The following is a 255,331-nucleotide window of genomic DNA, read 5'->3' as shown; positions in this document are numbered from 1 at the left end:
GGGGAATCAGGAAAGAAAGGGAGTAAGGAGGAGAAGGCATTTGGGATTGACCTTGAAGGAGATGGGGATGGTTTTACAGCAAGAAGAGACAGCATGAGAACATATATGAAGGTGAATCAATGGAAGTTGTGTTCAGGAAAAGCAAATGGTAAGGCTCTAGGGCATGTTGAGAAGTGGCAGACACAGAGGAGAATGGGGCCTGGGATACCAAGTGGAAGAATTTGTATTCAAATCATTACTTAGTTTTTGTGGTTTAAAAGTTTGGGGGTTTAAAAACCTTGCTTTTCTTTGATCTCTCTATGAATGGATACAGAAATGAGAGGTGGGAAAATGGTCAGATAGACTTGCGATAGGCCAGGTAAAAGGTAATGATAAATCTGAACTAAAGGTAAGGCAGGAGGAATTTAAAAGAGCTTGGCTAAAAGATGATGTGGAAGCAGAATCTACAGAATTTGGCATTTGATTAATTGGTTTTCCAGTAAGAGGGGATTGCTTGAGAACATACATGGAGGAGGAAGAGAAAAATAAAAGGTAATGGAGGTTTTGAGTTTGGAGATAATTATAGAAGATAGAAAAAAGACAATTAGAGATAGGAATAGGAACTTCTTGAGAGATCAATTTACACTTGGACATTTTAAGCGTTTGAAAGATTGTTGAGACAGCCAGATAGAGGTGGACCCTGAGAAGTTAGATGTAAAGGTTTTGAAGTAAGGGTAAGAGGGTTGAACTAGAAAATAGATTGGGAAGTTATCAGCCCAGCAGTGATATCACTGTGAGAGAAAAAAAGAAAACAAAGGGCAGAATCTTGGAGAACATCTTCTTTAGAACCTTGCTACTCAAAGCATGGTCAGTGGCCCAGCCACACTGGCCCAGCATCACCAGGGGGTTTGTTGGAAAGGTGGAATCTCAGCCCTCCCCACCCCAGACCTGCTGAATCAGGTCTTCATTTTAACAAGAACCCCAAGTGATTTGTATCACATTAAAGTTTAAGAAGCTCAGACCTAGATGAGAAAAGCCAACAAATAAAGAAGGGATCTAACCTAGATAGAGAAGCCAGCAAAGAAAGAGAGGAGGAAGTGGGAGGAGAACCAGAGAAACACAGAATCACCAAAGCAAGATACATTGGAGTTTCACAAAGACAGGGGCCGGAAGGAGAGTTGATCACAATATCCAAAACCACAGAGGTCAAAAAGTGCAAGGAAAGAAGTTATGTTTGAACTTTGTGATTAGGTGGTGTGGTCATTATGACCATGTTGTTCTAACTGAAAGCTTGGAAACTGCCCCTTTGTGATTGGGGACAGCCTAGAAATATAATCCCTCCAGCCCCCACATATATGGGACATATTAAAGTAGGCTTGTGGATTTCATAGTGGGACAAAGTAGAAGTTCTTTTCTAGTTTCTTCTATCTTCTCAGTGAAATAAGAAACAAGATCATTTTGGGAGACTGCTAATTGTCCATCACAATGTATTCTCTCTTTCTTCCTGACCACAGAGACTATTTTTCTCAGCCTTTCTTTCAGTTGGGTATGGTCAAATGTGAAGTTATTGCTACTGGAATGTGAGCAGAGATGATGTCGGCCACTGCCAGGCTAGTGTGCCTCCTTCATGCATTTTTCCTTCCTGCCAGCTGGATTATGCAGATGACTACAAGTCCCTGGAGTTGGCAGAACCACAAGAAAGAACGTGCAGGGATGAAGGAGAGCTGCCCATTGACCTGGAACACCCACTCTGGATTATTTTGTGAGCAAGGTATAAATTTCTATTGAGTGGGAGCCATAACATTTTTGTTTGTTATAACAGTTTAGCCTACTGTGGCTCATGTAGTTATTAACTGAAAGTAATGAGGGGGGAGTTAGCAGGGGAGGGAGAGAAGAAGAGAGATGAAATTCTAGTCTGTCAGTGTGGGAGAGGGAATTGATGAGGGAAACATGGTAAGGTTTCCAGGCACTCATAACGCCCACCTGAGTGAGTGGCCATGCATTTATAGTGAGACCAGCCAGTATGGTTGTGCATTTTTCTCCAGACAGATTTAGTTGCTCATGAGATGCGCAAGCACTGAGTAGGCAGTTTTGGATTACCCAGGACTGAGATTTGGCTGGGCAAGTAGGATGGGGAGAGATTGGCAAAGGGTAGTTGAGGGTAGATGCAAAGGAGGCATTATAATTTCAGATGTGGTAAGAAATAAGGCTTTGAGAGGGGTGGGGAACTGTGAAAAGATGGGAGGGTGAATGGAATGGTGTTTCTGATCAGGTTGAAGAATTGTTGGAGTTTAGGTACCGTAGAGAATGACCTGAAAAGAGAAGAGAGGGGTTGGAGAGTAGTAGGCTTGAAATTAAAATTAGAAGTAATGTCAGTAATGTCAAGGTGTAGGGAATGACCATAGATAGATGCGATGGCAGAGGGCAAAGATCATTCCAAGAGAGATGGTCAAGGAACTGAGAGGCAGTAAGGATTTGAAAGATATCTATGTCTATATCTATATCTTGCAAAGAATTATCTGCAGACGTGACAGTGGTGTTGGAGTAGTGAGTAGCTTTGAAGAGAGTGATAATGAGCCTGGTCCTAAAATCTTCAAAGAATGAGGGGCTGAATGCTCTGAATTAAGGTGTTCAAGGCCATCAGTGATTTAAGATGTTAAACTCTTGCATGTTTCAGGCACTTTAAAGTTTTGTTACTAATGTGAGATTTCTAATTGCTTCTCTTTGACCTCTCAGATTACAGATGGTGACTGCTTTCTTTAAGAGGAAGTGCCCATCTGTCTGTATTATAAAACAAACACATGCCAGGGTTCCCAGTTTAAATGACTATGCTTTAAAATTTGTCATAAACTACTCCTTCTACCTCCAACATGTATCTTCAAATAGACACATCAAAAGTGATGCTAGCCTTGCCACATCAAATAATGTGCTGTAAATGTTAAAATTCTATGTGAAAAACCTCAGCTATAGCTTAAGCTAACAATAAATAGGGATTGATTAGAGGCCTGACAAGTTGAAAATAACAAGATTACCTGTAGTTTAAAACATGAAGTACCCCATTATATAGCATAGGTGGTCTGGAGTCAGACTGCTACGTGTTGAATCACAGCATCCATCTCATGGGATTATTGTGAGGATAAAATATTAATATATATAATACATATAAGCATTTAAAAGACTTTTTAGCACATATAAGCACTCAATAAAATTTAGGTATATTATTGTACTAATCTATATCTAATTCTTATGGAATTGCCTATAACTATAGTTGGACTTTTCCCACTTAGAAAACATGTTCGTTACATCTATTCATGTTAATGGTAAGGAGACTTCTGGTTAAACACGGTGCATTGATCACATGTTTTTCCCTACTCACTCCAGATACCTCATTAAAATGAGAGTGAAGGGATAAAAAAGGTATAAACCCATAAAGACAATGCAAACAGGAAAAAAGATCCCTGCTGAAGAAGGATGTCAACAAACTTAGGAACATGGAAGGAGATGGATGAGTGACAACTAACTTACCCAAACTAAGAAATTTAATATCTAAGCTTCTGGGAGGAGGTTGACCCAGCCAGAGTGAATCTTTTCACATCCCAGACCCTGGAAAGGGTCTGAAGCTAGAGCTGCCGCACCTCTGAAAGCAGAAGTAGAGTGGGACTGAGAATGAGAATTTATTATGAAGACTTTATGATGAACAGTGGGATCCTTCCTTCCCCCAGTCCCTAACCCATTCCCTCCTGCCTTAACTCAGCAGACAGGAAGTTTACTTTCTGGAGAGTTTGACGCAGAGCTCCTCTGGACCCCAGGCAGAGCTAAGGACAGGGATGACTCACTCCATAGAAAAGCAGAATTAAATGAAGTTATGCATGTTGAGTTGTGAGACATATCCCCCCCACCCCAGCTTCATTCCCGAATTCAGATTCTAGAATGCTGGGATCATGTCAGGGAACTAGAAGCTTCCTCTGGGTGGAAAACCAGCTGGTCCAAGAGTAAAGGCCTACAAATATTGACAATTGGGGTTTCTGTAATGGAGAATGTGGCTTGTCACCTATCTCTTTACAATGAAGCCCAACAGTAGACAAGTCCTGTTCCTACCAACAGAAGCTCTCATCCACTGTTAGTCAATAGTGAATAGTCCAGGATCTCCAGATATTTGAAGAAACCTCCTTACATGAAAGAGCCTGAAATGAACAAACAGGGTAAAGAAAGAAAAAAAGAAAAAGTCAGAGAGAGAGGGAGGGAAAGAAGGAAGGAAAGAAAGAAGAAGAAGAAGAGAAAAAGAAAAGAGGGACTTCCCTGGTGGTGCAGTGGTTGAGAGTCCCCCTGCCGATGCAGGGGACACAGGTTCGTGGCCCCGTCGGGGAAGATCCCACATGCCGCGGAGCGGCTGGGCCCGTGAGCCATGGCCGCTGAGCCTGCGCGTCCGGAGCCTGTGCTCAGCAACGGGAGAGGCCACAGCAGTGAGAGGCCCGCGTACCGCAAAAAAAAAAAAAAGAAGAAAAAAAGAAAAGAAACAGAGACAATGGAGGGAGCAGAAAAAGATGTCAAAGTAAAAAATTTTAACTCACATATGCTCAGGAATCTACTAGAGGGAGATGCCTCATCAAAATAAGGGTGTAAACCAAGAAACAGAAACACATAGGACCTACCTGGTAAACAGGAGCTCCAACAAAAGAGAAAATAGGGAGAATTCCTGAGATAAAGGTGAAGGGAAGTTCCAGGATGACGACTGTGTAGCAGGCCTGGAGAGCAAACAGTCTACTCTGACACAGGAGGATGGAGGGCTCCAGAAGGGATGTCTCCAAGGAAAAAACAAAACAACAACTATAAAAGCCACAGAATTGATCGATTACCTACTGTGTTTGAACCTTATGAGAGAAATTTCACAGCTCTGGTGGAACATATAGAGATGAAATGGTGATAGGGTATAGAGAAAACTAAGCAACCCAAGGAAGAGGGGGCTATAAATTCCAGGGAAAACAAAATAATTGTGGTGGACTATATGATTGTTTAATACTTGATGTTACCTTCCTGGAGGAGAATTATACTTCCCTGCCCCATTGATGTCAGACCCGGCAGGGTGAATTACGGTGGCCAGGGAAATAGAGGCACAGGCAGAAGCTTTAGAGCCGTGTCTCTGGGCCTGCCACAAGGTGGGCACTTGTTAGAGGCTGCCTCTGGCCATCTGAGTCCTGAATGCAGACACCGCAGAGCAACTGCAGCTGGCCTGCCGCCAACATGCTGTGTAAATGAGAAATAACCCTTTATTGTTGTAGGCCACTGAGGTTTTTGTGGTAATTTGTTAATGCAACATAATTAACCTCTCCTGACTGATATAACATGGGATGCTGTGGACAATATATAAAATAGAGATTAAAATATATAAACACTGAACAATGGGATATAAGCATATTGGGAAATTAGTAAATGGCATAAAATGGCTAAAACGGAATAACTAAGCCATGGCAATAGAAGTGTGCTCTTTAGGGCTTCCCTGGTGGCACAGTAGTTGAGAATCTGCCTGCTAATGCAGGGGACACGGGTTCGAGCCCTGGTCTGGGAAGATCCCACATGCCGCGGAGCAACTAGGCCCGTGAGCCACAATTACTGAGCCTGCGCGTCTGGAGCCTGTGCTCCGCAACAAGAGAGACCGCGATAGTGAAGAGGCCCACGCACTGCAATGAAGAGTGGCCCCCATTTGCCACAACTAGAGAAAGCCCTCGCACAGAAAAAAAGACCCAATACAGCGAAAAATAAATATAAATAAATAAATAAAAGATTATTATTAATTAAAAAAAAAAAAAGAAATGTGCTCTTTAGAAACGTGGAGTTAAATAGTAGAACAGCAGTTTTCCTTTGAGAAGCAGGCATCAGAGTGACGACCAATGGAGCAGGGCCTTCTGTTTATTGTTACGAGCCTTGTAATTATTTGACTCAAACCATATATGCTGTCACTTTGAAAAAAATGACAAGGAAAAATTAATGCCAAGTGAGAAGAGGGAAATGTTGTAGTATTATTGTTTTCTTGTTTTTTGTGTGTTTTTTATAAATTTATTTTATTTATTTATTTATTTATTTGGCTGCGTTGGGTCTTCGTTTCTGTGTGAGGGCTTTCTCTAGTTGCAGCGAGCGGGGGCCACTCTTAATCGCGGTGCGTGGGCCTCTTACTGTTGCGGCCTCTCCTGTTGCGGAGCACAGGCTCCAGACGCGCAGGCTCAGTAGTTGTGGCTCTCGGGCCCCAGTTGCTCCGCGGCATGTGGGATCTTCTCAGACCAGGGCTCAAACCCGTGTCCCCTGCATTGGCAGGCAGATTCTCAACCACTGCGCCACCAGGGAAGCCCAGTATTATTGTTTTTAATTCAGTCAATTTAATAGACTGATCATTAATCATCCCGCAGTAATATTAAGATTGTAAGTAAAACTATTCCTGATTAATAATTAATTTTAAAATATCTTTTTCAAGAGAATTGGATGAATCAAATAAGCTAAACTTTTTCATTCTACCTTCACACTGCCCACTACAAAATAGAAATGTCAATATGGCTTTGCTAGTATTTTGACTCAGCTACCTCCTTCCCTTGCCCTTACTATGGTGTTATTTATAGTGTACTATTTATATGAAGTCAAACGTCACTAACTTGGATTTGAAAAATGACCTACGTGAATATGGAATTGTTTTATGAAAGGCTATTTTGTACTTTCAAAAATAATTAATTTTTAAAATACCCTCTCACACTAGACCCAAAAAAAAAAAAAAAAAAGGATTTTCCTCAGGAGCCTTGCAGTGATTAAAATCGATGTTATGCATAGATATAGACACAGATATCACCTATAAATTATTTGTAAATAATTAGTTCTACTTAATGGGTTTTAAATTCTCTTCTGGTATTTTGTACATCATCTGTACTCTGTCTAAAGAGAAAGGATTTCGGGCAGCAAAAGTAAACCAGTCCAATTGCTGTGTAAATTGTACAGAATAAATGCAGCAGGCTTTCCATAGCCTTTCGATTCTTTAGTGTGGTCCTTTTGTGATCTAAGCTACCTTCCTATCCTCAACTTCAGCCATCCCTTACACCCAGCACTAATTCAGTCACTCAGCAGATCCTTATTTGGAGTCCCCAAAGTACTAGGACCATTACTAAACTGCTTGCTGTTCCCTGAGTATATGGTGTTGTCTCCCCTTTCTTAGCCTTTGCAATGGGGTTTCCTGATCTAAAATGCTATTCCTCTTATTCTTATACCTTCTAAAACCCAACTTATCCATTAAGACACAAGGGGCACCTTCTTAGGGAAGCCTTCCCTTACCCTTGAACGTTAAAAGCCCTTCCTCCATACTCCCATAGTGCCCTCTATATTTTTACCAGAGCCATTATATTCTCCTTTATATTGTGAGTCCCATTAAAACAGAAACCTGGCCTTTTACTCACTTGTATGTCACTAGAGTGCCAGGCTCCTTGTATGCGTTCAAATGGTCAAAATGTTACTGGCTGTCTTTATTCAACAGACTGTGTGCTTCTTGGTGGATGGGTCTGTGATTTATTAAACTATGTTTTTTTTTAGCATAACACCTAGCACATAGAAATTGGTTGAATAAATTAGCTTTCTCTGCATCACCATTAATCTTTAAAATATATAGCATTGAGGAATATGCAGAAAGTATCCTCATGGTACAGAGAGACAGGGTGCTGAGGATTGTTCCATTTGTGTTTTACTTAAATAGGAAAAATACATGTGAAAGACCTGAGACTATAGACTACAAAAGCCAAATTACCTAGTGGTGCTCTATGCTCTTACCATCCTTCACCTAGCAATAAGAAAAACAGAAATAATTCTTGAAGGAATAATCTTAAAATAATCAGCTAAAAAGTTATGATCATCATCAACAAAAAAAAGTTGGATTTCTGGGAATTCTTTAGCAGTCCAGTGGTTAGAACTCCAAGCTCCCACTGCAGGGGGGCACAGGTTCAATCTCTGGTTAGGGAACTAAGATCCTGCAAGCCATGCAGCGTGGCCAATTAAAAAAAAAAAAAAAAAGAAAAAAAAGGTGGATTTCTGCTCGTTCAGTCAGTTTGTATGGGTAAACATTACCTAAGTTCCTTGATTCATGGTGTGGTGTGTTTCTAACCCAAATTTACTATCCATCACAAATTGTGATCAATATACAAAAATTAGTTGTATTTCTATACACTAGCAATGAACAATCTGAAAATGAAATTAATAGAACAAGTCCATTTACAATAGCATCAAAAGAAAAGAAATATTCAGGAATAAATTTAGCCAAAGAAGCATAAGACTTGTACACTGAAAACTACAAAAGATGGTTAAAAGAAATTAAAGATATAAATAAATAAAAGACAGCCCATGTTTATGGACTGGAAAACTTAATATTATTAAGATGGCAATACTCCCCAAATATAGATACATATTCAATGTAATTCCTATCAAAATTCCAACAGACTTTTTTGCAGAAATGGATAAGCTGTTCCTAACATTCATAATCAAACTCAAGGGACCCCAAATAGCCAAAACAATATTGAAAAAAGATAAAGCTGGTAAACTGACACTTCCCAACTTGAAAATTTGCTACATAGCTACAGTAATCAACTGTGGCACTAGCATAAGATATAAGCCAATGGAATAGAATCAAGAGTCCATAAACAAACTCAAACATCTATGGTCAATTAGCTTTCAACAAGGGTGCCAAGACAACTCAGTAAGGAAAAGATAGTTTTTTTCAGTAAATGGTGCTGAGACAACTTGATATACACATGCAAAAGAATGAAGTTGAACCTCTACCTCACACCACATACAAAAATTAATTCAAAATGGACCCTAGACATAAATGAAAGAACTAAAATAATAAAACTCTTTTTATTTATTTATTTATTTTTGGCTGCTTGGGTCTTTGTTGCTACGCGCAGGCTTTCTCTAGTTGCGGCAAGCGGGGGCTACTCTTCGTTGGGGTGCGCGGGCTTCTCATTATGGTGGCTTCTCTTGTTGCGGAGCATGGGCTCTAGGCACATGGGCTTCAGTAGTTGCAGCATGCAGGCCCAGTAGTGTGGCTCACAGGCTCTAGAGTGCAGGCTCAGTAGTTCTGGCGCATGGGCTTAGTTGTTCCGCTGCATGTAGGATCTTCCCGGACCAGGGCTCGAACCCATGTTCCCTGCATTGGCAGGTGGATTCTTAACCACTGTGCCACCAGGGAAGTCCCAACAATAAAACTCTTAGAAGGAAAGACAGGTGTAAATCTGTATGATATTGGAGTAGGCAATGGTTTCTTAGATATGACAACTAAAGCAAAAACAACCAAAAGAAAAAAAGATCAACTGGATTTCATCAAAAGCAAAAACTTCTGCAATGCAAAGGACACCATCAAAAAAGTAAAAAGACAACACAGAATGGGAGAAAATATTTGCAAATCATATCTGATAAGGGACTTGTATCTAGCAAATATAAAGAACTCTTACAATTCAACATTGAAAACACAAATAGCTCAATTTTAAAGGGACAAAGGATTCGAACAGACATTTCTCCAGAGAAGATAAACAAATGGCCAATAAACACATGAAAAAAGTATTCAGTATCATTAGTCATTAGGAAAATGTAACTCAAAACACAGTGAGATACTACTTCACATCGACTAGGATGGGTATAATAAAAAAGACAGACAATAACAAGTGTTGGCAAGGATGTAAAGTAATTGGACCCCTCATACACTGCTGGTGGGAATGTAAAATGGTGCAGCTGCTATGGAAAACAGTTCAGCAATCTCTCCAAAAGTTAAACGTAGATTTACCATATGAATCAGAAATTCCACTCTTAGGCGTATACCCAAGAGAACTGAAAACATATTCACACAAAAGCTTGTACACAGATGTTTATAGCATTCTATAGCATGGTTATTCATAAGAGCCAAATTATAGAAATAATCCAAATGTCCATCAACTCATGAAAGGATAAACAAAATGTGGTATATCCACATAATGGATTATTATTCAGTCATACAAAGGAATGAAATACTCTTACAGGCTACATGAATGAATCTTGGAAACATTATCCTAAGGAAAAAAGCCATACACTAAAGGATGTATGAAATGTCAAAAAGAGGCAATTCCACAGAGACAGAGAGATTAGTGGTTGCCAGGGGATGGGAGAAAATGAAAATTGGGACTGATTACTAATTAAAACAGAGGTTTTTTTGGCATGATGAAAATGTTCTGGAATTAGTAAGATTGCACAACACAGTGAATATACTAAAAACTACTGAACTGTGCACTTTAAGATGGTAAATTTTTTGTTATGTGAATTATATCTCAAAAAATTTTTAAGTGGAATGTGATCCTAAACTTAAAATAAGTTCTAAGCAACTGTATAGATCAAAACAGTAGATCTAGAGCAGTTTCCAATGGCTCAGCAAAATTAGTCAGTGCTCTTCCCCTCCCATAAAAACTTGCTGGATGGGATTTCTGTGTTCAGATGCAATTTATGATAATTGCCCCTTTTGAGCATGCATGCACTGGGTCAATTGAAAAGCAATTTTTAAGTTGGTGAGCTTACATCTGTTTTTTACAGCTTTGTGTGTTTGTCTAACTCAGAAACCATTTCTAACTTAAAAAAAAGCATCCTTGATTCTCTATTCCCTTACCCTGCTTTATTTTCTCCATAGTACTCATCACTGCAATCAATGTAAGTTCCTTGAGTGATAGGGCTTTTAGTTCTCAGCTCTAGCCTCAATGATAAAAGGTTAATAGAAAACATAAAGCAGAAAAATGCCTCCAAATTAAATATCTAAAGAAAATTTCCATCAGTTGTCTATAGATGCCATTTTTGTGATATCTTCAGAATACAGGTAACTTTAATTATCAGCTCACCCTTTGAAAGAGCTACAGGTTTTTCCCCGTACAAGAACTAAACCCCGGGGTACTGGACTGGTTCTGAAGGGTGTTTTGGTTTGCTGTAGCCTGGCCAATTAAACTCACATAATCAGGTCCTTACATCTAGTTTCCCTTCTCAGTGATTAGTGAGATAGTGAACTTTGTAATAAACCTTATAAGAGGACCAATGAAAGTAACTCTCCCAGGAAAAGTGTATGTTAGTATTCTTCCTCTCTATTTGTTCACAATCCACTAGAATACTTCTGATTATAGGTTCCATTACACTTAAAGTCTTGGCCTTCTCTTTGATTACTTGGCTGCACAGGTCATGGGTGCTTTGATCTAAATAGAGACAAAATATTCCTTAACGTTGGCAGATACTTGTGAACTAAGGGAAATGAGCTTCCCTCAGAATACTTACAAAGGAGACTGCCATGGTAATGTTAGATTTAATTCTAATATACTTCTTGTATATAGTAGCTAAGAGTATGAAAGGCCAAAGACTGACTTTGCTGTTAATTTGATCACATACCTATACATGTACCAAAAAATTAACTTTTACAGTTTCCCTAAGGGAAAAATTGAGCTTAAAATATTTACCAAATAGAAACTAGACTTTTCAGTTTTAAGGAAAGTTATTTTCTTTCTTTTTTTTTCTTTTTAATTTTTGGCTGCGTTGGGTCTTTGTTGCTGCGCTCAGGCTTTCTCTAGTTGTGGCAAGCGGGGGGCCACACTTCATTGCGGTGCGCAGGCTTCTCATTGCGGTGGCTTCTCTTGTTGCGGAGCACGGGCTCTAGGCGTGCCAGCTTCAGTAGTTGCGGTGCGTGGGCTCAGCAGTTGTGCCGCACGAGATCAGTAGTTGTGGCGCACAGGCTCAGTCGCTCTGTGGCATGTGGGATTTTTCCGGACCAGGGCTTGAACCCGTGTCCCCTGCATTGGCAGGCAGATTCTTAACCACTCCGTCACCAGGGAAGTCACAGAAAAGTTATTTTCTAGCCAGAATTCATCAATAACAAAAAAATGTAATTGTTACTAAAGAAATAAGTAATAAATGGCCAAAAACTGGTGGTTAAAAACCCAGTAAAAACATATTTTTTTGTTTGTAAATCAAAGAAATAGTCATGAAGCACTTCTGAGGCCTATAAAAATAGACTCAGCCAAGTCTTTAAAATATTTTCTTGTGAGAACTGAATTCACATGAAACTTCCCAGAGACTAGTTATTTCTACTGTTGCTAACATATATAATTAAAACTCTGAGAATTTGTTTTAAAATGTTTTTTGATATATATAAAATAAGCAACCACATTTGTGCTAAAAAGTTATCACATTTTGACAACCAACTCCATGGAAAACCTACTTGTAATTCTATCATAAACATGTATGATCCTTTAGTTTTCAAAGTGCTTTTATATATTTATTTGATAAAGCAACAAACTATTTACATGTAGTAAAAACAGTAGTTTCACTACCAAATAATTTATTAAATAATTAGAGTTGCATTTGAAAAATAAGGTTTTGATTTTAAATGCAAGAGAGTGATTCATACATTGCTTTCTTTTAAAAGAAATGGCTGTTTGGTGTTTTAGAAAATATAATTATTTAAGGTACTCCGTTAATAAGATTATAACCTGGGTCATTCTGATCATGTTCTGGTTGTCTTACAGCCAGTGACACCTAGGGAAAATGTCCAGTGAAACAGACAGGCTTACTTCCAGGCTTTGAATGGAACAATTTAAATGCTGCCCAACCCCCAGGTGATGGGTATGAATTTCAAAAGAAGACTGGCACCTCAGTATACAAATACCTCGCCCTTTTCCCGATCTAGAAAAAAATAATCACGCTAGAAAGTGACAACAAAACTTTGATAATACTTCTTATAAATTATCAAAATTATGAATTGATTCACTCCTTACTCCTTTTCATGGTGGACAATGAAATACCATTGAAGGCCACAAACAAAAATGAATAACATCAGTTCAGCCTCTCAAGGCAGTCTAAGAGCTGCTGGTTTGTAATTATGAATGGAAGTCTTTTAGCCAAAGATTTTTCAGGAGAAAAATTCAGGGATATTTTAGCAGAGAGAAAAATTAAGCAAAATGGTTAAGTATTGTTTTATAAAGATAAATCCTGTCAATTCTGCCTACAGTGTTTGTTTTTGCATATTCTTCATGGTTCTTCAACGGTAAAATCACTTAAGTCCTTCACTTAAATTCTTCAGTTTATGTTACAACTGATGAAATTTATCTAAAACTAATGTTTCTTGTAATTCTCTACTGAATGGCTCCACAATTTCCATTCAAATTCTATCTAGGGTGGCTTTTTTTCATACAATCCTGAATTAATAGTAATCATAGGAAGAGAGATCAGTATTAAAAACTGGGATGTATATTTTCAAATGGCAAATTCAATACTAACTAGGAGTATTCTTTAGGGTATAGAGATAGCCAAAGAGTGAAGTTAAATTTATGTTGCTTCAAGAGAAATAAAATATATTCTCTTAAAACATTTTTGAAAATTCCTTGCTGGCCTATGGAATGCTTTAAAATAAACCTCTTTTTCTTCTCTTTTTATCAGAGCTATTTGAATCCTGGAACACTGTGGGGAGTGAGGGGTAAGTAAGCTATAATCTGCCTATAATTTGTTGTCACTTGGGGCAGGGTTCAAGAAGTGGTTCTTTTAAGAGACCCCTCAGATCAAATAAATTCTAACAATATTTACCACTTTGGACTTGAAAAATCATACCTTGCTTTGTATATACTGTAATAAGCTTGAAAACACAATAATACAGTATGCAAATATTGTTTCAAGATGCATTTCTTTTGTTCTACTTTAATTACACAAGTATTTACTAATAAATGGAGTTTTAAATTTCCAAAAATCCTAAGTATACAAGTTTTTAGATGTTTAGTTTTCTACTCTTCTGTTGTGAATGGTTCTGTTCCCTGGGCATATAAGGATCTTGCTCATTATAACAAAGTCTGTGAGATTGTTCTATTTTTCTCTTTGAGTACTGTAGAGATCACTCAGTGGAGTTTTGTGTAATAATTTACCAATAGAACCTAATACCTAAATCTAAGTCAATATATTTGGGTTCAGTTAAATTACAATAGTGACAATTCTGTTGATTCATTGTGGACATTCCTAGGAAAGAAGATATAAAAAGGGACAAAAAGAACTATGCAAAATATCAAAAGCCAACATTATAACATCAAGTTTTTCTGAGCTTTCTTTTTATAATTTCTCTTGTTCTAACTACCACCACATTGAGGTATTGTTGGTGTCAACATGAAGGCCATCATAAAAATCAAACACCACTCTAGTATTCGCTGCCACGTATGCACTGCATTCCAAAAGCAAGGAATGGAAGCAGTCACCCCTGATGCAGGCATTAAGGGGTGCATTGTTTGTAGAGAATTTTAAAACAATGAAACTTATGAAAAGTCAGTCTACTTCTTATTATTAGCATCAAGGTAAACAATGACAGTGATAAAATACTCCTCGCCATAAGAAAGATGTTCCTATATCCACCCTTTGAGTATTACTGCCCAGATGAGCTCAAAATACTACATACCCAATGCATGAGATATTTATTGTGGCAAGATCTCACTCTCAACTTTATTTTCAATTTTTGAAAATATAAACATAGAAGATATATGTGTTATCAATCTAATCAAGGCAGCCTGCAGCCTGTTATATCTTTAAATGTAAAATATACATAATGAATATTTTAAAAAATTCCAGTGAAGTTGAGAGAGGAATTGTAGACATGAATGGACACTGAGCTTTCATTATTCATACTCCAGGTGCTTTATAAAATCACAAGTATGTCCCTAAGGAAATAAATGAAAGAGCAAAACATGTCACACTTGCTTTTAATGCATGAGAATTTGTGTTGACTATAGAACTAAACTCCCACTAAGGACTTGACTTCTTAGCAATTCATTCTAAGACTTAGTATGACACTTTGTTTTAAAATATAAGACGCCCATTCTTAAATAAGCATTTATCACTTTATTGACCTGGACTATTACAAACAAGCTAATGGCAATAAAGTCCACATTACTGAAGATCATATGTATATTTTTGCTGACTCCTTGGACACTGAGTTCATGAAGATATGAAGAACTAAGGGGGGGGAAAAACATTAGCAAAGGAAAACAAACATTAAAGCACAAAAGCACCTTCACTGATGTCCTTGCCACCCATAGTTCTCAGACTCATAGAATTCTCCAACTCTGTTATCTACAACACTCTGGAGTTAGGGGAAGAACTAGTACTTTATGGAGGCAAATATGTTTCTTTCCAAATGCTCTGTTATAGGTGGAAAAAAAATAATGAACAAAAAAACCCCCACAAACATATTTCATATACACGCAAAAAGACAAAATGTTTAGACTAAGGAGAGCATGTGAAACAGAGGGTAAAGTTATTACTAGTTAATGTAAAAAGAATTGTACTTGCCTTGGGGGAGATGACAATTTTTCTTTCCTTTGTGACTGCACTGACTAAACTAGAAAGACAAGAGGTTCACTCCCAGAATATATTATCCAGGACATGATTTATATGTTTGTTTGAGTAGTTATATGAAATCTATCATAGCATATAAAGGATGTATGTTTAACCAAAAGGAAGAAAAAAAATTGTACCTTTGTTATTTAGATGTCAGTTCACATTTGCATTATCAAATCCACTCATTGTTGGTTTAATATAAATTTTCTTGCTTTGTTAGTGAGCTGGCTTTTAGAAAATGTGTTTATATTTCCACAGGTAAAGCAAATATGTGTCAATTTCTTGGGCAAGCAGAATTCCAATGTCAAAATACATTCTTATATGAATTATTTCTAAATTATTACTTAATTTTATAAGGAACTTAAAATTAGGGGCTTCATTAATAAATATGTACATATTAATAAATATATGATTGCTGTGCTTTGCTAAGGCACTGGCCTTTTGCCATTGTCTGTCTGTCTATCTATCTATCTAAAACACACATTATATACAATATATATATTAAATACATATCATACAAACCAAAGGCAAAAAGAGAAAACTAGCTGAAAACAGGAATCTGACTTCAAGTAGTCCCTGTTAAAAAAATAAAATCTCTAAGTTGGTTTGTAAATTTGTTGGTTGAAACAGTTTCTCATTGGGCCGAAGTTATAACTTGTGGTTCCGTTTCCAGGTTAAGTCCACAGAAGTCTATTTAACCCATAATTCAAATGAGTTTTAATACCATACTTAAGAGATCTAGAAACTATTCACCAATTTAGAAGTTTGTTTTGGCTTGGTTTTCTTCTCCTATAGGAACTGTTTTTTACCAGTAAGACCAAGGAACCCTACTTCCTAGGGGCTAGAAACTAGAAAAGGAAAACAGTCTTTGAGCACAGGGCAACAGTCTGGGTCTTAGGTAAGATGGTCAGGGTCAATAGCAACAAAAGAAAGAACAAAAAAAACTTAGTATCATGTAGGAAAAGTTGGAGTCAGTAATAAAGTGGGTTACTCTCATGGAGTAAGCTTCCATAAATCAGGGTGATTTTGCTACTGCCCCCCAAACATTAATTGGTTTAAGAAAAAACTTTATTTTACAAGCAAAAGTTTGGAAAAGTAACAAAAATAACAATATAAGTAACAAAATCATACCTCTGGTCATTATAATGAAATGTTTTCTGTGATTGAAAACTACGATGAAAAATTTGTTGGGCAAAGCAATGTTTAGTTCTTAATTCCAAACTGAGGTTTACATTATATAATAAGATTTAGACCAAAAATATCTTGAAGAAAAAATTTCATTTACATATTTACAACCCCCGTGCAATCTGGGCGGCCTGTGTACAGGCCTGACTAACCAGGTTGTAAAGGAAAAAAATCTCAGATTAAGCCCATCAACTTATTAGCTAAAGATCCTCTGGCTAGATGTCAAGCTTTATAGGTGTACTCCATATGACCAGATACCTTTTCCTTGATATGTTAGAATACCTTAGTGTTATTCTGTCCTTGTTTCCCTATTCCATGGAACTGTATTCATTTCTCCCAATTTTAGTAGCATAATGAGAGATATGCTGAATAGATAGGGCAAGAGAGAGATGATAAACCTATATTCCAAAATATTAGCAAACCAATAATATAATACTCTAAAAGCAATTCCAGAAAAAAGAGCAGAGACTGTGTTTAAAGAGTCAAGAATGATCACTCAGCCTCTGAGGAGCATAAATTAACCTTAATCCCTAAACCTAGCCAGTTGCCTTAGCCCATAGAGTGCATTCTGGCACAAATTTTCAGCTGTTTCAGCCAAAAATATGCAGCAGGTGACTCTCTCTCTGATATAAGCAATATTTAATTGTTTCTTTTTTTTTTAAAATAAGATGTTGGGGGTAGGAGTTTTAGTAATTTATTTATTTATTTTTGCTGTGTTGGGTCTTCGTTTCTGTGCGAGGGCTTTCTCTAGTTGTGGCAAGTGGGGCCCACTCTTCATCGCGGTGCACGGGCCTCTCACTATAGCAGCCTCTCTTGTTGTGGAGCACAGGCTCCAGATGCGCAGGCTCAGTAGTTGTGGCTCACGGGCCTAGTTGCTCCGTGGCATGTGGGATCCTCCCAGACCAGGGCTCGAACCCGTGTCCCCTGCATTAGCAGGCAGATTCCCAACCACTGCTCCACCAGGGAAGCCCCCTAACTGTTTTTTAAAACAATAACAAAATATACTTGTATTTGAGAATAACAATATAAATTTATATTATAATTATTGTATTATAACATACTTTTATAATATAACAATATACTTAATAATATACTTTTATATTATATAATAATATACATTTAATGGATATTTTAGTTTATTATTCTACTCTTAGTTTTGTTCTTCAAATATGCCTGGAAAAAATTTTAAGCAAATTTAGAAGTGGAAACATTTAAATGTTCCATTACTTGATAAAGCATGTGTTTGGTTATTATGGAAATACAAATTAAAACTCCTCAAATATACTATAGAAGATATACATATCCATGGTATACAAAAGGATTAGGGATTACTTCCTCCCCTTCTTCTTTTATCCTGAGGGAACAGCTAGTGAGCTTAAGCTTTAATTTTTAACAGATTAGAAAAAGGAATCTTACCCACCTACTAAATTAAAATTTTTCTTATTAAATGCCTAAGTTTTTAAGTCACTCATTTTCCTAGCTACTTCAATGGAATCAGCAGTCATAGATCCAACCCCAACTCCAAGACTGGAACTTCGTAACAACAGTTCCAAGGCAGAAATCTGACGTAACTCTTTGCGACACAACTTTACACGTGTGACAGTATGCAACTGTGCCACATTTCCTACTGGCTGAATTTGGGGTGTTGGTCGACTGTGAGATTTTGTAAACTGATTGCCATCCCTTTCTGTTTTGGCCTCATTGCTTAACAAATGCCCACTAGTGGGTGCTAAAGAGCTATAAATTGGTGGTAATTCTGTGCCTTCTTCCCAGAGCTTCTGAGGATTTGGTTGTGTTCTTGAACTGCTTGTGGAACTGTCCAATTGTCTTTCCCTTCCACTTAATTTTATACTTTCAGTTCTGGATGCCCATTTTAATTCTTCTGAAACCATGCCTGCTTCTTCTGGGTTCTGTACTCCATTTCCAGCATCATGATCTAAAAATAATCCAAAAAGCAGAAAAAAAAATCAAGAGGTTTCCTCCAAAACAGGTATTTTAATCATGATATCTTAACATAACTACATTATTATCATGCAATATAAATTGTCTTCCAGCTTTTTTTGTTAAGTGACTTCTTTGAGAGGAACAGAAGTGTGAACATTAATTATTCTTATTTCACTTAGAGGCATCTTGCATGTGAATAACTGAGAACTTTCAATTAATAGAACAAAACTGAGAAGTAGTCTTCTAGAGATTTTGGTACCCCTGGAAACACAGAGGTGCTAAATAGGCCTCTCTGGTGCCCTTCCACACCTGCCTCTGCTGGGCTTGCCACTGGTAAATCACATTTCAAATCTTGGTCATATCTCCAGGGAATGTTCTGGGACTTGGCATTATATGTGTGAAAATCTAGTCTTTTTTTTAAATTTTTTTTTTTTTGCGGTACACGGGCCTCTCACTGTTGTGGCCTCTCCTGCCGTGGAGCACAGGCTCCGGACGCGCAGGCTAAGCGGCCATGGCTCACGGGCCCAGCCGCTCCACGGCATGTGGGATCCTCCTGGACTGGGGCACGAACCCGTGTCCCCTGCATCGGCAGGCGGACTCTCAACCACTGCGCCACCAGGGAAGCCCAAAAATCTAGTCTTGATTGAACTCCAAGCATGAGAGCAGGGTTCTTCCGTCTGAATGTACTCGGGGGTACATGCCACTGCTTTCACCATCAAAATGGAAATGACAGCATACCCCTCAGTGGGGACCACCTTGCTGGAATGAGTGATAGGAGTGAGTGAAATTATCAAAGCTTGAGGCCCTCAAATCGTAGAATAGTCTAATATCAAAGACAAAACTTACTTAAGGGAAGTCCATATAGGTACTAGACCTAATGCAAAGAAACAATGCCAACTTTAACATATGTTGATGATGCAATTAGGACACTTCTGGTCCTGCGACAACCAAGTTTAAAAACAGAAGTTGCACACTGGCAGCTCCCAAGCCAAATCTGCCCACAGACATGTTTTACTTAGCCTATAAAATAATATGTGATACAAAATTTAAAAAGTGGAAAGTTTCATATAAAAATATAGATTTCCGGATTTTAAAGAAAATGAGAAAAACTGACAATTTCTGCCTGGCAACAGCAGCTGGAGCAGAGCTGCCCCTGCCAATTTAGACAACTGCTGCAGTCCCACCGCTCACTTTGGCTTCCTGGCTCCTGCAGGCATTTTAGTTTGTGACCCTGGTTTAAAACATAATTGATTTTCTATATAACCGTTAAAAATTGTGAATAACTCTTTTGTACACCTGAAATTTATATAATATCATACATCAACTCTACTCAATAAAAAAAGAAAAAAAGGATTGATTTTCTAGTTTTTAAAATTCTTCTCACAAACAAAAAACTTGAACTAGCAAATGACATAGATCCTCATGTGGAATTAGCAGGTACAAAGTTGATCATAGTGCTCACAGTGGCTCCCCAACTTTGCTGCACATTAGTGTCACCTGGAAGCTTTTAAAAATCCTTTGGCCTAATAACCTATAATGGAAAAGAACCCGAAAAAGAGCGTGTGTGTATATATATATCTGAATCACTTTGCTGTACACCTGAAACTAACAGAATATTGTAAATCAACTATATTTCAATGAAAAAAAAAATCCTGATGCCCGGGTCACAGTGTCTCGGGGAGGGAGCCAGGCATCTTAATTTTTTTTTTTGCGGTACGCCGGCCTCTCACCGCTGTGGCCTCTCCCGCCGCGGAGCACAGGCTCCGGACGCGCAGGCCCAGCGGCCATGGCTCATGGGCCCAGCTGCTCCGCAGCATGTGGGATCCTCCCAGACCGGGGCACGAACCTGTGTCCCCTGCATCGGCAGGCGGACTCCCAACCACTGCGCCACCAGGGAAGCCCCTTAATTTTTAAAGATCATATGAGAAAGAGCAGAGATGGGCTCATTGGAAAGGCTCACTTCCAAGCCCACTTAGATTCCTCACAATATAAAGTTTCCCTCTTCCAGAATTTCAACACCGAAGGAACAAACTAAAGAAAGATTTATTCACCCATAGTCACACAGCCAGTAAAAGAAATTAGGATCCCAACCAGATCTTCTGACTCTAGTATCCTGACATGTAGAGTTTTATAGTGGTTTAAATTGATACAAGAATAGAGTTTTGGGGGACACCTTCAAGATGGAGGAGGAGTAAGACATGGAGATCACCTTCCTCAGCACAAATACATCTGAAATACATCTACATGTGGAACAACTCCTGCAGAAAACCTACTGAACACTGGCAGAAGACCTCAGACCTCCCAAAAGGCAAGAAACTCCCCACATACCTGGGTAGGGCAAAAGAAAAAAGAAAAAACAGAGACAAAAGAATAGGGACGGGACCTGCACCTCGAGGAGGGAGCTGTGAAAGAGGAAAAGTTTCCACACACTAGGAAGCCCCTTCACTGGCGTAGACAGGGGTTGGGCGGGGGGGGAAGCTTCAGAGCCACGGAGGAGACTGCAGCAATAGGGGTGCAGAGGGCAAAGCGGAGAGATTCCCGCACAGAGGATCGGTGCCGACCAGCACTCACCAGCCCAAGAGGCTTGTCTGCTCATCCGCTGGGGCGGGCGGGGGCTGGGAGCTGAGGCTCGGGCTTCGGAAGTCGGATCCCAGGGAGAGGACTGGGGTTGGCTGCGTGAACACAGCCTGAAGGGGCTAGTGCGTGAGGAGAGGGGATTCAGAGCACCGCCTAAACGAGCTCCTGAGACGGGCAAGAGCCGCGGCTATCAGCACGGACCCCAGAGACGGGCTTGAAACGCTAAGGCTGCTGCTGCAGCCACCAAGAAGCCTGTGTGCAAGCACAGGGCACTGTCCACACCTCCCCTCCAAGGAGCCTGTGCAGCCCACCACTGCCAGGGTCCTGTGATCCAGGGACAACTAGCCCGGGAGAACACACGGCACGCCTCAGGCTGGTGCAACATCATGCTGGCCTCTGCCGCTGCAGGCTCGCCCCACATTCCGTACCCCTCCCTCCCCCCGGCCTGCGTGAGCCAGAGCCCCTAATCAGCTGCTCCTTCAACCCCGTCCTGTCTGAGCGAAGAACAGACGCCCTCCGGCGACCTACACGCAGAGGCGGGGCCAAATCAAAGCTGAACCCCGGGAGCTGTTTGAACAAAGAAGAGAAAGGGAAATCTCTCCCAGCAGCCTCAGGCGCAGCAGATTAAATCTCCACAATCAACTTCATGTACCCTGCATCTCTGGAATACCTGAATAGACAACGAATCATCCCAAATTGAGGAGGTGGACTTTGGGAGCAACTGTTGACTTGGGGTTGCTTTCTGCATCTAATTTGTTCCTGGCTTTATGTTTATCTTAGTTTAGTATTTAGAGTTTATTATCATTGGTAGATTTGTTTATTGATTTAGTTGCTCTCTTCCTTTTTTTTTATATATATATAGATAGATATGTATGTATTTTTCCTCTTTCTCTTTCTGTGAGTGTGTATGTGTATGCTTCTTTGTGTGATTTTGTCTGTATAGCTTTGCTTTTACCATTTGTCCTAGGGTTCTGTCAGTCTGGCTTTTTTTTTTTTTTAACTATAGTTTTTAGTACTTGTTATCATTGGTGAATTTGTTTTTTGGTTTGGTTGCTCTCTTCTTTGTTTCTTTCTTTTTTCTATTACTTTTTAATTTTTTTATTTTTAATAATTATTTTTTTTAATAACTTTATTTTTCTTTCTTTCTTTCTTTCTCTTCTTCTCCCTTTTCTTCTGAGCCTTGTGACTAACAGGGTCTTGGTGCTCCGGCCGGGTGTGAGGCCAGTGCCTCTGAGGTGGGAGAGCTGAGTTCAGGATATTAGTCCACCAGAAACCTCCCAGCTCCATGTAATATCAAACGGTGAAAGCTCTCCCAGAGATCTCCATCTCAACGCTAAGACCCAGCTTCATTCAACGACCAGCAAGCTACAGTGCTGGACACCCTATGCCAAACAACTAGCAAGACAGGAACACAACCCCACCCATTAGCAGAGAGGCTGCCTAAAATCATAATAAGGCCACAGACACTCCAAAACACACCACCAGATGCAGTCCTGCCCACCAGAAAGACAAGATCCAGCCTCATCCAGCAGAACACAGGCACTAGTCCCCTCCACCAGGAAGCCTACACAACCCACTGTACCAACCTTAGACACTGGGGAAGACACCAAAAACAACAAGAACTACAAACCTGCAGCCTGCGAAAAGGAGACCCCAAACACAGTAAGTTAAGCAAAATGAGAAGACAGAGAAACACAGCAGATGAAGGACCAAGGTAAAAACCCACGAGACCAAACAAATGAAGAGGAAATAGGCAGTCGACCTGAAAAAGAATTGAGAGTAATGATAGTAAACATGATCCAAAATCTTGGAAACAGAATGGAGAAAATACAAGAAACGTTTAACAAGGACCTAGAAGAAGTAAAGAGCCAACAAACAATGAAGAACAACACAATAAATGAAATTTAAAATTCTCTAGAAGGAATCAATAGCAGAATAACTGAGGCAGAAGAACGGATAAGTGACCAGGAGGATAAAATAGTGGAAGTAACTACTGCACAACAGAATAAAGAAAAAAGAATGAAAAGAATTGAGGACAGTCTTGGAGACCTCTGGGGCAACATCAAACGCACAAACATTTGAATTATAGGGGTCCCAGAAGAAGAAGAGAAAAAGAAAGGGACTGAGAAAATATTTGAAGAGATTATAGTTGAAAACTTCATAATATGGGAAAGGAAATAGTCAATCAAGTCCAGGAAGTGCAGAGAGTCCCATACAGGATAAAACCAAGAAGAAACACTCCAAGACACATATTAACCAAGCTATCAAAAATTAAATACAAAGAAAAAACATTAAAAGCAGCAAGGGAAAAACAACAAGTTACATACAAGGGAATCCCCATAAGGTTAACAGCTGATCTTTCAGCAGAAAGTGCAAACCAGAGGGAGTGGCAGGACATACTGAAAGTGATGAAAGGGAAAAACCTACAACTAAGATTACTCTACCCAGCAAGGATCTTATTCAGATTTGAAAGAGAAATTAAAACCTTTACAGACAAGCAAAAGCTAGAGAATTCAGCACCACCAAACCAGCTTTAAAACAAATGCTAAAGAACTTCTCTAGGCAGGAAACACAAGACAAGGAAAAGACCTACAAAAACAAACCCAAAATAATTAAGAAAATGGTAATAAGAACATACATATTGATAATTACCTTAAATGTAAATGGATTAAATACTCTAACCAAAAGACATAGACTGGATGAATGGATACAAAAACAAGACCCATATATATGCTGTCTACAAGAGACCCACTTCAGACCTAGAGACACATACAGACTGAAAGTGAGGGGATGGATAAAGATATTCCATGTAAATGGAGATCAGAAGAAAGCTGGAGTAGCGATTCTCATATCAGAAAAAATAGACTTTAAAATAAAGACTATTACAAGAGACAAAGAAGGACACTACATAATGATCAAGGGATCAATCCAAGAAGAAGATATAACAACTGTAAATATTTATGCACGCCACATAGGAGCACCTCAATACATAAGGCAAACGCTAAGAGCCATAAAAGGAGAAATCGACAGTAACACAATCATAGTAGGGGACTTTAACACTCCACTTTCACCAATTGACAGATCGTCCAAAATGAAAATAAGTAAGAAAACACAAGCTTTAAATGATACATTAAACAAGATGGACGTAATTGATATTTATAGGACACTCCATCCAAAAACAACAGAATACACATTTGTCTCAAGTGCTCATGGAACAGTCTCCAGGATAGATCATATCTTGGGTCACAAGTCAAGCCTTGGTAAATTTAAGAAAATTGAAATTGTATCAAGTATCTTTTCCGACCACAACGCCATGAGACTAGATATCAATTACAGGAAAAAGTCTGTAAAAAATACAAACACATGGAGGCTAAACAATACACTACTTAACAACCAAGACATCACAGAAGAAATCAACAAGGAAATCAAAAAATACCTAGGAACAAATGACAATGAAAACACGATGACCCAAAACCTACAGGATGCAGCAAAAGCAGTTCTAAGAGGGAAGTTTATAGCAATACAATTCCACCACACGAAACAAGAAACATCTCAAATAAACAATATAACCTTACACCTAAAGCAATTAGAGAAAGAACAAAAGAAGCCCAAAGTTAGCACAAGGAAAGAAATCATAAAGATCAGTTTAGAAATAAATGAAAAAGAAATGAAGGAAACAATAGCAAAGATCAATAAAACTAAAACCTGATTCTTTGAGAAGATAAACAAAATTGATAAACCATTAGCCACATTCATCAAGAAAAAAAGGGAGAAGACTCAAATCAATAGAATTAGAAATGGAAAAGAAGTAACAACTGACACTGCAGAAATACATAGGATCATGAGAGATTACTAAAAGCAACTCTATGCCAATAAAATGGACAACCTGGAAGAAATGAGAAATGGACAAATTCTTAGAAAAGCACAAACTTCCGAGACTGAACCAGGAAGAAAAAGAAAATATAAACAGACCAATCACAAGCACTGAAATTGAAACTATGATTAAAACTCTTCCAACAAACAGAAGTCCAGGACCAGATTCCTTCACAGGCGAATTCTATCAAACATTTACAGAAGAGCTAACACCTATCCTTCTCAAACTCTTCCAAAATATAGCAGAGGGAGGAACACTCCCCAACTCATTCTGTGAGGCCACCATCACCCTGATACCAAAAGCAGACAAAGATGTCACAAAGAGGGCTTCCCTGGTGGCGCAGTGCTTGAGGGTCCGCCTGCCGATGCAGGGGACACGGGTTTGTACCCCAGTCTGGGAGGCTCCCACATGCTGTGGAGCGGCTGGGCCCGTGGGCCGTGGCTGCTGAGCCTGCGCGTCCGGAGCCTGTGCTCCACAATGGGAGAGTCCACAGCAGTGAGAGGCCCATGTACCGCAAAAAAAAAAAAGGATGTCACAAAGAAAGAAAACTGCAGGCCAATACCACTGATGAACATAGATGCAAAAATCCTCAACAAAATACTAGCAAGAAGAATCCAACAGCACATTAAAGGATCATACACCATGACCAACTGTGGTGTATCCCAGGACTGCAAGGATTCTACAATATACGTAAATCAATCAATGTGATAAACCATATTAACAAATTGAAGAAGAAAAACCATATGATCATCTCAATAAGATGCAGAAAAAGCTTTCGACAAAATTCAACACCCATTTATGATAAAAACCCTCCAGAAAGTAAGTATACAGGGCACTTACCTCAACATAATAAAGACCATATATGACAAACCCACAGGTAACATCATCCTCAATGGTGAAAAACTGAAAGCATTTCCGCTAAAATCAGGAACAAGACAAGGATGTCCACTCTCACCACTATTATTCAACATAGTTTTGGAAATTTTAGCCACAGCAATCAGAGAAGAAGAAGAAATAAAAGGAATCCAAATCGGAAAAGAAGAAGTAAAGCTGTCACTGTTTGCAGATGACATGATACTATACACAGAGAATCCTAAAGATGCTACCAGGAAACTACTAGAGCTAATCAACGAATTTGGTAAAGTAGCAGGATACAAAATTTAATGCACAGAAATCTCTTGCATTCCTATACACTAATGATGAAAAAGCTGAAAGAGAAATTAAGGAAACACTCCCATTTATCACTGCAACAAAAAGAATAAAATATCTAGGAATAAACCTACTTAAGGAGACAAAAGACCTGTATGCAGAAAACTGTAAGACACTGATGAAAGAAATTAAAGATGATACAAAGAGATCATGTTCTTGGATTGGAAGAATCAACATTGTGAAAATGACTCTACTACCCAAAGCAATCTACAGATTCAATGCAATCCCTATCAAACGACCAATGGCATTTTTCACAGAAATAGAACAAAAACTTTCACGATTTGTATGGAAACACAAAAGACCCCGAATAGCCAAAGCAATCTTGAGAAAGAAAAATGGAGCTGGAAGAATCAGGCTCCCGGACTTCAGACTATACTACAAAGCTATAGTCATCAAGACAGTATGGTACTGGCACAAAAACAGAAATATAGATCAATGATACAGGATAGAAAGCCCAGAGATAAACCCACGCACATATGGTCACCTTATTTTTGACAAAGGAGGCAAGAAGATACAATGGAGAAAAGACAGCCTCTTCAATAAGTGGTGCTGAGAAAACTGGACACCTACATGTAAAAGAATGAAATTAGAATACTCCCTAACACCATACACAAAAATAAACTCAGACTGGATTAAAGACCTAAATGTAAGGCCAGACACTATAAAACTCTTAGAGGAAAACATAGGCAGAACACTCTATGACATAAATCACAGCAAGATCCTTTTTGACCCACCTCCTAGAGAAATGAAAATAAAAACAAAAATAAACAAATGGGACCTAATGAAACTTAAAAGCTTTTGCACAGCAAAGGAAAACATAAACAAGACGAAAAGACAACCCTCAGAATCGGAGAAAATACTTGCTAATGGAGCAGTTGACAAAGGATCAACCTCCAAAATTTACAAGCAGCTCATGCAACTCAATATCAAGAAAACAAACAACCCAATCCAAAAATGGGCAGAAGACCTAAATAGACATTTCTCCAAAGAAGGTATACAGATTGCCAACAAACACATGAAAGTACCCTCAACATCACTAATCATTAGAGAAAGGCAAATCAAAACTACAATGAGGTATCACCTCACACCAGTCAGAATGGCCATCATCAAAAAATCTAGAAACAATAAATGCTGGAGAGGATGTGGAGAAAAGGGAACCCTCTTGCACTGTTGGTTGGAATGTAAATTGATACAGTCACGATGGAGAACAGTATGGAGGTGCTTTAAAAAACTAAAAATAGAACTACCATACGACCCAGCAATCCCACTACTGGGCATATACCCTGAGAAAACCATAATTCAAAAAGAGTCACGTACCACAATGTTCACTGCAGCTCTATTTACAATAGCCAGGACATGGAAGCAACCTAAGTGTCCATCGACAGATGAATGGATAAAGAAGATGTGGCACATATATGCAATGGAATATTACTCAGCCATAAAAAGAAATGAAACTGAGTTATTTGTAGTGAGGTGGATGGACCTAGAGACTGTCATATGGAGTGAAGGAAGTCAGAAAGAGAAAAACAAATACCCTATGCTAACACATATATGTGGAATCCAAAAAAAACAAGGTTCTGAAGAACTTAGGGGCAGGACAGGAATAAAGATGCAGATATAGAGAATGGACTTGAGGACACGGGGAGGGGGAAGGGTAAGCTGGAACAAAGTGAGATAGTGGCATGGACATATATACACTACCACATGTAAAACAGATAGTGGGAAGCAGCTGCATGGCATAGGGGGATCAGCTTGATGCTTTGCGACCACCTAGAGGGGTGGGATAGAGAGGGTGGATAGAGGGATCTAGGGACCACCTAGAGGGATAGAGAGGGAGACGCCAGAGGGAGGAGACATTGGGATATATGTGTATGTATAGCTGATTCACTTTGTATAAAGCAGAAACGAACACACCATTGTAAAGCAATTACACTCCAATAAAGATGTTAAAATAAAAGGTAAAAAAAAAAAAAAGATGAATGGTTTTACTAATGTAATTGACCACATTGTAAATTATATATTTACAAATGTATGGTATAACACACAAATCTAATTAATGCATTTAGTATCATATACATTCATCAAATTTTTATTGTGTCATAAACTTGTGCCTCCAGTGTAACGTCTTCAAAATATTATATATTTTATAATTAAGTTCATAACTTTTGCTAAAAAAGAATTTTCTTTCTCAGTGAAATTCAATTTAAGCTCTGAAATGAATGATATGTAAGTATTTTTATATTCAAACAACAATCCTCTCCAAAGAAAAGAAACAATAATTAAATTCTTCTAATTATGGCTAAAGCTGAATTTAAAGAGTTGCTTGGATTTAACGAAATAAGAATTTATGTCTTAAATTGTGTATCTTTCAAGACTTTTATGCTTTGTTTTGGGATAAAATACAATATTATTCAATTAAAAAAAGTATAGAGTTTTAAATACTTAAACAAGTACACAGACTGCATGTCCATATATACTGATTTTATCCTCACAAAATGTTAGAAAATAGATGCACTGTGACAGAAGCATGACCAAGTGCTTTTAGTCTTTTTGGTCACTTTTTAGAAGTAACCAAGATATTTTAGTCAAAAGATTAATTCTTTTGCTATTTGAAAATGCTAAAAATATTCAAAGCAGATAAAGTCTGGTAGGCAGACAATGAAAAGACTACTAACAAAACCCAATCAACTGAATACCAAGACAGTTATATATTAATTAGGATACTGATTATTAAGCATATAATACAGTTTAGGGAACTCAAAATTTGATATATTTAAACTGCTATATTTTATAAATCAAACAAGTCTTATTTAATGTCATTGTATTGGAGCTGCATTTTGAGGTAGGATATAGTACAAGCTATATCACCAATATGATTCCAAATGAATTTTTTTAAAGCATAAGGAAAACAGTGAAAAGAATTATGCTGAAATGTTAATAGTTGTGGGTAGGATTATGGGTGGTCTTTTTCTGATTTTTTTCTATATTTTCAAAGTTTTCTATAATGACTATGTATTACTTTTTATAGCCAAAAAATAAACATATTTAAGATGGTTCTAGGGGATATAGCAAATTAGCTGAGATAACATCTTCAACATTATTATTTTTAAGACTAGACTTCCAGGAATTCCCTGGTGGTCCAGTGGTTAGGACTCTGAGCTTCCAGTGCTGGGGGCCGGGGTTTGATCCCTGGTCGGGGAACTAGGATCCTGCAAGTCACGTGGTGCAGCCGAAAAAAGAAAGAGAAAGACTAGACTTCCCAGGTCAGTTGGTAAAACAGGAGTTATGCTCACTTTACACATCTCCAAGATTATTTAGCTTTTTTAAACTTTTTATATTTGTTTCATTCAAGAGCATGATTAGGATCCAGGTTTCTTTCTTTCTTTCTTTTTTAATATTTATTTATTTACTTATTTTATTTTGGCCACGCCGGGTCTTAGTTGTGGCACATGGGATCTTCGTTGCTGCGTGCGGGATCTTTAGTTGCGGCAGGCTGGATCTAGTTGAACCCTGGCCCTCTGCATTGGGAACGTGGAGTCTTATCCACTGGCCCACCAGGGAAGTCCCAGATCCAGGTTTCTTAAACCTGTTTACCACCATATACCACACTGTCATTTTAAGAGATGTCTAGTAGACTCAGCAGTATAAACATGGGCCATTTAAACAGTAAACATCTAATTTCAGATATCTCAAATTTGAAAGTGAATTTTTTTAAAGCAAAAATGGTTTTGTGCTAATTGCTCTGTGTCCTACTTAATACCTGCTTACATTTTAATTTTTTGCCGATAGCGTTTCAAGTAAAAGGTTCAGCTATATGTTGCAGGCTGTATTTCAAGTAAATATTTTAATTATATGAGTAAATACCTCTGCATTACTACACTGAAAATCAGAAAGGTTAGTCTCTTTGGCAGAATTCGTATGTTTGTATCACATCTCTATCCTAAAATGACTTTTATACTAGAACACAGAACCAGGAATCAGAAGACCAGGGACCTTAGACCATGCTCTAATTACTGGTCGGCTCGTGAGTCACTGGACCGCTCTAAGCTTTAATTTCCTCATCTAAAAATGAGGTTAGCATATACCGGCCTACCCTGAGTTTGAGGGCTAAACTGAACTATTTGGGAAAATGCCTGTAAATGATAAATACAATAAATATAAGGTAGTATTAGAACTACTTTTCTAAAATATTACTAAGTTTTAAGATTTAAAACTATGTTAATTCTGCTTATATTATATATTCAGTATATATCTTTTCATTGTGCATATATATCATTTTCCATTGGTTTCTATATTTTTATGGTTTCATTTTTATAATTATATTTTTAAGTTGAGATATAATTGATATATAACATTATATTAGTTTCAGGTGTACTCTTTATATCTTGTTGTACCCATCTTTAGTTTTCTTTACAGGTACAAAATAGTTGTGTTCCTAAAAAGAGCTGTAAAGTCAACTTTCAAAAGCCATTCTTAACTTGTTAGAAGAATACTTTCTCTAAAGGAAGGCTAATTCTTTTATAAAATGAGTATACATTATTTTAGAGATATTGATTCCTCTCTATTGGTGGCTTAAAGACAATATGTTTTTTCTTTTTTCTTTTTATTGGAGTATAATTGCTTTACAATGTTGTGTTAGTTTCTGCTGTAGAACAAAGTAAATCAGCTATACGTATACCTGTATCCCCTCCCTCTTGAGCCTCCCTGCCACCCCACCTCCATACCACCCCTCTAGGTTATCACAGAGCACTGAGCTGAGCTCCCTGTTCTATACAGCAGCTTCCCACTAGCTATCTATTTTACACATGGTAGTAAGACAATATGTTTTAATCATAACAGTACATCACCTTCATGGCACTTCTTGCTTTTGCAAAGTTCTTTGTCATGTTTTATCATTTCATTGAGGAAGATGGTTATTTCTACATATCTACATATAATTATGCAAGAAAACTTCCTTGTCTCAGTGATGGGTTTTATTATATGTTTGAATTTCTAGAGGTCATGATATGAAAAAACATGACTGATCTTAGAAATACATAAATATTATTTTACTTTTATTATTCTCTATTTTACTTTTTTATGATAATCAGAAGGCTTAATTTACTATAAAACAGGAAAACAACAGCTATCCTATATTTAGGGTTATTTTAAGAATTAAGTAACAAGAGCCCCTGGTACATGGCAGGCAATCGAATAAATGATCATTTCCTTCACACATATACATTTGTTCATTTATTCTTTTCTCCAGTGGTTCTGTGTTACACATAGACTAGACAACTATTTTTGTCTACAGAGACAAAGAGAAGTTAAATATCTAATCCTAAATAATCCAATCAATTGGGAAAGGCTCCACTACAAACCATGCTACGGTGTTGGCGTGACAAGTAACACTAAATCTCTTACTTTCTGATGGTACTAGTTGTCGCTGAATTGCTTCCCCTACCAATTCCTTAAGTTTCTTCTTAAGATCTCTGCTGGTTTTCTTATAGAAATAAAGCTCTCTTTCCAGCTGCTGGATTTTATCTCCATAATTTTTAAAAGTTTCCACAGTGCCTTCCCCGTCTTGCTCTATAAAACAGAAATTTACATTTAAAATCAGTTTAAAGTAAATGATTGAAAATTCTAACAGAACTCCCAGACTGTATTGTAGGGTCAGAAGTATGTTACATGTATCTATTACTTGGCTGGATTTTTCAGCTACAATTTGGAGTCTTCTGCCTGTAAAATTTTTCGAAGTAGGATGAGCCCTTCTCCACCCTAATCCCTACCAGCTACCGCATTTTTCATGATTCATAAGCACTTTTTGAGTAGCTACTAACTAAATTTATCCTCAGAAGAGCAGAAGTAAGGTTCACATTTGGAACTCTGTCCAGCTGCATCAATGTCTTGAAGTTTATATCAGGAACCACGGATATATGGAAAGTTATAAGCCTAAAGTTTATAGGCCCAAGAAATATAGAACCAAAAAAACCCTCAAAAACTGGAAACCTGTCAAAAGAGGCTAGAAAGATTAAATTACAAAGGAAAACACCACCAAAAAAGGAGAAGGGGGGGAAGTATAAGTAAAGTTCTAGTTTATGACACAATATAATTTTAAAGCTTCTAATTAATATTTAGGAATGTCTAAAACTGTCCCCTTTGGGTTAGGTTCTAGAACCAGTAAAACGCAGTTTTACTGACCTTCAGAAATACACACTTTCAGACCTACTCTTTCCTATTGGTAAATCTATAAAATGGTCCTACTGGTTTGTAATTTTCTTTTGTTATAATTGGTTGTTTTGTAAAAATTGATCTAAGTATATCTGTAATTTTATATTAACCCATCATCTTGTTTAAAAAACATTTTAAATTAATAACATTACAAATCAGAATCCCCATGAAGGATATCATAAAAATGAACTTAATTTTATGGCCTATATTCAGGTGAAATTAGAAAATTCATAAGTTGTTAACATTTTCAGTTATAACCTTGCTGTGAAAAACTTGTCCCAGCTATAGAAATGAATGATTTTTTAAATGTTCTCATTTGGCTAAAGCATGAACTTTTGCGGTAAAATGCCAACCACTTGAAAAACATATTAAAAATTCTATTAAAATATCACTTTTAGAGACTTAAGACAGAATTAACATAAGGTAAGGAAAGCATGTTTGAATGAAATAACATGGAATCCAGTCAAGGAAATCCTGTCATCAGGCAACTGGTTGCTAATTAACTTGTTATAGAATTAACTTAGAGGCAAACTGCCTCAACACTCAAATGCATATATTTTCCAATTTTCTGCTTACTCAGGTTGCTTCTTCCAGATCCTTTTTAGCACATTTCCAGCTATAGATTCATAAGAATCAAGACTAAACAGCCAAGCCACCTGGACTGAAGCATTCCAGGCGTTGAAGTTATCGCCAGGCAGTGATTTTGTTGCCATAGGAACTGTGTGTACCAGCCATAAGCCCAGGTATTGAAGACCAATTGCTATGACAACTCCATACCACAGTTGACGGTTGAACTACTGTGCACTGATAACACTATGTGCCCATCAATGGTAGACTAATTTTGACCTAAGCTATAACCTTAATGCATAAAATTTATAATTTACTGAAAACTGTAACAAGAAATATAGCCAGAAATCTGACAGAACCTATCAGTTTAATTTTATGAAGGGAAAGTGATTTAAATATCAAGGTTCTATATCCTAGAGATGGGGAACTTTTCAACTGTACACCACCAAGCCAGAAGTCATCCCACATTCCTACATAAAAAGTAGACCACAACAAAGTAACAGGATTGCAGCAGTTCTCTGTGTGGCACTGGGGACAGGCAGAGGAGAAGGCATTTCAAGCATGAATAGCCCTGCATCAAAGTCAACTATCCCAACATGTGGACCAAAACATGTAAAGCACAAAACACATATAAGTAGTAACTATTTATACATGTTGGGCTTTAAGTGATCCAATTCTGTCCTACCTTCCTTTCCCAATCCCCCTCCTACACGTCCCCATTACACAACTGATGTGAAGGGGCAGTTACCTTTGAAATGATGTAGCAGAAGCTGCATTTTTTGCTCGTGTTCCTTTTGCTGAAGGGTCAGTCTCCGGTCACACTGCAATTTCAGATGTTCCAGTGTAGATTCCAACTCACGAACCACATTATCCCGTTCCAGAACTTTCATTTTAATTTCTTCATTCTGTAACTGTAGTTTCCGTTCAGCTTCTCGCAGATTAACCACCTAGCAAAGACATTTTTTTGATCTTTTAAGTGTGTTTTAGACAGACTAATAGACTAATTTACTTCTCTTAGGCTTCATAAAGATGAACTCCCTTAATCCCCATGGTATAACAAGGCAAATGCTTTGTAATATACCCACAAGATAACCTAACAGCCTTTTTAATTCGTTGAGATTCTGAATTGGTAACAACTTCATTTTAAATATAATGTTGCTCTACTCTAACAATCACCTCTCCATCATTTCTTAGACATGATCTTTGTAGTTTACATTTATAATCCTACAACTCCATTTCTCCAGTCTAAAAAGATATCAAGAATCTAAAGACTTCTGTAACATCTAGATAATTCTCATTTTTAACTCCAAAGTGAATGTTATAAATAAGTGACAGAATTTTTAAGCTATAGAGTTCAGTCTCAGATTGTACATTTAGTCCAGTGGGTTCCTGTCTGCACTGATATAAAGTAAAAACACTTCAGACAATATCTGTGTCACAGAACTTGTTAATAATGTAATGACATTCTCTCCAGAAAAATACTCATTTCTACAAAGAGTTCTTAAGACCAGAAAATCCACTGACCTTCACCTGGGTGCTTTGGGTTAAGAACCCTTGCTCTAAGAACACCACAGAAGAGTTATCTGTATCAAAGCCTCAGACAACATGCACCATATTTCTGCCCTCCACACACCCAGTGATGGGATGCACTTGCATCAATAATAGAAGCTTACTACTGAGGGTAATTATCCAAGAGAAGGCCTGTGTATCACATTTCCATTAATTTAGTCATCTTTGTTTCAATTGTCTAACAGAATTAGAACTTTATTTTAAAACTTCTGTGTTTCATTTTTCATCAACTGTCTGCTATTCCCTTAAACTGAATATATTTTTCAGAGAAAAGAGTTACCTACTTGTTTAACACTTCATAATATATATCTTAAGAGAAGACATTAGAGAAAAGACAGGTATAGTTTTCAATGCTGTGAAACATCTCTATCAGTAAGCTGTCAAATCTGTATAAAATATTTTAATTTATATTAAGCCCATCCAGGTTAATGCTAAAATCTATTACTATCTTTGTCACTGATGCACCATTTCACCTCCATTTCAATTCATAGGGTATAATGAGAAGGTACAGGTTACCCCTACCCTACAGCAATGAAGGAAAGGGAACCCAAACCTGGAGGGCCCTTGATTTTTCACGAATGCTGAGTAGGAACAATCAAATCTAGAAAACATACAACCAAGAAATAGTGACTGAGGAATATAACTTAAATTCTTTGGTTTTTAAAACTATTCCCAAAAGCCCTTCTTTCAAAAGGCCCTTCAACTTTAAGAACCTCACAAAGATAGGCCTACATACTTGGATAAGTGCAAAGATTTCAGATGACAACATTCAGTGCTGTAAATTCTACATAAATGTGAGCTGTATAAGCATCTCAACCCCTCTTTATAAGAAAATCCTCCGTCCCTGAAAAACAAACCTTATTGAAATATCTGAAAAGAATAGCTCTAATCTCAACAGGACTCAGGCAGATTAGTTTTTCTAAGACATTTTCTTCACTATGAGAGAGATTTTGAAGTGACGCTCTGAGTGAGTTCTGGCGACTCTGGATATGTTCGTTCTTGTATTCAATTGCAGCTTCCAAAGCTTCAATCCCTTCTTCAAGTTGGAAAAGAACATGTTCTTCCTAGATATAATACAAAAGAAATCACTCATTTTGAATGAAACAGTATAACTTGGACTTTGTCATACACTAAGATCTTATTATGCTATTTGAGTCTAATGGACAGTACCATTCTTCTACTAAATTAAAAAAAATGTTTATTGAGTGCTTGCTATGCTACACAATGCACTGTGTGTACACACACACACACAAACACACACACATATATATAACAAATAATCATTGAATCTTTGTAGTAAACCTTGGGTAGCAAAATGGAAGAGGAAGAAGGTTAGGTGAGTTATGAAACATCCCAAGGTCATAAGCAAATGCTGATCACGAAGGAATACACTTGAACAAAGCCTCAGCCCACAGGTTTGACAGTGTCATCATGTTATCTCCCTCCATGGCTCCTAAAGTGCATATTATGTGTCACTGAGATCTGGAGACCTCGGGGGTCCCTTCAAGGATCTATCAAAACGATATATTGCTAGGAAGGAAAGAGGAAATATATTAAAATAAGTTATTAAGAACTAGTAATCAGAGGAGAGTCTCTAGGGAAAAAACGCTGTGTAACATAAGAAAAAGTAGTGAGGATTTAAGGACATGAAACATTTCATAAGATTCCTAGGAGATGTCATTAGAGGGAAAGTGTAGGCACTAAAAATGGTGGCAGCAAAACCTTTTTTTCATATGCCAAAGAAGATTTCCTCTGTAGGAAAAAAAAATCTGATGAATTGCTGTCAGAAAACCTAGCCGTTCTCTGAATTAACCAAATAACATCTTATTTAGGGGACACAAATCTCTGGTAAGAAATTATTTTGGACGTGGTAAGACCTGGATATATATTTTTGTATCCCCGTACTTGTGGTGGAGGCCACTTCAACTTTAAGTTCCCTGAGGGCAGATGGTCTTGTCCATACTCACATCCTTATTGCCTAGCACAGTACATATTACATAGTTTAAACTCAGTACGTATCTGCTGAACAACTTAATGAAGGGAGAGGAGCAAAAAACATTTTCATATGTCTTGGGTATATGACCCAAGTATTTCTCTCCTCTCCTCCCCATAGCATTTCAAAGAAAAATAATGTTACTATTTCTAATCTCCCCAAAGAACAGTTAGAATGACTTCTGGAACTCCTTTTCTGGAATTCAGGGAAAAGGTAGGTAATAACCTATTCCAATGGGAGGCTGAATAATACTTACTTTTTTTAAAGCCATTTTATAAAATCTCCTGAAAGAGCCATTTTGGAAAAAAAAATGTTCAGCAGGCATTTTATTTCTTTGTGCAATTACTGAATTTGAAGATTTGATAATCACTCCATAAGGAAGAAAATAATATTCACCTTTTTAAGAAAAACAAACTTAAATCCTGAAAGGTACTTAGGTGAATAAGAAGAACCAGAAAATAAAAGTGAATAACCCAAGAAGATATTTGACTTTTGAATGCATACTATGATTATATTCTACCAAAAACAAATGTGGATAGTTTTCTGCATACAGGTCTTTTGTCTCCCTAGGTAGGTTTATTCCTAGGTATTTTATTCTTTTTGTTGCAATGGTAAATGGGAGTGTTTCCTTAACTACTCTTTCAGATTTTTCATCATTAGTGTATAGGAATGCAAGAAATTTCTGTGCATTAATTTTGTATCCTGCAACTTTACCAAATTCATTGATTAGCTCTAGTAGTTTTCTGGTGGCATCTTTAGGATTCTCTATGTATAGTATCATGTCATCTGCAAACAGGGACAGTTTTACTTCTTCTTTTCCAATTTGTATTCCTTTTATTTCTTTTTCTTCTCTGATTGCCGTGGCTAGGACTTCCAAAACTATGTTGAATAACAGTGGTGAGAGGGGACATCCTTGTCTTGTTCCTGATCTTAGAGGAAACGGTTTCAGTTTTTCACCATTGAGAATGATGTTTGCTGTGGGTTTGTCATATATGGCCTTTATTATGTTGAGGCAGGTTCTCTCTATGCCCTCTTTCTGGAGAGTTTTTATCATAAATGGGTGTTGAATTTTGTCAAAAGCTTTTGCTGCATCTATTGAGATGATCATATGGTTTTTATTCTTCAATTTGCTGATATGAAGAAAACTATAAGACACTGATGAAAGAAATTAAAGATGATACAAACAGATGGAGAGATATACCATGTTCTTGGATTGGAAGAATCAACATTGTGAAAATGACTATACTACCCAAAGCAATCTACAGATTCAATGCAATCCCTATCAAATTACCACTGGCATTTTTTACAGAGCTAGAACAAAAAATCTTAAAATTTGTATGGAGACACAAAAGACCCCGAATAGCCAAAGCAGTCTTGAGGGAAAAAAAACAGAGCTGGAGGAATCAGACTCCCTGACTTCAGACTATACTACAAAGCTACAGTAATCAAGACAGTATGGTACTGGCACAAAAACAGAAATACAGATCAATGGAACAGGATAGAAAGCCCAGAGATAAACCCATGCACCTATGGTCAACTAATCTCTGACAAAGGAGTCAAGGATATACAATGGAGAAAAGACAGTCTCTTCAATAAGTGGTGCTGGGAAAACTGGACACCTACATGTAAAAGAATGAAATTAGAACACTCCCTAACACCATACACAAAAATAAACTCAAAGTAGATTAGACACCTAAATGTAAGTCCGGACACTATAAAACTCTTAGAGGAAAACATAGGAAGAACACCCTTTGACATAAATCACAGCAGGATCTTTTTTGATCCGCCTCCTAGAGTAATGGAAATAAAAACAAAAATAAACAAATGGGACCTAATCAAACTTAAAAGCTTTTGCAAAGCAAAGGAAACTACAAACAAGACAAAAAGACAACCCTCAGAATGGGAGAAAATATTTACAAATGAATCAACGGACAAAGGATTAATCTCCAAAATATATAAACAGCTCATGCAGTTCAATATTAAAAAAACAAACAACGCAATCTAAAAATGGGCAGAAGACCTAAATAGACATTTCTCCAAAGAAGACATATAGATGGCCAAGAGGCACATGAAAAGCTGCTCGATATCACTAATTATTAGAGAAATGTAAATCAAAACTACAATGAGGTATCACCTCACACCAGTTAGAATGGGCATCATCAGAAAATCTACAAACAACAAATGCTGGAGAGGCTGTGGAGAAAAGGGAACCCTCTTGCACTGTTGGTGGGAATGTAAATTGATACAGTCACTATGGAGAACAGTATGGAGGTTCCTTAAAAAACTAAAAATAGAATTACCATATGACCCAGTAATCCCACTACTGGGCATATACCCAGAGAAAACCATAATTCAAAAAGACATGTGCACCCCAGTGTTCATTGCAGCACTATTTACAGTAGCCAGGTCATGGAAGCAACCTAAATGTCCATCGACAGACGAATGGATAAAGAAGATGTGGTACGTATATACAATGGAATATTACTCACCCATTAAAAGGAACAAAATTGGGTTATTTGTAGAGACGTGGATGAATCTAGAGTCTGTTACACAGAGTGAAGTAAGTCAGAAAGAGAAAAGCAAATATCGTATATTAATGCATATATGTGGAACCTAGAAAAATGGTACAATGAACCAGTTTGCAGGGCAGAAATTGAGACACAGATGTAGAGAACAAATGTATGGACACCAATGGGGGGAAGCAGCAGGGGGTGGTGGTGGTGTGATAAATTGGGAGATTGGGATTGATATATATACACTAATATGTATAAAATGGATAACTAATAAGAACCTGCTGCATAAAAAAATAAATTAATTAAAAATTCAAAAAAAAAGAAAGGATTACCTAGTACACCTGAGCACAGTGAGCCCCATTATTTGTGAAAAAGACATAGTTCTGCTGATAACTCTTTCTCCTGCAAAGTAGTAAGTTCATGTTTTCTGCAAGCACAGGAGCTAATATTTATTGCCATAAAACTGACATTTTATAAGGCCTGTAAGTTAAAACAGTTTAGAAAGGTCACAAAAAAAAAACCAAAAAAAATAAATGTGGAAAGAGTTTGCCTTTATGTAATGGCTGAGAACAATTTGGTACAAATTTAGTTTCTATAGTTTTGGATCTATGTTAGCGAAGCACTGAGATAATGTAAGGCAGCATATCTATAGAACCCTGAGGATAGCCTGCTCTAGTGAGGCTCCAGCATATATAAATATTTGTGGTTCCATCTAACCCAGCAAAAAGTTGTAGGTTGAGAAGATGAGGGGCAATGGGAAGCTGTCCCAGGATGAAGAATTTGCCACAACTCAAACCTTAGATTATCAAGAGTTGACTATGCTTTGTCACAGAGCACTGCTTTCCAAACATGCACCAGGGAGCTTGTAAAAATGCAGACTTCTAATTCAGCAGGTCTCGGTGGTGCCTGAGGCTCTGCATTTCTAACAGGCTCCCAGGTGATACTATTGCTGCTGGTACAGAGATCACACTGAGAGTAACAAGGATCTAAAGCAGTGGTCTCCAAACATCTTAGATCACAAATTTCCCATTAGTAAAAAACAAACATGACAAACAAAACCTTCTGAGCAAGCACTGCATGTATTTCTCTATAAACTATATGCATTTTCTAATGATAAAACATGAAATTTAAAAAAAAACCGAAAAAACATGAAATTGAAAATGTAAAAGATGAAATAAACATAGATATTCATATGTATTCTTCCTATACTCCACTTATTAGGTAACTGCTCTGCATTATTAGAAAAATAGAGTTCAAATATTTTATTTTTTCTAAATTTTAGTTTCTGGATTTTACCCCCCAAAAAAGGAGGTGATTTGTCTATATTAAATTGTTGGGTAATCCTGTACTAGTATAGTGATCTAAAATCTTTCTATCATTTCCCATGAAGTAATACAATTAGAAAAAATATTCTGATTTATTGTGGAAAGAAAAAATAATTCTGAGCAAGTTTAAAGACATCAAAACAGCAAACCATTCCACCTAGATTTTACTGATGTCTTGTGTCACAGCAGAATCTCATGTTCGTGATCATCTGCTACTGGAGGTCTATTTAGTACTACCAATCTCGGCGTGAAAACAGTGGTGAGAGCAGAGCCCATTTCAGAGCTACACTAAGAAGAACCAACCACGTGGAAGCAGGGTGCACAGACGCTCACAGGACTAAATGGAACCCCACCAGTTGTAGGCGGCTCACCCTTCCCTCAAACAAATCCAGGGTGGCTGCCAAACAAGTACCATGCATTGTGCTGCATTTTCACCACAAAACACTACATAATGTTTTTAGTTACAGAATTCCTCATGAAATAGAAACTTAAATGTTTCTTGAAGATAAGAATTGACCCTCTAGAAATGCAGATGGCCAACAGGCAAATGAGAAGATACTCAACATTGCTAATCATCAGGGAAATGCAAATCAAAACCACAATGTGATACCACCTCACACCTGTCAGAATGGCTATCATCAAAAAGAACACAAATAACAAATGTTGGTGAGGATGTGGAGAAAAGGGAATCCTCATACACTGTTGGTGGGAATGTAAATTGGTGCACAGTGGAAAACAGTATGGAGGTTTCCCAAAAAACTAAAAATAGAACTACTATATGACCCAGCAATTCCACTCCTGGGTACATATCCAGAAAAAAAAAAACACCCACTAATTAGAAAAGACACATGCACCCCATTGTTCACAGCAGCATTATTTACAACTGCCAAGACACAGAAGCAACCTAAGTGTCCATCAACAGACGAATGGATAAAGAAGAATTGGTACATATACACAATGGAATACTACTCAGCCATAAAAAAGAACAAAATTTTGCCATTTGCAGCAACATGGATGGACTTGGAGGGCATTATGCTAAGTGAAATAAGTCAGAGAAAGACAAATGCTATATCAGTTATAGGCAAAATCTAAAAATTACAACAAACTAGTGAATATAACAAAAAAGAAGCAGACTCACAGATATAGAGAACAAAATAGTGGTTACCAGTGTGGGGGGAGGGGCATTATAGGGGTGGGAGTATGGGAGGTACAAACTATTGGGAGTAAGACAGGCTACAAGGATGTATTGTACAACACAGGGAATATAGACAATATTTTGTAATAATTCTAAATGGAGTGTAACCTTAACAATTGTACAAAAAAATTAAAATTAAAAAAGAATGGCCACTCTACCCCTCTGCAAACATAATTTGCTCATTCCCATCTCTATGCCTTATTTAACAGTGTTCTATCTAAAATGGCCTTCTTTCTTATATCTATCAATATATACCATGTTTTTCATAATCCAGCTCAAGATTCTGATCTAACAAGGCTGCCTTAACTGAATCTTCCCCCAAATGATCACTGCATTGTTTTGTATAAATAATGTAATAAGTATAGCTTTATTACATTATCTATAACTTGCTTTTTTATGTTCTTCAGGGTTTAGAGTTTTCTCATCTTTCTATCTGTCTCCTCAGATGTAGTATGAATTCCTCAAGAGAAGCATAATGTTTTCTCCTGCTTTTTTTTTCTCCCATAGGGCCCAGTAACTGTCCTGGGCAGGCAAGAATTCCTTAAATCCTATGTTTTGCTGAATCTAAGGCTCTCAGACCTTCACATCTGTAGGCCTGGGGCTCCAATTTAACAGCCTCAGGAGGACAACCTCATTCTGTGATCCTTGGCAAAGCTACCCCAATTAAGTTATAAAATAGGGCAGTAGAAGCTTATAATGTCACATAGCCCCCAGTCAAGGTTGTCTTCAATTTCTTTCATCAACTCAATGAACAATAATGTCATGAAATCCTTTCCCCTGTTCCTTCTTAACCAGCCCCTTTCACTTCTTGTCACACTTGCTCCAATCTAAAACACTACAAGATACATGATTCGCAGCCACTTACTTTCTCTCAGCAGTTTTCCCTTACTTTGGACATCAACTATAAATATTTGCAGAGAAAATCCAGGCTCAAAAGTTCATCTTTGGGGCTTCCCTGGTGGCGCAGTGGTTAAGAATCCACCTGTCAATGCAGGGGACACGGGTTCGAGCCCTGGTCCAGGAAGATCCCACATGCCGCGGAGCAGCTGAGCCCGTGCACCACAACTACTGAGCCCGCGAACCTAGAGCCCGTGCTCCACAACAAGAGAAGCCACTGCAATGAGAAGCCCGAGCACTGCAATGAAGAGGAGCCCCCGCTTGCTGCAACTAGAGAAAGCCTGCACACAGCAACAAAGACTCAATGCAGCCAAAAATAAATTAAAAAAAAAAAAAAAGTTCATCTTTGTCTGATAAAGTAATAAGGTATGGACACCACTGCCAACTGAAGTAAAATTTTGAAAAGACAAAGTCTGGGACAGTTTGCTAGCCAACAAATGAAACATCTTTTACATAGTTAAAAAAAATAAAGGTGAGAGAAGCCATATCCTCCCCTAAATGAAAAATCCTAAAAGGTGTTTTTTGTTTGTTTTTTGGGGTTTTTTTGCGGTACGCGGGCCTCTCACTGTTGTGGCCTCTCCCGTTGCAGAGCACAGGCTCCGGACGCGCAGGCTCAGCGGCCATGGCTCACAGGCTCAGCCGCTCTGCGGCATGTGGGATTCTCCCGGACCAGGGCACGAACCCGTGTCCCCCTGCATCGGCAGGTGGACTCTCAACCACTGCGCCACCAGGGAAGCCCCTAAAGGTGTTTTTATTGGGGTTTGAGTTTTATGCATCTACTTGGCTAGGACTTAGAGTGGAACATGCTCCCATACTTTCTGAAAGAATTAACCCTTAATGCCCTAGACATCTGTCATATGTGATGAATTACCAAGTATCATTCAAGAAAGATACATAGAGAGAAGACAGGTGCCCTCTTTGGAAGAAATGAAAAAAAGTGTCCCTCAAATCTTTTTCTTTGTTCTGTGATTTCAGATGAGAAACCCCAGCTGAGAAAGACCATACTCAAAAGAAACGTTAGTCTCCCAGTCCCTGGCAATGCCTGGAAGGGGCCACGTTCATGGACCTCTACGATAGGACATCACAGTTTCTAGTCAAGCATGCCTCATGGCACCAAACAGGTGACAGGCAGACTCATTACATCTGACAAAAGTCTCAAGGAAACAAAGTTGACCAGATTTGTCATTTTTATGTTTAAGTAACAAAAATGGAGGAAATCATCCAAGTGATCCATCATACAGTACTTCTAGTTCCAAAGCATACTGACTTACTTCAGGTGATAACACACTACCATTTTTAAGTTTCTCATCCACGCTGTTTCTTCTTCTCTGTAGCTGATCCTTTTCTTTCTGGAGGGCTTGAACTTGTTCTGAAATCTTTATTTTCTCCTCAGCTGTGCTGTTCTGGAGCTGCACATTCTTTTCAGACAACTCTTGGTCCAACAAGCTCAGGCGAGTTGATATTTTCAAACTATCTGTGTTTAAAGCCTAAAAAGACAATCAACCAGACACCCCAAGACCAGTTATTAGAAATCCAGGCTGTAAATAAATTAGGAAAAACACATAGAAAATTACTAAGTGAACATATTTTTAGCTTTTACATTATTGTTTTCTCCCATGGAGTTTTTTGGGGGACTGGGGAGCTTCATTTTCTAAAATCTTAAGTTGAATGCCTTTTTTAAAAAAGTGGAGATTTTTCAAACACTGAATTTATTACTAAGTATTGCTTGGCCAAACCAGACTATACAACACAGGTTTGAGAGGCAGTATTTTTCTTTTGTATTATTTTCCAAATTAAACTTTTCTTTCTTGGCCTGTTACATAGTAGAATTAATTATGCTAACATTTCCTAGAGGTTGACATTTGGTTTGTTGTTATTTAAACATACAATTTGTTTCTATTCTTATTTCATTCCGGTCAAAATTATGGCCAGTTAGATTTACGGTGATCTTCATTATGACCAATTTAAGATAATCTTAAAAAGAGTTTTTCGTCAAAGTAATTATATGTATATACTGCCATAAGGTTTAATAATGTTTTTAAAAAGCAGTCCCCTACCTGACCCTTTCCCCTGAGTCCTGCTCCCTAGAAACAACCATCTTTAACCTTTTAAGCTATTTCTTTTGGTGTTTACGTCCATGTTCCTAAATAACATTACCAATTTTAGATACTGTCTGCTGATTATCTATTACGGAAGACAAGGATTTAGCACTCCTATGCCTCCTTTTCTGTACTTCCCCTCCCTCTATTCTCCCAACATAAGTTGTATTACAGTTTTTAGATAAACCAATGGTCAGTTCACATGATTTTCTGAATACATGAACATTTTGCCTGGAGCCTCCATCCTCCTGCTCCAAACTGGACTGGTTGTTCCTGGACTTCCTTTGGTATTATCCTGAAATTTTCCAGTTAGATCACATTTGCAGGATCCTGAGTCTTCCTTTATCATAGCTTGCATGCTCACTTTTAAGGAGCACATCCTTTAGCAGTTTCCTGAGACAGGTTAGGTAGTAGATAATTTTTTCACTGGAAAATGTCCTTATTCTATCTTCCCATTTGATTGATGGTTAGGCTAAAAAGAGAATGCTTGTTTGGAAACCATTTTCCTTATGAGTTTTAAGACTGCTTCAGGTCTTCTAACTTCTAATGAAGAGGGTTGAGAAGTCTAATGCCATTCTGACTCTCAAGATTTTCAAGTGACTAGTCTTCTATCTGGAAGCTTTCAGGATATATTTTTTCCCCTCGTGTACTCAAAACTTCACAATGATATGCTTTTAGTACTCTTTGCTGTGCCTTTGATAAGCTATTTCAACCCAGAGTCTTATATCTTCAGTGCTGACAAATTTTTTTGTATTATGTCTTTGATAATTTCCTCTTCTCCTGTTTTCTCTGTTGTATCTTTCTGGAATTCCTGTTACTTGGATGATGGACTTTGTGGGTTTACCTGCCAATTAAATTTTATTCCTCCTAATTTCTATTTATCTTTTTATTTACTTTCTGAGATACTTCCTTAACATTATCGTCCAATCCTTTTAATTTCCAAAAGTTCTTTCATGTTTTTTATAGCCTGCAACTCTTGCTTTATGGATAGAGTATCATCTTTTGCCACCTTGAAGATACTAAGGTTTTTTAAGAAGTTTTTTTAGCTCCTTGCTCTATCTCTAATTTGATAGATCTGAGCTTCTTTTTTTATTTTCCTTTTGTTTTGGCCTCTGTCCCTAATGTTAGTAGCATTCCTGAAATATACGTCATACTTAAGAGTCAGGTATTAAAATCCTGATAAACTGTTGTGAGCAAGATGTGTCACAATAGGATATATCTGGGATCTGGCCACTTAGTTGGGGGCTCCCAAATGTAAATTTTTTAAGGTCTTTTTTTCTGGGACTGTTTCAGAAAAATCCACCAATCTCCTGCTGGGAAGTGTAAGTCTGGCTGCCAGCATTTTGGGATCCAAGTAGGGGTTAGGAAATGGATATCTCAGGATTCAGACTTTCATTCATTCCCTGTTTATTTTGACTTACCCCGGCCCTCTGCTGTACCTGGTTCAATCTTCAGAAAATAAATCATCTAGTCCCAGAATCAGAAAAGGATGCTTTCCCGACTATGCCCTGTTTTCATCCTTAGGCCTCACTCCTGCCATCTAAAAATCATGGTCCCTTCATTTCTGAGTCTTTTTCATGTTTATGTGAATTATATCTCATAAAGCTGTTATTTAAAAAAAAAAAGCTAAAGTTAAAGGCTTGGCTCTCATTGATGTCCCTCTTCTAGACATTTGGATTTCAGCTTCTTCTGTTCTGCTAAGTCAGTAACCACTTATCTATCTGCTTTCCATCTTACATTTTTTGGTAACCTTTTGTCCTCTGTTGTCTCCCCTACTGTTTTTTCCCTTTATGGGTTTATAGTTTTTTTGAGTAATAGCTTTACTAAAATATAGCTCACGTACCATACAATTCACCTATTTAAAGTGTATAATTAGATGGTTTTTAGTATATTCTCAAAGTTGTGCAACCATCACCAGAATCAATATTAGAACATTTCATCAGCCCCAAAAAAGAAACCCCACGCCCACTAGCAGTCATTCCATTTCCTCACCAAGCCCCCACCCAGTCCTAAGTAACCAGTATTCTACTTTCTGTCTCTATGGAACTGCCTACTGTGACTGGCTTCTTTCACTTAACATAACGTTTTCAGGGTTCAACCATGTTGTAGAATGTATCAGTGCTTCATTCCTTTCTATTGCTGAATAATATCCCATTATTTCATTTATATATTGTCCCAAATGAAGGACATTTGGGTTGTTTTCATTTTTTGACTATTATGAATAATGCTGTTATGAACATTCATGTACAAGTTTTTCTGTGCACGTATGTCTTCACTTGTCTTGGATATACACCTAGGAGTGGAATTGCTAGGTCATTTGGTAATTCTATGTTTAACCTTTTGAGGAACTACAAGATAGTTATCCAAAGCAACTGCACCATTTTACAATCCCACCAGCAGTGTGTGAGAGTTCCAATTCCTTCATATCCTCACTAACACTTATTATCTATTTTTCTGATTATAGCCATCCTAGTGGGTGTGAAGCAGTATCTCATTTAAATTTTAGTTTGCATTTACCTGACAGCTAATGATGTTAAGCATCTTTTCATGTGCTTATTGGACATTTGTATAACTTCTTTGAAGAAATTTCTATTATATCCTTTGCCCATTTTTTAATTGGGTTGTCTTTTTATTATTGAGTTGTTAGAGTTTTTTATCTATTCTAGATACAAGTCCTTTATCAGACATATGATTTGCAAATATCTTCTCCCATTCTGTGGGTTATCTTTTCACTTTCTGGATAACGTCCTTTGCATCACAAACATTTTAAATTTTGATGAAGTCCAATTTATCTAATGTTTCTTTTGTTGCTTGTGCTTTAGGTGAAATATCCAAGAAACCATTGCTTAACCCAAGGTCACAAAGAGTTATACCTATGTTTTCTTCTAAGACTTTTATAGTTTTAGCACTTACATCTAGGTCTTTGATTCATTTTGAGTTAAATCTCTATATGTTATGAATATAGGCTTTTTTATATCATGTTTCTTGTCTGAAATGCATATGATCGCATCTTATGGTATTTCTTAAATACTGAAAAAATATGTAATATTCTTATGACTTTTGTTTTAAAAGGAACCCAGAAATATGTCTCAAGTTTCTCTTCTGTTTTATTAAAACAATCTTCAAAGAATCAATTTTGCTATGATTTCCTGTGGGTTTCCTTTATTTGCACTCTCTGCTTACCTCAGTATGTTCTGACTTCCTAAATACCACATCTTGTTGAAACTAGAAAACCGCTATTTTCTTTTCTTTTTTCTCCCTGTATCATGAAGTAAATGTATTTCAGAAATAAGAGTCTCCTTCTTATTCCTTTTTTATTTTTTTCCTCTTTTTTCTTTTGTGATACAGAACATACCGTAAAGGTCCCAGGTATTTTCTTCTATTTATTCACTTGATACGTTAATTTGTTAACCTCCTTTGCTGTCATTTACATGGGTCTTTTTCGGGGGTCGCAGCTTTTAAAACCTGACCCTGACAGCCAATGTAAACAAGCTACCTGGATGTAGCACCAGCAACTAGGCTGGTTGGAGGGGCTGCCCCTACCCCAATGTCCAACAGCCTGCTGCTAAAAGCTATTTCAACATGTTTGGGGAACAGAGGACACAGCAGAGGTTAAGTGCAGGTCCCCATGCCTGTCCACCTGCTATACTGAGGTGGAGAAGTTAAGAACATGTCACCATCACCTCAGATCCCAGTGGTCTAGATGCTGGATGACAGGCAGGTTTAATAAAGGGCAGGTCACTGATCTCTCTGTTCCATGACTCAATATTATAGACTGACCCCAGACTCAAGGCCAGCTGGAGGCAAAGGTTTGCGTAGACAGTCTCTGTCAAGTCTGGGGCAAGCTAGCTTCATTTTTAGATGCTATTGTTGCTACTGCTACAATATCTAATATATATATACATATATCCAAAAAAGCTTCTCCTGGGTCCTTCTACTTCCTCCACAATCATTCCTTTTTCAAAACCTGAAATTGGGCTTCCCTGGTGGCACAGTGGTTGAGAGTCCGCCTGTCGATGCAGGGGACATGGGTTCGTGCCCCGGTCCAGGAGGATCCCACATGCCACGGAGCAGCTCGGCCCGTGAGCCATGGCCGCTGAGCCTGCGCGTCCGGAGCCTGTGCTCCGCAATGGGAGAGGCCACAACAGTGAGAGGCCCGCGTACCAAAAAAAAGTAAAAAAACAAACAAACAAACAAAACCCTGAAATTGAGGTGAAGTCCTTCATAAAACCACTTCTTTGACTGGCTCAGAGAACCCAAGTCCTACAACAAAATTTTTTATAAAGATACCCTTGTCTTTTTTTTTTTTTTTAAACTTTATTTATTTATTCATTAAAAAAATATTTTTTGGCTGCATTGGGTCTTCATTGTTGTGCATGGGCTTTCTTTAGTTGCAGCGAGTGGAGGCTACTCTTCGTTGCAGTGTGCGGGCTTCTCATTGCGGTGGCTTCTCTTGTTGCGGAGCACGGGCTCTAGATGCGCGGGCTTCAGTAGTTGTGGCACGTGGGCTCAGTAGTTGTGGCTCACGGGCTCTAGAGCACAGGCTCAGTAGTTGTGGTGCACGGGCTTAGCTGCTTGAGGCATGTGGGATCTTCCCAGACCAGGGATTGAACCCATGTCCCCTGCATTGGCAGGTGGATTCTTAACCACTGTGCCACCAGGGAAGTCTCCCTTGTCTTTATAATTAGAAAAATAAACAAATCTTCATTATACAAAATCTTCTTTCTTTTATAGGAAACCTGCAAACCCCTAACTGTGAGTAGTAAGTGATAGATCGTTTTCAAGTCTATTCTTCCAAATTATCAATGTTCACTCTACAGCATCAAATGGTACAATTTATTTTTAAAATATCCACTAAGGGGGCTTCCCTGGTGGCACAGTGGTTGACAGTCCTCCTGCCAATGCAGGGGACACAGGTTCATGCCCCGGTCCGGGAAGATCCCACATGCCGCGGAGCAGCTAGGCCCGTGAGCCATGGCCGCTGAGCCTGCGCGTCTGGAGCCTGTGCTCCACAACGGGAGAGGCCACAACAGTGAGAGGCCCGTGTACCGCAAAATAAATAAATAAATAAATAAAATATCCACTAAGGTTAATAATAGAGGCTGCCAGGGGAAATGGTGAATTATTGCTTAATGGTTAGAGTTTCTGTTTGAGGCAATAAAAAGTTTGGAAATAGACAACAGTGATGGTTGTGCCACACTGTAAATGTAATTAATGCCGCTGAACTGTACACTTTAAAATGGTCACAATGGTAAATTTTATGTTATGTATAATATACTACAATTTTTAAAATACCCCCCAAAAGTTAATAATAAGTAAATCATACTTGGTAGAACATTGAACATTTTACTTCAAAATAGATTTTAGTGATAGTCATTAAATAAGCACTAATAAGCGAAATACACTGAAAACCAGAAAAGTTTTCTGTTGGTTTCTAACTTTACAGTGGTATGATTTACTTCATAGAGAAAAATAAATCCAGTTTATAAGGCTTACAACCAGAATCAAAGAGCATATTAAATAGAATACCTGACTAGATCGTAACTTCTTATTTTCCAGATGGCTCTTCTCCTGTAACAGGGCCTCCTTCTTACAAACTATGGCCTCCCGTTTCTTTAAGTCTTCTTCCAGCTCCTCTAATTCTTGGCGTTGGTTCAGAACTTTCTCTACTTCTTCATCTAACCATTTCTTTTGCTCATCCAATTTCTACATAAAAATTCCAAAGAAATGTTATAATTTGTTTTTCTTTACCATAAAATTTATATGGTAATAATATAGCTTCAGATTGACTAAAACACCTTAAATGAACATTTAAAAACTATCTGGAATACCTTAAATGAACAGTGAGAATAGTAAAATAGTGTCTGTCCAAAACTGTCAAGAAATAAGTGGTTCTAAGCTAACATCTTTCTGTGTTGTTTTATAAGGAATTAAAATTTATTCCACAAATATGTTTTGAGTCTGAGATTTTTCAGGCTGATAGTTTTCTTTATATTGAGAGTTAGTTCTGAGAACATGCTGGAAATCTTCTCTGTTACAGAGGTGCACACCTCTCTCACAGCACTAATACTACTGATTGTTCTATAGTCTTTCTCCCCTACTTGAGCTCCTTGACTGATTGCAGTGATAGTGCTTTTTGCCTCTCTAGCCCCAGTGCCTGCTCTACTGCCTGGCCCATGATTGGCTTTCAATAAAATGTTAAATGAATTCTTGATTCAATCAATCAACTAATGAGGTGAATAAATGAATACGCATTGTGGAAGACATAGATAATGGAGCATGGAAATCCACTCTGCATTGCAGCCTGTCAACATCAAATAATTACAAAATAAAATAAATTGAGCTGTAAAGATTTCCAAAACAAACATCTCAGTATTCTCTTCAGTTAAGGATACCCAGAGATAAGTACAAACAAAAATGTGAATGGAATGACTGTCCAAGATGAACTCTACCAAGTGCCCATCTGCACTGGGACATAGTAATGAAGCAATGCCACCTAAATAATAAATAATAAGAAAACAAATCAATATAGAACTATTTTCCAGTTCTTCTCAAACTTGATAAAAACTGTCCCTAGAAATCTATATTAAGACAGTGAATATGCATGAGAAAAAGAGAGCAAAGTGGCCAAGGCAAAGCAGGTCCAGAGCTATGTAGTTTTCCATCCAGACCTAGATAGTATGGTCCTAAAAGCAACAGCACATCTAAATAATATTGAGGCCTAAAATAGCAGCTCTACAATTATTAGGAACAGGAAGCATATCCCAGAGCAACTACAGAAATACTTTAGTTTTGTTATATCCAGCTATACCTTAGAAACTCCATATATGAGACCCTATGAAGACTAGCAATTAACTTAAAACATATTCTACAAACATTTCTTGACTGTGAGTGGGGTTTGAAAGATGAATAACAGATATTCTGTAAGCTCCATTCCAACAGGAAAGAAACCAAAAAATTATGATGGTTGATAATAAATGTTGTATACAGCAAACTCCTAGGTACTATGTATACAAAAATGGAAGGAGGGATCGCTTCTGTCTGAGAAATGGAAGAAATGTCAGTGCCAGCCTCACAGAGTAGGCAATATTTTAGCTGTGCTTTGAAGAATGGGTAGGAGTCTGCTAACATAATACAGGTTTTTTTAGGGAAATAATAATAAATGAATGGATTTTTCTGCATTTGATATAATAAAGGGTATGATTTGTGTAATTCACTGTATCTTAGTAAGTTTTCTGAAAATTTCTTATTTTGTCTTTTCTTATAATAAATATTCCTACCACACAGTTCCAATTTTAAATACTCTCTTCTTATAAGAGAGCTTCATATCAAATCCATGTCCTATTAAAAGGTCTTTGGATAGTCATATTGATTAATATATAATCTCGTTCTTGTTTAGAGTCAAATTCTGGAAAATGTTGTTTTACAACATTAAAAAGCATGAAGGTTTTTGTTTGTTTGTTTTATTATTATTTTTAACCCGACATAATCAGTGCAAGCTGTGGGAATCTATTATTGTATTCATTTAAAATTTAGATCCTTAACATTTTGAAAAGCAGGTCTAACTATTCTATGCATTCCTACCTCACCTACTCCCCCACATACCCTTCCACCCAGAAATATTACCAAGCACGTCAGAGAGAGAGCTCTTCAACTAATTTCTAAAATACACTAGTAAAATAACTGAGAATACATTCATGTCCTAAATTTTACTATTAAAATATATAAGGTTTAAGAAGAGAGGGCAAATAAATTTTTCAGAATTAAGGTGATGTATTTGCATTTGAGGGTAATTACAGTTTTAAGCACAGTAATCTTTAAGACTTTTAGAACTGCCATTTCTAATTTATATAAAATTAAAATTTTGTTTCTTTGAACTTTGATATTAATCTATGGATTTCATTTTTTAAATGTGGCACTAAAACAATAGCTTTTTAATATATTATATATGGTGCATATACGATTTGGTTGTGCTTGAGTAGAGATCTCTTATCTTTAGAAATGTATGTTTCCAGGTGACTAAACCAGTCTTGACATGGGAATAAATACAATCTAGTTTTCATGTTTACATTCCACAACATTCAGATAAACCCATTTCTACTGAAATAAGAATACAGCACATTTCCGGATGGGAAATTAATTTTTTAATAACACAAAAAATTCAGAAGAAATATTAGAAATTTTGTACTTGAGTGGCAAAGTCTAGTGTTTTAAGATTTTATTCAGAGTCCACCACTTTTTACCCCTACTTAGACAATCATCAAATTGAAGAGAAACCAGGAAACACTAAATAGAATCGACAAACCTGGAGTTGGTCTATACTTCCAAACGAACCTTTTCTCCTTTTCATCTTAAATGCATCAAGGTCCTCAGCTTTCAGTTTTAGACCTTCTCGCTGTTCTGTTTTTAACTGTAGTTCCTATAGATAACAGGAATTGAAAACACCTTATTGTTTTTACTACATGGTCATCATTAAATATTTATGCAGATAATCATTTTAACATTTACTTTCTTAGTTGCAAAAAGAAAGAAAACGAGTAGATGAAGGTCCATTTAAGAAGAAAATAATGTTAGCCCCTCATTCAAGCAATAAAATCTCACAGTAAAAATCAGGATTTACTAGAAAAACTAGGTATTTTTTTTCATTCTTTGCCAGTGTTACAAATTTGCATAACAGGGATAAGAGTATGAAAATTATAAATCTGCTCTTTTCTTCTGCCTTTCTGAGTTCATTACCTTCTGTTAGTCCACCCAAGGCACCCATCTGCAATGGGGATATTAGAATTTATCACAGGAGAAATGTAAAAAGAAAAGTTATATTCAGTTTCCAGCATTCAAAAATCAGATTTTGCAGCATGAAAATAGTCTTTCAAGATTGATCATGGTCCTCTGAAGAGTATTTTCCAAATTCCTTTAGTTTCCATTCACATCTTAAGAGTCAAGTCAAGCGGGCCCTTGTGTTCTACTGGGGTTTAGAGACGATGTTGCCATCCACCACCAAAGCTTAGCAGGAATCAGGAAGGAGGCCATGAACTCAAAGTGAACTGGTCCACACTGCTATTTCTTACTGGTCCATGATGGATAAGTACAGAAATTAAAAGTAAGTGTTTAGAACCTTTTACAAAAATTTAACAGAATAATTTTATGTCTGTTGAATCTAATAATTAAAAGATAGACTTGTATATTTTAGTTTTTATTTCATTTTTCTACTAGTTCTTGTTTTACAAAGGTATTGGGCTGTGACAAATTAATAATAAAATGAAACTTGTATCTTTTCCACAGGTAATTTCAGAAGTACTGATAAAAAGGAAGTAAAAGGGAAGTCTACCATTTTCCAGCCCTGGAAATGGCAGAAAGGAGAAAAGAGACAGTAAAAAAGATGTGTGTCCCAATTTTCTTCTCTCTGAGTTTTGGCCCAGGAAGGGGATGATAAATAAAGGTATCACTGAGAGCAGACGGAGAAAATGAGGACTGCAGCGCAGAGGCCTCACACACACATGGATCTGCCCAGTCTTGCTGAAAGAACAGAGAAGTACGATCAGGAAACAGAGACTAATTGGACTCCTTGGCCTCAGATGATGAGGATCCTGAGTTGAGAACAAATAGGGGTCAGTTATTGTGGGGAATTGACCCCAAAACTGAAGGTGAGGACAGGCCACTGGGCTAGCAAGCTAGATGGAAGATCTAATAGTCTCAACAGGGATTTATAATGCCATTAGGAGATGAGATGAAGCCAAAGCACCTCCAGGCTCTAAGCTGAAAGTGAGACCAATCTATGAATTATACTGGCTTCACATCAAGTGCCAGCAGGGAAAGGTGAACAAGAGAGAGCAGATTCCAGCCAGTCACATCCAAGGACCAAATGAAACTCAGAAAGTCCCTTCCCCCTCAACACCATGTGATGCAATAAAGCTACACACCAGAACACCACATATACCAGACTCTATCTTTGAGAATCATGGGGAGGAAGAGGCCAAGAGACTGAATATTCTTATTCAAGAGAACTGAGAATTATTTGAAGGAAATGTTTAAACTATCAGAATAAGGTTTGGACAGACTGGTTATTTGGTTAGTTCCCATGATATTTCCAGAAATTCTCGTGACATGGTTTGGGCAGAGCAGGGTGGGAGGGGTGTCATAAGGAACACAGGTCTGTTATAGACTAGATAAAGAAATTTTCTATGCCCACTTGAGTTGAATTATGAGTGCATTTGGACCCTGTTATATTTACTACCAATTAATTTTTCATGCTTCCCTAGCTCTAGTTCAGTTATAATTTAGCCCCTGTCACAGTCACAGCAACTTCAGGATGCTGAAATAAAGGCACCTTATACTGGAGCTGACTGCCTACTATTCCTATTCTTCTACAAATGCTTTGAAAGTGTACTGCAGGTGGTCTAATCCCCTCTTTTGCATGTTGCTCTAGACATTATTACCTTTACCTTATATTGTAATCTCTATTATAATAGTAAAATAACTGTCTACCAGGTACTGTGCTACGCTTTTTACATCTATTTAATTATCCCATTTAATCCTCACAATAACCCTATGGAACAGATACCATTATAAATCCCATTTTATAGATGAGGAAATTGGTGCTTAGAGAAGTAAAAAGCCCAGGTCACATTTCAGGGGTTCCCATACCTTTCCTTTATAGCTCATCCATAGTCTTCAGTTAAGAACTGAAGAACCTATGCAGAAGAACATGGAGAACCTATGCAGAAGTCATAGTATTCTCTGGAAATGGTTTAGTCAAGTGAAAAATGGAATGTTAGACAGTTAGCTCCAAACAGAAGACAAGATATCCCTTAGGACTCTGAGCAGGCTTTGTTTTTGCATGAAGTAGTAGAAACTTCAATATATCTTTGGGGCAGACTGTTCCTTTTTCTGGAATACTCATTCTCCCCTTAAATGGGTCATATTTCCCTAGAATGAGAGAAGGAACAAAATTACCCTAGATAAGAATGTAAAAACTTTAAGTTACAGGCAGAGTTGCATTTCAGCAGACTATGCATTCTGCTCAAAAGTATTTTTCTTTTCCCTAAACATAGATTTAGAGAGTGCTATGTCTTGTTGCTTTAAGCCAGCGTTCATGAGAGATGAGAAGCTGAGACCCAAAGACCACAGGACTGACAGGCAGGCCTGATCCTCACACTGGAGGAAGGACAGGAACGAACAGACTAGGCTGTTGTCAGTGAAATGAGAATTGAACAGATTCAAGATATTTAGAAGACTCAATTTATAGGGCTTTGTGATTCATTGGATATGCGTAATGAGGAAGAGGACAGAGTCAAGGATGACTGCTAAATTTCTAGCTTACCCAACTGAATACATTGAAATGTCATGGAAAGTACACTGGAAAACTATATTTTCTCCCCCATGAAGGGAGCAGGGAGGAGGAATCGTGGCGAGGTAGGTAAGGGGATTCATCTATAAGACAACCTAATAAAGATGTCAATGGCTGGATATATGAATCCAGAGCTCAAATGGCAAATCTGGTACTAAGGATTAAATCTGGGAGTTGTCAGAGTTAAACTGCAGTCATGGAAAAAGACAAGGTGAGAGGTCACCCAGGACAGAGTATGGAAGATACGAGGGCATAGGCTAGAGCCCTGAGTAATTTCCATAAGTAGGAAATGATAGTGTAGGATAAGCTAGCAAAGACAAAGAACAAGCAATCAGAGAAGAAAAAACAAGGTGAGTATAATTTCACAAAGGCAAAGGGGGAAATATTTCAAGATGGAGGGAGTGGTGAACTATGGTGGATGCAGCTGAGGTGTGACAGAGAGAGCACTAGTGAACTTCTCAAGAGCTTTGAAGTGAACGGTACAGCCAAGACCCAGAAACCAGACTGGAGAGGAGAAGAGAACAAATGAAAGGAAAGGAAACAGAATCAAATATAGTAAACTTTTCCAAGAAGTTTGGTTAAAAAGGGGAGAAGTGAGAGAGAGAAGTATAAAGTTGAAGGAGAATAATTTTAGGATGAGAAAAGTCTAAGATGTTTAAAGAAAGAATCTAGGAGAAAAGGAAAAGATGAAAATACAGGAAGAGAAAAAGACAAATGAGATAAAGCACATAAGTGCTTAGCACAGTACTGACTGAAGACAAATAATAAATATTATTTACTGCTATAATAATGATTATTACCATTATTATTTAGAATGAGTAACTCAAGGAAATTAAGAAAGCAATTCCATTTATAATAACATCTAAAATAATAAAATATCTGGGAATAAATTTAACCAAGGAGGTAAAAGACTAGTACACTAAAAATTATAAAACATTCTGAAAGAAATTAAAGAAGATTTAAATAAATGAAAAGATGCCCCATCCTCATGGACAGGAAAACTTAATATTGTCATGATGCCAATACTACACTAAGAGATCTACATAGTCAACACAATCCATATCAAAAGTCCAATGGCCGCGGGCTTCCCTGGTGGCGCAGTGGTTGAGAGTCCGCCTGCCAATGCGGGGGACACGGGTTCGTGCCCCAGTCTGGGCGGATCCCACATGCCACGGAGCGGCTGGGCCTGTGAGCCATGGCCACTGAGCCTGCGCATCCGGAGCCTGTGCTCCGCAACGGGAGAGGCCACAACAGTGAAAGGCCTGTGTACCGCAAAAAAAAAAAAAAAAAAAAAAAAATCCAATGGCTGGGACTTCCCTGGTGGTCCAGTGGTAAAGAATCTGCTTTCCAATGCAGGGGACTTGCGTTCAATCCCTGGTCAGGGAACTAAGATCCCACATGCCGCAGGGCAACTAAGCCCACGCACCACAACTACTGAGCTTGCGCGCCTCAATGAGAGAGCCTGTGTGCTGCATACTACAGAGCCCACGCACCCTGGAGCCCACGCACCACAACTAGAGAGAAAACCTGCATGCCACAACTAGAGAGAAGCCCACATACCACAACTAGAAAGAAGCCACTGTGCCACAACAAAGAGCCTGCACCACAACGAAAGATCCTGCATGCCTCAACTAAGGCCAGATGCAGCCAAAAAAATAAAGAAAATAAACAAATTTTTAAAAAGTGGATCTACAGAGAAAAACCCAAGAACAGATCGTCGTAAAAGGAATAATTTGAAAATAAAAATTTGCTGAGTGCTGCTGTAAAAAAAAAAAGAACCATGCATTAAACACAATTAAAGCATTAAAAAAAAAATTCCAATGGCCTTTTTTGCAGAAATGGAAAAGCTGACCCTTAAATTCATGTGGAATTTCAAGAGTCCTCAAATAGCCAAAACAATCCTGAAAAAGTACAAAGTTGGAGGACTTACTTCCCAAAATCTACTGCAAAGCTACTGTAATCAAAACAGTGTGTATTTGCACAAGGATAGACGTATAGACAAATGGAATAGAACTGAAAGTTTAGAAATAAATCCATAAATCTACAGCCAACTGATTTTTGACAAGGGTACCAAGTCCATTAAACAGGGAAAGAATAGTCTTTTCAATAGATGGTGCTGGAACAACTGGATTTCCACATGCAAAAGAATGAAGATGGACCCCTACCTCACACCATATACAAAAATTAACTCAAAGTGGACCAGGAACCTAAATATAAGAGCTAAAACCATAAAATTCCAGAAGAAAATATAGGGGTAAATCCTTATGACCTTAGATTTGGCAACGGATTCTTAGATATGATACTAAAAGCACAAGCAACAAAAGGAAAAATAGATAAACTGGAACTTCGTAAAAAATGTAAAACTTTGGTGCATCAAAGAATATTATCAAGAAAATGTAAAGGGCTTCTCTGGTTGAGAATCTGCCTGCCAATGCAGGGGACATGGGTTCGAGCCCTGGTCTGGGAAGATCCCACATGCTGCAGAGCAACTGGGCCCGTGAGCCACAACTACTGAGCCTGCGCGTCTGGAGCCTGTGCTCCGCAACAGGAGAGGCCATGAGAGTGAGAGGCCCGTGCACCACGATGAAGAGTGGCCCCCGCTCACCACAACTAGAGAAAGCCCTCGCACAGAAACGAAGACCTAACACAGCCAAAAATAAATAAATAAATACATTTTTTTTAAAAAAAGAAAATGTAAAGATAATCTACAGAATGGAAAAAAATATTTGGAAGTCATGTATCTGATGAAGTTTAATGTCCAGAATACATAATGAATTCCCACAACTCAACAACAAAGAGACAACCCAATTAAAAAGTAGACAAAGAACTTGAAAAGACATTTCTCCAAAGAAGATATACAAATGGGCAATAAGCACATGAAAAGGTGTTCAACACCATTAGTCATTATGGAAATGAAAATCAAAACCACAACGAGATTCCACTTCGCATGTACTTGGATGACTATAATAAAAAAGAAACAGAAAATGACAAGTGTTGATGAACATGCAGAGAAATCAGACCCCTCATACATTGCTGGTGGGAATGTAAAATGGTGCTGCCACTATCAGAAACAGTTGGTGGTTCCTCAAAAAGCTAAGCATAGAATTAGCATATGACCCAGCAATTCCACACCTAGGTATTTCAATTCCAAATTGAAAGCAGGCTCTTGAACACTTACTTCTATGCCAATGTTTATCACAGCATTATTCAATAGCCAAAACGTGGAAACAACCCAAGTGCCTATCAGATAAATGCAGAAACAAAATGTTGTGTATGCATGCAATGGAATATTACCCAGCCATAAGAAGGAATGAAGTTCTGATATATACTACAACATGGCTGAACCTTGAAAACATGATGCTAAAGGAAAAAAGCCAGATACAGGACAAATATTGTATGATTTCACTTTTATGAAATATCTAGAATAGGCAAATTCATAAAGAGAGAAGTAGATTAGGGTTACCAGGGGCTTGGGGGGAAGAGGGGAAAGGGAATTATTGCTTAATGGTTACCAAGTGTCTATTAAGGGTGATGAAAAAGTTTTGGAAAAAGACAGTGGTGATGGTTGCACAACACCGAATGTAATTAATGGCACTGAGCTATACGCTTAAACAAAGTTAAAATGGTCAATTTCATGTTATATTATTTTATAAAAATCAATAATGTAATATACCAAAACTCACTGTACGCTTTACATGGGTGAACTGTATGATGTGTGAAGTATATCTCAATAAAGCTCATTAAAAAAAAAAAAGAATCAGTAATTTGGCTTAAATGCTCTTTTAAGTTCCCTTCCATCACTAAATTCTGTCATTTTTTTTTTTGAAGGTCTGAGAATATATTATTTTCCAAAGTTTAAAATCTAGGAAATCTCCAATTATGTTCCAAACCTTGGGTCTGGCTTAACATTTGAACAGAACAGAGCCTGGTACACAGTGCTAGGTAAGTGTTTGTCGTTGTTATTATGATCATTATCATCATTCTCTTCTTCAAAAGAGCCCTACTGAGGCAAGTATGATAAGGCCATCTTAGATAAGAATAAACAGACACAGAGAGGGTAAGTGATTTTCTCAGTAAATGATCTTATCTAGCCAGGAACTGAGAGAGTTGGGATTGAATACATGCAAGCCTGGCTCCAGAGCCCAGGCTGACACCACTAGTTCCTCCCCAGCCCAATCCATTCTATAGAACCGCTGGGCATACAGGTCTGATCACTTTTCTGCACACTATGAATGAAATGGTACCATTTTACCTTGTACTTTTTTCTATGCTGCCACATGGACAATGCATGTCAAAGCACTTTGAAAATGGCAAATCCTATTCAAATGTTAGATATTTTTTTAGAAAGTCAGCTTTATAAATTTGTGTTTTTGACAGCCTCAACTGAAGTTAAGATCCTAGTTACAGAAATCATCATGGCACTTTCTTTTGGGAAGTCAAAGCCTTCAAGACAGTACTCAGAATTCAATAAATAGCTTTTACTATGTAGATCAACAAAGTTTTAAAGTGAATGAGGACAGCAGCCAAGGACAGGCCAAGGTGAGATACCTCACAAGCCAACTGAATCAAGACCTTGGTTACATTAGCTCTGAGCCATTGAACATTTCATATTATGCTTAGCAGGAAAGTATGACAATATTACTTTGATTTTTTGTTGACCCCGCTTAATTTCTGCATCCAGTTGCTTCCTTTTCTCATTTTCTTCTTGAAGTCTTTTTTGCAGCTGTACCTTTTGATGCTTCATGTGATCTACATTCTGCTCTAGTTCATTAGCACGTTTCTCATTTTGGATCGACAGTGATGCCAATTTCTTACTATTTTGTTGCTTCTTCTGTAAGACCTGGGATCATATGAATATTTCAAAATGAAAAACTGCACCTCTCATATCCCTCCACTAAACTTAAACTTTTCATTTAATGACGCAGGTAGGCATTTTTGCCTAGATTTTAATTTATTCTTGATAGTTTCACAACTGTTTTCTACATTTCTACTTTTACAGTCAAACAAATATCATAATTTTCACCAGATATAAAGAATAATGAGACTTCCTGGTGCTGACAGCCAAACAGAACAAAATTGACATCGTTGCTTTTTTTATTGTTTTAATTTTAAAATATTTTATGTACATAATAAAAATTAAAACAATACAAAACTAAACTTATATTTAAAATGACTCTTCTCTCAGATGCCTAATCTACCTGTCCTGTTTCCTGAAACAAAATTACCAATTTCTTAAATATTCCTTTAGAAATAATTTATATGCACATAAGTAACTTTATGTTCTAGGTAGACTATTCTCCACCTCCCCTTTTTTTCTGTTTAACGTATCTTAGAGGTGTTTTCTCATAGATTTGTTCTTTCTATATGACTGCATAGTATTCCACTGTGCTCATCTTTAATACCCAGCTGCAGCCTAAATCATTAATCCCTGAGTTAAGATGATCAGAAATGATACCATTTTCCCTGAGAGTGACCAACCATTGTAATTACTATTTTAATTACCTTAAATAAGGCTTTTTCTCTCTCCATAGACAGCATTAAAATTTTTTGAAGAGTTTACTAATATAAAATACCAGAGTATTTCAATTTAATCCTGATCAAACAAGCAAACATATATTAGATTTGTATGCTGTACTTTAGCGTTACACTAAGTAAGTACCTCTTATGTGACATAAAAAAGGTGAGGTCATTTGTAAGTTATGCAGACTATGATTAATTATTTCCTTTATCTTGGTGATAAATTGTTGACATAAACACATTTTGTTTTAATTAAACTAAGTATTCACAGAGGCATTGTAGCTTAGAGCAGCGCTACTCAAAATGTGGTCTGTGGACCAGTACCACTCACAGACTGTTGTCAGCCTGCACCATGAAGCACATTATTAGATTCAGCTGATGATGTTTTCATGCAAGACTTTGTTGATGAGAGAAGCTGTGCTCCCATTTACCTTTATCTCACTGCAGACCAATAATGAACAATCTGCAGATGGACTACTTTGAGTACTACTAGCTTGGAGGCCACAGGACTCTGCAGTTTCCCATGCCTGGATTTGGACCCTGGCTTTGTCACTTTTTTTTTTTTTTTTTTTTGCGGTATGCGGGCCTCTCACTGTTGTGGCCTCTCCCGTTGCGGAGCACAGGCTCTGGATGCGCAGGCTCAGCGGCCATAGCTCACGGGCCCAGCCGCTCCGCGGCATGTGGGATCTCCCCGGACCGGGGCACGAACCCGCGTCCCCTGCATCGGCAGGCGGACTCTCAACCACTGTGCCACCAGGGAAGCCCCTGTCACTTATATTTGACAGTATTGCAATACTGGAGCAAAAAATGTTAATACTAGAATTTTAGTGTCTTTTCCACATGATATTGAAGATATCAGTATAAGTACTGATAATCTTATTTAAAAGTGAGATAGGTTTGTCATTTGCACTTATTCCACAGATGCTCAAACGTGCACCTCTGTTAGCATTAAACAGAGCATGTAATGCAGCATATAATGCTATATATATCTAAAGACCAAGAATACAGATTTTAGATATTTTTTAATTAAAACAAATTTTTTAAGTTTTAAAAACTAAAATAACTTCATTATACCAATAAAACCATTAGTATTTCAATGTTAAAATGGTATGAAATGTTAGAGTACTGAAAACCATTATTATCATCACAATTATGTGACTGAGTGAGTTATTCTACCTTTGTAAACCTTAGCTTCCTCATTTGTAAGAGTGTAAAAATACCCACTTCAGGGCTTCCCTGGTGGCACAGAGGCCGGCATACCGCAAAAAATAAATAAATAAAAATACCCACTTCAAAGGATTAAATAATGATTAAATAATACATATAATACATATAAAACATCTAGTATGTATATAGCACTTGGTAGATACTTAACTACCACACTTCTCATCCCCACCACCATCCTTATCATCTTTAGCATCCCAATCCCCATCAGTTGTGCATGCATATGGCAAAGGCACAGAAATCTCTAAAACTGTGTGGGACACTTCTTTCAGGCCTCCTTCTATGAGATGTTTCTTTTGAATTTAATTAAGTTCTTTCTTTTCCTCATCAGTACCCTCAGCAGAAAAAGATACACACCAAGAAACATGGAAAACAAAAAGAACATGATAATTCAAACCCTATTAATAATCTTTCATTTAATCTTTTAATCACAACCATAAAAATAATCTTTGCTAAATCCACACACAAGGCTTAGCTATAGATTTATATGGTTAATATAATAACCTCCTTAGAAAAATAATAATTTTGGCTATTTCAAGAAAACTGGAAAAAACACAAACACATGAAGACTAAACCATGTGCTACTAAACAGCCAATGGGTCAACAAAGAAATCAAAGGAGAATCAAAAAATACCTTGAGACAAATGAAAATGGAACCACAACTGTCCAAAATCTATGGGACACAAAAAAAGCAGTTTTAAGAGGGAAGTGTACAGTGATACAGGCCTTCCTCAAGAAACAAGAAAAATATCAAATAAACAATCTAACATTACACCTAAAGGAACTAGAAAAAGAAGAACAAGCAAAGCCCAAAGTTAGTAGAAGAAAGGAAATAATAAAGGTCAGAGAAGAAATAAATGAAATAGAGACTAAAAAAACAATAGAAAAAGATCAGTGATACTAAGAGCTGGTTTTCTGAAAAGATAAATAAAATTGACAATTTAGCCAGACTCAGAAAGAAAAAAAGAGAGGGCTCAAATGAATAAAATCAAAAATGAAAGAGAAGTCACTACTGATACCACAGAAATACAAAGGATCCTAAAAGAGTATGATCAGGGGCTTCCCTGGTGGCGCAGTGGTTAAGAATCCACCTGCCAATGCAGGGGACATGGATTCGAGCCCTGGTGTGGGAAGATTCCACATGCCATGGAGCAACTAAACCCATGTGCCACAACTACTGAGCCTGAGCTCTAGAGCCTGCGAGCTACAACTACTGAGCCCACGTACCACACCTACTGAAGCCCGCGTGCTTAGAGCCCATGCTCTGCAACAAGAGAAGCCACCACAATGAGAAAACTGTGCACCACAACGAAAAGCAGCCCCCACTCACCACAACTAGAGAAAGCCCGTGCGCAGCAATGAAGACCCAACACAGCCAAAAAAAAAGACAAAAAAGAGTATGATCAACAATTATATACCAAAAAATTGGATAACCTAGAAGAAATGGATAAATCCCTAGATACACAGTCTTCCAAGACTGAATCATGAAGAAATAGAAAATGTGAATAGACAGATGACCAGTACAAGATCGGTTCTTACTCATTAATATTGAGTATAAGAATTACAATCAGAACTGAAGGTAGGATAACCTTTCTGCCCGTGGATGCCGCCAAGTAAGCATCATTGAAGCCTCCCCCCTCTACTGCCGTCGTGTCTAAGTCAGTCTCCCAAAGAGCCCGAACAGCTGCAGAAGCTCCTCATCAGACGTCTGAGCTTTGAAACAATTGATGCGAGTCTGAGGAGCCACCTGAGCAGCGGGCAGTGCTCACAGACTGTGTGGTAACGAGGGGTCCAAACACCAGGTGCTCCAGAGGCTTCGGGTTTGTCACATATGCCATTGCAGAGGAGGTGGATGCGGCCATGGATGCGAGGCCACACGAGGTGGATGGAAGAGTTGGGGAACCAAAGAGGGCTGTCTCAAGAGAAGATTCTCAAAGACCTGGCGCCCACTTAACCATGAAAAAAATTTTTGTTGGCATTAAAGAAGACACTGAAGAACATCACCTAAGAGATTATTTTGAACAGTGTGGGTAAACTGAAGTGATTGAAATCATGACTGACTGAGGCAGTGGCAAAAACAGAGGCTTTGCTTTTGTAACCTTTGATGACCATGACGCCGCAGACAAGACTGTCATTCAGAAATATCACACAGTGAATGGCCACAACTGTGAAGTAAGGAAAGCCCTATCTAAGCAAGAGAAGGCTAGCGCTTCATCCAGCCAAAGGGGTCGAAGTGGTTCTGGAAACTTTGGTGGTGGTCGTGGAGGGGGTTTTGGTGGGAATGACAACTCTGGTCGTGGAGGGAACGTCAGTGGTCGAGATGCCTTTGGTGGCAGCCGTGGTGGGGGGGATATGGTGGCAGTGGGGATGGCAGTAATGGATTTGGTAATGACGGAAGCCATTTTGTAGGTGGCGGAAGCTACAATGATTTTGGCAATTACAACCATCAATCTTCAAATTTTGGACCCATGAAAGGAGGAAACTTTGGAGGCAGAAGTTCTGGCCCCTATGGTGGTAGAGGCCAATACTTTGCCAAACCACGAAACCAAGGTGGCTATGGTAGTTCCAGCAGCAGCAGTAGCTATGGCAGTGGCAGAAGGTTTTAATTGCTGCCAGGAAACAAAGCTTAGCAGGAGAGGAAGCCAGGGAAGTGACAGGGAAGCTACAGGTTACAAGAGATTTGTGAACTCGGCCAAGCACAGCGGTGGCAGGGTCTAGCTGCTACAAAGAAGACATGTTTTAGACAATACTCGTGTGTATGGGCAAAAAAGCTCAAGGGCTGTATTTGTGCCTAGTTGTATAACAGGTTATTTTAGTTTCTGTTCTGCGGAAAGTGTAAAGCATTCCAACAAAGGGTTTTATTTAATGTAGGTTTTTTTTTTTGCACTCATGCTGTTGATTGCTAACTGTAATAGTCTGATCACGACGCTGAATAAATGTGTCTTTAAAAAACAAAAAAGAACTGAAGGTAGGATATAAACCTATGAAATTATATAAATAAATTTCGTAATAATCATAAAGGAAAGCTCTTAATTGTTTTGTTCTACTAATGTTTTGTTAAAACGAGTACTTTGTTAGACGTCGCAGCCTTAATTTAACGGTCAAGAAATTTAAAAAAATTGATCGCAAGACTCTCGGAGGTGAATTGCTAAGGGAAAAAATGTATTCTGAAGGAAAGTGCAAAGTGTCACGTCACGTTATTTTAACTTGGTGTTGACTTGAGAGGCTACTTAAGTAAAAAAAAAAATGGCGATGTGCAGATGTTTGAGATGGCATTAAAAACCCTAGAAGAAGGGATTTTTTTGCTCTGTTCACTCCTGCATCCCCATCTAGAACAGGACCTGGCACACAGGAGGTGTGCGGTGAACACTTATCTTGTTGAAAGAAAATAACTGTGGTACAGTTTCAAAAATAGATAACTAATGCTCTGACTAGGTTAACTACAATTCCATTCTATGTACAGTGGAAACAATATGAAAGCAATAGATTATGAATCAGGGACTTCCCTGGTGGTCCAGTGGTTGAGAATCCATATTGCAATGCAGGGGACGCTGGTTCGATCCCTGGTCAGGAAACTAAGAACCCACATGCCATAGGGCAACTAACCCTGCATGCCACAACTACAGAACCCATGCACTCTGGAGCCCTCACACCACAACTACTGAGCCTGCCCACACGCTACTAGAGAGCCTGCACACCGCAACTAATGAGCCCATGCGCTAGAGAGAAGCCTGCACACCACGGTGAAGAGCCCACATGCCACAACGAAAGATCCCACGTGCCGCAACTAAGACCCAACACAGTGAAAAAATAAATAAATAAAATATTTTTTTAAAAAAGATTATGAATCAAAAGAACTGGAAAAGGCACTTTAGTAAATTCATTATAAGCAAACTAACAAAGCACTCTGACTATACCAAAAGCATCTGGGAACGGCTTCATACACAAAATCTCTCTATAATGGAATATTTCTCAAAGAATAGAATTTTTAAACTGTAGCTATGTATGAGGATATAGCAAAGTCCAGCATTAGGAAATTAAGAATAAGATGTGGTACTCAAAGTTATTAACCTTTCTTAAACCAATCAGTTATGATTTCAGAAAACTGTCTGAAACAGTTATCATATTTGTTGAGTGTCAAGAAAGTGCTATATACATACCAGATGTTATATATGTATTATTTAATCATTAGTTAATCTTTTATCCTTCAGAAAAGGATACTATTTTCTGTGGTTATCTTTATTGCTCACCATGTGGTTTTTGATAAAAAGATTAAAATAATACACTTCCTGAATGAAGAAATATACTACCCAGACTAAAATTATGTAAACCCACCAGCATACTGGAAAAGAAAACTTGCCATCCAGTTCCTCCCACTAGTAAAAACTGAATCCTACTTCTTTCCTAACTAGGTACAAGAATCCTCAAAATCAGGAAGCCTTAAATAAGTTTTCTCAATTATATTTTTTAAATTACCTGGACTCTTAGCTTCGCAGCATCCATCTTTTTACGAAATTCCTTCTGTAATTTTACCTTCAAAGCAACATCAGAAAGATCTTTGTTTTCCAGTTCCTCTAGCTGCTTTTGCGTTTCAGTTAATTCCACTTTCGCCTGTTCTGCTTCCTGTTCAAGTTTTGTTACTTTCAGAGAATACTGTTTGCTTACAGACTTGACATCATTACCTTCATAATAATAATAATAGTAATAATTATAAATTATGTTTAAAAACTAAGTAAAACACCAAAAACATAAAATTTCCCTACTCTTAAAAAGCTGGGCAGTAACTATTTAAGGCATAGCATCAAAAATCCAGCTGTCCCTCCCATCCCCATCAAACACAACTTGCCACCTGTCCTTTTAATAATTAGTTCCTTAATGACTGTCCCCATCTGGTGCCATTCTATCTTCTCCCTGGTTCATCTTTTGTTCTGAATTTGCAGTTTACCTTTGCTGGCATCAAACTTCAGTTAAAAGGTATTTGGGGTGACTCACTGGCCTATTGCTTACTACACTTTGTCTTCCTACCACCCATAATCTGTCTCCGAATTCTTTTATTTTACTATTATGAAAATTTTTCAACATATCAAAAGTAGAGAAATAATATAATGAAAGTCCATCACCCAGATTCAACAGTTATCAAGATTTTGCCACAGCTACTTACTTCATCTATACTTTTTTTCTTCAATTTACTTAAAAACTTTAAAGCAATCCCAGATATAATGTCATCACCTATGTATACTTCAATAAGCATCTAAACAGAATATGGAAATAACCAAAAAGTCATTATCACACCTAACAATGCTAATACCCACCAGTTCCTATTCAGATTTCCCCAACTGTCTCAAAATGTCTTTTACAATTAGTCTATTTTAATCACAATCCAAACAAGGTCACAGTACATCTTATTGTTATGTTTCTTAAGAGTCCTTTAATATAGAGCTAGCCCCCTCTCCTTTTTCATTTCATTTTAACTTGTTAAAGATAATTTTTTAAAAATGCTTTTCTTATGAATATTTAGAACATAGAGAAAAATAGAATATAGGTATTTCTATATCTCTTTTCATTCTAAGCCCAGCTACTGACCCTAAAAATTTAGTTCTGACTTATTCTGAATAGTCAACTGTCCTGAACCAGACTGGCAAACTAGCAGCAGTGGGAAGTAAGAGTCTAGAGGTCATGGGGTGAATAATCACCAGGACAGGTTGTTATACTGGTATACTGTAAAGCTCTTAATTTTTTAATAAAGGGAGTTATTGAACTAAATGCACTGTAAGTTGTCTTCTGGCTCTACAATTCTATGCTTTCAACTAACTTCAAAATACATATGACAACAATGTTTTAATGAATCTGTGATCCCATAAATTGTTTAACATGCTAATATTTTATGAACCACTAAGAAAAAAAATATACAGTACCAATTACACCATGACAAAATGCTAAAATGCCACTGATTTTTAAGATGCATCCTGATTTCAGGGATATTAAAATGTGAAAAAATTGTGTATTAAAATTGATGAAATACAGTATAATTGTCATTGTTATTAATTTTGGCTGAAGTAGCTACTGTTTGGGGAAGTCTTCAGTGAGAGGACTTGGAAAAGTAAGTACACATTGACCCTTTTGCTAATCACCATTTCTAAGGGACTTTAGGAAAGCTCCAAACTGCCCTTCGTTCTATGAACAAGAGAGGACCTTCTCTGTTTAAGTTCAGGTATCCTCTATTTTAAGGCAACCAGGATGGGTATACCAGGTTACAAAAGTGTGCTTGTTTAGTTAGATATCCCATGGTGGGATAACCTATATGAAAGAAAATCGTTTATTTCAGAGTGGTAAATATCCTCAATTTCTACACTCACTACCCTAAAATCATGGGGATAGAGAAGCTATTTAAACCCCTAAACCATTTCCTAGATACTCCTAAGAGAGGTTTACTGGCATTGATCCTGCCTATGAGGAAGGAGAATGGTCAAAATCAAACATCTGGGATAACTGGAGCTGGGACGATGCATAGCCCATACACCACTAGGAATGAGAAAGGAAAACGCATTGGACAGCAGCTAGAGGAGAGGAAGATGAGAAAGGAGGACCGACAGTCAGAAAGCAAGCTTGCAGGAAAGAGGAGGGAGAGGCCAGGCAGGTTTCTCCTTGCTGGCAGAGGATTTGGGAACCACAATTCATGTAGTTTGAGTGTGATTATAGTCTTGGGCTTGAAGAAGAGGAGGATAGTATTTCCTTCAGTTTCCCCAAATGTGACCAGAGTTGTTTTGCATTGAAATTGGGGGAAAGAAATGCTAGTGTGTCTTATTCCTTCAATTCTTTACTGAATTTCAGAGTAGTCAAGGCTTACACTTGGAGTGTATTAGTGAGGGGAACCCCAAAAGCTTGAGATGTGCATTTTAAGGCAAGCCTAATGGAGTTGCAGGGTGAGGAGAGGATGTGGTACATATGCCCAACCTGGTAGATTAAGGGGAGGAGATGAAAGCTTGGCTCACTCAAGAGGACAGCTCTCAAGGACAAATCCTTATATCTTCAGAAAAACAAAAATTAGCTACATTTAAAATATAAAGTTTATAATTAAGGTTAAATATGAACTATCCAAGAAAATAAAGACTAATAATTTAAAATAAGTATTTACTAAAAATGAACTCGGAAAACATCTCAGACTTATCCCAGATGCCTAGTATAATGTTTCTAAAGAGTGGCAAAAAACATTAAGTGCCATAGAGTTTCAGCACAACACAGAGTTCACACTGGTTAGAAAAATTCATAGATGAAATCAAATATAACAAAGTTCTTTTGATAATTAACCTCCACATACTGGCTCTAGAGCACACCTTGTTAGAACGAATTCCAAGCTAACGTGGATAGTCCTGAGCATCAAAAATTAAAGTAAATGTTACAACATCAGAAGCAACTTCAGAAGATTTTTTTTTTTTTTTTTTTGCGGTACGCGGGCCTCTCACTGTTGTGGCCTCTCCCGTTGCGGAGCACAGGCTCCGGATGCGCAGGCTCAGCGGCCATGGCTCACGGGCCCAGCCACTCCGCGGCACGTGGGATCTTCCCGGACCGGGGCACAAACCCGTGTCCCCTGCATCAGCAGGCGGACTCTCAACCACTGCGCCACCAGGGAAGCCCTAGAAGCTTTTCTTTCTCATATAAGCTGGTTCACAGGATACTATTACCTGTTTTAATTAATTCTTTAATCAGATCTTCCTTCACCTTGATGTTGATAGTAAGTTCCCTCATTTTTTGTTTAGCTTCAGTAAGTATGAGCTCTGAATTCCTTAATTTTTGCAAATTCAACCCTTGACTCTCCTGGAGACATTCAATCTTTAAATCTTTAAAATAAAAGAAACAAAACTGAGAAATAAAAACTATCTGCTCAGAAATATTTGACAGAAGTAGAGTTAAAAAAAAAAAAAGGCAGACACACAAGCAGTCTAGAGGTAACAGAGGAAGGGACAGACAGAAAAAAAAAGGAAAAAATACATAGCAATTGGGACTTTAGTTTCCCAGCTCACAGTGAGTTTTCCTTTCCTTAAAACATATGTATATGCTCTAGTCATATCCTGTAGGTTCTGATACAGTTTTTCATTACCCTTAGATATTCTGCAATTTGACTTTTTCTTTAACCCGAGTTATTTAAGAAAGATATAAAATCTCCAGATAGGTAGAGGTTTTAATTTTTTTCCTATTAACTCATAGTTTTATGGTAATCAGAGAATGTAGTCTCCCTCTACCCCAGGCTAATAAGAGTGTGGCCTCACACTGTTTGTTTCTGTCTTGTACTAGAACATAAATCAATTACCTCACTCTTTTAGCTCAGCTGACATTTTTTTCACAGTGAGACTTCCTCAATGAAGGAGCTGGTGCACTGATTTACATCCTGAAATTAAGTTTCTTACCTGGTTGTAGACCAGTAACAAACAGTTCAAGGATGGCTACTTTGGTAGCACTTATCTACACTATTTATACATTTTAAAAATTTATCTCAATTTCATTTTTTAATATTACACGCATAAGCTCAAATTTATTTTTAATTATTTATCTTTGGTTGCATTGGGTCTTCGCTGCTGCACACAGGCTTTCTCTAGTTGCGGCAAGCAGGGGCTACTCTTCATTGAGGTGAGCAGGCTTCTCATTGCGGTGGCTTCTATTGTGGACAACGGGCTCTAGGCGTGCGGCCTTCAGTAGTTGTGGCTCACGGGCTCTAGGGCGCAGGCTCAGTAGTTGTGGTGCGTGGGCTTAGTTGCTCTGCAGCATGTGGGATCTTCCCGGACCAGGGCTCAAACCCGTGTCCCCTGCATTGGCAGGCAGATTCTTAACCACTGCGCCACCAGGGAAGTCCCCCATAGGCTCTTAAAAAGATGCTATTTTCACAGTGTAGGACTTATCACGTTATTTATATTCTCTGTAGTCTTACTCTTGGTGTTGTGACCACACATAGGCTAAGAGAAATGAGCTAAAATCTCCGCGTATGCTTTTTGCAACATAAATGTCTTTTATGCTGTTTTTTGATGCATAAATTCTCATCAGTTGTGAACATTATAAGTACCCACTAGACTAAGTTGGCTCTAATGCCAAATATATCAGTAATGGTAGGCATGAGTGCCAGTGAAGCAGTAGAGAGCTAGTAAATTACTTAGGATGCATTTTAAATAAGTCAAGAGTACAATGTATATCAACTCACGTTTGAATATAAAATCCCCATTCTGAGAGATTTAGCCTATAACTCTAGCTTGAATTGATTGGTGGAAAAACTGTTTTCATTAAGGAGTAAAAACGAACAAAAATTCAGAGGTAGAGCAGAGAACACAAAGGAAAAAGCCAGGAAAGCACTCGTAATCAAGTTCCCGTCTTGGAGAATTCCCAGATGCTTCTTAAATTATTGCCTGAAGAAAAAGAGAGGTGTCATAAATATTAGATCTAAAGTACTTGAGAAAGTCTGTGTACCTTCATTCTCCAATCTTGACTTTTGTGTTTGATCCTGAATATCATTCAATTCAACAAAAGAACAAACAGAGCCTGGCTTTTGAATCCACGAGCAACCTTTATGTCTAAAAAAAAAAAAAATCAGGATCAAAGGTAACTTGTCTGTTAGTGGTTTCTAATATGCCCTCAAATTAGTTTCCCCCCAAATTATTCTTTAAATTGATTAATTATTCTTTAAATGATTAACACAAAATAAATGGAACTTACTAATATTCCACAAAATAAAAAGATATCCCCCACCATGTTGGACCCAGTGGAAAATTCATCATGTTTGTTGCCACTGTGGCAGCAGAATTAGGAAATCCAAAATCATTCTCTCTGAAAATTAAAATTCAACCACCATAAATGCTTTAAAGCAAAATTATTTTACAGTTGTTAGACTGATGACTTGTGTTCAAACACTGGTTTCATAACACATTAGTTGACAGTACATGTAGCAAAAACCACTTAACTCTCCTACTAAATGGAAAAAGATATACTTTAATGAAAAAAACCTACATCTGTATATATTAATTGCATCACGTAATTATGTTTATTAAATCAGTCTATATTAACATACCTAATTTCAGATTTCTCTTGGCCTTCTGACTCTTCATCATCACTGTTATCAGAAAACTGGCAGTGGAGGACTTCATCCTGCTCTTCTAAGTGACCCAGCAGCATCTGACTTCGTGTTCGAAATCCAGCAACTAGTCGATCCAGAGAGTATACAGAAGGACTTGTGTAGACCTTACAAGTGATTCCCCCACCCAACAACAAAAAACGTGATTTTTTGTGTCTGTTTTTATCCTATCACTCAAAATGTTTTTTAAAGAGGTTAGACAGGTACTCTTAAAATAGCCAATCACTGAAAATATACATCCCCCCCGCCCACAAAAAAAGTCAAAATTCATTTCATAATACTATTGTGCCTCATGGACACACACTTCTTTCAGAATCTATACACAGCTCTTCCTCTTCTAGAAAGCTTGTATAACTTCAAGGAAAATAGCACTCAAAAATGAAACCAAAAAGAGGCATGAGTGAAAACATCACAGCTCTTTTTTTTTTTTAATATATTTTTTTAAAGATTTCTTTATTATTTATTTTTGGCTGCGTTGGGTCTTAGTCGCGGTATGCGGGATCTTCGTTGAGGCACGCGGGATCTTTCATTGCGGTATGTGTACTTCTCTCTAGTTGCGGCCTGAGGGTTTTCTCTTCTCTAGCTGTGGCGCGCAGGCTCCAGGGCGTGTGGGCTCTGTAGCTGTGGTGCGCCAGCTCTAGTTGAGACATGTGATCTCAACAGTTGTGGCACACAGGCTTAGTTGCCCCTCGGCATGTGGGATCTTAGTTCCCTGACCAGGCCCTGCACTGTAAGGCGGATTCTTTACCACTGGACCACCAGGGAAGTCCCAACATCACAGCTCTTAAACATAGCTCAGGCACTCCCCAACAAATGTGAAGCCCATACACAGTGTAATAGGAGACAACTGTTACCCACCCCACCGCAATCTTCCCATTTCTGAACACTTGGAGAATTGCAGTGCTGCTAAGGATCTGCAATTCCCCTCTAATCCAAATCCCACCACATGAAGAAATCCAGAGCCACCACCACTCCTTCTGCCAGGGCAAAATATTCCTGATTTGAAAATTTGAATGTATTTATTCAGACTTTACATGTAGTAGTCAGGGAGAGCTGAATTAGTGCTCTAAGTGACACTTAATATGTATCATGGGATAAATAGATTTTCATGGACTAGCCTGGAAACTTTCTATATTATTATTCTATTGGCCTTAAGTTCTCAAATATTCACCTTGGAAAACAATGAATTAGATATTGCCTTTATACTTTTATTCTAGTTTCTGTTACCAAATATTTCCTTTTTAACCACTTCTCTATAACCAAACCTGAGGGTAATTTCTCAAAAAAGGTAAATAATAAGATCTTAGAGGAGACATTCAATTTATTAATATAAATCATTATAAGCTATTAAAATTACTACATACAGTAGAATGTGTATATCACATGGTGTGAAGATTCAATTGACGTAGGTCCTTTACACACCACCTCCCAGGAAAACCAACCTGATACTGGATATTTCTTGATACTTGATTTTTGTACCTCCACTGTTGGTCACCTAATAAGACCATCCATCACATCAGCACCATGATGGATGGGGGGTAAAGTTTTCTAGGTGGCCTCCCAATTCTGGGGTATGGAAATTATTTACAGAAGAACCAACTCAAGAAGTATTTATCTAACAAGCACATTGTACCTAGCATGACCACCTGCACCATAACCAACAGGGTTCAAGGTTGCTCTTTGATGGGGGTGGGGGTGGGGGCTGGGAGGAGGGCTTTATTTCAGGAGCAAATAAAACTTTTTGTTCAGAATCAAACTTTGTTTTCTGGGATTGTAACTTGCTTTAAAATTTTCTTTTTACAAAGAAAAGCAAATGACCCAGCTTAATAATGAACACCAAATGGGTTCTGCCACAATGAGTAACGTTCAGTAAATTAATTCCTTAACAGTCATTCCACCCAAAAGAATGGTTCTTAGCCCCTTCTGGCTCACCAAGCCTTCTATAATCTGGCCCCTTCCTACCTAAGTGTTGGGTCCTGCTTCTTTCAGTTGCTTCTGCACTCCCTGCTCCCAACAAAGAATATTTTTGCATTTTCAACCATACCCCAAGCAACACTGATCACAATGTAAGTACTCATTAAGCTGAGTAATAATTCAGATAACTGAAGTGTATCCAACTAGAAGGCAATTTTTTTGTTCTAACCATTTTTTCCGAGAATTACATAGCGACAGGACTACACAACAGAATTACACAGCAACAGAACTTTAAGGATTAGAGTTCAACTCATCCCATGTTTGACTCTCCTCTGTAATACTGCAAATTATCATTTAACCTCTGCTTAAACAAATTCACTGTGGGGACCCGCACAAGCCCTGAGACCTCTCATATTACTTTGACAGTTCTCATTAATAAATCCCTCTTTATATTGCCTCTTATATTGCCTTATTGCTTCTCGTTGGTCCTAGTTCTAGAGACAAAGTCTAACAGTAATGATAAGCCTTCAAATACTTGAAAGCAGTTATCATGTCTCCTCTGAATCAGACTAAATCTAGAGTTACTTCAGATTTTCTCCAAGGTCCTTCAGCAACTTGGTTGTTCTCCAAAAATAATCTAATTTGACTTAGGTGTTGTACCCAGATCTGAGCATAATATTCTCAATCATCATACAATAAGATAATCTCTTCTCACTAGTGATGCGTTTGATTTTGTTTCATGAGATGTGTTGCAACTCATTTACCACAGATTGTGGCTTTCACATATTTAATTTTGTAGTTGAATTTGAGAGTTCCACAAAGGTTCATAAGATGTAATTTGTCATTTTGCTACTGTGAACTTGGTATGTTTTGCAGGAATGAGTGCTGGGCTGGCAAGGGAACCTGGTCAAAGCTCAGCAGACACATCTCACACAGCTCTGCTTCACCATGAGCAACAATCTATGCAAAGACGTGATTAAAAAGCAAAACTAATTAATTATTTTGTGAGAAAAAAATGGCCTTTGTGTGAAAGATAAAATCTTAATGAAAACTGAAAAGGCTGTTGACTTCAGTGTATGGGATTTAATGCATAAGAATTTTGTGACTCAATAAAAATGTAATTCATTCAGGAAAAACAGAAAAGATTTTACAGATATTTCCACTTTTGTGAGTTTGGAGATTCCAGAGGTTTAAAAAATATATCCCTTGGGACTTCCCCGGTGATCCAGTAGCAAAGAATCCACTTTCCAATGCAGGGGACGTGGGTTCAATCCCCGGTCAGGAAACTAAGATCCCACATGCCACGGGGCAACTAAGCCCGCATGCCTCAACTACTGAGCTCTCGCACCTCAACGAGAGCCCGCATGCCACAAACTACAGAGCCCACGCACCCTGGAGCCCACGCACCACAACTAGAGAGAGAAAAACCCTCATGCCACAACTAGAGAGAAGCCTGTGTGCTGCAACGAGGAGCCCACGCACCGCAATGAAAAAGAAAGATCCCGCGTGCCGCAACTAAGACTCAAGGCAGCCAAAAGAAAAAGAAAGAAAGAAAGAAAAAAAATCCCTTAAGAACATTTTTGTTGGTTTTCTTACTATACGATTATGTCAAGTACTGAAAGTGATATTTACCTATTGCTTTTATTTCCTTTTCATAATACAATATTTTATCAAATCTAAAATGTCATCAACTGTAAGACACACCATTATTTTTATACCAGCAAGAAAGAAAAAAGCTATCATCTATGACATACCATCAATTGTAAAACATATCCTACCACCAAAGATGATAAAGTGAAAAAAAAAATGTGAGTCTTATAATCCATGAAAAATGGTAGCATCATCAGCATATATGGTATTATTTTAAACCTAAGTAAAGACTGGTACCACTTTGTAATTTTTTTCCTTCCAAAGTGCCTTTTTGGTATGTACTGATATAACACTGGTGTTTGGCTTTAATTATATCATATTTACCACATTAAGAAAATAGAAACCTCTGTTACATTTTTTTCCTTAAATTTAAATCTAGATTCAATTTTACATGAGTTTACATTAGATGAGTTTCTGGCATCTGTTGAGACAAATGAGTTTCTTTCTCGTTTTTCCTAATAATTTGGTAAATTATACTATTTAGTTGTGAAGGGCAATTTCTTTAGGATTTCTACATAAGTAGATAAATCCTAAAATTCCATTTTGGAATTAAACTTTTTAGATTAAGAGATGGTTGCAAACAACTTAAATGTGCAACAATAGGAAAAAGCACACAATGGTATGTCCTTAGGATAAAATATTATTACCTGTCAAAATCATGATATAGAATATTTAATGACTGTCAAGCATTTGTGATACATTAAGTGAGAAAAGCTAGCTACAAAAGTATATAAGTTATATATATATATAATACACTTTTAAAATAAATAAGATCTTTTCACTCTTTCCCTCCAATATGTATAAACAAACATATAAGAAATGAAATCAAACTCTTTATGCAATCAATTTAAAAACTAATTAAGCCATTGTTCCCCTTTTCCTTTGTAAGTTTTTTTTTTGTTTTTTTTTTTTTGCGGTACGCGGGCCTCTCACCGTTGTGGCCTCTCCCGTTGCAGAGCACAGGCTCCGGGCGCGCAGGCTCAGCGGCCATGGCTCACAGGCCCAGCCACTCCGCGGCATGTAGGATCTTCCCGGACTGCGGCACGAACCCGTGTCCCCTGCATCGGCAGGTGGACTCTCAACCACTGCGCCACCAGGGAAGCCCCCTTTGAAAGTATTTTAAGTCAAGGAAATATTTCCCTTGTCAGACTATTTTTACTTCAAGAAAATATTTGAGCTAAATTCTAAAAGAAAATATTAGAGCTGGAAAATATTAGCTCAACTTCTGCCAAGGAGACAGAAATCCAGGAAAAAATGAAATGAGATTTCAGACATCTTCTTTAGCCTAATTTAACTAGTTTTGGTATTTAATATGAAACGTTCTGCTCACTCTAGAACAATGGAACAGGAAACAGGACTTGAACAAGTCTTGGCAGGCTTTGCGTCTTTCCATGCAAGTCTTCATGTCTGCTGCAGTAACCAGTCCAAGCAAGAGTGGGGGCCAGGATTCCTGGACACACAATAGGAGCAAGAGAATTCTCAAAACTGCTGATCATTGCATTTTCTCCCTTTTCCCCTTCTTTTAGTGGCTAGAAGGGTTCTTTTGGGGTAGAAGGAAAATTTTAAAAACAAAACTAAGAATTTGCTAATTTGAATATATGTCCATCCATGGTGAAGGAAACAGCACTGGGAGTAAGTGTTGCCATTCCTCAACATAATGCAGAGTCTCTCTGGCCGGGTCTTTTCCTTCCATGTCACAGCAATCTTTTGGCAAACTCACTGGTTCTTTCTTTCTGTTACATCTTAATCCCACTTGGTCATAAGGGAACTTTGAGATTACCTGTAACCACAGAGGAGCTACAAGTCTTATAGTGCATCTGCCCTCTCCTAAGCTATGGTAACCACACAATATGTTTTCCAAACCAAAACCCTTGAAAGTGAAAGGGGGCAATGAAACTAATTAAAATTTTAAAAATAATAATTTGCTAATTTGAAACAATAACTGTGGAAGTTTTTATTCCAGTCATGGCTGTTTCAGGTCTAATCAAACAACTAGAGATAAGAACAGAGGGGCCTAGGGACCTCCCTAGTGACACAGTGGTTAAGAATCCACCTGCCAGTGCAGGGGACATGGGTTCAAGCCCTGGTCCGGGAAGATCTCACATGCCACGGAGCAACTAAACCTGTGTGCCACAACTGCTGAGCCTGCGCTCTAGAGCCCAGGAGCCACAACTACTGAGCGCATGTGCCACAGCTACAAAAGCCTGCACGCCTAGAGCCCGTGTTCCGCAACAAGAGAGGCCACCGCAATGAGAAGCCCGTGCACTGCAACGAACAGTAGCCCCTGCTCACTGCAACTAGAGAAAGCCCGTGCACAGCAACGAAGACCCAACACAGCCATAAATAAATTTATTATTTTTTTTTAATCTTAAAAAAAAAAGGAACAGAGGGGCCTAACCCCTTCTCAAGAGTCCATGGAGCTCTGTCTCCTCAAAGAATGCGTGCGTGTTTGTGTGTGTGCGCGCGCAGGCGTGTGTGTGAACATCTAGTAAAAAGAGAAAGAAACAGAGACTGAGAGAGATAATAAATGTCTAACTTTTATAATCAGAAAAAAATGTTGTTATTATTATAAAATAAAAGAATGAACAGAGGGACTTCCCTGGTGGCGCAATAGTTAAGAATCTGCCTGCCAATGCAGGGAACACAGGTTTGAGCCCTAGTCAGGGAAGATCCCACATGCCGCAGAGCAACTAAGCCCGTGCGCCACAACTACAGAGCCTGCACTCTAGAGCTCGCAAGCCACGACTACTGAGCCCACGTGCCACAACTACTGAAGCCCGCGCGCCTGCAGCCCATGCTCCGCAACAAGAGAAGCCACTGCAATGAGAAGCCCGCACACTGCAACGAAGAGTAGCCCCCGCTCACCGCAACTAGAGAAAGCCCACATGCAGCAATGAAGACCCAACGCAGCCAAAAAAAAGTTTAAAAAGAAAAACAAAGAATGAACAGAAACAGGAAATTCTTTCACGTTACTAGCCAATAGTAAAAAAAATTCTTTTTAATATAGAAGACTTGATATATAATTAAGTTGAATTAATAGATATCCAATTTGAATCCTACGAAGACCTTATCTTTCTTCTCAAATGTTCTATGCAAATTCACCATGTATTCAACCAAGAAGAAAATGTCAATAACTCTAAAAAGTTTAACTGAAATTAATAGTAACGATGGTTTAAATTTTAAATCCAACCACTCAAAATTGAAAACTATAGAGGTAACAGTAGCATCTGTCCCACTCATTCTGAGGCATGGAGCCTGGGACATAGTAGAAGCACCCCATGAACATGTGTTAGGATGCAGTGTGCCAGGCACTTTTGGAGTCAACATCTCATGTAAATCCTCCATACACCCCCGCAGGTCCCCCATTCTGACAGATAAGGAGCCTGGGGTTCATACGGTTTTAGTCATCCATCCAGGCCTACACCATAGAGATGGTATCCACACCCAAGCCAGCCTGACTGCAAAGTCTATGACATCTCTCATATTTCTTATCCCTTTGACTGTAACCAATGAAATCATTTCCAGTCCTAAAATTAATAAATGGAAACCAAAATTCATGAATCTGCTAATTAGTCTTTTCCATGGTGGAGATTCCTTGATTTTTCAAGAGAAATCAGTGTGTGCACATATTTACCACCCACACACATATTTTTTATAAATAAATAAAAATTAAGATGAAACTTCATACTCATTTTTATATAGCCTTGATTATGTCAAACTTGGCAAGACTGAATAACACATAAATGTCATTTTGAAAATAATCAGACAGGCAAAGTAAGTCAAAATAAATACCTCCAACCTCATCAACTTGGGTTGGGTAAATAAAGATAGAAAAAATTCATGAAGATATCAGACTTAGTCACGTCTGAAAATACAATAGCAAAGGGTAGCTTTTTTCTCCTTGATAAATGTAAGCATTATCTTCAACTATTCCTTCCAAATATATCTATACATTCTCCTACCTATTAATTTTTTTATTAAAAAGAAGCATGATTTAAAAAAGAGTATACATAACAAACAAAAAAGAAGAGTATAAACAAAAGTGTATGAAACCAAATGGAAAAAAAACCTGCTAAGACTATACAAATACACTGTGATATTATATTATATACAATATTTTTTAAATCTCATAATAAGAAAGAAATTAATGCTTAGACTTTACCTTCCTGGAATCTGATCTTGCTGGAATATAAATATAATGCTCTAAACGGGTATCAAATGGTACAGTATATGGTCTCTTTTCAGGTATCCTGGCATCTGGCCCATCTCCACAAGTTTCCTTAACTGACGAAGTCATTGACAGGTTAAGTTTTGTTAGTTCTTCACTCAGTTGATCCACAAGAAGTTGTTGTTCTATTATTTTTTCATTCTTTGTAGAAGAGAGATAAGAATTTTAAAAACAGAGAACCTCAGTATGTGTATAATGATTAAAAATAACTGTACATCCACCAAAATTACAACTACCTTAACAAAACAGTAAAACCTCATTTATCCAAAGACTAGCCTTCTGGGATTTCCCTGGCGGTCCAGTGGTTAAGACTCCACACTTCCACAGCAGTGGGCGCAGGTTCCATCCCTGGTCACGGAACTAAGATCCTGAAGGGTGCGTGGCGCAGCCAAAAAAAAAAAATTTTTTTTTCTAAAAAAAAAAAAAACCAAAAAACAAAGACTAGCTTTCTGGTGTTCACAAGAATTTAGGATTGTCCTGAGTGGTAAAAACTTTTGAATAGTAAGCACCAATAAATACAGCCTAAAGAGTGTGCAAGACAGTGCCCCACACACTGTGATTGGTTAGCTTGCCAACCTGAAGCACTGTGATTAGCTGATCTTTATAAAAGTTTGAACCTTCAGAGTGAAATCCAAGAAGTAACAAGAGACCAGAATGTTAAAAAGTGTAGAAAATTGCAAAGAGCTGAGGTGACAGCAAAGGGGACAGAAAGTGGTAACAGGTGCAGTGAAGTGAAAGCCTTTACTCAGCGAAAAAGAAAGCCAGAAACACAAAGAGATAGAAGATAGGCAATTGAGAGTCGTGGGAGAAAGAACTTGGAAATCAAAGGCAGAACGAATTATATGGGGGGGTGGGGGGGGAGACACCGTGTGTGGTTTAGCTTCTTACATATCCTCTAAAGAAAAATTTTGAAGTATATCCAATCTAGAAAGCTCTAACATCAATCTTTGTTTTATAAGCACAAAATTATGTAAATAAGAAATGTCATTCATCTTAATATTTCACATGTATTATAATGTTTAAATAGGAGAAAAAAAAAAACCCTAAACTTTCACTGTGTTAATGCTGAGCTATAAAATGTAACTTTATTTTAAAAGTCATGTATTCAGATAATTAAAATATAAAACATCAATAGCATATAAGTTGACGGGGGATATTAAATGGAGTCCTTATACTCTCTAGGAAAAGGGTAAAAATACCAATTAATATTAGACTGTATTAAGTCAAGGGTGCATGGTATACTCTCCAGAATAACCACTAAAAGAAGTGAAAGTACAACTTCTAAGGTAATGAAGTAAATTTTAAAATACACAATTAATCCAAAAGAAGGTAAGAAGGAGAGAAGAAGGAACATAGAGCAGATAGGATAAGTAAAAATCACAATGGTGGGATTATAACCAGAATGTAATAGTAATTATGTTAAATTCAGAAATGAACTAAGTAATCCAATTAAAGGATAAGGACTGTCAGAAGGAATTGTAAAATTATCTAACCTGCTAATTACAAGAAACACAACTAAAATAGACACAGAAGGATTAAAAAGAAGATGGAAAAAGAGATACCATGTAAATATTAATCAAAAGAAAGCTGGTATAGCTATATTAATATAAAATAGACTTTAAGGCAAAAACCATTAGAAGAGATAAAATGAGGTAAAAAGTGATTTAAAAAAAAAGGTCAATTTACCAGGATGATGTAACAATTCTACATTTCTATGTACTTAATAACCGAGCTTAAATATATATAATGCAAAAATGGTCACTATTCTCAAGACAAATCCAAAATTATAGTGGGAGATTTTAACATCACTCTAAATCACTGATATGACAAAAAGACCCCCAAAAAGTGAGTAAAAATATAGATTTGAATAACAGGATAAACAAGATTAAGAGTACCCAATGATTGCAGAATACACATTCTTTTCAAACACTTCTGTAGTATCTACAAAAACTGGCCTTATGCTAACCCATAAAGCAATTTTCAACCCAAAGAACTGAAATCATACAATTAAGCTAAAAATTAATAAATGCAACTAAGCTAAAAGTTAATAAAATCCTCCATGTGTTGTAAATAAAATAACTATACAACCCATAGGTCAAAGAAAAAAGTCACAATAAAAATTAGGAAATATTTTGAGGCAAATGTGAAATGCAGGTAAAAATAAGCTTAGGAGGAAACATATAAATTTAAATGCATATATTATAGAAGGCTAAAAATATATAGAAAGGCTAAAACTCAATGAACTAAGCATCCATCTAAAGAATTTAGAAAGATAGCATAGGATCCTATCCCCCAAAAAAGCAGAAAAAATTAAATAATAAAGATAAGGGTAGAAATTAATTAAATAATAAATAAACATATACTAGAGAAGATCAACAAAGTCAAGAATTTCTTCTCTGAAGAGACTAATAAAATTGATAAACCCCTGGTGAAGTTGATCAAGAGAAAAAAAAAAGAGAGAAGGCACAAATAACCAGGAATGAAAAGGGGGATATCATCACACGTCTAAAAACATTAAAGAGATAAGAGACTATTACAAACTTATGCCAATAAATATGAAAACTTAGACACAGTTGTTAGATTCTTAGACAAATAAACCTTATCAAAAGGGGGGCAAAAAGAAAATATGATTGAATTCATAATAAAACATTCCACAAAGAAATGTTCCAGTCCCAAATGTTTTTCAGGTGAATTCAACCAAACATTTAAGGAGGAAATAACACTAATTTTTCACACATTCTTCCAAAGTATAGAAAGAGAAGGAATGCTACCTAACCTATATTATTAGGATAACCTAATTTGTTACAATATCTAACAAGAATATTTTGAAAAAGGAAAATATAGGCTAATCTCACACATGAATAGAGATGCTAAAATCCTAAACAAAATAATCACAAACCAAATCAAGGACACTTGTAGAAAACAGTTAACACAGCAGACCTGACTGCTATCCTTTGAAAGACCTGCTTAAGAGGTTGTCCATTGGCTGGTGTCTGGGAACTTGGATCCTAAGAGGGTTCCCAACACCCTAACTGGTAAGAGTGGCTCACTGTGCTCAAAGTGTTTGTACAGACAAGGTGGCTTATGTTGAACACCTGCTTTCCTTCTGGTAGTCTGGAATTTTGGTACATGCTGGGCAGAGAATGCCTTCATTACCAGCCCTCAATAAAACCTGAGTCTCTACTGAGTTTCCTTGGTAGACAACATTTCACGTGAGTTGTCACAGGCTTTGCTGGGGGAATTAAGCACATGCGGGTGACTCCACCGGGAGACAACTCCTGGAAGCTTGTGCCTGGTTTCTTCTGGACTTCACTCTATGTCCCCGTTCCCTTTGCTCTCCTTTCACAGTAATAAATCTTAGCCATGAGCACAACTATATGCTGAGTTCTCCTGGTGCATCATCCAACCTGAGGGTGGTCTTGGGGACCCCCAACACAATACATCATGACCCAAAGAAAGGTTTATTCCAGGAATATAAGATTGGTTTAAAAATTAGAAAAATCAATATAATTCACCACATTAACAGGATAAAGGGAGGAAATCATGATAAAGAAAAATCATTTGATAAAATTTAATATCCATTCATAATAAAAATTCTCAGCAAAGAAATTTTCCTTGGTTTGATAAAGGATAAATTAAACAAATATATATATCGGGACTTCCCTAGTGGTCCAGCAGTTAAGACTCCACACTTCCACTTCAGGGGGCACAGGTTGATCCTGGTCGGGGAAGTTCCGCATACCGCACAATGCAGCCAAAAAGTAAAAAAAAAAAAAAAAAAAAAATCTGCAGCAAACATGATACTTAATAGTGAAACAGTGAAAGCTTTTCTTCAGCAGTTGGAAACAAGACAAGGATGCTTGGTATCAACACTTGTATTCAACACTGTATTAAAGATGTCAGTCAATGAAGTAAGGTTAAAAAAAAAAAACAGAAGGTATAAGGATCATAAAGGAAGAAATAAAAATGTCTTCATTTGCAGATGACATAATTATAAATGAAAATCCTAAAGAATTTACATAAAATATCAGAATTAAAAAATGAATTTAATCAGGTTGCTGGGTATAAGCTATCAACATACACAAATCAATACAGTTACACATACCAACAAAAAATGAAAATCTGAAAAGATTCCATTAATAGTCACATAAAAAAATAAAGTACCTGGGAATGAATCTAACAAAAAATGTGCAATACTTCTACATACACACAAAAAAGTCATTATTGAGAAAAACCAAAGAAAACATGAGTAAATGGAGGAATATACCATGTTCATGGGTTAGTGAAAAGACTCATGATCAAAAGATGTTAACTCGTTCCAAATGTATCTTATAGATTTAATGCAATCCCAACCAAAATCACAAAAAAGTTTTGTTTTTTTGGGTTTTTTTGTGGTCCTTGAAAAGCTGATTCTAAAATTTATATGGAGCAACCAAGACATTCTTGGGGAGGAGGGAAACAGAGCAGAGGCCTTGCTCTATAGAATATCTAGACTTATTAGGAACCTGCAATAAATAAGAAATGTGACATTGGTCCAAAGACAGAAAAACTAATGAGATACAACAGAAGTCCCAGAAATATACAATAGATGCATGCATGAATGAACCTTGATTTATGACAAAGACAGTGGTGAAAAGATGGTCTTTTCAAAAAGTGACGCTGGAACAAATGGATATCTATATGGAAAAAAATTGAAATTTGACCTTTACCCCATACGCAAAAATCAATTTCAGGAGAACTGTACAGCAAAATGTAAAAGGCAAAACAATAAAGCTCCTAGAAGATAATATAGAAAGACTCAGTCCAATAGGAAAGCAAGCAAGAAACTTGAATGAGCATTTCACAAAAGAAGGTATCCAAATAGCAAAAAAACATGAAGAAGTGCTCAACTTCACTAGTCATCGGGGAAGTGCAAATTAAAACCACAGTAAAATAATATTATATACCTACCAGATTGCCTAAGATTTAAAACTTTACAATAACAAATGCTGGCAAGCAAGTGGAGCAGCAGAAATGCTCACACAGTGCTGGTGCAAGTTTAAACTGGAAAACAAGTTTGGTATCATTTACTAAAGTTGAAGATTCGCCTACCCTATGACCTAGCAATTCAACTCCTAGGCACAAATCCAAAAGAAATGTGTGTGCGTGTGCACCAGGAGACATGTTTAAGAAAATTCATAGAAAAAAATGTCTATCAACAGTAGAACAGAAACATAAATTGTGGTATATTCATACAATGAAATCCTGTACAGCTATAAACTAATCAAGCTACAGCTACACACAACGTGGATGAATCAGAACAGATAAAATGTTCGATGAAAGCAACCAGATACTAAAGAATATATATTGAATGATTAAATTTATAAAAATTCCAAAAACTAAACTGTAGTGTTCAAGGATACATAGTAAAACCACAAAGCAAAGCAAGGAAATTATCATTATGAAAATTAGGAGAGCAGCTCTCTCCGAGGAGGAGAGACTAAGGGCTTCCGAGGGGCTGGCAGTGTGCTATTTCTTGAACTGGTGGTGGCTACCCAGCTGTTCTCTTTGTGATAAATCACTGAACAACACATATTATTTTATATATGTTTTATGTTTTTAAATTATTACAGAATTAGAAGGGTTAAAAAAGAAAACAAAAATAATGTCAAAATCAGAGTCTAATTTGTCCTGAATCAGATTATTACTCAGAGCAGTAGTTACTCCTTGATAGGAAGCTAAAGTCTTTAAATGAAATTAACTGTTTGGGGGGGTGGTAGGGTTCATAGCCAGGGAGTATAATATTTAGGGACATACCATGTTACTCTGCAGGCACATCCATGTTAATACAGAAAAGCTAAGAGAGAGAAATTGAAAGATTTAGCCAAAATTAAAGAGCAAATCACTGATGGAGTATAAAACGATAATCTAACAAATCAAAAAGTTTAAATTATGTGTTTACCTTCCAACACTTGACAATATCATATTGCCTATTACTTTGGCAAACAACGGGAGGGAAAGTATAAAGAAAGGATAACCATAATATGATTTGCAAATTAAGTTCCTGGGTATAAGGTTTTGTGTTTTTTTGTTTGTTTGTTTGTTTTGTGGTATGTGGGCCTCTCACTGCCGTGGCCTCCCCCCCTGCAGAGCACAGGCTCCAGACACGCAGGCCCAGCCGCCATGGCCCATGGGCCCAGCCGCTCCGTGGCATGTGGGACCTTCCCGGACCGGGGCACGAACCCGCGTCCCCTGCATCGGCACTTGGACCCCCAACCACTGCGCCACCAGGGAAGCCCCAGGTTTTGTATTTTTGAAATATAAGTCAAGCTAACAATAAAAATGTTTTCCCTTCACACCAATTTAGGAGGAAAACTGTAATAACTCTTTCAGGTGCTTGTGTTCAGAACTCCATCTGAAACCTATTTTTGCAAACATTCCCACTTATCATTTACAATGCTATTTTATTTAGTCATGTACTATTCCAATGAAATATACAGAGCAAGGTACATTAAAAAACTCTACCTGCAACCTATTCACTTTCTGCGCTTCTTTCAAAGATATAACATGTCCTTTGTTTTCCTGCATCATCATTTGCATTTGATTCTTTAGTTCCTTCACTGCCAGGTCCTTCTGATTAAATACTACTTCAGCAGCAGCAAGAGCACACTGTGGGGAGGGAAAGAAAGCACAAGAGAGATTCAATGTGGAAAGTACTCGAGAGAGAGCCCACATAATACCACAAAAACTGTGGTTTAATGACACCTTGAAGATGTCTCTTAAAATTTTCTTATCCTTTGTTTCTGGTTTCTTTATAAGAAAGGCAGAAACAGCTGAGAGGACCTATTACTGCTATAATGTAAGAATTAGTCACCACAAAGACAGGAAGATTTTCCTTACTTTTATTTCCTGCACTTTAAGATTGAAGCCAGTTATTCAAGAGTACATTCAATGAGATTTTTATAAGTTTTCTAGAATTGCCATGAGATTTTAATGTGGGTTTTTAAAAATCAAAGAGGTCACATTTCCCAAACTGACCTATAGAGTATAACAATGCATTTGGATGTTTAAATAAAGAACATTTGCTAATTTTGCACCCTTTCACTAAAAAGAGATATATTTTGAAGATGTCTGGAAATATGGTTAAACGTATAGTTTTCTTAGTTTGCCTGTCTCCAAATAAACTCGGGACATGAAAATAATACTTTTAAAACAAATTTTGAACTAAATAAACAGAAAATTAACATTGGTCAAGGGTCTACTTTATGCTAGATTGTAACTTGGCATTTTAAAAATATCTCACTGAATAGACATGATTCCTTTTTCATGAAGAAACTAAAGCTCAGTGAGTTAACACCTCTTCCCAGGACAACACAATGGATAAACCAAATTCCTGACAGTCAACTCCAGGGCCTTTCTAGATCTGAAGCCTATGCTCTTTCCGCTAAGCCACAGGAAAAGAGAAGAAAGAGTACCTATTTACAAAATGGTGCTCTCTGTACAAACAAGATTTAATTCACAAAACCAGAGCATGTGCGTGACCTCTCAGGTGGTGGCGTGGAGGTGGATGGGCCTCTGCACTGGGAACCCACGGACTGAGGCCAGCCTTGAATTTGCTACAGCCTTCCCTTGGGACTTTGGGCAAGTCCCTTCTTTTCTCTGCTTGGCATCTTTGAATGACCAAATTAAGGAGGGAACGCATGACCCTGATGGTCCTTATAACCCTATATATTTATATGACCTTTATGACTTTTCTGTTTTTAAAATAAAATATAACTATAATTCTCATTAGTTAATACCCTCTGCTATGGGCAATTAATTGCCCATCCGAGAAGCTTAAAATGTAACGGCTCTCCCAGTGCTGAATATTTAAATATTTTTACATATACTTTATAAACTACAGTTTTATTGTTTATTATTTATCTAAAAGTGTTTATCTGTTGAGTATATTCATGTTCACATACTGTCCTTGTGTTCAAATTATGGAGTAAAAAAGTAACAAAGAGACTTAAGAGGTATTTATGAGGGGATGAGCTGCCTTCACAGAACCCCTGGCACGTGGCCCTACCTACAACTACTGAGTCCAATCCCTTAGCTGCCACAGATGTATAACCTAGGCCCAGGTAGAAGAGAAATAAATGAGAGGAGATCATAATAGGCTAACGTGTATTAAGCCTTACTATAGCTCAGGCATCTTTCTCATCACTTCATGGGAACTAATAATGCCCTAATAGCTTTCAAAGCAACCCTAAACGGAGCTTATTATTAGTGTTTCCATTTTACAGGTAGGGAAACTGAAGCACAGAGAGGTTAAGTATTTGTCCAACGTCAGAGAGCTAGTAAACAGAGGAGCTGGGATTCAAACCTTGGAAGTCTGTTACCCATGTTCTTAACTACTATATTCTCTCACAGAAAAAAAGAACAGAAATGAAGTTTAAAAAACAATTTTTTAAGAGACATATGGGGTAAGGAATGACACCAATCATATGTCTATTTGCTGTTCAGTGGTATCCATAGATTACTAGGCCTAGAAGATTGCAGACCAAAAAAGGGAATCCATTTTTTTTAAATTGGGAAATACTGAATGCTATATTTCTCACCTGGAGACTCACAATATACATCAGTACTTTTCAAAGTTCTGGGAAGTCTTTGGATTAAGAAACCTGTTTGTTTTTTGCAACCTAGCATTTCCCAAAACAATCTGATCATGGTACCATTTTTCATCAAGACTGTTAATATCTTTGGGATATCATAATCTAGAGTACATAATCTAGAGCAAGTTTAAATTTAGAGTTTCCAACAGACGGAGAGAGGAGGTTACTACCCATCTCACCCCCAAGCAGATGGGTTTTGTGGGCTTCCAAAATCAGTCATCTTAGAAGCATGCTTTCTACCACCAACTCCTATAGTGTACCACAAAGTTCAAGCTTCCTATTACCTGTACTTAATGTTCTGCCAGTTTCTTATACCAAAGAGGAAGGGCCAGGCCTGCTCTATTTAAGAAAAAGGCAGAGCAGAGTTACTGCCTTTAAAAAAAAAAAATCCATGATTTTAAAAGCAGTACTTTATATGCTTATATTTAAAGATCAAAGCTTTGTAAAAGAGCAGCAGTTCTCGTAGTGTATTCAGTAGTGAATCTTTTAGCATGAACCTTAGATCCTTTCAGGGTATCCATGAGGTTAAAACCATTTTCCTAGTTATACTAAAATGATATTTGCCTTTTTCACCATGTTGTCATTTGTACTGATGGTGCAAAAACAATGATATGTAAAACTGCTGGCTCCTAGTATGAATAAAGAGTCACCAAACTGTAGTGGTAGCCACTGTATTCTTCACTGCTGTGCACTAACAATACAAACAAACCAACAAATGCCAGTTTCACTTAAGAATATCTTGATGAAGGAATAAACATGATTTCATTAAATCTCAACACATGAGCACTTTTTTAGTATTCTATGTGTCAAATGGGAGGTATGCATAAAGTAGTTCTGCTGTATACTGAAGGGTGATAGTTATCTGGGGCAAAAAATCTTGTGCAACTGTTTGAGTTCCAAGCTGAACTAGCCACATTTTTCATAGGGTGCTATTTTTACTCTAAAGAACAACAGGCAAACTATTCACACTTTTATGTGTGACAGAACCATCATTTCAAGGAAAACAACTAAAGTATTTGTTGCAAATGATAAAATTCAAGTTTCATGCAAAAATTAGAATTTTGGAAAACACTTCTGCTACTGTAAACTTGACAGCTTCCAGTAATTAACAACTTTGCAGGTGAGATCAGTGGTGATATTAAGGAATGTGATTTTCTTGATACTGTATAGTGAAATGTGTCAGCATTGAAAGATCTTCATAATTTAGTAATCAAATATTTTTCAAGTGTCTAATGCATGTTGATTCAAAATTGTGTGTGGATAAAAGATCCATTCAAAGTACAAGGTAAAAATCAGTGAATGTTAATGTAACAAAATGGTTTCAAATCCCACATTGCAGGTAACCTTTAGGAAATTTCCGCTTGTTGAATTCTGATATAATGTCAGAGAATATGCACAATTATCTGAAAAAGTCATTAAAATAGTCCTCTCTTCCAACTACAAATCTAGATGAGGCTGGATTTTCTTCATATACTTCAACTAAAACAACATATTGCAACAAATTGCATGCTGACTGATATGAAAATCCACCTGTCTTCTATTAAATCAGACATGAAAAGAGATTTGAAAAAATATAAAGTAATTCCACTGTTATTAAATTTTTTTGTTTTGGAAAATAGTTATTTTTAATGAAAAAATGTTCTTTATATTAACATGTAATTGGGTTATTATTGTTCTGAGTGAATTAATAGTTTAAATTTGTTGTTTTAATTCTAATATGGTAAATATCAATAGATAACAACCCACACAAACAAAAGCTCTTTAGGGAACCTCAATTTGAAGAAAGTAAAGAAAACTTGTGAGCAAAAAGTTTGAGAATTGCTGTAATAGAGGTTTCTTTCTAATACATACAAATAGATATTGAGGAAAGATTTCTAACTAGAAAGCCATCTTATTACCTATATCTTTTCCTATTTAAAAAAAAATGGTGGACTATCCATTTGTCCACCAGATTGCAAACTCCACATAAGCAAAACTAGGTATGTCTATTCTCCATTATTTCCCCAGTGACACATAATCTTTAAATAACAAATGTTTTTCAAATGAAAAGTGGGAAAATGTAATTTTAACTCAATATACATATATACAATATGTATACATGTACATAGCTACATTCCTTAAATATTATCAAATATGATGATTTATTTGTCTAAAAAATCAAAACACCAAACTCAAGGAGTCAGGTAGCATTCTTTTTCTTTCAAGAAGCACTGACCTAAAGAGGGATTAAAAACTCAATAAAATTTAACCTAATTTTGTCCTGAAACTGTGTTTCTTCTCATCCTCTAAATTAATGACCAGTCCCACAAGAGCCTACTTAATAAATACAACAAATTAAAATACACTTGAAGAAGAAAGGAGGAGGAACCAAGAAAGAGATGAATTATGAGGAGAAAGCAATAGGAAAAGGGAGAAAGAAACAGAGTAAAGGCAAATGAGATTTTATATATAATCCTTTCCAAAATAACTTCTGAAATTCCAAAACAACTCTTACTTGCCCAGATAAATTTAGTCTTTAAACAAGTTACTTACAAAGGTAGTGTCTAAGTACCTGGCATTTCTTAAGCTCTCGCTTCAGCTGGAGAACTGTAATATGCTGTGGTCCTTCTTCCAGGTTTCCAATGCCTTGGTGTCCTCTGAATGAGGTGACCTCCTGGGTCACGTTAAACCACTCCTGCAGTTTGTGTTGCTGATTTTGGTTTAGTCTGACAGAATCTTTTAAGTCCACCAGGAAGGTAAAGGCTTCCTCTAAACAATTTTGGTAACCCAAACATTCTCCTTGTAGCTGAGCAACTTGCTCCTCAAGAGAATGGATCCTATTTTTATCAGGAGTCCCCTCCCGATGGATCTGGCTAGTTTGGTTGCTACTAGCCTGCTGGCTTTGCAAAGCTTCTCGAAGCAACTTAATCTCAAATTCCATTTCGCCCATACGGTCTGACTCAGGGCTGAAGTTTAAGGTGGGTTTGTTTCTAATGTTGCGTGCTCTGTTGGCATATTTGAGAGAATTTAAGGACTCGTCAAAATCCAAGGAGGATGGGCTGACACAGGTGATCATGACGGTCTTGGCACTGCCTCCCAGGGAATCTTTCAGAAGCCGGGTAATTTTAGCATCCCTGTATGGAATATGTGAACTCTTCCTGCGTGGGTCCCCAAGAGCGCTTATTACGTTTCCTAAAGCCAGCAAGCCACTGTTGATTTGAATGGATTCTTTGAACCGTTCACCAGTATTCCCTGTTTTGGTTACTCTTTCTGATCCAGCCAAATCCACAAAGTGGAACTTTGAGACAATATGCTGATGGGAATACCACGGTCCATCTTCAGCTGCCTCTTTATTTTTCGCCACTTGACGAAGGCTGATTGTGAAAATCGCGTGTGACCTACTGGAGTGCTCGTTCATTTGGGTGGTATCCGTATGCCTGGCTGCATTCCCCATCTCCAGGAGACTCATCACTTCATCTGCAGTCTCCACCTGGCATTCCTTGGCCCCAACAATCACTTAAAATAGCAACAGCAAGTTTTAATCAAAATCCAGTAGAGTTAAATTAACCATACAACAATTATCATTTGCTTATACCGCCCAGCTAAGACAGTCCCTTTAAAAAACTTCATAGCATTTCAAAATAAAAGTAACATCAGCAACATCATTAAATAATTTTAGATAATCTGCTAACAGGACTATTTTAATAGATGGCATTCATTTTGATGTTTAAATTCTAAAAGATGTCATATATATGTATGTTTTAAACAATCTGTGGGTTTTTTTGGAATCACACATCACACTCAATTCTTTAAAACACATGACAAAAGAAAAATTCTTTATTCCAGTATTTTGATTTGTAGAGTCTAATATACTGATTGAAAGATATTAATTATATATATAACTCAAAAGAATTAATCAGTAGTAGATTAAAATTAAATTAAATTAGTTTCTTTTGAGTTTCGTTAATATTCAAGCCATCCTAAGGTTTAAAGTTTTTGGTAAATAACCAATGATAAATGAAAATTTCAATATAAATAAAGTTGTTTATTCTTTTTTTTTTTTTTTTTGCTGTACTAGGGCCTCTCACTGTTGTGGCCTCTCCCGTTGCGGAGCACAGGCTCTGGACGCGTAGGCTCAGTGACCGTGGCTCACGGCCACTCCGAGGCATGTGGGATCTTCCCGGCCCAGGGCACGAGCCTGTGTCCCCTACATCAGCAGGCGGACTCTCAACCACTGCACCACCAGGGAAGCCCTGTTTATTCATTTTAAAAACAGTTTCCCCCTACATAATATAAGAGTGCAAGGCAATTCAAAAAAGGCAAAAAAGTTTCTATTTTAACAACAGAATAGAACCCAAAATAATCTAAGCTTACTACATGTGTTATTTGTTTATATCCAAAAATATTTCGAAAAGGAGTAGGTGGATTTGGGATTTGAATCACAGCAGTAAACCTCCCAAGTCTGTGCTTGAATTACAGCACCAAGCTTCCTCTTTAATCAGATCTTGTCATGTCACTGTTTCTTTAAAAAATATTCACTTTTCTTGCATTGTTTCCATCATGACACCTTTTTTAACAGCCCAGTTCATTTAAAGTTCTAATGTACCTGTACTACAACAAGGAGTGCTAAACTATCAGTTTATAAAATATAACAATTTAACCATAAATCATAGTATAACTTTTCTAAAAGTTTTCTAATGTTAGGCTATAGCTTAGCACTATCTATGGTCCTCAAACCCAGCTGAAAATCACCTGGGAGCTTTATAAAAGGGAAAGTGCCAACACCCATGCCCCATCTTTAACTAATTCATCAGAACCTGTGAAAAGTGGGGCCCAGAAATCAGTATTTCTTAAAAAGCTTCCAAGGTGATGTTAATTGTGCAGCATCCAGGTTGGATACCAACTACCACTTGATACAGAGAAACTCAATAAATATGTCAAACAAATGCATTTTGGTTGTGATTGGGACATTTTATAAGATATATGGTAATTTGTCTTAAGACTGTTACATCCTACCAAAATTTTTGCAGGATTGCTATCAGGTGTGGAGTATTTCCATCATTAAATTTATGAGGAGTGATAGTGTATACTTCCCTACTGTCTATTTTACAATAAACATGTATTTTTTTGGTAACTTTTAATAAAAGATAAACACATTCAATAATTACATTTTACAGAAGCTCAAAACATCCGTCTGGATTTCGTCCAGAAAAGATAAACTATACAAAATTATCTAATAAGGTCACAAAGTACTATGTATGCTTTCTTTCTAAAAAACAAAACAAGGGGCTTCCCTGGTGGCGCAGTGGTTGAGAGTCCGCCTGCCGATGCAGGGGACACGAGTTCATGCCCTGGTCCGGGAGGATCCCACATGTTGCGGAGCAGCTGGGCCCATGAGCCATGGCCGCTGGGCCTGCGCGTCCGAAGCCTGTGCTCCGCAACGGGAGAGGCCATGGCAGTGAGAGGCCCACGTACCGCAAAAAAAAAAAAAAAAAAAAGATGCCATACAATATGTGGGATTGTGAGTGTATTTTTTTTTTTAATCAGATGTGTGTAGAAAAAGAAATCTGGAAGGAAACACACCAAAATTGGAAGTTGCTATTTCTGAGTTCTGAGATTAAAGATGATCTTTAACTTTCTTCCTTATACTTTACTATATTTTCAAAATGTTCTACGTTGAACATATTACCTTTTAAGTCAGAAAATCAGAAAGTGTTATTCTTTAAAATACTTGTATTTTGACCTTCCCATTCTAACGTTCTCCCATTTCCAAACAAATAGATGTTTAATGAGATTAACAGGTTGACAGCACAGAACGTCAGACGTTGAGAAGCACAACAAAGGACGAGTAAATGTCAGTATGAAGGAGCAAACACATAAACTCTAAATTTAAAAAAAAAAAAAAGAGGAAGCAATAGGTGTGCTGGGACAAAAATCAGAAAGGAAGAAAGGAGAGTTCTTGGATCAACTTGGATGAACACCAAAACACCAAAGGGAGAAGCCATCCCCAACCTCAGGGTAACTCTGGGAGAAAAAAAAGTACAAAAATTATTTTAGCCTATGTCACACTTTCTTAAGATCAGCCCAGGGGCGGGGGAGGTGGCAATTATAGGAAATAAATACAGTTGATCCTTGAACAACACGGGTTTGAACCGTGCAGGTCCACTTACATGTGGATTTTTTTCAATAGTAAATACTACAGTACTACACAATCTGAGGTTAGTTGAATCCGCTGAGGCAGTGGATACAGAAGGATGACTGTAAATTATACTTGGGTTTTTGACTGCGCAGAGGGTCGGCACCCCTAATCGCCACCCTCCCCACCACGTTGTTCAAGGGTCACCTGTATTTGGAATTACACCTTAATAACTTCATCTTACCAACCACTCTGAACTTCTACTTTTCACCTGGGTGCGTTAACTGCTACTGGTAATCAATAAGCTATTCAATTTAAAAGCAAAAACAAATGCATTTTGTTTCTATGTCTGTTTTTAAAGAATCCTTGGAAAATATCCAGAAACTGAATTAAACCATATTCATTTGCTAATGAAGACTACCAATTAAGTAGGCTACTTTACCTGTGTTTCCCTTTTCATCTTCTCGGATGTGAAGATCCTTCATAGATGTCTCCAATTCTAGAAGATCTCTTAGGTCTTCCTTGTATACTTCTATATAAGACACTTTTATCTTAGAGTCAATGCTAAGATTTTCAGAGATGTTTTGAAATATTTCTTGGATAGCACGAGGAATGATACCTTTTTGACCCTCCACAACTGAAGCTGAAAATTTAGAGAAAGAAAGCACATCTGAAATTTAAGATATAAGAAAAGCTACAATCAATAAATTTATTTTCTCAAATTTCTATTATAAAATTTTAAAATAGAAAAAGAAAACATTTTTTTTCTATAAAGTTCAGAAGTGAAAATTTTCACATGCATGCTCTTACTCAAACTTCATTCATGCATTCATTAAATAATTATATAGTACCTACTGTGTGCCAGGCAGTATTCTAGGACACTGGGAACCATCAGTGAACAAAACAAGGAAAAGATCCCTGCCCTTAAGGAACTGTACTAGGAGAGACAGACAACAGCTAAAAACAATAAGTGAATTATATAGTATATTAAAAGGCATTAAGTATGCCTGGAGAAAAAAATAGGGCAAGGTAAGGGGGACTGGAAGTGTAAGTGTATCTGATGGGAGGTGCTTGTAACTTTAAATAGGAAAGTCATGATGGGTGGGCATCACGGAGAAGCTGACCTTTGAGCAGAAACTTGAAAGAGGTGGCAGAGGAGCCATGTAGGTATCTGAATGTCCCAGAACAGCAAGCGCAAAGGTGCTAAAATGGTGTGATCCATAAACAAGGAGGACATTGTAGTTGGAGCAGATGGAGCAAGGGGAGAGTAACAGGGCATGAGGTCAGAGAGGTGACAGAAACAAGACCATGTAGGTCCTTGTAGACCACGATAGATTTTAGGTCTTATTCTGGGTGAGATGAGAGCCACTGGAGCAGAGCAGTAACTTGGGATTTAAAAGAGACCACTCTGTCTGCTGCGTTTTGCCTCAGTCATAGAAGGGTAGGGGCAGAAGTAGGGAGACCACTTAGGAGACCAGTGCACTAATCCAGGAGTCTAGAGGGTTCGGGGGAGAGGTGGACATGACGGTGACATAAGCTTGGCAGCAGAGAAAGGTGAGAATTGACCAGGTTCTGGATTTATGTTGAAGGGAGAGCCATTAAGATTCCCTGACAGATTGGATATGGAATGTGACAGAAAGTGATGAGTCAAGGATGACTCCAATATTTTGTCTTGAGCCAGTGGAGTTGCCATCAACTGATATAGGGAAGAGTGTGTGTTGAGTTGGTTTAAGGGGAAAATGTCAGAAGTTCATTTTTTGACCTATTAAGTTTGAGGTATCTATTAGGGATACAGTTGGGAAGGTTGAATAGGCAGTTGGATATATGAGACTAGAGTACAAGACAGTCATCTGGACTGGAGGTAAAAAACTGGAAGCTACATATAGATGGTATTTAACGTCATAGGGCTGGATGAGACCAAGGGGAAAAGTTGAGAGTCAGAAGAGAAGAACACCAAACATTGAGCCCTGGGCACTTCATCATTTGTTGGTTCACTTATCAGGAACTAGCAAGAGAGCATGAGTGACCAGTTAAGTAGGAGGAAACCAAGAACGTGGTGGCCTGGAAACCAAGTGGAGAGCATGCGTCAAGTTTGCTGAAAGGCCGGTTTGATGAGAATTGACCACTAAATTTAGTAAGTGAAGGTCATTTGTGATAGCTTGACAATTGCAGTGTCAGTGGTAGTGGAGGTGAAAGTCTGAACGGAGTGAGTGTAAGAAAGACCGAGAGGAGAACTGACACCACGAGTCACAGATAATACCTTCAAGGTTCTGCTGCAAAGAGGAGCAGAGAGAAGTGGGGTGGTTGGATGGCAGCGAGAGTGGGTAAAACAGAGGGGAAGTGAGAAATGTAACTAATTATTTTAAGATACAGTAAAGACTGATTTACCCAGCATTCTCTCAATTATTAACACTAAAATACTATTAAAAATCACATCATTGTAATTGATGAAAAACTGTATTCACAATGTAATTGTGAACATCAATGTAATTAATGAAAAACTGTGATCACTGTTTATGACTATTCACTGTTTGAAATGTCATGTGAGCAATGATTTTTAAATTTGATAATGCCCCATTTCCTCAAGGTGAGCAAACTGGTCCTCTAGAATACTATGACAATGTTAACCAGCACAGCTTTTTTGGAGAAACATTAGTATAAATGGTATCAAAAGTTGAAACGTGATCACCCTTTGACTCAGATATAGTCCTAAAGAAATACATATACACATACCCAAAGGTGTTGTATAAGGATCAGTAACAATTTCCTGTAATTGATAAAAAATTCCAAACACTAATAAATCCATTAGTAGGAGAATGGTTAACAATGGTATACCATGCACCTATTGTTAAACAGATGTCTAAGATCCATAAAGTTAAAAAAAGCAACTGCAGGGCTTCCCTGGTGGTGCAGTGGTTGAGAGTCTGCCTGCTGATGCAGGGGACACGGGTTCGTGCCCTGGTCCAGGAGGATCCCACATGCTGCAGAGCAGCTGGGCCCGGGAACCATGGCCGCTGGCCTGTGCGTCCGGAGCCTTTGCTCCGCAACGGGAGAGGCCACAACAGTGAGAGGTCCGCGTACCGTAAAAAAAAAAAAAAAAAGCAACTGGAGAGCAAATTCATTTGCATAAAAGAAAACATACATATCTATGCAAAGAATATTTTTGAAAAAATTCACAAAAAATGGTGGTTACCTCTGGGGAGTTAGAACAGGGAGAGAAAAGAAAGGAAAACTTTTACTTTATCTTATGGCTGTAATATCTGAATTTTTACCTTTAGAAATAAATATATATAGTCTAAAAATAAAAGTTTTAAATATAAATAACTTAAAAATAAACTAAATATACTGTATAGAATTGCAAGCAGCACAAAAACAGTTTACAATCAAATGACATGACAATGAAAAAAACTAAATGATAGTTAGATAACAGTTTAAGGCAAAAATAAAAGATTTAATAAGAAAATATTTATTGAAAACCCCAGGAATGCAATAGGCATAAGTGGCACCAGTGAAGTTCAAAATAGGTAGAGGTAGTACCTAAAATATCTAAAATATCTCTCTTTAGATCATTTATTATGGTCTGGGGAGAATCCCAATCATTGGAATGCAACTCATATATGTTAGCAAGAACCCTTTAAAAAAAATTATTTGTGTCGTATTTTTTCACATTTAGCCAAAAAGCATGTTTTGAGATTTCTGGGATGGAAAGGTACAGGTAGTTTGAGGGTAAACAGGCATAAGAAAGAGACAGGGGAGCAAGCCAGGGTCTAATGGCAACAAAGGACGTGTGCAGAAGAGAGGTACAGAAAGACCAGTTCTGCCCAAGCCAAGACCTCAATCCAGGAATGAGGAAGGGAACATCTCTACGCCTCTTCTCCTCCATTACTGCCTCTTCTCCTCCATCACTTGCGCAACGCAGAACACAGATTAACACAATAACATGAATGAACAGAAATGCATACAAGAGACTCAGGTATTTGTACACCAATGTTCAGATCAGCATTAGTCCCAATAGCCTAAAGGGGAATACAATTCAAGTGTCCATCAACAGATGAATGGATAAACAAAAGATGACTTATACATACAATGGAAAATCATTCAGTCATAAAAAGGAATGAAGTTCCAATACATGCTACAACATGTAGGATATTTTTAGATACATTCTGCTAAGTACAGAAGCCAGACATAGGAGGACAAATACTGTATGATTCCACTTCTATGAAATATCTAGAAGAGGCAAACTTACAGTCAAAGAAAGTAAATTCAAGGTTACCAGGGGATGGCAGGGGGAGGACAGTTATTGCCTAATGGGTACAAAATTTCTATTTGGGGAGATGAAAAGTTTTGGAAAGAGCAGTGATGGTTACAAAACACTGTGAATATACTTAATGTCACAGAACTGTACTCTTAAAAATGGTTAAAATGGTAAATTTTGTTTTACATTTATTTATTTAACCACAATTTTTAAAATAGTAAAAATAATATACAAGGTAAAATTTAGAATAAGTAAAAGAATAAATTGGACTTAAAGTTAAATAAGTTTCTGTAGGCCAATTTAGAAACCTGCCCACCATTTTTAGCATTGTTCCATGGAAAATATATTCCAAGCTACAAAAAGGTGGCTTACAAATGAACCTTAAAAACAACTTGCTTCCAAGTTGAAGATTACCAATGTTCAGATTTTTGGCAACAAACATCCTGAAAATCTGAACCTTACTAACTTGGACCGCCTTTGATTGCCATCATGTAGCAAATACGGGAACCTGCAGGTTTTTCCAGTACAAGAGAAAGTGAAAATTCCTTTTGGAGAGCTTCCAGGAACTAGCCAATAGTACTATCTATAAACTCCAGCATATATTGAATATATGCATTCTAGATTAGCCAGAATATGAGGCTGATCAGAATAGCTCATTCATTTCCCACTTCAACAGATAACAAAGCAGAGTAACTCAAAAGACTTAAAAAAAAAAAAGCTGAATTACAAATAATATTTACAAATAAATCATCAAAATGTATTCTGGTAACCTAAAGATCACATTTTCACTGTCACTCTTATATTCCTGAAAGACTATTTCAGAGAGAAAAACTGTAAAGTTTTATACTTTAATAGCCATCATTTAGCTCTTATACACTATTTAAAGAGTATGCAGGGCTTTCCTGGTGGCGCAGTGGTTGAAAGTCCGCCTGCCAATGCAGGGGACATGGATTCGTGCCCCGGTCCGGGAAGATCCCACATGCTGCTGAGCCTGCGCGTCCGGAGCCTGTGCTCCGCAACGGGAGAAGCCACAACAGTGAGAGGCCCGCGTACCGCAAAAAAAAAAAAAAAAAAAAAAAAAAAAAAGAGTATGCAAATGAAAGTTTTTAGAGAAGATTACACCTGGTAAAAGTTGGTAAATCCAAGGTTCTGAAAAGCAGGGAAATGAATAGTAATTTAAATAAGCATCATATTGAAAAATAAGAGATTTCATCTACCACAGTACCTAGCATGGTACTCTAGCCACTGCAAAAGCTCAATAAATTATTTATTGGAGAAAAAAACTACATTATTTGCATGGTCAATAATCAAACAGCAGATGACTGACCCAGAATTGGTGTCTTACAGATAGCCTGGGAAATCAAAAATGCTATTTTCACAAATACACCAAGAAATGTAACTTCAAACAACAAAGTGCAATTTTTCACTTATCAGATAGTGAAAAAAAAATTTCGGATTTCTGATTTCCAGTAACTGGCAAGGATATGAGCAAATAAATGGCTTTCACATATTGGTGGCAGGATATAAACTGGTACACCCTTTTGGATAATTTGTCAGTATCTATCCACATTTTAAATGTGCATACCCATTACTCAACAAATCTACTTCTAGGAATCTATTCTACAGAAATACTAACAAATGGATGCAAAGTTAAATGTATAAAGATATACACACTGTAACTTTTTATAACAGTAAAAATCAAAACCAACCATTAATCCTGTCCATTAATACCGGAATGGGTGAATTATGATCCATTCAAACTATGGAACATTGTATGTACAGCCAAAAAAAATGAGGTGAAATTCTATGACCCAAATGGAAAGAAATGAAATGATATTTTATATCGTTAAATGCAAAAAGAAAGTTACAGAATCACAGGTATGAAATACCTCATCAAACAATTAAACTAACAACAAAAAAAACCCAAAAAACTACATGTGTGAGTACTTGTAATATACCTAGAAAAATGTCTAGAGGACTCTGAATGTATACATCAAACTGTTATTTCCTGGGAATGAGAGGAGCTTTCATTAGTTTAATTAGATTTCTTAAGCATCACTTGCAATTCTTTTTACAATGAACATTAATTTTTTTTAAACTAGCAGAAAAAAACATCAAAAACTCTTCCTAATGGCGATCTGTTTCTTTTGGTATGAAGTATTTTAGCTAAAATATTTTAGGACAATAGATAACTTTAATAACCTTTTCCCTTAAGGAATTAAAATTGTATTCATGGCCTCTTAAAAAAAAAACAATATAGCTGTAAGTATGTGACCAAGCTGTGAAAATTGTTAAGGGAGTAGAACTTAAAAGTTCTCATCACAAGAAGAAAAATGTAACTGAGGTGACTGATGTTAACTGAACTTACTGTGGTAATCATTTTGCAATATATAGATATATCAAACTATTATGCTGTATACTTTGGATTAATACAATGTTGCATGTCAATTATATCTCAAAACTGGGGAAAAACAGCAAAGGGCTGAATACTGAACATTGTCTTAAACGTCTTTCCTCAAGCAAATATAATCATAAATAGTTTAATGAAACTTCAATATTTAAAGCAAATCTTTCAAAGATGATGATCTTATGAACACATCTGTTATCCTATTGATTATTTCATTCGGTTAATATGCTGAGCATCTACTATGTGTCAGGCACTGTGGTATTTCAGCTTCTTTCTACTGTCTGAAATAAAAGTAAAAGAGTATGAGAATCTTACCAACATGGCCTCCTCCAATGGTGTATGTCTTCCCAGATCCAGTTTGTCCATAGGCAAAAACAGTTGCGTTATAGCCCTCAATGAGTGACAACACTAGTGGCTTTATACAGGTATTATAAACTTCATCTTGAGTGGAATTTTTGCCAAAAACAAAATCAAAAGTAAAGACTCTATCTCTCCCAATGATAACTTGTTGCGTGTTTGGAATAACTCTCACACAAGCTTGATAATTATGAAGAACTTCTTTGCACAGCAGAGGTCTAATTCTTACAGCAACTTTTACTGGTATTTCTTCCATGGCAGCTTAGATTTTACTAAACAGATTTTCTACTTAATATTCAGTATCTAGCGTGAGAAACATCCATTTTACGTAAGATCTGGACTCCTGTGTATCAAAATAAAAACAAAATTTAGTTATTGACTTCTCTATCGTAATAAACTAAGCAACTTCTAAAGCAAAGTCAATTAAAGCAGGTTTTGTTCTAATATAAGATAGCTACAAAGAGTAAATCTGTCTTGAAAAAGTATACCTATAATTTATAGATGAAGTGATATGATGTCTGGATTTGCTGCAAAATAATCTAGGGGATGGGAGCCTTGAGTTGGTAAATGATGAAGCAAAGTGATAAGTACATGGGATTCCATTATGCCATTCTTTCTATAGTGGTAATATGTTTCCCAGCTCATTAATCTAAATATTGAATAATTGGGGAATTAGAAACATAAGGCAAGGACTTCCCTGGTGGCGCAGTGGTTAAGAATCCGCCTGCCAATGCAGGGGACACGGGTTCGAGCCCTGGTCTGGGAAGACTCCACATGCCGCGGAGCAACTAAGCCTGTGCACCGGAACTACTGAGCCCACGTGTCACAACTACTGAAGCTCACGTGCCTAGCGCCCGTGCTCTGCAACAAGAGAAGCCACCACAATGTGAAGCCCGCGCACCACAACGAAGAGTAGCCCCTGCTCTCAGCAACTAGAGAAAGCCTGTGTAGCAACGAAGACCCAACTCAGCCATAAATTAATTAATTAATTAAAAAGAAACATAAGGCAAGGAAATAATTGGGTAATTGTACATGTACACAAGTAGTGCAAAGCAAACCCTTAGATTTTACAGCTATGTACTGAAAAATAACAACTCCTCTTTGTCGCAAATGTTAGAAATCAATCCATGAAAATAGTTTTAAGGATTTCTATAAGCCAATGTAAATTTAAAACTAAATTTTCTATTTAAAAATAACCAAAACTAACAGAAAAACTGCTGTTCCACTCCTAAATTACATGGTACTTATTTCTGAAGATCTCTGGTGGAATTAATACATTAAAAATTATATTGGGGGACTTCCCTGGTGTCCAGTGGTTAAGAATCCGCCTTCTGGGCTTCCCTGGTGGCACAGTGGTTAAGAATCCGCCTGCCAATGCAGGGGACACGGGTTCGAGCCCTGGTCCAGGAAGATCCCACATGCCGTGGAGTAACTAAGCCCATGCGCCACAACTACTGAGCCTGTAAGCCTAGAGCCCGTGCTCTGAAACACGAGAAGCCACTGCAATGAGAAGCCCGCGCACGGCAACAAAGAGTAGCCCCCACTCAACATAACTAGAGAAAGCCCGTGTGCAGTGACGAAGACCCAGCACAGCCAAAAATAAATAAATAAAATAAATTATTTTTAAAAACAAACAGAAAAGAATCTGCCTTCCAATGCAGGGGATGCGGGTTCGATCCCTGGTCGGAGAATTAAGATCCCACACACCACGGGTAACTAAGCCCGTGCACCACAACTACAGAGCTTGTGCACTCTGGAGCCTGCGCGTCACAATTGCTGAACCTGTGCGTCCCAATGAACAATGCCATGTGCCGCAACTAAGAACCAATGCTGCCAAAAGTAAAATAAACAAATATTTTTTAAAAATTGCAGGGACAATGTTTTAAAAAAATTAAATTGGTAGCTATACTTACAATGAACAACCTGAAAAATAAATTAAGAAAACAATTCCATTTATAACAGCATTACAAAGAATCAAATAAATTTAAGAATAAATTTAACAAAAGATGTGTAAAACTTACACTCTGAAAACTACAAAATATTGTTGAAAGTAAAGAAGATTTAAATAAATGGAAAAACATATCATGTTCATGGGTTAGAAGACTTAACATATTAAAATGGCAATATTCCCCAAATTGATCTAAAGAGTCAACAGAGTGCCTATCAAAATCCCAGCTGACTTCTTTGTAGAAACTGACAAGCTGATCCTAAAATTCATATGGAAATTCAAGGGACATAGAACAGCCAATACAATAATGAAAAAGAACAAAGTTAGAGGACATACTTCCCCAATTTTAAAACCAGGCAACAGATCAAGACAGTGTGGTACTGGCATACAACAGACTTAAAGATCAATGGAAAAGAACTGAGAATACAGAAATAAATCCTCACATTTATGGGCAACTGATTTTCAACAACAGTGTCAACACAATTCAATGGGGGAAAGATAGTCTTTTCGACAAGTGGTCATGGGACAACTGGATATCCACATGCATAAGAATGAAGTTGGACTTCTACCTCACGTCGTATACTAAAGTTAATTCAGAACGGTTCACAGGACTTCCCTGGTGGCGCAGTGGTTAAGAATCCGCCTGCCAATGCAGGGGACACGGGTTTGATCCCTGGTCTAGGAAGATCCCATATGCTGTGGAGCAACTAAGCCCATGCACCACAACTACTGAGCCTGCAAGCCACAACTACAGAGCCCATGCACCACAACTACCGAAGCCCACATGCTCTAGGGCCCACATGCCGCAACTACTGAGCCTGCGTGCTGCAACTACTGAAGCCTACTCGCCTAGAGCCCATGCTCCACAACAAGAGAAGCCACCACAATGAGAAGCCTTCTCACTGCAACGAAGAGTAGGCCCCGCTTGCCGCAACTAGAGAAAGGCCGCGCACAGCAACGAAGACCCAACGCAGCCAAAAACTAAATAAAACTTAAAAAAGATACTCAAAAATGTTTAAAGAAACAAAACAAAAATAAATGGTTCTGGGCTTCCCTGGTGGCGCAGTGGTTGAGAGTCCGCCTGCCGATGCAGGGGACATGGGTTCGTGCCCCGGTCCGGGAAGATCCCACATGCCGCGGAGCGGCTGGGCCCGTGAGCCATGGCCTCTGAGCCTGCGCGTCCGGAGCCTGTGCTCCGCAACGGGAGAGGCCACAACAATGAGAGGCCCGCGTACCGCTAAAATAAATAAATAAATAAATTTAAAAAAGAATTTACATGTCTTTTAAAAAATCCATAGCACTTATACTTCTTCAGATTCTGATCAATTACAGCCATCAGAAGCGTACGTATTAATCTCACCAATCAATGTAAAGAAAGGTGAAATCTGATTGGCTGGCATACTCAATGGAGTTTTGAAATCTGAGCAAAGGAAGGAGAAATATTTGATCACTGATGCCATGCCGTTGATCAGAAAAGTGTCTCCAAATACCGTTGCCATCCTGTGCCCTTGGCTTTTCATAAGTAGTGACTGTCTAAAAATTGTAGTTTGTAAGTAATATTTTCTTAAGAAACTTTCTGGCAAGTGGATAGTGAATCTCATAAGGATCTCAGAAAAGGCCCCAAATGCATACAGAACAGATGGAGAAGACAGGAAGCAGAGGGGAAACAACAAAGATTTTTAAAGTTGGAGTGGGCGAAGTTTTATTTTAAAAGTGTTTCAAAGAAAGAATCTGGGCACCCTTTCTTTCTCAATTATCACCTGCTCTAAGGGAGGGGTCTTTCAGACTTCCGCAGAACTTATAATGCACCGAAGTTTCAACATCCGCAATGGAAAAAGGAGGCCTGTGACAAAACAAAACCCCCAAGGAAGGTGGGCCTTTCCATCCCTCTTCAGATACCGCAGCTGGAAGCACGAAAACAAGAAATACACAGGATCCGATTCAGTGAGGCTCGGTCCGGGGTTCCCGGGGTTCCCGCGCGTCCCTCTTCTCCAAGCCCTTCTACCTCAAGGGGCACCCAACTTCCCCGGCCGCTCGCCTGGGAGTCCCAGCATAGGCCCAGGCCCCTCGGACGCACTGCTCCGCCTTGCGGGCGCCCCGACCGCCCTCCCCGCCAGCCGAGCCGCGGAGGCTCCCAATCCCCCGGCCGGCCCCCTCTCCTCCCAACGGCCGGCCGGGGACACCGGCTCAGAGAGCTGACCGGCGCCGCACCAGGGCCGACCCCGCCAGCCCGGCCCGACCCGCCTGCCACTCACTGACCGGTTCGAGAAACCCCAGTCTCCCGCGGCTAACGCAGCGCAGGACTCTTCGCCTTCACTTCGCACCGCCGCGCTGCATCTACCGCCTCAGCCCGCGCCTTTTGTTGTCGCGGGTTCTCCCGGCAACCAGCAAAGCCCGCGCTGACGCGCCCCGCCCCTCAGGGCGGCCGGAAGCTCCCCAGACCCCGCCCCAGCCCGCCAAGCCCCGCCCATGACCCCGCCCCGTCAGGGAGGAGCCTAGAGCCGGCCACCTGGAGGCCCCGCCTCCCAGATTAGCTCCAAAGTAAATACTACCCAGGGACCCCCTCATAGTGCTGAGCCAGAGAACTCTCCAGGAGTTTGTAAGATGAATATGAGAAAGATTCACATTGCTTTCAATATTTTAGCTACCAATTCCGTTTATTTTTATTGAAGTTAAATAAAAGTCCGCATAACATAACATGACATAACATAACATGAACCGTTTTAAAATGTACAATTCAATGGCGTTTTAGACATTCACAATGTTGTGCAACCATCACCTATTTCCAAAACATTTTCATCACCCCAAAAGGAAAGCCTCATACCAGTTAGCAGTCACTCCCATTCCTCTCTTCCCCAGCCACTGGCGACCACTAATCTGGTTTCTGTTTCTATGGATTTACCTGTTCTGGCCATTTCATAGTCATAGAATCATACAATTTGTGGCCTCGTGTCTGGCTTCTTTTGCTAAACGTTTCCCAGTTTCACCCATGTTGTAGCATGTATCAGAACTTTAATTCCCTTTTATGGATGAATAATATTACGTTATGTGGACATACCACATTTTATTTATCCATTCATCAGCCGAGGGATATGTGGGTTTTTTTCCACTTTGGGAATAATATGAATAATGCTGCTATTAACATCATGTACAAGTATCTGTTTAATGGTTTGTTTTGTTTTTTTCAGTTTTTCTGGGTATAGACCTAGGAATGAAATTGCTGGGTCATATGGTAATTCTATGTTTAACTTTTCCAATTTACTTTTAAATGCCTCAATGCCTCCCATTTTTAATAGCACCATCTAAGTATCTTCAAAAAGCAGTCCTTCTCTCATAAAACTTAAAAGTGAAAGCAGAAAAAAAAGCTGCTTAAATTATTAAATTGAATTATTTTGAATTTTTAAAATCCAAAGATGTGAATTTGTTAATTATGTTGCACTTTTAGAATTTTTTTTTAAAAGTTGCCCATCATGACTGGTCTGCTGACAAAACTGCAATGAATAACAGTAACAATTTAGGTTTGGGAATTCCCGGGAAGACTAGGCAGCAGGTTTCAGGAGGCCACATGTCTGCAGACGAGGTCAGCAAATGCCTAACAGGATTGGAATGGGACATTTCCTGTTGCCCCCAAATTGGTGTCTTGAGTCCAAAGTTGAAGAGAAGGGGTCACTTAAGTTCCCCACATTGTAGACACCAGTCATTATCACCCCCTTCACCCCCAGGACTTACAGCAGAACAAAACTAATTCCATTCCAACTCCAATCCTATCTCCTTTTATAGCCCTTATAAAGAGGGACTTGGGGTGTTGAAGGAGAGTCATGGGGTCTTGGTCCTTGTGGAGTGGGGAATAGAGGGTTCACAAGTAAGAGGCATCTCTCTTAAGTCAAAGGAGGCTCTAAGAGTGACCTGGAGAGCCTGGGGGAGTGGCACCAAGGGGAAACTGGCCTTCTGGTTGGACAGGGCTAGGGGAAGAGGCTGCATGTGCCTCTCTATACTGAAGCAAAGCAATTGGATAGCAGTGCAGGGAGGGCGCTGGAGTGCAGCAGCCTGCACTCCCACCATTTGGCAGGGCAAGAACCTGTGATCTTCCTGTGTTTCCCATCTTGCCCTCACAAATCCTTCCTGCACACCTGCTATAGTGATCTATGCAGGACACAAACTTGACCACAAATCTGCCCTTTGCCTATACCATTTCTGTGACGTCATGGAGAATATTACTACTCAGCAGCTGGAATGAGAAATCCATGTAGAGAGAAAGACTTCTTTTGCCGAGAAGATGCTTTGCCAGCCTACACCCAGGTGGAAGTTAAGTTTGCAGAGAAGATGCTTTGCCAGCCTACACCCAGGTGGAAGTTAAGTCTCCTGGGTTTGACCTTTGGTAGGTACCCAGGCTTCAGAGAAGAAGATGGTGTTGCGCATATGAACCAGGAGAATTATTTGACTGCTCTTGAGAAGGAATGAGAAAGATGGAGGAAGCCCAAGATGCTGGGAAGAAGCTGAATCAGAGAGAGGGAAAGGATAGCTGATAAAGGAATTCCAGGGAGAACAGAAATGGCTAATGGAGATCTTTAGGTTGCATGCTGTGAGGAAGGTGAACCTCTTCCTCTCTCTCCCCTGCAAAATCTTCAGTAAAGTCTACATTGCTAACTGAGGTATTTGTGACAGAGGATTGTTTGTAGCAACTTAAAGATCTGCCAGCCCCTAAGTCAAGTTTGGTGCTGGACAAAACCACGTGAACCTAGAAGGCAGAGGATTAGAAGAAAGCTGAAGTCTGGCTTACATGTCAGTGATGTTTTACTTCACTAATAAACCAAAACAATGTAAATTAAAATGATAGGGACTTCCCTGGTGGTCCAGTGGTAAACAATCCACCTTCCAATGCAGGGGACACACGTTCAATCCCTGGTTGGGGAACTAAGATTCCACATGCTGCGGGGCAACTAAGCCCACTTGCCACAATTACTGAGCTCGTGCGCCTCAACTAGAGAACCCACATGCTGCAAATTACAAGAGCCCACGCACTCTGGAACCCACACACCACAACTACAGAGACCATGTGTCCTGGAGCCTGCGTGCCACAACTAGAGAGAGAAAACCTGCATGCCACAACTAGAGAGAAACCCACGAGCTACAACTAGAGAGAAGGTCGTACACTACAACTAGAGAGAAACCTGCATGCCGCAATGAAGAGCCTGCGTGCCACAACTTGAGAGAGAAAACCTGCATGCCACAACTAGAGAGAAACCCACGAGCCACAACTAGAGAGAAGGTCGTACACCACAACTAGAGAGAAACCTGCATGCCGCAGTGAAGAGCCTGCACCACAACGAAAGATCCCGCATGCCTCAACAAAGACCCTGCATACTGCAACTAAGACCTGACGTAGCCAAAAAAAATAAATAAATAAATGTTTTTGTTTTTGTTTTTGTTTTGCGGTACGCGGGCCTCCCACCACCTCAGCCTTTCCCGTTCCAGAGCACAGGCTCTGGATGCGCAGGCTCAGCGGCCATGGCTCACGGGCCCAGCTGCTCCGCGGCATGCGGGATCCTCCCGGACTGGGTCACGAACCCGTGTCTCCTGCATCGGCAGGCGGACTCTCAACCACTGCGTCACCAGGGAAGCTCATAAATAAATACTTTAAAAAATTAAAATGATAAACCATTTTCGCCTATAAAGTTGGCCACATCTCTTCATAATGTAATACGGGCAAGCATTCAGTGAGGCAGACTGTATATTTGCACATTTTGCTGTATATTTTGCTGATAGGGCAAGCCCTTCCTCATTATTGTAACTTTCTTGACTATTCTTAGCATTTCTCTTCCAGAAGAACTTTTGAATCAGTTTGACATTTTCCAGAAGAAAGTTCCATTGAGTTTTTTTATTGAATTGCAGTTAAATTTTTTAAATTTATAACACATTTTTATAAACATAGAGGACAAATTTTAAAATGTATAAACTGCATGGCTCTTTTATGAAAAAGATAAAACGGCTCTCATGATAAAGTCCAGTCTTCTCGACATGGTATACAAAGGCCTTCCTTAATCTACTTTTTGCCTACCTTTCTAGACTCATCCCTGCTATTTCTTGCCTCACATTTTATTCTCCAGCATCAGCAGAGACCATATATTATTTATTTTTATGCCCCCATAGTTGAGCAGCGTTTAATACATAGTAAATACTAAGCTCGTCGCAGAGATGCAACAAATATTTATGGAAATAAAAAGCTAAAAAACAGACAGCAAGTAATTTGCTCAAGGCTACATGGTTGGTAAGTGACAGAGGCAAGACTGAAGCCTATATGTGTCAGATGACAAAGTCAACACTGCCTCCTCAAAGATTGAGCTCAGCTATAGCTTTCTACATAATGTACATCTTTCTCTCTCTCTGTCTGTTCCCCTCTCCATCTTTCTCTCTCCCTGTATTTACTCAAATCAGGATCCAAACATGGTTCACATGTAGCATTTGGTTGACAGGTCCCTTAATTCTCTTTTAGTAACAGTTACCTCCACCTTTTTAAAAACTGTGGTAAAATACACATAACATAAAATTTACCATCTTGACCATTTTTAGGTATGCAGTTGAGTAGTGTTAAGTCCATTCACACTGTTCAACAAATCTCCAGAACTTTCTGTCTTGCAAAACTGAAACTCTATACCCAGTAAACAACAATTCCCCATTCACCCCTTCCCCCCCTGGAAACCACCATTCTAATTTCTGTCTCTATGAATTTGACTACCCTAAGTACCTCATATAAGTGGATTCATATGGTATTTGTCCTTTTGTGACAGACTTATTCTCTTAGCAAAATATCCTCAAACTTCACCCATGTTGTAGTGATCTTGGGTGGCCTTGGCCTGCAGCGGCTTGAAGTGAGATTTCGGCTCCCGGCCAGTAACTGAGGTCAGGTCGTGGCGGTGAGAGCACTGAATCCTAGCCACTAGACCAGTGGTCAGTGACAAGGCCCTGGCTCTACGTCTTTGCAGAAGAAGAATTCCCACAAAGACGGAAAGTAGTGAAACAAGTAAAGTATTTATTAAGAGAAAAAAAAGTACAGTATGTGTGGACAGACACACAGGCAGGCTCAGAGAGAGAGTTGCGCCCTCGTAGCAGTTTAAATCACTTATATGGGGCATTTCTTCCATGTTTCTTTTGACCAATCATTTTTTTTTTTTTTTGACCAATCATTTTGATTTGTCTGATTCAGAGTCCATATTTGGTGTATCTCAGGATTTTCCCATGTTTGTGCATGCATCTCTTAGCCAAGATGGATTCTACCAACGAGGCCTATGCGTAGGTTTGGTCACTTGGCATGACTCCCCTTTTGACCTCCAAGGAGCCTTTCTGCACATGTGTAGTCAGGAAGGTCTTCTAACTTCGAGAATGAGGTCTCTTATCTTCTATCTGGGCAGGGCTGAGCCTCCTCTCTCAGTTGTCCTGTTATTCCCATCTCAGAGTATCCGTCTATAAGGAACAAACGCAAACCGTCTGCCCTGAGGGCCCATCTGTCTCTTGCCTCAGTAGCATGTGTCAGAATTTCTTTCCTTCTTAAGGCTAATGTTCCACTGTATGCATATAACATTTTGTTTATCCGTTCATCTCTTGTTGGACACTTGAGTTGCTTCCAACTTTTGGCTATTGAAAATAACGCTGCTAAGCACAAAGGTGTACAACTATCTCTTCAAGATCCTGCTTTCAGTTCTTTTGGGTATATACCCAGAATGGAATTGCTGGATTGTGTGGTAATCCTATCTTTAATTTTTTGAGGAACTGCCGTACTGCTTTCCATAGCAGCTTCACCATTTTACAATCCCACGAACAGTGCACAAGGGATCCAATTTCTCCACATCCTCACCAATGCTCACCATTTTTTTTAATCACTTATTTGTTGAAGAAACTGTGCCATTTGTCCTTTAGAACATCTCACATTCTATATTTGGCGATGGCATCTTTGTGTTGCCATTTAACTTGTTCCTCTTTTTTCCTACATTTCCTGTAAACTTGTAGATCTAGATTCTTGATTAGATTCAGGCTCAATTTTTCTGGCAAGAATACAGGGCTGTGTACTTCCCTATTGCAACACACCAGGAGGTACATGATGTCTGAGTATCTCACTTCTGGTGATGTTAAGATTATTAGTGAGTTCAGGTGCTTTCAGCCTAATCCATCCCTTTAAAATTTACCCATCAGCATTTTACCTAATGGTTTTAACAACCACTGATATTATTTTACAGAGGTATTATTTCAGTAGGAATTCCAAAATGGTAATGTTCTAATTCTAATATTCTTTTTTGCATTTATTAGCTAGAATTGTTCTATAAAGAAGAGCTTTCCCACTATCAGGTTATCCTGAAATACGGTTAGTACAGGAACCACGCTTGATTTTTTTCTTTCTCTTTTAAAGATTTAATTTTTAAATTTATTTTTGGCTGCATTGGGTCTTCATTGCTGCACGTGGGCTTTCTCTAGTTGTAGCGAGCGGGGGCTACTCTTTGTTGCAGTGTGCAGGCTTCTCATTGTGGTGGCTTCTCTTGTTGCGGAGCATGGGCTCTAGGCATGCGGGCTTCAGTAGCTGTGGCGCAGGGGCTCAGTAGTTGCGGCACACAGACTCTAGAGTGCAGGCTCAGTAGTTGTGGTGCACGGGCTTAGTTGCTCCACGGCATGTGGGATCTTCCCAGACCAGGGATCGAACCCATGTCCCCTGAGTTGGCAGGCGGATTCTTAACCACTGTACCACCAGGGAAGCCCTAGTCAGCAAATTTTATACCTGAAAGGAATCTTAAAAATTACTTAGTCCCATTATACATTTATCAATTTCTTATTTTATATTTGATTTCCCTGAGTTAGACAAAAATTATTTTGCCATTTTATTTATTCATACCTGTATTAGGGTTCTCCAGAGAAACAGAGCCAACAGAATATATATATAGAGAGAGATATGTAGATCTAACTATAGACATATAATCTATATATGTCTATCTATTTCTCCACCCATCCATTCATCTATCTAGAGAGAAAGAGATATATTTTAAGGAATTGGCTCATGTGATTGTGGGAGCTGTCAAGTCTGAAATCTGTAGGGCAGGCTAGCAAATTGGAAATTCAGATAAGAGCTGATGTTACAGTCTTGAGTCTAAAATCTTCAGGGCAGGGCAGCAAGTGGGAAACTCAGGCAGGGTTTCTACGTTTTAGCCTTGAGGCAGGGTTGTTCCTTCTTCTGAAAAGCTCAGTCTTTGCTCTTAAGGCCTTCAACTGATTGGCTGAAGCCCCCACGTTATGGAGTGTAACTGCTTTACTCGTCTATTGATTGTAAATGTTAATCACACCTGGAGAATATCTTCACAGCAACATCTAGACTAGTGTTTGACCAACTAATTGGGCACCTTGGACTAGTCAAGCTGACACAAAATTAACCACCACGGTATCATCCTACTGCAGCCTGTAAATGAGACATGCATATATTTTACAAAATGATACAAAAAGAAAACTGGAACGAGAACTAGAAAATCAGACTCAGATTATCCTCTTGCATATGTAAATTAAATAGGCATAGAGATTTTAACTGATTTGTTCAAAAGCTGATGACAGAACCAAGGGAGTGAGCATACAGTGATTCCCCTTAGGGCAGCCCAGACCCTTGGATCTTAACTCTGGATACTTTATACTATGGAGAACTCACAATTCTGGACTTCCTTACTTTGAGGATCATTACCTCCCATGGTTTGAGAGCAAATACAAATGTTGCCTAGGCCATGGCAGCTTATCTTTTTCCCAAAAAACGCACAAGCACAAGAAAGGGTTGATGGTGACAACATTGAACTTTACCTGAGCTCTGTACTTTCAGAAAACAGTGACATTAAGAAATCCCTCCAGAGGGGCTTCCCTGGTGATCCATTGGTTAAGAATCTGCCTGCCAATGCAGAGGACACAGGTTCAGGCCCTGGTCCGGGAAGATCCCACATGCTGCAGAGCAACTAAGCCTGTGTGCCACAACTACTGAGCCTGTGCTCTAGAGCCCGCAAGCCACAACTACTGAAGCCTGTGCGCCTAGAGCCCATGCTCCACAACAAGAGAAGCCACTGCAATGAGAAGCCCACACACGGCAACAAAGAGTAACCCCCGCTCCCCACAACGAGAGAAAGCCCACGGACAGCAACGAAGACCCAATGCAGCCAAAAATAAAATTAATTAATTAATTAATTTTAAAAATTAGAAAAAAAGAAATCCCTCCAGGGACTTCCCTCATGGTCCAGTGGTTGGGAATCTGCCTTTCAATGGAGGGGACACAGGTTAGATCCCTGGTCAGGGAACTAGGATCACACATGCCGCAAGGCAACTAGGCCTGCACACCGCAGCTACTGAGCCCTCACTCAGGAGCCCGTGTGCTACAACTACTGAGCCCGCATGCTGCAACTACTTAGTCCACATGCCACAACTACAGAGCCCATGTGCTGCAACTACTGAGCCTGTACACTCTGGAGCCTGCAAGCCACAACTAAAGAGACTGCATGCCACAACGAAAGATCCCACGTGCCACAATGAAGATCACGCATGCCGCAACTAAGACCCGACGCGGCCAAATGACTAAATAAATATTTTTAAAAAGAATAAAAAGAAATCCCTTCAACCTTTTAACTTTTTGTTTTCTGAAATCCCCCACCCTTTTATGTTCTGGGAAACAGTTTACCCAAAAGAATGACCCTTCTCCATGTGACTTAGATAAGACTGTCTGTCGACTCTTTCTCATGTCTCCCTGCTTGACTTGTGACTGTGACAAGACCAAACACGGATCTTTCCCCTTTCACCCAAACCTGTTGAGGAGGCCAGCCACAGACTCCCCAATTCCTCATTCTTTGTCTCGTGAATGATTAGCTGAGATTAGAACTATCTGTCTGCCTCAAACTAGCTAGACACAAAGATAAAAATTTCCTCTTCAGGGAACTGAGATGCTTCCTGATTGCAAAACAAACCCACCTGTGAATTCCCCCACCTGTAACCTGTCTACTCCTCCCTATAAAAGACTAGGGCAACACCACCCTGCCAAGAAACCCTGATCTTCGCATCTGGGGTGCTCTTCATATTGCAATTAACTGAATGAGGTCAATTTCCTTACTTGTTCAGGTATTCTCTTTGGCAATAACATCCACGAAAGGGCTAAGAATAAAAAAACAAAGTAAAAAAAGAAGAAAAAAGGAAAAAACTGATCTAAGCACACTGAGAGAGAGATGAGTCATAGAGCTACAAGGAAAAGGAAGGTGTAGTTGCCTCAAGTCACGTACTGTGGCTCATTAAACCTGTACCTCCGCAACTGGATTATTAAACCATTATCCATTCAGCTTCAGGGAAGAGGAACAGTGAAGGAGTTCATTAATTGATTTCTGGACTGAATTGAATGAAATCTATTAATTTCTTTAGTGCTAATCAGGGAGAAGTTAAAGGTTGAGAAAGGAACAAAAGCAGCCCCTGACAAAAGCTGCCCTGGCACTCACAGCTATGCCATGGTATTCGCCTGTTGAACATAATCTCAGACAAGGTTACTCAGAGACCTTGATAAAGTGAGACAAAATAAGGCCACTTGATAATTTTGCCTAGGCTACTGTGCCACACACACAGAACCAAACATCCTACTATCTTGGCTGAAATGAGTGACTGATGCTTCTTTACCAATTTCTGTTTTTCCTTGCTTCAGCCTGCCCTCCTTATGGATAAGATTTGAGATAGCCAAAGGCAGAATTGCCTTTGGCTGATGGCATCCAATTTAGAGAGAACCTTGCTTCCTTAGACCCTGTCCTAAGGCATCCTCTTACTGAGACATCCCATGCTGCAACAAGTAATTAACCCAACCTGTTTACTTTGGCTGGAGGACATCGACATGGTACCACGGCTAAACCACCAAATAATCCTAAAGAAATCAATGAAATATGTTTTTAAAAAATGCTTTTTGAGTTTGTTACAAAGCAAAAGCTATTAAAGGAAACAGTCACCAAGGAATCAGAACTAATGTTTGATCTCTGCTAGGGAACTGGTTTAATGACAGTAAACAAAGGACTCCCCTGAATGGAGGGCTGTGATGGGGAGGGCGGGGAAGGGCTCCAGGAACTGTGCACATTTACATTAATTGTCTTTGAGATTAGCATGCACAATAAATCAACATAACCAGAAAACTTTCTAGATCCTATTTCTACATTCTCATCTTCTGGAACTTCAGGAGCTGTGGCTCCAAGTTCATTATGTTCCTCAGTCTATCCTGAAATCCATCAAGAGAGAAGTTCTCTCTGTGCAAGGCTCACACAACCAAGAATATTAGAATTAGAATATTACTATTTTGCAATCCCTAATGAAACAATGGATCTGGAAAGTGAGCATCATTGGCTGTTAAAACCATTAGGTGAATTGTTATTTAAATTCTTAGTCTGTATCAGGTATGAAAACTATAAAATCCATGCATGGTGACGAAAACTTGCTGTTTCTTAATATTCATCCACATTCCTTAGTTTAGCTGGTACCCAATGCCTGGAATAGAGAATAGTTCCCTGGCCTCCCTGGCAGTAAGTTGTGGTTATGTGACTAAGTTCTAGTCAGTGAAATGAAAGCAAAACTGCACGTGGTAACTGCTAGAGCCTTTCTGTCAACCCTTGCACTCTTCAACTTCATAGCTTCTTCAACCCTGCTGCCTAGATTAGAACGCAGACACCTTGGATGGCGAGTCCAGGCTATGCTCAGTGTAAACAAGAGAAAAGACAGCTGCGTCTTGGACATCAAGGAGCACCATACAGCCCTAAACTGCCTTCCCTGTCTTTTACATGATGGAGAAGTAAATGGGGAAAGCAGGAAGCCCAGAGCTGGCTGAGCCTGGAGGGGGAAGGAGAGGGGAGGAGAGGGAGAGGTGGGGAGGAGGGAGAAGAGGGAAAAGACAGGAAGCAGGGGAAAGGGTACAGCGGTGGGCAGGACAGGGAGAGGAGCAAGAAGGGCGACAGGAGGAGGAGCTGGGCCAGCCCTGAGGTCTAAGCAACTGTTCTGCTTGCGCTTCCTGGAGGCTTGTAAGAGCAGGTTAAATTGGAAACTATTAACTGTGATACTTTCTACAGAAAACTAATTCAAAATTATGGCAATAATAAGGTGCTGAGCTCATTATCTCAGGAATGAAGGCCATAGCTAGGTTGGACTCAGGCAGGGCAGGTTCAGGAGGGCTCTGGCTCCACACAATCGTTTACAGCTTCAGGTATCACAGTTAAGGCAGAACATTGCTCAGAGGAAGAAGAGGGATCTTCTCCCATGGCCCCTTCTTAAAAGTGAAGAAACCTTTTCCCATAAGCCTCCCTGCAGACTTGCCCTCCAGTGTCACTGGCCAGAACTAGATTATATATCTATTATTAGAACAATCACAGGCAGAGAATAGGATCATCATGAATAATACACCATTCATATTAACTCGGGTCTATCTCCAGAACTGGGGACAAGATCACCTTCCCCTTAGTCACATAGGGGAGAGACAGATACAGGACCACTACTTCTGGTGGGGCAAGTTGTGCAGTACAGGACTCCAGGGGGCCCCACTCACACTCCCACTCATTGTCATTTGTAAAGCTATTATGACAAGTTTCCAGCAGGTGGCAGTGAAGTGCTTGGAGAAAGGCCGGCTTTTTCTGATTCACACCAAGTCACAGTGAGGTGATAAGGTAGGTAACAAAAATCAAGATTACATTAGAAGGGAGGTGGGGATGAAGGTGGGAGACGAGTGCTTGCTTGGTAGGTAATGAGAGTCCTGCAACATAAAGTAAATAGTCAAATTCATTGTAAACCTTTTAAAAGTATGTGTGGTAAATTCTATTTTAAGGAAATAATTCATTCCAGATTTAAGAGAAGTTTTAAAAATCTTTATTCAATAAATTCTAATGTAGTTACTCCGAAGGAAAAAAAGAAAACTGGACAGATATTCTAAATTGAAAATCATTATGTTTATCAATAAGAAGTTTTTAAAAATCTGTCAAGATTGATTTCTACAAGAGCAGCAGCATTCATACAGCAAAGACCCTACTTTCTCTATCAAATGATTAAGGTATATAGAAAATTACGACACCTTGAAAAAAGATACCAATTGAATGGATGAAATATTATTACCAAAGATCAATAACATTATAAGGCATGATTAATTTTAAGAAATCTGGGTAGGGAGGGTGGGAGGGAGGGAGACGCAAGAGGGAAGAGATATGGGAACATATGTATATGTATAACTGATTCACTTTGTTATAAAGCAGAAACTAACACACCATTGTAAAGCAATTATACTCCAATAAAGATGTAAAAAAAACATAGAAATCTGAGCTTTAAAGAAAGCTTTAAATTTCCTTTACTATTTCTGTCATGTATCCACAGAAAAGGAAAATATAGTTAGAACTAAACAAGCAAACAAAGGAAAAAGTTCGCAATACAGAGTGATATGTCAGGAAAAATATTTTAAGAGAGCCTGGGTAATCAATTTTCTTGTTGCTGTAACCTCTACCACCTTCTCTAATAACAAAGCAAAATTATACAAATAATTATGTGATATAAAAATGGAAGTTTTTAGGGCTTCCCTGGTGGCACAGTGGTTGAGAGTCCGCCTGCCGATGCAGGGGACATGGGTTCGTGCCCCAGTCCGGGAAGATCTCACATGCCGCGGAGCGGCTGGGCCCGTGAGCCATGGCCACTGAGCCTGCGCATCAGGAGCCTGTGCCCCGCAATGGGAGAGGCCACAACAGTGAGAGGCCCACATACCGCAAAGAAAAAAAAAAAAAAATGCAAGTTTTTTTAGGATCAGTTTACACTGTGGGTCAATAATATATGCAACGTGTGCGATGAAATGGAATTCCTTTCATATCTTCCCTGTGATCACGGGCATAGTCCCATAAGAAATAATCCAGAAGAATGGAATTGATCTCTCCACTAGTTTTTTCATCCTTTTTTTCAGTAAGCTCCAGAAGACAATCCCGGATCAGCTCAACGCACCAAAGTGAACACCCTCTGATTTCCACCTCTTGCCTATTCCCATACGAAAGCACTTCTCCTGAAAGGGAAAAAAGACAGAGCAAGAAGCACTAATAGTCAATGAAATGAAATCTACTCAAAACTTTACTATAGGACAAAACACAGTATTTAAATAGTACTGATTTTAAAATTGTAAATCTCAGATTTATTTTTGGTAATTTAAACCATTTCTAAACTCAGGCATTAATTCAAAATTGCAAGTTAAGTTCCACAAGGACAAGGACCATGTCCGGCTTAGTTGTCTCAATATTCCTAGGACCTAACCTAGCACCTTGCATATACTAGCTCCCCAATAAATAAAAAGTATGGGGTAACCATACTTTTTTTTTTTTTGGCTATGCTGGGTCTTTGTTGCTGTGTGCAGGCTTTCTCCAGTTGCAGCGAGCGGGGGCTACTTTTTGTTGCGGTGCGTGGGCTTCTCGTTGTGGTGGCTTCTCTTTGTTGCGGAGCACAGGCTCTAGGCACGCAGGCTGCAGTAGTTGTGGCACACAGGCTCAGTAGTTGTAGGTCGTGGGCTCTAGAGTGCAGGCTCAGTAGTTGTGGCACACAGGCTTAGTTGCTCCGCGGCATGTGGGATCTTCCCGGACCAGGGCTTGAACTCGTGTCCCCTGCATTGGCAGGCGGATTCTTAACCACTGTACCACCAGGGAAGTCCCTAACCATACATTTTAAAGTATGACAGCAAGATTATTAAATTACTTTTAGAGAGGATTTAAATTTTGGGTTTAATGTCAGGAAAAATAAAAACATTATTGCAAAATGTGGAGGACTCCTAGGGGGCCAAATAAACAGTACCTCCCTTCCCCACTTAACACTGTCTTGGGGACATGCCAGGTACATCAAGGAAAACCTAGGAAATCAAAGTTCTTAGCTTAAGCAAGGAAAACCATCATCATTCTTCGGATTTAGGATCCTTGAGAGCTTGTTTGGAGGTTCTAGCAGGGGAGTGCAGCTACTCGTATACCTTTGACCAAAGAATGGTCCTCCTCTATCAGGGAAGGTCGTCCTCTTCCACCAAGCGTGCAGCTTCAGGAGGGACGCACATGGAGCAGTGAGGGAGGAAGGGGACACCCGCCTAGCCAGCCAGATCAGCCGAATCAACCCTGGCCATCAATGGGGTGACAGATGTCACAGCCAGATTGCCCTTACATCCTGGATTCAGGATCCTTTAGTCAGCTCTGCCTGAATATGGAGCCGCGAGCTCCTATAGGACCTGCAGTATATTCAGCGCCCATCTCCAGGGTATATCTGATCCTGCAGGGTGGGCGCTGGCAGTGCTTTGCCAGGGAGACTAGAGCTGGGCTCATCAACTCAACTGCCTATAAAGATAAGCCAGATAGAGTAAGTGGATGCAGCTGCCAGATGCAAACTGTGGTGAGCTACAGAGCACGTGCTGCCCCGTGTAAAGGTAAACCCAATGTACCTATATTTCTCTACTCTTACAAGAGAAGCCAGAAAGTTGACTTTCATGTGAAATCTCCTATTTGTCAAGTGCTGATAACTAATTAAAAATCACTTAAAACACTGTTCAAGCCAAACAAAACACATCTGCAAGCTATATTTGGCCTCTGGCCACCAATCTGTACCCTTGCACAGAGCTTCACAGTACCTGAGAGGCCCTGTGATCCACTGAGACCTAGGGAGAATACCCTAGCCCCCTTGAGTTCCACTCTGTCACCTAGGATCTTAAATAGTGTCCCCTCCATCCATCTCTCCCTGATCCCTGGGGCAGGTGGAAGAACAGACACTGGCTGTGTCCCTCCATTTCCTTACTTTGCCCCAGGTGCCAGCATACAAATCCATTCTTCAGTTCTCTTGCTAATCAACTCCTTCAAACTTGACTATCAACTTGCCAGATTTGCCAAATCAACCATGACAGTGAATTTGGAGGTAGATACCACACCCAAGTGGAGCCATTAGATAAGACCACTGCCCCAGCTAACAGCTGGACTGCAACCTTGAGCCAGATGCACTCAGTTAAGCAGCACCCAAATTCCTGATCCACAGAAACTGTGAGATAATGTTTGTTACTTTAAGTCATTAAATATGAGCATAATTTGTTACACAGTAACAAATAACTGTAGAGTTGAACTGTGTTTCCCCCCCCTCCCCCCCAAAAAAATACATTCGAGTCCTAACTCCTGGTACCTGTGGATGTGGCCTTACTCGTAAAGGGCCTCTACAGATGTAATCAAGTTAAGATGAGGTCATAACTGTGTTAGGATGGGCCTTCAATGCCATGACTGCTGTCCTCATAAAAAAAAGGAGAGGATACGAAGAGACAGAGGAGACACACAGTGAAGAAAGCCGTGGTTGGAGTGATGCAGCTACAAAGCTAAGGAATGCCAAGGACTGCTGGCAGCCACCAGAAGCTAGGAAGAGGCAAAGAAAGATTCTTCCCAACACCCTTCAGAGGGAGCAAGCATGGCCCTGCAAACACCTTGATTTCAGACTTCTAGCCTCCAGAGACATGAGAGAATATATTTCTGCTGTTTTAAGCCATCAAGTTTGTGATAATTTGTTATGTCAGCCATAAGGAAACTAACAAAGTAACTAATACAGCAACTTACAGTATGGAATAGGACATGGACTTTGAAACAGAAAAAGAATGAAACCATTTGAGAGGACTGACATAGATTAGAGTCAGGGAAGGTAACTTGGCCAACATATTAGGCCTAAAAGTCAGCCTTAGAATCACAATGAAGAATCTAATTTAGCCAAACTGCATTGTCAGTCTTTATAGCTAGCTAAAAAATATGCCTTTGGCGAAGAGATGGGCTAAAGATAAAATGAACAGAAATCTAGGTAGGTAAATGAACAGAAATCTAAGTAGGTCTTCCAAGGGCTGCCCTACCCAGAAGAGAAGAGAAGAAAAGAATTATACGTGTAGCATATCCTCAAGTTTGGAAAAAGTATCACTGGATATCAGTTAAGGAAGTTTCTACCTCATCTAATCAAGCCACCTGGTTCTAGATTTCACTTAAGATAATCTTTAGGGACTTCCCTGGTGGTCCAGTGGTTAAGACTCCATGCTCCCAATTCAGGGGGCCCGGGTTCAGTCCGTGGTCAGGGAACTAGATTCCGCACGCTGCAACTAAGAGCTCGCATGCTGCAACTAAAAGAGCCCACGTGCCGCAACTAAGACCCGGCGCAGCCAAATAAATAAATATTAAAAAAAAAAATTTTTTAATCAGTGTCCTAGACTTATGTGTGCTCCTTTATATTTATAGGTTCTATCAATGTTTCTCCTCTAGTTGCTAGTAAAGTACTTTTTGGGGAAAAAAAAATTCCAACTTTGCTTAAATAAACTAAGAGGCAAGGGAATTTGCTCCCCCTATGACAAACTAGCGAAGGATAGTTTGAAGCTGGATGTAATAAGAGGCAGTAACAGCTGCAGCTGGACATTTGGAAAAGAGCCTCTGGAGGTGAAATGGATGGTAGAAGAAAATTCAGACAACTCTGTACAACTGTGCTGGGTGATCCCTTCTCACCAGAGTTTTTCTCACAGTAGCAGAGACAACTGAGTGCTCTAAAAACTCAGGAGAAGGAGACAGACAAAGCATGGAGAGTTAGGAAAAGCTATGTGGAAGAGGTAACAATTGAACTAAGCCTTTGTGGATGTGTAGGATTTGAACTGAAAAAAAGAAAATCTGGGTGAGGGAAACCAAGCAAGAGAGTGTTTAGAGATAGGAATAAACATTCTATACATTGGCCAAAAAAAAGATCAGCTGAATATGGCTGTATGTAGAAGCCCTGACTGCTAAATGTTGTCCCTTTTAAAGGTGTCCAACAATTAATGACCCCAGACATGAGCATTGTGACATAAAATAGCTTGTTATTTTTCAAATGAGGAAATGGGCAAAACAGATTGCCCAAGGCTGCATAAAAACCTGGTAGAAGCAATCATAGGAATAATGGTACTTTTATATCCTGTGCTATTCTTATTTTGGGTGATTGAAATCTATTTCACAAGAGAAAATTATTCAATCATAAAAACTACTTCTTTTAAAAATAAAGAAAAAAGTAGCTGAAAATACTGTACCTAAAAGAGAAATTAACACGAAAATTGTACAGTATAATTATTTTCCTTATACAATGAAATGTTTAAAAAACAAAAAGCTACTTTTCATACAAACACAATTATCTATACTCACATATTATAATAAGGCTCCCACTTTTGAGAATCAATAATCAAACCCAATAATGGTAAATAAATAAGCCTAGGAAAGTGAGTGACTTGTGCAAGATAAGCCAGTGACAGACCTTGGAGCCTCCTAATGCAAAATCCAGTACATATTACCTATCTCTCAGCCCACCTGTTTTTTTTTGTTTTTTTTTCTCCTGTACGCAGGCCTCTCACTGCTGTGGCCTCTCCCGTTGTGGAGCACAGGCTCTGGACGCACAGGCTCAGCGGCCCTGGCTCACGGGCCCAGCCGCTCCGGGGCATGTGGGATCTTCCTGGACTGGGGCACGAACCTGTGTCCCCTACATCAGCAGGCAGACTCTCAACCATTGCGCCACCAGGGAAGCCCTCAGCCCACCTTTTATTTCACAGTGTAGTGTGCTCTTCAGCTTAGCACTCTTTAAATACAAACCTGAACTGTCTTAGTGTTGCACACCTTCACATGACATAAATTTAGGTTTCATTTTATTATAAGACTCTGAAATGATGATGTCCAAATAGTGTGATTTCCAACAATATCTATATTCCACACTGTAAACAACAAAAAGCAATTTTCTTTGTAATTTAATTGCCCCTGCATTCTTCTTTACATGTGCTTTTAACAGTAATAGTGTTTTGTTTTGTTTTTTAAGGAAAGAAGACCTTTTGTGAAAGAAACTAGACAAAGACCCAACATATAACAAAGAATGGCTTAATTAAGCTGGCAAACCTTTGAGAAGTTTCTCCAGTAGTTCGTCAGAGTATTTCAGGGCTCCCAGGTAAACAAGAACCTGAGGTAATCTATAGTCAGCAAACATGGTGATTCTGGAGATGTCCTTAAAGCAGCCGTCTCCTTTTCCCTCTAATACACTCCACGTATCTGCCACAAGGATTTGGGCCCGTTTGTAAAAAGAAATTCTTTTCCCCTGATGAATGAGGAGAATATAAATGTTACCTGGGTATGTGAAAGCTTTATGTATGCTATTAAAAAAAGGCACACACAGAAAACATTTTTCAAGGGTAGAATAATCTTACTCTTTGGTAAGAAATTATAGGCCTTTTACAGAAAAAAAGAAGGGGTCTAATAAATACTAAGTTATCTCTATCACTCCAAATTTACTTCCTATATTTTTCAAAGCACATAAAATACAATTTATGTAATCATGGCACTATTTAGTGTTCTTTTTCAATGGCATTACTTCATATACATATTTCTGTGTCACTATAATCCACCTGCTTGCTATTGTTAAGGGCTAGATAGCATTTCTTTAGAAAGTTTAAGTTAAAAAATATATGTTTTTCTGATTGCAACATAATTCACATTAATTGTATAAAATATGGAAGAGTATAAAGAAGAAAATAATCATTCCTAAATTCACCTCTGAAGAGAATTACAACATCCATTTTTTAATGTTTCCTTTCAGATAAAATGATTAACTTATTTCAGAGATAAAGACAAAACTGATCAGCAGCTATAATTTATCAAGTCTACCCTTTTTGGAAATGGTCCAAGTTAATATGTAAGTCCATATAACAAAATTAGTTACCAATTATATTTATACATGGAAGAAACAAATTTAACCAGGCATTATAAGATAATGGGTCATAATTTAACTCAAAAATTCTCTATAGGGACTTCCCTGGTGGTCCAGTGGTTAGCACTCCATGCTCCCAATGCAGGGGGCCTGGGTTCAATCCCTGGTCAGGGAACTAGATCCCACATGCCGCAACTAAAGATCCCATGTGCCGCAACTAAGACCCCGGTGCAGCCAAATAAATAAATAAATTTTTTAAAACTCTCTATAAAACTACAAATGCTCATTAGCTTTCACTATGGAAAAACAGATAATTACAGTCTACTCCTAGTCCTAACACCAATGCTAATAACCTCAAATCATCTTTTATAACTGCTAGTCTGCTAAATGTGAATAATCAGTATCACTGGCTCCCAAAATATATTCTGACCACCTTGGAGAATGTTTAAATAAGTAAATGACATAAAGAAGTAAATAAAAAATGAAATTAAATTCTTCAAGGAAAGACTCCATATAAAAATTCTTTAAGATGATAATACACATTCCTTTATTTACTAAAAAAACCTCCAATGCTACACTGTCCTAATGAGAAATAACCTAATATTCCTTAACCTTAAGGTATACCTCTTACAATCAATCCAGATTTACTTTTACTAAATAAACTAAATTTCATTTCTTTTTTTTTTAAACTAAATTTTCTAAGGCCACCACTAAAAAAGCAGGTATCTTGTTTTCTAGGGCAAACACATACACTCATTTTTTGACATAGTGTAAAGACTGTAAATTACAATGAGTGCTGGGGGAACAAATCACCACTAAGAAATATCCCTATATCGTTTGCTAATAATCTATATTCTCAAACCTATCAAAATATGACAACCTGGCAGCTGTTCCTCTATATACACTGGACTTATATATGGTAACTAGGTTTCTAATTCAAGTCTACTTTATTAAACAGCAAGGCATAAAACTTAATTGGCAAAATAAAACTGTTTCAAACAAAATTATTACATCATAATATTTACTATGATAGAAGCTATTGTCTCCTATTTTTAACAAGATTCATAGAGCAAACTGGAAAAATCTAGGAACCAGACTTATATAACAAAATCAGTGCTGGCATCTAACAAAACACAAATTGTCACATCATGAGCACTGTTTCCATGGTAGCCAACTAGTATCACAAGGATTAGATTATAATACCCTAAAATGAAAACAAAAACAAAAACAAATTCAAGCAAGGAATCTAAAAATAAACTCAAATCACCTATAAAACATTTTCTTAACAAGCTGATATGGTTTTTAGTAATGAAATAATTTTAGTAATAAAATTCTACATCTGTAAAATATTAACTGGTATCACTGAAAATACCAGTAAATCCCCAAATAACAATTACCCTATATTTCCATAATATTGCTTTGTGAATAAAATATTTTCAAAATAGTACCTTTATAAAGTAATTACCAGTGTAAAACTCTATAACCATGAGTTGATTTTCTGCAACAAACTTATTATGAACAAATTAGAAAGGTCAAAAATTACAAATGCTTAAGAGTAACATAAAATGTTATCAATTAAAATATCAGAAAAGCTCATGCTTTTCATGTATATTTATCAGTACATCAGCATAAAGGAAGCCAATCTATTAATTAGGACTTTTATATAGCTACTGAATAGTCTAAATCAGAGTCACTTGAAGAGCTTAAAAAAAATAGTTCTTTTACACATAGATCAGAATCTTTGAGGACGGGGCTTTGGAAATGTATCTGAATTCTGAAGCTTCCTAACTGATTCTGGGGCACAGCCAGGTTGGGAAATCACTGATCTAAAACTGTCTCATTTAGACAAATTTTCTAATTTCATTAATTTGTTCATAATATCTAAAAGTGAATGATAAATCGCAGTAACTAAATAAACATTAAAAACAATTGTAACTATTTTTATGTAACTTGCTGAAGATTAAAAAATACAGCAACCAATACCATGACCATATTACGAAGGAGCAGGGAAAAGGGCATTCCAATACGCTGTGGCTGATCATCTTTCTGGAGAAGAGTTACCATTTTTATGTATCACAAGCCTGAAAATCCTGGCCATGCTCTGACTCAGTAATCCCATTACTAGGAATCCATCCTAAGAAAATATTATGGGTGTGAACTGTTGTCAGTATTGCTTATTATTATATAAAACGGAAAACAATAAGATACAAAATTTAATTTAAAAACTAAAACTGTGTATCACAATTATTCTGGTAAAATAGTTCAGGCAAATAATTATGGTAATGTACATCCATATGGTGGAATACTGTGAAGTCATTAAAAATAGTAGTATGGAAAAAAAAGTGTGCTGTGAAAGAATTTTTATTGACATAGATGCTCATAATATGTTAAATTTTAAAAGTTTGTATAGCATAACTCTCCCCCACTCATATGTATACACATTCACACACACAGAGAAAAAGACCAAATTGTGAATGGCGGTTACCTCTTGGCAGAATAAAGACTGCTCCTCTGTACCTTCCAAATTCTGTATTAATTTGTTTTACTTTTGCAATTAGAAAATTTTAAAATATGGATTAAAAGACATTTGATTTTAGCACCTTCTGAATTCAGAAGCAGCGCCCAAACTTAATTAGAATTCCTTTAGACTTGGAATTAATTGAGCAAAGTGCTCTAACTATTTATATATCTTTTAAATGAATATGCAAAAGTAACTGTAAATTAACTAATCAAAGGGTTAAGTGAGCACCCACTACATGCTCAGTGTTATGTTAGGAATCATACGGCTTTCAGAAATATAGTGCTTTTGTGTAACAATAATGATAATCTTATGAAAAAATACATGAAAAAATATAATACTCCTTTAGGAAAGTGTTAAAAGGTTTAGGTTTGATTTTTGTTACATTTTGGGGATATTTCTGTAAGAATGTATTTTAGAAATAAATACTGATGGGAAATGGTTCAGGTACTAATTTTCATTTAAAATGTATCAGCCTTAAAATTAATCTATATCCTGGTACAGTTTTTAACTGAACTTTTCAGCATACATAACAAATCAAAAGAAAGCACTATGCTGTAAATAAAAGAGAAATTCAACAAATGCTTACTAAATCAACACCATAATCTACCAAAAAAATCACTCCTTTCTTTCACAAAGACAAAAATTCAGGACAACTTGAAAGTAAATAAACTACATGGTGTCCTGAATTCATTCCATCCTGAAGTCATGTTAGATTTAATCTCAGCCCTTCTTGTACAACAACCATGTCAGTTCTGGAATACACAGAGTCTTAGCCACATTAATGGCAGTTTGATTTATTTTATACACTTTAATATATTTATAAATGGTCGGAATGATGGACCAAGGGACTTGATCCAAATTTCCTGAAAAACAAGGTTGAAATGACATACTTTGAAGACAAAGATAAATCTCAAAGTACCCTCTGCATTAGTAAAATTGTTCCTCAGAAGAGAATAAAGTTCAACAGTGGCCTAGGGCCTCTTTTCTAAGAACTGCCTCTATCCGGCCCATTCAGTCCTCGCCCAGGAGTTTTAGAACCCAGAGGGAGTTTCATGGACCTTTTCTACTTCATGGAGAAAGCTGGTCTGCAGTAAAGGAAAAATGGAGTCAAGAGAAACAAAGAAGAGAGACTGAATCCTGATGGCATTGAGTCCCTGATCCTGGATGTTTATCCCCAGTACCTATCCCCAAATTCTTTTTGCTTAAGTTTTTTCTTGTTTTGTGTCTGTCAGTTGCAATTAAAAGAATCTTAACATACATAATCAGGCATCTCTCACTTTACAGCAGAATTGAAAAGCTAGCTATTTCTTGACTAAATGACCTAAGATACACTAGTTAACCTTTCTTTTTTTCAGACTTTGGTTCTTGGTCTGCAAACAGGACTGTAATGTTCCTTGTCCCTAGGCCCCACAGAGTTGTTCTGTGGATCAAATGAGAGCGTCTGTGCAAACACCTTGTAAATCATAAAGAACGATTTGAACAATATTACTGGTAATTTTAGTTGCAGAATTGTGATTACAAAAGGGTAGCTTCAAAATTTTAAGTTGACACAAGTATTCATTAACTTAGTCAATAGATTTACATTATATGATCCCCCTGAAGTTGCTTTCAATTCTACGTCACAGTTAAAATAAACAGTGATAACAAATTCTAAACGAATTATACAAAAGCAAAATCCAGGTGTACACTGGGAGAGTACACAAAATGTTCACCCTTTTAAAAGAATGCCTATTTAAACTTTTTTGTACCATAAAGCAAATAATACTGTTAAAGTACCCTGTGTATGAAAAAGAAAACACACAGTATATATACATTAGAACTCTGCAAGAAATATTTTTTATTAGAGAGAATTTAGTATACATCCTGATTTTCATCCAATGAAGTAAATTTTTTGAAGTACTAAAAGGACCTCACTATCCCTAAGTGACAACATCATGTTGAAGGTCTAGTGTTAATTCAGGTTTGAAAGATTTTTAAAGGACAGAATAAAGAGAATACACTGATTAGAAAACATTAAGAAAAGTAATATCTTTGAAACACTACTTAATAATTTTGTTATTGTTCCTTTGTTCCACATGGAAAAAAATTCCAAAATTTAAATTTTTATTCTCAAAAGGAATTCTGGAAGTAAAAGAGTTAACTATGAGAAGATAATTAAAGAACTCTAAAATGGCCAACAGGGGCTTCCCTAGTGGCACAGTGATTAAGAATCCGCCTGCCAATGCAGGGGACACGGGTTTGAGCCCTGGTCCGGGAAGATCCCACATGCCGCGGAGCAACTAAGCCCGTGCGCCACAACTACTGAGCCTGCGCTATAGAGCCCGTGAGCCACAGCTACTGAGCCCGTGTGCCACAACTACTGAAGCCCACGCGCCTAGAGCCCGTGCTCCGCAACAAGAGAAGCCACTGCAATGAGAAGCCTGCGCACTGCAACGAAGACCCAATGCTGCCAAAAAATAAATAAGTATATTTTAAAAAATAAAAATAAAAAAAATTAAATGGCCAACAGAAGCAACTCACCTCAAACTGAGTCACATCTCTATAAGAAGGAAAGCTTTCAACTACTAGGTGCAATAACTTCTGAGCACTTTTATCACTTTTTCGGACACAATTAAGAAAAGAGCCTTCAAATTTCTCAAGCAGAATTTTCCCGGTTTCATTGAGAATCCGATGCCTCTCTTCTATCAAAGGCATGGGGACGTCTGTGTCAGAACGAAGTATATGCCGAACCTCATCCAGGGTAACTGTGGCATAGTACGAAGCACTAGTTATTGGTATCCCTTGGGGAGAAAAGAAAAGGCATTGGAACAACGTCATACATTTATATTCATTAGGCCCTTGCTATTGCAACACAATTAAAATGAAACCACATAATTGTTAAAGGAATGCATAATTGTTATAGGAATGCAGTAAAAGCGGATGAGTAATTAAAAATCAGAAGCAGATACCTCATTCTCTATTTGCTTGTCTGTATTTATTCATCCACTTCTAACAATTGTAATATTACATCAGATGGATTTTGACTGTGTAAAATGTGTTATAATTTCTGCCCTTTGTTCCTCAGATGCCATCAAAGTGGCATTCTTTAGAAAACTGACTTTGACTTAGCTGTGACAATGATAAATATTAGAATCATTTCCCACTGAATAAAGATTTCATGCCAGCCTCTTCTCATACTTTTAAGCAGAGGTACCGGCAGTGAAGAACTTCAATTTCGCCTTATCAACACATTATTCCATCTCCCAACCCGCTCTGTGGGACCCTCCCACTAAACTGAAACCTCAAAGCTGCTGGGTCTGACCGGGAGAAGGGGCACCAACCTTCGTCCAGGGCTCTGTTGACCGCGGCGCACAGGGACCAGTACCCACTGTACGTTTTCCCCCCGTACCCCACCAGACATCTGTGCTCGTCACTCTCCGACCAGAAGGAGAAGTTGAGCGTGTCTGTCACGAACACCCAGTTAACGGCGGCCTCGTCGGCCGCCTTGGGGTTCAGCTCATGAAGGGCCTTCCAGGCCCCCACGCGCAGCTCGGGCCCCGCGGCCTTGGCCAGCAGAAGCTCGGCCACCCTCCGCACGCCTCCGCCGTCAATGAACACATCTCGACTGTTCTCCGCAATGAATTCTGCGGACTCCCTGGGAGTCAGAAGCCCGTCCATCCGCCCCTCTCCCGTGTAAAGGGAACCGACGCTTTCGCCCGCAGGCCGGCCAAACTCTCTTCCCTCTCTAGCTGGGGCAAGGGCCAGGGTCCCCTACGACTCCTCCTCCCTTTCCACCGCGGGATCGCTGCCCTAAAAGGCTCCCGCCCTCTCAGAGAGGCTAGCAAAACCGACCGGGCCCGGCCCCGACAGCCGAAGCCGTACCAGACTGGGGAACTGTGCATACCGCTGCGCTGCGCAGCGCGCCAGCCCGAGGCCAAAGGCACTTCCGGGAGGGTGGCCCCGCCCACTCGCGCCGGGGCGCACTCCCGGGACCCGCTTCCGCTTCTGAAGGTCTGGAAAGCGCCTCGAAGCGTCCGGGGCGCCTTTGCTGGGAGTTGCCCACTCCGAGACGTGGGGCTTGGCCGTTTTGCCCGTGCTCCCCCCTCCCTCGGGCAGGTGGGCCTGCGTCCGCCGCCGTGGCCCGAGTCGTGATGATTCCAACCGGTGTACTGCGTTGCCCTCACTCGGCTCCCGCCCTCCTCTCTCCACGGAGGGCAAAGTCTAGGCAAGATATCCGTGGCGACGCCCTGCATCCGGCTTCCTGGAACGCGAGGAGCTTTCTGGCCGCGGGTCTCGGTATGGGGGGCCAAGCCACCCCTAGACTACGACACGGGTTGGCGGTCCCGCCACCCCCACCCCCATGTCCCAGGCAGGCCACTGCTTCATTTTGCTGAATCCTGGCCCATTTGGAGGTTTAGGATTAGTTGGAATGTTTGGAGAAATGGATGAGGAAATAAGTGTATTAAATCGTTAAATTAATACTATGTGCCTGGATTTGTGCTTAGATACCGAATCCCATGTAGTCTGCGGCCGTGTCAAAAGCAGCAATCGTAATCCCTATTTGTGCAAGAGAAGCTGAGTGATTCAGTGCTTACTTCCTGGTCATGGCAGTGGTCTGGGCTGAGATTCCATCTCCAAGTCAAAGGCACTTTCCACGAACCAAGCTCACCAGTGCCAACCATCCTGGTCAAGTAAGGGACTATGTCAGTGGCTCTAATCAACTGAAGAGGCATTATTATAAAATATAAGTATCACCTTACAGCCCCAAACTTAAAAAAGCAAAACAAAACAAACGCACACAAACCTTCTAGTAGTATAAGGAGAGAGGTTTAGGAGTCAGTTTAGTGATGATCCAAGTTTGCCTCGTGATGAAATTTTGGTATAGAGGCATGTATTTTTTTCTCCTTCAGAGACTTAAATCTCCATGGATCATATAAAACGTTCACATCTTTGAAAATCACCCATTAAAAATAATCATCAGTAGTCATCTCTAGTTATTGAATTGGGGGAGTATTTGGAACTTTAAGTCTGACAACTGTGCCTTTAGAGAAGCAGAACACCTTCATCCCTGCAGTTTCTTCATTTGGATAAGAAAAAGGAATTTTAAGAGCTTCACTACGATTTACTCTTCCAGAAAAAGTAACTAGTACAGTAATACGGTTGTTGAATAAATGTCAACCTGTTGACTACCCTAGCAGTTGTAAGTCTTGGGAGTCAAAGAAGTTGATTAGTAGGGAGTTCCCTGGCGGTCCAGTGGTTAGGACTTGGTGCTTTCACTGCCACGGCTCCAGGTTCAATCCCTGGTCCGGAACTAACATACCGCAAGCCATGTGGCCAAAAGAAAAAAAAGTTGATTGATTAACAAGAAAATTTAGCAATCTATGAAAGAATCCAAGAGGTTAAATAATTTAGGCCATTTTCTTATACTGAGGCTTGTTGACAAAAAAAAAAAAAGTCAAAATTCTATGTTCAGGCTATTGAGTGAGACATAAGAGTAGTATAAACAAAAGTAAAACATGCTTCCTTCTCTCAAGGAACTTGTTAAGATAAAGCATAAACTTTTCGTGTATAAGAGTTGGTTTTTTTTAAAGTATGTTTGCAAGATGCTAGGAATAGAAAAAGTGAATTCTTTACCTACTCAACATCCTTTCCCTCTTTCTTCCTTCCCAGCAGAATTCTTTTTTTTTTTAACATCTTTATTGGAGTATAATTGCTTTACAATGGTGTGTTAGTTTCTACTTTATAACGAAGTGAATCAGCTATACATATATATATGTCCCCATATCTCCTCCCTCTTGTGTCTCCCTCCCACCCTCCCTATCCTACCCCTCTAGGTGGTCACAAAGCACAGAGCTGATCTCCCTGTCCAGCAGAATTCTGACGTTGTTCAGGAATCTCTCTCTTACCCATAGTTGGTGTAGCACAGCATCCTCAGCTCCAGAGGTGGTCAGGACTGGTCTAAGGGTAATATTACCCTCTTGCCAGGGATTGGATTAGGATCATGCATGTTCCCCAGTTCACCTCAATGAGTTGCAAGGATAGGTTTGCAGGATGCTTCCAGAAAAGCTATTCCAGGAGAACTTCCAGAAGTGATTCATGCTCCTTCTGGACATGGTTGTTCTTGGATATGAGGCTTGAAATTGCTACAGTCTTTTTTTTTTTTTTTTTTCGGTACGCGGGCCTCTCACTGCTGTGGCCTCGCCCGTTGTGGAGCACAGGCTCCGGATGCGCAGGCTCAGCGGCCATGGCTCACGGCCCAGCCGCTCCACGGCATGTGGGATCTTCCCGGACCGGGGCACGAACCCGTGTCCCCTGCATCGGCAGGCGGACTCTCAACCACTGCGCCACCAGGGAAGCCCACGTCAACTCTTAAGTTTGTCTTACTTTTGGATTCCAGTTATCTGAGTTAATAAACTTCCTTATAGTTAAGGCAGTTTTGAGTTGGGTTTTCTATTATTTGCTATGAAAGCTTCCTATCTTAGGTAGCAAATACAGACATGCTATCTGACATCTTATGATCTAGTGGGGAAGGCAGACAATCAAATGTCTGGGTAGAATTATGCTTCAAGCAACAGAAAACCAGATTCTAGTGACTAAACAAAAAGGGGATTGTTATTCTCATATAATAAGAAGTCCAGAGGTAGGCACTCCAGGGCTGGTGCAACACTTTGAGAATGCCAGCAAGGAGCCAGGCTCCTCGCTTCCTGTCTCACTATCACTAGTATGTGGCTTTATGGTTGTAAGATGGCTCTACCCTTACAAGGCATTGTGTCCACAAAAAGAAGTAAAGGGGGCAAAGGGCCAAGGAAACATGCCAACTGAATATGTTTCTTTTGAAAACCTTTGCCAGAAGCTCTACCACATAGGCATAGGCTTTTGAAGAGATCAAGGGAGGGAGGCATGGTCAATGATGTTGTGTCCCTATCATTTTCCACCCCCCAAACAGTAATCAAGTTAGATTATTCCAGTTATCAAGAGAGCCATCATTCTGAATAGCTAAATTAAATGTCAAGCATTGGCAACAATCATTGCTACATCTGCTATTTTCTGTCATGATCTGCTATGGCAGATACTTAAAAAAGTGGGTTAAAATGTATTCTTGGGCAAAATTTGCAAAAGTTGGCTAGAGCAATGGATGAACAATAGACATTGCTAGAGAGCAGTAGTTTCTGATACACGCAGAAGGAGGAAATTAAAGAAGTAAAATGGATTTTGTGAAGGTAGGATATCTGTTATTTTCATTTCTCCTGACTCTCCCGAAGTGACCAATATACTAAAGCCCCAAGAAGGCTTAACAGAAAAGAGATATGGTTCACTACTATGTAATTTTTCTGTTCATTTTCTCCTTGATTTATCCATGTATAGCATTTAAAATTGATCACTTCCTTAAATTCACTCTTGGCTTCTAGGGCATTATATTATATTATCCTAGTTTTCTTAGTACCATTGAAGGCTCCTTCTCTTCCTCCTCTCTTCTTATTGTATGTAGAACGTCCCATCTACAGGCTTTGCTTAGGGACAGAATGGACTTTTTTTAGTGAAAACTCTGACTCTTAAATACTTCAACTTCTATTTAAAAATATGCAGCTATAATGGAATAAATATATCATTTCCATTATATATCATTAACATTCTCACTACAGTTCAAAACCAATTAGAATTTTTTTGAACCATAGTTTGCTTTTAACTAGTGAAATATTAATATTAACATTTCCTACTTTGGAGGAAGAACTAAGTATTATTGAAAAAACAGTACAGAGCTTCCAGATTGGTGAGATTCGGGGAGAGTAACATGCTGGGAGAGCATGGAAGCTCCATGCCCCTTCCCACATACCTTGCCCTATGTGTCTCTTTCATCTGGCTGTTCCTGAGTTTTATCCTCTTACAGTAAACTGATAATCTATTTATTTTCCTTGCTGTCTAAAAAACACAACAAAGTTCTGGAACAAGCCAGACAGTCGTTGAGAGGTTTGCTGAGTTCCAGGGATGTTCCTTTAGCAGATTACAAACAAGACTTAAATGTCATTGAAGAAATGATTTCAATGATATTAGAGATCATCAGTTCCTGCCTGCCAAATTCTCTTCACCACCCTCCAAACTTGGTGTATGCACTGCTTTGAACATGAGATCTCTTTGAACAATTTTGAACTCACCCTTCATTTCAGGATGTAACACAAAATATTGATCTGGTAATCACCTTCTTTAGCTCAAGGATGCTACAAGCTGGAGCTGAGCTGTCAGTGGAATGGGTTCTGGAAATCATCAAGCAAGGGGTTGTTGCACTGCCCAAAGACAAGCTAAAGAAATTTCCATAACTGATATTTAAATATGTGGAAGCAGGGCAGGGGAAGGGGGAATTGGATGAAGGCAGTCAAAAGATACAAACTTCCAGTTATAAGAGAAATAAGTACTAGGGATGTAATGTACCACATGATAAATATAATTAACACTGCTGGATGTTATATATGCAAGTTGTTAAGAGAGTAAATCCTAACAGTTCTCATCACAAGAGAAATAAATTTTTTTCCTATTTCTTTAATCTTGTACCTATATGAGATTATGGATGTTCACTGAATTTATTATGATAATCACTTCATAATAAAATTGATGTATGTAAATCAAATCATTATGCTGGGGACTTCCCTGGTGGTGCAGTGGTTAAGAATCCACCTGTCAATGCAGGGGACATGGGTTCCATCCCTGGTCCAGGAAGATCCCACATGCTGTGGAGCAACTAAGCCTGTGCACCACAACTACTGAGCCTGCGTGCCACAACTACTGAAGCCCGTGCACCTAGAGCCCATGCTCCACAACAAGAGAAGCCACCACAATGAGAAGTCTGTGCACTGCAACGAAGAGCCCCCGCTTGCCACAACTAGAGAAAACCTGCGCACAGCAATGAAGACCAAAAAACAAACAAAAAAAAGTAGCCAAAAAAAAATCATTATGCTGTACATCTTAAACTTATACAGTGCTGTATGTCAATTATATCTCAATAAAACTGGAAGAAAACAACACACGAACCAAAAAAACGCAAAAGGGAGAGGTTCTGGGGAACAGAAGTAGACAGATTGCCTGGTGTACCTTCTAGTAAAGAGGATCACATGATCATGTTTGCAATGCACACTTTGATTTGCAGAATTGGTGCCAGTTGGCAGCAGATCACTTGGTAGTGAAAAAAAAAGGTGTGGGTGGAGTGGGGATTCACAGTAACATATGCAAAAAACCTACTTTTAAAAAGTGCAAAAATAAACAGATACAAAGGAATATTTATCATGACAGAACCTGAGGCAGGGATTAAGTGCTGATGTTTTATCTATGAGGTGCAATCTGAGGGCATTGACAGTGAGGGAGAGGAAAGGAGGAAGTTCGGTTGGCAAGTAACACAGGGGGACATAGTATGTGTGCTGGCTACTGCTTCACGATGAGCCTGGAAGAGACACAGCTAATCACTGTGTAGAAGCATTGGCACAGCCTGCACTACCCTGGACAAACTATGTGAAGAAACTGTGCCTCAGAGCAGTCTGTGGAGGAAGAAGAGAAAGGAAATCCTCCTCTCTCTCTCTGTCTCTCTCTTTTTCTAGCTGTTTTAGGATTTTAATGTTCTTCACCTATTCAACATAAAATACTGACAATATATAAACAATAAGGGAAAAGACTCTTCAGCAAAGACCTTCCAGAACTCACAGTTTCCCTCTGGTCAAACACTATAAAAGAACATTCAAGTGAACAAAGGATAAGGGAGTTTAACAGAGAATTTTAGTTCAACGGCATAACCAAAAAAGAGCCAATCAACCAACCTTCTCTTCTACTCTTTGAAAGGAAAGCAAAAGTGAACCTGAGAACTTCTAAATCTTTTTTGTAAAGCAGCTTTAAAAGGGAGGGAGGGTGGAAGTGGGGAGCGCAACTGTGGCTAATGTAATACTATAATGCAGGAAGTGAAGGATTCTAACAAATTCTAAAAGTCTCTATGTGTATTACTGAGAACCACATTATTGGAAATATAAGCACATAGTGATATAAACTATTTGGTACTAAAAACAGACCTTGCTATATAAACATGTAGTACGTCACTTTTGTCTCTTTATGAAAATAACAGTATAAAGAAAGATCTCCAGTTTGCCCTTTAGTCTGGAACTTCTGAACACTCAGCACACGGTCAGTGCAGACCTGAATTAACAGCTGCAGAAGCCAGGAGACCCCACTGCTGTCACTTTGTAAAGGATCAAGAATCGAGTTTCTAGAGAACACCATCCACCCTCCTCACTGTGTGTTTGTGTGCCTCTAGAAACAACTTCAGTTTGCATAATTAAGTCCACAATCAAGTGTGAATACTGAGATCTAGCTAGAAAAAGTAGCAGCAAAGGCAACATAAGCTAGTTTTTGTTAGAAAAGCAAGAGGAAGATTTTTTAAATGTTTCCAGTTCAAGTCAGAATTAAGATGTCTAAGTCCCACCAGCTGTGGATGTTTTGCTATTGTTCCTTGAAAAAAAGAAGAGTCTATAATAAATATGTCCATTCGAGAAAAATGCCATGTTTGTTAAGCTTTTCGTAGCCATTCCCAAGTTACTTTAAATTTTGTCCGATGTTCAAGGACAGAGTACGTATTGGTTAGGATGTGTTCATAGATGTGTCTCCAAATAATTTTTCATGAAGGCTGCCAGCTTCTGAACATCTTCTCTCCTGTTGGCATTATACAGAGAAGCCATGATGCCTGCCACAGACCCACGCCCTTTCAAGGAGATTATATTGAATTCAAAAGCTTTATTGAGAAATCTTTTAGTCTAAAGCATCATCTCCTTTGGCATTGCCAATGCAGAATGCAATATTCATCTTGCTTCAGAATGGAATATTTGCCTTGCTTCTATTCTGGGCTTCACTGGATATACATAGGATCCTTGAGAATTATCAATAACATCATAAATCATTTGAGATTTGACAGAGCTAAGCTTCATGGTTGCTTCACCACTGTTAGTCTTCTTTTTTTTTTTGCAGAACTTCCCCGACCAGGGATCAAACCCTCGCCCCCTGCAGTGGAAGCATGGAGTTTTAACCACTGGACCACCAGGGAAGTCCTTCACCACTGTTATTCTTAATATACTCCAAGACCAAGCCAATGCCATAGAAGCCGAAACAGGGAGCTGTGTTGAATAGAGTTGTTTCTGGCTTGCACTTTGTATTCCAGGATGGAGGGGCACTTTCTGAGGGTGAATCCTAGCAGGATATCTTGAAAGATCACCACTGTGACCCCTGAAGAGCCAGCATTCTGCTGGGCACCATCAAAAATCACACCAAACTTGTAAACACCAAACTGGTTTATATGGGAAATTTGAGGACGTGTCAAAAACCAGCAGTGCTCCCCTGACATCAGGGATAAAGTAAAATTCTACTCTGGACCTGGTCTCATTTGTGCAGTAATACATAGAGGAAGTGACCTGATTGAAGTTCCAGGGGCTTGGATCCAGAATTTTCCTATAACTTCTAAGTTTAGAATGGATGACACAGTTCCCAAACTTCTAGGCTTCTGGGGGTTTTCACGTCAATCAGGTTTAAGGGGACAGCACTGAACTGGCCCAACCAACCCTCCTCTTTGCACAAAAATCATTATCTGGAACGGTTAACAATTTCCACATGAGATTCTTTTTTTTTTTTTTTTCCACGTGAGATTCTATGTGCCGTTAATAATCTCAGCTAAAGCTGATGGCCCGTGGCTCATTTCAAGAACACTAATGCCGACTCCTTTGTGGTCTAGTAGTTCTTTTTGTATGTCTAACAACACAGAGCTAGGCAGCTTGGTGGCCTGAGCTAAAACTGACTGCCTACCTCCAAGTGTTCGCAGTGCATCCCGAGCGGCATGGGTGGAGCTGGCTGGAGAGGATCCATCACAGGACAGTGTACATCTCTCTCCTGTCTCTTATTTCCCCATAGTCAGAGTTTTCCCCACGGGGAGTTAACTCCTCCATCATCCCAGATTGCATCACCCAGCCCCTTTGGTGGCTGTTAGAGAAGTCAGAATCCTTGCCTGTGATGTGTGGCATTTTATTGCAGTCTGAAAGTGGAAGAAAAAGCCAGAAACTCGGGGCACATTGCTAGTTGCTCTGGATGTTCAGTGGCAGCCTTGAGATAGGGCCTGGCACTCTCCTATAAAATGACTGATTTATGCCCCAGATGGTATAGCTGTGAAGGCCCAACTGACACTGGTTGCAGCAGTGGCAGCTGAGGTGGAGCAGGAAGCTCTCACCCATAGTTTGTGGCTCTCCTCCCTGAAATTAGCCATGCTGCCTGTACAAGAAAAGCCTCTTCTTGCAACAACATGGATGGACTTGGAGGGTATTATGCTTAGTGAAATAAGCTGGACAGAGAAAGACAAATACTGTATGATATCACTCATGTGGAATCTAAAAAATACAACAAACTAGTGAATATAACAAAACAGAAGCAGACTTACCAGATATAGAGAACAAACTAGTGGTTACCAGTGGGAAGAGGGAAGCGGGGAGGGGCAAGACTGGGGTAGGGGATTAAGAGGTACAAAGTACTATGTGTAAGATAAATAAGCTACAAGGATATATAGTACACACAGGGAATGTAGCAAGTATTTTATAATAACTATAAATGAAGTATAACCTTTAAAAATTGTGACTATGTTGTACACCTGCAACTTATATAATATTGTACATCAACTATACCTCAATATAAATAAGTAAGTAGAAAAGCCTCTTCATTTAATGGGCTGCATATAATAGCAACTAGCTAGCTAATTAAGGAAAACAAATTTTTAAAGAAGTTATGAAAAAGCTCTCAGGATGGAAGGGAAGGCTGGGGAATGAAATGTGTAAACAGAAATCAGGCAGTTCTAGAGTACTGAGAGCAGAAACTACCCAAAGTTCTCTTCTACTGGTGCTGCTGAAAAAACTATGATAATTTTAACTTGCTTCCGTTATTTTGTTCAAGGTTCAAAGTCCCAGGACAAAGTGTCTGGTTGGGCATGGCTAGGTCAAATGCCCACTCTTTTGGGTGATAAGGAGTCTCTAATGACCAAGATTTCTATCTCATCAAGTCTACATACAACCGGGAGAGAAAAATTCTAAAAGGAAAACTGGGTTCTATTAGAAAGGAAAAACTAATGCTGTGTTGTTTAACAAAATTCACCCCTATTGCTGTTCGGCACCCAAACAATTTTATTCCCATATGTATACCTTCAAAAATACTCCTGCCTAACAGAATGCAGCTATGCCTCATAAAGTAAAAGGATTCGCACTCCTTCCTCAGAAGGAGATAATTCAATGTATCATTATTTACTGCATCAACTCTGTCAAGGGTGTCTAGGTGAAATCAATTTCTGCTCTAGCTCCAGCTCAGCTGTCTTAGATCAAGTGCCTAGAAGCAGCGCCCAGCCCAGGGATTCTTGTGCAAATGATTTGCTGGGGAAATGCTCTCAGGTGAAAGGGAGTGAGGGAAGCAGGATAGGGCAGGGAATCAGTCAAGCCATGATTTGATCTCAGCTGGAGATTAGTGTCAGCCTGATCCCACAGAATTCTGGAGTCTGGACCGTACACAGAATTGGTGCCACTTTGAAACACAGGTATGAATAAATGATCTAGATAAAAAAGGCCACGTGATTTACCAAATGAAGGCCCCAACCCAACTGGGGCCACCTCCACCGGGAACATATAGTTTGGTAGTATTAGCCTTACCTCTCCTGATTTTATTTTTTATTTTTGGCTGCGTTGGCTCTTCGTTGCTGAGCGCGGGTTTTTTCTCTAATTGTGGCGAGCGGGGGCTACTCTTCATTGTGGTGGCTTCTCTTGTTGCAGAGCATGGGCTCTAGGCACACGGGCTTCAGTAGTTGTGGCTCAGGGGCTCTAGCGCACATGCTCAGTAGTTGTGGCGCGCTGGCTTAGTTGCTCCGTGGCATGTGGAATCTTCCCTGACCAAGGCTTGAACCCATGTCTCCCAGGCGGATTCTTGACCACTGCACCACCAGGGAAGCCCCTTTCCTGCTTTTAAAATGGGGACTTCTAGAGGTCCCAAATTCCCTTATACCCTCCTTCTCATTAAGTTTCCATTTTCCACTGAGGTTAGAACAAACACATAAACTTGCCAAGTAAAAGTAAGTTGATCTCTTCCAGTTTAAAATGATCTAATTCAAGTTAGATTAACTTCAGTTTACTTAAAGGTCAGGCCTATTATTAGGGCTGTTGGTTTTCGCTAAAAGCTCTTTCATTTCCACCTTTCCAAGACTTTCCAAGGTCTGGGTGCAAAGGATTTAGGTGTTCTGATAATGGAAGGAAAGGGCCTTTATTAGTAAACTCTGACCTCTGAGGCGTAGTCTGTCTGGTGTCTGAATTTTGGCACCTACTTTCCCTATAGTTACCACTGAATGACTAATGCTAGTTTAACTGGTGGTCTGGTTTCTCAGCACTCAGGCCAGTGGTCTTCCTTGACTAACTTGATCTCACTTTGGCTTTCACTGGTATTGACAACCCTTCGAAATTCTGCTGTGTCTCCATCCAGTCCCTGGGTGGGCTGTCTACCTTATAGCTCCTGTCATGCAGTAACCACCCCCTTCATCACAGTGGCCCCATGGCAAGCCCCTTAGCACTTAACTAATGTTCCTCTTACGCCATATAGGAATCAAAGGGAATTCTGAGGAGAACGAGAGCGTCAGGTTCTCTCTGTGCCCAAACGTGGTATGTCTCAATTCTGCTGTGCTTTACTGGCTTATGTGGTCATAAGGACACTTTGCAGTGTTCCAAATAGGTGTCTTGAGCCTTGCTTCTGTTTTTGGCTTCTTATTCAACCTCCCTGGAATTTCTGCTCACTTGCCCTGCCCCAGGCTGAACCCTAGGGCGATCTCTGAGGGACTTAGCTGGCACTTTCTACACTGTTTCTGCCAAATCTGTCTCATTACTATCAAAATCACTTCTCCCACTTTTGGTCTGATATGCAGATATCATATGCTTTCCCTTGCTACGCTATAGACTTCCTTCATACTAGGTGAACAAGGTGACCCTTCCTTTCCAGTGAAGCCTGTCCTTAATGGTAGAAAGACTTTAGGGAAAAAAGGGGCAAAGGGAGTAGATGTCCAAAAGGGGAAAACGGGGAATTCCCTGGCAGTCCAATGGTTAGGACTCTGTGTAGGTTTGACTGGTTGGTCCGGGAGCTAAGATCCCGCAAGCCGTGTGATGTGGCCAAAAAAAAAAAAAAAAAGAGGGGAGAAGTGGGGAGAATGTTTGAGATTTTGAGAAGTGTGAGGTTTTGGTGACCAAATGTTTATTTCCTTCACAATTACAGGTTTGGGGGTTATAGGTCTGAGTTCGGGGGAGGAGGGAGAAATTGGGGGAGATCTGTAGAGAGGGAGGATAGGAAAGTCTTATGGGTTCTGGACAAAGAATGAGGTGGATAAAGCTTTGAGGTCATAGGATAGCTGGTATATCATTTTACCCCACTGTTGCTAGTGCCTGTTGCTCAGTTAGCAAACAGGGAAGCCCAACCCCACAAAACACTTGCATTTTACATTTTTCCATGTGTATTTGCACATCCAACCACCTTGATTCAGCAGATGAGCTCCCCATTTTTAATATAGACAAATGGTAACTGCTTGGGCTTTAATTTTTCAGGTATTCCCTTCTCTCCTTTTCCTCAGGTCAGATGTCTTCCCTGACTCGAAGTGTTGAGGCCTGGCCTGGGTAAATGATGTTGATCTGTGTATATATGCCCCATGTCTTTATTTTTTCATCTGCTAAGAGGAGCAGAAGGCAGAATTTTAGTCAACACACTGGGATATTCCTAGTGCAGTTTTGTTTCAAGCAATATGCTTGTGATGACTATACATACATCTACACACATGTATGCTGGTTTCTGCTTTCTTAAACACATCTCACAGTACTGTTTCTTTTTCATTACCAGCTTGTTGTAATTATTGATCTCTCCAAATACTTTTTGCTAACCACTGCCTCTTCAGGGCCTACCACTGTACACCTAGGAACAAAATATGTATTTGATGAATTAATGAAAAAATATAGAAACTTGTGGTTCTCTTAACTACATGTTGCTATATTACAGGTCTTCAAAACTATTTTAACTCGAGGAATTTGTTAAATATGCAGATTCCTGGCACCTCTTATAGAGATTGTGGTTCAGTACAGCTGAAGGATGGTCCAGAAATTCTCATTTTTAACCAGCACTGCTGATTTTGAAGGTGGTCCTAAGAACAGCCTGAGAAACACTGCAATATTGCTTCCCAAGGGTTCAATGCCACCATCAAGAAGTTGGGTTGGGACTTCCCTGGCTGTCCAATGGTTAAGACTCCACGCTTCCACTGCAGGGGACACAGGTTTGATTCCTTCTTGGGGAACTGTGATCCTGCAGGCCACAAGGCACGGCAGAAAAAAAAAAAAGCCGCATCAGTTTCACTTCAAACTTGCCAACAATGGGCAAACCTTGATAAGTGGGAGATGTAAAATGTAGCATTCAAGGTTACTTTTTCAATAAACATTTTGATGGCCCTGAACACCTATTGACAGAGAAGTTTCCACTGGTCTAAAGAGAATTTAAAATACAGGTCTCTTTATCTAGCAGCAGTCTTAAGCAAACCACAACCTATCATGTTTGTGGAACAGTAATTCCATTTTGAGTACCAACAACATAAGGCATTTCAAAACAAAACCACTAGTATGGTTAAGAGAAAAACTGCTGTCCACTTTCCTTAAAGACTCAGTCTCTATGTGTTGCAGTGGTATCAGTGATTAGATTTAGCAGTAACTGACAGATCATTCAATAAAATTCATGTACTTTATTATCAGTTTCATTATGCAAACTATTAACATTTGAATAGTAGGGAAGAGATTTAAATTCCTTTCCTCGATCCTGAAAAAACTTTGGTGCAATCTGGTTTCCAACATTGTTTGCCTATCACTTGATTTTCAAAAAGTTAGGCTAAAATCATTTTTGAAACTACATTTAAACTTTTAAAACTTCAATAAATCCGCCTAATATTTTTTACAAAATAGGCTCAAATTTCCGTTTGTTCAGTGAATTTTAAACTTACTTCAGAGAATTTTCTCAAATTGCCAGCCCATGTTCAGACACCATTTACCAGCTAAGAGTGGAAATGAAAAAGGCCCCTCCCTCCAAAGTTGTGTCCCCAATTTACCAACGTCACAGATTTTTAGTAGGTTGTTGTGTTCAAAGTCTGATTTTTAAAAGGCAAAAATAAAAACTTTCAGCCAAGCCTATTTACGTAATCCTTTAAAGATTTTTTTTTGATGTGGAACATTTTAAAGTCTTTATTATTAAACTTGTTACAATGCTTTTGCTTTTTGGTTCTTTGGCTGCAGGGCACGTGGGATCCCAGCTCCCCAACCCGCACCTCCTGCATTGGAAGGGGGAGTCTTAACCACTGGACCCCCAGGGAAGTCCCTACACAACTAATTTTTGAATGACAAACGAAAACTTTGAAAGCCAGTGTTCTCGCCAGGGATACTTTCCTCCAATGTAAGTAACAATTTGACTAAAATGTCATTACCAATAGTTTTTCTCTAGGGGAGGGGCACATTTCAGCATAAGTACACTATATTGACCCTATGCAACCCAAACTTACCCATACTTAAAACAAACACAAGAGGGAAACTAACACCCAAGTGGCAATTCAGACTAATTTCACCTTTGGGGAGACCTTATCACAGGTAGCATTTTAAGTGATGTTGTGATATCACTGTCACTTATCAAGAGAACACCCCATCTCCCTCCCTAAAAAGGAGTATCACTGAAATTTTAAACACCTTTGCATGTACTAGTCATACAGTCCAGAAAATTCTGCTCACTTCACGTTCTTCTATCATACACAAACCTCTTCTAGACTTAAACAGAATTGCATCCATGAGTTCTTTTCCATGTAATTGCTGAGTTCTCAGGCTTTCTGGGCAGTTGGAAGTTAACAGGTAGCATTTTAAAGATTTACGGAGCCAAGAACCAGAAAAAAAAAATTTTACATTCATCTGTAAACACTCTCAACAAACTGGAACTATTTTAAAGTTAAACCTAAGAAACTCAAAGCAGCTCACAGGTAATGTGAGAATAGGACTTGTAGAATTGGAATGACTCAGCTCTCATTATGCTGGACTCCCCTTTAAAACTAAGAGCCCAACTACTGTAATTTTTAACTTACCACCCCTACCATATCTGATTTATAAATGCTAGAAAAACACTTCACACAAAAAATACATAATTTAAGATTACTGTATTTCCTTACAAGAGGAATGTTTTAACAAATTTTACAGGTGTCAATCAACCTTTGTTCGAATTGGGCACACATCAAATCTAGCATTTTGGGAGTTTTATTTTGGAAGTGAACTTTTAACTATCAATACAAATGCCAAGATACTACACAAAACATCCACAGGAACGTTTTTCATCTTTTTTTGAATTGTTCACAAACATTTCCTACATAATCCAACATACAACAGAGAAATGGTACATCTTTTTCTTTCAGTTTGCATACAATGGAAAAACAAGAATATATATATATATATTACAAAGTTTAACTAATAGACACTACCAAGCTGACAATTTAAGTCTATAGGTGAGAAATTATCTAATAAAAAATAATCAGAATTTATTTAGCATCAGTCACTTCCATAACCAAGTATTACTCTGATTAATAAAACTTGCTGCCATTAGGCTTCTGGTATATACTTATACCAACTACTCCATATCTGTTGTATTGCTCCCCACCTTGGTTCTTCACAATTACAAACAGAAAATCGTTGCAAAGTAGGGGCAAGCATTTGCAAAAACAAACAAAAATCCCCAGCTTATTATAAGCATGAATGTGTGGTGGAATTTCCTCCCAAGCAATGGACTTTCAAATCATTTAAGAAATCACCAGAACTTAATGTGTCAAGATACTTTGCCTAAGTCCAAGAAGAGATGCATTTATTTATATCCAACAGAGGACTGAAAATTAAACTTAGTGTTTAGTTTGGGGGCAGGTTGGGGGGAATTCAGCCATTTGAAAAATGACCGTCTTAAAAAAAAAATGACCACCAAAAATAGGTTCACTAAATTTATTTTAAAAATCATAAAACGTTTCTTACAAAAGAGCATTACATTCTGCACACTGCTCTGAATAGATGCCAGGGACATATGGACTATTGTTACTTTCCCTCCCTGTCCCACCCCCCCCAAATGTTACAGTGATCACAAAGTAAAGTGTTCACAATAATTACATGGGGGGATTTTTTTTTAAACCACCAACAATGAACAAAAATTAAAATTCACTCACTCTGCTGCTGTTTCAAAATTTCAATGTTAGTTTTTGCACACCCTCCCCCACCCCCCAACCCTGTTTGTAAGGAACTAAAACATTACATCTGGTGAACAGCAAAGATTTCACTACACCTCAAATGCAGAACACCTATGAAGCAGAGGAATGTTGGCTTTTTAAACAGAAGCAGATAAAAAAAAAAAGATGCAGGACTCCTTCAGTTCTTCACTAGTCTTAGAAAAACTTTCCAGAATACTGCTTCACACTATAAAAAAGAAAAAATATCTTGCATTAGAATCCTTCAACATCTGCATACTGCTTCACACTATAAAAGAAAAGAAAAAAAAGTACGAATTAGAATTTTTGTTCGTAACATCTTAATCAACATTAAGACAATTTCAATGCTAAATTAAAATGATAAACATGTCCATTACACAGAGATAAGAATTAAAACATTAGCAATTACAAATTAGAGCAATGTAAAACCCAAGAAAAAAGATTAACAGTAAATCAGACATTAGTAGAGCAGAATTAAAATCAAAAGTTGTTAATATTTGGTAGAAAAGACAAAGAAATGTCAGTTAAGGTGTGAAATGCTGCATTTTACAGCACCAATCATTTGTCCTGTAGAGGCATGGCCTGTGCCATATGGCAGACTGTGATTTGTTGTCGATTTAGTTATCTAAAAACAACAAAATCACTAGTCTTCCACACAGAACTAGACCAACATCCATTGAATCTTCTATATTTTCTACAGGCTCTGTATAATTTATAACAAGTGGTTTTGGCAGCAGTTTTCACCAGAGAAATGAGAAGTTTGCTTGGTTAAGGCTTCTTCCAGCAAGATTAGTATTGAATGTCTTCTTTTTTTAGTAAGAAAGCAGAAGAAAATTAAAGCAAAGCTATTAGAATGTTTAGAAGTTAGGTCCCCAAAAGGTTGAGACACCATGGCTTCTAAAAAGAAAAATCAGTTGAGAAGAGAAGCTTTTTAAGGTTTTAGTATGTTTACGCTAACATAAAGCTAAACAAACTGACCTGTTCTGCAGCAAGTACTGTGCATTTTGTATCTGGTCCTGTGTTCCTGTAATGGTAATGATCCGGTCTTCGGACCCTTCTAAAGGCTCATCAATTTTGATCGACGCTCCTGACTCATGACGGATTTGTTTAATCCGCTGACCACCTTTGCCAATAATAGATCCAGCCAGCTGAAAAGAGTTTTAAAAACAAGTGTTTATTATATACTTTCAAAGTATTATCCTGTATGTTCAGTGACCATCAAGAGTATTAACTTTGTACAACATACTGACCATGCTGTGCTAATTTAATGCCCCACACTAGTCAAGGTTTGAATTACAATGTAATTACATCACCCATAGACATTTCCTTTAATAAATGAACCAGGGGCTCAGAACCCTGCTAACTGCTTTTTAATGGTACTGAACATCTTTTGACAAGGCTTAAACTGGAGAATGACACCTCAGCTTAAGTCCTTGAAACACAATTTTAATCCTAAAATGGAATATTTTTGTTAAAACCTTTTATTAAAAGCCACGGAACTTAAAATGACTTACTAAATGTCCCTTATAATATTAAAGATACTCACATCTTTGGGAATAGTTACTTGTGTAGTAATAATAGGTCCACCAAGATCACCATATGAGCCACGACCCCCTGCATAGGAATAATCTGATTTAAATAATGAGTATTAAGTTCATTTACAAAGCATGAAATAATATTTGATTTCACAAAGAAGAAAACTTACCATATCCAGAGCCACCCTAAAAACAGAACAGAAAAACATAGAAAATTACTTCGCCTTCAAAACTTCAGGTGTTTTAACATTAAATCCCCTAGAGTTTAGGAAAGCAAAGTCCTCCCATATCTTCCCTAGTAAGTAAATTTCAAAGACAATCCTCAGGGGAAGAAACCATTCAGGTACACAGTATCCCAAAAAACAAAAAAGTTATATGGGGGGAAATAAAACACTTATCGATGAGTAAACGAGAATGTTAAAATTATTAGTGACATGAATAATAAACACCCATGATACTCAACCTGTGGTTCATAAGCCATCTGCCACTCGGATGGGCTCCATGTATCTATTGCAGAGTCCCAGGTTTCATCAGCACTGAAACCAACCTGTGTTAGAGATAAAACTATTAATATGAACCTGCACTATATTTGTCTGAATCACCATTTTTATATGACCAATTACTATTTCACATCTCTATATACACTGGCAGTAATCATGTATTTTGGGGGAAACAAAGATGGAACAAGTCTTAATATCCCAGCAAACACCCAAAACAATGATTTAAGTGGCTATCTACAAAAGCCCGTTTGTAAGACAAAATTCCTCAGTTAATAATCTTGAACAAAATCTTAGCTATCCGACTTTAAGACCCCTTTTAGCACTCATAAATACATTGATGAAATATCAAAGTTCTTACCATGCCATCATAACGGTCTCCAGGTCTTCCTCTTCTGTCATAGGCCATTAGATCTCTGCAAGCATAGTACTTGTTGTAATCTCAGCTGGTCACACATATCAAATAAAAACTTACCCCCTCTACCCATAAAGTGCAGCTTCTTGTATGTTAATGTGTGGATGAAAGAAACTTACCCCCCTCTAGGTGGTGGTGGTGGAGGAAGAGGAAGATTCCGAGCTCTACTACCACCCCGGCCACCTCGTCCAGGAGGAGGTGGAGGAGGTCCTCGACGAGGGCTCATATCATCATAATCTCTTCTGGATGGAGGCATGGGACGCCCACCCCGACCAGGAGGCATTCTGTCAAAACCACCTCTTCCCCGCATGGGAAATCCCACAGGACGTCCACGGCGGTCATCAAACATCATTGTAAAACCACCATAATCATAGGTTTCATCATAAAAATTGGGATCGTAAGGCTGAGCACGTCCTTTAATGGGAGACTGAAACAAAAACATAGCAACTTTATAGACTGAGGAAAAAGCCTTAGTTCACACCAAACATTCTTTTAACAAACAGAACATTTCAAGCCCTTTGTATTTATCCTGGGAGGTACTCGAGATCGGGATAGGAATATATACAAAGATAGGAAGGATTTTAAAAAAAGCATTTCTGGTGAGTTTCAAACAAAAAAATTTGAGGTTTACTGCTTGCGAGGTAAGGATTAACAGCTTTATTTTACCCTTAGAGCTTAAGTAACAGACTACAAACCCCTTTCACATTTCACAATGGGGATTATGAAGAAGCGACCACCCCAAGGGCTGAGGGGATCGGTATCCTGGGTATGCAGTGTAGTACTATAGAGGAACCATAGGAACTTCTTTTGAAGGACCAACGGCTATTAAAAACCTCACCAACAATGTAAAGACAACTCTCCAGATTCTCCCAAAGTATTTCTAAGTTAAAGTGATAGCTAAAAGCAGGGTGATAGAAAATTGTTAGGTGAAGGAAAAGTAAAAGTAAAAGCCATTTGTCTAAATGTTCTCAAAGTACTTTTGAACAAGACATCTGTTTTACAAAATTAAGCGCAAATAAAATAAAGGGTTCTGAAGGTACCTCTGATATAAGATCAAGGATGATCTTTATGCACTCTACAACCCTATCAGGTTTTCCTCCAATAAGAACGACTCTGTCAGTGGATTGAGGACAACATTCCTGGAAAAGCTTGATTGTTGTCTGAGTGTTCTGTAACAGATTTACAAAAAAAGCAGCATTAATCAATCATTGATCAATCAGAAAAAAGGAAATGCAGTACAAAACAATGTCCAGGTTTAGACAGATTTAATTTGTATTTCAGTAAAATTTCCCCCCATATAAAAAGCTTGTTAGTAACACTAGGACTTTGCACGATAAATTTTTGGCAAAATAACTTGTATAGCATGGCCAGGCCTTTCTGTTATATTTTAATTAGCAAACTAGATAAGGGAGGAAACTCAAAAAGGGGAATGAGAGAAGCCCACGGAACCAAGTCCACATAAAAAGCTATTTTCTAGTAATATGGCAGGAAAAAAGAAAACTATCACTTTACCTCTCGAAGTTCTTTGATTTTAGCACCTTTGACCCCAATAATTCCTCCTGCCAGACTCTGATGAATCAACAGTCTCAACTCGCAGTCAAAGTCGCTTCCTTTATAGTGTTGGTACTGCGGAGGGAGAGTTATAAAATTTTAGTCCCAAATCAAGGATTCCCCAAGAATACACACTTATCTGCTATAAGCATACCAATATACTGTTGCAGTGAGCAACCTGAATTTATATTTCAATAACTTTACCAGTTATGTGCTTATTATCCTCAATAGCCAGGCCCAAAAAGGACATTCTGCACCACCTTAAAAAACTATTTTATTTTCAGGTCCTGCAACACCATACCCACACTGCAGCCATTTAGCATGTCGCTGTTACCACAAAATTATTATTAACATTCAAATAACACCATAATAAAAATGACTGCAAAGCACTTTGCAAATGTAGTTAATTCCCACTGCAGCATGGAGCAGGGTCAACAGTGAGTTGTAAGACCATTCATTTATCACGTTTTTAAGCCTTTTTTCTATAGAGATGGGAAAAGTACGCTATGTTGAAAATAAAATTGATCCTATGGGCCAGGCTCCATACTTCAGTGGGGTTCAATGGCACTATGACATACATTTAAGCATTCCACAGCATCAGATTCGAGCGGGAGCTGGCTGGTTGCAGTGGGTGATGGCAACTGCAGGCCCTGAAAGTAGAAAAATAAGAGTAATAGGTTAAGTGTCTAGTGTGATCAGGCTATTGTCGCATATATTGGTAAAGCTACTACAACATATTTCACATCTATATCATTAAATAACAAGAAACTGCTTATCTACATTAAGAATCAACATACATGGTTTTTCTCTATACACCTAGTAAATAAATGATTACATAAAATTTAAAAATCCTTGAACTAAACCAAACACAGTCCTTTCTGACAGTCCCACAGTCATTATTCTAACTCAAAACCTCTAAAACTAAAGCCCATAAAACATATGCTAAACCTCATGAAAGTGTATGGCCACAGGTAGTTCCTATCTACTCCAGTGGCTAGACTACATTTTCTAACAAGTAATGTGGGTATAATAACCCTACACCTTAAGCGGCAGAGTGCAACACATTGCTGCTACAAAACTGTTATAGCCAATGTCTCTCCACCTCCCCCATTTTGCCTCATTAAAACATCCTTTAAGCACCCCCCAACTGCCAAATACATTTTAAAAATGAGCCTACCTCTTCCAAGGTAGGGATGATTTTCTTCAGAATTTCTCCAATTGTTTCAATATCAGCACTGATACTCAATATGCTGTCAAACATCACAAATACCAGATAGTACAAAAAAAAGGTGGAAAAGAAAAATGAGTTTTGTGGTCATCACCAGTAGTCAAACAACTTTTACAGAGAAGAACATACAATTATTTAATCCTCCCCATTTAAAGTAGCCTATTTATACATTTTTCACATGCATTTTGTTTTATGCCCAATACAAACATGGTAACATTATTAGGAGACTTGCAGAGAGACAGAGAATGGGCTCTTGGAAGGGCTCAGATTAAGTGGGCAATAAATTGACCAGAACTGAAGCAGAGTTGAATACTTATGTTCCCCGCCACCACTAAGTTAATTAAGGATACCCTCGCTGTTACATTGGTAAAACTGGCACACCTTCTCTTAGGCAAAGTGGGGGAATATGCAAGTGGTGAACATTATATTTGGAGTAAGGTTATGAATACCAGTTAGAAATTAGATCACTAATGGGCTCTGCAAGAAAACAAATACAAATGCGAGACAAAAACAAAGACAACACAAATGAGAAGTGAAGGAAAGTGAACCAGAGTTAGCATTTCATCAGAAAAAATTATGAACAGGCAATGTTGGGAAGCAAGGTGGGCCACAAAGACAGAGCGAGAGACTATTTCGGTAACAATTTGATTTACAATGCAGCAAATATGCAACACTTGAAGCTGTGCTCCTTCCATCGAAATAAAATTAGTGGATCGTTTGGGTGGGCAACTCACGGTAAAAGTTCAGTGACAAAAAGACTTAATGGGGAAAATAAGACAGAAACTTGAAAAACAATACACCGTCTAAAGGGGATACTATTTAATTATATAAAAGGCAGGTAATAAAATACATTTCTCTCTTTCTAATCAGGCAGTGAGGCATAAACTGTTGGGACATACCGCTCGGGGCCACTGCTGTCTGGGACTGAAACACTGGCATTGTACTGCATTGGTCATTGGCGTTCGTGGATGTTGGCATTGGGCATGGGCATTCAATCAGAAGTTGTCAAGTATGGTACCCGTTTGGCAACGAGCACATTTTTGGGCATAGCCAACCAGGGTTTTCACATGGGCGTTCAGGGGCGGATGGGCCAACGTCATGGTGGGCAACGCAGGGGTAAGTCGATCCAGTACATGGGCAACGGAGATATATGGCCAAAAAAACAAGGAGAGGGAAAAGGGGGAAAAGCAATAAATTTTAATTTAATACAAACTATACTCATACTCTCAATTAATGAAACAAGCTTAAGTTGTTCTGAAGACTAACACAATAATGGACTTCTCTACATCTGACTGTGGCTTAACATTTAAGGACCTTTAATGATGGTACTTTTTTTTTTTTAAACAAACAATGTTTCAGTAGCAGGCTGGCTCATGAGGGTAGACACAAAACCTGTCATGACTCGAATTCTTGAGGAAATGGGGAAATTATTAACCCAGATAATTATATAGAACATCTGGATTAAAAGGAAAGAGGTTTATAAAAGACAAAACAAAAATTCCCACACCACCAAAAACCCTAACTGTTAAAAGACTGTTTGGTTTCCTGGAGATTTAAAAACGCACTCCTAGATCCTAACAGGCAAGTTTGTAAAATTTAAACAATTTTTCAAGTTCAGTTTACAGTAATCAAGAGGAACATACAAAGATCTGTGACCAAGAGAGAAATGAAAAAATACCAAATAAGTATTCAACACAGTTATTATTTGCCTCAACTTTAGCAAGGAAACATCAAGAGTGTGTACATGAGAAAAAAAATTTAGGAAATCTGGTGTACCCAAGTCCTATAAATATGCTCACTTCTGGTGATACCAACATTTAATGTGTCTAATCACAAGAGTCAACCCACTATAAAATATGAAGACTTAAAACAAATCATCGGCATTGACAAACGGCTTCCCAGTTGTAAGATTAAGTGCCTACTCTATTCTTTACCCATATCTTAATCATGCAACCTTAATTTCTTTGTGCTCCACGTGCAAGCTGTTAAAGAACAGATGGGCAAATTGGAAAAAAAAAAAGGGAATAAAAAATTTGGAGTTTAATCAGCCACCTGCAATGGTTTTCAGTAATACTGTACTTGATTCATACACGGGAAATGGTACAAATTAAGGAGTTTTATATTGTTATTTCTAATTAAGATGTTATCTTGCTTGAAGTGAATAATTTGGTGTGAAGTTATTAGAAAGGGAGGTTTAATATAGACCACCCCCTGCTCAATCTGGGCTTTGTTAAATCAGGAATGTCAAACCTTGAAAATCATCTATGTAACCAATTATTATAAAAGGCTTGAATCTAGACTATTAAATGATTTCTATGATGCAATTCTTTAATCCTACAAACACATAAACTGAAGCTTCTTGTGTAGTAGTTTAAACTCTTTAATACTTACGTCTGTACGGAGAGCCTTAATATTCTTGCCTCCTTTTCCAATCACTGCCCCAGCATTCTGGAGAAAATAAAAAGAAACTTATTTTGTCTTTTCCTAGAATTATGGTGTCTTCCTACGCTAAGATTTTAGCCAAACAAACACACACCACACATGTCTAACCTCTTTTTTGGTTATAGAGATGAAAATCTATCTGGGGATGTCAAAACCATCAGGTTAGCAAAAACTAAAGAGTCTATGTGCTTTAGGGACTAAACACCAAGGCAGAGCTTTGAAATACTCAGAACATACTGAGTCTAAAACTTAAGCAATAGCACTAACTTTACAATGCCTTTCTGCAAGCCAATTAAATAATTTAAATGCTAGTAGGTAGTGAGGTGTATTATCAGTCAGGTAAGCTGCCAACCAGGATGTTTTCTAATGAATTCACAATGTAATCAGACACAATCTTTAATCCATTAATGCTTTAAGGATCATCCACACCCATCTCCTAGTTCAGCCCTGTAGTAGGCTCACTATGTTAAGGGCTTTCTTTTAATTGTTGGCAAAATAACACAATTACCATAACCTAGAATGTCTGTTTAGGAAAATCCACACAAATCTTTTATATTCTGCAGGCTGCAAGCTTTTGCAAGCTTCCCAGAAGGTTCAATCAGAACTTTTCTTAATTCCTACTTAAGAACCACTTTCAAAGTTTCAAGAATAAAATTTATACCTTGCTCTGAAGCAGAATGCGTAATTCAACCATCTCATCAGTGTTTCTAGATCTTTTAAAAGCTTGTTCCTCTTCCATATCTTCAGCAGGGCGTTTACCTAAAAATTAACAGTTCAAATTTCAGAAAGCACCAGCATCTTCAAGGAAGGGTATGTTTAATTACATTTCAATTTTAACCTACAGATTAGAGAAACTTTAAGTCCACTGTTTAAAGGGATTTGTTGCTAATCTTAGGTATGTTTTAAAAAGGCCAAAGGCACTGGTTCTTGGACTTTTAAGCATGAATTTAAGCACTCCATTCCAAATGGTTTTCCAAACACAAGATATTGTGACAACACTTCAAAGGATAAGAAACTTCAAAATGCAAGAAAAATATTAGTTTTACATTTACTGGCTTTCTTTTAATCAGTTTACAGTTACCTATGCAAATGAGTTACTTCTGGTTCATAAATATACACTCAGATGTAACTGACAGGGATCTCAAATTAAACATACAAACAATGAAATTAACAGAACACCAACAGGAATAAAATTGTTAAAATGTCTTCTCACCAAATTCGCCATTGGTTTCGGTGTTGGGAAAGGTTTCCTCTGGCTGTTCAGTTTCCATTTTCTTGTATTAAAGGGACACACCAATCTGTTGAAAAATAAAGAGGCTAGTACAATTGGTTTATTGAAAAGTAAGCTGTGCATCTTGCTAAATGTTAAAAACAAGGGAAAGTAATGACTGTTTCTAGAACGTACCAGTTATTAAATATATCCTTGCAGGGCAGAACTGAAGTGTTCTGGGCGGGACCAACTGACACCCTAGTGCTGCAGTAGCCTATAAAAACCAACACAAATCAGTTTTGCTTTTTTGGTTATTACTGAATACTAAGCAACACCAATTTGAACACAACAAACAAAAGATCTCTTTCTAAAACTCGCTTCTTTGTTTTAGGGTCTTAAACTTCCAAACGATTGCCTTCAAACACAAAAACACAAGCCAAAAGACCGTATCTGATTCTTTTGTAAAAGGAAAAACACATTTTTAGCCTTTGGATCAAGTCCCACCACAGCAATTAGTTATTTTATATGATAAATACAACGAAAACTAGACACATGTAGGGCATATCGATAAACCCACGAGTCTCACTATTGTTCCCGAAAAATATAAATTTATAAAAAGATACACAAGATTTTTACATTGGGATTTTAAACCGCTTTTGGGTTTCTTTCCATTGGTGACTTGAAAAACTACCTTCTGAAATCTTTAAAGTTTACAAATACAAAAGCGAATTCAAGCCATACCCAACCGGCAGGTCAATCTACTGGAGCGATAAACCTGCAAAGCTGATACAGGAGCACACCCAAACTGCTAATACTACTCGACTATCCTACAGAACGCCTGAACACCAACACCATCACTAGCGAGATATTTTACATTACGTTAAAAGCGGTATAACCTCACAATTATACCTCCAACACCACACTGGCGATAGGACTGCAAACAGCCTTTTAGCTCGCCTCTCATGACTGGCAAAAAGCGGCGACCTGCGGCCCCCAGGAATAGCTGAACAGCTTAGAGCTAAAAACCAAGGCCATATTTACGCCTTCCACTCTTCCAATGACCAACTGAAACGCTAATCTGGCCCATCACTCAGTTAAATACTGAGGTGTGGCGGAAGATTTGGGTAAAGTGGTTTAACGACCGCAAGCTCTATTTATGAAAATAAACAAGTATCCTTCAGGTCCTTCAGTCACTGTTTCTCAGACCGTGAAAATCGCTAAGTACATGCGTGGCCAGCCGAGCGCAAACATGCCGTTCTCTCTCCAACGCCCGGGACACCAGGATCGGCAACGGCCCAGCAACAGGAGTTGAAAAAGCTCCCGAGGCGAGAGCACCAGCGCCGCACCTCTCCTCACCCGGATCCGACAGGAAATGGCGGCCCGCGTAATGGCGACTACGTGCTACTAGGCGGAGCCGAGCGCGGACCCCCCCCTCCCCCACCCACCACGCGGTCCCGAGACCTCGTCCCCCGCGCCCTCCCCCCACCGCGGGAGAGACAAAGCAACTGTGGCAGCCCCGACCCTTCCAACTCGCCCGTTCCCGCGTCGGGCCCAGGCCGGGAGCGCCCAAGTGCGCCGGGACCCACACAAAGAGAGCGGCGTTCTCTACCGCCCTCGGGGCCCGCCCGCCGACCCCCTCTCCTTCCCACAAGACCTAGTTCCCAACACTACAAAACTGCAGCTCATCCCACCGTCACAAGCCTCGCGACTCCCCGAAGCCTCCAGTACCGCAGCGCAGACTGCAGATATACGCTCAGGGAAATGGCGGAGGTGGGGGGAGGGGAAACCCGGCAACGTTCCATCCCAGAACAGGCCAACCACCAAGCAGCCCCAACCGCCTCCCTCAAGTGGAGAAACTGGTCTCCGGCCCTCGCCCCCACGCGCCGTTCGCCCAGCCCCACTCCTCACCGGGCAAGGCTACCGTCCCTATGCCGCCGCGCCGCCTCAGCCGGTCACAGCTAGACAGAGAACGAGCGTAGGCCCCCACCGCCCTCCCCGCGCTCTCCTACCCCGCCGCCGGGCCCGATAGGCTGCCCCAGCTACAGCGGTGGCGCGAGGGCGAAGCGATTGGCCCAAGGCCGCGTCAATCAAGGCGCTGGAGGAGGCGACAGCCCCGCCTCCCGCCGGCGCCTCCCTTCAGGCTGTAAGGCCGCTAAGGGCCCGAGAAAAACCAGACTTGGAAAAAGTCAGCGCAGCCTTTCGGGAGGCCAAACCCCTGCCCGAACCCATAATACCCAAGCCCCAATAACCCTAATTACCTATGGGCCGCAAACAACCGGGAAGTAGGGAAGACGTCGACGTTAGTGCAGCAGAGAAACAGAGGATAATGGCGCCTGCAGTGCTTTCGCCCGGAGAGCCCTCCTCCTTTCTCGTTCGCGCACTCACTAGCTTGGGGGAGGGGGAACCTCTCGCGAGAACTAAAGGCTGTCCAGTTCACGCGCACAGGGAGGGGGCGGGTGAAGGGGCGTTTTCGGGGCCCTGAGGGGTCTTCAGGGTTTGGAGGAGGGGCGTGAGTGCGCGGCAAAACGGGCGGGAAGGAGCAAAAAAGGATTAGGGCGCGCGCCGTGGTGGTTCCTGTTCTCACAGTCGCGAGGCCCAGGAACCAGTTTTGCGCGAGGGGAAGGCGGGACGTCCAGGTCGGTGTTAGGCCCAGGCGAATGTCCCCGTTTCCACAGCCCGCATTCGCGTCTCCTTTCTTCCCCCGTGCTCCCCTCTCGCCCGGGCTGCGGGGCGAGTTGTGTGTAACGGGCCGCGGCGCCGTCAGGCGTGGCCCGGCCCGGGGGCGCAGCCGGAGGGTCGCGGCCCGCTGTCCGCTGGCGGCTCGGGGTTCCGGGAATTGTTGGCCGTCCCGCTGGGCTGTGGCGGGCGAGCCTCGGAGCCCGGGAGAACTCAGTTCCTTTGCTTCCGGCGCTGAGCCTGTACTCCCGGGGTCTTTACAGGGCTCTCCGTTCTGACGAAACCTTTTGTTTTTCCTTTCTTTTTCTTTCTTTCTTTTTTGTTAATGGGACCTGCGATACGAGTATTTTGTAGTGTCGGTGCTGCCGCTACGTGTGAAAAATTTCTGGAAGTATTGCTTTCATATCCTACAATGAATGCAAATCGCAAAATGCGTTGTAGACATCCGCTTTGCGTTCGTTCACCTCTTTAAAGCGCCCACCGTGTGTCAAGGTATTCGGCAGTGATTAAAACAGACTAAAACCCTCGCCCTCAGATATGTTACCGTTCTAGCGTGTTCAGTTTATACTTGCTTTGTGTGCGGTTACTTCTAAGGCCCCTGTGTCAGGCTTTGATGGTTCCCTTTGTTAAGGCACTTAAGGTCACTCTGAATCGGTGACAAACCTGGGAAATTGCCAGTAAGTAGTACCCAGTATCCACATCCTGACTCAGCTCTCCAGCTCTCACCCACAACCCCAGACTTGTGTTCAAGCATAAAAATGTTATAATTTACATGGGATGTAAACCCACCGTTAGAATACACTTTTTTTTTGTAATTATGAATTTGTGCTGATTCATTCCGCTGTAACTTGATTTTCCTCTTGAATACTTTGCAAATTAGATGTAACCAGCATTTAAAAAAAATGTCTGATTTCCGCCATCTTTTATCTTTTACTTGCTTAATCAGGAAGAGAACTCTTTAGGAGGAACTGAGAACTTCATGAAGCACCAACATTTACTGGCTGGGAGGATAGTTAACAAATACTGTTAGAGCATACTGTCTGGGATTGTGGAGTTTTTAAAAGGCTCTTTGAGTTGTAATATTTTTTAATGGCCCCACCATGAAGAATATCATAGTCTTGTTGGGAGGTAAAACTTAACTTGTGTTTGGTTTTACGATACATAGTTTGGATTTTTATTTAATGTTCAGCCAAGAAAATTGAGTGTATGAAGGGGCTGGGGATACTTGGATTGTAGAGATTTAATCTGCCAGTCAGGATTTGCAGCATTTAATTGAATCTGTCATTTAAAACCTGGGACACTTCACTAACACAGATAGGCACATATAGGGGTACTGTACTAATGATGTTTTCTTCAAGCTAGTATTTCTGTTGCAACCATCATTTTCTGCCTTGATAAACAGTGATGATTGATGGGCCGGAATGCAAAGTAAGCAGCTTTATCTTAAGAACTTATTCCCAGTTTCACTGTCTTCTGACTGGACCCTAACTGCTGAAAGGTCTTATTTCTCTTTTCTAGATGCCATTGTCAGGTTTTGTTTTTTTTTGTTTGTTTTGCTTTTTTCTTTTTCTACTTGTTTTCTTCCTTGCCTCTTTTAATTTGCTTTATAGGTTTACTGTTTAAATAACAAGAAAGTCTGTTTTTTCCACCATTTTCATTCAGGGACTTGCTAGCTTGAGGAAAGTCTGTCTTTTCACCATCCTTTCATTCTCTATTGTTTTCAGCCAAACTGTTACATCTGTGCTCATTCAAGAACTTACCAACTTGGTTGCTACATTGTGGCTCCTGTGTTGAGTAAATAATTGTATGATTATTTGGATTCCTGATGAATTTAGAGCTAGTATTACTTAGCTTGTGGGATTTACTTTAGATAAACTAATATAGTTGAGATTGTACACGAGCGAGCTGGATGATTACTTAAAATTTTATAACTACCATTTTCTGAGTTTGTGCCAGACCTTGTGCTGGCAGTTTAATGCTTATTACAGTTCAGCTAGTAAATTGTGGTTAAGAAAAAGTTAAGGAACACGTCTAAGGTCACATAGCAGAAATGGGATTCAGACTCCTAAACCTATTCTCTGTCTGTCTTTTCCTTACATTAGGTTATGGAGGATCCACAAACAGCTCCACTAATTTCTTCTTTCTGATTTCAGTCATTAAACACAAATTTTTTTCCCATAATTTTCAGAGTGCCTTCTCAAAATTCTGGGGTTACCTTAAAGTCATCCCCAAGGAGTTAAAACACAGACTCACCTGTATTTTTTAGATGAAGACAGTGGAAACATGGACTGGTTATAACTTGAGTATTTGTTAGTGCTTTTAAGTCTTAGCTATTGATTGAATGCCACATACAATGTCCAAAAGGATGGTATCAATACTTCTGCCTCTTTTTCTATTTTTTAAAAAATTGAAATATGTGAGGCTGACTGAAAAGTAACATAAATCAAATTTGCCTAAGTCTTAGTGGCAAATGATAGAATTTTTTTACTCTATTCTCTTCTGCTCAGTTCCTGCAGTCAAGATCTAGAATGTAGATTAGTGTGGTCAGCCAAGTTTAGCAAGCACAAGATGTAAATCAATTTTTAAAAAACATTTTTTTCATGATTATAAAATTAATGGAGATTAAGATGTATGTAGTTTTACATCTGACCTTTTCTCCTAACAGAATAAAAATATGAACATATTTTCATGTCATTAAATAGTACTTAAAAATGTTTTTTCAGAAGACTATTTCATGGATCCAATGTAATATATTTAATTAAAAAAATTTTTTTTTTACTGTTGTTGAACATTTAGATTGTTTCTGTTTTTTTTCCAAACTGTAAAAGCACAGTGATAAACACTCTGGCACATAAAATCTTTGTCCTCATTTCTGATTATTTTCTTAAGATTAAGTTTTGAAATCATACGGTGTGAACATTTCTTAATGTACAATTTCAACGTATACTTTTTCATATTTTTTTCTTGGAGAGTGATGTTCTTGAGGATCAGGGGCTGTTCTTTATGAGTAGATGAGAAGTTGTGCTGCTATAGCTAACACCTCCCCTCTGAGTTGCTTCTACCTGCGGTGACTATGGTTACTCAGTTTCTCAAGAAAGGGAGGAACAAAAACCTTAGGAATTCTCTTGAAGGAGTAGATGCAAGTAATACAATTTACTAAATTATTAAGGGGCTCGGTTATTGAAACCCAGTCTAAACTTTGTAATCCCACATGATAATACTTTTTCCATTTAATTAAAAAGTTTAATAAGCTTTTCTTTTTTACCTGTAGGAAAAAAAAATCCTATTATATGTAGAAACATCTTATTGAAATTGTTTTTAACATGCAGTTGTGGGGAGTAAACCATGTTTCAGATCAATATGCCCTCCACTTTACTTACTTTGCTTTTAAATGAAGAATTCTATGTAGCAAATGTGCATTTGGTTATAACATTATTATAAAATTGTAGTATATCATGTAGCTCTGGAAGTGGAAATTTAAATCCTAGAAGGTAGTATTTGGAGAAAATTATTAATTAGAACTGCCACGTGTTTATAGAACAATTTCACTGTGGTTCATTGAGCACTGTTTCTCAGAATTTGTCCCAACTATCATCTGAAAGGAGTTTTGTCACTTGCCGAATGCAACAACACAAACAAGGAAGTGCGTGTTTGAGATAACTACAAAATTAAAAAAATAAAATAAATGAATACATAAGCCTTAAAATATCAGTTTGTAATATTTAAAAATTTAAAAAAACTTTTATGTCATATTTTAGTAGAGTTATAGCAAAAGGAAAAGTACTTAATGATAACACTGTTTTGAAGCTGTTACAAAGATAGATGCAGTAGGTGATGTGTTTCTTTGATTTGACTTAGTAAAGGAAATAATTTAGAATATACTAGGTGAGCTTGTCGTTTAAATGAGATCTGAGAAAAGTCTGTTCATTGTAATAGTGTAGTGCTCTTATAGAATGGCCATTTATGAATGAGTTTTATAGTTTATATGCAAGTGGGTATATGTAAATGAGGGACTGGCTTTACTTTCTCTTTTAAGTCGAACAGGGTCTAGAAAATGTTATAGAAATGGAGGTTAGCAGAATTTCGTTCTGCGTTTGCTACCATGTATGATCTGTATGTCTTAATCTTCATGCCTGTTTCATTCTCACCCAAATAGATGACAATCCCTACCCTTTCTATCATAAATGACTATTTTGAGGTTTAGATAATATTACAGATGTAAAAGTATGTATTTTGAAAAAGTTTAAAATCTTACAAGTAAGAGGTTTTAATTTTTATTAAACCTTTTTCTTCAGTTCTCTGTTTAAACAGCTGTACTGCTGGGATATAGAATTAACACCACTGAAATTCCTTTCTTTCATTTTCTATCCAGCCTTGACCTTTTCAGTTCACAATCAATCAGTCTTTCTTTTTTATTGGTTCCTTCATCCTCCTAGAAGTACTAACAGTATTAACTCCTACTGTTTAACAGGTTCAGGTAGAAAATAGCATTTGTGTTAAATGGCTGCATATAATAATTTAGGGGTATATACTGTATACACCGAGTAATTTATAGTACAAAACATTCTGCAAACAATTAATTGTGGCATTTATACTTGATAATTCATTTAAATAATTATAACTTTACTGAAAGTACACTGTCTTGATTTCAGTTTACTTAATGACTGTCATCTCATTACTACAACACCTCTGCCAATTAGACTAGGCCCATTTGCCAGTGCTGTGGTGTTTAAATTTTAGTGAAGAAAGTAAGGTAACTTACTATTGAATGAGTACACCTAAGAGTCTTGGATCTAGCTTAATTTTTGAGGTTAAAAAAATGACAACAGATGCGATAAAGTAGCACTTGGGAATCTTAGGTTATAGAAGTACAGATCTCTGTCTTGAGGATAAGATGTCACTCAGCTGTGGCCTCATAATATCATGCTTGGGGATTTTAACATGCCTTATTTTAATTAATTTCATGCTTCGATGTTATTTTGTTTTAGGGTCATCTTTTAAGCATGCAGCTGAACTTGGTTTTTTCAATTTGAGAGTATCTTTTAACAGGTGAGTTAATCTATGTTCATTATGATTGCTGATATATTTAGACTTATTTCTACCACCTTGTTTATTCTTTCTATTTATAGTGCTTGCCAGTTCCTTTTGTGCCTTCTTTTGGATTGTTTTCTTTATTCTGTGTTTTCCTCAGCAAGTTTGAAAATTAGTTATTAAATATCTATCCTTTTGGTGTTTGTCTTCAGTATTTTTATTGAGGATATAATTTACATTCAGTAAAATTCATGTTCTTTTTTGTATATAGTTCTACGAGTTTTGACAAACATTAGTCACATCATCGCTGCCACCTGTTTCTGTAGTGTTGCCTTTTCCATAATGCCATCTTGGACTTATACAGTGTTTGTCTGGCTTCTTTTACTTAGCTTGCTGCATTTAACATTTGTCTTAGTCTATTTGGGCTATTGTGACAAAATAGCATAAACTGGGTGGTTGATAAACAACAGAGATTTATTTCTTTGGAGACTGGGAAGTCCAAGGTCAAGGTGATGGCAGATTTAGTGGGTGTCTGATGAGAACGTGCTTCTTGTTTCTTAGATGACAGTCTTTTTACAGTAACCTCCCATGGCAGAAGGGGTAAGTAGCTGTGTGGAGACGTCTCTACTGTTTATTTTTTTGTTATTGGGTTGTAAGTTTTTTTTTTAAATTAATACCTTTTCAAAATTCTGACTTTATTTTTATTTATTGATTTATTTTGGCCATGCTGCACGGCATGTGGGATCTTAGTTCCCCAAACAGGGATCGAACCCGTGCTCCCTGTAGTGGAAGCACAGAGTCTTAACCACTGGACTGCCAGGGAAGTCCCATGAGGGCTTCATCCTCATAATGTAAACACTTCGCAAAGGCCCCACCTCCTAATGCCATCACATTGGGCATTAGGATTTCAACATATGAATTTTCTGAGTGATACCATCTGTAGCAATATTCATCCATGTTATTGCATCTATTAGTTTATTCCTTTTTATTACTGAATAGTATTCCATTGTAATGATGTACAACAATTTGTTAATCCATTCACCAGTTGAAGGACATGTGGGTTGTTTCTAGTTTTTTGGTGATTATGAAAAAAGCTGCTATAAATGTTCACAGAGATTTTTAATGAGTATACGTTTTCATTTCTCTTGAGTAAACACCTAGTAATGCTGGGTTGTATGGTGAGTTTAACTTTGTAAGAAAATGCTAAACTGTTTTTCTTCCTAAGAAACTGCTAAACTGTTTTTTAAACTGGCTGTGTCATTTTGCTTTCCCACCAGCAATGTATGAGAATTCCAGTAGTTGGTATTGTCAGTTATTTTTTATTTTAGCTATGCTAATAGCTGTGTAATATCACACTGTGATTTCAGTTTTGCATTTCCTTAATGTCTTACTCGTTATCTGCATATCCTTTGGTGAAATGTCTATTCAAATCTTTTGTTCCTTTTAAAATTAGTTTGTCTTCCTATTGAATTTTAGAATTCTTTATATAGTCTGGATATAAGTCTTTTGTCAATTATGTATTTCTCCCAGTCTGTGGCTTGTCTTTGTGTGTGTTTGGCTTGTCTTTATACTCTTAACAGTGTCTTTCACAGAGCAGAATTTTAAAATTTTGGTGAAGCTCAGTTTATTAATTTCTTTTATGGATTATGCTTCTGGTGTTGTATCTAAGAACACCGTTAAGAAACCAAGATCACAAAGATTTTTCTCCTAACTTTTCTTCCCCTTTAAAAAAAATTGAGGTATAATTGACATATAACCTTTTAGTTTCAGGTATACAACATAATAATTTGATATTTGTATACGTTGCAAAATGATCACCACAGTAAATCCAGTTAACATCCATCACCACTTAGTTACAAAAAAATTTTTTTTCTTGTGATGAGAACTTTTAAGATCTACTCTCTTAGCAACTTTTAGATATGCAATATAGTATTTTAACTACAGTGACCATGCTGTACATTACATTTCCATGACTTACTGATTTTATAACTGGAGGTTTGTACCTTGTGACCCCCTGCACCCATTTTGCCCACCCCCACCCCTTACCTCTTGCGGCTACCAATCTATTCTCTCTTATCTATGAGCTTGGTTTTTTTTTTCTCCTAACTTTTCTTATAGATGTTTTATAGTTTTAGTTTTCACATTTAGGTCTGTGGTCCATTTAACTTTTATATATGATGTGAGGCATTGGTTGAGGTTCATAGTTTTGCATATGGATGTTCAGTTGTTTTAGCGTCATTTGTTCAAAAGACTATCCTGTTTCCTCTGAAATGCCTTTGCAAAATCAATTGACTATATATGAATGGGTCTATTTTCTAGGCTGTCTTCTCTTCCCATTGACTGATATGTTAATCCTTTTGCCAGTACTTCACTGTCTTGATTACTGTAGTTTATACTAAGTCTTGAACTCAGTGTGAGTCTCCAACTTTTTGTTTTCTGAAATTACCTTGGCTATTCTAGTTTCTTTGCCTTTCCATGTAAATCTTAGAATCAGCTTGCCATTCTTTAAAAAAAAAAAAATGCTGGGATTTTGAATGGAATTGCATTGAATCTATATATCTGTTTGGGGAGAATTGAAACTTGATCATAGAGTCTTCAACACAGCATATCTCTTCATTTGTCTAGGTTGTCTTTGATTTCTTTCAACAGTAGTTTGTAGTTTTCAGCATATACATCCTGCACATATTTTGTTAGATTTAAGTTTTGAGGGCTACTGTAAATTGTACTCTTTGTTCATTGCTCGTACAGTCAAGTCTCATTATTCCTGGTAGTTATGTTCTATATAAAGTCCCTGTGAACACTGAATTAGGGAATACTGAACTATTGTTCCTAGGGGAAAGACAAGGTTAGGTTCCTGTGAGCCTCTGGTCATGACATTTTCACCAACTGATTAGTACATAACCTTGTTTTATTTGTGTTTCTGTTTAAAGATACTTTATTCACTATATGTTGTTGATTCATTAACTGAACTTATGACCAGTGGCACTATAACTAATGCCTGAATGAAGCTTAATCTAACACACAGATTTTACATATGACACATCTCACACAGTTTTCTTATGCTTTGGAACACTAGACAGTGCTTCAGAAGTATGCTATGGAGCTGTTTTAAATAGTGAAATCATCAACAAAAAGCACAAAAGTGTGAAAGTGTGGCACTAAATAGAGCACAAAAAAGACACTTGCATCTTGCTAACTCGTTTATCAGGTGATATAGTTTCTTTGTACATTCTTTGGCATTTTTTCATAAACATTCATGTCATCTGCAAATAGAGGTACTTTTATTTTTTCCTTTTTTTCCTCCTCTGCTTCCCTCTTGATTTTTCTCTCTTTCTAAAAAATTATGGTAAAAAACATATAACATAAATTTACCCTCTTAACAGTTTTGAAGTGTACATTATGTATCTTCCTGATGTGGGATAGGGATGCCACATTCTTAAATGTCTTAAAGAATCGTCTAATCAATCTTGTTTTTAGAGTACCCTTTACTTCCAGGCATACTTAGTATTGCCTTTTGTGGGTTCTGGGTTTTTATATCAGCCATTCTTAATGCCACCTTAGAATTCAGCTTTCTAATGTCTGCTAAATCATGTACTAATCTGTTTGCTTTCCAGTTTCCAAAATTTGTTGCCATTGTTTCTTCTCCCATTTTCTTTGTTCTTAGAATTTTATGGCTTTAAAAAATCTATTATCTGAGTTTTGCGGGGATTATAAGAATGTTTTTTCAATCTTTCATTTTTACCCTTAAACACATAATTTTTATATTTTTCTTATAAAATAGTAAACATAATCTCTATTATCCTCCTTGACAAAACATAATACCTTAACTTCCCTCTGAATTCTTTTTGTATTTTCTACATTTTTGTTACCTCAAATTTTAGATCCAGCTTGTTGAATCTTAAGATTTAAAAAAAAAAAAGATTTTTTTTCTTTGTCCTTGATGTTTTACAGTTTACCATGCTATGTTTATAGGTGGATTTTTACACTTGTTGCTTAGCAGTATTGAGCTTTTACACCCTACAGAATCATATCTTTCTTGAATTGTAGAAAAATTTCAACCATTATTCTTTATTTTTTTATTATGAAAAAATTTCACTTTTATTTATATTTTTTTCTAGTTTTATTGAGAAATAATTGGCATACATCACCATATAAGTTTAAGGTGTATAGCATTTACATATACTGTGAAATGATTACCACAACAGATTAAGCTAACATCCATCATCTCATATAGATAAAAAGGTAATTGGGCTTCCCCAGTGGTGCAGTGGTTAAGAATCCACCTGCCAATGCAGGGGACACGGGTTCGAGCCCTGGTCCGGGAAGATCCCACATGCCACGGAGCAACTGAGCCCGTGTGCCACAACTACTGAGCCTGCGCTCTAGAGCTCGTGAGCCACAACTTCTGAGCCCACGTGCCACAACTACTGAAGCCCACGCACCCAGAGCCTGTGCTCCGAAACAAGAGAAGCCACTGCGATGAGAAGCCCGTGCACTGCAAGGAAGAGCAGCCGCTGCTCACTGCAACTAGAGAAGGCCTGCGGGCAGCAACAAAGACCCAACACAGCCAAAAAAAAAAGAAAAAGAAAAAGAAAAAATAAATTCTCCTTGTGATGAGAACTCTTAGGATCTAATCTCTTAACAACTTTCGTATATATCGAACAGCAGTGTTAACTACAGTCATCATGTTGTGCATTACATCCCTATTACTTGTTTATCTTATAATTGGAAATTTGTTCCTTTTGACCACCTTTAACCATTATCTTAAAAAAAAACAAAACTGTTTCCTTCACCTCTTCTATTTTCTTCTGAAACTGATTACTTCAGTGTAGAAGCCTGTTTTCCCTACTTAGCCTTTTTCCCCCTTCTTTGCTTAATTTCTTAAATTTTCATACTCTGTTCTATGTAATTTCCAAAGTGTAAGTTTTTTCTTCATTTGTTTTTAGCCTTTTGTTTATCCCATCTACTGAGTTTTAAATTTCTGAGGCTGTTTCCCATTTCCAAGATGTCCAATTGATACTTTTCATAAATGCCTGTTACTGTTTAATTATCTTCTATTCTTCTTTAAGGATTAGTCCTACTTTTAAAGTGTATTTAGTATGCTCAAAGACATTTTAAAAATATTTAAGATTATTTTAAAAATATTTAAGATTCTTCATTTAAAAACAGATTTCTCTAGGTATAAATTCTCCTGTTAGTTGTGTCTGCTGATGTGGCTTATGGTGGTGATTTTCCTTAAATATGTTATAATTTTGGTTTGAGAGCTCATGTTGGATAGAGGTTTTTCCCATGTGTGTTTTTCCCTTTTGTGTTTTTTTGGAGTTGCTTCAACCTGACCCTCTGGCTGGCATAGCTCTAGATCAGCTGTGTCATTAGAGACTTGGGTTTTTATGTGAATAGCCTAGTTCTGGACCATGCTATATGTACTACACAAGTTATGTAGGCCTCATTTCCATTCTTAGGTTATCTCTGTTTCCTCCATAGGCCATAGGTAGGTATTGAGTGGAAGATTTTTTTGGCCCAGTTCTAGCAAGTAGTCTGTTCTGGTCTTCTGACCTATAATTGGCACACTGGACCCTTAAACTTAAAGCCTTGGAGCTTTAGCCTGAAGTCTCCTTTTCCTGGTGGCTTTAAATCAGCACTAAAACTCTAGGTTTCTCCTCTGTTCCTAGCCCACAAGACTTTTTAAAAAATTAATTACTTTTTATTTTTGGCTGCGTTGGTTCTTTGTTGTGTGCGGGCTTTTCTCTAGTTGCGGCGAGCGGGGGCTGCTCTTCGCTGAGGTACACGGGCTTGTCATTGCGGTGGCTTCTCTTGTTGTGGAGCATGGGCTCTAGGCACGTGGGCTTCAGTAGTTGTGGCACACGGGCTCAGTAGTTGTGGCTCGCAGGCTCTAGAGCACAGGCTCAGCAGTCATGGCCCACGGGCTTAGTTGCTCCATGGCATGTGGGATCTTCCTGGACCAGGGCTCAAACCTGTGTCCCCTGCATTGGCAGGCAGAGTCTTAACCACTGTGCCACCAGGGAAGCCCTGGCCCACAAGATTTTACTCTTTGTTATTGAGTGTAGCTATGTATTTAAAGTTTTATCTAGTTTCTTGTATATCCTTCTAGAGGTCCTTTATGTATAAAGTAAATAAGAATGTGCTTATTTTCCTTTCTTTTGTACACAAAAGTTAGCACACTGTGTTTTGCTTTTTTTAGCCAGAAGGTAGAAAATATTTCCGTTTGATAAATCAGAGGACTCATGTAGAGATTGTTGGTTTCTTTGTTAAAGAGACATGCCGATTTGACTCTGCATGGTTTATTTTTATCACTATGGGCAGGGACCTATCCTACCTTTGAATTTTTACATTGTTTTTCACATGTAATTTAAAAATTATATATTTGTACTCACAATTATTTTCTTCAGTGTAAAGATTTATCAGTTTGGTAGTTATGACCTTCTTAATTCCTCCTTTAAAATGTTATTCTTGTATTCCTCACAATAACTAACTCTTCCTTTAAATTTTAACCATTTGTTAAATTAACAATGTGACCACTTGTTTAGGGTCACAGAGTTTGTAAGTGAAAGATAATTTGGCATCACACTTGCACTCTGAACCGCTAGATTATATACTGGCTCTCATTTGTTTTTTTATTTCTTTTTTTTTTTTTACACGATAAGAGGGTTTTACTTTTATTTATTTTATTTATTTATTTTTTATTTTTTTGTGGTACGTGGGCCTCTCACTGCTGTGGCCTCACCCGTTGCGGAGCACAGGCTCTGGACGCGCAGGCCCAGCGGCCATGGCCCACGGGCCCAGCCGCTCCGCGGCATGTGGGATCTTCCTGGACCGGGACGCGAACCTGTGTTCCCCTGCATTGGCAGATGGACTCTCAACCACTGCGCCACCAGGGGAGCCCCGGGTTTTACTTTTAAATGATTATCAGTACACCAAATAACAACATGTAACAAATTCTTGATTTCTGTCTTCTAGTAATTTTTATTAAAAGATATTAAAAGCAGCCCAAACAATTATACTAGTATTCATTGTTCTAACCTTTAGCCAGAAAAGACTGTTTTAAGGCTGGATGCTGCTTAGTACAGGTTACAAATAACTATTTACTATTTTTTGATAGATAAATCCCCTGACCTTCACAAAGCTTTAGGGGAAAAAAAATTAATCCCTTTCTTCTTAAAAAATTAAAAACAAACAAACAAAACTACACCTACAAAAGAAGAAGTCAGTATTGATATATATGTTGCTTTAGCTAAAAGATGGGAAACTAGACAATATATGCCTATTAAATTTTCTAAGAAATGCAAGGTTAAGAAAATGAAATCTTTGGATAAGCTTTAAGTTTTTACAAGGGAGCTAGACTTGCTATTTTCCAAAAAGTGAGAGGACCTACTATATAATATACAGAGATAATTTAATGCCTTTTCACAAGAATGTAACTTGAGCTTTGTTAGAATTTCATTTTCCATGAAGGCATCTAAAATGCCAGTCCGTGGAACAGAGCTTCTTCCCCTATGCATTTATGCAGTAGTTTTCATGGATCTCTGGCTAGATGTAGCAGGCAAAGGCCAAGAGGTTATCTAGCACTTTCATCCCTGTTTTGCCAGAGGTCGATCTGGAGAATGGTCATCACCTGGGTCTCTTTTTCCGCCCCAGTGCTGCCCCTGCCATGGAATCCCAGAGCTCCAGCTTCTCTGGCTTTGAACCTTTCTCCCTCTGCAGTTGGCACTGTTCAATTTCAGTTTCAGCTGCTTTGGTCTGCTTCAGCCTCAGGTTGCTTGTGGGCCCCGGACGCCTTTTGGGTGGCCTGCTTCTGGCCTGTAACCATTGCTGGGGCCTAAGTGAGCAGCCTAAATGATTGGATTGCCACCTCGGGTCAGCTGATTTGTGCCTATGCTGGTGCTCTGCCTGCCATCTTCTCCTATCCTTTAATTTTCACAGTAGCCCTGTGAAGTAAGTATAAAGGGAAGGAAACAAGCTAAGGTAGAGTGTCTGAGTTTCTCGTGGTAACTTGCTTTTGTTTATTTCATTCCATACCTCATGTTTTTATTCTGTACTACCTCTACTCTACCCTGATTGATAATAGGAACCTTCAAACCATACCATCAAACTTTGCACTTATGAAAATAGGCCAGTGATTCTTTCTGCAGCTTCCTCTTATAACCCTTACTGCTTCTTGTCTTAGCTCTCAGGGCCATTTCTGAGCAATAGAGGTTACAAGTACTCCACTGAACAACCAGTTCCAAATCCCATCCTCAAATCCTGTGCTTCTGTTCCAAATGGTAAGTTTTCTTACGGACATGTTAAAACTTTTATAAATTCGAACTCTTAGATATCTTCATCTGTAGAAGGAAAAAATATACTTCTGTGAAAAAAGGTTAGTCTTTAGTGTTTGGCTACTTTTTTATCATACTGAGAAAATCAGAAGTATATTTACCTGATAGGACTGTTGAGAATTATTTAGCTAAACAAATAAGATGCTTTACATCAGCTCAGAATCTATTGTTACTTGTTATAATTTTATGGAATACAATGGTATAAGTTTTAATAGAGTATGAATTTATAGATATAGAAAGGACCTTAGTAAATATTGTTTCCTAGCTAAATTTTAAATGATTAGAATCTGATTATTATATTAACATAACTACTAATTACTACAGGTATTTCGTAGGTCTGACATTATGCTTTACAAATGTTAATCATGTAATCCTCACAACAACTGTGTTAGATAGGAGGTGGTACTGACATTTTATAGATGAAAAAATTAGGTTAGAGAAGTTAAGAAATTTATACTAGATCACAGAACTTATAGTTTGAAGAGCTAGCCTTCAAACCTAGGTGTATCTTGTCTCAAACCTTTTGCTTTTCTTATTTTACCATCTGATTACTTGTGGCATTTGAAGTTTTGCCATGTAGAAAGTCAAAGAATTATAAAGGTGCTGAAGAGAGAAAAATCTAAAAGTTTGATTACTCCTGTTTGTGCATTGTAGAGAATTATAGAAACTATATTTAGATGTACTGAATTACCATAATTTTTTTTTTGTTTTCAGGTAATAGATGCCTAATATTTCTTTTATATAAAAGAAATGAGTATAGCTAGTATTGCGTTAAGAGTTGAAACCTGGCTTTTAGCTACATGGCATGTTAAAGTGCCTTTAATGTGGCTGGAAGCTTGTATTAACTGGATCCAAGAAGAAAATGATAATGTTAATTTGAGTCAGGCACAAATGAATAAACAAGTGTTTGAGCAATGGCTCCTTACTGATCTGAGAGATTTGGAGCATCGTCTTTTACCTGATGGCATTTTAGAAGTTCCAAAAGGAGAACTGAATGGATATTTTGCTCTGCAGATTAATTCATTGGTTGATGTAAGTCAACCTGCGTATGCCCAGATACAAAAGTTGAGAGGAAAGAATACAACCAATGACCTAATTACAGCTGAAACACAAGTAACCCCAAAACCTTGGGAAGCAAAGCCTTCACGAATGTTGATGCTACAGCTTACTGATGGAATTGTACAAATACAGGGGATGGAATATCAGTCTATTCCAGCTCTTCATAGTGATCTTCCTCCAGGTACAAAAATTTTGATTTATGGAAACATTTCTTTCCGTCTTGGTGTTCTCTTATTGAAACCAGAAAATGTGAAGGTGTTGGGAGGAGAAGTAGATGCTCTTTTAGAGGAATATGCCCAAGAAAAAGTTCTTGCAAGATTAATTGGGGAACCTGATCCTATAGTTCCAGTCATACCAAATAATTCTAACCAAAGCATCCCCAGAATTACAGATGTTCTACATCCTGCATTAGGACCTTCTGATGAAGAACTCTTGGCAAGTCTTGATGAAAATGATGAGCTTGCAGCAAATAATAACACCTCTTTGGAAAGAAGTTGTTTCAGCACAGGTAGTTCTTCAAATACTGTTCCCATCAGACAGTCAGATTTTGAACCAGGACTTGTTATTTCTCCAAGATCAAAAGAGAAACCACGAAACCAGTCTATGCTTTTTACTGATGAGGAATTGGATGACTTTTCATTGGAGGAGGCCTTGCTTTTAGAAGAAGCTGTCCAGAAAGAACAAACAGAGACCAAAGAATTACAGCCACTGACTTTGAACAGAACTACAGATGAAAGTATAGAGAGATTTTCACATAGATCTAATACTCTGAATAATTTTTCTTTGATTTGCAAAAATGGAAATAATAATTGGAATGAAAAAAATTTATCTGAGCAAATAACTAATGAAGACAAATCTTTTAGTTGTCCATCTGCTAGAGACCAAAACAGTAGTATTGTTTCAGTTAATCATAATGTACCCCTACCCCATAATTTTACAAATAAAGATAACAACTCAGAGACATATAATAAAATAAAACAAACCAGCAGTTCAGATGGACATTCCTTAAATAATAAAATATTAAACGGAGAGCTGGTCAATTATGTACCAAAAAGTTGTTCACACATTTTTAATAAAAATGAGCACCACTTACAGACTTGTTCTTCAAGATCATCAGAGAATAGCACTAATCTTTCTGTCACCATGGATTTATATTCTCCACCTTTTATCTATTTGTCTGTTCTAATGGCCAGCAAACCAAAGGAAGTTACAACAGTGAAAGTCAAAGCATTTATTGTAACCTTAACTGGAAATCTCTCAAGTTCTGGTGGCATTTGGAGTATAACAGCAAAAATTTCTGATGGTACTGCATATCTAGATGTAGACTTTGTAGATGAAATACTTACTAGTCTGATAGGGTTTTCAGTACTAGAAATGAAACAGTTAAAAAAGGATCCTTGTAAATACCAAAAGTTCCTGGAAGGTTTGCAGAAATGTCAGAGAGATCTAATAGATTTGTGCTGTCTAATGACTATTTCATTGAATCCCTCCTTGTCTAAGGGAACGGTACTGGCATTACAAGATGTTAATGTGGAACACCTTGAGAACCTAAAGAGGCGAGTAAAGAAATAATTTACTAGCAAACAATTTTAAAAAACAAGGAAATATTTAGAATTAAATTTGTCCTTTTACTTTCACAACTTTCTTTTTGTAAAAGGGGAAAAGGATTTCATAACTGATTTCAGTCTAATTTTAAAATGTTTAATTATGTTTGTGTATGTAAGTTTTTTAAATAAATTTTTTATAGTAACTGCTGAAGCAATTTGATGACCCACTGTTGTTGAGAAATTTTGTTTTCCACTTGTTATTTCACATAAGGTGACTGCTAAAGTACTGTATTGGTGTTTACTGATGAATCATACTGTTGAAAGTTAACAATTACAAATAGGTAGTTGAGTACTTCTAATATGTAGAGTACCCCAAAAGATTTGTTTATATTATTAGGAAAAAATGTAAATACAGTGGATTAGAATGTCAGACTCAGATACAAATTGTTTTGCTGGTTTTTGTTTTGCTGATTGGAAATATTTGTCTGGTATATTTAAAACAAATTATCTTAATTAGATACCATTTCAGAGATTATATTGAATAGTTAAAAACTTTATTTTCAACGATAATCTATTATTATTAAGAAGATCCAGTAAGTATTTCATTTTTTTTTTCTGGATTAAAATAAGGTATTTACACATGTCTTTAGTTATTTCCTTTCTTTTTTTTTAAAATTTATTTTATTTTATTTATTTTTGGCTGCGTTGGGTCTTTGTTGCTGCACGCGGGCTTTCTCTAGTTGCGGTGAGCGGGGGCTACTCTTCGTCGTGGTGCACAGGCTTCTCATTGCGGTGGCTTCTCGTTGCGGAACATGGGCTCTAGGCGCACGGGCTTCAGTAGTTGTGGCACGTGGGCTCAGTAGCTGTGGCTCGTGGGCTCCAGAGCACAGGCTCAGTAGTTGTGGCACATGGGCTTAGTTGCTCCGCGGCATGTGGGATCTTCCTGGCCCAGGGCTCGAACCCGTGTCCCCTGCATTGGCAGACGGATTCTTAACCACTGCACCAGCAGGGAAGTCCCAGTTGTCTCCTTTCTGAATTAGGTGTACATGTAAGTTCTTCCTTTAGTTTTGTTGGAAGTGCTGATTTCTTTTTTAGGGAGATTGTTCCCCCGGCCTCCCATCCCCACAAAAAAAAACCAGAAGGGAGACTGTTTCCCACTTTTCCACTTTGCTGTTAAAAAGTCACATTTGAAAGGTAAAATTATTTTTATTATTCTTTTGTTTTTAAAAAAATCTAAATTAAAGTATCTTGAATTTTAAAACATTAAACAAATAATAAAATGAAGACACTGTGTTTTTAGTTAAAATAATGTAATAGGAAAATATCTGGAAGTAAGATAAATACATATATAAAAATATATGGATATAGTAGAAAAATATTATAAAATCTTTTGTCATTATTGCTTGAAGGATGATAATCAGAGTTCAAGGCACAATCCAGATTTTGCTGCTGTATCATCTGATAATAACCACTTCTATATACTTGCATAGCTCTTTTACTACAAGAGATCTAAATGGATGTTATCTTTCATTATCTTTCTTGTAAATGTTCTCCTGTACCCTATCTCTTTGAGTAGTGCTGGAAAGCTGGGATTAAACCTTATTTTCTCTTCATATTCCGTCACTAAAGACTGGGTATAGTACTTTACCATATCAGTCCATCCTTCTAATTGGTGCTTTAATTCTGGCTCTAGTTTTCTCTGGCCTTAAGTATTCCAGTAGGTTTACTAATTGGCCTGTGCCTTATTTCGCCCTTAAGCCTTTTCCCGTAATTCTTCCTGAATGATCTTTCTTGAATAATAAATTTCTTGTTTTCTCTTTGTTACCCTTTAATAACAACCTCCTCCTATCTGCTTACCTACAGGGTGAAGTCCAAACTCTTCATGTATAGTATGTAAGGCCTTTTGCAATCTGACTCTTGCCTTCCTTTTCAGCCTCATCTTGCCTCCTTATTCTTTTTTTTTTTTAAATAAATTTTTATTTATTTATTTTTGGCTGCGTTGGGTCTTCGTTGCTGCGCACAGGCTTTCTCTAGTTGCGGCGAGTGGGGACTACTCTTTGTTGTGGTGCGTGGGCTTCTCATTGCAGTGGCTTCTCCTGCTGTGGAGCACAGGCTCTAGGTGCGTGGGCTTCGGTTGTTGTGGCACACGGGCTTAGTTGCTCTGCGGCATGTGGGATCTTCCCTGACCAGGGCTTGAACCCGTGTCTCATGCTTTGGCAGGTGGATTCTTTACCACTGCGCCACCAGGGAAGTCCCATTGCCTCCTTATTATTCACCTACCTGGTCTGCCACTAAATTTTAGTCATAGTTGTTCTCCAGATGTGGGGAATATACCTCATGCATGGCTCATAGTAATACCGCTACCTCCCATATTCGTTTGTATTTCCACTCAGCTTAAGCTTTAGATGCCCACTGAAGTGTTTCATGAATTCCCCTGCCCACTTTCATGCTCTCTATATATTGTACAGACTAATATTATATATATTATTGTACTTATTTGCTTCCTTTACTTTACTGCTATATTTCGGGCAGAATAATTCTTTGTTGTAGAGAGCTGTCATGGGCTGGCCTCTACCCATGTGATGTCAGTAGAATCCTTCCATTTGTGACAACCAGAAAATATTCCCTGGGAGACAAAACTGCCCTTGGTTGAGAACCATTGCTTTAATGGAATATAAGCGGCTTGGGGGTATGGCTAAGTGATTTACCTTTGTAACTCCAGTAAGTATTTATTGTTATTACAAATGAATCAACATATCTGATCATCTGCGTTCCCTTGCTTAATATCTTTTAGTGATTTCTCATCATCTGTTCAGTAACGTGGTACTTAAAGCCCTGAAACCTCTGCATACATGGCACCTCAAATATCTTCTTCAGTGAAAGAGTAAATTAGAAAAATCTGCCCAAGAGACTATAAGAAAACTTGGTTGACTTCACCTAGATTCTAGTAGAGAGGTAAAAAGTTTTCCCTGAGAATTTGTAGCCATAGGTCTGCTCTTATGTGAGGCTAAGCAGACACTCAAGTTACCTGCATGATAATCTCCAACTGAGAATTCAAAAAAGAATGACGCTGTGGGAGGCTGGCAGAAGCAAATGGGAAGGGGAAAAAATGGGCATAATCAGATCATCTTTGTGTGCCTCTTAGGAGTAAATCTGCTTTCAGAGAGTACATATTCTTTGCTCCTCCATTCTGTATATCTTACATGTATTGGCCCCTGCCCTAGTCCACCACTGCTTGTGATTGGGTGGGTACATCTGCTCAATTCTGGAGTTAGCAGGCACTACAAGAAATGCTCAGACACTCATGGACAACTGTGTAATATGCGCAAGAGGAAAACAGAAAAGTTTGAAAATATCAATAGGGAATTGGGAATTTTAAAAAACTAAACGACTATAATAGCTAAAAATAAAAAATCAGTGAATGAGTTTAACTCTTGATGAAACACAGCTGAGGATACAGTGAATTAAGTTTGGTCAGAAGAAAAAAATTCAGATTAATGTATAGAGAGACAAAAGCATGGAAAAGAACCAGAAAACAATGTAACACCAAGAAGGGCTAACATTAATGTAGCTGTAGTCCTTGAAAGAGAGGAAATAGAGCACACTTAGAGTTAATGCTTAAGAAATTTATAAAGTTTATGGAAATCAAGCTACAGGTTTCAGAAGTCCCACAAACCCCAAGCAAAATATATTCAGAGAAAATCATACCTGTGCAAATATTATCAATACCATTGAAAGCTAAAAAAAGAGAAAAAGAGCAGTGAAAGAAGGCATATTTCAAAGGACCAAAAACATGGCAACTGACTAAATAAAGACAGTGGGAATCATGATGGTGTGCTCCTGAAACTTATATGCCAATTTTACCTCAATTTAAAAATTTGGGGATCAGAAGACAATGGGATGGCGTCTTCAAAATGATGGAAAAAATAAGTACCAACCTAGAGTTCTGTACAAACCAAAAATGCCCTTAACAGTAAGGGTGCAATTGGTAAAATTAAGAAAAATTCACACACAAAAATAATTTTTTCCCTAACAAACTACACAAGAAGGTTGTCTTTAAGCAGAAGGAAAATGGTAACCAGATGGAAGCTTGGAGACACAGGAAGGAATGATGAACAACTGAAAGGGTAAATATATGGGTTAAATGAATAGCAATTTTGAAATGAAAATAATTCTTGAGGGTTAAAAAAAAACAAAGGACTAAACTACATGAAAACAATGGCAGTTGAGTGAGGGATAAAGAAAAGTATTTTAAGGTCCTTATGTCAGAGAAAAGGTTAAATCTGCTGTTTTATATTGGACTTGAATATTCAAAGTTGCATGTTATATTTAGAGTATAGACACTAAAAGATTTGAAAAGTAGTCTATCACTATATACTAATGCGAATAAAAAGAATAACAAGAGCAAAAAAGTGTTCTCAACCCAAAAGAGCAAGAAGGGGAAAAGAACAAAGAAAAAATGGTATATAGGAAAAACAGTGGGTGAGGTGGTAAATTTAAATCCAAATGGATCACCCAGAGAGATAAACCCACACACATATGGTCACCTTATCTTTGATAAAAGAGGAAAGAATATAGAGTGGGGAAAAGACAGCCTCTTCAATAAGTGGTGCTGGGAAAACTGGACAGCAACATGTAAAAGAATGAAATTAGAACATTCCCTAACACCATACACAAAATAAACTCAAAATGGATTAAGGACCTAAATATAAGGCCAGACACTATAAAACTCTTAGAGGAAAACATAGGAAGAACACTCTTTGACATAAATCATAGCAAGATCCTTTTTGAGCCACCTCCTAGAGAAATGGAAATAAAAGCAAAAATAAACAAATGAGACCTAATGAAATTAAAAGCTTTTGCATGGCAAAGGAAGCCATAAAAAAGACGAAAAGACAACCCTCAGAATGGGAGAAAATATTTGCAAATGAATCAATGGACAAAGGATTAATCTCCAAAATATATTAGCAGCTCATGCAGCTCAATATTAAAAAAAACAACCCAATCTGAAAATGGGCAGAAGACCTAAATAGACATTTCTCCAAAGAAGACATACAGATGGCCAAGAGGCACATGAAAAGCTGCCCAACATCACTAATCATTAGAGAAATGCAAATCAAAACTACAATGAGGGGCTTCCCTGGTGGCGCAGTGGTTGAGAGATCGCCTGCCAATGCAGGGGACATGGATTCATGCCCCGGTCCGGGAAGATCCCACATGCCCCAGAGCGGCTAGGCCCGTGAGTCATGGCTGCTGTGCCTGCACGTCCGGAGCCTGTGCTCCACAACGGGAGAGGCCACAGCAGTGAGAGGCCCGCATACCGCCAAAAAAAAAAACCTACAATGAGGTATCACCTCACACCAGTTAGAATGGGTATCAGAAAATCTACAAACAACAAATGCTGGAGAGGGTGTGGAGAAAAGAGAACCCTCTTGCACTGTTGGTGGGAATGTAAATTGATACAGCCACTATGGAGAACAGTATGGAGGTTCCTTTAAAAACTAAAATAGAACTACCATATGACCCAGCAATCCCACTATGGGGCATATACCCTGGGAAAACCATAATTCAAAAGGAGTCATGTACCACAATGTTCATTGCAGCCCTGTTTACAATAGCCAGGACATGGAAGCAACCTAAGTGTTCACTGACAGATGAATGGTTAAAGAAGATGTGGCACATATATACAATGGAATATTACTCAGACATAAAAAATGAAATTGAGTTATTTGTAGTGAGGTGGATGGACCTAGAGTCTGTCATACGGAGTGAAGAAAGTCAGAGAAACAAATAACGTATGCTAACACATATATATGGAATATAAAAAAAAAAGGTTCTGATGAAACCAGGGGCAGGACAGGAATAAAGATGCAGATGTAGAGAATAGACTTGACACAGGGAGAGGAAAGGGCAAGCTGGGACAAAGTGAGAGAGTAGCATTGACGTATATACACTACCAAATGTAAAATAGATAGTGGGAAGCAGCTGCATAGCACAGGGGGGTCGGCTCCATGCTTTGTGACCACCTAGAGGGGTGGGAAAGGGAGGGTGGGAGGGAGATGCAAGAGGGAGGGGATATATGTATACATGTAGCTGATTCACTTTGTTATACAGCAGAAACTAACAACATTGTAAAGCAATTATCCTCCAATAAAGATGTTAAAAAAACAATCCAAATGGATCAGAAATTCCATTAAATGTAAATAAGCTAATTCTTCCAGTAAAAGACAAACATTGTCAGTTAACAACACAATCCAATTGACAGGCATACCTTGTGCTTTGCTTTACTGTGCTTTGCTTTATTGTGATTTTTATAAATTGAAGGTTTGTAGTAACCCTGGAGCAAGTCTTTTGGCACCATTTTCCCAACAGTGTTTTTATTTCAGTGGCATTTAGTACTTTTATTTTTTATTACTTTTTAAAATTTTTATTTATTTTTTAACATCTTTATTGGAGTATAATTGCTTTACGATGGTGTGTTAGTTTCTGCTTTATAAACAGTGTTATTTTTATTTATTTTTTATTTATGTTTTATTTTTTTGCGGTACGTGGGCCTCTCACTGTTGTGGCCTCTCCCGTTGCAGAGCACAGGCTCCTGACGCGCAGGCTCAGGGGCCATGGCTCATGGGCCTAGCTGCTCCGCGGCATGTGGGATCTTCCCGGACCGGGGCACGAACCTGTGTCCCCTGCATCAGCAGGCGGACTCTCAACCACTGTGCCACCAGGGAAGCCCAACAGTGTTATTTTTAAATTAAGGTATGTACATTTTTTTAGATACACTGCTAGTGCACACTTAGTAGTCTACAGTATAGTGTAAACATAACTTTTATATGCACTGGGAAACCAAAAAAATTTGTGTGATTCACTTTATTGTGATAATCGCTTTATTGTGGAGGTCTGGAACTGAACCCTGAATATCTCCGAGGTATGCTTGTATATACAAGAGAAACAAAATGTAATGATACAGAAAAGTTTATATAAAAAATATATAAACACTAACCAAAAGAAAGCTGCTGTGCTTATATTAATATCAAACAGAATTTTAGGCAAAAGACTTACTAGTAGTAAAGAGACTTAATACTAGTAAAAACTTACTAGTAGTTGATAATGATAAAAGGACTAATTATTAGGAAGATTTTGCAATTTGAAATTTATAGAATTCAATATATTGCTTCTAAGTTTATCAGAGGACTACAAGGAGAAATAGAGAAATCTACAATCATAGAGGAAGATCACACACTCAGTAATCAAAAGTTAGTAGGGATATAGAAAGTACAATTGACCTAACAACCATGTGTAGGCTATTGTACTCAACAAATGGATAATAGTTTTTCATGGACATGCGGGACATTTACAAAAACTGTCCATTTTCCATACCAGGAAGCACATCTAAACAAGATTTAAAGAATTGTAACCAGAGTATATTCTCTGACCATAATTAAAATGAGATACCAAAAAAAAAACAGGCAAGGGTTTAGAAAATCTCATATATTTAGAAAGTACAATACATACTCCAAAGTAACCTTGGGTTAAGGAAGAATCCACAATGAAAATTAGAAAATATTTCATTTAAAAAATAAAGTATCAATTCATGAGGTGTAGGTAAAGCTGTGCTTAGAGGGGACTTTATATTTTTAGTAGAAAAGATGGCTAAAAGTCAATGAGTGGAGCATTTATCCCAGTAAGTTATAAAAACTGCAAATTAAGCACAAAGGGGGAAGAAAAAGAGCCTAATTTATTGAAATAGGAATCAAACATAATAAAATTAAAGCTAAGAGTTGCTTCTTTGAGATTAAAATGAAGGGAAAAGTGTGAAGACAAAAATATCAAATGAAATAGAGACACCACTTATTGTTTCTATATATATTAAAAATCTTCTAAGAAGATATTATGAGTAACTTAATGCTGAGGCATTAAACAATTTAGATGAAATGGTCAAATACCTGAAAAGCTACAGATAGAAGAAGAAAGAGAAAAATCTAAATCGCTCCATATTTTGTTAAAGTAGTTGAATTTATTTTTGTCAAGGGGAAATAATAGTCTTCAATTAATGGTGTTGGTACAACTGCATAGCCACATGCAAAAGAAAGTTGAACCTATAGCTCACATCATATACAAAAATTAACTCAGAGTGGATTGAATACCCAAATGTAAGAGCTGTAACTATAAAACTCTTTGGAAGAAAACATAGTTGTAAGTTTTTGTGACCTTGGATGGGGCAATGGTTTCTTATACATGACAACCAAAGAAGAAACAGATAAATTGGACTTCATAAAAATTAAAAAAAAAAATTGTGCTTCCAAAGTCTATCAAGAAAATGAAAAAACAACCCTCAGACTGGGAGAGTATATTTGTAAGTTATATATCTGATAAGAGATTAGTATCTAAAATCCTACAACTCAACAATAAAAAGACAACCCAATTTAAAAATGGGCAAAGTGTTTGAATAGATATTTCTTCAAAGAAGATCTATGAATGGCCAATAAGTACATAAAATGCTCAAGATCATGAGTCACTAGGGAAATGCAAGTGAACACCACAGTGAGGTACTATACACTCACTAGGATAGCTGTAATCAAAGAGACAATGATAGTTTTGGCAAGGATGTGGAGAAATTGGAACCTTCATATATTGATGGGGCTGTAAGATGGTACAGCCTCTTTGGAAAACAGTCTGGCATTTCCTAAATATAGAGTTACCATATGACTTAGCAATTCCATTCTTACCCAAGAAAATTGAAAGTGTATGCTCACACAAAAACTTATATATGAATATTCATAGCTGCATTACTCATAATAACCAAAAAGTGGAAACAACTCAAATGTTCATCAACTGATGAAACAAAATGCATACATATGTACAATGGAATACTATTCATCCATAAAAATACTTGTATGTCTATAGAAAATTGTTTTGCATTGCTATCAGGTATCTACATAAAAAGGAATGAATTATTGATAAATGGAACAACATGGATGAATCTCGAAAAGCATTATTCTAAGTGTAAAAAGTAACACAAAAGACCACACAGTGTATGATCCCACTTATATGAAATATCCATAATAGTTAAATCAATAGAGACAGAAAGTGATTCTTGGTTGCCCAGAGCAGGAGGGAGGATAATCAGTGAATGACTGCTAATGGATATGGGCTTTTTTGGGGGGTGATTTACACGCTCTGAAATTAGATGGTTGTGATGGTCGCACAACTTTATTAATATACTAAGAACCACAGTCAATTGTACACTTTAAAAGGGTGAACTACTATTTGAAAGCTCACAAATCCAGACCTAGATGGCATCCCCAGTGAGTTCTTCCAAATATTAAAAATTAACACCACTCTACATAAATTCTTCCAGAGATTAGACAGCAAGAGGATATTTCCCAATTCTTTTTACTAGGCTGACATAATTTTGAACGTGCATAGGAGATTGAAAAAAAGAATTACAGATTAATCCTCATTAATTTTGAATATAATTTCAAAATATAAATTCATCCTAAATATAATATTAGCAATTAAACCTAAAAATATAAAAAGAATACATCATGACAAAGTGGGGTTATTTCAGGAAAGCAAGGATAGTTTAATCAGTAAATGTAATTCACATTAAGAGATAAAAACTATAAGCCCATTCCAGTAGATGCAGAAGAAGCATTGGATAAAATTTATGTATTCATAATAAAAACAAACTAGTAAGAGGTAGTTTTCTTATTCTAATGAAGGGTATCTACATAAAACCTATAGTAGACATCATACTTAGGATTGGGATTAAGACTGGATATCTGCTATTAGTACTTCTGTTCAACTCTGTTCTGGAGGTCCTAGCCAGAGTAATAAGGCTAGAAAAAAGAAAACCAAACAAGTGTTGGAGAGAAAGAAATAAACTTCTTTATTTATTTGCCAATGACTTGTGTATGTAGGAAATCCAAAATATATAAACTATTAGTAGTACGTTGTACTTGGCAATGTTACTGTATATAGGACAATAGAAAAAAACACTTGATTATGTTTTCATGTATCAGGAACAAATATAAAATGAAAAGAAACTGCTATTTACTAGCATAAGCATCAAATACTTTGCAATGAATGTAATGAAAGATGTGTAAGACTTCTACACTAAAACCCACAAAATATTAAAGATGTAAGTAAATTCAGTTCATAGATTAGAATACTCAATATTTTAAAGATGTCAGTGCTCCCCAAATTGATCTATGGATTCAATGCAATATCACATTTTCAGTAGAACATGTTAGTGTAAACCGAGCTGATTCTAAAATTTATATGAAAATGCAAACTTAAGCTGTGTCACCCCCAAATACTTCAGCAAGTATTTCCTATAAACGGTTACAATATATGTAATCAGAATAGGAAACACAAATTTATATGGAGTAAAGGGATGTTGAAAGTAATGTACAAATGGAGGCAAAACTGGTCTTTCCACAGAGAGGACAGGAACTTAGCTGATCCTCTGTCAGATAAGACAACTTGCATGTCTATAGACAATTGTTTTGCATTGCTATCAGGTATCTACAACTTACAGAGTTGTAAAATAGCTCCCTTAGGATCAGAATTAGATAACTTGGAGGAGAGTTATCTACACAAGATGTAGTTTTCTATTGTAGCACACATTTCCCCCTACATCTTTAATTTGACTTTAATCCTTGGGTTGGTGGAAAGCTCAACCACAGGTAATAGTTGGGTTCCATTACTCAGATTCGTGTGAAGTTTCCAGAGGGCTTTAGAAAGAGCTGAACATTAGATGAGGCCCCACTGGTCCCTAGTCCATGTTTACAGCTGATATTCATGGTATAAGCCCAAATGACTCCTTTTGTGCCATATGGGGTACATTCTACTTTGCCAAGGAAAGAACCTCCAGAATAGCCTAGAGAATATAAATATACGTGCAGGGGGACTTCCCTGGTGGTGCAGTGGTTAAGAATCCACCTGCCAAAGCAGGGACACGGGTTTGATCCCTGGTCTGGGAAGATCCCACATACTGTGGAGCAACTAAGCCTGTGCACCATAACTACTGAAGCCTGCGTGCCTAGAGACCGTGCTCCACAACAAGAGAAGCCACGGCAATGAGAAGCCCACACAGCAACAAAGACCCAATGCAGTCAAAAAAATAAAAAAATAATTAAAATATATATATATATATGAAGATGAGGGATAATGTAAGGGTTTTTTGGTCTCATCAGAATTTGCAAATATTTACTTCTCTTCAGCTTCCCCATATATTGGCCATAAGGCTGTTTGACTCTTTTCTTTAGGTTCTTGAGCCCTGGTGCTAAGCCCAACTTTCCTAAGTGCACCAATAGCCATTCCCCTTTCAGGGGTGGGGTGGGGTGGGGTGGGGAATGGTTTTTTTTTTGCGGTACGTGGGCCTCTCACTGTTGTGGCCTCTCCCGTTGCGGAGCACAGGCTCTGGATGCGCAGGCTCAGTGGCCATGGCTCACGGGCCTAGCCGCTCCGCGGCATGTGGGATCTTCCCAGACCGGGGCACGAACGCGTGTCCCCTGCATGGGCAGGCGGACTCTCAACCATTGCGCCACCAGAGAAGCCCAAGGGGAATGGGTTTTATTATTGGAATTCCCACACTCTGCCATCTGCTTTCCAGTTTTGGAGAATTCTCCCCCCTTTCCAAATTTCTCATTTTTCTCCTCTTTACCTCCCTCTAACCTAATTCCCTCGGTGATTCCAGGCACACTTTTTTTTTTTTTTTAAAATTGAAGTATAGTTGATTGTATATGTATATATATTATATATACATAACATGTTTTGTATATATAATATATATACGGTCCCCTGGCCATCTGTTTGTCTGTAGGAAAATGTCTATTCAGATCCTCTGCCCATTTTTAAAATGGATATTTTTGTTGTGGTTATTGAGCTATATGAGTTCTTTATATATTTGGATATGCTTATTGGATATATGATTTGCAAATATCTTCTCCCATTCGCTAGGTTGTCTTTTTGTTTTGTCGATGGTTTCCTTTGCAGTGCAAAAGCTTTTTAGTTTAATGTTGGCCCATTTGTTTATTTTTGCTTTAGTTGCCATTGCCTTTGGAGTCAGATCCAAAAAAAATACTGCCAAGAGTGATGTCAAGGAGCTTATTGTCAATATTTTTTTCCAGGAGTTTTATGGTTTCTGGTCTTAACATTCACGTTTTTAATCCATTTTGAGTTAATTTTTTCTGTATGGTGTACAATAGTGGTCTAGTTTCATTCTTTTGCATGTGGCTTTCCAGTTTTCTCAACACCATATATTGAAGAGATTGTCCTTTCTACATTTTATATTCTTGGCTCCTTTGTTGTAAATTAATTGAATATATATATGGGTTTATTTCTGGGCTCTCTATTCTGTTTCATTGATCTGTTTTTATGCCAATACTGTTTTGATTATTACAGCTTTGTAGTATAGCTTGAAATCAGGGAGCGTGATGCCTCCAGCTTTGTTCTTTCTCGAGATTGCTTTGGCTAAATTGGGGCTTCTGTGATTCCATACAGATTTTAGGATTGTTCTATTTCTGTGAAAAATGCCATTGGAATTTTGATAGGGATTGCACTGAATCTATAGATTGCTTTCGGTAAAATGGACATTTTAACAATATTAATTCTTCCAAACCATGTGCATGGAATATCTTTCCATTAATTTGTGCCTTCTTCAATTTCTTTGATCAATGTCTTATAGTTTGCATTCTGCAGGTCTTTCATCTCCTTTGTTGTGAAAGTTAACCAAAACAAAACAAAATACGCAGTATTCATGGTTAAGAACATGCTTTCTACTGTCTACCACTTCCTGCATTATTATTTTTTGCCCCAAAGATAATCACCTGTCTGATGGCTATTTTGCTTCCTGGTTCTTGGCAGGAGAGTGGGTGCTTTCCATATACAGGCTTTAATTAATTACCCTGCTTTCAGACCCAGCTCCTGTTGTCCATCCTAGTCAGAATTTCCTGGCTCTAAGTATTTTGGGTTTCTTCAGGTAATATTGGTGCATTCCTCCATTACATTCTTTTCCACTCATATTCTAAGTAGTGATTCCTCCTGCCCTGCTTTATTAGTCATCGGTCTTTCATCCTCTTTCTGTTTCCCAAAAATTTGTTAAAATAATGTGTTTTCTAATGGCTTACCTTCCTTTCTCTTAAATGTTGTGGGTTTATACACTGAAAATAACTTTCAGGGTTATTTAAATAAGGTTTTCAGAGGGATTAACAAAAAGCCTTTGGCTCTTCATCATCTTGAAGAAGAACAAATTATTTAATTCTCAGAACAACCCTATACAATTCTATTTTACAGATTTGGAAACATTGGCACAAGGAGGTTAAATAGATTTTTCTAACACAAATAAGCTATTTGATGATGTAGTGGGAATTAAATCCCAGAAGCTCTACTCCAGAGCTTCATATTCTTGTTTTCTCTCTAAATTCACTACTAAGAAATCCTAAGACATTTAGAAATATCCTAGGAGACAGCAGATGTATTATTATCTTGGACTATTTCATTTTCAAAAACCCAGAAGACACCTGGTTAAGTATATGATTCCTAATTATGTTTGGCAGATGATACATTCTAAAATGTATCAATTTATATTTGTTCTGGATTATTCCACTTTGCATCTCCTTAATCAGTCATTAGTTGCTTCATATTATTTGATTTATTTAGAACTGTTTTGTCTGTTGAAAAAAAATTTTTTTAATCAGAGAAGTGCAATGGAAAAGAATAGATATCATTTGGAGAAATGAACAATAACAGAAAAGGGGCAGTGGGGTGGCTTAAAGTGGCATACATAAAACATAAGTTTATTCCTATATCTTTTTCCCTGAAGGCTTATTCTTAAGGGACGTCTATAAAACAGAAATGTACCAGATGGCCATGTTGAGATCTGGTTAACACTTGCCAGCAAATACTGCTTTATAAACTCTAGAAGAGACCTGTATATTTAAACATAGTAATCTGTATATCGAATGCCAGAAACCTGGTTTTAAGTATTCAGTTTATATCCTGGCACTGATCACTGAGTTGTCTCCTTGATTTTCTATTCAGTTTTGCCATTGAGAATGAGCAAGTCTTGTTTCTCAGAACCTCAGTTTCCTCATGTATACAAGTGAGGAGGCTGGACCAGATGATTTCAAAGATCTTATCCTCCCACAGAATTCTGATTCTACTATTCAGCTCTTCTTATTTTGTTTTTGGTGGTTCTTAATATACCTTTTGATAAATACTTTATTTTATTTATTTATTTATTTATTATTTTATTTTTGCGGTACGCGGGCCTCTCACTGCTGTGGCCTCTCCCGTTGCAGAGCACAGGCTCCGGACGCACAGGCTCAGCGGCCATGGCTCATGGGCCTAGCCGCTCTGTGGCATGTGGGATCTTCCCAGACCAGGGCACGAACCCATGTCCCCCTGCATCGGCAGGTGGACTCTCAACCACTGCGCCACCAGGGAAGCCCTGTTCTTTTTTTAAAAAAATTATATTTATTTATTTATTTGGCTGTATTGGGTGTTAGTTGCGGCACACGGGATCTTTGTTGTGGCATGCAGGATGTATCGTTGCAGCATGTGGGCTCTTCCTTGTGGCACATAGGCTTCTCTAATTGTAGTGTGGGCTTCTCTCTAGTTGTGGCTCAGGCTCAGTAGTTGTGGTGCGTGGGCTTAGTTGCCCTGAGGCATGTGAGATCTTAGTTCCCTGACCAGGTATTGAACCTTCATCCCCTGCACTGATAGGGGGATTCTTAACCACTGGACCACCAGGGAAGTCCCAGTTTTGCCTGTTCTTGAACATGATATAAATGGAATCAGACAGTATGTTTTATTTATACATCAAAGTACATGAATGTTATGGCAGTGTTATTCGTAATAGCCAATAGTGGTAGCCACCCAAATCTCCATTAACTGATGAATGGATAGACAACATACAGTATATCTATAAAATGGAATACTATTTGTCAACAAAAAGGAAAGAAGTACTGATGCACTCTTTAGTGTGTGGCTTCTTTTACTCAGTGTAATGACTTTGAGATTTTGTTGTGTGTATCAGTAATTCATTCCTTTTTATTGCTGAGCAGTATTCCATTGCAAGTAGCATAAAATCTCAGATCCTTCACAGTTCTTTTTTTTAAAATTTTTTAATTTTAATACAGCAGTTTCTTATTATCAATTTTATACATATTAGTGTATATTTGTAAATCCCAATCTCCCAATTCATCCCACCCCCACCCCCACCCCTCACTTTTCCCCCTTGGTGTCCATACGTTTGTTCTCTAAATCTGTGTCTCTATTTCTGCCTTGCAAACCAGTTCATCTGTACCATTTTTCTAGATTCCACATATATGCGTTAATATATGATATTTATTTTTCTCTTTCTGACTTACTTCACTCTGTATGACAGTGTCTAGGTCCTCCAAGTCTCTACAAATGACCCAATTTCATTCCTTTTTATGGCAGAGTAATATTCCATTGCATATATATACCACATCTTCTTTATCCATTTGTCTGTTGATGGGCATTTAGGTTGCTTCCATGACCTGCCTATTGTAAATAGTGCTGCAATGAACATTGGGGTGTATGTGTCTTTTTGAATTATGGTTTTCTCTGGGTATGTGCCCAGTAGTGGGCTTGCTGGGTCATATGGTAATTCTATTTTTAGTTTTTTAATGAACCCCCATACTGTTCTCCATAGTGGCTGTATCAATTTATATTCCCACCTACAGTGCAAGAGGATTCCCTTTTCTCCACACCCTCTCCAGAATTTATTGTTTGTAGATTTTTTGATGATGGCCATTCTGACTGGTGTGAGGTGATACCTCATTGTAGTTTTGATTTGCATTTCTTTAATAATTAGAGGTGTTGAGCAGCTTTTCATGTGCCTCTTGGCCATCTGTATGTCTTCTTTGGAGAAATGTCTATTTAGGTCTTCTGCCCATTTTTGGATTGGGTTGTTTGTTTTTCTAATATTGAGCTGCATGAGCTGTTTATATATTTTGGAGATTAATCCTTTGTCCATTGATTTGTTTGCAAATATTTTCTCCCATTCTGAGAGTTGTCTTTTTGTCTTGTTTATAGTTTCCTTTGCTGTGCAAAAACTTTTAAGTTTCATTAGGTTCCATTTGTTTTTGTTTTTATTTCCGTTTCTCTAGGAGGTGGGTCAAAAAAGATCTTGCTGTGATTTATGTCAAAGAGTGTTCTTCCTATGCTTTCCTCTAAAAGTTTTATAGTGTCTGGTCTTATATTTAGGTCTTTAATCCATTTTTGTTTATTTTTGTGTATGGTGTTAGGGAGTGTTCTAATTTCATTCTTTTACATGTAGCTGTCCAGTTTTCCCAGCACCACTTATTTAAGAGACTGTCTATTCTCCATTGTATATCCTTGCCTCCTTTGTCATAGATTAGTTGACTGTAGGTGTGTGGGTTTATCTCTGGGCTTTCTATCCTGTACCATTGATCTATACTTCTGTTTTTGTGCCAGTACCATACTGTCTTGATTACTGTAGCTTTGTAGTATAGTCTGAAGTCAGGGAGTCTGATTCCTCCAGCTCTGTTTTTGTCCCTCAAGGTTGTTTTGGCTATTTGGGGTCTTTGTGTCTCCATACAAATTTTAAGATTTTTTGTTCTATTTCTGTAAAAAATGCCATTGGTAATTTGATAGGGATTGCATTGAATCTGTAGATGGCTTTGGGCAGTATAGTCATTTTCACAATACTGATTCTTCCAATCCAAGAATACAGTATATCTTTGCATCTGTTTGTGTTATCTTTGATTTCTTTCATCAGTGTCATAGTTTTCTGAGTACAGGTCTTTTACCTCCTTAGGTAGGTTTATTCCTAAGTATTTTATTCTTTTTGTTGCAATGGTGAATGGGATTGTTTCCTTAATTTCTCTTTCTGATCTTTCCTTGTTAGTGTATAGGAATGCAAGCGATTTCTGTGCATTAATTTTGTATCCTGCAACTTTACCAAATTCATTGATTAGCTCTAGTAGTTTTCTGGTGGCATCTTTAGGGTTATCTATGTATAGTATCATGTCATCTGTAAACAGTGACAGTTTTACTTCTTCTTTTCCCATTTGTATTCCTTTTATTTCTTTTTTTCTCTGATTGCCATGGTTAGGACTTCAAAACTATGTTGAATAATAGTGGCAAGAGTGGACATCCTTGTCTGGTTCCTGATCTCAGAGGCAATGGTTTCAGTTTTTCACCGTTGAGAATGATGTTTGCTGTAGGTTTGTTGTATATGGCCTTTATTATGTTGAGGTAGCTTCCCTCTATGCCCACTTTCTGGAGAGTTTTTATCATAAATGGGTGTTGAATTTTGTCATAAGCTTTTTCTGCATCTATGCAGATGCTCATGATCATATGGTTTTTATTCTTCAATTTGTTAATATCATTTATCACATTGATTGATTTGCATATATTGAAGAATCCTTGCATCCCTGGGATAAATCCCACTTGATCATGGTGTATGATCCTTTTAATGTGTTGGTGGATTCTGTTTGCTAGTATTTTGTTGAGGATTTTTACATCTATATTCACCAGTGGTATTGGTCTGTAATTTTCTTTTTTGTAGTATCTTTGTCTGGTTTTGGTATCAGGGTGATGTTGGCCCCATAGAATGAGTTTGGGAGTGTTCCTGCCTCTGGAATTTTTTGGAAAAGTTTGAGCAGGATGGGTTTTAGGTCTTCTCTAAATGTTTGGTAGAATTCACCTGTGAAGCCATCTGGTTCTGGACTTTTGTCTGTTGGAAGATTTTTAATCACAGCTTCAATTTCATTACTTGTGATTGGTCCGTTCATATTTTCTATTTCTTCCTGGTTCAGTCTTGGAAGGGTATACCTTTCTAAGAATTTGTCCATTTCTTCCAGGTTGTCCATTTTATTGGCATAGAGTTGCTTGTGGTAGTCTCTTATGATGCTTTGTATTTCTGCGGTGTCCGTTGTAACTTCTCCTTTTTCATTTCTAATTTTATTGATTTGAGTCCTCTCCCTCTTTCTCTTGATGAGTCTGGGTAAAAGTTATCAATTTTGTTTATCTTTTCAAAGAACCAGCTTTTAGTTTTATTGATCTTTGCTATTGTTTTCTTTGTTTCTATTTCATTTATTTCTGCTCTTATCTTTATTTCTTTCCTTCTACTAACTTTGGGTTTTGTTTGTTCTTCTTTCTCTAGTTCCTTTAGGTGTAAGGTTAGATTATTTGAGATTTTTCTTGTTTCTTGAGATAGGATTGTATTGCTTTAAACGTCCCTCTTAGAACTGCTTTTGCTGCATCCTATAGGTTTTGGATCATCATATTTTCGTTGTCATTTGTCTCTAGGTATTTTATGATTTCCTCTTTGATTTCTTCAATGATCTCTTGGTTATTTAGGAACGTATTGTTTATCCTCCATGTGTTTGCATTATTTACATTTTATTCCCTGTAGTTTATTTCTAATCTCATAGTGCTGTGGTCAGAAAAGATGCTTGAAATGATTTCAATTTTCTTAAATTTACCAAGGCTTGATTTGTGACCCAAGATGTGATGTATCCTGGGGAATGTTCCATGTGCACTTGAGAAGAAAGTGTAATTTGCTGTTTCAGATGGAATGTCCTATAAATATCAATTAAATCTATCTGGTCTTCTATGTCATTTAAAGCTTGTGTTTCCTTATTAATTTTCTGTCTGGATGATCTGTCTATTGGTGTAAGTGAGATGCTAAAGTACCCCACTATTATTGTGTTACTGTCAATTTCCTCTTTTTTTTTTTGCGGTACATGGGCCTCTCACTGTTGTGGCCTCTCCCATTGCGGAGCACAGGCTCTGGATGCACAGGCTCCGCGGCTGTGGCTCACGGGCCCAGCCGCTTCACGGCATGTGGGATCTTGGGTCTTCGTTGTTGCATGTGGGTGTTTTTTTCTTTAGTTGCGGGGAACGGGGGCTACTCTTCATTGCGGTGCATGGGCTACTCATCGCTGTGGAGCATGGGCTCTAGGTGCACGGGCTTCAGTAGTTGTGGCACGTGGGCTTAGTAGTTGTGGCTCACAGGCTCTAGAGCACAGGCTCAGTAGTTGTGGGACATGGGCTTAGTTGCTCTGCAGCATGTGGGATCTTCCCGGAGTAGGGCTCGAACCCATGTCCCCTGCATTGGCAGGCAGATTCTTAACCACTTCACCATCAGGGAAGCCCTGTAGGTCCTTTTCTTGTCTTGTGTTTCCCATTTAGAGAAGTTGCTTTAGACTTTGTTGTAGAGCTAGTTTTGTGGTGCTGAATTCTTAGCTGTTGCTTATCTGTAAAGGTTTTGATTTCTCTATGGAATCTGTATGAACTCCTTCCTGGGAAGCGTAATCTTGGTTGTCTTCATTTGTTTTCATTTTTTTTCTTTATTCTGTTCTTCCAGGTCACTTATCTGTTCTTCTGCCTCAGTTATTCTGCTATTGATTCCTTCTAGTGTATTTTTCATTTCAGTTATTGTATTGTTCCTCTCTGTTTGTTCTTTATTTCTTCTAGGTCTTTGTTAAACATTTCTTGCATCTTCTTGATCTTTGCCTCCATTCTTTTTCCGAAGTCCTGTATTATCTTCACTATCATTATTCTGAATTCTTTTTCTGGAAGGTTGCCTATCTCCACTTCATTTAGTTGTTTTTCTGGGGTTTTATCTTGTTCCTTCATCTGTTACATAGTCCTCTGCCTTTTTATTTTGTCTATCTTTCTGTGAATGTGGTTTTCGTTCCATAGGTTGCAGGACTGTAGTTCTTCTTGCTTCTGTTTCCTTCACAGTTCTTGACAAAATGACATTCAATAAACATATACACTTGCTTACAAAATCTCTTAGCAACCTAGGAATATGAGGAATTTACTCAAGGTGATGAAAAGGATGTATCAAAGGAAGTTTTACATGTGTCATACTTAATAGTAATACTTGAAAAGGAGTCTCAGTTATATTAGAAATGGGCCTTAGTTTGGAGTGTATTAATTGGTGTAAGAGATCAACTCCACTTTCCGGCTACAGGTCCCCAAGTGGAGCGGGAGGCCTGACGGGGGAGCCGAGCGGCAGCGGCGGCGGGGGTGGTAATGGCAGAGCTGGTGCAGGGGCAGAGCGCTCCAGTGGGGATGAAGGCTGAGGGCTTCGTGGACGCTCTGCACCGGGTCCGGCAGATTGCTGCTAAAATTGATTCAATTCCTCACTTGAATAATTCCACACCTCTAGTGGACCCCTCAGTGTATGGCTATGGAGTACAAAAACAGCCCTTGGATGATGGAGTAGGTAACCAGTTAGGGGCCTTGTTACATCAAAGGGCAGTAATAACAGAAGAATTCAAAGTGCCTGATAAAATGGTTGGATTTATTGTCGGTTGGGGAGGTGAGCAGATTTCACGGATTCAAGCAGAATCTGGTTGCAAAATTCAGATTGCCTCAGAGAGTTCTGGGATTCCAGAGAGGCCCTGTGTACTTACCGGAACCCCAGAAAGTATTGAACAAGCCAAACGGCTCCTGGGACAGATCGTGGACCACTGTCGGAATGGACCTGGCTTTCATAATGACATAGATGGCAACAGCACGATCCAGGAGATTCTCATCCCTGCGTCTAAAGTGGGGCTGGTCATCGGCAAGGGAGGGGAGACAATAAAGCAGTTGCAGGAGCGGACAGGTGTGAAGATGGCCATGATCCAGGACGGCCCATTGTCCACGGGAGCAGACAAGCCTCTTCGCATCACCAGAGACCCATTTAAAGTACAGCAAGCAAGAGAAATGGTATTAGAGATCATCCGAGAAAAAGACCAAGTTGATTTTCGAGGTGTACGTGGTGATTTCAGCTCCCGAATGGGAGGAGGCAGTATAGAGGTGTCTGTCCCTAGGTTTGCAGTTGGGATTGTAATAGGAAGAAATGGGGAAATGATCAAAAAGATCCAGAATGATGCTGGTGTGAGAATTCAGTTCAAACCAGATGATGGTATTAGTCCAGAGAGAGCTGCACAGGTCATGGGACCCCCAGAGGGATGCCAGCATGCAGCACATGTCATCAACGAGCTTATTCTTACAGCTGAGGAAAGAGATGGCTTCGGAGGCCTGGCGGTAGCCAGAGGAAGGGGCCATGGTCGCGGTGACTGGAGCGTGGGAACCCCTGGTGGCATCCAGGAGATAACCTACACAGTGCCGGCAGATAAGTGCGGCCTCGTCATAGGCAAAGGGGGTGAGGACATCAATAGCATAAACCAGCAGTCAGGAGCACGCGTGGAGCTTCAGCGGAACCACCCTCCCAACACGGACCCCAACCTGCGAATATTCACCATCAGGGGAGTTCCTCAACAGATTGAGCTGGCCAGACATCTCATAGATGAGAAAGTTGGCGGTGCCAGTCTCGGAGCGCCCGGAGATTATGCACAGGGCCCCTTCAGCCAGCCATCTGCCGCGCCGCATCAGAACACCTTTCCTCCAAGGAGCTCAGGGTGCTTCCCAAACATGGCCGCTAAAGTGAACGGAAGGCCTCACAGCGCGCCTGTGAGTGGTCCTTCGGAGTTCCTGACCCAGGGCTGGGGCAGCACCTACCAGGCGTGGCAGCAGCCCACACAGCAGGTTCCAAGCCAGCAGAGCCAGCCGCAGAGCAGCCAGCCCTACTACAGCAAGGCCTGGGAAGACTATTACAAAAAACAGAGTCACGCTGCCAGCGCCGCTCCTCAGGCCAGCTGCCCGCCGGACTACACAATGGCCGGGGCGGAGTATTACAGACAGCAGGTCGCATTCTACGGGCAAACATTAGGGCAAGCTCAGGCCCACAGCCAGGAGCAGTAGGGCAGTGGCCTGCAGCTCCCTTTCCTCGCCCCCCCCCAAACCATTGTGAGCAAAACCTATTTGTAACAGAGGTTTTTAGATGTGCAAACCTTTTGATGAAGAGCCTTTGTTTTGTTCTGTGAAACACTAGATTAACAGAATTTTTCTAAAAATCGGGAAAATCAGTTACTAAAAATTGCTGATAATTTTTGTTTTGTTATTTTTGTTTGTTACTGCAAATGTGTAAGCTCTGGGATTCTTTTTGGAGCAATACCTGCAAATTCGGGCACCAGAATGTGCTGCAGAGCCGTGACATTTCAACATGGTGTGTTTTTGTTTTGTTTTGTTTGCATGTCTTTTTATTTACAGTTTTTTCTGTTGCAACAGAAAGTGGCTTGGAAGTCTTAGGTGGCTTGTAACAAATTCTTTAAAAAAATTTTTAAACAGTATTTAAATATTCTTAAACGTGCAAATTCATTAAATGTTTTACTTCTAATTTCTTGTATCTTGGCTGTCTGGTTTTATTGCATTTTTTAAAAAACTGAACTATTATGTATTATAATTAATTATGTGAATTCTGAATTGAGACAGATAATTGTATTGCTGTCCAACAGGGTTCAGGAGGGGGCATTTTATAGGGTTTGTATAATTTCTAGAGTTCTAAAGGGGTAATAATATAAAAATGTGTTTGTGTGTTTAGCAGACGTTTTATCATGTCTCCATTACCTACCGATTGCAATTGTGTATCTAAGACCTCCAAGCTTGTTTTAAAAACAAAACAAAAAAACCTTTCTCTATTCTCTCAGAAATATAAATACTGTTATTTTTAATATTAAAAATAAATTCAATATAACTTTTAACAAACACTATGGAACATTAAATCGCATAAAAATGTAGTAACTTTTTAAATTCCAAGGTGTGTTTTGCTTTTTTCTTTTAAATATTTTCTTAATATTTGTCAAATTAACTAGATGAATAAATAAATCTAGCATTAACCACAATATGAATTAAATAATTTTGATTTAATAAAAGGGATAATATGATTTCCAGTGTTTACTGTAGTGTATCTTGTACAGATAACATGTATTTTTAAAAGAAAAATGGAATTGAAGCTATTTTTTCTTGCATTTTTCAGTTGACCTGGGGGACATTCCATTTGAGATATACTGAATTTACTGAAGTGTCTGGGGTTTTTCTCCTTATTTTCCTTATAATGCTTGAAATGTCTAACTATTAAAAAAGGCAATTGGAAAATGTTATGCATGTTGTTTTTTTAAAAAAAACTGTTGTTTTTATTGGACTGACAATTCATTTTACACTCTACATAATAAAATTTCCACAAGACATCTTGTGTGCAAAGTAAAAAAAAAAAAAAAAAGAGACCAACTCCAAAGTTTCAGTGGCTTAACAAAATAGAAGTACATTTCTTGCCAATATAGCAGTATAATGTGGGTGTTCCTCATCAGCAGATGTCTATTCTAGAGCTCATTTAGAGACCCAGGCTTCTTCCATATTGTAGCTCTGCTATCCTTTAAGAGTTCAGAGTTCTCTGCATCCAGCCAGCAGGCTAAGAAAAGGTGGTGAAGGCATGCCCGTTTCTGAATTGACTTTGCCTAGAAGTAACAGATATCATTTCTGGTCACAGCTGAAACTATAGCCCAGGGACTTTTGAATCTAAATTGTAAACTAAATTTAAATTTAAATCTGAGTGCATTTAATACTAGCTCAATCAATGGCTTCTTTCTGAAACTATGTCTTGTAGAATAGAAATCTGCATCAAGCACATTTTGAAGAAGAAAATAGAATACTTCAGTTTATGACTTGGAGGGCAAAGGCAAAGACTGAGCAACACAGTTTAATATTATAGTGATAAGATTTCCCATATTATGATAGAACTATTAAAATGGTGACTATACCTTTTAAAAAACCTCACAGTTTTTAGACAAGTCTAAAACCTTGAATGTAATTTAGTTTGAGTTGTTGTATTTAACCTCACTATATATTTCTTCTCTATTCTTAGTGATTATCTATATCCATGGTTCCCAAACTGTTTGCTGAGGTGCTCCAGGCATTCCAGTGAACTTACATTTTCAAGAGACACAGTGTAATCTGTTGAACACCACACAAAGTATTGCTATTAGGTTTTGAACCTAACTAATAATAAATGGGAGGGCTTCCCTGGTGACGCAGTGGTTGAGAATCTGCCTGCCAATGCAGGGGACACGGGTTCAAGCCCTGGTCTGGGAAGATCCCACATGCCGCGGAGCGACTAGTCCCGTGAGCCACACTACTGAGCCTGCGCGTCTGGAGCCTGTGCTCCGCAACGGGAGAGGCCGCGATAGTGAGAGGCCCACACACCGTGATGAAGAGTGGGTCCCGCTTGCTGCAACTAGAGAAAGCCCTCGCACAGAAACGAAGACCCAACACAGCCAAAAATAAATAAATAAAAATAATAAATGGGAACAGTTGGTTATTTCTTTTAATTTAAGGTGATTAGTGATGTTGAACATCTTTTCATGTGCATATTGGCTATTTGCATATCTTCTTTGGAGAAACGTCTGTTGAAGTCCTTTGCCCATTTTAAAATTGGGTTTTGTTGTTGAGTTGTTGGAATTCTTTATATATTCTATTAGTCTATTATCAAATACATGATTTACAAATTCTTTCATTATGTGGGTTGCTTTTTCACTTTGTTTACTGTGTTCCTTGATGTACAGAAGTTTTATATTTCGATGTAGTCTAATTTATTTTTTCTTTTGTTGCATGTGCTTTTGGTATCATATCCAAGATATCATTCTTGACCTCCAAATCAATGTCATGAAGGTTTTCACCTGTGTTTTCTTCTAAGAGATTCATATTTAGTTCTTTGATCTATTTTGAGTTAATTTTTACATATGCTGTGTGTGGTGTATAAAGGTTCAACTTCATTCTTTTGTATGTGAATATTCAATTTTCCCAGCACCATTTGTTTCAATGGTGTTGAATGGTGTTGGCACTCCTGTCAAAACTCATTTGGCCATAAATGCAAGGCTTTTTTTTTTCTGGACTCTCTATTTTATTCCATTGTTCTTCGTGTGTATCTTTATGCAAGTACCACACTATTTTGATTACTGACTTTGTAATAAGTTTTGAAATCAGGAAGTGTGAAATCTCTGACTTTGCTATTCTTTTTCAAGGTTGTTTTGGCTATTTGGGGTCCCTTGAGATTACATGTGAATTTTAGGGTGGATTTCTGTCTTTCTGTGAAAACAGAATATCGATAGGATAGTTTCTGGAATATTATAAACGTTACCTGCAATTGTTGTTGTTATTACTATTAAGTTTAAAACCAATCTGGTGACCTGAAATTCCTGTATACAGAGTTTAGGAAAAAATTATATATATATTCTGAAGAATTAAGCTCCTGTAAACTTTTTAAAAACTTAACTTTATTGAAGTATTATGTATGTACAATAAGCTGCATTCTTGGGGCCTTCTCTGGTGGCGCAGTGGTTGAGAGTCTGCCTGCCGATGCAGGGGACACGGGTTCGTGCCCCGGTCCGGGAAAATCCCACATGCCATGGAGCGGCTGGGCCTGTGAGCCATGGCCGCTGGGCCTGCGCGTCCGGAGCCTGTGCTCCGCAGTGGGAGAGGACACAACAGTGAGAGGCCCGTGTACCGCAAAAAAAAAAAAAAGCTGCATTCTTTTAAAGGGTACAGTTTAATGGATTCTATATATACCTTTAAAACAACATAATCAAGATACAGAACATTTCCATCATCACCCTCCACCCCAGATTTTCTCATGTCTCTTTGTAGTCTATTCCTCCTGCTCCTGGCCTCAGGCAGTCACTGATCTTTTTTTTTGTCACTATAAATTAGTTTGCAGTCTTGTGTATTTTATGTAAATAACATGATACAATGTGTGCTCTTTTGTGTCTGGCTTCTTTTACTCAGTATAATGAATGTGAGGTTTATCTGTGTTGTGTATACAGGCATATCAGTATTTCATTCATTTTGGTGCCGAGTAGTATTCCATTGTATGGATGTACTACATTTTGTTTATTCCTTCATCTGTTGATGAATATTTGAATTGTCTTCAGTTTGGGGCTATTGTTAATAAAGCTATTTTGAACATTTGTCACAAGTCTTTGTGTAAATATACACTTTCATTTCTCTTAGGTACACACCTAGGAGTAGAATGCCAGGGTCATATTGCAGGTGTATGCTTAATTTTATAAGAAACTCTTGAACAGTTTTCCAAAGTGGTAGTATTGTTTTACATTCCCATGAGCAGTGTATTAAAGTTCTCTTGTGACGTTTTAAACAAATGTTTACATAGGTAGTTCATTTTTGTTGTAGAATTATTTTAAAATATGTGAGTAAACAAAATAAATCACTCAAAATGCCACCACAAGACATAATGAGTTAACATACTGGAGTAAATTCTTGTTTCTTTCATACCTATGCTAATTTTTTATGGTTTAATAGACTTTTTTTAAAATTGAGATATAATTGATATATAACATTAGTTTCAGATATATAACAATGATTTGATATTTTATACACTGCAAAGTGGTGACTACAATAAGTCTAGTCACCATCCATACCTACACTATTTTTTTTTGTTTGTTTTTGCGGTACGCGGGCCTCTCACCGCTGTGGCCTCTCCTGTTGCGGAGCACAGACTCCGGACGCGCAGGCTCAGCGCCCATGGCTCACCGGCCCAGCCACTCCGCGGCATGTGGGATCTTCCCGGACCAGGGCACGAACCCGTGTCCCCTGCATCAGCAGGCGGACTCTTAACCACTGCGCCACCAGGGAAGCCCCCCTACACTATTTTTAATAAAGTTGTACTGTATACACTACTCTGTATTTTGCTTTTTCCACTAAACATGGACTAGATTTCTATTTCAATAAGTATAGAGTTATACCATCATTTAAAATAGCCATATAGTATTCCATTGCTTCAATGCACAATACACTGAAACTAGCCATTTGGCTATTGTTGGACTTTTAGGTTGTTGCCACTTCTCCTTTTTATAAATAATTTTAAGGTGGACATTGTTGTATAAATATAATTATATATTTCTCTAATTATTTCTTTATGATAAACTCCAAGAACTGCTGGCTCTAAAAATATACAAATTTTAAAGATGTTTAATATTCATTGCCAAATTGCATTCTAGCTCTGTTGTTGTTTTCCACTATCTTTGTGTTCTTGGATATGTTACTTAACCCTTTTTGAGCATCATTTTCCTCATCCATAAAACAGAGATAATGTGAAAATATATTGTTTTAAAGTAGTTAGCACAGTGCCTAACACATGGTAAGTACTCAGTGGTAGCTATTTTACCCTTTTTTTTTTTTAGTGTTTCCAGTTCATATTTCTACCTGGAGTGTTTAAGAGTTTGTGGTTTCTCAACATCACAAATACTTATAAGCTATTATCATTAAAAATTCATTGCCAATCTGATCTTGTATTTCTTCTTTTGTGAATTGTCTTCCTTAATTATGGTCTTAAATATTTCTTAAACATTGGAATGAGCAATAGGGCACCAACGTTTTAGAACAGTCTCTAACAATTAGAAGTGAAAGACAGGTGATTATCCCATGAGTAAATTCAATAAATTTGGTGTCTTATTTGTGAATTCATGCTGTTGGTATTCATTGTGGCTTTGAGATTCAGGGCAGCAGACTCAGAGTGTGTTTAAAAGATTCAATATAAATCAACTTTAAATATGTATTTGACATTATTACTTTTCCATGTTTGCCTGTTTTTTTTTTGTCAATTTTATGGGACCTCAATGCTAATGAAATGAAACAGAGCTGCATAAGCCCAAGTTTATTTAATCTGTTTTTTTCTCCATGTTCTTTTTATGGAAAAGAACGAGAGAGCTAAGATGTTTTTGTTAGGTTACATTTCTGGGAAATACAGATTGACAGATTGTCCCTGGTAATTTTACATTATGAACATCACTAAATGTTATCAAGCTATTTACTCGAGAGTTTAAAAATTTTTAACTTTTAACTCTGAGTGGAGGTAGGGGAAGAAGGAGTAGAAGGTGGAAGGAGAATGGAAGAGAAGTGTCTCAAGTGTTTCTGTTTTGGCTTTGTCCTTGGAACCCACAAATGTTCAGAAGGGAGAACAAGTTCCTGACTCCTGCCTTTCTGTGATGGAGTGGAAGTGTAGCTAAGGGGCAACAGGAAGGTACCGCCTGACCAGCTTCTCCCTCCCAAATCATCATATGTATGTCCCAAACAAAACAAAATGAAATCTTTCCCTCCCCTCCAACATTCTAGAGATTTAAGAAATTAATTTATTAAAATGCCTTTACTTCTTAATATGAATTATAGTGATCGGACATACAATTTTCAACTCCTTTTACGGTTGTTCACTGACTGATAACCCATAAATAATAATGGAGCTGTCGACTGAAAGAAAAAAGCATAACTTAAAGTTGAGAGTTACGCTTTGTTCAGTGGACAGTCTTAGGACTTCAAGCCTGGGAGTCAGTGTCTCAAATAACTCTGAGAGACTGCTCCAAAGAGGCAAGGGTGGGGAGCCAGAGTATACAGGAGTTTTTGCAACAAAAGATCAGGTATTTGGAATATCAAAAGATTACTGTTAATAAAAGAAAACCAGATATCTCAAGGAATTTATTACTTTTTAAAAAATTTTTTTTATTTTATTATTATTATTATTATTATTACTTTTCTATGTATGGGAAGATGCAAACATGTGGGCTCACTGAAATCATTCCTCAGCTATCATGCACCTCAGCTATCTGGAGCCAGTATCCTGTGTTTTCTCATCCTGAGTTTCCTCAGACTGCACAGTTGGGGGTGGCTGCAGCAGCTGACTGCTAGATGGGGTTGGCAGTGGGCAGCCTGTTTGTCTCCATCCTGAGTTCCCTCAGGGCTCACCATCTGGGGAGCTGTAATGTGATGGCTTGATGGCTGCAACATCCTTTGTTTACTGATATGGCAGGCAGTATTTTAGTTCTCAGAGCAAATGTTCACCTGGAAGAGGACAAGTCTGATCCAGTGTCCCAGGGAGGGCTTTGGGCTTCCAAGTGGTGGTGTTAGGGAATGTGTCCTTGGCAATTGTCTAATTTCTTTGAGCCCCAGTTTTCCCATTGGTAGAGTGAGAGTGATGATTTATAGCCTACAGTCTTGCGAGGCTCAAATGAGACAAAGTATGCAAACATCTTGCACAGTTAATAATCACTATTACCACTAGCACCGATAATCACTAGCACCAAATTTTGGTGTATTCTCCCATAGAAGTAATAAGTCTAAATTAGGATTGCAGGCCACTTGCATGTCTCTTACAATTTTTCCATATGTATGTTTGGCTAGCTCATCTTGCTAGTGAACATAAGTTCGTGTGCCTGACGCACAGTGAGGCCAAACTAACTGAAACGTTGGAGTTTGGAGCAGGGAAAGCTTTATTGCAGGGCCATGGAAGGAGATGGGTGGCTCATGCCCAAAAAACCCTGTACTCCCTGAAAGGGTTCAGCAAAGGTATTTTCTGTCTTTTTCATCTTAGCCATCCTGAGCTTGGGTTGAGTGTGTGTGTGGTGGGTGGTGTGCAAGCATGCACTTCCGTCTATTTAGAGTTTACCATATATTTCTTTTTTTTTTTTTTTTTGCTGTACGCGGGCCTCTCACTGCTGTGGCCTCTCCCATTGCGGAGCACAGGCTCCGGACGCACAGGCTCAGCGGCCATGGCTCACGGGCCCAGCCACTCCTCGGCATGTGGGATCTTCCCAGACTGGGGCATGAACCCGTGTCCCCTGCATCGGCAGGCGGACTCTCAACCACTGCGCCACGAGGGAAGCCCCCAGCAAAGTATTTTTGAAGGCCAGGTGAGGGAGTGGCGTTGCAGGGTATGTGATCAGCTACTGCCCAATTCTCTGATTGGTTGATGGTGAGGTAACAGGATGGTGTCACAGGGGTTAACATTATAGATCCTCAGGCTCCAGGAGGCCTGGGGGCTATGTGCTCATGGTCATCAAGTGGTTAACAACTTCCATGTGGTGGGGGGTTTTCACATCTGTAAAACAACTCAGAAAATGTGCACCAGATACTGTTATCTAGGTACTTCAGAGAGGAGCTAAAGCAGAGGATATGGGGCAATGGCTTGCCCCTGGGAAGGCCCCATAGGGTCCTGCTTAGTTACAATCTTCTTAGAGGGTAGAATATGAATTTTAACAGATTGAAGTTTAAAGTTGCAACCCATAGAACCCTTACATTTAGGTCTTTAATGCATTTTGAGTTTATTTTTGTATATGGTGTTAGGGAGTGTTCTAATTTCATACTTTTACATGTACCTGTCCAGTTTTCCCAGCACCACTTATTGAAGAGGCTCTCTTTTCTCCATTGTATATTCTTGCCTCCTTTATAAAAAATAAGGTGACCATATGTGCGTGGATTTATCTCTGGGCTTTCTATCCTGTTCCATTGATCTATATTTCTGTTTTTGTGCCAGTACCATACTGTCTTGATTACTGTAGCTTTGTAGTGTATTCTGAAGTCCAGGAGCCTGATTCTTCAAGCTGCATTTTTCTTTCTCACGATTGCTTTGGCTATTCGGGGTCTTCTGTGTTTCCATACAAATTGTGAAATTTATTGTTCCAGTTCTGTGAAAAATGCCATTGGCAGTTTGATAAGTATTGCATTGAATCTGTCAATTGCTTTGGGTAGTAGAGTCATTTTCACAATGTTGATTCTTCCAATCCAAGAAGATGGTATATCTCTCCATCTATTTTTATCATCTTTAATTTCTTTCATTAGTGTCTTATAGTTTTCTGCATACAGGTCTTTTGTCTCCTTAGGTAGGTTTATTCCTACGTAGTTTATTCTTTATGTTGCAATGGTAAATGGGAGTGTTTCTTTAATTTCTCTTTCAGATTTTTCATCATTAGTGTATAAGAATGCAAGCGATTTCTGTGCATTAATTTTGTATCCTGCTACTTTACCAAATTCATTGATTAGCTCTAGTAGTTTTCTGGTAGCATCTTTAGGATTCTTTATGTACAGTGTCATGTCATCTGCAAACAGTGATAGTTTTACTTCTTCTTTTCCGATTTGGATCCCTTTTGTTTCTTTTTCTTCTCTGATTGCTGTGGCTAAAACTTCCAAAACTATGTTGAATAATAGTGGTGAGAGTGGCCAACCTTGTCTTGTCCCTGATCTTAGAGGAAATAGTTTCAGTTTACCACCATTGAGAACGATGTTGGCTGTGGGTTTGTCATATATGGCCTTTATTATGTTGAAGTAAGTTCACTCTATGCCTACTATCTGGAGGGTTTTTGTCATAAATTGGTGTTGAATTTTATCGAAAGCTTTTCCTGCATCTATTGAGATGATCATATGGTTTTTCTCCTTAAATTTGTTAATATGGTGTATCACATTGATTGATTTGCGTATATTGAAGAATCCTTGCATTCCTGGAATAAACCCCAATTGATCATGGTGTATGATCCTTTTAATGTGCTGTTGGATTCTGTTTGCTAATATTTTGTTGAGGATTTTTGCATCCATGTGCATCAGTGATGTCGGCCTGTAGTTTTCTTTCTTTGTGACATCTTTGTCTGCTTTTGGTATCAGGGTGATGGTGGCCTCATAGAATGAGTTTGGGAGTGTTCCTCCCTCTGCTATATTTTGGAAGAGTTTCAGAAGGATAGGTGTTATCTCTTCTCTAAATGTTTGATAGAATTCACCTGTGAAGCCATCTGGTCCTGGGCTTTTGTTTGTTGGAAGATTTTTAATCACAGTCTCAATTTCGGTGTTTGTGATTGGTCTGTTTATATTTTCTTTTTCTTCCTGGTTCAGTTTTGGAAGGTTATGCTTCTCTAAGAATTTGTCCATTTCTTCCAGGTTGTCATTTTACTGGCATAGAGTTGCTTGTAGTAAATCTCTCATGATCCTTTGTATTTCTGCAGTGTCAGTCCTTTGTCATTTCTAATTCTATTGATTTGAGTCTTCTCCCTTTTTTTCTTGATGAGGCTGGCTAATGGTTTAACAATTTTGTTTATCTCCTCAAAGAACCAGCTTTTAGTTTTATTGATCTTTGCTCTTGTTTCCTTCATTTCTTTCTCATTTATTTCTGATCAGATGTTTATGATTTCTTTCCTTCTGCTCACTTTGGGGATTTTTGTTCTTCTTTCTCTAATTGCTTTAGGTGTAAGGTTAGGTTGTTTATTTGAGATGTTTCTTGTTTCTTGAGGTAGGATTGTATTGCTATAAACTTTCCTCTTAGAACTGCTTTTGCTGTATCCCATAGGTTTTGGTCGTCGTGTTTTCACTGTCATTTTTTTCTAGGTATTTTTCGATTTCCTCTTTGATTTCTTCAGTGAGCTCTTCATTATTTAGTAGTGTATTGTTTAGCCTCCATGTGTTTGTATTTTTTACAGATCTTTTCCTGTAATTGATATCTAGTCTCATAGCGTTGTGGTCGGAAAAGATACTTGATACGATTTCAATTTTCTTAAATTTACCAAGGCTTGATTTGTGACCCAAGATATGATCTATCCTGCCTGGAGAATTTTCCATGAGCACTTGAGAAGAAAGTGTATTCTGTTGTTTTTGGATGGAATGTCCTGTAAATATCAATTAGGTCCATCTTGTTTAATGTATCATTTATTTTCATTTTGGATGATTTGTCCATTGGTGAAAGTGGGGTGTTAAAATCCTCTACTATGATTGTGTTACTGTTGATTTCCCCTTTTATGGCTCTTAGCACTTGCCTTATGTATTGAGGTGCTCCTATGTGGCATGCATAAATATTTACAATTGTTGTATCTTCTTATTGGATTGATCCCTTGATCATTATGTAGTATCCTTCTTAGTCTCTTGTAATAGTCTTTATTTTAAAGTCTATTTTTTCTGATATGAGAATTGCTACTCCAGCCTTCTTCTGATCTCTGTTTACGTGGAATATCTTTATCCATCCCTTCACTTTCAGTCTGTATGTGTCTCTAGGTCTGAAGTGGGTCTCTTGGAGACAGCATATATATGGGTCTTGTTTTTGTATCCATTCATCCAGTCTATTTCTTTTGGTTAGAGTATTTAATCCATTTACATTTAAGGTAATTATCGATATGTATATTCTTATTACCATTTTCTTAATTATATTGGGTTTGTTTTTGTAGCTCTTTTCTTTGTCTTGTGCTTCCTGCCTAGAGAAGTTCCTTTAGCATTTGTTTTAAAGCTGGTTTGGTGGTGCTGAATTTTCTTAGCCTTTGCTTGTCTGTAAAGGTTTTAATTTCTCCGTCAAATCTGAATAAGATCCTTGCTGGGTAGAGTAATCTTTGTTGTAGGTTTTTCCCTTTCATCACTTTCAGTATGTCTTGCCCCTCCCTTCTGGCTTGCAGAGTTTCTGCTGAAAGATCAGCTGTTAACCTTATGGGGATTCCCTTGTATGTAATTTGTTGTTTTTCCCTTGCTGCTTTTAATATTTTTTCTTTGTATTTAATTTTTAATAGTTTGATTCATATGTGTCTTGGTTTGTTTCTCCTTGGTTTTATCCTGTATGGGACTCTCTGTGCTTCGTGGACTTGATTGACTATTTCCTTTCCCATATTAGGGAAGTTTTCAACTATAATCTCTTCAAATGTTTTCTCAGTCCCTTTCTTTTTCTCTTCTTCTGGGACCCCTATAATTCTAATGTTGGTGTGTTTAGTGTTGCCCCAGAGGTGTCTAAGATTGTCCTCAATTCTTTTCATTCTTTTTTCTTTATTCTGTTCTGCCGTAGTTATTTCCACTATTTTATCTTCCAGGTCACTTGTCCATTCTTGTGCCTCAGTTATTCTGCTATTGATTCCTTCTAGAGAATTTTTTTTTTTTTTTTTTGTGGTACGTGGGCCTCTCACTGCTGTGGCCTCTCCCGTTGCGGAGCACCGGCTCCGGACGCGCAGGCCCAGCGGCCATGGCTCACGGGCCCAGCCGCTCCACGGCATGTGGGATCCTCCCTGACCGGGGCACGAACCCGTGTCCCCTGCATCGGCAGGAGGACTCTCAACCACTGTGCTACCAGGGAAGCCCCCTTCCAGAGAATTTTTAATTTCATTTATTGTGTTGTTCATCATTGTTTGCTTGCTCTTTAATTCTTCTAGGTCCTGGTTAAACCTTTCTTGTATTTTCTCCATTCTATTTCCAAGAGTTTGGATCATGTTTACTATCATTACTCTGAATTCTTTTTCAGGTAGACTGCCTATTTCCTCTTCATTTGTTTGGTCTGGTGGGTTTTCTTTTTTTTTTTGCGGTACGCGGGCCTTTAACTGTTGTGGCCTCTCCCGTTGTGGAGCACAGGCCTCAGACGTGCAGGCTCAGAGGCCATGGCTCACGGACCCAGCCGCTCCACGGCATGTGGGATCTTCCCGGACCGGGGCATGAACCTGTGTCCCCTGCATCGGCAGGCAGACTCTCAACCACTGTGCCACCAGGGAAGCCCCAGTCTGGTGGGTTTTTACTTTGCTCCTTCATCTGCTGCGTATTTCTCTGTCTTCTCATTTTGTTTAACTTACTGTGTTTGGGGTCTCCTTTTCTCAGGCTGCAGGTTCATAATTCCCGTTATTTTTGGTGTCTGCCCCCAGTGGGTAAGGTTGGTTCAGTGATTTGTGTAGGCTTCCTGGTGGAGGGGACTGGTGCCTGTGTTCTGGTGGACGAGGCTGGATCTTGTCTTTCTGGTGGGCAGGACTGCGTCCAGTGGTGTGTTTTGGGGTGTCTGTGACCTTATGATTTTAGGCAGCCTCTCTGCTAATGGATGGGGCTGTGTTCCTGTCTTGCTAGTTGTTTGGCATAGGGTGTCCAGCACTGTAGCTTGCTGGTCATTGAATGGAGCTGGGTCTTAACATTGAGATGGAGATCTCTGGGAGAGCTTTTGCCATTTGATATTACGTGGAGCCGGGAGGTCTCTGGTGGACCAGTGTCTTGAATTTGGCTCTCCTACCTCAGAGGCTCAGGCCTGACATCCTGCCAGAGCACCAAGACCCTGTCAGCCATGCAGCTCAGAAGAAAAGGGAGAAAAAATGAAATAAAAACGTAAAATAAAGTTATTAAAATAAAAAATTTAAAAAATTGTTAAAAATTAAAAAGGAATTAAAAAAAAAGAAAGAAGAGAGCAACCAAACCAAAAAACAAATTCACCAATGATAACAAGCACTAAAAACTATACTAAAAAGAAAAACACAAAAAAACGGACAGACAGAACCCTAGGACAAATGGTAAAAGCAAAGCTATACAGACAAAAATCACACAAAGAAGCATACACATACACACTCACAGAAAGAGAAAAAGGAAAAAATATATATATCTATGTATAAAAAAAGGGAAGAGAGCAACCAAATCAATAAACAAATCTACCAATGATAATAAACTCTAAATACTAAACTAAGATAAACATAAAACCAGAAACAAATTAGACACAGAAAGCAAACCCCAAGTCTACATTTGCTACCAAAATCCACCACCTCAATTTTGGGATGATTCATTATCTATTCAGTTGTTCCACAGATGCAGGGTACATCAAGTTGACTGTGGAGATTTAATCCGCTGCTCCTGAGGCTGCTGGGAGAGATTTCCCTTTCTCTTCTTTGTTCGCTCAGCTTCTGGGGTTCTGCTTTGGTTTGGCCCCACCTCTGCATGTACGTCACCTGAGGGTGTCTGTTCTTTGCTGAGACAGGACTGGGTTAAAGTAGCAGTTGATTAGGGGGCTCTGGCTCAGTCAGGCCAGGGGAAAGGAGGGGTATGGAATGCCAGGCGAGCCTGCGACAGCAGAGGCTGGCATGATGTTGCAACAGCCTGAGGCGCACCGTGTGTTCTCCTGGGGAAGTTGTCCCTGGATCACGGGACCCTGGCAGTGGCAGGCTGCACATGCTTCTGGGAGGGGAGGTGTGGATAGTGACCTGTGCTTGCACACAGGCTTCTTGGTGGCTGCAGCGGCAGCCTTAGTGTTTCATGCCCATCTGTGGTGTGTCTATGCTGATAGCCGTGGCTCGCGCCTGTCTCTGGAGCTCAGTTAGGCAGTGCTCTGAATCCCCTCTCCTCGCGCACCCCGAAACAATGGTCTCTTGCCTCTTAGGCAGGTCCATACTTTTTCCGGACTCCCTCCCAGCTAGCTGTGGTGCACTAGCCCCCCTCAGGCTGTGTTCACACAGCCAACCCCAGTCCTCTCCCTGGGATCTGAACTCCGAAGCCCGAGACTCAGCTCCCAGCCCTGACCCGCCCCTGGCGGGTGAGCAGACAAGCCTCTCAGGTTGTTGCGTGCCGGTTGGCACCGATCCTCTGTGTGGGAATCTCTCCGCTTTGCCCTCTACACCCCTATTGCTGTACTTTCCTCTGTGACTCCGAAGCTTTCCCCCTCCGCCACTCCCTGTCTCCACCAGTGAAGGGGCTTCCTAGTGTGTGGAAACTTTCCTTCCTTCACAGCTCCCTCCCAGAGGTGCAGGCCCTGTCCCTATCCTTTTGTCTCTGTTTTTTCTTTTTTCTTTTGCTCTACCCAGGTATGTGGGGGGTTTCTTGCCTTTTGGGGAGTCTGAGGTCTTCTTCCCACATTCAGTAGGTGTTCTGTAGGAGTTGTTCCACATGTAGATGTGTTTCTGATGTATTTGAGGGGAGGAAAGTGATCTCACATCTTACTCCTCCACCATCTTGAAGGTCTCCCCCTTTTAGGCATTAATTTTTAATAACAATGTTTTAAACAATTGACTTGCAACATTCCTGAAAATTAACAATGGGCTCTTGTGAGCTGGTAGGAGCTGGCAATAGCAAACCACTCACCCATTCCCAGAAGCCTCCATATTCTTGCTCTAATCTGGACTGGTCAATTTCTACAATTACTACAGGGTTATCATATTAGGATTTTCCTTTTAATATTCCTCTTTTATTTCTCTTTGCTTTATTACTCCCTTATCTTGCTGGAGTACATCCTCAAGTAACTTGCAAAGAAGTTACTCTTATATATGGATTAAGTAAAATTTCTGTGTCCTTGAATGCTTGATGATGTCCTTATTTTCTCCTCATATTGACTGAAAGTTTGAGTATAGAATTTTAAAGTGAAAATCATTTTCCCTCGGAAATTTGAAGGGCTTGTGCCATTGATTTCTAGAAACTTGGGCTGCTGATAAGCAGGGTAGTGCATACCTTTCCCCCTTCCAGGAGATTTTGAGATCTTTTCTTCATCTTCGAGTTCTGAAATTTCATAAAGATATGTCTAGGTCTATGTCTTTGTCACTCGTTCTGTGGATTTTTCAAAATGAAGATAAATTCTTCTTTTTGGCATAAAGTTTTGTACAGGGTCTGTGATAATCCTTTTTTTCTCTTCTTTTTTGCTGGAGCCTTATCAGTGAAATGTGAGGCTTCTCAGATTGACTCTCTCTGTGTCTTCCCTCTCTCTCATATTTTTTCTGTTTTTGCTGGAGCCTTATCAGTCAAATGTGAGGCTTCTCAGATTGACTCTCTCTGTGTCTTACCTCTCTCTCATATTTTTTCTGTTTTTTTTTTTTTTTTTTTGCAGTACATGGGCCTCTCACTGTTGTGGCCTCTCCCGTTGCGGAGCACAGGCTCTGGACGCGCAGGCCTAGCGACCATGGCTCACGGGCCCAGCTGCTCTGCGGCATGTGGGATCTTCCCAGACTGGGGCATGAACCTGTGTCTCCTGCATTGGCAGGTGGACTCTCAACCACTGCGCCACCAGGGAAGCCCGATTTTTTCTATTTTTGCCTTTTGTTTTTCATCCTGGGAGATGTACTCAACTCTGTCTTCTAGCTCCTTACTAAATTTTAGTTCAGGAAATTATATTTTTTAATTTCCAAAAGCTAGTTCTTACTCACAAATTATTTTCTTCTCACAGCATCCTTATTTTATGGACCCATATTTTCTTAAATCTCTCTGAGAATTATGATTATAACTTTTAAAAGCTCGTTTTTTTCTCCCTTGATTATTTCTTCAGGGACTATTTTTCTTTTTTCTTTTGATTTTTTTTCACATGTTTCCAAATTTGTGAACACTCAGTAGTATATCCATTTCCAGTAATAGAAAACTCTTAGGCAACCTTAAAATAACATTTTGTCTGTTTCATGTGCCTATATTTTGAAACAGCAATTTTACTTTGTGGAATTAATTTTTTAAATTAGACAAATGAAAAGATATATATTCAAGGATATTCACACAGCTTTATTTTCAGTAATAAAAATAGCCAGCCTATATTGAACACTTATTATGTGCCAGCCACATGTTTAAGGGCTCTACATTTTTAAACTCCCTTAATTCTCACAACAACCATTTGAAGTCAATATTATTATCTCCATTTTATAGATGAGGAACAGACGAGAGAGGTTAATGAGCTTGCCCATGATTGCACGATTAGTAAGTGCAGGATTCTAACTCAGACTGAGGATCGAGAGTGAGTGCTCTTAACCAATGCATAATAACATTGATGCAGTAGCGAAAGATTAGAAATAGACCAAAATATTAATAGTGATTATATTTGGATTATGGGATTATGATAATATTTTTATAAATTTCCTTTTATTTAAATTACAAAATTATAATTGTGGGTACATATAATTTTAAAAATTGCTATCTTTAAATTGAAATAGAAATCACATACCATAGGGCTTCCCTGGTGGCGCAGTGGTTGAGAGTCTGCCTGCTGACGCAGGAGACACGGGTTCCTGCCCTGGTCCGGGAAGATCCCACATGCCGCGGAGCGGCTGGGCCCGTGAGTCATGGCCGCTGAGCCTGTGCGTCCGGAGCCTGTGCTCCACAACGGGAGAGGCCACAACAGTCAGAGGCCTGTGTACCGCAAAAAAAAAAAAAAATTAGAAATCACATACCATAAAATTTTCTGACTTAAAGTGAACAATTCAGTGGTTTTTATATATTCACAAAGTTGCATAAATATCATCACTAATTCAAGAACATTTTCATCATTTCCAAAAGAAATTCTTTAACCATTAAGCAGTCACTCTTTTTTTTTTAAAAACATCTTTATTGGAGTATAATTGCTTTACAATGGTGTGTTAGTTTCTGCTTTATAACAAAGTGAATCAGCTATACATATACATATGTTCCCATATCTCTTCCCTCTTGCATCTCCCTCCCTCCCACCCTCCCTATCCCACCCCTCCAGGCAGTCACAAAGCACCGAGCTGATCTCCCTGTGCTATGCGGCTGCTTCCCACTAGCTATCTACCTTACGTTTGGTAGTGTATATATGTCCATGTCACTCCCTCACTTCATCCCAGCTTACCCTTCCCACTCCCCATGTCCTCAAGTCCATTGTCTACATCTGCATCTTTATTCCTGTCCTAGGCAGTCACTTCTAATTCCCTTTTCCCTACAGCCCCCGGGAACCAGTAATCTATTTTCTATCTCTATAAATTTACCTATTATGGACATTTCATGTAAATGGAATCATATAACATGTGGCCTTTTGTGTATGGCTTCTTTTGCTTTAACATAACTGTTATCTACCACCTCATGCAGCTACACTGTTAAAAAGTTACCTCTGTTTTTTCTTTTTTTAAAATTATTTATTGAAGTATATTTGACTTACAATATTATATTGTTTTCAGGTGTACAATATAGCAATTTCGTAGTTTCATAGATTACACACCATATGAAGTTTTTATAAAATATTGACTATATTTCTTTTGCTGTATGTTATGTCCCTGTGACTCATTTATTTTATAACTGCTAGCTTGTACCTCTTAATCCCCCTTACCTATTCTGCCCCTTCCCTTCCTTCTCTCCCCTGTGGTAACCAACAGTTTGTTCTCTGGATCTGTGAGTCTGTTTCTGTTTTATTTTTTTGCTTGTTTTGTTTTGCCTCTGATTTTTTTGACAAACACCCATAGGGAAAATGTTGTTAGCACTAGATGACCTCTGAGTTAGGTCATACAAAGACAGCCTTCTGAGTGGGATCTTCCAGGGAACCACCAGACAGGTCAAATAATGACAATTCTCTGTAAGTGGGGCTTTGAAGGAGCTCCAACCACTCTGCTCCTGCAAGCGGCTGCCAAGCTGCTGGTTTTCACTAGTGGGATGTTGGTTTTCTTTCTTTTTTAATATTTAAAATTTTTAAATTATTTATTTATTTAGGTTGCTCTGGATCTTAGTTGTGGCATGCGGGATCTTTGTTGCGGCATGTGGGATCTTTAGTTGCAGCATGTGGACTTAGTTGTGGCATGCAGGCTTCTTAGTTGCGGCATGTGGACTCTTAGCTGCGGCACGCGGACTCTTAGTTGTGGCATGCATGAGGGATCTAGTTCTCTGACCAGTGATTGAACCCTGGCCATTGGTATTGTGGAGTCTTACCCACCAGACCACCAGGGAAGTCTTGGGATGTTGGTTTTCAAGGCTTCTTGCAGAGATGGGGAAAGGGGGATAGAGACAGGTAAATTAAAATGCCACAGAGCTTGCTGTTCTTACTGAGATCAAGCCATTTTTCTTGAATAAACACTCCCTGGATTACTGCAAGCCTTTGGTTAATTTCCAGAGTTCTGAAAAAGTTGATTCGGATAATTTTTGTTGGTGTTTTCCTTGTGTTTACAGAGCAGAGAATTTTCAAGGCCTTACTTTGACATTTTTGTTCATATCACTGATTATGGATATTTTAAAATTTATTCTTTTTGTGCAGCTTTTATCTAATTTTTCTACACTGAGCTAGTATTGTTCTTGCATTGAGCAAGACATTAGATTATTTTGGCATATTCTCTTGCAGTTCTGGAGGCTAGAAGTATGAAATCAAGGTGTTTGCTAGGCCATGCTCTTTACAAAATCTCTAGGGGAGGACCCTTCCTTGCCTCTTCCAGCTTCTGGTAGTCCCAGACATTCCTTGGTTTATGGAAGTATCACTCCAGCATCTGCCTCTGTGGTGTGTTCCCTTTGTCTCTATGAGCAAGACACTTTTAATTGCCAAAAAAACTTACTTACTGAATTTATAATTCTCAGCTCTGGGTTATGCTTTCATTATATTTTATTTTGTTTTGATTTTCATTATAAAGAGTGAAGGGACTTCCCTGGTGGTCCAGTGGTTAAGAATCTGCCTTCCAATGCAGGGGACATGGGTTCAATCCCCGGTCAGGGAATTGAATCCCACGTGCTGTGGGGCAACTAAGACCACACACTCTGGAGCCTGTGCAGCAGAACTAGAGAGACTGCGTGCTGCAGCTACTGAGCCCACACACTCTGGAGCCCGTGTGCCACAGCTAAGACCTGACTCAGCCAAAAAAAAAAAAAAAAAAAGAGTTAGTGAAGACAGGAAAAGGAATACTTCAAAAAAAACAGAAGCAAAAGTCAGAATCATTGATTTTTAATTCTGAGTACTAACATAGCATTTTTTTTCAAGTGGAGAAGTTAGAAAATTTAAGGAGAATTGGTTAAAATATTATTATAGGATAGGAATCCTATATTTAAAAAAATAGGATTTGCTATGTTTATTTATTTTAAATTTAAAAAAATTTTTAAAATTTTATATTGGAGTATAGTTGATTAACAATGTTGTGTTAGTTTCAGGTCTACAACAAAGTGATTCAGTTATACAGATACATGTATCTATTCTTTTTCAAATTCTTTTCCCATTTAGGTTAATACAGAGTTTTATAGAGCAGAGTTCCCTGTGCTATACAGTAGGTCCTTGTTTTAAAAATAGCAGTGTGTACATGTTAATCTCAAACTCCCAATCTATCCTTCCTCTCCTCCCCCCCATAACCATAAATTTGTTCTCTAAGTCTGTCTGTTTCCGTTTTGTAAATAAGTTCATTTGTATCTTTTTTTTAGATTGTGCATATAAGCAATATCATATGATATTTGTCTTCCTCTGTCTGACTTACTTCACTTAGTATGATAATCTCCAGGTCCATCCATGTTGCTGCAAATGGCATTATTTCATTATTTTTAATGGCTGAGTAATATGCCATTGTATATATGGAATCACATCTTCTTTATCCATTCATCTGTTGATGGACATTTATGTTGCTTCCATGTCTTGGCTATTGTAAACAGCGCTGCAATGAACATTGGGGGGCATGTATCCTTTCAAACTGTGCTTTTTTCCCAAATATATGCCCAGGAGTGGGATTGCTGGATCATACGGTAGCTCTATTTTTAGATTTTTAAGGAACCTCCATACTGTTCTCCATAGTGGCTGTACCAATTTACATTCCCACCAACAGTACACACTGCTATATTTAAAACAGATAACCACAAGGACCTTCTGTACAGCACAGGAAGCTCTGCTCCATATTCTGTAATAACCTAAATGGGAAAAGAATTTGAAAAAAATAGGTACATGTATATGCTTAACTGAATCACTTTGCTATACACCTGAAACTAACACAACATTGTTAATCAACTATAATATAAAATAAAAATTTAAAAAATAAGGTATTAAGAAAGTTTCAAAAAAAAAATCAGGACTGCTCAAATGCAGAATAAGGTGCTTGGAGAGTCTGTGAAGTTTTACAAGTTTACAGCCCCATCCCCTTCCCTCCCCTTTCTTTTCCTTTCCTCCCTTTTTGCTTCCTTTCTTCCCTACCTCCTTCTCCTTCTTCTTCCCTTAAACAAATCATGCCCATAAGGAAATAGATTTCTTGAAATATGTATTTATAAGTCTTATAAGTACATATTTCTTAGAATTTTGACTCACTTTCCTTATGTGTTTATCTGAATTGACATGGTCCTGAACTGCAACAAAGCATAAGGTTCTCATCTGAGGGTGCACTTAAAATCATGTGTAAAAAATACAGATACGTAGTTCTCCCCACCCTGTAACCCCATGAGATTCTGACTCAGTAGGTTCCTGGAGTGAAGCTTGGCATCTACAGATTTAACAAGCTCCGAGGGAAATTTGGAATCTCCTTGGAACCACTGCCTCAGGGATTATAATTATGTCTGTATAGTACCTGGATCACTGTCTTCATTTATTTTACAGTCACTGGGTGTGGAGAACCCCAAATAAAGTAAAACCAAATGATATAAAAGAAGATGGCATCTTGTCTCTTATGGAACCTTAGCCTAGGTAATCATAAAAAAAAAAAAAAACATTAGAAGACAAAAAAAATTCTGATAAAGTGAAACCACTCTGGAGTTGGATTGGTTGGGGAAGACTTCAGAAGAACAGTCCCAAATAGAAGCTTGAAAGAAGTGTAGTATTTGGATGAGTGGAGGAGAGGATGTTTGCAGCAGGGGAAATAACATAAGGAAAGGCATGAACATAAACTGAGCCTGACTTTTCCAGGAAACATTCAGGATACTTGCCTGCCTTACTGGAGAGGAGGGTTCATTGGAAAATTGGATAGACAAGGGAAGTCCCATGATGAAGAGTGCTGGGTGCCAGTTGAGAGGTTTGCACTTGGAGTCAGAGAGACCTGGACTTGAATTCTACCTCCAGTACTTGATACTACCATGACTTTAGCTGTCTAAAGTTTATCTTCCCTGAGCTTGTTTTCTTCTGTAAAATGGGCTTAAAACTTGTTATGCCTGGGGGGTTTTGGGGGGCTAGATAGCAATGCCTGGCACAGAGTAGCACTCTGTACATGGGGTTATGGCCATTATTGATCCGACATGCTGAACGTAACTGTGGAGGGTCCTGGAGCAGGAGGCTGCAGGCTGGTGGTGATAAGTTGTGAAGGTGAACATAGTTGTGGAGGAAGGACAGACATTCCCTTCAGTGAGAAGATAATTGAAATCAGATAGTCAGCATCGGAAGGGTAGCATGACAATTCCAGCCTTCCCACTTCCACTGGGTGTTGTGCTGACACTGCCTGGGACCACGTAAAGCTGCTGAGTACTTGTTGTCTCAGCAAATCGATGCTCTTGCTACTCTTGTATTAGTTCTTTAAAATCCCCACAGGAGAAAGTGAGAGAGTGGTATGGACATATATACACTACCAAACGTAAAATAGAGAGCTAGTGGGAAGCAGCCACATAGCACAGGGAGATCAGCTCGGTGCTTTGTGACCACCTAGAGGGGTGGGATAGAGAGAGTGGGAGGGAGGGAGACGCAAGAGGGAAGAGATATGGGAACATATGTATAACTGATTCACTTTGTTGTAAAGCAGAAACTAACACACCATTGTAAAGCAATTATACTCCAATAAAGATGTAAAAAAAAAAAAATCCCCACAGGACAAACAAGCAGTGAGTTGGAGGTTCATGAAAATAGATCCCACTTGTTAAGTACTGTGCTAATTGCTTTACATGCATTCCACATGATTATGAAAGTGAAAGAAAACTAAGGGATTTTTCAGACTAATGAAAATATCTACGGTTCTATTTTTTCTATAATTTGTTTTTATTGAATAATGAAGAGATTAATTGCATTTGTAAGATACACGTAAGGTTTAAAGAATGATGATAAAACCAATTATCAGTGTCACAGCTTTAGAACTAGAACATTCCCAGTACTTTAGAATTCCCTAGAATGCCCCTTCCCAATTCCACTCCCCTCCTTCAGAAGGAACAATTATCCTGAATTTTTTGTTTAACATTTTCTTGCTTTTCTTTTTAATTTTACCACTCTGTATGTATTCTTAAATAATATATTGTTTAGTGTCACATGTTTTAGTTTAAAAGCATTAACTTATAGAAAGTTAATTATATAGTTTGAATCATGTGATATATACCTGTTTCTCATTTTTCTCCCCTCAACATTATAATCCTGAAATTCATCCATGTTGATGCATGTAGCTATAGTTTACAAGTTTTGATGCATAATATTTCATTGTAGAAGAAGACTACATTTTATGCATCCATGTATCCATGGACATTCAGATTGTTTCAGTATTTTGCTTTTACAAATGTTGCTATGAACATCCTCACACAGGTCTTGGTGCATATGTGTTGCTTTTACAAATGTTGCTATGAACATCCTCACACAGGTCTTGATGCATATGTGTAACCATTTTTTTGAGGGTGCATGCTTTTGTGTCAGTTAAGATTAAGTTGGGCTACATCTCCTCTCTATTACCACACCTCCCCCACCCCCGGCATCCATGACTTCTGACACACCCAGGGTTGAAGAGATAATGCATAGAAAAAGTCTTAACTGCCTGTTGTTCCCTGGGCTTTGAAGCTGTTTAAGGCTAATTCTTTTTTTTTTTTTAATAAATTTATTTATTTTATTTATTTATTTTTGGCTGCATTGGGTGTTCGTTGCTGCGCGTGGGCTCTCTCTAGTTGTGGTGAGCGGGGTCTACTGTTGTGCGCGGGCTTCTTACTGCGGCGGCCTCTCTTGTTGCAGAGCACAGGCTCTAGGCGTGTGGGCTTCGGTAGTTGTGGCTCGCGGGCTCTAGAGCTCAGGCTCAGTAGTTGTGGTGCACGGGCCCAGCTGCTCCGCGGCATGTGGGATCTCCCGGACCAGGGCTCAAACCGTGTCCCCTGCATTGGCAGGCAGACTCTTAACCACTGCACCACCAGGGAAGCCCTAAGGCTAATTCTGTCTGAACTCAGTAGTGATCAGACTTTCTCGGGACACATTAGTGGTTTCTTTAGATACCATCATCCCCCTCGATTTCCCATAGCTGGGGATCTCCACTTGGGGATGCCTTGATAAAGGTGAACAGACCTCCTCTGGCTGGTTATTTATGAGTGCCTCAACAACCGTTGGACATCTGTCCGTTCCTCTTTAGCATCTTCCTGCGGAGGTCTTCACACTATTCCAGGTGGTCCTCATTGGCAGGATCCAAGACTGCCCCATACCTGCTTGTCCTCTCACTACATTTTGCCTACCACCCTTCACCTGCAAAATGAGAGAATGTCAGATGCTTGACAAAATGGAAGATGGGGCATTTTCAAAAGTTTTAAGACCATTTGAATTCAATCCAGTTATTATTATTTTAATTATCTCATACATTGCTGTTGGGGGCAATACCTATTAAAAATAAAAGTGCATAAGCCCCTTGACCTAACAATTTCATTTACAGTACTTTGTCCTATAGATATGTTCATAGAAGTTTGCAGACTAGTCATTGACATGTTTGTAAAGCAAAAACTGGAAAGAACAGGAAATGTATCCATACAAGGTTATATTATAGAATCCTTAAAAATAAATAAGGTATGTTTTGTAAGAAATAAACTCCAAAATATATTATTAAGTGAACAAAAGTAATTTGGAGAATAATGTATGTAGCATGCTACCATTGAATTGTGCTGGAATTTTTAAGGAGTATCTATACATATATACTTGCAAATGCATAGACTATATCTGGGTGGATATATAGCAAGCTGTTAACACAGGTTGCTCCTGAGAAGGGGAATTGGAGGTATGGTGGTCAGGGATGAGAGGACAACCTACCTTTTACTGTATATAATATACTATTTTGTATTTTTGAATTATTCTTTTTACTATGCATATTACTTTAGAAAAATATTCATTAATTTTGAAGAATCATTCTTTAAACGAAAGAAAAAATCTTATTTGAATATTAGACCTCCTATGATTAATATTTGGCTTCGGTAGCATTAGACATATGCAACCTTAACTTGTGAATATTTTTTTCAACAGTGATTGAGAAGGATAGTATTTACAGTATAATTAATAGATATGTACAAAAAGAAAGTTCACTATATTTTGAGCATAATGAGTTTGGGTTGTCAGGAGGATAGGCAGATGTCAACAAGCAGTTAGAAATGTGGACTCCAGCATTAGTCAAGACCTAAGATTGGTAGAAAAGATTGAGTAAAATTTCCAAAGGAGGAACGTAAAGAGAAGAGAAATGAACCATGGGCATAACCAAAGGGAGTACTTACTTTTGGGGTCAGAAGGAGAAAGAGGAATCAGAGAATGAGAACAAGATCTTAAGAGTGAACACATTATGAAAAATCATGGGAGAAGATAATATGAAGAAGTAAGAGTTGTTGATGGTGGCTGGCTGCAGAGAGTCTGAGGAGGATGAAAACCAAGAAAAAACTGTTGGATTTGATCCTTCAGTGGTTATCAAGAAAGAATTTGTTGCACATGATGAGGATGCACATGGTTAGATGGTGAGGAAATGGGGGCCCTGATAAAGGAACTTGGTAATGAAGGGAAGGAGAGAGGAGCAGGAATGTATTAGTTCAAGGGGGGGTAGCCTGGTGAGTGGAGGTGATGTGTGTGTGTGTGTGTGTGTGTGTGTGTGTGTGTCTGTGTCTGTGTGTATTAAGATTGGGAGCACTTCAAAACATTTATACATTGGCAGGAAGAAGTCACAGAAGAAAGAATGAAGATGTAATGAAATGTGGTCAAGTTGAGGGTATTATTGGTGGAGTAAGCCCCCAGAGAATGGATGAGAATGAGGGACACGGAGGGAGCTTTCACTTTGAGATAGAGGAAGACCACTTTTTTTTTTTAATACCAATCACATCTGTTTATTTCAGGACATAATATGCTATTTAGACCCATGGATGATACTAAGTTTTAATCCTTTTTATATATTTTATTTTGCAAAGATAGGTTCTAAAAATCATAAGACTGAATAGATTAATGATATAATATGTAGCAAACTTAGATTTAAAATGTAGATCATGATTCTCATTCACTCTGTCCTACTGATAAAGATGTAACAAATATACACATTTATAAGACCAGCCTGCTATTCTCGCTTGAGGAGACCATATTCAAGTTGATAAGAAGTACCCTAACATTTATAGACATAGCTGTCATCAAAAGGATCTTTCTGTGATGTTTACAAGGAGAAACAGTCCAAATTTTATTCTTTATGACTACTGAGATGATTTAACTACATCATATACTACAGCATTATATATTTCAAACCAGGAGTTCTCTGGTGGTCCAGTGGTAAGACTCCATGCTCCCAGTGCAGGAGGCCTGGGTTCGATCCCTGGTCAGGGAACTAGATCCTGCCTGCAGCAATTAAGAGCCCACATGCCGCAACTAAAAGAGCCCACATGCTGCAACTAAAGAACCCACATGTCGCAACTAAAGATCCCACGTGCTGCAATGAAGACCCAGCACAGACAAATAAATATATAAATATTTTAAAATATATGTATGTTTCAAACCATCAAATTAAAATGTTATCCCCATATACACATGTACCACAATGTTACGTTTGCACATATCCTTTCCAATTTCAGGCTAAGCAAAGACATACATTTAGAGCTGTATTAATGTATCAAAGCAAAAGACAACCCAACTTAGTACCAAGAAATATTGTGACCGTCCATGTAGCGTTTGATAGAGAAAACACTGATTTTGACATCATTTTAAGCAGACAGCAGTCTGGTCACACATGGTCCAAGGACACTAAAATAATAAACAAAATATAATCACATGTTAAAGTTTGGTCTTTAAACACTATAGCCAACGATGCCACACTTGCCTATGATCTTGCCAACATAAAATCACATTCACACCTCAGTGGCCACCAAACCATTCAGCAGAGCTTCCTTAACTGTGAGCTGTTTGAAGCTACTAGTTTGAGCACTAATGACTATTTCTTAAAACCTCTGAATAGGAGTAGGGATCTCAGCAGGGTTGGAGGAACCAGCTCAACACTGACCTAGTGCCAAAATGTGGCCAGTCAAGGCTTCATATAAGTCACAGCAGCACTGACCAGGGCTTGAGCCTTCTCTGTGAGGTTATGAACAAATAGGGTCATGGTTCTATGACAGAAAAATCTCACCCAGAACTGGAGGGCCACCACTTTCTCTGTGACAGTAGTGAAGGAAGGGAGGATGGGGGAAAAGACAAAGAAGTGGTGTTAATGTGGAAGCATGTCCACATTTTGAATAAAGAAATAAACAAGATCACCTGCAGGAAATAAGGAGACCTGAATAAAAGGGGATTTTACATATATAGAATAGTCTTATAAAAGTTATAATTAGGAAAGATGCAGGGGACTTTCCTGGTGGCACAAGTGGTTAAGAATTTGCCTGTCAGCACAGGGGACATGGGTTCGAGCCCTGGTCCAGGAAGATCCGTGGAGCAACTAAGCTCGTGCGCCACAACTACCGAGCCTGCGCTCTAGAGCCTGCAAGCCACAATTACTGAGCCCGCGTGCCACAACTACTGAAGCCCGCGCACCTAGAGCCTGTGCTCTGCAACGAGAAGCCACAGCAATGAGAAGCCCACGACGCAACTAAGAGTAGCCCCTGCTCGCTGCAACTAGAGAAAGCTTGAGTGCAGCAACGAAGACCCAACGCAGCCAAAAATAAATAATTATTAATTAAAAAAAAGAAGAGATGCGGGAGTTCTTTTCTTAATTTAGCAAAGCAGGTGGTTTGCAGCATCACGACACAATGGAAAGAACATTAGCTTTGGGGCCGCAAAGACCTGAGTTTGTGTCCTGGCTTTATTCCTTTTTAACAAGTTACCAAACTATTCTTTCTCAATTTCTTCACAGTAAAATGGGGACAACAGTACCTATTTTGTCAGGTAGTTATGTAGATTCAGTGATAGGACATGTCAGTTAATTTCAGTTCCAACAAACATTTATTACTCTCCTATTGTGCACCTAGTACTCCACTAGGTGTGTATCTTGGAGTTTGAAGAGGGGAATTCATTTCTCCTTCATTCTCTTTTGGGACCAAAAAAAATCAACTTTTGCAGAGTTGTGAGGACTTGCTAGTTGCTTCACTGTGTGCTTTTAAATACTAGATTAGGTGCCACCTGCAGGTGTTTTTCCAGTGTTCCTGGATTTAGCCACTAATGCTGGATGAGCCACTTCTCCAAGGCACTGTCACTGCTTTTCTGACCTCTTGCCCTCTGAACAGTGGGCTTGGCAAAGGGAACCCTTTGCAGCTGCCAATCATGAGGCATGAGTGGCCTTGGACTACTGACCCCTTCAATGGTGATTCAGCCTCTCTCATTCTTATCTCTGTAATAAGTGTGATGTGTATTTTTTTCCTATCTCCTTTTTGTTATTGTTGTTAGCAGCTAAATCTATGGTTGTTTAGCTTCCAAATAGCATCCCGGTGGGAAATGTTTCCAGACCGAGGACCTGAGAACAACTGACCACAATCGTGAACAGTAACGAAATCCATCCATTTGTAATCTCTGTTACTTTTAGGGAGAATAAGTAAAGACATGCATCCTTGATTAGGTAGATTGGAATTAATTGTAATGAGTGGACTTGAAGTGTGAGTCCAGAGAAATATTAAATTCTAACAGAAGTGCTTTGGCAAAAGGATTATAAATTAAAGGTTTAATATGCATACTCTAGTTGCTTAAGTGATTGTAACATCGTTTAAGCATTTAATGATAGTAAAATTGTTCCAGTGTCCTCTGTGATTTGTGATGAGGATCAGAACATCTAGATCAGAACTGAAGCTGATCATCAAGGAAAGGACAACACATTCTGACCAATACCTGGATTGTGCAATAGACATCTTTCCCTTCTTTAGTTCTTTTCCAATACAGCAGAGCATTTATAACCTTATGTTGGATCAGTAAGGATTAGGTTGGCTCCATTTCTAGGACCATGTAAATACCAACCTTTCAAAGTTGGCAATAGGAAGTTCATAGATGTATCTTTTTCATATACGTGGCCTCTCAGATCTCTCAGGCAGGCCAATTTGTTTTCCACAGGACTGATGTATTTTCCTAGTTGTCAGCCTTGTATGAGAATTATTGCTGGGTCATGGGCATCAATAGAGTGTTCCAGCTGACCTTTATTAGGCCTTTGAGGAAAGATGGAAAACAACAACAACAAAAAAACGATTGGCAAGCGCCAAGGTACTATCAGTGATTAACAACAATTTTCTCTGGACATTTTGTGATTCTGTTAAAATAGAAACAGACCAGAAATTACCGTGTTTTGAGTGAGATAATGCACCAAAGGCACTCACTCAACACAGAGCCAGGACTCAATAAGTGCAAGCTCTTATTACCATTATTTGGAATGAATGTCACCTATTTCTCCCTCTTTTTCCCACTCTCACAAACATCTTTTACTCTGAACCTCAGTGGTATGAAGGTAAACAACATTCATTCTCTTTTCTGAGAACAGGCTGTCCTGTTGTTGAAGGTGATAGAACAGTCAGCAGCCCTGGAAGCCCTATTCCAGATTCCAGGTAATTTTGCTGGGTCAGGCCAGCCTTGCAAACTGGCAGCTATCTGGAAGATTGGGGTCATGTTCTGCATTGGCCTGCACTGGGAAATTGCCACACACAGCCAACAATCTCCTCTGGCATTAAGAAGTCAAGAGTTACACTTAACAACATTCCTTTAAACAATGAACTCATAAGCCAGAACCTAAATGCTGCACTAACAAGGGAGCCAGCTTTTGGATAGTCAAAGGCATTTTGTCAACAAAGCATCACTATTCCGGCCAGGCTAGGGTTGCTACATACATGGTTCTGTTCAGCTCAGCTCACCTTGTAGATAGGAGAGAATTTGGAACTTTTGGAGTTACTAAATCAACTCTTATTTCAATGCAGATAGCTCCTTGTTCTAAATAAGGTCTTTTATATTCTTGTGCTTCAGACTTGGCATTTCTAACTGCCTGATGGACATTTCCACTTGGATTTCCAGCTGTTGACACCTGTTCCCAACATTTATTTCTATCTATGCTCTCACCGATATTGAGAGACTAGATATGTAGTGGTTAAGAGTGAGGGCTTGGGAGGCTGACTGCCTGGGTTCAATTCCCTGCTGTGCTGCTTATTAGGTGTGTGGCCTTGGCCAAATTATTTGACTTTTTTGATGCCTTAACTACCTCATCTGTATAACTGGGCTAATAATAACACATTCCTCATCAAGTTGTTGGAAGCATTGGGTTAAAGTGCTTAGACCAGTGCCTGGCGCATAGTCAGTGTTTGTATCAGTTTGGGTGTGTTACGTTGCAAATAACAGAGCAGCAGTTAATGGTATGGTAGGCAAATAAAACATATTTAATTATCTTTCATAACTAGAATTCTAGAGGTGGGTAGTTCCAGGTTTGGTGCAGCAGTTCAGTGGTCCACCAAAGACCCCACTTCTTCCTGCCTTCCCCTCTGCCATCTTTAGCATGCTGGCTTTTCATCTCCATGGTTATCACATTGTGGTCACCAGGTGTTGCAAGTCCAGGTGTCACATCTGCATTCAAGGAAAGAAGAAGGGAGAAGGGCAGGGTCAGCATCCACTGTCCCTTTCATCAGGAAAACAACAGCTTTCCCAGGAGCCTCACAAAGGACTTCTCCCTACATCTGATTGCCAAGAATAAGTCAGAGGTCCACCCTTGTCTGTGAAAGAGGCCAGGAAAGAGACCATCTAGTTTCTAGCCTCTGTAATGAGAGATGAGCGCAAAAGAAGAGGGTTGGGCATGGTTGTTGAGGTAGCCTGGCCATAGTGACCACCGCAGTGATTATTACACGTTAGCTGTTATTATTATTCAAGTTCCTTAAGTTAGAAATATTGAAGTTATTTTTCATTCTTCTTCTCTAGCAAACACTCAGTCACCAAGTTTGATGATTCCTCCTGCTTAGTGCTTTTCATGTCCATCCCTTCCTTTCCCTTTATGCTATTCCTAGTGTTTCTGGTTTTCATTATCTCAAGAGTGGAGAAATGCAGCAGCTTTCGTTCTGTATCTTTGATCTCCAGTTTCTCTGTGCTCTGCTCCATCTTGCACTCTGCTAGATGAATCTTCATCAGATACTTCTATCATGACATCGTCTTGCTTCAAACCCCTCCATCCCTCCCTATTGTCTACAATACTGATTCTTAACCTTCATTGTACATTAGAATTACCTGCGAAGCTTGTTAAAAATCAGATGTCTCTTGAAAAGCAGATGCTGAGTTTACAAATAATATATCCTCAAAGCACTCACAGAATAATGGGAAAGACAAGATAATGATAATCAAGGGTATTGTCATTTAATTTCTATGCCACTCATTTGGCCTATTAAATATACTGCTTTACGTAAGATCCAGTATTAGTTATCTTTTCATGTCTATACAAGTCTTAGCTCTTTCAGTAGACCAGAAATTCCTTGAAGGCAGAGATTATATAATACCACTTTGATGTTCTCATTAGTCCTAAATATTCAACAAAACTGGCATTCATACAAAATATTTAGCGGGTACTTAATAAATGTTGGTCAGATCCAACAAAAACATTGGAAAACCTCAGAGACACAAGACACAGGGTAAAGAAATCCTCTGTCAGATTAGATATATAGTTTGAAGCAACGGAGCCACACCTGTCTGAGAAATGGCTACAATGTAATAATGGTGCAGCTTGCATGATTCAAACAGAAAGCTGTAGTGTAGATTTGTCATAAATGCAAACTTCAAGGGGGTGAAAGGGCATCAGTAATCAGTAATTCTATCACTAATAGGATTAGTTTGATTATTGTGAAAGATACCATCATTACATACTGTTTTTTTTCAAGATACTCATGATAAGCACTGGAGGTAAGCTGCTTTCAGTAGCAAAATGTATTGTGAATTAAATATAGAAGAAAAAAGTGTTCAATTAATCATTCATTTGTTCAGTTAATCAACCAATAATTTAAAAATACCTGATCTGTCCCAGGACATTTATTTATTTATTTATTTTTAAAAGGAACAAACACTCTTTATTTATTTATTTAATAAATGTATTTATTTTATTTTATTTATTTTTGGCAGCATTGGGTCTTCATTGCTGCGTGTGGGCTTTCTCTAGTTGCAGAGAGCGGGGGCTTCTTCATTGCGGTGCACGGACTTCTCATTGCGGTGGCTTCTCTTTGTTGCAGGGCGTGGGCTCTAGGCACGTGGGCTTCAGTAGTTGTGGTGTGCGGGCTCAGTAGTTGTGGCTCGCGGGCTCTAGAGGGCAGGCTCAGTAGTTGTGGCACACGGGTTTAGTTGCTCTGCGGCACATGGGATCTTCCCAGACTAGGGATATAACCTGTGTCCCCTGCATTGGAAGGCAGATTCTTTTTTTTTTTTTTAATTAATTGATGTTTGGCTGTGTTGGGTTTTCATTGCTGCGCACGGGTTTTCTCTAGTTGTGGCAAGCGGGGGATACTCTTTGTTGCTGTGTGTGGGCTTCTCATTGCAGTGGCTTCTCTTGTTGAGGAGCATGGGCTCTAGGCATGAGGGCTCTAGGGCACAGGCTCAGTAGTTGGGGTGCACGGGCTTAGTTGCTCCACAACATGTGGGATCTTCCTGGACCAGGGCTCGGACCCATGTCCCCTGCATTGGCAGGCGATTCTTAACCACTGAACCACCAGGAAAGCCCGGCAGGCAGATTTTTAACCCCTGTGCCACCAGGGAAGTCCCTGTTCCAGGTTATTTAATGATGGATAGGACTCAGTTTCTCAAGGAACTTTGGTGTCCAGTAAGACAAAAAAACATGCAAACAAGTTCAATAGATAATTTAAGGTGTGACCATAGCGTACAGTGTGGGAAACAGGGCAGGAGGGCAGGGTCTATTCTGTGTGGAGATATGAGGACAGAATCGAGTTATCTTCCCCAAAGTTATCTTCTGTCTCACCTTCCACAGTACTGCTAGAGTTGTTACTTTTCTCATGTGTGGTCTCACTTTCTTACCAGCTACTAAATTGTAAAATTAACATCTAAGGAGTTGATAACATCTTTGCTTCTTTGCACTTATTAGACTGGAAACAACCTCAGAAATCATCATCTGACCCAGCCTTTATAAACAAAGTGGTCATCTGTTCTCTCTTGTTCCACCCACCCCAATCTTCTAACCTCATTCACTGAATGTGAGAGACTAAGGTGATCAAGTATCCTGGTGCGCCCAGGAATGGGGGGTGTCCTAGTGCTAAGACCAGGACAGTCCCAGGCAAACTGGGATGAGTCGATCACCCAAGGATGAAGTAGAAAGATATGGAATTAATCAACTTGGGTTAAATTCTACGTTAAATTCTTACTATGGGCAAACCTCTTAATGTTGATGGATGCTTTATGCACCAGACATAGTGTGTGTCTGGAATCCAAGGCAGCCCCCAGCCTGTGCAAATTCAGAACGAGCATTCCACCATAGCCTACTGGGTTTGTCTTGTCCACTGGCTGGGCCAAGTTAACATGAGCATATGCTTACAGTAAATATTTGACATAACTGTCTTAGAGTTTCCCATTATCACAGATTCTTATGGTCTAGTCATAAAATTGCATTAGGCAAAAATAGAATATATTTAACAACTTTTAGATCAACTTCCTCATTTTTATTGGCTTGATGAGGCTGGTTCCAGTTGTCTGAGAGTTGGTTATGAATCCTAGCTCTGCCACTTACTAGCTGTGTGACTCTGAATAAGGGCTCAATTTTTCTCATCTGAACATATAAGTTTCATTGTAATGATTAAATGCGTAAATAGGAGTGTTAGTCATGAAACGGAGCCTATTTTTTTCTTCCAGTTTTGTTGAAATATAATTGACATAAGTTTGTGTACAGCATAGTGATTTGACTTACCTACATCATGAAATGATTTCACAAGTTTAGTGAACATCCATCATCTCATATAGATACAAAATTAAAGAAATAGAAAAAACTTTTTTCCTTGTGATAAGAACTCTTAGGATTTACATTTTTAACAACTTTCATATATTACATACAGCGGTGTTAATTATATTTATCATGTTGCACATTATATCCCTAATACTTATTTATCTTATATCTGGAAGTTTGTACCTTTTGACTGCCTTCACCCAATTCCCTCTCCCCTAACCCCGTGCCACTGGTAACCACAAATCTGATCTTTTTTTCAATGAGTTTGTTTGTTTTTGAAGTATAATTGACCTACAACACTATGTTAGTTCCTGTTACACAACATAGTGATTCAATATTTCTATACATTTCAAAATGATCACCACAATAAGTCTAGTTACATCAGTTACCATAAAAATATATTACATAGTTATGACTGTATTCCCCACACTGTACTGTTTCATATCCGTGACTCATTTATTTTGCAACTGGAAGTTTGGACCTCTTAATCTCCCTCACCTATTTCTTTCCTCTCCCCACTCCTCTCCCCTCTGGCAACCACCTATTTGTTCTCTTTATCTATATCTGTTTCTGTTTTGTTATGTTTGTTCATTTGTTTTTTTAGATTCCACATGTAAGTGAAATCATATAGTATTTGTCTTTCTAAACAGAGATTAGTTTTATTCAAAACTTTTCAAATGAGGAAACTGAACCATGAGAGGGAAGCACCTTGCCCAAGGTCACATAACTAGCAAAGCATAGCAAACCATCAGGACTGAGCCCCCAGTGGCCCAACCTCCTGGCCCGTCCTCTTAAATGCTGCTCTTTCTCTACTGCCTCCTGGCAGAGGGGCCTGTGGCCTGGGGAGATGGTAGTGAGACAGGAGGGGAGGGGGCAGGTTGCAATCTTTAAAAGAATGACATAGCCATAGGACATGACAAAAACTGGCTAGAACCAACTAGGTCCAAGGTGGTAGAAAATTTGACTTCCAGTGGACCTTGAACCTCATTATACGCTCATTGTAATACATTAGCATGCTAAATGACACACCCACCAGCGCCATGACAGTTCTGAGACCAACCATAAAAAGTCCAAAAGTGGACGGTGGCCCAATTCCTGGAAATCCCTGCCCCTTCCCTGAAATAGTTGGAATAATCCTCCCACTCGTTAGCCTATGAAATTACCCAGCGCATAAAAACTAATCACTCCATATTTCAGGGCCTCTCGCCTTCTGAGATGGCCCACATTCTGTCTGTGGAGTGCGTTTCTCTCTAAATAAATCCACTTCTTACTTATCACTTTGTCTCTCACTGAATTCTTTCCGTGACGAGACATCAAGAATCTGAGCTTCATTAAGTCCTGAGACTAGGTATGTGATCTCAATGAAAAGACCGTGGGGTTCAAGTTCCAATCTGGGTTCTGGCTGGGCTTGAATCCCGGCCCGTGGGTTCAAGTCTCATCTGAGTTGCACGGTTTCAGCAGGACCTCAAACGGAAGTGGATGCATCTGCAAGACTAGATCCTGGATACTGAGGCCCTGAGAATCTAGTGTCCCAAGCCTAGCATGGAAGCTGCCTGTCTTTGAGAAGCTGGACCTGGAGATAGAAACAATGACCACAGTGGACTGAAGATGAGGACTGTTCATGTTGTGATTCTTGGGTGACTTAAAGAAAGGAAAAGAACCTAGGACCAGTTGAGATTGAATTTTCTAGGGTTCTCATTTAAATTGAATTAGAGAAAATAAGGAAATTGATGTTGTCTTTACACCAGAGTTTATCATTATAATGTCATTCCAGCTACACAGAGAGAAAGAGCCTGGAGGATAAACAAAATAGGTTTTTTCTTTTCTTTCTCTTCTTTTTTCTTTGGAGGAGGTTGGAGGTTGGATTTTGGCTCACATGTTTTAACTTTATGTACTTACTTATTTTTGTTTTAGTTTTAATGTGCTGTTATGGGCTGAATTGTGTCTTTCGTACCCCCCAAATTCATATTTTGAAGTCCTAACACTCAGTACCTCAAAATGTGACTGTATTTGGAGATAGGCCTTTAAAGAGGTAATTAAATTAATTAGGTCATAGAGATGGGCCCTAGTCCAGTATGACTGATGTCCTTTAAGAAGAGGAGATTAGGACACAGACACACAGAGGAAAGACCACGTGAAGACACAGGGAGAAGATGTCCTCAGAAGAGGCCTCAGAAGAAACCAACCCTGCTGACACTTTGATCTTGAACTTCTAGGCTCTGGAATTGTGAGAAAATAAATTTCTGTTGCTTAAACCGCCCAGTCTGTGGTACTTTGTTATGGCAGCCTGAGCTGACCAGTTCACGGGTGTTGTCTTAAGTTGGGCTTCCTCAGATGCATATGGGTATTTATGTACCAATAGTTTATCTGGGAAGTGATCCCAGGAAGCTCCAAAAGAGAGAGGGGACATGAAAGGGAAAGGAAGGAAACCAATCCAGAGCTGATGGGGACAACCGGGGCCCAGTCCTGCTGTGGGCCTCTGAAGACCATGCAGAATACACCTCAGATTGTCCCACTTGGGGGCTTGAGCAGGCTGGGCTATTCACTCTCCATCTCCCATTTTTCTGGGGGGAGTGGTTGGCTTACATCCTCCAGCTCAGCCTCACCCCGTGCAGTGGTGAGCTCACTCCTGCAGCCAGGGAAAGCTGGAGGGCAGAGGGCTAGAGGAGCACGCAGTAAGAAACTACAGGTGTGCATGCAATAGTGAGTAAGTGGTTTATTTGCTTGTGCAATAAGAACAATGAAGCTTTTAAAAAATGGGAAACTGATTGTATTACTGGGAGCAGTTTTATTTACCTTTAACACTATAACAAAAATGAATGCCAGATTCAGACTGGAATTTGGCCTAGAAAGAACAGCTGCCTTCGCCAGGCAGGGTGTGAGATGTGATACGGTACATAAGCTTTCAGTGCCCCGTGGCCTCCTGCATCAGGCCCACAGTGCCAGCCTCACTGTCATTCTCAAGTTCCCAGGAATTGTGCTTTGTTGGTGCTAAAGGCCTTTGAGGCTCCTTTCAATCAGTGACATATTGATTAAAATAAGAAGTGAGACTCCTTTCTCTCTTAAGCTGGATGAGTGTGAATAGCAAAATTTATTTTCCTTTTATCAAAACTAAAACAGAACTCTCAGTGTCCTGGGTCATCTAAAGAGAAGTGCCTGCTTATCCTTTCCTATTGCTCAATGATATAGTAATTATTCAGTACCTCCTCCCCCTACCCTGCCCCCGCTGTGCCATGAGGACCAAAATAGATAATTCAGATAAAGTTCTCAGCAAGGGGCCTGGCTGGTAACTGCAAACATCAAAGCCAATTGATAATATTGGTAATTTGTATATTTATTTCATGTAACCAGAAATCTCTGGTTAAATAAACTTTGTCCCCAGGTGCGTTTCACATGTGAGTGGGCCAGGATTGCGACTGTGGATCTTTTGTCCTCTGGCTTAAGTATCTCCAGGTTGAATTGGTGGGAAGTTTTTAGTTAAAATGTCCTAAGAGAGGTGGGGGCTGGCCTTGGAGGAAGAGAGGAGAGGGGAGGGGAGGAGAGGAGAGGAGGGGAGGGGAGGGGAGAGGAGAGGAGAGGAGAGGAGGGGAGGGGAGGGGAGAGGAGAGGAGAGGAGAGGAGAGGAGGGGAGAGGAGGGGAGGGGAGAGGGGTTGGAATCAAGGCCTGGGAGAAACAGGAGCCAGATTCCAAGCCAAGGGCTGCGGGTGTTCCTGGGAGCTCCCTCCTTGCACCAGTCTCCCCAAGTCCCCCTCCCACACTCTCTGCTGGTCATTGCCAGTGACTTTGACAGACTGGTGGGACAAGTATAAATGACTAATGACATAAGAAAAGTTGCTTGGCCTCATTATAAGCCAAAAAAATGGGAATTAAAACAACAGATCATTGACTGTGGGTCTTAAATAGGGGAGGGATATGGTTAGAAAACTTTCTAAATGAATGGTCCTTGACTAGAGTCCTCATTTTAATGCAGCATGTAATTCTCTGGATAATCTCAGAATGAGATTTCAGTCTTAAAAAAACACCCAAATAACAACATTATACTGACAGAAAGACGTGTTTCGGTAACAAAAAAGAACATAGTATACAGTACTGAAAAGCCCAATGCCTGACATCAGATACACCTTCCACAGATATTAGCTATGATTACGATTATTGCCACCTAATAAGCATCTTTCCAATCCAGTGCCTCACTCTGCACTGCTCAGAATTCTGTTACGTGGGAGGGTAATGCGTGATGGAGACTCTATAGGGATTTGGTGGGGAGAAGGGATTGAAGTCAAGCTCACAATGCACACTCACATCAAGTGACTCCTGTTGCCCCTTGGACACGTCTGCTCCCCCAAATCCCTTTTCTCTGTCTCTCTCTCTCTCTCCCCTTCCTTTATGCAAGCCTAGCTTTGCTGTCTCCTGCCTTAGGAGACATGTAATGTGTTATGTAATGTGAAGGCCACAAAAATTGGCCTGAAATCCTTATAGTCTAGTAGAGGAGATATAAATTGATCTAAGTTATAATTTATAATGAATAAATTTTGTTTGTTAATTAATTAATTAGAATATAATATGTTGATTACTGTGATATACCAGCGGTACAAACAACAGGAGTTCAAAGGAGGGGAGGCATCCTAGGGGAGTAGCCTTAAAGGATGAATTAGATTTTGACTGAGAACAGTGGGAATGGGTACTCGTGCTGGAAGAACAGCTTGAATAGAAGCACAAACGTGGCAGAACCCAGCGTCTGATCTTCCCAGCTAAGGAAAGTAGTAAGTTAGTGAAAGGGGTGGGGATGCTGATTCAAATCCCAGAGGGCCTTGAATAACAAGCTAGACGATTTAGGCTTTATTCCCTAGGTCAATTTTTTTTTTTTTTTTAGGCTGCTCAGCACAGGTTGCGGTGGCTTATGGGACCTTAGTTCCCTGACCAGGGATTGAACCCATGCCCTCGGCAGCAAAAGCATGGAGTCCTAACCACTGGACTGCCAGGGAATTCCCTCCCTAGGTCAAATTTTTGAGTAGCTTGTCCAAGCAATATTGGGGCTATTGGTCATCTAGCGGTTGTCACAAATGGATGGAACAGGGTAGACAGGATGTAGGAGGTCAGTGAAGAGGATCTTCCCATCAGTCTTCAGCTCTCAGATAGTCATATCTCAGTGTGATTCTTGTCTCCTCAGAAATGTTTAATTCTTCTCCACTGCCCACAGAATAAAGAACCAACCACTTAAAATGGTATTCAGGGCCCCTGTGGTAGTCAGTTCAGGCCCCATAACAAAATACCGTAGATTGGGTGGCTTAAACAACAGAAATTTATTTTCACATAGTCCTGTAGGCCAGAAGTTCAAGATCAAGGTTCTAGGTGGTTCAGTTTCTGGTGAGGACTCTTTTCCTGGCTTGCAGACAGCTGCCTATGTCCTCACGTGGTTTCCTTGGTGCCTGCATGTGGGGAGGTAGTGGAGAGAGAGCAAGCTCTTTGATGTCTCTTCTTAAAGGACTCTCTAGTCTTATTGGATCAGCACCCCACACCTATGATCTCATTTAACCTTAATTCCTTAAAGGGCCATGCCCAGTATAGCCACATTGAGGGCTGGAGTTTCAACATACGAATTTTTGGGGGTTCACAAACATTCAATCCATAACAGCCTCCTATGAAACATAACTACTGTCCAGTCCTTGCTATATTTTAGGTTCTGTGCAGAGTACTCTACATATATTATTTCCTTTAATCCTCACAAGAACTGTACAAAGTAGGTATTTTGTTGACTATATTTTACAAATGAGGAAACTGAGTCTCAGGGAGGATAAAAAATTTGTTCATGGCCACATGGCCTTTAGGAATGGAGGCAGAATTTGAAGGAGAGCTGCCTGACTCCTATGCTTTTGCCTTTTGAATGGTCCCCCCCGAGTGCTTCCATCTCAGCTGCTGCTCTGTCCTTCCCACCCCATCCTCTAGTCTCATCGTACAACTCAGCATTCTCTCCACAGGATGTATTTCCTGCAGCCTTGCATTTGCTTATGCTGTTTTCTTAGACTGAAATGTCTTATTTTTCCTTTTTATTCATTGTTCAAGTTTCATCTCAAGGGGCAATGCTTCCATGAAACCTTCCTATGTATTTTTTTATTTATTTTTTATTGACTCACATATGTGTGAAACCTTCCTATATATTCTAATTAATTAATTAATTTTTATTATTATTATTTTGGCTGCATTGGGTCTTCGTTGCTGCGCGTGGGCTTTTTCTTGTTGCGGCGAGCGGGGGCTACTCTTTGTTGCTGTGCGTGGGCTTCTCATTGCAGTGGCTTCTCTTGTTGCAGAGCATGGGCTCTAGGCACGCGGGCTTCAGTAGTTGTGGCACATGGCTCAGTAGTTGTGGCTCGTGGGCTCTAGAGCGCAGGCTCAGTAGTTGTGGCACACGGGCTCAGTAGTTGTGTTGCACAGGCTTAGTTGCTCCACGGCATGTGGGATCTTCCCTGACCAGGGCTTGAACCCGTGTCCCCTGCATTGGCAGGCAGATTCTTAACCACTGCACCACCAGGGAAGTCCTCTATTGTTTTTCATTTGGCCTCACATTCTAGTTACCTGTCTAAATGTCTGTGTTTTCCCACCCCACCTCCAGATTTTAAGTATATTTTGAGGTATTACACATCTGTAATTTCCATCACACCCAGCACATGGTAGGTGCTTTAATAAACATTTATGGAGTGAAGGTTCAGGTGAGAAGTACTGAGGTGTGAACCAGAGGAGTGACAATGGAAGTGCAAAGGAGAGGATGAATTGATAAGATTTGGTGACTTTCTTTAATGTGGGGACTGAGGGAGGGGTAAGAGGCAAGGATCACTTGAAAGCTTTTCTTGGGAAGAATGTCATTGTTATTACAGAAGCCAGGAGATGTTGCTACTTGTGGGGCAGCACTAATAGGGGCAGTAGTAGTGATCATGGTAGCTACCACTAGCTGAGTATTTGAATCAGCCACCATGCCAAGCACTTATCATATATTGCTCATTTATTTCTTACAATAATCTTGTCAGGTGAGCATTATTAGTCTCAATTTATAAATGATGAAATGGAGGCTCAGAGAGGCTAAGCAAATTGCTCAAGGTAATGCAACTAGCAAGCAGCAGAACTGAGATTCAAATTCAAGTCTGACTCCAAAGCTTGTGTCGTGAAGCACTATGCCCCTGAAAACTGCCTAGTGATGATGACTGAGCAAAGTTCATTGCCATGTTGGTTTTGTATGACACAGACAGTTCCCTGCACACAGATAGAAAGTTCCCTGTCCAGCCCCTGTAGCAATGCAAAGTTATGGGAATGAACATGAGATGTTCTGAGTGAGGCCACAGGTGTCTCCTCTCTTTCCCTCTCTCTCCTCTCAGGTGTGTAGGCTGCTTAGTACAAGTTCTCAGAGCTTCTAGCCTTGTTGCATTCATAGATTTGACCAAAGAGAATCCCAGAAAAGCTAAGAGATGTCATCTCTTCTACTTATTTGGCGTAGGCAGGGAAGAAAAGGTCCCAACATGTCTTGTTAGTGTCACCTGTAAACAAATACCTTCGTTAATAGCAGCATCAACAACTTCTCCTGTGAGTGTGGGGTAGATGCTTGCATGGAAGGAGATATCCAGGCCTCAGGGTCGCATATCCCTAATAACACAAGAGCTTGGATAATGGAAATAAAGGCTTCAAATTTGTCAATGGCAATACTTATGTTAGCTCTGCATAAGCTGATAGGAAGTGCAAAACTGGAGCATATTTTGCAGAATTCTGTAGGCAATGACCTCACTGGGCTCAATGTAATTGCATTTTAAAATTTTATACCTGAAAGGGCATTAATTAGGCCTTATGAGTAGAAGCAGCAATTTAAATGGTTTGACAGAAGTGTGAGGAGGAACTAGAGAAGATTTTAGTAGGTAATGATGGAAGAGTCAGGGGATCGGTCTCTTCTGAAAACAAAATGGATTGGACCTGTTTATTATGGCAATGTAAGGGAAGAGGGAGGATTGTGACGTTCTTCCTGTGGTATGAAAAGAGAAATGTGTAACAGGTTTTCATCATGTCTACCTAGGTCAGCATCTAAGGGGTTTACGTAAGTGCTTAGAAGGATGTTGTGGCAGATGAAGACAGTAGAAGAATAGAATATGGGAGGAGTACTTCTTCTTGGCAGATTTTTAAAGAATAAAGTAAATGGAAAGCCTTGTTTCCTAGATCACATAGTTTTCTTGTAGCTCTGTGTTTTTATAAGAAGGTGTGGACGTTCTTAGTTTAACTTGTATTTGTCCTACGTTCAGAAGAAGACAGCTTTAACTGTATTCTCCTGCGTTGGAGAGAAATTTAGCATTTTTCCTCCTTCAAAGTGAAATATGAGCTTTCAAAAAAAAAATCCTACCCTTTAGTTGTTGCAGCATTTTGATGTGCTTTTTTATTTATAATAATTTTAATTTTAATTTATAATAATTTTATAATAATTTTTAATGTAGTATATTAACTTTGAATATAAATATTCCCACACACATGCCCACTGGTGGTAATAGTCTATGTTTACCTTCTCATTTGTACATTTTTTTGGGGGGGTAATGCATTCTGATAACTCATTAGGATACATGGCTGGAAAATTCTCATTTTAAAGTAGAATAGTTGTTAAGCAACATTAAAATGTAATTAGAATTCTTCACTGCATTTCATTATGAGGTTATTCTGTAATTACTCAGCAAGTCCTGGTGTTTACTAACGCAGAAGTGACAGCACATAATACTGCTAAATTATGGCCACAGCACTGGAGAAGACAATTGGAAAATGGGGAACAGGTAAAGGCATTATTTAAAGAGCCTCAGGGGAAAACACAACCTCAGAACACAATCCTTATTTTCTTAACTACCTTCCCCATGTCCATCTAGGGCAACATATAGCTGTAGATCTCCTCTATCATAGCTTAAGTACCCTACATGTAATGTCCCCAGTTGGAATTTTCACATTTTGCGTGAAATCCTTTTCTTGCAAGAGTAGGTATGAAGTGGGACTTGGTAGATATAGTTCTAAATGGCTCAGATACATTATATGTGGGGAGAAAATAAACCTCCAAATAAACTGTCAAAAACTGAAGTTTCTAAGAAGCTTTATGCTTTTTAAACTATCATATTTTATTCTTCTTTAATTGTGGTACAGATAATTACATTACGACCAGAGAACATAATGCTGTTAGAAATGTACCCTGATCCTCCACAACATGGCAGGGGTGTGTGGGTGGCAATTTTCATACATGAGCACATTAAAATTCTTTTTTCTTTAAAAAATTTCCCTTTTTGCAGATCTCATAATTTTGCTGTTAATTTGATTCCCTGCTTCCTCTTCTCATTATGCCCAAGACTGCCTCTGTACACTCAAAGCAAATTGAGGCAACTATTTTGGTAATTTGGTTGAAAATTAGTTTTAACAAAGACATTCAGATAATAGGTATGATTTGTGTCTGTGTGTGTGTTTGTGTGTCGGTGCTGGAGTTGGTCTGGTGCGGGGTATTGAGGTGAGGGGATGAGATAACATCTATGGAATAGATTATCTTGATAAATCACAGTCTCTCCTCTTCATTTGCTTGTTCACACTAGAGTAGGAGAGCACACATTCTTGCCTTGTTCCTGATCTTGGGATGGGGGCTGGGGGACTACTCAGTCTTTCGTCCTTAAATATGATGTTAGTTATAGGTACCTGTATTATTTTGTAGATATCTTGTGTTAGTTTGCTAGGGCTGCCATAACAGAGTACCACCCACCCACTGGGTGGCTTAAACAACAGAAATTCATTTCTCACAGTTCTGGAAGCTGGAAGCCTAAGATCAAGGTGTCAGTAGATTTGGTTTCTTCTGTGACCTCTCTCCTTGGCTTGACTGCCTTCTCTTTGTGCCCTCACATGGTCTTTCCTCTGTGTGCACATCCCTGGTGTCTCTTTGTGTGTCCAAATTTCCTTTTATAAACACACCATCCAGATTGGATTAGGGCCTACCCTAATCTTCACTTTAACATAATCACCTCTTTAAAGGCCCTATCTCCATAACGCAGAGTACTAAACACTATAAGATCACGGCCTGCCACCTTTGAGGCGGCAGGCCTATCTCCAAATACAGTCACGTCCTGAGGTACTGGGGGTTAAGGGCTTCCAATTATGAATTTTGCAAGGGACACAATTCAGCCTGTAACAGTACCTTTTATTAGGTTGATGAAGTTCCATTCTATTTCAGTTGCTGAGAGTTTTTGTCATGAATGAATACTGAATTTTTTCAAATGATTTTTTTTGACACAAATTGATAGGATCATGTGGTTCTTCTTCTTTAGACTATTATAATCATGGATTACAGTGAATTTTTGCATGTTGAACAAGTTAAGGTGCATAGTTTTTTTATATATATGCTGCTGGATTCCATTTGCTAATATTTTGTTTTGCAAAAATTTTCATAAAGTATATTGTTTTCTTTTTTTTCACTTTAACCTACGTGTGTCATTATATTTGAGGTGAATTTCTTGTAGACAGAATATAATCTCATGTTTTTATTCTTTCTAAATCCATCGTCCATCTGGCAATCTGTCTTTTAATCAATGTATTTAGAACATTTAATGTAATTATTGATATATTTGGATTTGGACGTACCATGTTATTGTTTGTGTTCTGTTTTTCCCTTCTGATTTTTATTCCTCTGTTTCCCTTTCCTTCCTTTTTTTTGGGTTATTTGAACATAGTTTAATATTCTATTCAATGATGCCTTTCATGAGCAGTGTTAGGACTCTTGGGATACTAATAGATTGAAGGCAAAATTGGGAAGTCAGTCAAATATGTCATGGAGATCCCAGCCTCTCCTTTCCACAGCCTTTGCCAACTTCAGTGGCCCTAGAACACTCACTTTTTCATGCAGAAGGATTCCTGCATCCTTTTATACCTGGGGTGGATAAATTGGGTCCAGTCATATGTATCAACTATTAGAGTGCAATGCTGAGAGGATTGTTATGTTCAGAGGGAAATTGTGCTGGGTTCTATTAGTGATGTCTGTCGTGGTCTGGGAAAAGGGCAGTGGCAGCAAATATTCTGTTGTATTATTTGCCAACCTTTCTCCTCTTCTCACATAAAAATATTATCTGGAAAAATATCTGCTATTGTCAGGTTTGTTTGTTTTTTTTTTTTTTTGGTATAAATTTAAGGTAATTTGCTTCCCTTACATCACATCTGCTCTACCATCACTCTACTCTATAATTGTGGACTAAAGACCTGATCATCTATTAAAGGAATTTCTGGGGTCAGTGAACAGTTGTAGGAAAGTTGTGGGGAGAGGAAAGTAGTGGGTGCTGGTGGGTAGACTTTCCTTGAATCCTGCCATGATTCCTTTTACATCCAGTAAGGCTAATCATGTCCCTGTGTGTAATAACATGGGAGCCTTCCTTGACTGGAAGAGGAGATTGACAGACTCAAATGGCAGGCCAAGCAAATGATATGATGCCAGCCACTACGCAGAATTTCTTAACAGGATCGGTGGCTGCTATTACTGCATTGAAAAAGACACACAGCTTGCAAGAGCAGCCCAAGGAGTCTTGACCTCCATACAGAATGGGAAAAGCATCTGACTGGGAGGAGACTGAGCTAGACATACGTGAACCATCTTAGAAGAGTAATTAGAAGTATGGGCTTTGGAATAACACACACTTGACTTTGAATTCTGGATTTACGACTTATTAGTTGTGAGACTGAGGGTAAATTGCTACTTCTCTGATACTTGGTTTCCTCATCTGTTAAAATAGGATAATAACATTTACCCACTTCTCTCTCTGGGTGATGCTGGAGACCACCTGACATAATGTGAAATAAAAAATGCCTGGCACAGGCAGTAGATACTCAGTGAATGTTAGCTTTTTATTATTCTTAGGTTGTGTTATGGGTATCAATAGTCACTGCTTACCTTGCTTCTTCTGACAGGGTGCAAGCAAGGGCAAAATCATGGGTATGACCTTTCTTGGATGGGCAAAGGAGTCATCATGTTTTTCATGCTGAGACTATATCAATTCCTTAAGTCTAATGTTACCAGAACTAACAATGATTTACTTTTTTAAAAAGTGCCATGAAATTCAGAACAGCTCTTAATTGTGAGTCTCTTTCTTTAAAACAAAAATTTCACCTAAGCAAATGCTAATATTTCAAGAAAATTCTTTGAGGGATTTTAATTGACACATATAAATGCTGTAGTTCAATTTGCATTTAAATAGGCATTCTTAATATTTCCTTTTAAATGGGCTTTATTTTTCTCTTGTGAAACTAAAAATTGATTTCTTCTTTTTAGCAAGATGTGTGCCTACTAGGGTTCATGGTTAAGAGATGTGGTACAGCTGTTCTTTTATTTTTCCCACTCTTTGGAAATAGCCTTACCAGAGCAAGCACAAGTGAACAATAGAAATAATATTTTTTTAAAAAAGTGTGTTTCTGCAAGAGATTGATTGGTGGTTTAACAAAGACTGACATCAGCATAACATTCTCTCCATGAATCCACAAGGCTGCCCTATTTACAAGTAGAGTCAATCTTCCATCTCTGATTTTTGCTTGATGCCACAGTGTCTCTCTTAAAATACATTGCAGGGACGGGCTTTCTTTGCCTTTCTATACTGGGATGGGAGAGTTCCCTGAGAAAGCCTCTGGTAGTGGAATTTCGGGAAGTAGAGTCCTCATCCGCAACTTATTACCAAAGTAACTCTTGAACAGGTGTTTGGCACATGTTCCCAGTCTCCTGAGAATGGGAACCACAGTGCAGAGCTTGGAATTTATTGAGGTTCTTTATTCAAGTCTGACTTTAGGTCTGCTAATGATCTGTGACAGGAAATACTAGGGGCTCAACCAAATCCACGTTCTCCTCTTCATTCTGGGCACACAGCTAGACTGTGTTTCCCTGCCTCCCTTTTAGTTAGGTGTGGTCATGTGCCTGAGTTTTATCTGAAGCTGTTATGTCCTCCTTCCAGGCTTGGTCCATCTAAATTTCCCACAAGTTCCTTTCTCTTTTCTCCTTCTGGCTTGTTAGAATGAGTTGACTCCCAGGGCAAACTTAGAAGCCACCTGTTGAATACGGCAGCACCTCCATCAGCTTGGGCTCCCTGAATGACTAATTGGCCAACCTGCTCACATGCTCAGTCCTGTTTCATGAGCAAGAAATAGACTTCTATTGAGTTTGAGCCATTATACTTTTGGCGGCTTATTTGCTATAGCAGTTAACTTATCCTAACTATAACTTGCTCTTTTCCTACACTTTCAGTCACAATGTATATTTTAACAGGGCTGTGAGTGCTGCTGACACAGGGCCAGTACTCCTTTAAACAACTGGTATAACTCTTAATCCTCATGCATCCTTTTCTCTGGGAATCTGAGGTCTAGGTTATTGTCCAGTGATGCTAAAGCAGTTCTTTCTCAGAATGTATGGCATTTCCATCCCACCAAATCACTTTGAGGAAACTTCTCTTCTTGAAAACAGTCAGAACAATTCAGTTGTTCAACCACTCATTCATTTCACCATTTGATGAGTAAATTATCCATTCACTTGATTATCTATTCAAAAAAATATTCAAGGCTTGGAAGGCAGTTTACAAGATTAATAAGATACAACAAAGCAGCCTATGAAAAACAAACTGGGAGTGAAAGAAGAAAGAAAAACAAGGGTAGAATCAACAAAATGGAGCCAGAAATATTAGCTAACATACATAAGGGCTTGTCTCGTTAGCCCCTGCCCTCTCTGACATCTTACTCCTGAAGCTGCTTCTGGCTGCTTCCTCTCACCTCCTTCTTTGTAAATCCTAATTTCTTGGGAGACCATTTCTTTAAACATATTCTGATGGCCCCAAGTTTCCATCTCTTCCTATGGGATCCTTGGTGGCAGGATTTCAGTCAGGCCGCTGGACAGTATGGTTTGGGAAGCCTTAACTTGGGAAGTCATTTTTCTTATGACTCATGGGGCTGAGTATTTTTTCATAAACTACAGTTATTTTCCATTTATACTTTTTTTAAAGATTTTTTTGATGTGGATAATTTTTTAAGTCTTTATTGAATTTGTTACAATATTGCTTCTGTTTTATGTTTTGGTTTTTTTGGCCGTGGGGCATGTGGGGTCTTAGCTCCCCGACCAGGGATTGAACCCGCACCCCCTGCATTGGAAGGTGAAGTCTTAACCACTGGACTGCCAGGGAAGTCCCTCCATTTACACTTCTCATCTTGTGAGTTTTTATTCTAATATATTACTGATTTTTCTATTGAGCTTCTTTCTTTATTGATGTATAGGTGTCCTTTGCATATGAACAACATTAATCACATTTAACATGTTACAAATATTTTTCCCAGTCTGCCTTTTGTCTTTTGAAAAATATGTATGCAAGTTACATAATTTTTTTGAATTGTTCATTTTTCTTTAAACCTTTATTTTATTTATTTATTTTTTTTTGCGGTACGCGGGCCTCTCACTGTTGGGGCCTCTCCCCTTGTGAAGCACAGGCTCCAGACGCACAGGCTCAGCGGCCATGGCTCACGGGCCCAGCCGCTCCGCGGCATGCGGGATCTTCCCGGACCGGGGCACGAACCCGTGTCCCCTGCATCGGCAGGCGGACTCTCAACCACTGCGCCACCAGGGAAGCCCTAAACCTTTATTTTTTGAGCAGTTTAGGTTGACAGCAAAATTGAGGGGCACATACAGAGATTTTCTATAAACTCCCTGTTCCCACATACACATAGCCTTCCCCATTACCAAAGTGGTACATTTGTTACAACTGATTAACTTACACTGACACATCATTATCATCCAACATCCGTAGTTTACATTAGGGTTCATTGGTGTTGTACACTCTATGGGTTCGGACAATTGTATTTACCATTATAATACCACACAGAGTAGTTTCACTGCCCTAAAATCCTCTGTGCTCTGCCTATTCATCCCTCCCTTCCTCCAACCCTTGGCAACCACTGGTCTTTCCACTATCTCCATAGTTTTGCCTTTTTCAGAATGTCATATAGTTGGAATCATGCAGTATGTAGCCTTTTCATATTGGCTTCTTTCACTTAGTAATATGTATTTAATTTTCCTCCACTTCTTTTCATGGCTCAATAGCTTATTTCTTTTAGTGCTGAATAATATTCTACTGTCTGGATGTAACACAGTTTATCCAATCACCTACTGAAGGACATCTTGGTTGCTTCCAAGTTTCGGCAATTATGAATAAAGCTGCTACACATGTCTATGTGCAGGTTTTTGTGCAGGTAAATAACAAGGAGTGTGATTGTGGATCATATGGTAAAAGTATTTTTAGTTTTGTAAAAAAACCACCTAACTGTCTTCCGAAGTGGCTTACCATTTTGCATTCCCACCGGCAATTTGTGACAGTTCCTATTGCTCCACAAACTCACCAGCATTTAGTGTTCTCAGTGTTCCAGATTTTAGCCATTCTAACAGGTACACAGTATATCTCATTGTTGTTTACTTTGCATTCCCTAATTACATATGATGTGGAACAGCTTTTCATATGTTTATTTTTCATCTGCATATGTTCCTTGATGAGGTGTCTGTTTAAGTTCTTTAGCCCATTTTTTTTTGTGTGTGTGTGGTATGCGGGCCTCTCACCGTTGCGGCCTCTCCTGCTGCGGAGCACAGGCTCCGGACGCGCAGGCTCAGCGGCCATGGCTCACGGGCCCAGCCGCTCCGCGGCATGTGGGATCCTCCCGGACCGGGGCACGAACCCGCATCCCCTGCATCGGCAGGCGGACTCTCAACCACTAGCGCCAACAGGGAAGCCCCTCTTTAGCCCATTTTTTAGTTGAGCTGTTTTCTTATTGTGGAGTTTTAAGTGTTCTTTGTGTATTTTGGATAGTAGTCCTTTACTGGATGTGTCTTTCTCAAATATTTTCTCTCAGCCTTTAGCTGGTCTCCTCATTCTCTTGACATTGTCTTTTGCAGAAGTTTTTCATTTGAATGAAGTCCCTCATCAATGATTTCTTTTGTGGATCATGCTAATGGTGCTATATCCAAAAAGGCATCAACCATACCCACGGTCATTTAGGTTTTCTCCTATATTATCGTCTAAGAATTTTAGAGTTTTGCATTTAAAATTTAGGTTTATGATCCATTTTAAGTTAATTTTTTGAAGGGTGTAAAGTCTTGATTCAATTTTTTTTTTAAATGTGGTTCTAGTTCTGGGCTCCCTATTCTGTTCCATTGATCTAGTTATATATTCTTTTGCCAGTTCCACACTGTCCTGATTACTGTAGTTTTACAGTAAGTAAAGTTGAGTAGCATCAGTCTTCCAATTTTGCTCTTCTTCAATATTGTGTTGGCTATTCTGGGTCTTTTGCCTCTTCATGTAAACTTTAGAATCAGTTTGTTGATATCCATAAAATAACTTGCTGGGATTTTTATTAGAATTGCGTTGAGTCTGTAAATCAGGTTGTAAAGAACTGACATCTTGACAATATTGTCTTCCAATCCATGAATGTGGAATCTCTCTCTCTATTTAGTTCTTTGATTTTGTTCATGAGAATTTTGTATTTTTTATCATATAGATCTTATACATATTTTGTTAGATTTATACCTAAGAATATTATTTTGGGGGTGCTAATATTAATGGTATTGTGTTTTTAATTTCAAGTTATACTTGCTTATTGCTGGTATATAGGAAAATGATTGGCTTTTATTTATTAATTTTGTATCCTGCAACCTTGCTCTAATTACTCACCAGTTCCAGGAGTTTTTGGTTGATTCCTTCAGATTTTCTACACAGGTGATCATGTCATCTGTAAACAAAGACAGTTTTGTATCTTTCTTTCCAATCTGTATACCTTTTACTCCCTTTTCTTGTCTTACTACATTAACAAGGACTTCCAGTACAATGTTGAAAAGGAGTGGTGAGAGGGGATATTTTTGTCTTGTACCTGATCTTAGTGGGAAAGCTTTGAGTTTCTCATCATTAAGCATGATCTTTTTACCAGTGAAATGGCAATTCTTTGGTTCTTGTCCTCTCGAGGGAAAGAATTCAGTAGAGAGTTGTAGAGCAGTTTTAAGCAGCAAGAGTTTTATTGAGCAAAGCGAAAGTATGCTCTCGAGAAAGGATGAGAATGGGCTGTCTGGAAACCAGAAGAAGCCTTGCAGTGAGGGTAGGGTTGGGTTTTTTAGAGTGGTGGCAGTCCCTCCCCACATCCTCTGTCATCTGACTGACAAGTTGATTGACAGTTTTAGGTTTTATCAATATAACCTTTCCCTTAGTGGGCAGGTGCTTATGCATAAGCACCCAAGCAAAACCACGGGGGCAAGTGGTGGTGGTGGGGGATACCATAAATATGGCATTATTGACCCCGGGTTACCTTGAGTCACCTTTTAGGTCTTGGTACACCTGTACCAATCTGTGTTGGTGGTTTTATCTTGCTTAGTCCTGGTAAGGCTGGAAATTAAGTGGTGGTCCTTGACTAGAAAAAGGAAGATTTCTGGGCATGTTCTGATTACCAGTGTCCAGGTTGGGGAGGGAAAGATGAGAGCCCTTCCAGAATGCAGCAGGACCCACTCATGTCTGACTAGCTACCTAACAATATTAGGTGTAGTTTTTTTTTTTAACAGATAATCTTTATCCACTTGAGGAAGTTTCCCTCTATTCCTAGCTTACTGAGAGCTTTTGTCATGAATGGGTTTAGATTTTATCAAATGATTTTCTACATCTATTGATTTAATCATGTGGTTTTTCTTTTCTTTTCTTTCTTTTTTTTTTTTAGTCTGTTGGTGTGATAGATTACATTAACTGATTTTCAAATGTTGGATCAGACTTGCATACCTGGGATAAGTCCTACTTGGTGGTTATGATATTATGATTTATAGGAAATATATATTTGGTCTTAGTCCCTATTCTGCCACAGAAATCCTAAAACCTTCAGAATTTCCTAGGTGATTAGAGTGATAAGGGTGACTTTTGTTATGTTAATGAGGTCACTTTCGGAAATCACCTAAGGATGGGTGGGGGTTTGTTGCCGAGGAAAGCAACCATGTGATCAGAGGGTTGGAATTTTCAGTCCCACCCTTCAGACCTCTGGGAAGGAGAGAGGGGCTGGAGATTGAGCTCAATCACCAATGACCAATGATTTAATCAACCATGTTTGTATAATGAAGCCTCCATAAAACCCAAAAGGAGGGGGTTTGGAGAGCTTCTGGATTGTAAACATGTGGAGAATTAGGAAGAGTGGCGTGCTCAGAGAGCATGGAAGTTCTTTGCCCCTTCCCCATACCCTGCCCTATGTATCTCTTCCATCTGGCTGTTCATGAGTTATATCCTTTGTAATAAACTGATAATCTAGTTAGTAGACTGGTTTCCTGAGGTCTGTGAGCTACTTTAGCAAATTAATCAAATCCAAGAAAGGGGTCATGGGAAACTTATTTATAGTCTGTCTGTTGGAAGCACAGGTCACAATCTGGACTCACAGTTGTCATCTGAAGTGGAGGCAGTATTGTGGGACTGAACTCTTAACTTGTGGAATCTGATGCTATCCCTGGGTAGATAGTGTCAGAATTGAGTTGTCTTAGAATTGAGTTAAACTGTAGGACTCCCAGCTGTCAGAGAATAGCTTGGTGTGGGGGTAAAACCTGCACATCAGAATTGGTATTGTGGTACAGAATTATTTTTATACTTTTTTGGATTTGATTTGCTAATATTTTGTTGGATATTTTTGCATTTATTTTCATGAGGGATATTGGTTTGTGGTTTTCTTTTCTTGTAATGTCTTAGTCTGGTTTTGGTTTTAGGGTAATGTTGGCCTCATAGAATGAGTTAGGAAGCATTCCTTCTGCTTTTATCATCTGAAAGAGATTATAGAGAGTTAGTATAATTTCTTCCTTAAATGTTTGGTAGAATTCATCAGTGAATCCATCTGGTCCTGGTGTTTTCTTTTTTGGAAGGTTATTTATTATGGATTCAACTTCTTTAATAGATACAGGCCTGTCAGATCATCTATTTCTTCTTGTGTGAGCTTTAGCAAATTGTGTCTTTCAAGGAATTGATTCATTTCAGCCAAGTTATCAAAGTTGTGGGCATAGAGTTGTTCATATTATTCCTTTAATATCTTTTTCCATGGGGTCTGTAGTAATGTCCCCTCTTTCATTTCAAATATTGGTAATTTGTATCCCCCGCCCCCCCTTTTCTTTTCTTAGTTAACCTGGCAAGAGGCTTATCAATTTTACTGATCTTTTCAATTTTACTACCTTTTGGTTTTGTTGATTTTCTCTGTTGATATCTTGTTTTCAATTTCATTGATTCTTTACTCCAATTTTTATTATTTCTTTTCTTGTGCTTACTCTGGATTTAATTTACTCTTCTTTTTGTAGTTTTCACAGTTGGAAACTTAGATTGCTGATTTTAGATGTTTCTTTTTTTCTAATATGTGTATTCAATGCTATAAATTTCCCCCTAAGCAGTGCTTTTGCTGCATCCCACAAATTTTGATTATTTTTGTTTTCTTTTTCATGTAGTTCAAAATATTTTAAAATTTCTCTTGAGATTTCTTCCTTGACCTATGTGCTATTTAGAAGAGTGTTGTTTAACCTCCATGTATTTTGGGATTTTCCAGGTATATTTCTGTTATTAATTTCTAGTTTAATTCCAGTGTGGTCTGAGAACAGACATTATATGATTTCTGTTCTTTTAAATTTGTTAAGATGTGTTTTATGGCCCAGAATGTGGTCTGTTTTGGTGAATGCTCTATGTGAGCTTGAGAAAAATGTGTGTGTCCTGCTGTTGTTGCAAGAAGTAGTCTATAGAGGTCAATTATATCCAGTTGATTAACAGTATGGTTGAGTTTAACTACGTCCTTACTGATTTTCTGCCTACTGGATCTGTCTATTTCTGAGGGGTGTTGAAGCCTCCAGCTGTGATAGTGGATTCATCTATTTCTCCTCGCAGTTCTATCAGTTTTTGCCTCATAGAGTTTCAGCTCTGTTTTAGGTACATACATGTTAAGAATTGTTATGTGTTGTTGGAGAATTGACTCCTGTCTTGTTATGTAATGCCCTTCTTTATCCCTCATGACTTTATTTTTATTTTATTTTTTGGCTGCGTTGGGTCTTCGTTGCTGCATGCGGGCTTTCTCTAGTGCAGCAAGTGGGGGCTACTCTTCATTGCGGTGTATGGGCTTCTCACTGTGGTGGCTTCTCTTGTTGTGGAGTATGGGCTGTAGGGCACACGGCTTCAGTAATTGTGGCGTGCGGGCTCAGTAGTTGTGGCTCGCGGGCTCTAGAGAGCAGGCTCAGTAGTTGTGGCACATGGGTTTAGTTGCTCCATGGCATGTGGGATCTTCCCAGACCAAGGATTGAACCTGTGTCCCCTGCATTGGCAGGCGAATTCTTAACCACTGCACCACCAGGGAAGTCCCCTGATAACTCTCTACTTTGAAGTCTGCTCTGTCTGACATTAGTATAACCACTCCTGCTTTATTTTGATTAGTGTTAGCCTGGTATATTTTTCTCCATTCAAGTACTTTCTTTTTTTTTTTTTGCGGTACGCGGGCCTCTCACCTTTGTGGCCTCTCCCGTTGCGGAGCACAGGCTCCGGACGCGCAGGCTCAGCAGCCGTGGCTCACGGGCCCAGCCGCTCCACGGCATGTGGGATCTTCCCAGACTGGGGCACGAACCCGTGTCCCCTGCATCGGCAGGCGGACTCTCAACCACTGCGCCACCAGGGAAGCCCCATTCAAGTACTTTTAATCTGTATGTGTCTTTATATTTAGAGTGGATTTCTTGTAGACAACATATAGTTGGGTAGGTGATTGATCCACTCTGACAATTCCTATTTTTTAATTGGTGCATTTAGGCTATTGGTATTCAAAGTGATTATTGGTATGTTTGGATTAATGACTACCATATTTGTTACTGTTTTTTATATGTTCCCATTTTTGTCTTCCACTCTTTTTTCTGCTTTTTGTGGTTTTAATTGAGCATTTTATATGATTACATTTCCTCTTCCTTCTTAGCATATCAGTTATACTTCTTTTTTTATTTTTCTTTAGTGGTTTCCCTAGAGTTTGCAATATACATTTACAACTAATTCATATCCACTTTCAGATAACACTATTCCCATTTATAGGTAGGTTGAGTACCTTATAATAACAAAATAATATTAATTCTTTCCTCCTATCCCTAGTATCATTGCTGTCATTCATATATACATCTTTATATATATACACACACATATATACATACATACATATATATGAATATATATAGGCATATACAAGCATATAAATATACATAACTGAATACACTTTTGCTATTATTATTTGGTTAGATCAATTAAGAATAATAAAAATGGGTGAAGGGGATCAAAAGGTACAAATTTCCAGTTATAAAATGAATAAGTCATGGGGATGTAATGTACAGAATGCTGACTATAGTTAATAATACTACATTGCATATTTGAAGGTAGCTCGGAGAGTGGATCTTGAAAGTTCTCATCATGATGGGGATGAATGTTAACTGGACTTACTGTGGTGATCATTTTGCAATATATACAAATAACAAATCATTACACTGTATACATGAAACTAATGTTCAATTATACCTCAATAATATAGTTTCTATTTTACTTTCACTTTTCCTTCTTCAGTGCTCTTCCTTACTTTATGTAGATCAGAGTTTCTGACATATTTTTTTCTCTCTAAAAAGCTTTTAACATTTCTTGCAAGTCAGGTCTGCTAGCAACACATTTTCTCAATTTTTGTTTGTTTAAGAAAGTCTTTATTTCTCCTTCATGTTTGAAGGATAATTTTGCAGGGTACAGAATTTTAGGTTGGTGACTTTTCTCTCTCAACACTTTAAATATTTCACTCCACTCTCTTCTTGCTTGCCTGGTTTCTGAGAAATCGGGTTTAATTCTTATCATTTCCCCTCTGTAAGTAAGGTGTTTCTTTTTCCCCCCTCTGGCTTCTTTCAGGACTTTTTCCTTTAGCTTTGATTTTCTGTAGTTTGAGGTGGGCTGGAGTTGGGTATTTCTCTTCTCCCATGTGGAAGGCTAGAGCTGACTCAGAAAGGTGATAATACTCCAACAGGTTAGATTCTGATTAACTAAGTTTCCCCTGAGAGCAGGCCTTGTTAAGAAGAACAAACTGTTCTGGCATATTTCTTTTTCCTTTTTCTTTTGTAAAAATATTTATTTATTTGGCTGCACTGGGTCTTAGCTGCAGCATGCGGGATCTTCGTTGCTGTGTGCGGGATCTTTGTTGTGGCATGCGGGATCTTTTAGTTGCGGCATGTGTGCTTTTAGTTGCAGCATGTGGGATCTAGTTCTGTGACCAGGGATCGAACCCGGGCCCCCTGCATTGAGAGTGTGGAGTCTTACCCACTGGACCACCAGGGAAGTCCCTGGCATATTTCAATATGGTTCCTATTTCCTTCCCATTGCCAGAGCATGAGGGGATTTTCCTCTTAATTTACTGTGAGGACCTGGTAGAGCTTCTGGGGTAAATCTTACAAAAGTCCCCCTGTGACTGGGTCCCCTGATGTTTTACTCTCAGACTTGTCCATACCTAGCCTATAGCAACTTGTCAATTACAGTTCAGATTTTCTTACCTGGCACTGTTTTTTTGGAGGTTTCCACTTATGAGTCTCCTCTGGTAAGTGGTGACACCCTGTATTCACCTGTCTGTGTCTCCAGTCTTGTGGGTAGCTATTTGCTCTGTGTCCTCTTCTTTCTTAGAAATACTAGAAGAGTTATTTATGTTTCAGTCTGTTCTGCTTTTTACTTGTTAGAAGGGAGTGGCAACTTCCAAGTTCCTTACATGTGGAATAAGAAACCAGAGTCAAATTATTATTTTGCACTTCCTAAAATGTTCCATCACAATGTAAGATTGGATACTATAAAACTCCTGGAGGAAGACATAGACAGAACACTCTTTGACATAAATCGCAGCAATAAGTTTTTGGATCCGTCTCCTAGAGTAACAGAAATAAAAACAAAAATAAACAAATGGGACCTAATCAAACTTAAAAGCTTTTGCACAGCAAAGGAAACTATAAATAAGATGAAAAGACAACTCTCAGAATGGGAGAAAATATTTGCAAGCAAATCAATGGACAAAGGATTAATTTCCAAACTATATAAACAGCTCATGCAGCTCAATATTAAAAAAACAAACAACCCAATCAAAAAATGAGCAGAAGACCTAAATAGACATTTCTCCAAAGAAGACATACAGATGGCCAAGAGGCACATAAAAAGCTGCTCAACGTCACTAATTATTAGAGAAATGCAAATCAAAACTACAGTGAGGTATCACCTCACACCAGTCAGAATGGGCATCATCAGAAAATCTACAAACAACAAGTGCTGGAGAGGGTGTGGAGAAAAGGGAACCCTCTTGCACTGTTGGTGGGAATGTAAGTTGATACAGCCACTATGGAGAACAGTATGGAGTTTCCTTAAAAACTAAAAATAGAATTACCATATGACCCAGCAATCCCACTACTGGGCATATACCCAGAGAAAACCATAATTCAAAAAGACACATGCACCCCAATGTTCATTGCAGCACTATTTACAATAGCCAGGTCATGGAAGCAACCTAAATGCCCACCAACAGACGAATGAATAAAGAAGATGTGGTACATATGTACGATGCAATATTACCCAGCCATAAAAAGGAATGAAATTGGGTCATTTGTAGAGATGTGGATGGACCTAGAGACGGTCATAGGGAGTGAAGTTAGTCAGAAAGAGAAAAACAAATATCGTATATTAACGCATATATGTGGAATCTAGAAAAATCGTACAGATGAACTGGTTTGCAGGGCAGGAATAGAGACACAGATGTAGAGAACAAGCATATGGACAACAAGGGGGGAAAGTGGGGGCAGGGGTGGTGGTGGTGGTGGGATGAACTGGGAGCTTGGGATTGACATATATACACTAATATATACAAAATAGATAACTAATAAGAACTTGCTGTATACAAAAAATAAAACAAAGTTCAAAACAAACAAACAAACAAATGGAACCAAATTAAACTTAAAAGTTTTGCATAGCAAAGGAAACCATAAACAAAATGAAAAGAGAACCTACAGAACGGGAGAAAATATTTGCAAATGATGCGATTTGCAAATGATGCAACCAACAAGGGATTAATTTCCAAATGTACAAATGGATTGTATAAGCTCAATATCAAAAAAACAAACAACCCAATCAAAAAATGGGCAGAAGACCTAAATAGATATTTCTCCAAAGAAGGCATATAGATGGCCAACAGGCACATGAAAAAATGCTCAACATCACTAATTATTAGAGAAATGCAAATCAAAACTGCAATGAGGTATCACCTCACTCTGGTCAGAATGGTCATCATCAAAAAGTCTACAAATAATAAATGCTGGAGAGGATATGGAGAAAAAGGAACACTCCTACACTATTGGTGGGAATGTAAACTGGTATAGCCACTATGGATAACGGTGTGGAGGTTCCTTAAAAAACTAAAATTAGGGTTACCATATGATCCTGCAATCCTACTCCTGGGCATATATCCAGAGAAATTTATGGTTATGGGGGAGGGATATATTAGGAAGATGAGATTAACATATACACACTATTACATATAAAATAGATAACCAACAAGGATCTGTTGTAGAACACAGGAAACTATAGTCAATATTTTATAATAACCTATAAGGGAAAAGAAACTGAAAAAAATATATATATGGGTCTAACTGAATCACTGTGCTGTATACCTGAAACTAACATGACATTGTAAATCAACTATACTTCAATTTTAAAAGTTTTTTTAAAAAGTCTCATCACAAGAAAAAAATTTTAACCAAGTATGGTGATGGATATTAACTAGACTTATTTTGATTATTTTGCAATATATAAAAATACCAAATTATTATGTTATACATTGGAAGCTCATGTTATATGTCAATTATATCTCAATAAAAATGTAAACAAGCATGTTCAGTTATATTGCTCTAGTTTTAGCAAATTTTTGTGTATAGTATTTTATAGTATAAAAGAAAATAAAATATTTTTTAAATTAACAAAAAAACAAGTAATACATTATATAGTTCTAATAAAATTCAAAGAAAACAGATTATATAAGGAAAATATCCCCTTTAATCTTCCCTCCTGTTGGGGGAAGGGAAAAAACACTTATCAGGAAAAAACACTTATCAGGTTGGTGTGTATACTTCATGATATTTAATATTTTATTTTCCACACATTTACAGTTAAATATACATATAGGAATCATATACATATATATGCAAAATTAGGACCATGTTGTATATATTTTTCCGTGACTTATTTTTTCACTTACTGTATATTTGGAGAACTTTCCATGCTGTGTGTCTATAGCTACATAAAAAATTACTGCATAATATTCCATTATATTGATGTAGTGAAGTTTATTTAACCATTCTTTTCTTTATGAACATTTATGTAATTTCCAATTTTTTATTATTGTAAATGATACAACAAAATTCTTCATTTTACTTTGAACATTTTGGGAAGCATTTCTCTAAGATAGATATTTAGAAGAGGAATTGCTGGATATTTTAAACATTTAGAGATTTTTTACAAATCTGATGGGTAAAAAAATATCCTTTCCTCGTTTTAAAGTAGAATTTCACTGATTTCTAGTGAGATTGAGCACTTTTTCACATACTTATTGGCCATTTGTAACTTTTGTATTCTGTAACGTTAATCTTTTGCTTTATATGTTATAAATATTTACTTCCTGTTTCTCATTTGTCCTTTAAACTTTGCTTATGGTGTCTTTTATCGTTAGGTTTTTCTGCTTTATGAAGTCAAGTCTGCCAATCTTTCATTTTTTCACTTTTGGCCTAAGAAAATCTTCCTCACCACAAGCCCACAAACATATGCTCCTAGTTTTCCTCCACATAAAAATGTATAGATGAAGTGGACACAGGCTAGC

At 38.7% G+C, this 255,331-nt stretch overlaps 5 protein-coding genes and 4 pseudogenes across 22 annotated transcripts; 4 read left to right on the top strand and 5 right to left on the bottom strand.

Moving 5' to 3' along the window:
* Window positions 1–14,853: 14,853 nt before the first annotated feature.
* On the bottom strand, window positions 14,854–106,698 carry KIF27 (kinesin family member 27). The gene is made up of 19 exons (XM_089913058.1): window positions 106,492–106,698; window positions 105,993–106,136; window positions 102,243–102,627; window positions 95,708–95,908; window positions 91,702–92,645; window positions 87,022–87,165; window positions 80,452–80,658; window positions 72,663–72,832; window positions 72,065–72,168; window positions 70,294–70,449; window positions 67,088–67,293; window positions 60,513–60,710; window positions 52,829–52,942; window positions 50,053–50,229; window positions 43,696–43,911; window positions 35,359–35,565; window positions 33,681–33,879; window positions 31,559–31,723; window positions 14,854–18,487 (listed from the first exon to the last, which is right to left on the bottom strand). The coding sequence occupies exons 3-19, from the start codon at window positions 102,538–102,540 to the stop codon at window positions 18,003–18,005; spliced, it is 4,191 nt and encodes a 1,396-aa protein (XP_089769184.1). The 5' UTR covers window positions 102,541–102,627; window positions 105,993–106,136; window positions 106,492–106,698; the 3' UTR covers window positions 14,854–18,002.
* On the top strand, window positions 61,842–65,494 carry LOC149748924 (heterogeneous nuclear ribonucleoprotein A1-like 2; annotated as a pseudogene).
* LOC149748923 (uncharacterized) lies at window positions 105,691–106,705 on the top strand. The gene is given in 8 exon segments (XM_089912624.1): window positions 105,691–105,781; window positions 106,003–106,112; window positions 106,114–106,153; window positions 106,156–106,290; window positions 106,293–106,453; window positions 106,455–106,508; window positions 106,510–106,581; window positions 106,583–106,705. Coding segments are annotated over 8 exon segments (786 nt in total).
* An 11,386-nt stretch (window positions 106,706–118,091) lies between these two features.
* On the bottom strand, window positions 118,092–131,468 carry QNG1 (Q-nucleotide N-glycosylase 1). Of its 3 annotated transcripts, none has more exons than XM_089913073.1 (4): window positions 131,358–131,468; window positions 129,995–130,254; window positions 124,149–124,344; window positions 118,092–119,275 (listed from the first exon to the last, which is right to left on the bottom strand). In XM_089913073.1, exons 2-4 carry the CDS (start codon window positions 130,166–130,168, stop codon window positions 119,043–119,045), a joined length of 603 nt encoding a protein of 200 aa, XP_089769199.1. In that variant the 5' UTR covers window positions 130,169–130,254; window positions 131,358–131,468; the 3' UTR covers window positions 118,092–119,042. The 3 variants fall into 3 exon arrangements, with proteins under 3 accessions (XP_089769199.1, XP_022414638.1, XP_022414637.1); XM_022558930.3 differs by having other exon boundaries at window positions 131,336–131,409; XM_022558929.3 differs by lacking the exon at window positions 131,358–131,468 and adding an exon at window positions 130,795–131,319.
* Window positions 131,469–133,628: 2,160 nt separating this feature from the next.
* Window positions 133,629–139,367, bottom strand: LOC149748922 (phosphoserine aminotransferase pseudogene; annotated as a pseudogene).
* A 6,311-nt stretch (window positions 139,368–145,678) lies between these two features.
* On the bottom strand, window positions 145,679–158,045 carry HNRNPK (heterogeneous nuclear ribonucleoprotein K). 9 transcript variants are annotated; one of them, XM_022558856.3, is made up of 17 exons: window positions 157,917–158,044; window positions 155,854–155,932; window positions 155,662–155,746; window positions 155,110–155,207; window positions 154,398–154,454; window positions 152,906–152,949; window positions 151,956–152,028; window positions 151,357–151,428; window positions 150,740–150,853; window positions 150,268–150,396; window positions 149,347–149,654; window positions 149,174–149,228; window positions 148,779–148,862; window positions 148,486–148,501; window positions 148,327–148,409; window positions 147,759–147,928; window positions 145,679–147,048 (listed from the first exon to the last, which is right to left on the bottom strand). In XM_022558856.3, exons 3-17 carry the CDS (start codon window positions 155,717–155,719, stop codon window positions 147,015–147,017), a joined length of 1,395 nt encoding a protein of 464 aa, XP_022414564.1. In that variant the 5' UTR covers window positions 155,720–155,746; window positions 155,854–155,932; window positions 157,917–158,044; the 3' UTR covers window positions 145,679–147,014. The 9 variants fall into 9 exon arrangements, with proteins under 9 accessions (XP_022414564.1, XP_022414567.1, XP_089769190.1 ...); XM_022558859.3 differs by having other exon boundaries at window positions 145,679–146,988; XM_089913064.1 differs by having other exon boundaries at window positions 148,327–148,394.
* An 89-nt stretch (window positions 158,046–158,134) lies between these two features.
* Window positions 158,135–174,951, top strand: RMI1 (RecQ mediated genome instability 1). Of its 8 annotated transcripts, none has more exons than XM_022558854.3 (5): window positions 158,135–158,294; window positions 163,323–163,383; window positions 163,927–163,965; window positions 171,551–171,647; window positions 172,416–174,951. In XM_022558854.3, the coding sequence occupies exon 5, from the start codon at window positions 172,452–172,454 to the stop codon at window positions 174,330–174,332; it is 1,881 nt and encodes a 626-aa protein (XP_022414562.1). In that variant the 5' UTR covers window positions 158,135–158,294; window positions 163,323–163,383; window positions 163,927–163,965; window positions 171,551–171,647; window positions 172,416–172,451; the 3' UTR covers window positions 174,333–174,951. The 8 variants fall into 8 exon arrangements, with proteins under 8 accessions (XP_022414562.1, XP_022414561.1, XP_089769187.1 ...); XM_022558853.3 differs by having other exon boundaries at window positions 158,135–158,826; XM_089913061.1 differs by having other exon boundaries at window positions 158,135–159,011.
* A 10,708-nt stretch (window positions 174,952–185,659) lies between these two features.
* On the top strand, window positions 185,660–196,168 carry LOC149748921 (far upstream element-binding protein 3 pseudogene; annotated as a pseudogene).
* A 25,242-nt stretch (window positions 196,169–221,410) lies between these two features.
* On the bottom strand, window positions 221,411–223,176 carry LOC149748920 (ATP synthase F(0) complex subunit g, mitochondrial pseudogene; annotated as a pseudogene).
* Between the last annotated feature and the right edge of the window lie 32,155 nt (window positions 223,177–255,331).

The sequence above is a fragment of the Delphinapterus leucas genome, chromosome 6 (assembly GCF_059928025.1).
Source record: "Delphinapterus leucas isolate spDelLeu-1000000601 "Yukka" chromosome 6, BTC_Dleu_Yukka2, whole genome shotgun sequence".
In the NCBI taxonomy this organism is placed as follows: Eukaryota; Metazoa; Chordata; class Mammalia; order Artiodactyla; family Monodontidae; genus Delphinapterus; species Delphinapterus leucas.
This window is presented reverse-complemented; position numbering and strand designations above follow the sequence as displayed.

What these genes read in the sequence shown, in the direction of transcription:
- RMI1 (XM_022558848.3), top strand. Translation starts at nt 172,452, where the DNA reads ATGAGTATAGCTAGTATTGCGTTAAGAGTTGAAACCTGGCTTTTAGCT.
- HNRNPK (XM_022558856.3), bottom strand. Translation starts at nt 155,719, where the DNA reads ATGGAAACTGAACAGCCAGAGGAAACCTTTCCCAACACCGAAACCAAT. An exon ending in TCCTTGATCTTATATCAGAG is followed by an intron (nt 149,655 to 150,267) that starts GTACCTTCAGAA and finishes TTTTTGTTTCAG; the next exon opens with TCTCCCATTAAAGGACGTGC. An exon ending in AAGTAACTATTCCCAAAGAT is followed by an intron (nt 147,929 to 148,326) that starts GTGAGTATCTTT and finishes AACTCTTTTCAG; the next exon opens with CTGGCTGGATCTATTATTGG.
- KIF27 (XM_089913058.1), bottom strand. Translation starts at nt 102,540, where the DNA reads ATGGAAGAAATACCAGTAAAAGTTGCTGTAAGAATTAGACCTCTGCTG. An exon ending in GTAGTGTGTTATCACCTGAA is followed by an intron (nt 35,566 to 43,695) that starts GTAAGTCAGTAT and finishes TATTATATCTAG; the next exon opens with GAAGAACATGTTCTTTTCCA. An exon ending in TCTGCTACATCATTTCAAAG is followed by an intron (nt 31,724 to 33,680) that starts GTAACTGCCCCT and finishes TCTGTTTTATAG; the next exon opens with AGCAAGACGGGGAAGGCACT.
- QNG1 (XM_022558929.3), bottom strand. Translation starts at nt 131,131, where the DNA reads ATGGACGGGCTTCTGACTCCCAGGGAGTCCGCAGAATTCATTGCGGAG. An exon ending in CAACAGAGCCCTGGACGAAG is followed by an intron (nt 130,255 to 130,794) that starts GTTGGTGCCCCT and finishes TTTCTCCCCAAG; the next exon opens with GGATACCAATAACTAGTGCT. An exon ending in ACTGGAGAAACTTCTCAAAG is followed by an intron (nt 119,276 to 124,148) that starts GTTTGCCAGCTT and finishes TTTCCCTTTCAG; the next exon opens with GAGAAGTGCTTTCGTATGGG.